Below are 288,358 nucleotides of genomic sequence, written 5' to 3' on the forward strand. Positions count from 1 at the left end.
GCTTGCTTGGGTAAGCCTGATAGGTAGGCAATCTGTGTCCTATGTATAGGCATGTGAGATTACAATTGTACTCGTTTAAACAATAACATGACATTTACACCTGAAATTGTTGCTGTATAAGAATACCTGTATTCTTTATCTGCTTTCACAAAGAATATTACACTAGAATGTTATGCAACAGACAAGTACATAGGTTTTAATGTAAGCACATAGGTATAATAACATTGCCAACATTAACATTTATCTAATAGTTGCACCGTATGTAGTTGTAGAACACATAGATATGCCCTATTAAATACAAATAACAAAACAAAACCAAAAATCATAACTATAAACCCGGGTTTAAATTTGTCTCACTGTGTACTGCAGTAACGTCGGTGCACTTACGTTGGGGCCCTTTAAGGAGGATCTTAAGTTTCGTTAACTGTGAGATATCTTTAAGTATTTCACTAGTTCCACTGTGAAGGATTAGTCAGCACTATATGTGCTGTACTGTATGTTGTCGCTTCTCCTTGTAAGCCTAAACTGAGTTTGAAGTTATATTTCTCTGTTTAACAAACTCTTTACTTGAATGTAGAAATGTTTTTGATTCACGCAGAAAATTACAATTCACCTACTCAATATAGCTGCTTTTAATCTCCTTCAGGAAAGAGTTCAGTCATTTTATATTTCATGCACTCCTCCATAAAACTCAACTGTAACCATCAAATAAAAATTTCCTTTCCAGTTTTTAACTTTGCTTTATATATTAGTAGCTACATTTGTTTAAAATCCAAAAAGGCAGCATATTTCTCTTCATCTGCCTCCATTAGATCTTAGTTACGAGCCTCTCATTTACTATATGGAGTCACACATGCAGCCAGTGCCAGATTAAGGTCCTCATGGGCCTGGAGCTGAAATTTTCGAAGGGCCTATTGTGTACTTCCGTAGGGGTTGTGGGGGTGTGACGGCGGCTACTGATATGGGTGCGTGACCAGTGCTGTATTTATATTATATAATTATATACAGTGGTCGAAGTGGAAATTTTGAAGTGGGGGTATGGAAAAGTGAAGGTTGTAATTCGACATGCGCTCCGGAAAAGGGGGCGTGGTCACTAATGAGCGTGTAGTTTACCACACCGTATACCCCTTATACACCACAATAGTAGGACCCCTTTTCCTATCTAGTACTGGTGCCCCTTTCACATTATACCACACGTTATGAGCCGAAAATTCACATTATAGCACATGGAATGAGCCGAAATTCACATTATAGCACACAGAATGAGCCGAAATTCACATTATAGCACACGGTATGAGCCGAAATTCACATTATAGCACATGGAATGAGCCGAAATTCACATTATAGCACACAGAATGAGCCGAAATTCACATTATAGCACACAGAATGAGCCAAAAATCGTATTATAGCACACAGAATGAGCTGAAATTCACATTATAGCACACAGAATGAGCCGAAAATCACATTATAGCACACAGAATGAGCCAAAATTCACATTATAGCACACGGTATGAGCCGAAATTCACATCATAGCATATGGAATGAGCCGAAATTCACATTATAGTACATGGTATGACCCGAAATTCACATTATAGCACACAGAATGAGCCGAAATTCACATTATAGCACACAGAATGAGCCGAAAATCATATTATAGCACACAGAATGAGCTGAAATTCACATTATAGCACACTGAGTGAGCTGAAATCCACATTATAGCACACTGAATGAGACAAAATTCATATTATAGCACACAGAATGAGCTGAAATTCACATTATAGCACACTGAGTGAGCTGAAATCCACATTATAGCACACTGAGTGAGCTGAAATCCACATTATAGCACACTGAATGAGACAAATTTCATATTATAGCACACGGTATGAGCCGAAATTCACATTATACCACACTGAATGAGCTGAAATTCACATTATAGCACACTGTATGAGCCGAAATTCACATTATAGCACACAGAATGAGCCGAAATTCACATTATAGCACACAGAATGAGCTGAAATTCACATTATAGCACACAGAATGAGCCGAAAATCACATTATAGCACACAGAATGAGCCAAAATTCACATTATAGCACACGGTATGAGCCGAAATTCACATCATAGCATATGGAATGAGACGAAATTCACATTATAGTACATGGTATGACCCGAAATTCACATTATAGCACACAGAATGAGCCGAAATTCACATTATAGCACACAGAATGAGCCGAAAATCATATTATAGCACACAGAATGAGCTGAAATTCACATTATAGCACACTGAGTGAGCTGAAATCCACATTATAGCACACGGTATGAGCCGAAATTCACATTATACCACACTGAATGAGCTGAAATTCACATTATAGCACACTGTATGAGCCGAAATTCACATTATAGCACACAGAATGAGCCGAAATTCACATTATAGCACACAGAATGAGCTGAAATTCACATTATAGCACACAGAATGAGCCGAAAATCACATTATAGCACACAGAATGAGCCAAAATTCACATTATAGCACACGGTATGAGTCGAAATTCACATCATAGCATATGGAATGAGCCGAAATTCACATTATAGTACATGGTATGACCCGAAATTCACATTATAGCACACAGAATGAGCCGAAAATCATATTATACCACAGTGAATGAGCTGAAATTCACATTATAGCACACTGAATGAGCCAAAATTCACATTATGCCACATGGAATGAGACAAAATTCAGGGAGAGTGACAGCAGGGACATAGGGATAGGGAGAGTGACAGAGGGACAGGAAAAGTGATAGAGAGAGGGACAGCAAGGGCATACAGTAGGGAGAGAGAAAGGCAGCGGGGTAAGATTACCTATTTAGCAGCGGTGGTGCTGAGGATGCTGTGGTCTGCGGTGCGGTGGATGAGGAGGCTGTGGGCCTCGGAGATGGTGCACGGATGAGGAGGCTGTGGGCCTCGGAGATGGTGCATGGATGAGGAGGCTGTGGTCTGCGGTGCGGTGGATGAGGAGGCTGTGGGCCTCGGAGATGGTGCATGGATGAGGAGGCTGTGGGAGTTGGCGGAGGTGCAGAGAAGGACTGAGTCTGGCAGAGGAGGCTGAGGGCGGCGGCGGTGCAGCGGAGGAGAAGGCAGAGGTGCAACGGAGGAGGAGGCTGTGGTCGGCGGCCTTTGGTGTGGCACTGCGGTTTCTATGACCGAGGCAATTCTATTTCAAATCTGCCGCGGACCGGCAGCCAATCAGGAGCAGCCACTCCTGATTAGCTGCCGGTCCACGGCAGATTTGAAATAGTAGCGCCGCGGTCAGCTCGATGCGGCGGCGGGGGTCACACACACTACATATAAAAAAAAGATATATATTACATTTAAAAAATATGTATATCTAATATATATATATATATATATATATATAGTATGTCAGTGCCTTATTTAGTATTATTATACAACTTGTTCATATCGTTAAGTGTGTAGGCACCAATGATGAACAATGCGCGGCCCCGTGCGCGTTCATCGTTGGTGCCTGGTGGCTTATACATTCAGGCCAATAAGGACAATATCGTCCATATTAGCATGCACTGCTATGGAGCCAGGTGACGGGGGGAATGAAGAAACTTCACTGTCCCAGTCACCACCACCCCCGCCACCGGGTCGTTCGTCTGCTGTATCGGCCGTCGGGCACCTCGGCGGCATATCGCCAAATGTGTAGGGCCCTTTAGTTGTTTTTTTATTCATGCTGTGAGTGCCGCACTTCTGGCATCATGTGTGTATGTGTATATATATATATATATATATATATAAAAAGAGCAGATTTGCCCGGCTCTACCAATATCGGCAAGTATCCCGGGTGCCCTCCGCAGCAGAATAAAGTTGAGATGAGGTAAATGAAGCAGCGGCACTCCGGTTTAAATCAATCAATGAACGTGTATTGTGTCAAAAGCATACATAAAGTGGTCACATAGGGCCAACGTTCCGGGGTCCGCAACCCCTTTGTCAAGGCGTGAACTGTTAACGCCTTGACAAAGGGGTTGCGGACCCCGGAACGTTGGCCCTATGTGACCACTTTATGTATGCTTTTGACACAATACACGTTCATTGATTGATTTAAACCGGAGTGCCGCTGCTTCATTTACCTCATCTATATATATATATATATATATCTAGATATATCTAGATATATATATCTATATAGATAGATATATATAGATATACAGATACTGTATATCATATATATATATATATATATACATACACACTGTTTAGGATATATACATGTTATATATATATATATATATATATATATAATACTGTATTGTGCAGAGAGCGGCATCATGCAAAGCGCAGCACTACATAGTTCAAGATATATTTATTATGTGTAAATGCGGTAGTACAGCCAGGCAGCCCACCCCTTAAAGTGTCGAACATCTCACCGTGATCCTCTCTACTGAGGAGCGACGGCGTCAGACACTATCCGGACCAGCCAGGGCTTCCTTCACGGGGCTTGCAGCAGAGAGAGCAGTGCCTGTGCTGTGCTGCGAAACTGGATACTGTGTGCGGCGGCGGGGCGGCGCCTACATGATATCACACGTCGTGACGTCTGCGGTGCGGAGGAGGCGCCGGGTCTCACTGTAAGAACGCGGCTCAGGGAGGGCTAGGAAAGCCTTTCACTGCGCCGCCATTGTCAATATCTTTATGCCAGTGGGCTGTGGCGGCATTTAAATCATCTTTAAGGCGGCGGCGGCGGAGGTTAGGAAGGGTAAGGCAGCGGGGCTGTTGGAATGCTGCTGTAGAAGGAAAAAATTTTTCCTGTCTACAGCAGCATAGAGCAGTGCAGATGCTGTGGGCCTATTTGATGTGTGGGCCTGGAGCTGCAGCTCCATCCGCCCCATTGTTAATCCGGCCCTGCATGCAGCCACTCTACGGTCCGGCCACTCTTCTACTAACTTGTGTGTAGTTCTGTTAGCTACTCTTCCCTCTGCAACTGTTATGGAGTTAACGCAATAGCTAGCAATGTCGCAGATGGTGCTGCTTATTATGTGAGCTGAGTAATGTAGCTACCTCTACAATGTTTATGAACCTCCGTAGATGAGATCAATTATATTTTATGCAGCTATACTGTACGTTATCTTCTTGGATTAACTGTCACTTAGCTGCTATAATAGCTACAAAGTATTAGTCTAAGATATTTACTCCTTCGAAGTTACAAGTGCATGCAATATTAGCTGCAGTGCAGGGGCTCTCACTTTGCCTCGGTGTAGCTGGGGTGAGTATAGTATTACACTTACAAATGCCTCACAGCTGCTCAGTCTCCGCCTCCTGCCGACACTCCCCCAACTTCTCCCTTACACTTACAGCCACACAGAATGGAGCCTCTGCTGCTTCTGTGTTGTGACTGTCAGAGTCTGTGTCTGTAGTAGGTAGAGCTGTCATAACTCGGGGTACAGGAAGGAACCCTCTCCGCCTCCTTGTCACAGACGCGCCCTTCTAATACTGCTACTTGATTTGACTAGCACTGATGCCGGGTTCTGTGAATAGTGCTGAGCCTCAATGCCGTTGACGCCACCTTTACAGCCAGGAAGCTCTGCTCTGGCTTCACACACTAAGCCCCCTCCGGCCGCCGCAATGTATACCACTCAGCTCTAATGTGGGCGACGGCCGGAGCAGCAATGAGGTGTGTGCTCTCACCAGAGGATCTGCAGTCTCATTGTCAGCTACACTGACAGCACCTATCCACCCCTCTCTAGTAGTCACATGACCCACTCTGAGGTGATGCCCCGCCCACTGGCAATCACCCCACTAGGTGATTGACAGTTAGGAGCACAAGGACATTAACCGTTTAGATGAACTGTGAAACCATAAAATAAGCTTTAATTATATTTACCACTACATTTACATCAATGTACATACAATTACATATATGTGAACTATATTATTTACCTCAGAAAATGCATATAAAAACATTAGTTAACTTCAATATGCTTATACTTAATTTTTATTAAAATATTTGAACTACCTCAGTATAAGTGTTGTATAAACCCTTAATTAGGGTTACATTTCTCCCCCTGGTGCATTGTCACCGTTTTCCATCTATAGGGGCCAATGCACCATCTACCTTACTCACTACGCTAAAATAGTTTATATTCATTCACATCCATTAGCAAGCCACCTCATCTCAATCATTTTGACTGTTGGCCAACTAGGGAGAGATGGAACTACATAGCCTTCATGCCTCCCTGGGATAGTGTTCTCTGATCGTGCTGGTTTCCCTTGTTCTTCTACACCTGACCTATTGACTTCATTTAGTACTGGACTTTGGATGGAAAATTTAAGATATTTGGCTAGGGTAAAGGGATCATGTACTTCACTATGATTGTCACTGAGACTATGTTCTTCCTCTGACGAAGCTTCTAAAGTTATCAAGTCTTTAGCATCTGAATTTGCCGTTTCTTGATCCTGGGACTGATTTACTCTACCTTTGAATTTCGAGAAACGTTGGTAATGTAAGGTTGCAGAAGGATGACATGGAGCTGGATCTCTCCCTTGCCTTTGTTCTGAATATGCACTTCCTTCATCAACCGCTTTATCTTGTGACTGGTAACAATAACTGCATGATCCTTTTCGTTTTGGAGCAAATCGACTTCCTTTCACTGGCACTCCACCTATGCCAGTCACATTTGCTGCATGTACACCCTTTTCCCCTTCCAACACTTCAAATTCTACTTTCTCTCCATCTCCTACACTGTACAACAGTTTTAGGGGGTTATTATTCCTTATGGATGTCCAATGTACAAATATGTCTTCTCCGGTGTCATGCCTTTTAATGAAGCCATAGCCTTTCTTCACATGGAACCATATTACTGTGCCAGTCATTTTAAGAGACATATACTGTGTCCCTTGACTATTAACTTTATTCATAGAAGATTGTCTCAGCAATATATCATCCACTACCTCAGTCTGTAATCCTATGTCCTTAGTATCCGGTCGCATAGAAACTTCATAGATACAGTCTTCAGGACAGTTGTTTAGGATGTTGGCATCCTTGAGTATTTTATTCTCAGATTCTAGCTGAGACAGTCTTTCTTTCATTTCATTCAGACGAATACGATCCTCCTTTTCAGTTTCTTTACCCACTTCCAATAATTCAGACAGCTCAGTTATTTTTAATTCCAGAGAATGAATATTGTCTTCCTGCTGCTGGTACATTATCAACTTTTGTTGCTCCTGATCTACCCTGGTTTGTCTTTCATCAGATGCCATGGTTTCCATCTCTCTCTGTATAAACCAAAGTTCTCTTTCAAGCTCTTTATTCCTTTCATCAATTTTGGTGTTAAACATTTGTTCTTCTTTTAGCTTCCATCGGGTTTCATCTAGAACCTCCAACAACTGATAAATATGTTTAGACCTGTCCAGTGCTATATGTCTTATCACCTCTATCGGGGTCTGTACATCCACTGGACTTTCTTTCCTTGTTTGTTCCTCAATGGAAGTTGGAAACAGGGAAAGCAGGTCCTTCTGTTGATCTTTTGGAAGAGCTAATACTAATTGTCCATGTTTCTTATAATCCTCAGCTATTTGCTTTAGCACAGTTTCTAATTTCTGTAAACCTATATCTATTTTTACTTCCCCTGAAACTCTCTCTTTCAGTTGTACAACATTCTTATCTCCTATCATTCCATAATCCACATTAGTGACCAAAGTCTGAGCAAGGTTGTCACTAATACCTCCCTCAGTATCCTTCAGGTTAGAATCCAGTCTGACTTTCTTGTCCTTGGATTTTTTCTTTCTATTCTCCAACTCTACAGGGACATCTAATATTTTTTCATCTTTCACACCTAGGTTATTTCCAATAGTTCCAGCAAACTTGCATGTCACCTCTTCCTTTAAGTCTGGCTGCTGATGGTACTCTAGTTTGTCCATACTTTTACATTCTCTATGGGCTCCAACTCTCCCGACTGATACAGCAATGGCTTTTTGTCCAACCTTCTCTCTGTTCCTTTGCTTCTTTCCCATATTTGTATTTTATTTTTAGAGATGTGAGGAACTTTGTCAATAACAACTAATGGCAGCTGACACCTGTGGTATAACAGGGCCTGGGTGTAATTTCTATCTCAAGCGGTGCCTCCAAATGTAACCCTCAGTGGTCGGAGATTTCTTCGGAGGTTACCAACTTGTCATCTAATATTTAGTGCCTCCACCCAAATTTATGTTAGATATTGTTATCTATATAAGAGGTAAATTTGGGGAAAACCCCTTTAACTTTCTGTGTGTTATTTTATATATTACAGTTGCTTATATACCTACTATCCCTCTGATCTTCTTCAATATTCAATCTTTCAGGTAACTAATCACCACTCCATATAGATTTAGTTGTATATGAACAATATATTTCGTTATTAATACATAACCTTAATAAACATAGTATACTTTTACCTATATATATATCTATATACCATACCTTAAAATGCAATATTTAAATACTAATACTGTATACCATCTAATATTGCAATACATTAAATGTTTCTGTATTACTCATCCATGTAGTCTTATGTCATGTATACCATATTACATGTATTTATACATAACCATTCATAAGTCTTGGGTATACTATTCTATACTATAAAATCCATATATCGCTTCCATGAAATTATATATATGCATATATATGTATTGTTGTATATAGGTTCCTGGTGTGGTTATACAGGTATTTCATAGATATTCTGCATAAATATATATTTATATATACTTAGTCGACTTGGCTGGAAGTTTTCATCCAATTAAAGTGACTCGAATTGTTATTTAATGCAATTGTTGTAGTATTTGCTGTACCACTAGAAACTCCTGACTATGTATCTCTTCCAGAGAAAATGTTACTTGTATCACTGGCTTCTTACTTGTGATACTATAGTGTCATTGTATCCAAATAGAACATTCCTACAGTAGAAGTGTCAAATATCCCAGAGAGTACCTTTCCAATTCTCTTCACTAGAGTTCCTGTAATCACCTATCCCACTCCACGTGATAGCTATACTAAAGATAAGGTGGGATATTTACTACATATATAGAGCCGTGAAATTATTCCTTTGTAAGTAGGAACTAAGATTTACTGCAATATGGACTGTCACTTGAAGAATCCTCCCCCAGCCATTAATTTACAGTCTTATTACATACATAGCTATAGTTGTTCTGCTCTCTCCATATATTATGAAAATGTTCTCTCTTATCCAGTATGTATGAGGACAGTGGCGTAACTACTGCCCCCGCAGTCCTCGCGGTGGCTTGGGGGCGAGGGGCTGCGGGGGCGCCACTGATTTACAGCAGACTGACATGCGGACGAGCGTCCGCATGTCAGTCTGCAGTCTCCTTCCCTCCGCCGCTTGTTGGAGGGACACGGAGGGACAGCGCGCCTCCCTGTGTCCCTCCTGCTGCATCATCTCCGGCGGCCGCGGGTCTAATAGGGGGAAGTGCCGTCCGTGAGCTCTAATTGGCTCACGAACCGGCACTTCCCCCTATTAGACCCGCGGCCGCCGGAGATGATGCAGCAGGAGGGACACAGGGAGGCGCGCTGTCCCTCCGTGTCCCTCCAAAAAGCGACGGCGGGGGGGGGGAGGGGGGGAATATCTGGCACTGGGGGCATATATGGCACGGGGGGGAGGAATATCTGGCACTGGGGCATTTCTGGCACTGGGGGGAATATCTGGCACTGGGGGCATATCTGGCACTGGGGGGGGGTATCTGGCACTGGGGCATATATGGCACTGGGGGGGAATATCTGGCACTGGGGGCATATATGGCACTGGGGGGGGGATATCTGGCCCTGGGGGCATATATGGCACTGTGGGGAATATCTGGCACTGGGGGCATATATGGCACTGGGGGGGGGATATCTGGCACTGGGGCATATATGGCACTGGGGGGAATATCTGGCACTGGGGCATATATGGCACTGGGGGGAATATCTGGCACTGGGGGGAATATCTGGCACTGGGGGGGGGATATCTGGCACTGGGGGGGAATATCTGGCACTGGGGGCATATATGGCACTGGGGGGGATATCTGGCACTGGGGGCATATATGGCACGGGGGGAATACCTGGCACTGGGGGGGGAATATCTGGCACTGGGCTCATATATGGCACGGGGGGAATATCTGGCACTGGGGGGGAATATCTGGCACTGGGGGCATATTTGGCACTGGGGGGGAATATATGGCACTGGGGGCATATCTGGCACTGGGAGCATATGTGGCACTGGGGGGAATATCTGGCACTGGGGGCATATGTGGCACTGGGGGCATATCTGGCACTGGGGGCATATGTGGCACTGGGGGGAATATCTGGCACTGGGGGCATATGTGGCACTGGGGGGGTATATGTGTACCTGGCACATGGGGGGGACAACTATATTTGGCACTGGGGCATGTAAGTACACTGGGGACATATGTGGCACTGGGAGCACAGCTCTAGCAACAAGGACTACCTCCTAGCAACGATCATGACACCCAGTGCATGAAACACCTGGCAACGAGCATGACACCCAGTGCATGAAACACCTGGCAACGAGCATGACACCCAGTGCATGAAACCCATGGCAACGAGCATGACACCCTGAGCATGAAAACCCCTGGCACCGTGCATGGAACCAAGAGCATGAAACCCCTGGCAACGAGCATGACACCCAGTGCATGAAACCCCTGACAACGAGCAGATAATTGAAAAGTAATTAGAAGCCTTACTGTAGGACTTAATGTGTAATGGGCATTACGGTGTGTGGCATAATGTATCACGGACATTGCGGTGTGTGTCATAATGTGTCACAGGCATTACGGTGTATGGTATACTATATCGCGGGCATTGTGATATGTGGTATAATGTCTCAGGGTCATTGCAGTGTGTGGCATAATGTATCACGGACATTGCAGTGTGTGTCATAATGTGTCAGGCATTACGGTGTGTGGTATACTATATCACGGGCATTGTGGCATGTGGTATAATGTCTCAGGGTCATTGCAGTGTGGCATAATACATAACGGGCATTGCGATGTGTGGCATAGGGTATAACGGGCAGGGCATTGCGGTATGTGTCACAGGCATTACGGTGTATGGTATACTATATCACGGGCATTGTGGTATAATGTCTCAAGGTCATTGCAGTGTGTGGCATAATGTGTCACAGGCATTGTATGTGCTATAATGTATCGGGCATTGCAGTATGTGGCATAATGTATCACGGACATTACGGTGTGTGTCATAATGTGTCACAGACATTGTATGTGCTATAATGTATCAGGGGCATTGCAGTGTGTAGCATAATGTATAACGGGCATTGCGATTCCTGTCATAATGTGTCACAGGCATTACGGTGTGTGGCATAATGTGTCACAGACATTACGGTGTGTGGCATAATGTGTCGGGGGCATTACAGTGTGTGCATATTGTGTCGTGCATTATTGTGTGCGGCATAATGTCTAAGGGCCATTGCAGTATGTGGCATAATGTATACTGGGCATTACTATAAGGAGGAAAAATGACAAATAATGTAAGGGGCATGAATCAGGATTATTTTTCTTTCCTGTGGTGGCCAACGTATGGGCGTGCAGGTTGCAAAACTGGGGTATAAGGTAGTCTCTTCCTGCAATGCCACGCCCCTTTATGCGAAACCACGCCCACTCCAACAAAACCACACCCCTTTTTTGGCGCACGCACCTTCGGCGCGCGCATATTTATCCCTTTCTTGCTCCCAATTATGGAGCATGAAGGGGGGGGGGGGGGGGGGCGCCGAAGAATTTTTTGGCTTGGGGGAGAAAAATTTCTAGTTACGCCACTGTATGAGGACCATTAGGCTGTTCCGTTGCATTGAATATAATATCTCATATCTGAGATGTGCTTTATGATGTCCCTTATCTCACCTCTCCTAATAAAGCTGAGAAAAAACACAGTACTATAACGTAGAGGTGGAGTGTCAAGTGAGGTGTTAACAGTATTATTACAATGACGAGTTGTCACAGACCTTAGTTGTCTTCACAAATGGGCTCCTGCCCATTTCCAGTACATATAACGACAAGGCTGCTATATCGCCATCAGTGGCTATGACAGGAGGAGAGCAGTGGGCTGAGTTTACTGGGAGCTATTGCTGTGGGAGGCTCCAGCGGGCGTGAATGGCGACAGGGGCAACTCTTAATAGCGGAGCTCCTGAGGTGTCTCCCTCACTAGGGATACTCCTGTGGGCGGCTCCGGCGGGCGTGAATGGCGACAGGGCTGCTTTTACTAACGGAGCTTCGGAGGTGGCTCCCTCACTATGTACCTCACTGTGTGCGGCTCCGGCGGGCGTGAAGGGGATCAGGGACGGCTTTAAATAGCGTCTTTTACAGGAGAGGATCGCAGCAGAGGCGGTCTATCACCAGCGGGCGGGGAAAACAGCTAATAGCGGAGGCTTCAGCGGCGATGCAGCGCTGGATGCAGTATCACCTCAGGTGGGTATCTTACCATGATGTACCGTTGTGTTGTCCTTCCTCCGCCTCGCTCTCCTGTTCCGTTCCCGCTGGTCTCTCTTCTCTTCACTGTAGTCCACCTCTCGTTTTCTCCTTCTGGCGCCGGCAGCACTCCTTCTCTTCACGCCGCTCTTCTGGCCCAATCTTCGGGTGCTTTTCCTCAGGACTGAGTCTCCTTCTTCTCCCCTGCTCCTGCGGAATGTTTACATCTCAGCTCTCGTAACACAGGGCAGGGAGAGAAAGAAGCTACGCTCACCAGAGGGGCACCAGTCTGAGGTAAAATGCTCTGATTCCCTCCTTTTATACCGTGTTCAGGGGGGGTCTCGAGAGCAGTCCTTTTTCCCGCTCAGGTCGCGGGACACCCCTCAATTGTCATGTCTCGTGCACCCCCAGCTGTGTTCTTAGGCAGAGGTACATACCAGTCTCTGAAGGAGAGTCGCGAGACAAAAGCTTTTTCCCGCTCCACATTAAACATTGCAGAGCCCAAGTTACCTCACCACACGTTTACTCCACATCAGCAGTATATAAACACATACATTTATATATATATTTAGTTATATAATGGTCAATTTTACATTATTTATTTATATATCCGGCTCATTACACATATATTAACCAGTCAGGGTCACATTCACACTCAGTTTTAAGTTCTGGCATCAGACTGTGGGTATTACACTCGTGTCTCATCCTACCCCTCACCCTGTGTCTCTCAGCCTCACCATGTCTCCCTCAGTCTCACCATGTCACTCTCAGCCTATCCGTGTCACTCTCAGCAGCATTGTGTTTCTCTCAGCCTCCCTGGTGTCTCTTTATGGCTGCTTCCCTCGTGTCTCTCTATGGCTGCCTCCCCCATGTCTCTCTATGGCTGCCTCCCACCTGAGTCTCTCCATGGCTGCCTTTCCCATGACCACATCCCCCTGCATCTCTCCATGGCTGCCTTTTATCTCCCCATGGCCACTTCCCGCTCTGTCTCACATGGCTGCCTCCCCCTATGTCTTGTCTCCTCATAGCTGCCTCCCCCTCTGCAACTTCCCATGGCAACCTCCCCCTGTGGCTCCCCATGGCTGCCTCCCCCTTGTGTCTCCCCATGGCTGCCTCCTCCCATGTGCCTTGTCTCCCCATGGCTGCCTCTCCCTTTGTGTCTGCTCATGGCTGCCTTCCCCCCTGTGTATCTCCAGCAACCACAATTACCTATCCTGCACTGGTCCCCAGATCTTCTACATTAATGATGAGCTCCTCGTCGCTGTTGCGGCGGTGGCTCCTCCTGTTTTGTACCCTCCTGTTCAGGGGTACAGGGGAAACCCCCGGTAGGCCCCACTGTCTGGAGGGGTGTAGTATGGTATGCCGGCGGCCGGGCTCCCGGCGACCAGCATACCGGCGCCGGTAGCCCGACCGCCGGCATACCGACAGTGTGGCGAGCGCAAAGGAGCCCCTTGCGGGCTCGCTGCACTCGCCACGCTGCGGGCACAGTGGCGCGCGCCGCGCTATTTATTCTCCCTCCAGGGGGGTCGTGGACCCCCACGAGGGAGAATAGCTGTCGGTATGCCGGGTGTCGGGATCCCGGCGCCGGTATACTGTGCGTCGGGATCCCGACATTCGGCATACTGAAGACCACCCGTCTGGGGCCCCTCCACCTCCTCTAGGAATCAGGTTCCAGACTGTGCACTTGAATTATACATTATACAAATGTTACATAATACTGCACAGGACTAAGTTGTATTTTCTACAGTGCATTGCTGTTATTATTGTACATTATCATGCATGCATTAGCAGTTTTTGCTATTTATGTTTATCAAGAGGCCCAGACCATGCACTCTATAATTATTTATTATTAACAGTTTCTTATATAGTGCAGCAAATTCCAATGTGCTGATGGTTAGAAAAGCCTCTGTGGTGGCTGGTCACATCACTAAACATGGTCTTTTACCACCAGGGGCGTAGCTAGGGCGGCACAAGTGGAGCTCATGCTCCAGGCGCCTGTCTGTGGTAAGGGCGCCCCAGTCCCACCAGAGAACTTCGTTCTTCTGATTCCCGGTGACCAGACATACATGTAATGAGCGGCGCAGTGCAAAGCGTTCTTCCTAAGCCCTCCCTGTGCCGCATAGTGCGCCTCCCCTTCTCTGCGCCATGTGACCTGACGTTGCGCCGGATGATGTCACATAGGTGCCACCGCGCAGGGCTCTTCGTGGGTGATGCCGATGAGGCATGCACCGATGACCATTGGGTGGACTGACTCTGAGAACGGGAGAGGCTGGTGGATGCTAACTAACAGCTGACAGCACCTGACATTCCTGTCATAATTTTTCAGTGGAGAGAAGACCTGTGGATGGTGTTAGCCGGGAGGAGTGGCCGAGTCAGAGGAACAGAGAAGAAGGTAAGTAATTTTAAGATTGGAGAAACCAAAACACTAACTCTAAAAAGAGGGAGGAAAGGAACACCATCATGGACACAATGGTGTAAAAAAAACATAATAATGGACAGGAATAGTAATGTACACAGAAGTGGGGACGACATAGGTATGGAGTGGACGACATAGTGATGGACACGGGGATGACAACAGTAATAGATAAAGAGGGGGACGACGACGACATAGTAATGGACACAGAGGGGGATAACATAGTAATAGACACAGGGGGGGGCGACATAGTAATGGACACAGATGGGGAACAACATTGTAATGGACACAGAGAGCAATGACACTGAGGGGGAACGACATAGTAATGGACACGGGGGGGTCAGACATGGGGAGGCAGCCATGCGGGGACTCAGGGGGGGCAGCTATTTGGGGACTCAGGGGGGCAGCCATGAGGAGAAATGGTGGGGAAGGGGAGTGCAGCCTTGGGAATACACAGGGGGCAGGCAGCCTTGGGGAGATTAAGGGGGGGAGGCAGCCATGAGGATACACAGGGGGAAGGCAGACATGGGGAGACACAGGGGGTAGGCAGCCTTGGGGACATAAAAGGGGGAGGCAGCCATGGGGATACACAGGGGGGGTTGACAGTCTTAGGGAGATACAGGGGGGAGGCAGTCTTGGGGCGATACATGGGGAGGCAGCCATGGGGAGACACCCCTTTAATTTAACCCCACATGCACACTTGGGGGGGGCATAGCACGCATATGCTCCAGGCGCCGTGGCTACACGCTACACCTCTACTTACCACTGTATTCCCCCAGTGGGCCCTTCATGCCCCAGTCCAACACTGACAGCACCTCCACGTGTGGAGCATATGAGTGGGGCATTCGCATTGATTATGACATGCCACTCAGCACTGAATATATAAATTCTGGCAGGGAGAGGAAATTATATAGGCCATTATCCACATAGCGATGTGCCTAAATAGGTCATGGACCCATTTAGGAGGGTCATTCCAACCTGATCGCATGCTAGCTATTTTTTGCAGCGTTGCAATCGGGGTAAAACTTGGCAAAACTGCGCATGCGTATGCGCAGGCGCGTTGTACGGGTACAAAGCGGATTGTTGCTGGGCGATGGATTTAATGAAGAATCCATTCGCACAGCCGATCGCAAGAGGACTGACAGGAAGAAGGCGTTAATGGGTGTCAACTGACTGTTTTCAGGGAGTGGTTGGAAAAATGCAGGCGTGTCCAAGTGTTTGCAGGGCGGGTGTCTGATGTCAATTTCGGGACCGGACATGCTGAAGTGATCGCAGCAGCTGAGTAAGTTCAGACCTACTCAGAAACTGCACAAAATGTTTTTGCACTGCTTGGCTGCACAAGCGTTTGCACACTTGCAAAGCAAAAATACACTCCCCGATAGGCGGCGACTATCTGATCGCAGCGCTGCAAAAAAATAGCTAGCGAGCGATCAACTCGGAATGACCCCCTAAGTTACAAATTAAATCTGCGATTCCTTATTCGTTTTTATTGGTGTACCCTGTTTATCAAATGCAAAAGAAGCACAAAATAATATATATGTCAATATATACAGCATGTTCAATTCTCCTCATTTGATTTTACACCCTGCATTATTATGCAATGCTAAGTCTTTCATTACATTGTGAAACCTACAGCTAACATAAGATTAAGCAGCTTCAGTCACATGACTTCAACAGGGGTGAGACTTTTACAGTGGGAATTTCCCCAGGATATGCTGCTCACATATTCTGCAGGTTTAAAGCAATAGTAGACGTTTGTACCGCCCTGTTCTCAGCTATTAGCACAGTATGGGGAAGTACGGTATGATGGATTTAACACTTCCTTGACAGATAAATAACACCAGGAAACTCCAGCTACATTAAGACACATTGTCGGTCCCAATGTGTATTTATATTCGTTCTACATTTTAATTGTGACCGTGTCATGCTAATACACAGTATATCAGAAATTAATAAACGCTGTTTCCTTTTTTTCGTGACTGATAATGTATCTTGATTACCAATGTTTGTCACAGTTGTAGTTGTTTTTTTTTTTTAATTATTGCATTTTATTAATGCTTTTGATGGTACCAGAAATGAAATCATAAAGTGCATATCACTATGAAACGTATTGGAGTGGGGCCTTTGGTGCTGCTCTGTATACTCCAGATGATATACATGTCAGAGATCCACACACTGCTGGCTAGTGGTGATGTTCCAATAGAGACCTTTTCGTTACTGTGAATACTGCTATATGCGGTGATATGCACTTCATCTATCTTATTGTATCCAGCTTGTTAAGCAATGTGTATCAGCAATAATTTAAGATACACACTCAAATAGAGATCTAATAGCAACTCAGAATGTAACAGCCTTCATCTACCTGTAAGCAGCTCCTTCAACATGTGACCCCTTCCGCCCTATACTTAATACCCTGCTCCCAAACATTTCTAGGACATTTACTGGTGCTGAACTAAAGGGGTCGATATATTTGAAAGATATTAATGATGTCATTCATAAATGAATGATAAATCGTTTATATCTTTCAGTGTGGATGCTTCAACGATGAACGATGCGCGTGTCCGCAATCATTCATCACTGAACGATCGTTGTTTAAACATGCCAGTCAATTTGGACAATATAGATGTCTGTACTCTCATATTGTCCAAATTGCCCATCTATATCGTCCAGTGTGTAGTAGTGATGAGCGGGTTCGGATCCTCGGGATCCGAAACCGCCCGAACTTCACCTTTTTTTGCACGGGTCTGAGCAACTCAGGTCCTCCCGCCTTGCTCGGTTAACCTGAGCGCGCCCTAACGTCATCATCCCGCGGTCGGATTCTCGCGAGATTCGGATACTATATAAGGAGCCGCGCGTCGCCGCCTTTTTTCACTCGTCCATTGGAGATGATCGTGAGAGGACGTGGCTGGCGTCCTCTCAGTTTCTATGTTCAGTGGGCTGCAAATATCTGTGCTCAGTGTGCTGCAAATATCTGTGCTCAGTGTGCTGCAAATATCTGTGCTCAGTGTGCTGCAAGTGCAAATATCTACGATCTCTGCCTGAAAAACGCTCCATATCTGTGCTCAGTGTGCTGCAAATATCTTTGCTCAGTGTGCTAATTGCTTTATTGTGGGGACTGGGGACCAGCGGTATTATATAGTAGGAGGACAGTGCAGAGTTTTGCTGACCAGTGACCACCAGTATTATACGTTCTCTGCCTGAAAAACGCTCCATATCTGTGCTGCATTGTAGTATATAGTAGGAGGACAGTGCAGAATTTTGCTGACCACCAGTATAACTATATATATATAGCAGTATGGTACAGTAGTCCACTGCTCTACCACTGTGGTGCATTTCAGTTTTGCACAGTTTGCTGACCACCAGTATATAATATATAGCAGTACGGTACAGAAGGCCACTACTCTACCTACCTCTGTGTCGTCAAGTATACTATCCATCCATACCTGTGGTGCATTTCAGTTTTGCACAGTTTGCTGACCACCAGTATATAATATATAGCAGTACGGTACAGTAGGCCACTGCTCTACCTACCTCTGTGTCATCAAGTATACTATCCATCCATACCTGTGGTGCATTTCAGTTTTGCACAGTTTGCTGACCACCAGAATATATCATATATAGCAGTACGGTACAGTAGGCCACTGCTCTACCTACCTCTGTGTCATCAAGTATACTATCCATCCATACCTGTGGTGCATTTCAGTTTTGCACAGTTTGCTGACCACCAGTATATAATATATAGCAGTACGGTACAGAAGGCCACTGCTGTACCTACCTCTGTGTCGTCAAGTATACTATCCATCCATACCTGTGGTGCATTTCAGTTAGTAGGCCATTGCTATTGATAAATATATTACTGGCATATAATTCCACACATTAAAAAATGGAGAACATAAATGTGGAGGGTAAAATAGGGAAAGATCAAGATCCACTTCCACCTCATGCTGAAGCTGCTGCCACTAGTCATGGCCGAGACGATGAAATGCCATCAACGTCGTCTGCCAAGGCCGATGCCCAATGTCATAGTAGAGAGCATGTAAAATCCAAAAAACAAAAGTTCAGTAAAATGACCCAAAAATCAAAATTAAAATCGTCTGAGGAGAAGCGTAAACTTGTCAATATGCCATTTACGACACGGAGTGTTTGGGGACTATTTTTTTGAAGTGCCATCCTGCCTGACACTGCAGTGCCACTCCTAGATGGGCCAGGTGTTTGTGTCGGCCACTTGGGTCGCTTAGCTTAGTCACACAGCTACCTCATTGCGCCTCTTTTTTTCTTTGCATCATGTGCTGTTTGGGGACAATTTTTTTTAATCTGCCATCCTGTCTGACACTGCAGTGCCACTCCTAGATGGGCCAGGTGTTTGTGTCGGCCACTTGGGTCGCTTAGCTTAGTCATCCAGCGGCCTCGGTGCAAATTTTAGGACTAAAAATAATATTGTGAGGTGTGAGGTGTTCAGAATAGACTGAAAATGAGTGTAAATTATGGGGTATCCGTTCACATGGTCGACCATGTTATGGTCGACAGTCATAAGGTCGACCACTATTGGTCGACATTGACATGGTCGACATGGACACATGGTCGACACATGAAAGGTCGACACATGAAAAGGTCGACATGAGTTTTTTTACTTTTTTTTCTTTTGGGGAACTTTTCCATACTTTACGATCCACATGGACTACGATTGGAACGGTAATCTGTGCCGAGCGAAGCGGCAGCAGAGCGAAGGCATCATGCCCGAAGCATGGCGAGCGAAGCGGTGCACTAATTGGGCTTCCCAGTCACTTTACGCAAAAAACGACACCAAAAAAAGTAAAAAAAAAACAACTCATGTCGACCTTTTCATGTGTCGACCTTTCACGTGTCGACCATTTTCATGTGTCGACCATGTGTCCATGTCGACCATGTCAATGTTGACCAATAGTGGTCGACCTAATGACTGTCGACCATAACATTGTCGACCATTCATACCGGAACCAAATTATGGTTATTGAGGTTAATAATACTATGGGAGCAAAATGACCCCCAAATTCTATGATTTAAGCTGTTTTTGAGGGTTTTTTGTAAAAAAACACCCGAATCTGACAAAAAATTTTCAGGGAGGTTTTGCCAAAACGCGTCCGAATCCAAAACACGGCCGCGGAACCGAATCCAAAACCAAAACACAAAACCCGAAAAATTTCCGGTGCACATCACTAGTGTGTAGGCTTTAAATCGTTGGTGGAAAAATCGACCGACCATCGATTATATCGATACTTGATAATATCGCCAACCATCGACTAGTGGGGGTCATTCCGAGTTGTTCGCTCGTTGCCGATTTTCGCTATATTGCGATTAGTCGCTTACTGCGCATGCGCAAGGTTCGCAGAGCGCATGCGCTTAGTTATTTTACACAAAAGTTAGGTATTTTACTCACGGCATAACGAGGATTTTTCATCGTTCTGGTGATCGTAGTGTGATTGACAGTAAGTGGGTGTTTCTGGGCGGAAACTGGCCGTTTTCTGGGCGTGTGCGAAAAAACGCTGGCGTTTCTGGGAAAAACGCGGGAGTGTCTGAAGAAATCGGGGAGTGTCTGGGTGAACGCTGGGTGTGTTTGTGACGTCAAACCAGGAACGAAACTGACTGAACTGATCGCAATGGCTGAGTAAGTCTGGAGCTACTCAGAAACTGCTAAGAAATTTCTATTCGCAATTATGCTAATCTTTCGTTCGCAATTCTGCTAAGCTAAGATACACTCCCAGAGGGTGGCGGCTTAGCGTGTGCAATGCTGCTAAAAGCAGCTAGCGAGCGAACAACTCGGAATGAGGGCCTGTGTGTAGGCACCTTAACTGTTATATGGGGTCTATTAATGAAGCAGTGAAAAGAGTGGAGTAGTGAGCCAGTGGAGAAGTTGTCCATGGCAACCAATCAGCTGCCCTGTATAATTTTATAGTATGCAAATTACAAATGTTACATCAGTGCTGATTGGTTGCCATGGGCAACTTCTCCACTAGCTCACTTCTCCACACTTTTCACTGCTTCATGAATAGACCCTAGAGCAGTGATCTCCAACCTGTAGCTCGCTTGGGCAGTCACTGGCACTCCTCCCCCTTATTTTTAATATGGTGCAGCCGTCAGCAATCAAAGCTCGTGATTGGCTGCTGTACCACGGGTTTTGATTGGCTCACTTACCGGCACCATATTTTAAATGCCCGCCGCCGCCGGAGACTCCGTCACCCTCACTGCAGCCGCTCTCCGGACTTCACAAGAGAGGCACGCGCTGCGCTCTCCTCTCCTTCCATCCCTCATACAGGAGGGGCAGTACCGGCGGCAGTAGAAGAAGCCAGCAAGGGTTAGCAGTAGCACTGTGTGGGGCACTGTATTGGACGCTGCAGGAGAACATTTTATCTGGCGCTGCGGTGGGCATTTTAAATGGCACTGCGGGGGGAATTGTATCTGGCACTGGTGGGGGGAATTATTTGTGTATCTGGCACTGCTGGGGGCATTATTTGTGTATCTGGCACTGCTGAGGGGCATTATTTGTGTATCTGGCACTGCTGAGGGGCATTATTTGTGTATCTGGCACTGCTGGGGGTCATTATTTGTGTATCTCTCACTGCTGAGGGGCATTATTTGTGTATCTGGCACAGCTGGGGGCATTATTTGTGTATCTGACACTGCTGGGGACATTATTTGTATATCTGGCACTGCTGAGGGGCATTATTTGTGTATCTGGCACTGCTGAGGGGCATTATTTGTATATCTGGCACTGCTGAGGGGCATTATTTGTGTATCTGGCACTGCTGAGGGGCATTATTTGTGTATCTGGCACAGCTGGGGGCATTATTTGTGTATCTCTCACTGCTGAGGGGCATTATTTGTGTATCTGGCACAGCTGGGGGCATTATTTGTGTATCTGACACTGCTGGGGACATTATTTGTATATCTGGCACTGCTGAGGGGCATTATTTGTGTATCTGGCACTGCTGAGGGGCATTCTTTGTATATCTGGCACTGCTGAGGGGCATTATTTGTGTATCTGGCACTGCTGAGGGGCATTATTTGTATATCTGGCACTGCTGAGGGGCATTATTTGTGTATCTGGAACTACGCGGGGGGCATTACTTGTAGTTGTGAGGCCACACCCACTTTTGTGAGGTCACACCCACTTTCGCAGGAACGCACGCACATTGGGGAAGGGGGTAGCTCCTTCAGAGGTTTTATTTTCCGAAAGTACCTCACACCCCAATTAAGGTCGGAGACCACTGCCCTAGAGTGTTTAATATCAAGTAAATGATTCAGGAAAGGTACTTGCAATAGTAAATTAAGTAGCAGAGGTTTCATGTGGGCAATATACCATACCTCCCAGCTTTTATGATTTTGGCGGGATAGTCCAGTTTTTCTGGCAGTATCCCGCTGTCCCACCCGTGGGCCGGCATGACCTGCGGTAAGGAGGCCGTTAGAAGAGCCCCTCTAAATTGCTGCAGAGCAGCGGTGAATAAATGCTGTGTGCATGTGCACAACGTCTATTCACTGGGAGACAGGGATAGTGGACACGGCCAGCAGCTCACAGAGCGCTGGGTATACCCCCATAGTGATGAAAATGGGGGCATGGCTCACAGTCGCAGCATTCACACAAAGCCTTGCCCCCTTTCCTCAAGGCCATGTTATCTTTTCGGGCGCACAGAAGACTCCCATCATGGAGACTGAGAATGTTGGGAGGTATGTTATACAAATGGGCAGTAGTATGTTATAATTATCTTCTTTGTATTATTGTAATAATTTTATATTCAAAACTCTGGAGTATACTGGAGTATGACAGAAGAGGATCTGCCTACCCGGACTGCACGTCTCTGCATTGTACTAAATAGCAGCCAGTCTTATCACAATATTATGATCACCTTATTTTCTCATTGCCAATCAGCTGGGTTGAAATGATTAACTGCAGTTAAAGGTATACTTTTTTTAAAGGTTGGTCTGTGCACAATTTCAGATGACCCAATTATCCAGCATACTAGATTCATTCTAAGCTAAATGGAACAGATTTTACAGTCAGGCACACTAGACGTACAGTACAGTTTCTTAATGTTTGCCATACTGTGGGGTGTATTTATCGGGATGCAATCAATTTAACTACAATAAAAATCCCGACGGTCAAAATCCTGACAAGGTCAAAATCCCAACATGGTCAAAAAAACGACATTTAAAACACCGACAAGGTCAAAATACCGATATTTAAAATGTCGACAGGTCAAAAAGTCGACATGAGTTTTTCATTACTTTACTTTACCATCCCAGCGGACCTGGAGGGGGAATATAGTAGTGTGCCGGGCGCAGTGAGGTACCGTGCCCGAAGCCGCGAGCCATGCGAGGGGACGTGGTATGCTTATAGGTGTCCATGTCAACCTATGTCAACATACAGTGCGTCCGGAATGTATTCACAGCACTTCACTTTTTCCACATTTTGCTATGTTACAGCCTTATTCCAAAATGGAATAAATTCATTTTTTCCCTCAAAATTCTACACACAATACTCCATAATGACAATTTGTAAAAAGTATTATTGAGATTTTTGCAAATTTATTAAAAATTAAAAAAGCGAAGAAATCACATGTACATAAGTATTCACAGCCTTTGCTCAATACTTTGTTGATGCATGATGCACCTTTGGCAGCAATTACAGCTTCAAGTCTTTTTGAATATGATGCCACAAGCTTGGCACACCTATGTTTGGGCAGTTTTGCCCATTCCTCTTTGCAGCACCTCTCAAACTCCATAAGGTTGGATAGAAAGTGTCGGTGCACAGCCATTTTCAGATCTCTCCAGAGATGTTCAATCGGATTCAAGTCTGGCATCTGGCTGGGCCACTCGAGGACATTCACAGAGTTGTCCTGAAGCCACTCCTTTGATATCTTGGCAGTGTGCTTAGGGTCATTGTCCATTGCTGCATTCACCTTTCCCTCTATCCTGACTAGTCTCCCAGTTCCTGCCACTGAAAAACATCCCCATAGCACGATGCTGCCACCACCATGCTTCACTGCAGGGTTAGTATTGGCCTGGTGAGGAGCAGTGCCTGGTTTCCTCCAAACATAACCCCTGGCATTCATGCCAAAGAGTTCAATCTTTGTCTCATGATCAAACCATAAAATTTTGTTTCTCATGGTCTGAGAGTCCTTCAGGTACATTTTGGCGGGCTGTCATGTGCTTTTAACTAAGGAGTGGCTTCCGTATTGCCACTCTGCCATACAGGCCTGATTGGTGGATTGCTGCAGAGATGGTTGTCCTTCTGTATGGTTCTCCTCTCTCCACAGAAGAATGCTGTAGCTCTGACAGAGTGACCATCGTGTTCTCGGTCACCTCCCTGAAGAGGGCCCTTCTTCCCCGATCGCTCAGTTTAGACAGCTGACAGCTCTAGGAAGAGTCCTGGTGGTTCTGAACTTCTTCCATTTACGGATGATAGAGGCCACAGGGCTCATTGGGATCCTCAAACCAGCAGATATTTTTCTGTACCCTTCCCTAGATTTGTGCCTCAAGACAATCCTGTCTCAGAGGTCTACAGACAATTCCTTTGACTTCATGCTTGGTTTGAGCTCAGACATGCACTGTCAAGTGTGCGACCTTATATAGACAGGTGTGTGCCTTTCCAAATCATGTCCAGTCAACTGAATTTACCACAGGTGGACTCCAATTATGCTGTAGGAACATCTCTAGGATGATTAGTGGAAACAAGATGCACCTGAGCTCAATTTTGAGCTTCATGGCAAAGGATGTGAACACTTATGTACATGTTCATACATTTCTTAGTTTTTTTTATTTTTAATAAATTTGCAAGAATCTCAAGAAAAACTTTTTCACGTTGTCATTATGGGGTATTGTGTGTAGAATTTTGAGGGAAAAATTATTTTATTCTATTTTGGAATATGGCTGTTATATAACAAAATGTGGAAAAAGTGAAGCGCTGTGAATACTTTCCGGATGAATTGTACACAACAAAAAACATTGAAAAACTTTTGTTGACTTTTTGACCTGTCGGCATTTTAAATGTTGGTATTTTGACCTTGTCTGTATTTTAAATGTTTGTATTTTGACCTTGTCGGGATTTTGACTGTTGGTCAATTGTTGTCGGGATTTTGACCATCGGGCTTTTGATTGTAGGTATTTCATACTGATCCCATATTTATCAACGTTGCTGTTTTCTCTGTAATTATACACATTCTGTATCACAGTGATACAGAGTGTGTTTGTGCCCCAAGTTATCAATGTTAAGTTGCCCACACACTAGTGCGATTTTCCCCGATTTCATCCGATTCCAACGTTTCAGGGCCGATAAATCGGATGAAAACTGGCAAATTGCACATGTTTTACCTCCAATCCAATCCGATGCGCGGTCCCGTGAGCATCAGATCAGAGCCCCTAGATCGGAAGTACCGCACAATAGATATATTGTAGCGGCAGCCTTGGCTGGGGTTGCATACAATGTATCGTATGCAAAAGGACTGTATACTATGTATCATATGCGATCCTGCTGCTGGGAAGCTGGCAGGTGGTTCAAGGATGATTGTATGCGACTTCTCCCCTCCGAGAAGTCGCATAAGTGTATGGACAGCTTTACACCCACTAGAGAAATTATGCAAAAAGCCACCTTTCCAGTAATGTCGTTTTTCCCTTCTGCAGTCATTGTAATTTGTAACCCATACTTGCCTACTTTTGAAAAAGCATTTCAGGGAGATTGTGAAAGTAACACCAGCATGGACGTGTACTGCTACATCTGAAAGGCGCGTCATAAAAATAATATACATCCAAATGTAAATGAGACCCAAAGTTAATAAGATCTACTTGTTGAAGAAAAGACACTGATATTTTGCTGGATTTGTTTGTGTATTGTGTTTTACAAGAGGTTACATGTACTGTAAGTGGCCATGACAAACCTTATTTAAAAAGCATGTAGCCATAGGGATCATTGTGCCTTATAACCAATGCAGGGAAATGGCGCTGATGATCCCATTTGAATGTATGTACCTCTGATTTCTTTTTTTCACCCAAGAATGTAACAGATACATAATGGGGGTTATGTGCAATCAGGGAGGTTGCTGACTATTCAGGGAGTCAGGGAGATTGCTACTATTTCAGGGTGTCTCCTGCAGCATGCGGGAGGGTAGGCAACTATGTTGTAACCAGTGTATAAATTGAGTGGGCCACCTGTAGCTGGCGTATAAGCAGAGTAGGTCACCTGTAACCAGTGTATGATTCGAGTGGGCCACCTGTAGCTGGCGTATAAGCAGAGTAGGTCACCTGTAACCAGTGTATGATTCGAGTGGGCCACCTGTAGCTGGCGTATGAGCAGAGCGGGTTTCCTGTAACCGGTGTATGATTCAGGGTGGGCCACCTGTAACTGGTGTAAGAGCAGAGTGGGTCCCCTGTAACTGTTGTATGAGAAAAGTGGGTCACCTGTAACCGGTGCATGAGGTGTAAGAGGTGTATGATTTGAGCGGGCCACCTGTAACCAGTGTATGAACAGAGTGAGCCACCTGTTTCTGGAATATGAGCACAGCGGGTCATCTGTAGTTGGCGAATGTGCAGAGCAAGTCAACTGTTATGGCAGTATGGATGGTGTAATGGTTAGCATTACTGCATCACAGCACTGAGGTCATGGTTTCAATTCCCACCATGGCCCTAACTGTGTGGAATTTGTATATTCTCCCCGTACTTGCGTGGGTTTTCCTCCGGCTACTCCAGTTTCCTCCCACAATCCCAAAAAATACTGGTAGGTTAATTGTCTTCTGACAAAATTAACCCTAGTATGACTGTGTATGCATATAAATGTGCTAGGGAATATAGATTGTAAGCTCCACTGGGGCAGGGACTGATGTGAATAGCCAAATATTCTCTGTAAAGTGCTGCAGAATATGTGTGCGCTATGTAAATAACTGGTAATAAATAATAAATAAACTGTTACCGGTGTATGAGCAGAGCGGGCCACCTGTAACCGGCACATGAGCAGTGAGCCAGGTGTAACCGGTGTACGAGCAGAGTGAGCCACCTGTATCTGGAATATGAGCAGAGCTGGTCATCTGTAGTTGGCGTATGAGCAGAGCGAGTCAACTGTTACCAGTGTATGATTAGAGCGGGCCATCTGTAACCAGTGTATGAGCAGAGTGGGCCATCTGTAACCAGTGTATAAACAGAGCGAGTCAACTGTTACCAGTGTATGATTAGAGCGGGCCATCTGTAACCAGTGTATGATTAGAGCGGGCCATCTGTAACCAGTGTATGAGCAGAGCGAGTCAACTGTTACCAGTGTATGATTAGAGCGGGCCATCTGTAACCAGTGTATGAACAGAGCGAGTCAACTGTTACCAGTGTATGATTAGAGCGGGCCATCTGTAACCAGTGTATGATTAGAGCGGGCCATCTGTAACCAGTGTATGATTAGAGCGGGCCATCTGTAACCAGTGTATGAGCAGAGTGGGCCATCTGTAATCAGTGTATGAGCAGAGTGGGCCATCTGTAATCAGTGTATGAGCAGAGTGGGCCATCTGTAACCAGTGTATGAGCAGAGTGGGCCATCTGTAACCAGTGTATGAGCAGAGGGGGCCATCTGTAATCAGTGTATGAGCAGAGTGGGCCATCTGTAACCAGTGTATGAGCAGAGTGGGCCATCTGTAATCAGTGTATGAGCAGAGTGGGCCATCTGTAATCAGTGTATGAGCAGAGTGGGCCATCTGTAACCAGTGTATGAGCAGAGTGGGCCATCTGTAACCAGTGTATGAGCAGAGGGGGCCATCTGTAATCAGTGTATGAGCAGAGTGGGCCATCTGTAACCAGTGTATGAGCAGAGTGGGCCATCTGTAACCAGTGTATGAGCAGAGGGGGCCATCTGTAATCAGTGTATGAGCAGAGTGGGCCATCTGTAACCAGTGTATGAGCAGAGTGGGCCATCTGTAACCAGTGTATGAGCAGAGTGGGCCATCTGTAACCAGTGTATGATTAGAGCGGGCCATCTGTAACCAGTGTATAAGCAGAGTGGGCCATCTGTAACCAGTGTATGAGCAGAGTGGGCCATCTGTAACCAGTGTATGAGCAGAGTGGGCCATCTGTAACCAGTGTATGAGCAGAGTGGGCCATCTGTAACCAGTGTATGATTAGAGCGGGCCATCTGTAACCAGTGTATGAGCAGAGTGGGCCATCTGTAACCAGTGTATGAGCAGAGTGGGCCATCTGTAACCAGTGTATGATTAGAGCGGGCCATCTGTAACCAGTGTATGAGCAGAGCGAGTCAACTGTTACCAGTGTATGATTAGAGCGGGCCATCTGTAACCAGTGTATGATTAGAGCGGGCCATCTGTAACCAGTGTATGATTAGAGCGGGCCATCTGTAACCAGTGTATGAGCAGAGTGGGCCATCTGTAACCAGTGTATGAGCAGAGTGGGCCATCTGTAACCAGTGTATGAGCAGAGGGGGCCATCTGTAATCAGTGTATGAGCAGAGTGGGCCATCTGTAACCAGTGTATGAGCAGAGTGGGCCATCTGTAACCAGTGTATGAGCAGAGGGGGCCATCTGTAATCAGTGTATGAGCAGAGTGGGCCATCTGTAACCAGTGTATGAGCAGAGTGGGCCATCTGTAACCAGTGTATGAGCAGAGTGGGCCATCTGTAACCAGTGTATGATTAGAGCGGGCCATCTGTAACCAGTGTATAAGCAGAGTGGGCCATCTGTAACCAGTGTATGAGCAGAGTGGGCCATCTGTAACCAGTGTATGAGCAGAGTGGGCCATCTGTAACCAGTGTATGAGCAGAGTGGGCCATCTGTAACCAGTGTATGATTAGAGCGGGCCATCTGTAACCAGTGTATGAGCAGAGCGAGTCAACTGTTACCAGTGTATGATTAGAGCGGGCCATCTGTAACCAGTGTATGAACAGAGCGAGTCAACTGTTACCAGTGTATGATTAGAGCGGGCCATCTGTAACCAGTGTATGATTAGAGCGGGCCATCTGTAACCAGTGTATGATTAGAGCGGGCCATCTGTAACCAGTGTATGAGCAGAGTGGGCCATCTGTAATCAGTGTATGAGCAGAGTGGGCCATCTGTAATCAGTGTATGAGCAGAGTGGGCCATCTGTAATCAGTGTATGAGCAGAGTGGGCCATCTGTAACCAGTGTATGAGCAGAGTGGGCCATCTGTAACCAGTGTATGAGCAGAGGGGGCCATCTGTAATCAGTGTATGAGCAGAGTGGGCCATCTGTAACCAGTGTATGAGCAGAGTGGGCCATCTGTAACCAGTGTATGAGCAGAGGGGGCCATCTGTAATCAGTGTATGAGCAGAGTGGGCCATCTGTAACCAGTGTATGAGCAGAGTGGGCCATCTGTAACCAGTGTATGAGCAGAGTGGGCCATCTGTAACCAGTGTATGATTAGAGCGGGCCATCTGTAACCAGTGTATAAGCAGAGTGGGCCATCTGTAACCAGTGTATGAGCAGAGTGGGCCATCTGTAACCAGTGTATGAGCAGAGTGGGCCATCTGTAACCAGTGTATGAGCAGAGTGGGTCATCTGTAACCAGTGTATGAGCAGAGTGGGCCATCTGTAACCAGTGTATGAGCAGAGTGGGCCATCTGTAACCAGTGTATGAGCAGAGTGGGTCATCTGTAACCAGTGTATGAGCAGAGTGGGCCATCTGTAACCAGTGTATGAGCAGAGTGGGCCATCTGTAACCAGTGTATGAGCAGAGTGGGTCATCTGTAACCAGTGTATGAGCAGAGTGGGCCATCTGTAACCAGTGTATGAGCACATACGTGCTTTTCTTCAGTGCTATAAGACATGGGAATATGTATCAAAGCTTGGAGAGAGATAAAGTGCCAACCAATCAGCTGCTTTTGAGTGAAGCGTCGCTTCTCCCGGCTACATAAATAGCCCTTCTGTGCAGCCCCCATTGAAACCTACAGGACTGTGCACGCATGAATGAAAAGGCAGAGAAATCAACGGTTTCTACCCTCTTTACTAAATATAAAGAAATTAGATTTCGCCACTGAAAATGCTGGAGAAAAACTTTACTAATGTTTATTAAAGAGACCCAATGACCTACTATGAGCAAACAAACAGCAGTGACTGATTCGTACACCTCCCAACATGACCCTCTCCAGGAGGTACGAAATGTTCTAATCCTGGACGTTTCTCTTAATTTATGATCGCCAGCACCTGTTTTGAACAGGTTAATGGATAAGAAAGGCGTACCTCCCAACTGTAAAGATTTTCACGGGACAGTCCCGTTTTTTTGGGACTGTCCCGCTGTTCCACCCGCGGGCCACAGGGTCCCGTGGTGGGGAGAGGGGGGGGGGGGCAGTTGGGAGGCTCCTGTCTCTGCTGCTCTTAGCAGAGCAGCGGTGAATAGACGCTGTGCGCAAGCATCTATTCACAGGTGAAAGAGGGGGCATGACAGCAGCTCACAGCTCCCAGTAAAAGGGGGCGTGGCTTGCATATGTGGCACTACCATGAGGCCACGCCCATTTCACATAGGTCACACCCCCTTTTTGTGCGCGCTACATGTGCGACAAGGTCCCTCTGTCATTTGAAATAGTTAGGAAGTAAGAGAAAGGTGTTTCAGCACAGGTGTTGGCAATCACAAGTTAAGGGGGACATTTACTAAGCAGTGATAAGAGCAGAGAAGTGAGCCAGTGGAGAAGTTGCCCATGGCAACCAATCAGCACTGGATTAACATCTATAATTTGCATACTATTAAATTATACAGAGCTGCTGATTGGTTGATGGGGCAACTTCTCAACTGGCTCACTTCTCCGCTCTTATCACTGCTTAGTAAATGCCCCCCTAAGACATACCTCCCAACGTAACCCTCTCCAGGAGGGACACAATGCTCTTGTAATACCCTGAGGCGACACTCTGCTTCTGGACTATTCTCTTCATTTATGATTGCCGGCACCTGTGTTGAACAGGTTAATGGATAAGAAAGGTGTTACAGCACAGGTGATGGCAATCCTCCATTAAGTGGAAAGTCCAGGAGCAGAGCATTGTGTCCCTCCTGGAGAGGGTCATGTTGGGAGGTATGCTGATGAGTTAAGTTACTAATCTTCTACAGAGAACTATCGCATCTGTTTTATATGTGCTCTGTCCCTTTAAATGGCGTGTCCCTGTTCACAAAAGCAAAAGGAAACAAGGAAGTAGATGTGTGAGTGAGTGTAAATGTGAGAGGCAGGGACACAGGGAAAGAGACTAGAGGGGCTGACACAGCTGTTGCATGGGATTCTCTGTATACACTATTTGTCTATACTGTACCTCTCCTATATCATCAACAGGTCAGCATTGTTCTTTCTCTGTACTATTTCATACGATACTATGTTATATCTATATATACGATTGTGCATCAGTGTGTGTATGTCTGGTATACGTTTAACATTTATGTACTGTATGTGTTATACAAAGAGAATTGCATTTTAATCTGCTTGATGTATTTATTGTACTTGATTAATTTATCCAACCAACAGTTTTTCTTTTTTTTCCTCATTTGTTGGATTTGGACATTGTGTTAAGCCAAGGTAATTTTTGTACTATAAAATATATCTTGCAAGGACAACTGTGTTTCTTAAAGCCAATGAAAAATATTATTTTTAAATCATATAGGGCATTGCATTTTGCATGTGATGTATCCCACCAGTCTTTGCAAGCATAACGGCATTTATTAACGCAGTATACTTGAAAAAGAATCACAAAGGATCCAGTAAGAGCTGTCCTTTGCTATAGAAGGACTTCTGAGCTTAAGGGGTGCTGTGAGGGATCTAATTGGATCCCTCTCAGGGGGAATTGTGAAGGCAAACCCATAGGCTTCTATAGGGCATTCCAGTTTGGATGCAATTTAAACGTTGGTGCATCCTGACCTTTAATTGTACAAGGCATCAGTAGCGGATCTTGCCACGGGCAAGCAGGACTTTTGCCCGGGGCGCCGCCTTCCGGAGGGCGCCGCACCATGGCAAGATCTGCTGCTGCTGTGGTGCCCACCGCTGCCGCGGCCCGCTGTCCCGCTGTCCGCTGTGAAGGGAAACTAGACGCTACGCGTCTAGTTTCCCTTCGTGGGCTGCCCACTGTGAAGGGAAACTAGACGCTATGCGTCTAGTTTCTCTTCCTGGAGAGGACCTTCACTGTAATGATGTGCGGTGCGCGTTGACGTCATCGCGCACCGCACAGCAAAGGTCCTCTCCACGAAGGGAACTAGACGCTTAGCGTCTAGTTTACCTTCGTGGAGAGGACCTTTGCTGTGCGGTGCGTGATGACGTCATCGCACATCCTACAACAGTACAGGGGGCGTAACTGACCACGCCCCATGTATGAAGCCACGCCCCCTAATGCCGCCCTGGGCGCCAGAAGCCCCTGAACCGGCCCTGCAAGGCATACATTATGCAGCTTAGGCTGGGTACACACTAGACAGCTTCATCATTTGTTTCAGTGACGAACTATGGCCCTCATTCCGAGTTGTTCGCTCGCAAGCTGCTTTTAGCAGCTTTGCACACGCTAAGCCGCCGCCTACTGGGAGTGAATCTTAGCATCTTAAAATTGCGAACGAAAGATTCGCAATATTGCGATAAGACATCTCTGTGCAGTTTCTGAGTAACTCGAGACTTACTCGGCATCTGCGATCAGTTCAGTGCTTGTCGTTCCTGGTTTGACGTCACAAACACACCCAGCGTTCGCCCAGACACTCCTCCGTTTTTCCCAGAAACTGTAGCGTTTTTTCACACACTCCCATAAAACGTCCAGTTTCAGCCCAGAAACAGCCACTTCCTGTCAATCACATTACGATCACCAGAACTATGAAAAAGCCGTGAGTAAAATTCCTAACTGCATAGCAAATTTACTTGGCGCAGTCGCAGTGCGAACATTGCGCATGCGCACTAAGCGGAAAAACGCTGCGATGCGAAGAAATTTACCGAGCGAACAACTCGGAATGACCCCCTATATATCTGACGTTCAGAGAAATGTTTTGTCAGCTCTGCTGCACAGCTAAGGCCGAAATATCTTGCAGATACTGTATATCGGCATGTCTGGCTGGGTATCTGGATGATAGGTCGACATGGTCATTAGGTCAACAGTGCTTATGGTTGACCGGTACAAAAGGTTGACATATGTAAATGGCCGACACAGCTTTTTTGGGTCTTTTTTTAATTCTTTTTCAACTTTTTCATGCTACACAATTCACGTGGACTGGGAATCGTAACCTGTGCAGGGGTAGCAGGGCAAGGCACCTTGTCTGAAGCATGGTAACCGAAGCGTTATACTAATTGGGATTTCAGGTGCTGTGATGGTGAAAACAATACATAAAAAAAAAAGTTGTGTCGCCCATTTGTCATGTCGACTTTTTACTGTGGCGACTCTTTGTCCCTGACAACCTTTTCCTGTGTTGACATTTTGATAATGTTGACAGTCCTGTCATGTCCAATAGTGGACCTAATGACTGTTGACCTAATTAGGGTTGACCCCGTGATCCATACTGTGTGTCGAGATGACCCCCCCTTTCTGTATACTGACTGCATGCAGTAGCAGATTTACCACTATGCTATATAGGCACCCGCATAGGGCCCAGCTGGTCCCAGGCGGCCTGCCGCAGAGAAGGGATCAGCAGCATTACAATGAGTCACTTAAGGCTGGAACATGGGACCAAAAATATCTTCAGTAATGTGCACGGTCGTCCAAGGGTATGTTCCTGGTGTGGCCCCTGTTATTTGGGGGCAGGAGGAGCCCTTGTTGTGGGGGAATGGGCCTAGTGTCACCCCTGGATGGGACTTTATCATAAAAAGGGGAAGTGATATGGGGTGGAATGCCCTCTATGGCTCCCTGTATTGATGAGCAGGCGGTTGCGCATGGTGCTTTGAGGAGGGTCCTGTGTGCTGGGAGGGGGCAGTAGGGGATCAGAGACGTGTGGGGATGGTGCTGCCTGCTACAATCAATGGGGTGATGGTGCACACACTGACTCCTTGTTGCTACAATTAGTGGGTGGGGGCCAGGGGGGTCACATATTGACTTGGGACCTGCCTGCTACAATCAGTGGGGGGCGGCTGTGGATTGATTGAGGAATGGGGCCCCAAATCTGTGTCTTGCTTAGGGCCCCATGAGGTCTAAATCCTGTTTTCCGGGGTTTTACCGCATTTTTAAGTGTACTAACCGCCGGCCACCTGCGTATTGGTGCGGAGGGTATTGCCATCTTTTTATGGCGATACCTATGGTTTCCTACCGCATCCCGCCACCTCGGCCGCCCCGTGCCACGCAATGCCCCCTCACCTGTGTCCAGTAAGCCTCCCGATGCGCTCCACGATCGCCCAGGGACTCTATGCACATGTCACCTCCCGGTACTGGGAGGTGACGGACCAGACAGAGACATGTCACCTCCCGGGACTGGGAGGTGACGGACCAGACAGAGAACCCCTGCCAACCCTCTCACAGGTATCGCAGGTGGTCTAGTTGGTACATATGCGATTAGCGGCGATGTATGTTAGTACGTTCTGCCCACGTATGCTTACCTGATCTGCCACTCTGTTGAAGTGATATAAGTCATCAAACATGTTGCCCAGGTCTGCGGGCCTAATTCAGACCTAATTGTAGAAATGTGAAAAAACGCACATCTACGATCAAATTCTTTGTCATGTGGGGCAAGTTTGCCCCGCATGCCGTATCTAGCTCCCTGCCCCCCCTCCCCGCATGGTGGCGATGCTTTCGCATGTTTTGAGTAGCCCTCTGCCTATGCAGCCCACTGTGTATCCCAGTTTTTGATGCAGAGATCCGTTCTGCAGATGTGCATAATATAATATTTAAACATTTGAAAAAAATACTTTTAAAGCATAATGTTATGAATGGTTTTGAAGTGGTTAAAAAGCAAATGCATAGGCGTGCGCACGGGGGGTGCCTGGTGCGCACAGGCACCCACTAATGTCCGGCACCCCCCGCATACACGTGCATGCCTGTTGCTGCTGCCGCCAATTCCCATCTCAGTCTGACGCTGAACTTGAAGGGAGGAAAGCACTGCGCACGTCTCTCCTGCTCCTCACTGTATGTCCCCGTCTCCGGCAGTCATTTACAATGTCTCTCAGCTTTCAGCCAATTAGAGGACTGGCTCTTGATTGGCTCCCGGCCCGTGAGCTTTGGTTGGCTCACAAGCCGGCGCCATATTTCAAATGGCCGCTGGAGACAGCCAGGGACTCGGTGAAGTGAGGCACAGGAGAGACGCGCGCTGCGCTCTACTTCCCTCAGCGGCAGAGACGGAAATCGTCGGCACTGGCAACAGAGGAGGGTGAGCACAAATGGGGGCATTTATGTATCTGGCACCGCTGGGGGCATGTGTGTATCTGGCACCGCTGGGGGCATGTGTGTATCTGGCACCACTGGGGGCAAGTGTGTATCTGGCACCGCTGGGGGTATTGAGTAAGGTGCACCGCTGGGGGTATATTTTTATATTGCTTTGAGTACCAACAGGCGGTGCTAGACACGCCCAATAGGTGGTGCTAGACACACCCAGTAGGTGGTGCCAAACACACCCTTCCGACGGTACCCCCTAACAAAATGTTTTGTGCCCGCCTATGAGCAAATGTAAAGCACTGTGGGGGTTATTCAGGAGTGGAAGCAAACCAAAAAAAGCAAGCCACTGGGCAAAACCTCACTACATTATTAAGATGAACAAATACCAGGAGTTCACCACACTGCAAATCACATACTCCTATGCAGTACCTCATCTTTGTCCTAGTCACATCGACATGCGGTCCCAACTATGGAGCCATGCTCTTCACTCATCCACCTACATGAAAGGGACTGAGCTCAGGGCCTGATTCAGAGTAGTACAGTACCTAAACCCGATGGTCTACATACGACCCCGATGGTGGGGGACCTGAGCATGCCCAGGACACATTCTGCACATGAGCACAAGGAGTCCTGCATGATCGCTTGCAGTACCCCCTTAGCCGCAGCATGTCAGCAGGGGCGATGCGGACCATTCTGCAAAATGTGGATATGTCATTGGATGCTGATTTCCTGTACCTGAAAGAGGAATTCTGAGGGCCAGTCTGAGTAAGCTTCAGTATACTCAAATGACCGAGAGCTGTGAACATCGCAGCCAATGTTGTCGCAATGGCAGCGCTCAGAACTGCATGAATGAGGCGCCTTTTTGCTACAAGTGCCTCCTTCAGCATTAACATATCCAGAGCCGGCCCTAACCAATATGATGCCCTAGGCAAGATTTTGGCTGGTGCCCCCTAGCACCGCCGCTAGCAGAGATGCCTGGCATGAGTCAACTGGCAGCGCTGCTAACGTTGGGCGCCTTTTGTTTAAGAAAATACACCTTATTTGCATAACTAGGTGGCTAGGATGCACAAGCAGCTTCTGCTGATTAAAATGATATGTAGCATGCTTATATTCTGTGTGCGACTGCGGCTGTATCTGCATACGAAATGCTACATTACAGTGATTTCCAGGAATACACTGCAACGTAGCATTTCATATGCAGATACAGCCACAGTCACACACAGAATATAGGCATGCCGCATATAATTTTAATCATCAGAAGCTGCTGGTGCCCCTAAGCATACCAAATGCCCTAGGCATTTGCCTAGTTTGCCTATGCCTATGGCCGGCTCTGAGCATATCAGTTGTATGATATTGCACAGTCTCTTCCATGTGTAGCCTTCGGGGACTTCGCTACTGTGCTTACCAATACTTGCCTACTCTTCTGAATCAGCCAGGAGGCTTCCGAAAATCTATGGCAGGCAAGTCTCCCGGAGCCAGTGTCACCGGCATTTCCGGCAGAGGGTTCCTAGTGAGCTACATTCCACAAAGTGTAGCCCAAAGGCTGCAGCGGACTAACGGAATAAAAAGATTGGAGTAGCTGCGGGGGACAATATTGGGAGTGCAAAGCCAGCTGCAGAGCGGAGGACACTGCTGGAGAGGGGGATGTCGCTCGCGACCGAGATAGGTAATGTTGAATACCAACAGCAAGTTGATCGCAGCAGGAAATTTTTTTAGCAGTTGGGCAAAACCATGTGCACTGCAGGGGAGGCAGATATAACATGTGCAGAGAGAGTTAGATTTGGGTGAGTTATATTGTTTCGGTGCAGGGTAAATACTGGCTGCTTTATTTTACACTGCAAATTAGATTGCAGATTGAACACACCACACCCAGGGCCGGTTCGAGGGCCCTCTGCGCCCCGGGCAGGAAATGGGGGTGTGGCTTAATACAGGGGGCGTGGTCATTTACGCCCCCTGTATAGTAGTAGCGCCGCTTAAATGCTGAGTGGTGCGCGATGACGTCATCGCGCACCGCTCAGCAAAGGTCCTCTCCACGAAGGGAAACTAGACGCGTAGCGTCTAGTTCCCTTCACAGGGGACACAGCTCACAGCCGGGGGACAAAGCGGGCACCGGAAGGCGGCGCCCCGGGCAAAAGTCCTGCTTGCCCGTGGCAAGATCCGCTACTGACCACACCCAAATCTAACTCTCTCTGCACATGTTATATCTGCCTCCCCTGCAGTGCACATGGGGGGTCATTCCGAGTTGTTCGCTCGCAAGCCGTTTTTAGCAGCTTTGCACACGCTAAGCCTACGCCTACTGGGAGTGAATCTTAGCATAGTAAAATTGCGAACGAAAGATTAGCAATATTGCGGAAAGACATCTCTGTGCAGTTTCTGAGTAGCTCCAGACTTACTCGGCATCTGCGATCAGTTCAGAGCTTGTCGTTCCTGGTTTGACGTCACAAACACACCCAGCGTTCGCCCAGCCACTCCTCCGTTTCTCCAGCCACTCCCGCGTTTTTCCCAGAAACAGTAGCGTTTTTTCTCACACGCCCATAAAACGTCCTGTTTCCGCCCAGAAACACCCACTTCCTGTCAATCACATTACGATCGCCTGAACGATGAAAAAGCCGTGAGTAAAATTCCTAACTGCATAGCAAATTTACTTGGCGCAGTCGCAGTGCGAACATTGCGCATGCGCACTAAGCGGAAAATCGCTGCGATGCGATGAAATTTACCGAGCGAACAACTCGGAATGACTCCCATGGTTTTGCCCAACTGCTAAAAAATTTCCTGCTGCGATCAACTTGGAATTACACCCTATGAGGAAAGCAGGACAGTGTTGTGTAGTGTGGGAAGCGTTTTTTATTTTTATTTTTTCATTTCAGCAGTTTGACTTTTAGTAAACCATCAAAACAATTGTGTTAATAAATGGCGGTTTCGCTAACCCATGCTTCAGTAAATGTCCCGCAGAATTAATTAACATTTTATGCATGCATTACTCATTTTATGGGCGATTCTCTGTGATGCACGGGACAGCTACACAAATTCAAACGACATACTTCTCCAAAATACCAAGATTTTAGTGGGCTTAAGTTATAGGGTAAGGCATTGCTACTAAGCAATTATGTTTTCATATAACAACAATTTCTTAACAGACCAGTTTATAAGGGGGAAAAAAATGTAAAAGCTTGTGATGCATGGGACTCATGGAAAATTGCTTTTGTATAAATTAAATGAAATAATTAAAGAACTGTGAAATTTAGTGAATTTTTAAACCTTGTGATGCACAGGACTTGTGTGAATTATTACGTGTTTTCCAGTCTTGAAGGCTGTGTTTAGCATTTTGGAACAATTATTTAGGCAATTTTATGGTTAGTTCAAAACATAACATATATTCTGAAAACCGGAAAATTCCGGACCTGTAGTGACGTCATGAGGCATTTAGGCAGATGAGTTTCGAAAAGACAACAATCTCAATGGGGGTCATTCCAAGTTGTTCGTATCTGTGCTAAGTTTAGCACAGCTACGATCGTAAACTCAGACATGCGGGGGCTAGTCCGCCCCGCATGTCAGTGCCGCCCCCCCCCCCCCCGCACAAATACAAAAGCATCGCACAGCGGCGATGCCTTTGTATTTGAGGTGTAACTCCAAGCCAGCGCAGCTCCTGCTCGTCACTCCCGCTGGCCGCAGCGGCTGCGTGACACGTCAAGCAGCCGCCGCGGCCCGCCCCCCCAACAGTCTGGTCACGCCTGCGTTGGCCGGACCAATCCCCCTAAATGGCGGCTTAACGCCGCCGTTCAGCCCCCTCCCGCCCAGCGACCGCATCTGTCTCAGAGGTGATCGTTGGGCACCGATGACTGCCATGCGCCGGCGCACTGCGGCGCCGGTGCATGCGCAGTTCCGACCCAAACGGTGTGCTGCGACAAACTGCAGCGATGGGGTCGGAATGACCCCCATTGTTCGAATCTTGCAGGTAGAGTTTGCTATGAACTACAGTTGTTAATTTCAAAATGAAGCGCAGAGTGCACTTTGGCCTAGAAGCAGTGCGGCATTATTCGCTACTGCTGTTATGTGCCACCAGACTTTCCTAATCTGTTCTGACGTTTCAGTAATGATTCAGCTTGGTAGAACTAAACAGTGGAAATGACCAACACAGGAGAATAAGGTGTTTTACACCCAGGACAACATTGTAAGAAAGATACAGTCTCCAGATGGGATGCGGTCAAGATGCCGCTGGCCGGAATCCCGGTGGTCGAAATTCCGACGACGGAATCCCGACCGCCACAATCCCGACATATTCTCCCTCCGTGGGTGTCCACGACACCCATAGAGGGAGAATATAATAGTGTGCCGAGCGTAGCGAGGCACCGTGCCCGCAGCGCGGCGAGCGAAGCGAGCCCGCAAGGGGCTGTGTTCCGCTCGCCACCCCTGTCGGGATTGTGTGGTCGGGATTCCGGCGTCGGGATTTCGACCGCCGGGATTCCGGCCGGCGGCATTTAGTACTGATCCCCTCCAGATGTTGCAAATGCATTAGGGTATTACTACTTTTTTGTGTGATGCAAGGGACACTTTAGGTTCTGCAGCGGGGTACATTGTTTTCCACAGGGAAAAAATCGGGTGTAGAGTGGATCTTGATCCAGAGAGGCACCAACAGGCTAAAGCTTTAAGCTGTCCCTGGATGCATTGTGGGGCCTCCTATAACCCCGCCTCCAGGCACTGTGAGCTCAGTTTCGAGTTGGTGCCTGTAGAAGCAGGTCACTAACAGGAGGGCTGCGCTAGGCAGCCCTGAAGAAAAGCCTTTTCAGAAGACTTCAAAGGATGCAGCACTGATATGTCAGGGCGACATTCAGTGCTGCCTCTCCGTCACCTCCCAAGCAGCTTTGCATTCTACCGCGGCCTGTTCCCACTTCCCAGCTACGGCTCTAGGCACAAGGTCGCAGATGCTCTCCTGGTTTGCGTGGTTGCTACGGGGAGGAGGTAAGAAGGTCCCCCAGACGGGACCCACCATTAAATCGCGTTCCAATTGCCTGTCTAGGGAGACGGACTGCGGCGCTGGCGTGTGACACTGTCACCGAGTAGGGACCCCACTATATCCGCCAGGGCATAGGAGTACAGGTCGGGTGTACTAACGCTCCTATTAATAAAGCTCCGTGGTACCGGCGGTGAGGCCCAGCATAGTGGAGTTGGCACTTGACCTGTAGCCCCTCCCCGGCCCAGGGCGACATCTGCTGCAGATTTTCCCACCCTGGAGCTTCCTCAATCCCTGACGGAGACGCTGGGAGCCATCTTAGGTATAGCTGCGGCTGGTCTCCGGGACTGCAGGGCAAGTCTCCCTTGTAAAGACGCCTGTATACAGCGCTGTAACTTTACAAACACTTGAGCATTCTACACTTCTTCATACAGACAGCGTTAGTTAAGAAAAAGTGTACCTATTACAGAATATATTATATGAGTATTCTGATATATGCCTCTGGTCTAGGACTGTGCCGTGTTCGTGTTTGCATATGTGTATGCGTGTGTATATATAATATATATATATATATATATATATATATATATATATATATATATATATAATTAGTTCAGTGCAGTTTTATTGTAGTATAATAATTATCTGCATTGCTAATGTGTGTGCCTTGTCTGCTGTAAGGTTTCACTTTCAGTGTTTCCCAGAGATCTATCACTATATTCTGTACCCTAAGGGACTTTTATATAGTGCGTCAGAGTATTTACCTATTATGTGTATTCTACTGTGTACTCAGTCACATATTACCAGATTTATTCGCAGGTGTTGTGTACTGGGGACTCAGTCACATACTATCGGATTTATTCGCAGGTATTATACTCTGTGTGGCTTCATCGTACTAAACCGCTCTGTGTTGCATTTGTGTATAATGTCTAACAGAAAGGGCAGTAAGTCTGTGATGCTCCTGCATCATGCAGAGCATGCGCCAAGGATTTAGTTGTGTACATACACCCCCTAGTCAGTCCGCGGCTCCTGTAACCAATCAAGAGCCACCCTGGGCCTTGTTCTCAAACCTACTGGGTACTCTAGTGGAACGCCCCTATGGGACAACCTGTACCATTAAGCCTCAAATAGTCCCCATGGTCAATCCGCCTTGGACGAACAACCTGTCCAGTAGCGCACGCAGCCTTGTCTCCATCTCTGCACCAGCCGCGCACCCTCACCCCAGTGCTGCTGCCCGGCCACCACTGGTTCAGCTGTTGGCGCTTCCGCGTCAGGTGGCTTTCATATCCATTCCATCTGATGTGGAAGCAATGACAGCTGAACCAGCGGTGGCCGGGCAGCACACCGCGAGTACAAAGCTGACAGGGAGAGTTTCTGCCCGCCCAGCACTGCCAGCAGTCATGGAGGAACTCCTGCAGCAAACTATGGGGGAAAGGGGGGCTGCGTGTATGCCCTTTGGGTTTTAAAACTGCTTTTTCTTTTCTTTTTTCCCCTTCGGACAAACTTGTTAACATACAGTGTGTGTGTGTATATGTATGTGTATATATGTATGTGTGTGTATATATATATATATATATATAATGTATGTTATGTATCTCTGGGTTATCTAAGCGGGCTGCTTCCTCCTCACAATCCACAAATCTCTCAGATGTTTCATCTGAAGAGGAGGGGGAACATACTGTCCTGTCAGACACTGAATCAGGCATTTCTGACGAGGACTCTACATTGCAAGTTGACGTCCCTGTTCTAGTCGTTGCTATTAAGCAAATCCTACAAATCACTGATGATGAGGATTCCACTACTGTCACCAAGAAAACTGTTTAAACGGCAGAAGGTGGCTATAAATCTATTACCCCATTCTGACCATTTGGGTAGACATCAGGGAGGAACCCTGGTCTAATCCATTGAATAAATTCCCTCTCTCCAAACGGGCCTTAGCTCACCATGCTCTCCCAGCAGAGTTATGTAACAAGTAGGGAAAATTCACCGCCGGTTGATTCATATGTCACTCATCTAGTGGTGTCATCCACTCTGCCTGTCACCACTGTCACTTCACTGAAAGAACCGACAGATAAGCGGGTGGAGGTATGCCTGAAATCTGTTTACTCCCTGACAGGTGCTGTACATAGACCCATTATTGCTGCCTCCTGGGCTGCTAAAGGTATTGAAGCATGGGTTCAGGCATTAGAGGAAGAGCTGCCTGAGGATATATCTGACAATACCTGTCTCACATCATCACCGCCTCTTATTATATTCACGAGGCGTCCTCTGAGGCTGGTGTGTTGGCGGCCAAGGCGTCAACTACGTCTGTCCTGGCTCGCCGCATTCTGTGGTTGGCTCCAAAAAGACCTTGGAGGTACTCCCTTTTAAGGGAGTCATCTTGTTTAGGGAAGACCTAAGTAAAATTGTGTCTGAACTAGCGGCTATTGTGTCTGAACTAGCGGCTGCTAAGACTGCCTTTCTCCCAAATACTAATCCTTCTGCACAGACGGCAAAAGGTACCACTTTTCGTTCCTTTCAACCTGAAGGGAAAGCAAAAGGTCAGGCATACCCGAGACAATCTCGTGCTTCCAAAATAACTAAGCCCAAGGCAAAACAGTCCTGGGCCGCCCACCAGCCTGCTTCTAAACAAGACAAGACTGCCGCATGATGGGGCGGGCCTCCCCCTGGGGGACCCCAGGGTGGGAGGCAGACTTCTGTGATTCACCCAGGTCTGGTTAAAGATCACTTCAGACACATGGGTGTGAGAAGTTGTCTCTCACGGGTACGCAGTCTGTTTCAAGAGACGTCCCCCCTCGCCAGCTTTGCACCACGGTCATCCCTTCGGATACACTAAAGACGCAAACTCTGCAGCAGGTTGTGATTTCCCTCCTGGATACAGGAGTGGTAGTGCCGGTGCCTTTGTCCCAAAGGAACAAGGGTTACTACTCGACCCTGTTTCTAGTCCCAAAACCCAATGGGTCATTCCGGCCTACACTCAACCTCAAATCACTAAACAAGTTTGTGAGAGAGTCCAAGTTCCATATGGAGACACGGCGCTCAATTGTGCTGGCAATGGAACCCGGAGACTATATGGTATCCCTGGATATTCAGGATGCGTACCTGCATATACCTATTGCCAAGTCACATCAGCAGTATCTGCTGTTAGCTATTGCCAAACTACCCTATCAGTACCAGGCTATGCCATTTGGGCAGGCTACGGCTCCTCGGATCTTCACCAAGGTCATGGCCGTAATGATGGCCTATCTCCGTCGCCAGGGAGTCAGGATCCTGCCATATCTGGACGAATTGCTGATCCTGGCAAACCCCCACGATGTCCTCCTCAGTCTTCTACAGCTGACAGTAAGCTTCCTACAAGCCCACGGGTGGCTCATCAATTGGAAGAAATCCTCGCTGGTCCCAGCTCAGAGTATGGGGCACCTGGGGGCACTCCTGGACACACAAAGTCTGTTCCTGTCTCCGGATAAAGTCATGAAGCTTCAGGACAGGATAAGCTGCTTCCTCTGTCGCCCCAGAGTGTCGATACACTCGGCAATGCAAGTACTTGGCCTGATGGTGTCAGCATGGTAGAGTACGCTCAGTTTCATTCCCGTCCTCTGTAGAAGTTAATCTTTTCCAAGTGGGTCGGCCTACCTCATCGGATCAGATCTCACATGGTTACCTTGACTCCGGAGGTTCGTCATTCACTGACCTGGTGGCTCCAGGACCAGCAAGTGAGCAGGGTCATCCCTTCTGGATCCACGACTGGTTCCTGCTGATGATGGATGCCAGTCTGCGGGTATAGGGTGCGGTGTTGGTGCAACACTCTTTCCAGGGTCTTTGGACCAAGGAGGAGTTCCTCCTCCCTGTAAACATTCTGGAACTGCAGACGGTGTTTAATGCGTTAACTCTCACCCTGCCTCTGGTACAGAACAGGCCTGTTCAAGGCGGCGCTCAAAGCCGCATGGCAATGTTGGAAGTGTCAAAAATCCTTCAATGGGCAGAACGCCATCAGCCAGCCATATCGGCAGTGTTTATTCCGGGGGTCCTAAACTTGGAAGCGGACTTCCTCAGTCGCCAGGACGTACACGCCGGAGAGTGGAGTCTTCATCCGGAAGTCTTTCAGCTCCTAGTGGACATTTGGGGACTACCAGATGTAGACCTGATGGCGTCTCGACACAATCACAAAGTTCCGGTCTTCAGATCAAGGACCATGGATCCTCAAGCAGCATTCGTGGAACTTTCGGCTGCCTTAAGTGTTCCCTCCAGTGACACTCCTGCCCAGGGTCCTGTGGAAGTTCAAGCAAGAAGGAGGAATACTACTTTTAGTGGCCCAGGCGGCATTGGTTCTCAGACTTGCAGGGTCTATCGACAGAGCGTCCTCTTCTACTTCCTCAACGATCAGCCCTCCTCGTACAGGGACCTTGTCTTTATCCAAACTTGGCCAGATTGGCTCTGATGGTGTGGCTCTTGAAGCATCACTCCTGAGAGCCAAAGGATTCTCTGAGGCGGTCATTCAAACTATGTTGAAAGCCCGTAAGCCGACGTCTGCTCGGATCTATTATAGGGTATGGAATTTTTACATTCACCTGGTGTGCTGATGAACTATGATGCGTACAGATTCAAAACATCCAGAATCCTGGCTTTCCTGCAACAAGGCCTGGACTTAAGCCTTCGTCTGGCCTCCCTCAAGGTTCACATATCTGCCTTATCGGTGTGGTTTCAGAGAAAATTTTTGTCTATTCCTGACATTCATACATTCACTCGGGGTGTGTTATGGAATCAGTCTCCCTGTGTCCTTCCTGTGGCTCCATGGGATCTGTCTGTTGTCCTGAATGCCCTGGAAGAGTCTCCGTTTGAACCTCTGAGTCGGAGGACCTTAAATGGCTCACAGCCAAGGTCATGTTTCTGCTGGCTTTTGCATCAGCTAGAAGGGTGTCGGACTTAGGCTCTTTGTCCTGTCATCCACCCTTTCTGATTTTTCCCCGTGACCGTGCAGTTTTTAGAACTCACCCTGGTTTTCTACCTAAGGTGGTGTCATCTTTCCACCTTAACCAAGAGATTGTGGTTTCAGCCTTTATCTCTTCTGAATTGTCCCTCAAAGAGCGGTCTTTGGATGTCGTGAGGGCTCTCCATATATATGTGGAGAGAACTGCCTCTATCAGGAGGTCAGATACCCTGTTTGTAATATTTGGTTTCCACAAACGTGGCTGGCCTGCTAATAAGCAAACCTTGGCCAGATGGATTAGAATGGTGATTGCACAAGCTTCTGCACAGGCTGTACTCCCAGTTTCTGCTGCTATTAAAGCCCATTGTACTCAGTCTGTTGGACCTTCTTGGGTGGCCCTCCATGGCGCGTCCGCAGAACAGTTGTGCAAGGCGGCTCCGTGGTCCTCTATGAACACGTTCATCAGATTCTATGCCTTTGATACTTCTAACTCCCAGGATGCTTCCTTTGGACGCCGGGTTCTTATACCTGCTAAGGCGCGTCCCCTCCCTTGAGGAACTGATTTAGGACATCAACCGATGTTTTCCCTGTGGAACACAGTGTACCCCGCTGCAGAAAAAGAGAGTTTATGGTAGACATACCATTGTTTACTCTCTTTCTGCTAGGTACACTGGGTTCCACAGGGCGCCCACCCTGACGATCCAAGCTTCTATGAGTTTGTATGGCATTAGCCGCTGGTCCCTTCTCCTGTCGTGAGAATGTGGTTCTATGTGACTAACATCTGCCTTCTCTCTTACCTGCTCCTACATTGGACTGGTTAATGAAACTGAGCTCACAGTGCCTGGAGGCGGGGTTATAGAGGAGGCCCCACAATGCATCCTGGGACAGCCTAAAGCTTTAGCCTATTGGTGCCTCTCTGGATCAAGATCCACAATGCACCCCATGTTTTCCCTGTGGAACCCAGTGTACCTCGCAGAAAGAGAGTTAACAATGGTTTAGTCTACCATAACACTCCTTTTTTCTCTATCTTAGAGCAAATAAAAACAATTATATTAATTTGTTCTTAGATTTTAGTTACATATCCAGACAACAAAGTTGAGCTGTAGTGGTTTTGTTTTGTTTTGTGATGAATTTATTAGTACAGTATGAAAATGTTGCCTTTCACAGTGATGCACGGGATGGAACTGCTTAGCATATTTAAATGTTAATTTTTCTGTGCATATGTAAGCTATATGGCAGATTTCATATTTAATTTGAAAGTACCACATATTGGCCCTCATTCCGAGTTGCTCGCTCGCTAGCTGCTTTTAGCAGCCGTGCAAACGCTAAGCCGCCGCCCTCTGGGAGTGTATCTTAGCAGAAGTGCGAACGAAAGGATCGCACAGCGGCATCAAAATTATTTTGTGCAGCTTCAGAGTAGCTCCAGACCTACTCCTAGCTTGTGATCACTGCAGACTATTTAGTTCCTGTTTTGACGTCCCGAACATGCCCTGCGTTCGGCCAACCACGCATCCGTTTCCCCAGCCACGCTTGCGTTTTTTTATCTGGCACGCCTGCGTTTTTCCGCACACTCCCTGAAAACGGTTAGTTGACACCCAGAAACACCCACTTTCTCTCAATCGCTCTGCGGTCAGTAGTGCGACTGAAAAGCTTCACTAGACCTTGTGTGAAACTACATTGTTCGTTGTAAAAGTACGACGCGCGTGCGCATTGCGCCGCATATGCATGCGCAGAAGTGCCGATTTTTTTTTACCTGATCGCTGCGCTGTGAACGAAAGCAGCTAGCGATCAACTCGATTGGGCAGAGTGAACAAAGAGAAGTTACTTCCAAACAGTTACAATTTACAGAATAGTGTGCTGTGAAAACTTTATTATAACTGGCGATTGTTTTTTTTTTTTTTGTGATTTGTAACTTCTACATTGGTATAATGAAAAACCTGTCTAAAATGTAGCTGAGTAGTTTCTCATACTTTGGAATGTATAGATTTAATTAATAAATATAAATAAATTGCTGGTTAGTAAAATGTAATTTTTTTTTGTGCTTTTATGTTCACTTTCTGGAGAATTGCCCTTATGTGCAAATACGACTCCTTTGTGTTCTATGTAATTTTACTAAATTTAGAGCACCATTTAACAAATACAGTAGTCTTAATAAGAGCGGCTTATTTTTTTATTAACACAGTGATACTAATGAAAATGCCGTTGGTGTGTAACAGTACTTACCATTTTGGCGAGGTCCAGCGACGCTCCCCTTTCAGCAGTGTCCTCTGCTCTGCAGCTGGCAGCCTATCACTGCCAGCGACGGGCTTCTGCATACCCTCCAACTGTACCTTTTTAATAGGTGCAGTACCTTTTTTTTTTTTTATGGTCTGTACCTATTTTTGGCTCTCCAAACTTCCATTGAAAGTATAGGAAAAGGGGCGTGGCAACGCCCCCTTTACACGTGGCCATGCCCCTTTTTCTAATTTGTACCGATTTTTGTGTGTAAAATGTTGGAGGGTATGCTTCTGTACATGCGCAGTCACACAAAAATTAAAAAAGTTTTTATTGTCTCATAAACAGTTCCTAGAAGCATATTTCTCAATAGTTATGTACACACACAACCCTTATAATTTTATTATATTTACAGATTCCTCCAAAACTTGGTCTAGTACTAAGGACATTATTTCTCACAGATATTAGTGCATCTTTACCCTATACCCGAGGTAAAAAAAAATGCGGTCCTCAAGGCACCATACTGGGCCAGGTTATGAAGATATCCATGGCTCAGCTGGAGTAAAAAGCACTTGGACTCATAGGTGTGCGCAGGAGATGACACAGGGGTGCCGCTCTGGGACTAACCCCCTCCACCGGGTAACGGACTATCTCCACCACCCCTTGCTGTGGGACATAGACTGCTCACCTAGTAAGCAGTCTATGTCCTAGATGGGTGGGTGGGGAGGTGAGAGTAGACCATAATGCGGTGGGGGGGGGGGGGAATTCCAGAGCGGCACCCCCATGTCGGCTCCTGCGAACACCTATGCTTGGACTTAAGCTGGGTGCACATCTTTGCGATCACTCACAGATTTTTTTTCCCTGTGACCTGTACACACTGAGCTAGGAATAGCTCAGTGTGTACATTTTTCTATGGGGATTGGGAGGTGCGGTTTCCCAATCTGACCGTTGCAGGAGCGTTTCAAATCATATACCTGCTAACGCTCCTGCATACACATGTACAATCATCGGTGATTGGGCTGATGATTGTATAGGTGTGTACCCAATATTAGAAAGTGCAATCATTCCCTCTGTTATGTTGTGTAATTGTTTGTTACTGATGCAATAATTTTTTGTCATTTCAGATTTTATTATGAGTGGTTATCATTCACATTGTATTTTTTATATATATTAAAACATTGTCCTATGCTTATTTTTGGATTCTGTTTTCTGAACCATAAAACTCGCTGTTATATTTCCCTTGTACCTGGCACCAATACTTTGGTGTCTCTTCAACTCTTCATGCACCAAGCTCTCACAGGCTGCATGATAAGTGACTCGGTATATTCAGTCATTACATTTGTACTACTGCAAATAGCAGCAGTGAGCAGAGATGAGGAAATCTGACGTGATTGGAATTGTGAAGGAATTTGTGCTTAATGTGTTGCTATGCAATTTGTCTTCATTTGTGTAAAAAAATTGGATACAATGATTTTGCAAGAAATTAGAATAAGCAAACTCACGTGTAGCATAATTTGTATTAATTGATTCATCCAATAGCCACAGTACTTCTATATCACTAGTGACGTTTCCTGGTTTGTTTGTTTTTTTGTTCCCCCCCCCCCCTATCTTTGTATATTATAATAATGAAACATAGACTACAGATGTGACAGATCTTTTGTGAATGAAGAAAACTGCTGTACATTGTTATATTTCTTGGGAGAAAGAAAAAAGTAAGTGTAATGTAAAAGTTGCCATAGCAACAAGGCTATGTAAGTTTAAGGCGTTTATTGTTCATACAATGTACCAACCAATCAGCTCCTGTAATTTTTCAAACACAGCATGCAGTGTGGCAGTTAGAAGCTGACTGGCTCATAATTTATCTCTCTCCACTTTATCTCTTTCCAAGTTTTTATAAATGTCTCCTAATGAATTTTAAAAATAAATGACCTCCAGTGGTCACATTGCCACACATCATGCCGACCCTAATCGCATATGTACTTACATATGCCATGAGTACCGCAAAGGGCAGCTCTCCTGATAAGAGCTGCCCTTTGCGATGGCCGCCGGTCCCTGAACTTCCAGGTTTGTGACCCTGGAGTCCATCTGCACATGCACATCATACTTGCCTACTTTTGAAAAAGCATTTCAGGGTGACTGTGAAATGAACACCTATAAGCGTGGACGTGTACTGCTGCATATGAGCGGCGTGTCATGAAAATGACTTACATCAAAAGGTAAATGAGCCCCAAAGTTAGTATACTGTATACACATATACTGTAAGTGGCCATGAGAAACCTTATTTAAAATGAATGTAGCCATAGGGATCATTGTGCCTTATAACCAATACAGGGAAATGGCGCTGATGATCCCATTTGAATGTATATATCTCGAATTTATCTTTTCCCCAAGAATGTAACAGCTACATAATGTGGGTAAGGTAAAATCAGGGAGATTCCTGGACTATTCAGGGAGTGAGGGAGATTGCTGCTATTTCAGGGAGTCTCCTGCAGAATGAGGGAGGGTAGGCAACTCTGATGCACAGTGATGCGGCGGCCGCGGGGTGTGCTGGGAGAGATCTGATTGGATCCCTCTGACAGCACTGATGCAGAAAGAACATAGGCATTTTCCCATTAGTACATCCCGGCCGCTGTGTGTCAGTCTTTCAGAAAGAGCGACAAAGAGAAATGTTTTCTTGTGGGTGTAAAACATCTAGAGCCTCAATCATGAAACACTTTGGATAGGATTGGTAACTGTTTGTAGACTGTTTTTCCAGTATTTCTCTTACGTCCTAGAGGATGCTGGGGACTCCGTAAGGACCATGGGGTATAGACGGGCTCCGCAGGAGACATGGACACCTATAAATAACTTTTAGTATGGGTGTGCACTGGCTCCTCCCTCTATGCCCCTCCTCCAGACCTCAGTTAGATCCTGTGCCCAGAGGAGAAGGGTGCACTGCAGAGAGCTCTGCTGAGTTTTCTGTGGAAAAAATAATTTTGTTAGGTTTTTTATTTTCAGGGAGCACTGCTGGCAACAGGCTCCCTGCATCGTGGGACTGAGGGGAGAGGAGCAGACCTACTTAAAGGATAGGCTCTGCTTCTTAGGCTACTGGACACCATTAGCTCCAGAGGGAGTCGGAACACAGGTCTCACCCTGGGGTTCGTCCCGGAGCTGCGCCGCCGTCCTCCTCACAGAGCCGGAAGATAGAAGCTGGGTGAGTATGAGAAGCAAGAAGACGTCAAAGGCGGCAGAAGACTTCAGATCTTCATGAGGTAAAGCGCGCAGCGGTAAGCTGCGCACCATTGCTCCCACACACAGACACACAGAAAGCACTGATGGGTGCAGGGGGGGGGGGGGGGAGACGCCCTGGGTAGCAATAAACCTCGTTTTTGGGCAATAAAAGGTCACATTAGGCAGCAAATAGATGATCCCCCGCCATTTTATTAAAATTGAAGAGGGACCGAAGCCCGCTGCTGGAGGGGGTGGAGCTTGATCCCTCAGCACTAACCAGCGCCATTTTCTCCACAGAGGCTGCAGAGATCGCTGGCTCCCCGGACTCTCCCCTGCTGAACACTTCAGAGGGCTGAAAAAGAGGAGGGGGGCACATTGGAGCGCAGTGAGTGGGAAGATTGGCATTATAGAATAATATAAAAGCGCTGTCTGGATTTTCCAGTGTCAGTTTGGCGCTGGGTGTGTGCTGGCATACTCTCTCTCTGTCTCTCCTAAGGGCCTGGTTGGGGATTTATCCCCTTATAGGTATATCCCTGTGTGTGTGGGGTGTCGGTACGTGCGTGTCGGCATGTCTGAAGCGGAAGGCTTCTCCAAGGAGGAGGTGGAGCAGATGAGTGGTGTGTCCCCGTCAGTAGTGCCGACTCAGGAATGGATGGACATGTGGCATATGTTGAATGCAAGTGTGGCATCTTTACAAAAGATGCTAGATAAAGCTGAATCCAGGGAGGCATCAGGGGGTCAATCCTTGGATTGGACCGACTCATAGGGCCCGTTGGGGTCTCAAAAGCGTCCCTTGTCACTAATTGTGGACACAGGTACTGACACAGACTCTGATTCCAGTGTCGACTATGATGAAGGTAGCTTGCACCCTAAGGTGACAAAGAGTATTCAGTGTATGATTATTGCAATAAGAGATGTGTTGCATATTGCTGATGAACCCTCTGTTCCAGACACGAGGGTACACATGTTTAAGGGAAAGAAACAGATAATAAACTTTCCCCCATCTCATGAACTTAACGAGTTATTTGAAAAAGCTTGGGAGACTCCAGATAAGAGGCTGCAGATTCCCAAAAGAATTAATATGGCATACCCTTTCCCTACACAGGACAGGGTACGTTGGGAATCCTCTCCCACTGTGGACAAGGCTTTAACACGCCTGTCCAAGAAAGTGGCGCTGCCGTCTCCAGACACAGCGGCCCTCAAGGACCCTGCGGACCGCAGGCAGGAGACTACATTAAAGTCTATTTATTCACATACTGGTGCTTTGCTCAGACCGGCAATTGCGTTGCATGGGTATGTAGCGCAGTTGCAGCTTGGACAGATACCCTGTCGGCTGACCTTGATACCCTAGATAGGGATGCTATTTTGTTAACTCTAGCCCATATTAAAGACGCAGTCTTGTATATGAGAGACGCTCAAAGGGACATTGGGTTGCTGAGTTCCAGAACCAATGCCATGGCTATTTCAGCGAGACGATCCTTATGGACCCGCCAATGGACGGGTGATGCGGATTCGAAAAAGCATATGGAGGTTTTACCCTATAAGGGTGACGTGTTGTTTGGGGATGGGCTCGCGGACCTGGTTTCCACAGCTACCGCGGGTAAATCAACCTTTTTACCTTTTATTCCCCAACAGCAAAAGAAAACTCCACAATATCACATGCAGTCCTTTCGGTCGCAAAAGTCCAGAAGAGGTCGGGGATCCTCCTTCCTTGCCAGAGGTAAGGGTAGAGGAAAGAGAACACCTGCTTCGGCTGGTGCCCAGGAACAGAAGTCCTCCCCGGCTTCTACAAAACCCACTGCATGACGCTGGGGCTCCCCTGCGGGAGTCCGCACCAGTGGGGGCACGCCTTCGACTCTTCAGCCAGTTCTGGGTCAGGTCAGACGTGAATCCTTGGAAATTCGAAGAGGTGCCCCCACGCCGATTTTTCAAGTCGGCCTTACCAACTTCTACCCCAGAGCGGGATGTAGTGTTAGCTGCAATTCAAACGCTGTGTCAACAGCAAGTAATTATCAGGGTTCCCCTGAACCAACAGGGAAAAGGGTACTATTCGACCCTCTTTGTGGTCCCAAAGCCGGATGGTTCGGTCAGACCCATTTTAATTCTAAAATCCCTAAACCTGTACTTGATAAGATTCAAATTCAAGATGGAATCGCTTTGAGCGGTAATAGCCAGCCTGGAGGGGGGGGGGATTTTATGGTGTCACTGGACATAAAGGATGCTTACCTTCATGTCCCCATATATCCCTCTCATCAGGAGTACCTGAGATTCGCTGTACAGGATTGTCATTACCAGTTTCAGACGTTGCCGTTTGGGCTTTCCACGGCCCCGAGGATTTTCACCAAGATAATGGCGGAGATGATGGTGGTCCTGCGCAAGCAAGGAGTCATAATTATCCCATACTTGGACGATCTCCTGATAAAGGCGAGATCAAAAGAGCAATTGCTGAGAAACGTGTCACTCTCTCTGAGAGTACTCCAGCACACGGTTGGATTCTCAATCTACCGAAGTCACAGTTGGTTCCAACAACTGGACTAGCGTTCCTAGATATGATACTGGACACGGAACAAAAGAAGGTTTTTCTCCCGTTGGAAAAAGCCCAGGACCTCCAGAACAAGGTCAGAGACCTGCTAAAGCCAAAAAGTGTCAGTTCATCAATGCACTCGTGTTCTGGGGAAAATGGTGGCAGCCTACGAGGCCATCCCCTTCGGCAGGTTCCATGCGAGGACGTTTCAATGGGACCTTCTGGACAAATGGTCCGGGTCCCATCTACAATTACATCAAAAGATAACACTGTCCCCCAGGGCCAGGGTGTCTCTTCTATGGTGGCTGCAAAGTGCTCACCTCCTAGAGGGTCGCAGATTCGGCATTCAGGACTGGGTTCTGGTAACCACGGACGCGAGGCTCCGAGGATGGGGAGCAGTCACCCAAGGAAGAAATTTTCAAGGACTATGGACAAGCCAGGAGTCCTGCCTGCACATCAACGTGTTGGAATTAAGGGCCATATACCACGCCCTTCGACAAGCGGAGAGTCTTCTTCGAAACCTATCGGTGCTGATTCAATCGGACAATGTCACAGCAGTGGCTCATGTGAACCGCCAAGGTGGGACAAGGAGCAGAGTCGCGATAGCAGAAGCCACCAGGATTCTTCGCTGGGCGGAAAATCACGTAAGCGCTCTGTCAGCTGTCTTCATTCCGGGTGTGGACAACTGGGAGGCAGACTTCCTCAGCAGACACGATCTCCATCCAGGAGAGTGGGGACTTCATCAAGAAGTCTTTGCAGAGATAACGGGTCTTTGGGGAGTTCCTCAAATAGACATGATGGTGTCACGCCTCAACAAGAAGCTTCGGAGGTATTGTGCCAGGTCCCGGGACCCTCAGGCAATAGCAGTAGACGCTCTGGTAACGCCATGGGTGTTCCAATCAGTCTGCGTGTTTCCTCCTCTTCCTCTCATCACAAAGGTGTTGAGGATCATAAGGCGAAAAACAGTACAGACAATACTCATTGTTCCAGACTGGCCTCGAAGGGCCTGGTACTCAGATCTTCAGGAGATGCTCACAGAAGATCCTTGGCCTCTACCTCTAAGGGAGGACCTGTTGCAGCAGGGGCCCTGCATGTTCCAAGACTTACCTCGGTTATGTTTGACGGCATGGCGGTTGAACGCCGGATCCTAGCTGAGAAGGGTATTCCGGAAGAGGTCATACCTACTCTAATAAAGGCTAGGAAGGGGGTGACGGCAAAACATTATCACCGTATGTGGTGGAAATATGTCTCTTGGTGTGAAACCAAGAATGCTACTACGGAAGATTTCCATTTGGGTCGTTTTCTCCACTTCCTACAGACAGGAGTGGATATGGGCCTAAAATTAGGCACTGTTAAGGTACAGATTTCGGCTTTGTCGATATTCTTTCAGAAGGAATTGGCTTCTCTTCCAGAAGTCCAGACTTTTGTAAAGGGAGTGCTACACATCCAGCCTCCTTTTGTGCCCCCTGTGGCACCATGGGACCTGAACGTGGTGTTGCAGTTCCTAAAATCACACTGCTTTGAACCCCTTAACACGGTTGAGTTTAAATTTCTCACCTGGAAGGTGGTCATGTTATTGGCCTTGGCATCTGCAAGGCAGGTTTCAGAATTAGCGGCCTTGTCTCACAAGAGCCCCTACTTGATTTTTCATGTTGATAGAGCGGAATTGAGGACTCGTCCTCAATTTTTACCTAAGGTGGTTTCTTCATTCCATATAAACCAACCTATTGTGGTGCCTGTGGCTACGAGTGACTTGGAGGATTCCAGGTCCCTGGATGTAGTCAGGGCCTTAAAGATTTATGTAGCCAGGACAGCTAGAATTAGGAAAACAGAGGCTCTGTTTGTTCTGTATGCAGCCAACAAGATTGGCGCGCCTGCTTCAAAGCAGACTATTGCTCGCTGGATCTGTAACACGATTCAGCAGGCGTATGTTATGGTTGGATTGTCGTTACCACATTCAGTAAATGCCCATTCCACTAGGAAGGTGGGCTCTTCTTGGGCGGCTGCCCGAGGCGTCTCGGCATTACAGCTTTGCCGAGCAGCGACTTGGTCGGGGTCAAACACTTTCGCTAAATTCTACAAGTTTGATACCCTGGCTGATGAGGACCTAGCATTTGCTCAGTCGGTGTTGCAGAGTCATCCGCACTCTCCCTCCCGATTGGGAGCTTTGGTATGAACCCCATGGTCCTTACGGAGTCCCCAGCATCCTCTAGGACGTAAGAGAAAATAAGATTTTAAACCTACCTGTAAATCTATTTCTCTGCTGGATGCTGGGCGCCCGTCCCAGTGCGGAAAATCTGCAAGACTTGTATATGGTTATTGCTTACATAAGGGTTATGTTACAGTTGGAATCGGTCTTGGACCGTTGCTGTTGTTTGTTCATACTGTTAACTGGTTATGTGTATTCCAGGTTATATGGTATGATTGGTGTGGGCTGGTATGAATCTTGCCCTTAGATTTACAAAATCCTTTCCTCGTATTGTCCATCTCCTCTGGGCACAGTTCTCTAGCTGAGGTCTGGAGGAGGGGCATAGAGGGAGGAGCCAGTGCACACCCATACTAAAAGTTCTTTATAGGTGCCCATGTCTCCTGCGTAGCCCGTCTATACCCCATGGTCCTTACGGAGTCCCCAGCATCCTCTACGGACTAAGAGAAATAGATTTACCAGTAGGTTTAAAATCTTATTTTTTCAAGGTCTCCATCTATGCAATCTAGAAATGTGCCTAAGTATGCAGAGAGAAAGTGCACCTAGATTCTCCACTGAAATGCATATATCCCAGCAGTTCTCTGTTGCAAATTAGAAGTGTGGTTGTGTCCACATGGGAGAGTGGTCTAATCACAGCAACAACTAGTCCTTGGTCATAATCCATGATTCAACAACGTTTTTAGGCTGGGGGGGATAAGGTATAATTTCATTCTGCACCTCTAAATCAGTAAATGTCGCCCACTCAGGGGCAGCTGGAATTACCCGCCACACCACTTACCTGATGAAAAAAAAAAAAAAAAAAAAAAAAATATATATATATATATATATATATATATATATATATATATATATATATATATATAGAGAGAGAGAGAGAAAAAGTAAAGCGGTGGCACTCATGCAGTCTTTCAATTTGTAATAAAAAGGTATAGGTTTATATCTTCAACAGCGTTTCGGGGTTAAACCCCCGTCATCAGGGACAGCACATCACAAACACATAAATGAAGTACAACACTTATATAGCAAGGACAATCATAGCCACAATTGTTTAATCATACTCATCTGTCCCACGCCGCCGGTCCCCATCAATCCCCTACCAGTGTAGTAGGAACTTCCTGGATGACGTGACCCGACGGTGCCGGACAGGCGGACAAGCGTCATAATGCTGGTTGCTTAGTGATGCACTATGGGCCTAATTCTGAGTTGATCGCAGCAGCAAATTTGTTAGCAATTGGGCAAAACCATGTACACTGCAGGTGTGGCAGATGTAACGTGCAGAGAGAGTGCAGCGTTTAACCCCGAAACGCTGTTGGAGAAATAAACCTATACCTTTTTACTGCAAATTGAAAGACTGAGTGCCGCCGATCTACTTTTCTTACATGGGGCTAACCTGACTAACCCACGGAGGGCACCGCAGCAAGTATTCAATAAATCCCTAGTGGAGTGCCGGGTAATTGCTGAATATTTTATATATATATATATATATATATATATATATATATATAATCTCTGTCTCTATCTATCAGGAGGGGTGGCCGGAAGGGTGGGGCTTAAGGGGGTGCTCAGGGAGAATATGGGAGGGACATATGATGTGGCAGGTGAGAAGTGCACAGGGGTGGTCCCAGAGAAGGAACAGCCCACAGTAACTAGCCACACGTTTGGTGCAGTGGGGCGGAGGGCTTTGGAGGCAGGAAGAGAAGGGCTGTGGGGATTCAGGAGGTAGAGCAGCAAGAAAGGGAATTGTCTCCGATATGACACTGCCCACTAACCCTAGAACTGTGCCCCGTGACCCAGAGCACTGACTGGCACCTCTCAATTTTTTGTTGTGGGAAGAGGGAAGCTGCCCTCTTGCCATCCTCTTGCTACCCCCCCCCACCCCCCTTCCCTTCCCTTCCCCTCCATCAGTGTGCCTTCGTCTCTGGCAGTGAATTTGTATAACTACATGGCCCAGTAGCCAAAATGCATGGCATTCTTTCCATCCCATTATTTAAGTTGTAGAATCTCACTTTGCTTAATTAAATCTTGGTTTTGCAATGGTGCTCAAATCTAATTATACTGAGGCATGTACTTTGTACGCATCAAGGGCCACCCTCATTCCATACAACTTCTCCCAAAGAATGGTGCAATTTTCTCCTTCACAACAGCCCTACAGTGTTATCATTTTATTGAAATAATGATATGTGAAATGTTCCCAACAACAAGTCCGAACTGTTGAGGGGATTGTGGTCACAGGTAGACTTTCTCCACATTTGGTGGACCTACACTAAGCCTTATTTTGGGAGTAGATAGACTTCTCAACTTTCTTGGAAGCCTTTATTCTCAAAGATCTGTGGATATCCTGTCTTTCTTATCCTCCTCAAAACCAACTAAGTCTTCCACTGCTTCTCACTGGAAACATGTAGGTCCCCCACCATTCTCTGTAGTCAATACCCACATCTGGCTATTAGAATGGCAATGTTCTCAATCGCACTACAGAGCCTTGGCTGGCAATGGTCCCAACTTCCTTGTTCTACTATGTCATTTCCTCCATCCAGCTGCCAGGTTTTTTGACTTGTCGTTGGTCAACAAAATAGCCGCTCTTCCCTGCTACCAGGGCCAGTGATGGTTTCCTGATTTGCTGTGATCTGATCGGCCTTACTTGTGGGGGAAGCAGTCATGATTCTGACTGTTGGTGTCCTGGCAGTCAGAATACCGATGCCAGAATTCCGACCCTATTCTGAATGCAGACACCGGCATCCAGAAGAGTACATCATCCTGGCGCAGGAATACCGACAGCCGGGATCCTTAACGAGGAGAGACCGCCCCGCGAGTCAAGCTAGCCGTGGGGAAGGGGGGGTTATGTTTAGGCTGCGGGGGGAGGGTTAGGGTTAGGCTGCGTCCCAGGTGGTTAAGGTTAGGCTGTTGGGGGGGGGGGGGGGGGGTTAGTGTTTGGCACCAGGGGGGAAGTTAGGGTTAGGCTGCTGGGAGGGGGGGGTTAGGGGTTGGGGAGAGGAGGAATACCCCTCACTCACCCCTGTCGGCTTCTTATAATAGGGATCCCAGCGTCTGTATTACGAGTGCTGGGATCCCATGTGCCGGTAAATCATACTACTCCCACTTGTGGATGATCTTTTGTTTGTGACTAATTTCTGATCCTGGACATCACTGTCCGCTCCTGCCCCTGATATTGAACTGGATGCATCCACCAATAAATTTATCTAGCTTGAAGGAATGGTCTGCCAATACAGTATTGTCGTAACACTTGCATGTGAAATACACAGAAATAAATATTTATCCTTTTCATGATTGATCAGATCTCTTATGAAATTTTGCGCTTGGCTTTTTAGAGACTATAGATAGAGGAAGGTTAAAGGTCACCCTTCCCACATCTAGTAGATTAATAATTTCCTTTCTTTTCTACCCTGCCCCCCTTTCCCATCATCCCCATTGATTATTGAAGATTATCCATCCCCTGACCCTCCCTTCCCATTCATCATGTATGATTTGAAAAGATATTCAGTATGGACCATGTACCTTGTACCATGTCCAATTATTATCTTTGAAAATAGAAAGTACACATTATGGTGTGTGAAAGCAAATCATTAGTTGTGGCTGTTATTATCATCCTCTGCATTTTCCTTATATCATACAATTTATTTTACACCAAACTGATATTATAAAAGCAAAGTCATAAACAGAATGATTTATGTAAGAAATACACTTTATTCTATATTATTGTATCTGTAGATGTTTCCAAAGCCCAGTCACTTAATGAGAATGTTTAAAAAAAATGTCTACTAACCTATTTGTGCTTTGTAAATTAACAGATATCTCTACCAAGCTGGCCTAAAATCTAGTAACTAATCCACCAAATCTCTTTAGCAGATACTGATAGAGGAGAGTGCATTACATAAGAAGATGCAGAGCACCCCAAATTATCTGTGGGAGTTGGATGATAAATTAGGACAAGGGGCCACTGCCACTGTATACAAGGCACGGAATAAGGTACAACTTGCTGTTTTCTAAATCTACATTTTTGATATTTACTAAATAAACTAGAAGAATCAGTGGTATGGTTTGTATAATTGTAAACTTAAAATGTAACATTATATTTGATTTATGATAAAATGGTCTTATGTGCTATAAATCAAGGATGTCACATCTTTAGTGAAGTGCTTAATAACTTTAGGGTAATAACCTAAAGTTATTACCTTCAGACTACCCACCCACCCATTTATTTGATAACACGGAGGATGCACCATGAGACCCAGATCCTGAAAGGGACATGTCCAAATCCAAAAGCCGTGGACACACCCCCTAGACAAAAAAAATAAAAGTGGAGTACTGTGCGCAGCACCATAGGCCCTGCTCCGGCAAAAGTTTATAACACAGGAGTTCTATTGTGCATGTGCGCCAATCAGACCCCTCTCTGGGGATTTGTGCATAAAGTTGCCAGAGGATTCTATAGGCAAAGCCATTTATAGCTTGAGAAATATAGAAATTGCGGAAAACCTCCAGTAACAGCAGTTTTCTGAGGTTTGATCGCATTTTATGTTCGTACATCCCTCCCAATAGATCTAAATATTTAAACCTCAAAACATCTGGAGTCAAATTAGATCATTAACAAGTAATAATAAATGTCAATGATTTTTTTTGCAAATATTTTTTTATTTTTTATTGAGCATTTGTACAAAATTACCTCAGATACAGAAAATAACATGACATGAAGTAGAATCTTTTTGTCACTCAGAAAGCTATATAGCAGATGTCAAAACTTTATGGTAAAATAAGGAGAAGGCTAGTAGTAAGAAGATAAACATACTTTCATGTAACAAATACTACAGTATAACAAAGCTTTTGATGCAATACAGACAAGACAGTAGAGAGAAAGAAAAGGAAGGAAAAATTAAAGACTAAAAGGAGAGTAAGAGGATAGGACAGAAAGAGAACTTCGCAACTCCAGGATAAAAGGTGTGTGTACTAACATACCTCCCAACTGTCCCGATTTTCGCGGGACAGTCACGTTTTTTTGGGACTGTCCTGCTGTCCCACCCGCGGGCCGCAGTGTCCCGCGGTGGACGTGGGGCAGTTGAGAAGCTCCTGCACTCGCTGCTCTGCTTAGCATGCGCATAGCGTCTATTCAGTCTATTCAGTGCAGACAGAGGGAGAGAGGGCATGCCAGCAGCTCAAAGAGCGCTGGGCATGCCCCCTCAGTGACGAAAACGGGGTGTGGCTCACGATCGCAGGCTCTCCTGTGAAGCCACACCCCCTTTCTCGTAGGCTACCCCCCTTTTCGGGCGGGAGTGCGCAGTTGTCCCTCTTTAACCACTTGCCTGGCATGGTCACATCAGATGCGACCATGCCTGCAAGTGCTCTATCTGACCTGGTCGCACAGGATGCGACCAGTCAGATAGAGAGTGTTAGCAGTGGCAGGGAAGAGAAACTTCCCTCCGCTGCTGCTGTCAGAGGGTCCCTCTGCCTCCCTGCACTCTCCCCCACTGATTGCTGTGCTGCAGATCACTGCTGATCGGTCAGCACGGCAGGACCCTCCCCCTCCAGCGGCTGCAGACAATGGCAGCCGCTGGGTAGTGTAAATTAACCGTCCCAAGCCACCCACAGACCCCCCCTTTATACCTGGAGGCTGTCCCGGCTTTCAAAATGAAAGCCGCTATGGTCGTGATGTTCCAATGGTTGTGATATTCCCGATCGATGTTTGAAAAAAATATTTTAAAACATATATTATTTTTTTTAACTAGAATCATTTGGGATAGCGTTAAAGTCATGTTCTTCACCTAATTCACTCACAATTTCGGAGCGGTTTTTGCCGAAATAAATCGTCAGTTAAGTGGTTAAAGGTTAGTAGTGTTGGGAGGTAGATACTAATATTATATGAGTGAAAAAAGGGGGGCTCTCATTGTCTAACACTTTAGCGATTTATTATGAGCTGATTATTTATAAACCAGCCAGGGGTACCAAGTAGAAGGGAAATTCTGAGTCTGAGATGCTAGGGAAGAAACAAGATTGTCCATGGTAAAATAATGTTCCATCCTAGCACACCAACTCAGACATGGAAGGGACTACACTAGACTTCCAATGCACTGCTTTAGAGGCACTGAGAATGTGACTGAGGAGAGTTTTTTTTAAATTGGGATTGAGGATGTCCCAGAAGGTTCAATAGCCAAAAACTAGGGCAAGAAGGCAGGTCCTCTCCCAAAACGAGACCAGCCGTTTCTATTACTTTTTGCCAATAAGGTTTAATAAGTGGACATTCCCACCAGATATGCAAGGGAGTAAATGTCAATTATCTAGTCTGACTATAGTCCCCATTTTTGAATTCTATATACTTAATAGTATACCCCTTTCAGGCTAGCAGAACTATCCCGGGTTATTGCATGTAAATGCGCAGCAGCCCGGGATTTTACTTGGTCTGAAAGGGTTGCTGCGCGTTCACTTGCAATAACCCGGTATATTTTTGCAAGGCTGATATTTTAACTTTTCTGAATGTGCTGTACTGTGAATCCGCCCATGTCACGTGGTCACGCCATTTCTACCCAGGTAGTTACCCAGCAATGTCAATAGGTAACCCTTGTTGATGCGACCCGGGACCTGTTCACAATGTAGGAAGAGCTGGTGCTTGGAGATGATCTCCAAGTGCCTGCACTGCATCTGTGTGCAGTGACGTCACAGACCCAGCAATAAGCCATGTCCTGCCACAAGTCTGAAAGGGGTCTCTGCCGGGTCGCACCCGGGTTGGACCAATGTACAAAATCCATGGTGTGAGTCTGCTTTTGTAATCTGAAAGGGGTAATACTGTAGATATCCTTTAGGTTAATATTACTATTGCAGCCTGTACTCTACTCACCCCTCCTACCCCATACCTGCATGTGCTGAGCATTACCCACCGACCCCTATGTCTGTATGTTCTGTATTCTACTCAGCCCTCCTCCCCCATATCTGCATGTGCTGAGCATTACCCACAGACCCCTATGTCTGTATGTTCTGTATTCTACTCAGCCCTCCTCCCCCATATCTGCATGTGCTGTACTGAGCACTCCCCCTACCCATGTCCGTATGTTCTGTATTCTACTCACCCCTCCTCTGCCATATCTGCATGTGCTGCATAGCCAGATTAAGGGGGTATGTAGGGCATACTGTACCCCGGGCCCCGCTTTGTCAGGTGGCCCCCGGCCAGAGCACACTGACATCACCTTTCCCACTTAAGCAGCAGTAGAACCAACAACCAGAATGCGAGTAGGACAGTATGCAGTGCAGGCAGAGACACAGGAATATCATGTTCCATGAGCTACCAACAGAGCTTTCCACCAGAGGAGAGATAGGAGGGTGGAGTGAGCTGTAAGTGACACAGGGAACCCAGCGTCTCCTCCTCCCTGCTTGAGTGTCTGAGTCCTGTGTAAACTGTTATGCAACTAAACCATTTGAGTCTAGAGATACAGACACACACAGAGAGTCCTGTCCCAGTGTGTAAGTAGTACAGAGGCTGCTGCTATTATTGCATGTGACAAGATAAATTATTTTATTTTTCTATGTGTATTTTAAGGTTAAGTTGTCTTTGTTCCACTAGAATAATTTTTTTATAAAATAGTTATCTTTCAAGGGTGGATTTATAAACAGTACCCAGACATTATTAAACTATCAGTTTAAAACTATTATACACCATTGGTTTAAATTTATTATACACAATCCATACCTCCCACCATGACTCATTCCAGGAGGGATAACATGCTCTCTACCTGGACTTCCTTCTTAATTTATGATTGCAATCACCTGTGTTGAAACACCTTTCTTATCAATTAAATAAATAGTTCAACACAGGTGACGCCAATCATATATTAAGTGGAAAGTCCAGGTAGAGAGCATTTTGTCCGCGTCCTGGATTGGAACATGTTGGGAGGTATGCAAAATGTAATATCCCCCCCCCCCCTTACCTTCTACCGGGGCCCCCGTGTCTTAAGCGACCCGGGCACCCCCAAGGCTGAATCCGGCCCTGATGTGCTGTACTGAGCATTACAAACCCCCCCCCCCCCCCCCCAATACTTGCCTACTCTCCTGGAATGGCCGGGATGCTCCCGAAAATCGGGTGACTCTCCCGGCCCCCCGGAAGAGCAGGCAAGTCTCCCGATTTCTAATGTGTCCCCACCCGACCAGCTGCCCATTTAGTGAGTAAAGTGGGCGGTCCGGTCAGTCGATGACGTGATTCTTGCTGAATCGCGTCATCATAGTCACGCCCCCTGCTGTATAATGTCGGTAATCGCTGCATTACAGAGCAGGGGGCGTGGCTTAAAGTATGCACCATGATAACCCTGTCTCTGTTCTGCCTCCGCCCACCCCTGTCCCGCCTCCATCCCACCTCCTATACGTGTCATAGCCCTGCCCCGTCCCCCTGCTGAGCCGACCTGGCTGCTCTATCCCGGAGAGAGCAGCCAGGATGTCGGCATGTATGCCCCCCCATGTCTGAATGTTGTGTATTCTACTCACCCCTCCTCCGCCATACCTGCATGTGCTGTACTGAGCACCCTCCCTACCCATGTCTGTGTGTTCTATATTGTAAAAAGGGGGGGACCTGGACTGCACATCCTATTACTAAAGATATCAAGAGGTGCTATCATGCTGAGGCTTCTAATACTATGCTGGAGGAAGAGAGATGCAGATGCACACTCTTAGCACTAAGAACACTGATAGTAAAAATAATTTAAATAAACCCTCGCAATTAACATGGAGTATAATTGAAGAAACTTAAATTATACTCCATGTTAATTGTGAGGGTTTATTTAAATTATTTTTACTATCAGTGTTCTTAGTGCTAAGAGTGTGCATCTGCATCTCTCTTCCTCCAGCATGTTCTATATTGTGTTCCTCCCTCCCCACTAGTTATCTTGCCTTTGCCTTTCTCCTGTTCCCCTCTCTCGCCTAGGGGGGGTAATTCAGATCTGATCGCAGCTGTACGTTTTCACACAGCGAGCGATCAGGTCCAGACTGCGCAGACGCATTGGACAGCTACAACGGGCATCGCCGGACAGCAACGGGATGGTGCGAAGGATCCATTCGCACGGGCGTACGCAAGGTGATTGACAGGAAGAGGCTGTTTGTGGGTGGGAACTGACCGTTTACAGGGTGTGACCGGAAAAACGCAGGCGTTCCCAAGCGTTTTGAGGGAGGGTGTCTGACGTCAGTTCCGACCCCGATCAGCAGGATTCAATCACACTGGAAGAGTAGTCCTGGGTTGCGCAGAGACTGCGCAAACTGATTTTTAGCAGCTCTGCTAACACATAGGAACTCACACTTGCACAGCGAAAATACACTCCCCCTGTAGGCGGCGACTATCTGATCGCAGGACAGCAAAAAACGCAGCCCAGCGATCAGAGCTGAATTACTCCCATTGTCCATTGACACTGTCAGTGGACAGGAGGCGTCACATTGGCAATTGAAACAGGTTCCTCTAAGGAGCTGGGATCCATACGCCACTTTAAGGGCGATGGTGGTGTATCCATGGCAGTGACCTATGGTGGGTACCCACATGGAAGGATTTCAGCTAACACTGAAGCATTAGCTTGTACAGTGTGCACTTTCCTATTCTATTTTTTTTTTTTTTTTTTTTTTAAGGATATAATGGGTCTGGATAATAGGGTTGACAGTCACTGTTGGTCGACAGTGACTAGGTCGACACCTGAAATAGGTCGACATGGAAAAAAGTCAACATGAGCTTTTTATGTGTTTTTTTGTGTCGTTTTCTTCGTAAAGTGACCGGGACCCCAATTAGTGCACCATGTCCCCTCGCATGGCTCGCAAAGGTTACCGTTCCCAGTTGTATTACACATGGATCGTAAAGTATGAAAAAGTAAAAAAAAAATTTTTGTTTAAAAAAAACAAAACCCCTCATGTCGACCTTTTTCCATGTCGACCTAGTGACCATGACAACCTAATGCATGTCAACCTAATGAGTGTCGACCTAAGTGCTGCTGACCTAAAGACCGGATACCGGATATTATAGGTCAGCTCCTACTACCCTCTAGCTACTTATACCAACTCATACCACCAGAACCATCCCTTACATCAGGGATGGGGAACCTTCGGCACTCCAGCTGTTGTTGAACTACACATCCCATCATGCCCTGCAACAGTTTTAGCATGGCCAAATAGCAAAATTGTAGCAAGGCATGCTGGTATGTATAGTTCAGCAACAGCTGGAGGGCCGAAGGTTCCCCATCCCTGCCTTACATTCTCTACATTTGAGGTCCATGCTATACGCCTCTTCCAACCTGTTCATCTTCGAGTAGCTGTCTGTCAAAGTCAGAAAAATGTCTTAGTGCACACTGCCATATTTGCACCGCACACTGGTCCGTGCTGCGCATGCGTACGCTCTCCCGTGGAAGCGCATACCCGCAATAGCGTGCACTCGCACGCGCAGTATGCGCATTTACGGTAGAGTTTATGTGATCGTAGCGTGCGACTCATTCGTTACAAAAGTTCACAATTAATGTAGTTTATAGATCATGTTCCCCTCAATAGTTTCTGTAAGTTTGGTTTAGATAGAATGTCCCTGAGCGGAGGAATCCCTCTTTGTATTGCACGAAGGGTCTAACAGGAGTCATACAGCAGTGTTTGATACCCATCGGAAGAGTATTTAATTAGCAATATTCCGGTGTTGGTTTGGAGCGTATTAATCGCTCGTGCGAATAGTTATGGACATAAGAAGTTTATGTCCATTTCTATGATTTGCACATACTCAGGTATGCGGCGGGAAACCCAGTTCCCCACCCACCTGAGCTGTTGGAAATCAGCACAGCCCACCTGTATGAATCAACCTATGACCTTTGGTTACAGTACAGGGCCGAATTCCTGTGTCCAATAAACTGTAGGATTGTAGGGACTAGGAGATTGCATTGTGTGTGGGGCATAAATAGGCAGACCGACCACATCCAGCTCTCACTCTCTCATCAACGGTTATCTGCTGATAATCGGGAGCTGGATATCGAGGCGCAGGCGATCATACCCTTTGTGCGTAAGTTCTCTCCGTAATCATTGTCTTTCTGTGAGCCAATTTCTCTCTCTCTCTCTCTCTGTGTCTATTTCTCTCTCTCTATTCTCTCTTTTCTCTAATATCTCCCCTAGACTAAACTTTATAGTATTGTATTGTATTGTGTTAGACCAGGATAGCATTGTAGTTTATCCCTTAGTTAGGTGTTTGGTTAGGAAGTCTTTGTTATATTGTAGTGTATCATTTGTACTGTGTTACTCTTTTACAAGTATACTAGATATAATACAGATTATAGGCTTTGGAACCCTAAACCAGTATCAGTGTATTTACTATAGTATTAAGTGTTCACTTGAGCGTCGGTGACGCTCAAACAGCTTTGTAGATAGTCAGGTTACACAAGGTTGCATTTACACCCTGTACTCACATTAAGGTATTCTGTGTGTTTCATCGGTATAAGGTTTAATATCAAGGTATAGTGTTGTGAGCGTCTGCACCGCTGGTGACCTCCTCGTGGTCTCTAGCGTATGCTACGTTACAACGAATCTTTCCCCTAGACATAACCAATAACGTGTCCTGTGATCACTGGGCCGTGAGCGAACGTGACGCTTGAGCGTCTCGCCTACGGCTGAGCGATCGTTACGCAAATAGCGTATCATTACGGTATTTCTTAAGTAAGCAGCGTACAGTGTTCTTAGCTTCATAAGGGTTGTTTATACGACAAAGGAATTTAACATTGTCAATTGCGGGCTCGTCCGGTCCTTTTCACATCTGCACTAGGTAGATCAGCAGACATTATCCCTCCAGCAAAGGGTGGGAGGTTGTCTCATAGTGCTGGCGGGATAAGCGTCTGCTTCGCTTAGGTAAAGAGTGCTGAAGGAATCCGGTAACCGGAAGTAAGAACAAAACGCTTGTGTCTTTTAAAACTGTTTATTTTTCTTTTGTCTTGCGTACGCATACATTTATCTGCATTTCTTTTTCAAATTTCGTATATCACTATTCCTGTTTGCCAATTTTTTTTATAGTTGATAGAAAGTGCTAAAAAGAGATTTGCTGTTATTTAAAAGTAGAGGTAATAGTTAAAGTATAGAACAAACACACGGTTTGTCTGAGATACAAGGCAGTCAGTGTGGATTGCGGTAGATGATCAGGGATCATCTACATTGATAAATAAATATATTGTGTTACGGTGGATCCTTTGCATTGCGTACACGTGTCGCTAACAAAGACTAGCGTACGCAATCCAAAAGGCAGACGCACGCAGCGTTCATTACGCAACGTAGCGTCTGGTTACGCCCACGTAGCCCAAGTCACGAAAAGCGATAATTAGCGCAAAGCGATAATTAGCGCAAAAGCGATAAGTAACGCACAGCGGTAGATAACGCGACGCGGTAAATAACGCAAATCTATTTTTTTGGAAAATCTGAAATTTAGTTTAACAGATCCTGCTCCTAATTGGTAACACTCTTGGCCTGAAGACAATTTCTGCGCAGAAATAGATATAGAAACAAAGTGTACATGTGTTGAGTGAGTGTGTTTTGTATACAAAAGTTTATATAACTTTAAGGTGGAACCAAAAAGAAAGCCGGGTACTCGTCAAGGGACATACGTGTAAGTGACATATACGGTGGCCAGGGAGGCATCCCTGGTTAAATAATATTTGAGCATTAGAGTATAGCGGACCATAAGGTAACAAGACCAGGAGGTCATAAGGAACAAGACCAGGAGGTCGTAAGGTAAAAGGTCCGCTATAAAAGTCCAGTGGCACAACGCCTGGGGTGTTGGTGCAGAACCCATATAGGCCATAAGCTCTTGCTGAAGGAATCGCGGCCGGAAACATCGATTCCATTGGTCTTTCAGTACATGACAAGTAGTGCTCGTGTACTGAACGATTGGACCGCACGTAATTGTGTGCAGTAGTTAGTAATCTGACCTAATACCATTAGAGTAAAGTGGTCACAAACGCTATTTGTACATTCTGACGTGATTTGTGTAATTTTTTATTTTTGGAAGGGAAGTTCGCTGGTCACTCAGGAACTATCTAACAACCCCAACTTTACTGGAAAGAGTAAGTGTCCTGCGGGTAACCCTCATATGTTCCAGTAAACTGAAGGTTCCATAGGGGCCCTGTATCGAGTACGCTGGCATCATAACGGTGTTTACAGGTCGTATTGGTCGAGGTGGGCGAGTGAGTGGGGTACTCGGTAAACCGCCACTGCCGGCCTACTGTGGAGTAATTTGGTTGTCTGTAAAGGCTTGCTGAAAACCTTGATACAGAAAATCCAAGGAGGACTAAGCAACACCTACAGACTATGGGGGCCAGTTGCTCAGGTAGGGGGCGATCAACCCTGGTTCAGGTTGATTCTGTGAACCGACCAGTTGGGTCGGCACGATATGTAATGTGTGAAAAATATGGAATTCACACCGAATCTTTATGTGATGAATGGGAGAGAATGACTGTACAAGACAGGGACAAGTTCCCAAGAATAGGTAGCTTCAGTCCAGAGGTGTTACAAAATTTAAGGAGGAGGATATGTCTCGTAAAATCAGCAAAGAGACGAATTCAGCATCATGATTATTTACAGTTATGGCACCAGGAAGGTGAGATACAGAGAGGTTTGGCTCTGGCGGCGGGATCTGGGGCAGTCAGGAAGTTGATTGCCACAGCTCCTCCCCCACCATACATTGCAGGAGAGAAGTTGATTGCGGAGAGAAACGCACAGGGTTGTAAAACACAAACTCTTAGTAACACTGTAAATGTTAATGATGTTAACCAAATAACTCATGCAAGTATTAACCCGTGCAAGATGTACCCTGTTTTGAACCTTCCTCAGGAGTGTGATCAAGAAGACGATTCAGCAACAATTTCAGCTCTCTCTCTTGCAGCCACCATAGCAGAGACCACAGTAGGCACAGCGACACCCACGAGATTAGTGAAAGCCCCTAGCGGAGGGATAGGTGAGGTCGTGTCAACGGGTAAGTACGGCACCATGCACTACACTGAAACAATTGTACCACAACAAGCTGTAGAATCTACACAGGAAGAGGCTGTTAGAATTGCTCCTGTAAGGGTAATAGCAGTTCCCAATGGAAAAACAGATGTGTCTGGAGCCACTCCCATAAGGAACATTGCCATGTACACTCCATTTTCCAGAATGGAATTAAGAACAATAGTGTCCGAATTTCCTGACCCCAGGAAGGATTTAGTTGCTAGCCAAAAATACATCAGGGATTTAGGTAACACGGTAGAACCCAACAACAAGGATTGGCAGATACTGCTAAGAGCTTGTTTACCTTCCAATGTTGATGCAACTCAGTTTTTAGCTGATTGTGCATTGGATAAAGATGTACCGCTTACAGACGTGTACAATAAGGATAATGTAAAAAGGATAAATTTACAGCTAAAAGAGTATTTCCCAGCCGTTGTTAAATGGAATAAAATATTTTCCATTAAGCAAAAGGAGTCCGAAACGGCAATAGAATATTTTCACCGGGCACTATTAGAAATGGCAAAGTACACTGGTATAGAAGACATAAAGACCAACCCAAACCATCGAGAAGTAGCAGTATCTGTACTGATGGATGGTTTGAAAGAAACATTAAAAGCTAGGGTACAGACCACGCAGCCATGTTGGCGAGGTCTGTCAGTGTCCACCTTGAGAGAGGCTGCTATTGATCACGACAGAAATATCACTAGGCACAGGGAGTCGCAAAGTGATAAGTTGATGTCCGTAAGTATACAGGCGCTGACCACAAGGCAGCCTGCGTATGTACCACCGAATCCTGTGGGTAAGGCAAGTGTAATAACATGTTTTTCTTGTAACAAACCAGGACATTTTGCACGAGACTGTAGAGTAAGAAATGTACAAAGATCTTTTCAACCCCCTAGACAACAACACCACACACGACATTGGGAGCAGGGTCCACAGAGGCGGAGTTTTGAGCCACATACAGGGGAAACAAAAAGATATCCCCCAAACAGAGATTGGCATGCCTCTGGTAGTTCCCAGCTAACTCCCTCACAAGTAGTTGCTGCCAGCGGGATTCAGGGAGGTCAGCATACCCAATAGGGGTGTGGCCATACCTGTAATCTGCAACCAGTTAAATTGATTGCCAGTCTTGGAAGCGAACCAGAGATTGCAATCAATGTAGCCGGTAAAACTTTAAACTTTCTTGTAGACACAGGGGCGGCCAAGTCAGTGATCAATTCGACAGTGGGCATGAGAACCACTGGTAGGACAGTTCCAGCCATAGGAGTAACAGGAGTAGTCCAGCACTACCCTGTTAGCAAACCAGCCGAGATTACAATAGGGCCTTTGCATACCAAGCATTCCTTTTTGCTGGCTGCATCGGCACCGACCAATCTCCTGGGAAGAGACTTACTATGTAAAATGGGTTGCGTCATTTATTGTACTCCTGAAGGTGTATTCTTGGACATCCCTGAGAATCACGCTCAGGAAGTACGAGACATGTTAGACTCCCCATCAAAATTAATGTCACATTCCATTATGACAAATAGGAATCCATCCCAAGTAGAAGAGATGACATCTCAGATACCAGAGTCGCTTTGGACAAAAGATGGACAGGACACTGGATTAATGGCAAACGTAGCTCCAGTAGTAGTACAAGTAAAAGATGGTAGGATAGCTCCAAAAATCCCACAGTATCCTCTGAAGCCAGAGGTGGAGTTAGGAGTTTTCCCGGTAATAGAGCGCTTGCTACAACAGGGCATTCTAGTAAGAACGTCCAGCACAGCAAATAGTCCCATCTTCCCTGTTAAAAAGAGTGGGGGGAGGGGTTACAGGCTAGTGCAGGATCTAAGGGGGATTAACAAAATAGTTGAGAGTCAGTTCCCCGTAGTGCCTAATCCAGCTGTCATCCTAATGCAAATTCCTCCCACTGCCAAATTTTTCACTGTTATTGACCTCTGCTCCGCTTTCTTTTCGGTACCTCTGCACCCTGACAGCCAATATTTGTTTGCATTCACATACAGAGGAGTCCAATACACGTGGACTCGGTTACCCCAAGGTTTCATAGATAGTCCAAGTATATTTTCTCAGGCCTTGCATGATTGTTTACGGTCTTTCCAACCGGAAAGTGGATCAGTGTTGATACAGTACGTGGATGATCTACTGCTGTGTTCTGATTCATTGGAGGCATCCCTGAAGGATACGAAACAGCTCCTGTTTCATCTTTCAGACACAGGTCACAAGGTCTCCAAAGACAAGTTGCAATTATGCCAAGCTAAGGTAAAATACTTGGGACACTGTCTAACACAAGGACTGAGACACCTGACCGCTGATAGAATCCAAGCCATTAGAGACATGACACTGCCACAAACCCAGCAACAGATCAGGACGTTTTTAGGAATGTGTGGGTATTGCCGTAATTGGATCCCAGGGTTTTCCATATTGGCGCTACCTTTGCAGGAAATGGTCTCTTCAAACAAACCTGATCGGATTTCGCATACAGACGAATCCGAAACAGCATTTGAGAGACTCAAACAGTGCCTAACGCAGGCACCAGCATTAGGTATGCCAGACTATGGGAAACCCTTTGAACTATACGGAACAGAAAGTGCTGGGTGCGCAGCAGGTGTACTAACACAAAAACACGGTGATGCCAGCAGGCCAATTGCATACTACAGCGCTCAGCTAGACACGGTAGCGCGATCCCTCCCCACATGCTTGCGTAGCGTTGCGGCGATAGCATTGCTAGTGACGAAAAGCGAAGATGTCGTGCTAGGCCACAACCTCACAATCCATACACCACATGCGGTATCGGCCTTATTGAATTCTGCCCAAACCAGACATGTCTCATCAGCAAGGTTTACGAGATGGGAATTGGCACTAATGGCCCCAGTAAACATCACCATAAGGAGATGCAGCGCATTAAACCCTGCAACATTTCTCCCAGGTGTGCCTGGACAGGCACAAAGGGTGGGAGGTGAGAGTGATGGGGAAGGAGGATTTAATGCAAAGGAAGATACACATGATTGTATGGAATATTTGACCCAAAATTTTACCGCAAGGCCTGACATCAGTGACAATCCACTAGAAGATGCAGAACTCACGTTCTACACGGACGGTAGTTGTCACAGACAGTCAGACTCGGGAGACTTGTGTACTGGATACGCAGTCGTAGATGACCAAGACACCATAGAAGCGGAACCGCTAGGCCCACCTCACTCAGCCCAGGTTGCTGAACTGGTTGCCCTAACCAGAGCATGTGAATTGGCTAAGGGTAAGTCTGCCAATATCTACACCGATTCTAGATACGCGTTCGGGGTAGTCCATGATTTCGGAGCGCTATGGCGTCTCAGAAATTTCATGACGGCAGCTGGTACACCGATAGCGCATGCAGCTCACATAAAAAGGCTTCTAACAGCGATACAGGAACCCGACAGAGTGGCTGTTATCAAATGTAAAGCACATACATATAGTCAAGACCCAGTATCCCTTGGTAACAGCCGAGCAGACGAAGCTGCAAAGCTTGCAGCTGCTACCCCCATACGGACAGACACCACACAACTGATGGTATTTAATACCATCAACACACAAAAGTTGTGTGAAATGCAGAATTTGTGTTCCACTCAGGAGAAGGCAGTCTGGAAGGCAAAGGGATATGGCCAGGAGTCCTCAGGGCTCTGGACGGATGGACATGGTAAACCAGTGGCCCCCAGGGCATACCTTCCGTGTCTGGCTGAAGCAGCTCACGGGCTGACTCATCTAGGCAAGGAGGGGATGTGCAAGTTGGTAAGAGCATACTGGTGCGCCCCAGGATTCTCCTCTCATGCTAGTAAAAGAGCAATGTCATGCCTTACCTGTCTGAGAAAGAATATTGGAAAAGCAATACCAACAGAACCATCCCATATCCCACCTGCCGGCGGCCCTTTCCAAGTAATACAAATTGACTTCATTCAATTACCCCCATGTAGAAATTTGAAATATGTACTTGTTTGTATAGATGTTTTCTCGAATTGGGTCGAAGCTTTTCCAACAGCTACAAATACCGCTATGTTTACAGCTAAGAAAATTGTGCAGGAATTTGTATGTAGATATGGTATCCCTAGAATCATTGAAAGTGATAGGGGTACCCATTTTACAGGTGATGTCTTTCAAGGAATGTGTAAGTTGATGGGAATTGATAGTAAGCTGCACACTCCGTACCGTCCACAGGCGAGCGCGAAGGTCGAAAGAGTGAACAGCACTATTAAAAATAAATTGAGTAAAGTAATGGCAGAGACAGGATTGACGTGGCCAGAAGCTTTACCCATTGTTTTGTATAGCATCAGAACCACTCCCAGGTCCCCTCTTAATCTGTCCCCTTTTGAAATCTTGTTTGGTCGACAACCGCATGTCATGATTAACCCTCAGGATGATTTGAAATGTAACAATGAAGTAACTGTAAAGTACTTGATTAACATGAGTAAACAGTTGAGGAATCAAAATGATAATCTGAAGTTGGTGATTCCTGATTTACCAGATAGTAATTGTCATGACATTGAACCTGGGGATTATGTAATGATACGAAATTTTCTACGCTCAGGTTGTCTTATTGATAGATGGGAAGGACCATACCAGGTCTTATTGACTAGCACCACAGCATTGAAGGTTGCTGAGAGAGAGACTTGGGTCCATTCATCCCACTGCAAGAAGGTTGCTGATCCAGAGAAGTCCCGTGATAAGGAACAGACGGTAGAGGTTGTATCACTAGAGTGTCTGTTCCAGGAGGACTGAGGCGGCACCTGAGCCTTGAAGACCGAAAGCAGCTGTCGACTCCCCTCTCCCTTTTATTGTTTTCTCCACTTCCCATCCCCTCTCCTTTAAAATTTCTTTTTCCCCCTTCTCATTCTTCTCTATTTCCTCCTCAAAGATGGACTTGCCCCAAGAGACTGTGGTCCGGATTTTGATGTTAACCATGATGTTGACCAGAGCAGTCTGTTCCGGCGAGAGTACCATAGAGGTCGAAAGAGGTTCTGGAATGGGTTCCGATTATGATGATGGAGGCGTAGTTTTCCAAGATCAACCAAGCCAACAAGCAAAGGCGAGTATCAGAAAACGATCCGATAGAAGAAATTGTGATGGATTGTTAGCTGAGGAAAATTGTATCTGTAGGCTCTGTGATAATCTGGTTGAAGATGGATGCATAAAGAAATGCCAATCTAGTTTTAATATCCATATAGACCGGCATCCATTGAGTGACTATCACTCCTTAGTGGGTAACGTGTTAAACCAAACAGATTGTTGGGTATGCTCTCAAGTACCTCAGGGTCACAGTAAATCAGGGCTAGTACCATTTCCTTTAACGTTAGGGGAGGTACTTGAGCTAAGTGGTGGGAGACCGGTGGACCGGAGGTTTAACATCTCCAGCCCTCCTAGTTTGAAGCTCCACCAATACCATGTGGATAGGTCCCTCATATGTTTTAACATCTCCAATCCCAGAAAACCGGGAAATTGGGAAGTGTCATGGAGCAACCTTACCATGACCTTTTCACACAGAGCAGATAGAATGCCTACAGATACAGAGCTCGTACGCCACATAGCCAGTAGAGGAAAATCATTCCGGTATCGATATACCTTAGGAAATAGGATTACTAAAGTTGGAGAGGTATCACCAGGATACTGTGCACATATCGTACAAACTGATACGTGCATTAGACAGATGGAAGAATTAGGGTCAGGAGATTTCACCTGGAAGGTTTGTAACATGGTCATGTCCTTCTCCGTCCCTTATGTTCTCCCCGATGATGCATATTTCATATGCGGGAGAAAGGCGTACAAGTGGCTTGCCCCAAACTCTGAAGGATTGTGTTATATTGGAAAAGTATTGCCTGAAGTAATGACTGTTACACATGACAAAATGAAGGACATACACCGTGGTGCCCAAACTCCTTATACTCACACTCACTACGAGCACCTTGTTAAAAGACAACTGTCAGAAAGGTTAGAGCATCCGGCCTCTGATCTTATCCATGAATCCACCGGGATTCAGGTTCTGGTAGCGTTAGATTTCACTCGCACCGCTCGAGGTGTGATGAATTATAGATACATTTCCGCACTCGCCAATTTGTTAGATAATATCACTGAAATGTATGATGACACGTTTAGATACACTGGAAGAGAACTTCAAGCTTACAAAACAGAACTAGTTCAGCATAGGATGATTCTTAATTATCTTACAGCAGTAACAGGCGGATATTGTGTTACATTGGCAACACAGTACGGCATAAAGTGTTGCACGTATATCACAAATAGCACCGAGGATCCGGTAGAGGTCATAGACCAAAAGATGGACGATATTCTGCAATTAAAGTGGGAATTTCGTCGAAAACACAATCTCACCCTTGCTGCTGTAGGTAATGAGCTGACTGGTTGGGTGTCATGGTTGAACCCGCGAAATTGGTTCTCCGGTTTAGGAGACTGGGCTCAAGGAGTCATAATGGATGTTGGAAAGTTTCTCCTATGTATTTTGGGTGTCGTTATATCTATTGGATTGATATTTAGATGCGGGCAGGCTTTGATGAGGTGCAAGCAAAGTACGAAAGTGATGAGCTTAAGGAGTGAGGAAACTGTAATTAACCTGGATTTGATTTATGACCCAATGCTAGAAACCATGACGTAATGATGTAATGAGTATACGGTCCGCCTTTCACCCATTTCTATGTTTTCCTCCGAGGTACAAAGACCCACGTAGACGAAGGATTTGATGAGCCAAGGGGCCGACAACGGAAAGATGGAAAGAAGAAGAGCAGACGACCTGATAAACAAGATTTTGATGGACAATGCCATGGGTACCCCAGTTTCCCTAGGAACTTTAAAACCACGCTAGCCCAACATTTTTTGTAAATCCATGGACGTTGTATGCTTTACTCACGATTTATGAGCAAAAGCACAAAGAAGAAGACTCCAATCAACCGACACCAATCAAGACCTCAATCGACGAACGTACATTACCCTGACATAGAATATCATTGCATTTTTCGTAAGTGTTCTTTATCTTCATCTCTGCAACCCTCAGGCAATAACACACATAGTCGATAGGGAATACAGGCACAGATAGCAGCAACCACATACCCCCCCCCAATTCATGTATCATCAACTAAAATGTGCATCCCCATTGTGTTACAACCACAGCCGAAATGAGCTCGGTAGAGTTTGACAGCCCATCCACAGACCTGTACCACAGGATAAGAAGGAATTCAAATGTATACTTCACAATACCTCGAAGCTTGATTTACCACACGTACGGCACGATGATACATGACCCTCCAAACATGGACTCATACACACATGCTTCTACTTTCTCACTAGGTCATACCCTCTTCACACCTACTCCATTCTTCTTCCTTTCCCCACCATGGAAATCAATTAACCCCTGACTTACATTTTTCTCCTTAAATATTTTGTGGCAGTTATTATTGACTGCCAAAGGGTGGACTGTCAAAGTCAGAAAAATGTCTTAGTGCACACTGCCATATTTGCACCGCACACTGGTCCGTGCTGCGCATGCGTACGCTCTCCCGTGGAAGCGCATACCCGCAATAGCGTGCACTCGCACGCGCAGTATGCGCATTTACGGTAGAGTTTATGTGATCGTAGCGTGCGACTCATTCGTTACAAAAGTTCACAATTAATGTAGTTTATAGATCATGTTCCCCTCAATAGTTTCTGTAAGTTTGGTTTAGATAGAATGTCCCTGAGCGGAGGAATCCCTCTTTGTATTGCACGAAGGGTCTAACAGGAGTCATACAGCAGTGTTTGATACCCATCGGAAGAGTATTTAATTAGCAATATTCCGGTGTTGGTTTGGAGCGTATTAATCGCTCGTGCGAATAGTTATGGACATAAGAAGTTTATGTCCATTTCTATGATTTGCACATACTCAGGTATGCGGCGGGAAACCCAGTTCCCCACCCACCTGAGCTGTTGGAAATCAGCACAGCCCACCTGTATGAATCAACCTATGACCTTTGGTTACAGTACAGGGCCGAATTCCTGTGTCCAATAAACTGTAGGATTGTAGGGACTAGGAGATTGCATTGTGTGTGGGGCATAAATAGGCAGACCGACCACATCCAGCTCTCACTCTCTCATCAACGGTTATCTGCTGATAATCGGGAGCTGGATATCGAGGCGCAGGCGATCATACCCTTTGTGCGTAAGTTCTCTCCGTAATCATTGTCTTTCTGTGAGCCAATTTCTCTCTCTCTCTCTCTCTCTGTGTCTATTTCTCTCTCTCTATTCTCTCTTTTCTCTAATATCTCCCCTAGACTAAACTTTATAGTATTGTATTGTATTGTGTTAGACCAGGATAGCATTGTAGTTTATCCCTTAGTTAGGTGTTTGGTTAGGAAGTCTTTGTTATATTGTAGTGTATCATTTGTACTGTGTTACTCTTTTACAAGTATACTAGATATAATACAGATTATAGGCTTTGGAACCCTAAACCAGTATCAGTGTATTTACTATAGTATTAAGTGTTCACTTGAGCGTCGGTGACGCTCAAACAGCTTTGTAGATAGTCAGGTTACACAAGGTTGCATTTACACCCTGTACTCACATTAAGGTATTCTGTGTGTTTCATCGGTATAAGGTTTAATATCAAGGTATAGTGTTGTGAGCGTCTGCACCGCTGGTGACCTCCTCGTGGTCTCTAGCGTATGCTACGTTACAACGAATCTTTCCCCTAGACATAACCAATAACGTGTCCTGTGATCACTGGGCCGTGAGCGAACGTGACGCTTGAGCGTCTCGCCTACGGCTGAGCGATCGTTACGCAAATAGCGTATCATTACGGTATTTCTTAAGTAAGCAGCGTACAGTGTTCTTAGCTTCATAAGGGTTGTTTATACGACAAAGGAATTTAACATTGTCATGTCATTTACCGACCCCCTGGCATACCCTCCAAATTCCTTGACAACTTTGTTTCCTGGCTTCCTCACTTCCTCTCTTCTGACATTACCTCGATTATCCTATGTGATTTCAACATCCCTATCGATAACCCCACAAAATCACCTGCCTCTAAACTCCTTAACCTCACCTCTACGCTTGGTCTCTCCCAGTGGACCTCCTCCCCCTCCCATGTGAGTGGAATCTCACTGGATCTGGTTTTCACTCACCGCTGTGATTTTTCTGATTTCTCTAACTCCCTGTTCCCGCTCTCTGACCATCACCTGCTCACTTTTAACCTATCTCTATCTGCTTCTCCATCTTTACCACCTAAGACTACCATCACTAAGCGTAACACTGAGGCTATTGACACCACTTCCCTATCTTCCCTGTTTGACTCACTGCTCTCTCCTATTCTCTCTCTTTCCTGCCCTGAACAAGCTACTTCCCTTTACAATGCATCCCTTACCTCTGCTCTTGACTCTGTCGCCCCACCAACTACTATTCACCGTCGCAGATCGACACCTCAACCCTGGCACACCAAATGCACCAGATATCTGCAAAAATGCTCAAGTACCGTTGAATGTCAGTGGAGGAAATCACGCAATAAGGCCGCCTTCCTCCACTACAAATTTATGCTCTCATCCTACTTTGCTGCACTTATTCTCTCAAAACAGTCTTACTTCAAAAACCTCATCTCCTCCCAATCCTCAAACCCCAGGCGCCTCTTTGCCACTGTCAACTCCTCTGCCCACCCCCGCCTCAACTCCCCTCTTCGCTTTCTGCTCTTGACTTTGCCACCTACTTCACATCCAAAATTGACTCCATTCGTTAGGACATAACATCCCACCAGAACCTGAGCAACCTCCCTCCTCCATTTCTCAACCCCCCCTCCCTTTCTCCTTCCCTCCTACCAACTCTGACATCTTTCTTCCCTGTATCTGGAGAGGAAGTCATGGTCCTCATCTAGTCCTCACCCACCTCCACCTCTCCACTTGACCCTATTCCCTGCCGCCTTCTCTGCTTCCTCTTCTTCTGCCTGTTCCCATCTTGCCCATCTACTTAATCTCTCACTCTCATCAGGCACTGTCCCTTCTGCCTTCAAGCATGCACTTGTCTCCCCTATTCTTAAAAAACCTACCCTTTATCCAACCAATCTCTCCAACTACTGACCTATCTCTCTTCTCCCTTTTGCCTCCAAACTCCTTGAGCGTATTGTCTACAACCGCCTCACTGTCTTTCTTTCTTCCCACTCACTGCTTGAGTCTGGTTTCCGTCCTCAGCACTCCACTGAAACTGCCCTCCCAAAAGCCTGCAATGACCTCCTTGCTGCGAAATCCAGTGACCACTACTCTCTGCTTATTCTCCTTGACCTCTCTGCTGCTTTTGACACTGTAGACCACCCTCTCCTCCTGCAAATCCTTTACTCCCTTGGTTTGCGTGATACTGCTCTCCCCTGGCTGTCCTCCTACCCTTCTGACCGTTCCTTCTCTGTCTCTTCTCATGACTCCACCCCCCCCCCCCCCCCCTCAACTTCCTCTACCAGTATGTGTACCCCAAGGTTCTGTTCTTGGGCCTCTCCTTTTCTCTCTCTACACATCCTCATTAGGTGAGCTCATTAGCTCTTCTGACTTAAAATATCCTCTCTACGCTGATGATACTCAAATCTACCTTTCCTCCCCTGACCTCTCCCCTGCTCTCCTCACTCGTATCTCGAACTGTCTCTCTGCTATCTCCTCCTGGATGTCCCAGCACTTTCTTAAACTTAACATGTCTAAGACTGAGCTGATCATCTTCTCTCCCTCCCACATAACCTCACCTCCCACAATTTCATTATCCATTGATAGCACAACTATCTCCTCTAGCCCCCAAGTGCGATGTCTTGGAGTAATCCTTGACTCCTCCCTCTCCTTCAAACCACACATTCAGTACCTCTCAAAAACCTGCCATTTCCACCTCAAAAACATCTCCAGGATCAGACCCTTTCTCACCCAGGATGCTACTAAGACCCTCATTCACTCACTGGTCATCTCCAGATTAGACTACTGCAATCTCCTTCTATCTGGCCTCCCTCAAAAATGCCTCTCTACACTTCAATCTATCCTCAATGCTGCTGCCCGTCTCATCTTCCTCACCAAATGTACTACATCCACATCCCCTCTCTTGCAGGACCTTCACTGGCTACCCTTCCCATTCAGAATCCAATTCAAGCTTCTCACACTCACCTACAAAGCCCTCACCCACTCTTCTCCCTCTTACATCTCTGACCTTATCTCTCTTTACATTCCCACCCATCCTCTTCGCTCTGCTAATGCATGCCGTCTCTCCTGCAACTAATTACCTACTCCCACTCCTACCTACAAGATTTTGCACGTGCTGCTCCCTATCTTTGGAATGTTCTACCTCTCCCCATCTGACTCTCCACCTCTCTACAAAACTTCAAACGGGCTCTCAAGACCCACTTCTTCACCAAACCCAGTCAACTCTCCTCCTAACCTCTTGTCACTCTGGTCTGTTAGTCCCTCACCTTTTAGATTGTAAGCTTGCAAGAGCAGGGACTTCTTTCCTCATGTGCCTTTCCTTTTCTTACTTACACTATCTTATACTCCATACTCCCTTTGACGGCACTTAACCCCGGGTTTTCTATACCTGTCCTATTTTGTCCTGTACTGTGAGTGCGGTTTTCTTGTTTGCTCATTTTATTATGTACTGTGTAATGGGCGCTGCGGATCCCTTGTGGCGCCATATAAATAAAGTATAATAATAATAATAATATAATGTAGTGTATGATAAATGTAGACAAAAATATTGCTGTGTGTCTTAGTTTCTGTCATTTCTTATAACATTTTTATAGACACCTTAAAAATAGTTCAAAATTCACAGGGTACGAAGAAGTGACACTTCAGAGTTTGGCAATGACTTAGTAAATTTATGTAACAGTGTTCGGATGGTGTGTGTGTGTGTCTACCTGCCTTTTTTGTTCTGTTCCTGCAGAAGTCTGGAGAGGAAGTGGCAGTCAAGGTGTTTAATAACTCAAGTTACCTCCGGCCTTACGAGGTGCAGATGAGAGAGTTTGAGATGCTGGGGAAACTCAACCACATCAACATTGTCAAGCTGTTTGCAGTGGAGGAAACTGTGAGCTCCTATCTTATGCTTATTAAACCTAATCAGACCTGCTATCTTCACATACTCTCCTGACTACAGTTCTGCTCCTTAAGCATTTCTTCAAATCACTCTTCTTTAAACAGTTCTTTTTGTTACAACATTAGAGTAATAATTACGAGAAATGTTAGTAGCTGCTATGATTCATTTATCGAAACACAAAGAAATCCCACTTGATCTATGGCCCTAATTCAAAGTTGATTGCAAAACAACATTTTCCTCTAATGGGCAAAGCCATGTGCACTGCAGAGGGGTCAGATATAACATGTGCAGAGAGAGTTAGAGTTCGGTTGGTTATATTGTTTCTGTGCAGGGTAAATACTGGCTACTTTATTTTTACACTGCAATTTAGATTTCAGTTTGAACACACCCCACCCAAATCTAACTCTCTCTCTCTCTCTCTCTCTCTCTCTCTCTCTCTCTCTCTCTCTCTCTCTCTCTCTCTCTCTCTCTCTCTCTCTCTCTCTCTCTCTCTCTCTCTCTCTCTCTCTCCGTAATGGCTCCTGCATTTTGTGCATGGGAATAAATTTGGACATTAATCCATTATACACATATCTGCGACCTCTATCTGTAGGTTTGGCTTTAGAGTCATCATCACTATCTGTGGGCACTTGCAGCAGCCCTGTCCATGGGGCCTAATTCAGACCTGATCGCTGCTGTGCGTTTTCGCACATCAGCCGATCAGGTTTGAACTGCGCATGCCAGATGGCCATCTCAGCCCTGCGATCGTCTCTGCCTGATTGACAGGCAGAAGCGGTCGCTGGGCGTTTGGCTGCCGTTTTAGGGGCGTGGTCCGGGCAACACAGGCGTGCCCGGACCGCGCAGGGAGCAGCCCGCGGCGGCTGCGACCTGGACAGCAACAAGTAGCTCCCTGCCGGCGCGCAGGAGCTGCGCTGGTAGGGAGCTACTCTTCAAGTACAAAAGCATCACCGCTGTGCAATGCTTTTGTACTTGTGCGGTGGGGTAGGGCCTGACATGCGGGGCGGGACTAGCCCTGTGCTGGGCGTAACCCTGCATGTCAGGGAAGCTGATCGTAGATGTGCTAAATTTATCACATCTACGATCAGGTCTGAATTATGCCCTAGATGCAAAACCTTTCTGAAAACTGGTGTGGTTATGTATACACACAACTCGGCATGCAATCACCCAGTTACTCACCTTCAGCTGCAACGTGCAGATGAATCTGCACTGCCCACAGTTGCATACATGCGACGCATGCACGCTGCGACATGCAAGATAATTTGCAAAATGCCATGTGTTCAACTTTGCATAAGCGTCAAAACATTGCTGTTTTCGTCTTGCTGTATCCAGACCACGACAGGGATGTCGTTTTCTGTTACCAGACCTCTGCTGATGTATTAGTTATTTTATATCAAGATCCTGATGGCTCTACATTCTGAGTATGGAATTGACTTTCTGTCTCTATAACCTCTCATTCTGTCTTCAATGTCCTAGGGCAGCACTAAGCAGAAGGTGCTGATCATGGAGTACTGTGCTAGTGGGAGTTTGCTCTCTGTCTTGGAAGAGCCAGAGAATGCTTTTGGCCTGTCTGAGTCAGAGTTTCTGATCGTGGTCCAGTGTGTAGGTAAGATTCATTTTCGTTCAATGATACTGTGGGAGTCGTTTACTAAGTACAGATGCAGCGCAAAACCACATTTTGGGGCGTATTCAATTATCAGCGGTGTTCGGCTGTGCACATCACAAGTTATTACTGCACCCCAACAGGGTTGAATTTAGCGGGTAGGCTGCCCCTAGGCACAACAGTAATGGATGCCCTCCTTTTCCCCCATTTTAATATCATCATGGTTTGGTTATACAGTAATCACTCATTTGTCAGTTTAATACAATAATAAAACAAGCCATGAGCTGTGACCTTTTTTTATTTTTAATCATATATGCATATTTACTACTTAGGAAAGCCTGCAGAGGCAGTCTGCACATATCCTACCTGTATTGGCCACACTCCACTCAAGATGGAATATGGTACAGTTCAGTGTAAATATTTGTAGTTATTTTTTATTTGGACTTAAAGTAGTATGTGTAGCCACAGCCCAGCAAGTGCTGCCCCTAGACACAAGCCTCACGTACCTAATGGGAAATTCACCATTGCACCACAACATTGTAGGTTTTCACTTGACTAAATACCTCAATTTGACTGCAAGATGTAATATGCACAACTACTGTATACCTCCCTTTGGGCCAGCGGCCTAAAGTCTTGGAGAGTGATAAAGTACCATCCAATCTGCTCCAAACTGTAATTTTTCAAGAACAGCCTGCAACATGTCAGTTATGAGCTGATTGACTGGTACCTCTCTCTGCTTTATCACTCTCCAATGCTTAGTACATCTATGTGAACTGCAAACAAAAGGAGCCCAAGCAGAGACTAGAAAATTGGTGGTTCCAGGTGAACTGCCTGCTGAACTAATACATATCTAAGGGGAAAAATGTGACTGCCACTTTGTAAAATGTATATTGGGGGTAATTCAGGCCTGATCGCTGCTGGGCGTTTTCGCACAGCGGCCGATCAGTTCTGAATTGCGCATGTGTATGCACTACAATGCGCGGCGTCGCACAACAGCACCAGGCATCGGTGCCTAGCGAAAAAACGATTGCAAGGTGATTGACAGGAAGTGTCCGTTTGTGGGGGTCAATGGACCGTTTACAGGGCGTGTCCGGAAAAACGCAGGTGGGCTCAGGTGTTTGGAGGGAGGGTATCTGACATCAGCTCCGACCCCGATCACCAGGAATACATCGCAGCGGTTAAGTAAGTCCTGGGCTGCGCAGAGACTGCATAAACTGATTGTGCAGCTCTGCTAACGAAGCGAATGCACACTTGCACAGGCTTTACCCCTCCCCCTGTATGCGGCGACTATCTGATCGCAGGGCTACAAAGTACGCTCCCTAGCGATCAGGTCTGAATTACCCCCATTGGCCCATGATATGACCTTCAATATGTTGCTAAGCTTCAGAGCCATCCTTGTAAGGTTATGTCAGAATTTCAAAGTGAAGATGTTGTTATTATAAGACCTATTTGACTGAGATTTTTATATACAGTATCTAATTATGTCTATCTGTCTTGATATCAGTTGCAGGGATGAACCACCTACGTGAGAATGATATCGTGCACAGGGACATCAAACCTGGTAACATTATGCGTTTGATAGGAGAAGATGGGCGCAGCATTTACAAACTGACAGACTTTGGTGCAGCTCGACAACTTCAAGATGATGAGAAATTCATGTCTATTTATGGAACAGAGGAATATTTGGTAAGCATGTGTATTCATTTTATAGATACACTTGTAAGAATTACAATAAAATATTAAAATGCTAATTACCATATGTATAGTAGCTGGGTCAACAAGTTCCATTGTCTGTCTTAACTTTCACATAATAAGCTAACTTTTGTAATCTGTATGTGCTTTATTACTGTGGAAAAAGCGTAACTCGCTAAACATTAGATTGTGAGTGATAACTTAGACCAGAGCCCCTGTGTACTGTATATGCAGAAGGACCTTCATTGTGTAGTTTCCCTCTGGTGGGGGTACGTGTCATCTGCGCCTATTATATTGGAATTTTTTTGTATGTACATGTAAACCAATGTATTTAGAATATTAAAACTACAATGGGCAGTATTTTAGAAGGCAAAATGTATTTATTAAGAGGTTGGTTCAAAAGTAGTATTAGGCAGGACCTTACATTTTTTGCATTTGTCTCCTTGCCCGTTCCTGTGGCGGGTTACAGTCATGAAAAATGTTGTGCTTTACATTGATGTGATTGCATGGAATGTGGCTTTCATATACTGTATTTATATGTATGGCGGTTAGGGTTCCAGAACAGACTTACTGAGCTTACATTGTGTTTCCATATATCCTGAAAGCATCCTGATATGTACGAAAGAGCAGTCCTGAAAAAATGCCACCAGAAGGCTTACGGCGTCACTGTTGACCTGTGGAGTATTGGGGTGACCTTTTATCATGCTGCCTGTGGAAGCCTGCCCTTCATCCCGTTTGGTGGACCAAGAAATAACAAGGAGATTATGTAAGGATTCATCATTGCTAAATATGCACAGTCTGGGCCTGATTCAGAGGCGGATGCAGTTGAGAGAATGCACGTTAGGAGTTACAGTCGGTAAACTGCGCATGCGAAGCCCGGAATAAATTCTTACTGTGCACGCTATTAGTAGAGTTGGCTTTTGCAATCCATGGGCAGTTCAGTGTGGAGACTGGGACGTGAACTAAAGTGATTTGTAAAAGAGGAGGTGTTATGGGCGTGTCATGGGCCTGTTATGGGAGTGTCATGGGCCTGTTATGGGCGTGTCATGGGCCTGTTATGGGAGTGTCATGGGCCTGTTATGGGAGTGTCATGGGCCTGTTACGGGAGTGTCATGGGCCTGTTATGGGAGTGTCATGGGCCTGTTATGGGAGTGTCATGGGCCTGTTATGGGAGTGTCATGGGCCTGTTATGGGAGTGTCATGGGCCTGTTATGGGAGTGTCATGGGCCTGTTATGGGAGTGTCATGGGCCTGTTATGGGAGTGTCATGGGCCTGTTATGGGAGTGTCATGGGCCTGTTATGGGAGTGTCATGGGCCTGTTACGGGAGTGTCATGGGCCTGTTACGGGAGTGTCATGGGCCTGTTACGGGAGTGTCATGGGCCTGTTACGGGAGTGTCATGGGCCTGTTACGGGAGTGTCATGGGCCTGTTATGGGAGTGTCATGGGCCTGTTATGGGAGTGTCATGGGCCTGTTATGGGAGTGTCATGGGCCTGTTACGGGGTTGTCATGGGCCTGTTACGGGGTTGTCATGGGCCTGTTACGGGGTTGTCATGGGCCTGTTACGGGGTTGTCATGGGCATGTTACGGGGTTGTCATGGGCATGTTACGGGGTTGTCATGGGCATGTTACGGGGTTGTCATGGGCATGTTTCAGCATGTGGCTGCGGTCTCTTTTACAGCACCGCAGACACAGTGGCCATATCTTAAGAAAGTTACAAGGAAAACTCTGCACCAGACAATAGCTACATGAGGAGTTGATGTTGCAACCAAGGATGCCGTTGATGGTGGAGAGATTGGATGTACCAGCGCACTAGAGCAATGCTGAGATGAGAAAAGTGGGCGTAGCAGGGTTTGCATGAAAGTACACAGGAGGAATGCTTACACCAGCATTTGCATATTTTTGCACTTGAGAATCTGTGAGTAACCACAGCCGCGCGTGCGTGCATCTCTTAATCAGGCCCTCAGTCTCCACCTTAAAATAACATGTGTTTTAATTTGGCTTGTTGTCTAAACAGTTGATATGTTGTAGAGTGCTGTGTTGTCTTCCCTATGCTGTGTGTCATGCCAGCTCTGACAGAAAAGGAAAGCGTGAGTTTATTTGTTTATGAATCTATTTATCCACCACTGACTTAAGCCGGGTACAGAGGGCGATATTGGCTAGCGGGGCACTGGCATCGGCACGTGCATACATACTTGCCGATGCCAGCGGGGACGGAGTGACGCCAGGGGGAGTGACGGGGAGGAGCAGATGCTGCAGCATGGCTCTTGTTAACGAGGTCCTCCCTTGTCTGAACTGTTCAGACGCGGGAGCATGATCGCAGTGGGTGGGCGGCTGGTTGCATGGTGGGCGGCCTTGCACTGCGATGGGGGGCCCCCGGCATGCGATTGAAAGGATTGCAGATTCTGCTAAAAAGCAGAATAAGCAATCCTTACTGAATGATTCAGAATTGTGTGTTTTAAGGAACAGATTAGCAGACTGTGTATAAACCACAGATACTGTATAAGTACTAGGCTGTTGTGAGCAGTCTCTGATTCTATTGTCTAGAGCAGTGGTTCCATTGGTGTTTCTATAATGGGTGCAATGTGTGCGGTGCACACGGGCCCCTGGGTCCAGGGGTGCACACCACAACACACACACTGCACCCATTTTAATAATTACCTTTCCAGAGTCCATCGTCGGGCGCTGCGGACGCAGCAGAAATCGTCACCAAATGGCAGCTGCCCATGCGCAATAGCCAAATTGGTCTCCCGATCATGGCGGGCACCATGTTTCCAGAAACCTGCGCATATGCAGTAGACTCCGGCACAATGCCGGAGTGTATAGCGCCGTACAGAGGAGGGGGCCCACCCGAGGTTGCACACGGCCCCCTCCTCTGTTGAAACGCCCCTGGGTGGTTTCCAAATTTTTTGAATCATGGCACCCTAAAGTTTCAGAATTTTTTTCTCAGCACCCCTAGGCCAAAAGTTTCTTATTGACAAATTTAGAAAGAAATATTAAATGAAGTAAATTGTGCTTATATGTCATCCTTGGGTTCAATTATGTGGCGAGGGACAGGATTTGCTTCTGTTTGTACACACATTTTATGATTAGAAGCCATCAGCACTGGTTTTGCCTATTACATTAACCATAAATAGTTTGAATTGGTCCTGGACCACCAATCAAGGGCACCCCTTCAAGTGCCATGACGCCCCCCAAGGTGCCTAGGCACAGTTTGAGAACCACTGGTCTAGGACAAAGTCTAAATCAAGTAACACTGCTTGTCCCTGTGATATTAACTGTCAACATGGTCGAGTTCTGTGTTCCAGAGTGGAGGCACAGTGGCTCCAAGACAGCAGGGGTTATATTGGAAAATACTTGGTCGTAAAAGAACCAGCAACTGTTCTACAGCCAGGCCTTCATTGTGAAGCACCCAATAACAGGGCTTAGGGTTTGGTAACTCAGACACAGGGATGTCGCCTTATTGTGGGAAAATGCTAGGCTCTAAAAGACAAGGACATTTTTGGGAGAGCATGAAGCTGGATGTCTGCAGCACAGACCCTGATTAGGCATGATGGCATTGAGCTCTCTGGAAGATGTTAATCACTGACTTTGGTTAAGGGGTAATACAAGGTACCTTGTGGAACGCATCACCTGACCTATGTGGGATCAACAACCATCCTGTGTTGTTTTGCTAAGTGGAATCACATTTTCGTGTGGCTCCAATAAGAGCTTTTACCTGCAAAGAGTGAAGAGTGAATAGTAAAGTGATAGTTTAGCTATTATTTTACTGCTAGGAGTAGACCCAGCTCATCTACTACACATGTGAAAATACATATGTGTCCTCATAAACCAAGCCACAATACATCATATGGCGTGAGCCGCACCGAGCTGTGTAGTGTTGCAACTTTTTCTTTAAATTTGCACCTTATTTGCACCGCAGATACAGCAAAACATCACCCAATCTGTACCAGTGACGCCGGGCATTGTGGCTTCAACTGCACAGTAATTCATTTTAAAATATGTACTAAGGGACTAATTCAGAGATGGATGCATCCGCACGGTCACTTGCAGCAGCCGCGTCCGTCTGGTCTGCGCAATGACCGCAGTGCATGACCTTACACATTGCGGTTGCATCCAGGAAGGATACGGCCGCAGTGTGATTGACAGCAGCGGCCATCGGAGGGGTGTCGTTGCGACGTTGGGGGCGGGGCATAATAAACAGGGACATGTCGGGAGCATATACGGGGCGTCTGTATGACGTCACATGCAGCTGCTCCAAAAAAAAAAGATGGCTGCCAGCGGCCTGACAGCACAACCAGGCTGCACTGCCAGGGGGTCAACCTTAGATCCGATGCCTCTGCAATCTAATTGCGGATGCATAGGAGGGAGGCCTCACATATGCTGGGCAGCCTTGCCCTGTGCTGGGTGGCCCCCAGCATCTGCAGAGATGAACACAGATCTGGCTACGTATGCAGCCATCTGCATTCATATCTGAATAACCCCCTAAGTCACAGATGAAGCATAGCAGAACTTGTGTGAAAATAAAAAGCGGTGACTGCTGCATCGTAGCACTTCATATACAGATTCAAACTCAGTCGCACACAGATGTACATGTGTATATAAATTGAATCAATGCAGTCATGTTAAGCGGTTTTGTTGCATCCAATTGTTTAATATGTATGACTAAGATGTAAATTTAGAGAAAAAGACACTTGGCACAAGCGGGACCACATGGGATCTGCCGCACTGAGAATGGCTGTTTGGCACGACTGCAGCAATAGTGTATGAGGACACATCTGTATAGGATGCTGGTGAGGGATTAAAAGGTGGCTCTGCAGTGCAAAAATGCAAAGCTCGAGTTATTGCGCTACGCATGTATTTGAACCCAGCATTCGCACATTTCAGCAATTGTATACATCTCGGCTGCATCTCCACATGTTCTGAGGGCATGTAAGCAGAATTGCTAGCTATTCAGAGTTTAGCGTTTGCAGAGATCCATCTGATTTCAGATGGATCTGTTGCAAGTATAGGATCAGTACCAATGCGCTGCTTTCACTAGCGGGTGAATGAGGACAGTGCGGCCACATACAAGGGGGTATCATAAGGTTTTAATTATCAACATCATCATTGATCCTTATGTGCATGATGTTGTAAATTACAGTTACTTATGTCAACTTGTTTTGTTTCCTGAGCTGGTAGATGTCAGTAACCTGCATAATGGACAAAATTAAAGCCCGTAGTGTTATCAAGTCCCTCCATTTGAAGGGTAACAGCGTTCGCCAAATCCAAGATGAAATGGTGACTGTCACGATGCCGACGTGGTGATTATCCAGATACGCCAATCTGAGAACCGTTGCCTGTGACAACTTACTGATTACTTCAGTGTGGTAAATCATGCTAATTTACCACACTGATGTAATCAGTAACTACCACCAGCAGAAGTACTTTTTTGGGTCAAGCCCACGGTGAGCTCCTGCTCTCACCCGCACACACAATTATTATTACATAAAATAATTAGGTAACATGAACCTCTCGGGGTTTGGGCGAAAACACAGAATCCAGAACTAAAATTAAGATTAGAGTTACAGAAAAAAGAACGGTTACAGCAATATAATAGTGTAAATAGTCATATCAGTAATTACAATTTCAATAAATAAAAATAAGTAGAAAAACAATGTTCAAGTCACCTGCAATACCGAACACTGATTCAGTGAATGCCACTATTCATAACCTGGTATAATTATAGGACCCCCCTCTCTTACTGGACCCACCACAACAATGAACAATTTGCAGAGTCAGTTTCCCATATTTAAAGCTACTGCAATTCACATGCATCCTCCCCCACTTGGGATTCCATTAACCCTCCCAAAACCAGTGTGGATTGATTCTCTGCTTACACTTTGGGGTTTCTCAGCCATTCTTGAACGGCTGATACTTTCATCTTTATGGCTTGCTTGAAAGCCATTGACCTGTCTTTACAACTAGTTTTAGGAGAACAGGTCACACTCTTCTGTCCATAGTGTCTCTGAGGGGGTTGTTGGTTTGACCCCTGCTGTGTTATATACAAACTCCAACTTCTAGATCACTCTTTCATTCAGGATTCTGAGGCTATTAGCATTTTGTCTCTGGACTCCTGGTGTGTATGAGCACATTCCTGCAGATAAATTAACTTTCTACCATTTATGATATGCAAAGACATTTAACTTGTTCAATACATTGATACATCAGGCAGTGCGAATAATACAATTGTTTAATCATGCCCAGTCCGATATAACCTTGGGCACTACAGTGATGAAAGTCCATCATATGACATTGTTGTGAGGTGTAAAGAGAACTTTCAAACTGGACACATGTCCCTCTCAGATGAGCCTCTATCCGGAACACTGTCAAGGATGATCTTCACACAATGAAGAAACTGGAGGCTCTTGTCCTCAAAGACAGACGACTACCCATTGAAGTGATCATGAAAGAAGTTGGTCTTAGTTATGGAAGTGTGTAGAAGATTATGCATGAGCAACTGCACATGTCTAAAGTGTCATCACGATGGGCTTCCTCGCTTGCTGACCCCATTTCACAAGCAAACTTGATGTAAACTTTTGCAGCGGATGTTAACTTTGTTGGAGCAGCATAAAGAGAATTTATTTACACGTCTCATAACTATGGATGAATGCGTCTACCTGTACGATCCGGAGACTAAAGAAATGAGCAAGGAGTGGAAACACTCCTCCTCCCCAACCCCTGCCTAAAAAGGCTAAGGTGCAGAAATCTGCGTGGAAGGTCATGCTGTCTGTTTTTGGGACTTTCGTGGTGTAATCCTAACTGAATACCTTCCGAAGAGTCATACCATCACCAGCGCTTATCTGCTGCACACTTCTCCAGAAATTGCGAGATGACGTGGAAGAAAAATGCAGTGGTATTATCAGCAAAGCCAACCGTCTCCTAGTTGACAATGCACCTGCGCATTCCGCCCAAACATCTGCTGTGAAAGCTCAGAGGTGTGGCTATGAAATTTTGCTCCATCCTCTTATTCACCTAATCATTCTGGAAATGGATCAGTGGTTCTCAAGGCAATCGCAGGCCTTCTATAATGACATATTGCGGAAGGTCAAGAAACAATGGCAGAAACATGTGGCTCTGCAGGTCAACTACGTGGAGAAGACTTCCACATACCACATTTAACTTACTATCTCTTTCTGTTCATGGTAATAATTGAAACTTTATGATACTCCCTTGTAGATTCAGCCAATGCGGCATACAGGTGCAGGTCCTCATTTATTCCTGAGCACACAATGTGGCCACAACTACAGAGGACTTTTGTACAACTCTGAATCAGGCTCGAAGTGTCAACGGTATCAACGTTCATTGGGTGGTTTGGTTGTTAGGGCTGTGTAATAGGTTTATATTGAATTAGCCATATATGATGTGTCGAAATTGAGACACTGTAATAAAATTGAGACACTGTAATAGTATGGTCTCTGGAGCTATATAACATGATGCATGTGATGTGCTGGCCTACAGAGTATGAGCACTGCATCCAGGATATATGTATTTCTGGGAAGGTTGGTGTTTTAAAGTTTGGTAACCATAGTAATATACAGTAGATCATCTTATCAAATGTAAACTATTTTAATTAAATGGAGAATAGTGACATGAATGACTTCACTTTAAAAATTGCTAATTCAGTGGTAATGTTTGAGGAGCATTTTTGAGAGATAGTATTGTGTGAATAAAGCTGGCCTATTGGAGTTGTGTTATTATATTTTTACAAGTCTTTTATTAACATCCAGGCACAGAATAACGACTGAGAAGCCACAAGGAGCCATTGCCGGAGTGCAGAGGAAAGAGCGAGGTCCCATTGAGTGGATTTATGATTTCCCAGTTAACTGCCGCCTTTCTGAGTAAGACAATTACATTTTAATGAAATGCTTATTTCCTTGCAGTTTGTTAGTACAGTTTCCTTATTTGTGGTAAAACAATTATGTTGCTCAATCAGATGATGGTTACTATTTAGTGCTACAAATGACAATTTCAATTATTGTGATTGTTCACCAATTAGAGTGTATGAAGCATGACAGGTTTCTGTTTAACGCCTACAGAGGGGTTAATTTACAGCTAGCCTCCCTGCACATTAAACAGTCCTTCTAGTCACACCATGTTGAAGCTCCGAGCTTTGTTACGTGCAACTTTTTCCATTAAAATACATTTTATTCACAAAACTATGTGAATAGAACGTATAAGCAGCTTATGCTAATTAAAATGATTTGTGGCATGCCTATATTCTGTGTGGGACCATGGTTGTATCAGCATACGAAATGATACGTTACAGTGTTTCCTAGAAAACACTGTATCGTACCATTTTGTATGCAGTTACAGTCTCAGAACCTCAGAGAATATAGGCATGCCGCATATCATTGTAATCAGCAGAGTCTGCATGTGTGTTCTATTCACATAACGTAGCTGAAAGACGCCCGACACGTGACGTATTGAGGCAAGATTTGTAGGTGCAGTCCTTCCCACCCTCTTGAAAAATGGCACATGATTGCCCTGGGATATAACCATTCACTCATTTGTCATTGCAGTGCTATTTTTCTGTAAAGCCCTACACAAGGGTAGGAGCAGGGCAAGGGAGCTGTTACTTGGGGCATGCATTTTTAGATAAGGTTGTTGTGTGTTTACTAACCCTTTAAAAAACAACTTCTGTGTCACTTGAAAGATTCATTGATCAGAGGCAGACTGGTAATTGGCTGTATAGGAATGCTAGCTTTCATGATTGGTAATTAAACAAGTCTGTGATATTGTATCAGGTTGTGGGACTCTTAACTGCTCAGCGATAGCACATATCTATGAAAACATGAAAAAATGAGGGGAAAATCACCTTCTCTAAATAATGCTTGTATCCTGTACGTAAAAGATCTTTGGTAAAGAAATATTTAGTAAAACAGTGCTACGGTAGAAGTGAACTACATACAGCAGCAGACTCTACACTAGGGCTACATACACTTATGCTGGCTACTTTCTGAACAGTCTGTATATGTTAATCTCTCACCCCACCATTACCATATCATTCCTCAAGGCATCAAATACAACAGTAACTACTGCAATACGAGGGTTATGCAATAAGTTTCCAGATGTGGAGTGTATAGGTAGAGTGGACAAAATCTGACTGGTTGTGAACTGTAATCTCTGACTAAAGTTCTTGTGAAATGTCAAGGCACAGATATTTAGCAGCACTGCACACTGACGAAGTCAGCATGTTCACTTCCTCCACAAACTCATTATGGAGCTCAACAGAGTCCACTGTAGAGCCATGATATTCCACGACTAAAGAGTGGTCTGCAACAGCAGGAGAGATTTGACTGTCTGCAAGCTGCTTTTGGGGAGGAAGCATCGTAATTTTGGCATTGGAGACCATCCCTGGAAGAATCGGAGAGCTGCTGTCCACGAAGAACAACGTTGCTGCAATGTGGGCCATAGTTGAGGTGGATGCCAGGGTAACCGTGGCCCTCATAGGCATCTCATTGGGATCCATTTGCTTGATGCTCCACAAAAAGCTTGGCCTGAGCAAGTTTTCTGCAAGCTCGGTGCCCAATCAGCTGACTTGAAAGCAGAATGAGGCTCGGGTGACTTGCTTGCTGGCCAGATTTAATGGTGGTCGCTCAAACTCTGGGAGATCATCACTGGAGATAAATCCTGGATCTACAGTTTTGACCCCAAGGCCAAGCAACAGTCGACTCAGTGGACCCCAGTTGGAGGTGTGCCGCCACAGAAGTTCCAACATGAGCGCAGCATGGCCAAGCAGATGGTGGCTGTTTTTGTTGCCAAGACTAAATGCAAAAATCAAAAATGGGTATAACACAGCGCTCAGCTCTAAATGAATGTTCTAAATAATGTCTGTCTCCTTTTTGAAATTGGTTGTCCCTGTATACAAATGTAATGTGTTTCCTTGTTTCAAAATGGGATGTGATGAATTTTAAGTGTAACAGCTGCAATGAATATGAACACTGTGTTACTAATTACGCAATATATTAACATGAGGAGACACAAAGCTCCGCTCAAAGCAAACAATGGCTGATATATCACTTATAGTCAGTGCTGACACACTGATAAAGTTCAGATTATCCCAAAAGTAAAAATTAAAACTGAGGTCAATCAAAAAGACTGTATATGGATGAGTCGTGGCTAAAACTTCCAATAATTATGCCCAGGATCATTCTGAATAATGTTAGTTCATCATTCTGTCCATTGTTGATGGTAAATAAAAGTCAATTGTTCTTATACATTTTTGTCCTTTAAAATAAAAAATTATGGGGGATATATGTTCTGGGGTTGCGGCATCCCGTGACCCTCGGGTGCATATACTTACCCTTGTTCTTTGGCGGTGTCCAGAGCGGCTGCTGTCAGCTGCATCTTCATTCCTCCCCATCCCGGTCCTTGCTGGAAACTGCTGCTGTGTGCATGCCTGCACACCGATGCCTGTATTGATTGGGAACACCGGTACTTCCGGGTACCGGCAAGCTCGCTAGAGTGCATGATCCCCAGTGTCCTGCAGTGCTTACTGGTCGCTGTACTCTACTAGCCTGCAGAGGAGACTTGGGGTGTAATCGTGGAGAGGCTGACAGTACTTCTCCGGATGCCACCTGTGTGTGCCGTGTGTGTGTGTGTGTGTGTGTGTAGTTTCCTCCTTCTCCAACGCGTTTCAGCCTTTATTGGCCTTCCTCTGGGAGTAGTGCATGGAGTCATTGTCCATATCCAAACTTTAAATAGGTCACAGTGCTGTTCCTTCATTGGCTTAATGCTGACACGGAAATAAATTATCTAAATTGAAAATTAGTACTTTATAAGAATGACAAGAATTCATCATACTGTCGGCTCTAACAGCAAATAAAGTACTTAAAGGGGAGTCCAAACTGATTGAGACCAAGAAATCCAAAATACTAAGAGATAAATCTGGAATCAAGAAAAGAACACAACTTAAGGAAGTTCAAAAATCTGAAAAGAAAAAGGGATCACCCACGAAATTATCTATGAAAACCAGAGGACAGAATACTCTGATATACAAACGCTTAAACCTCATGTACCAACAGTATGTGTCCAAGTTACACATCAGGAAGGAACTACAAGAAAGAAATATAGAAATAGAAGAGGAACACTCGTATATATCAGCATCAGCCGACACAACTCTAGAAGAGTCGTTCTCAATTCATGAAGTAGAAGAGGACACACACTATGAAAATCTAGTCCAATTAGATTAGAAAACGGTTGGAACACAAGCCTTGCCCCAACAGAGGAGAACAGAGATTGCTCCAAGATAGAACCAGAAGACATCCGAGCAACAGGTCCAGAGAACCAAACAATCATCACATCACACATCAATACTAAGGAAGTGCCACGAAGTTACATTGAAGAAGAAACAACGTGTGCAACTCTTTCTTTTTTAGGACCAGGCACCCTTATGACAAGGATGGAAATGAACAACACTCCGATAAGAGCAGGAAAAAGAAAGTTGGAAGAACAAGAAGAGGATACAGGGGAGGAGAAAAAGCAAAGGTGTTACAAACACAAGAAGTACCAACATAGGGAAAACCATTTTCAATTTAAGTGACATCATACTCACAGAAGATTACCTTAAACTACTAGACAAAGGACTGACATTTGCTCCCACAATGACAAACGAAGCACCAATCAGGAATGCAGAGGACACTGACCACTTCAAACACACTAACCTTAAATTAGCATCTGACTTTTACCCAACCTACATGCAGGGATCACAAATGAATGCATTTGTATGAATGATGTAGAAAGACCGAGAAATTAGAACACAAGAAAACATTACAAAACAACCTTAGCAAAAAAGAAAGAAATATGCTACAAGAACTACAGGACAACAACTCCATAGTAGTGAAACCTGCGGATAAGGGTGGGGGAGTGGTCATTTTGAACAGATTACTTGAGGGAAGCACACAGGATATTGGGAGACACGACAACCTACAGGACCTTACAAAGTGATCCCACCATTACTTTCAAACTTGAAATGGACACTCTGATACAAAAAGGAAGGAGTACTGGAATACTGACAGATCACGAATACAAGTTCATACAGACAGAACATCCCATCATTCCCGTTTTCTACTACCTACCCAAGATACATAAAGACCCTATAACACCACCAAGTCACCCCATTATTCCAGGCATAGGTTCACTCACCACCAACCTTTCAGAGTATTTAGATAAATTCCTACAACCATTTGTACAGTAACAACGCAAATCCTCAATATCAAACAGTATGTGACATGGGATGATCAGATGTGGCTGGTGACCACCGACATAACATCGTTATACTCCATCATAAATCACGAACAAGGAATCAACAGTATTAGATATCATTTAGAGAAAGAAGATAACATACCCGTCAACTCCCAAGGAGAGGAGCTTACTACACAATTCCTGGAGAAGAAGTACAATGAAAGGACTGTGATGGAGGCACTTGAGGAAGTAACATCCTATGACAGATCGGATTTACTGAAATACAAATCACAAGAGACAAAAGAAAGGAGGGAAGAAGTACTGTTCATTACAGAATACTCCAGACAAGCATGACAATTAAAACACAGCCTAAAGAATCAATGGCCAATTTTGATGGACGATGAAAACCTAGCGGATCAACTACCAGATCAACCGAGAATAGTTTCTAGAAAAGCACCGGACTTGAGACAAAAATTAGTACACAATCATATCCCCCCTAAGAACATGAGACAAACAACTGTAACAGGAACAGCAATGAAAAAAGGTTTCTACCACTGTGGGACATGTTTGGGGTGCATGAATGCCAAAGCTAGAAGCATAAAACCAACAACACAATTCATCTCTCGAATAACGGACAAAGGAATAAAAAATAAAATATAGAATAACATGTAACAGCAAAGGCATAATCTACCTTTTAGTGTGTTACTGTCAGAAACAGTATGTAGGCAGAACCACAAGGGCTTTGAAAATCCATGTAAGTGAACATATAAGGAACATTAAGAGAGGATCAGAGGAACATAACCTGTCAAAACATTTCAAAGATGTCCATAAAACCGATCCAAGCTCATTGAAATTCATAGGGATTGAGGAGATAACACCGAATTGGCGAGGAGGGGATTTTGCAAATAAAATCAACAAAGCAGAACTGAGATGGATGTATGAATTAAAGACCTTTTCACCACGAGGATTGAATCTGGACAAAGAGATAAGATCAATCGTGTGCAAAAAATAATTGAGAAGAAGGACAATCACATAGAGAAAATAATGGACAAACTTGTAGAAACAACAACATATCTCAAATAGTACAATCAACGGAACACACTCACACCAATACAATTTACACCACTTTTGAATATGTTTCTCACACCACAATACATTGTGCAATTTTACTCCCAACCAGTTTTTTTGCTCATATTCATAATCAAAACCTCTCGTATCCTAATAGTTTCATAGTTTCAGAACCAGACCCTTAATTTTTATCATCAAAACCTGATTGCACGGATACAGCTCACTAGGAGCCTCATTATATAGATTTTATTTTTAACTGCACTTTATGAGGGATATGTTAATCACTAACTCCACAAGTCGGACACAAACAAAAAGAAATAAAGAAAAACTTTTAGGTGCGGTTAAATACATCATCCAACCGACACAGATTAACCAGATAGTGAGATCATATGTTATGTACTTTCACAAGAAATAGATTTCCTTTATACCACCAAATACAGGTAGTTTCACCTAGTGACAGAATGATCAGCATCACTACATAGCTCTAATGCTCAGTTACTCACGTATATTATACTAGATTGTACATCCACTATTTATAGGGATATTTCATTCATTATAGTTAAGACTATTAGGTTTAGGACAATTGTTTCAAATTTCAATCTATTATACTTATTTCCGGCATTGTTCACATTAGATTTCGATGTCTAATATTACTGGGACAGCATTTAGCAACAATTAGGAAAAGGGGGATGGAGGTCAGTAGCCACACCGACTGATATATGCAATCAGCATTCAGGGAAGTACTGTCGGCTCCTCCGTGATCGCACCCCAAGTCTCCTCTGCAGGCTAGTAGAATAGAGCAACCGGTAAGCGCTGCAGGACACTGGGGATCGTGCATTCTCTAGTGAACTTGCCGGTACCCAGAAGTCTCGCAGCCGCTGGTGGTCCAGGTCAACACAGGCATCGGTGTGCAGGCTTGCACACAGCAGCAGTTTCCAGCAAGGACCGGGATGGGGAGGAACGAAGATGCAGCTGACATCGGCTGCCCTGGACACCGCCAATGAACAAGAAGGGTAAGTATATGCACCTGAGGGTCATGGGACGCCGCACCCTCAGAACATATATCACCCATATTTTTTCTTTTAAAGGACAAAATGTATAAGAACAATTGACTTTTATTTACCATCAACAATGGACAGAATGATGAACTAACACTATTCAGAACGATCCTGGGCATAATTATTGGAAGCATTAACCACTACTCATCCGTTTATGGTCTTTCTCTGGCTGGGTCCACAGGATTATCCACAGGATAACATTGGGATATTGTCGAGCGACAGCGAAAATGGCACCAACACGGTCACGAGCTTTCTGGCCTCCCAGGATGCATTGGGGCCTTCACCATATAGTCCCGCCCACTGACCAGTTTTTTGCTTGGTGCGGCAGGAAGCCGCATGTTCTCAGGGCTGCTGAGAGTAGCAGCCTCAAGCTTTTATTATTTTATTTTTATAGACTTACTATATTTTTGAAAAGCGACTTCTCTTAACAGCGTCTTAAACGCATACTAGAAGAGTCGCTCCAACAACTCCCCACGGGGTCGCAACAACGCTTACCTTCGAGTATTAGTGCTGTCTCGACGGGCGTCTGTGTCGGATGTTCTAGCAGGTCCAGCAGACGTAACCAGGCTGTGGCCGGAGCATGGGGAGACGGTGAGTCTATGGACTTCCTCTTACTAGAGGGGTCAGGACACAGCTACACTGATTTGGTGGAGACTACAAACAGTGTGTTGATGCGCCGAACATCTCAAGTGCGACAGCGCTCCGCTCCGGGGATCATAGGCGCCAGGACTAGGTAGATGCCGCGATCCTGGGAGTTTAAGTCAACAGGGGGATTCAGACGCTCTCCTGGCCGCCCCTCTCCTCCGAGTTCATGGCCAGTTTCCGGGCGTCTCTCGTTTCATGAACTGAATGACCTCACTTCCGGCTCAGACGCTACCATGAGGGTACTCGGTCGCAGCTTAGACGCTGCAGTTGTGTACACTAGAGTTCCCGCTCAGACCGAGTCCCAGGCCTTAGCGTCTGCATACACGTGGAGCCGCTCAGCGTCCGTGTCCGTCAGTGAGCGACTGTGTCCGTTATCAGTTATCAAGTGCGGTAGTGTACATCAGTGGCGTCTGAATCCACTCAGCGTCTTACGAGCGTATTTGCTTGGATATGGAAGTGTGGTGAGTCTCCCTGTATCCCGCTCTCCGGAGGCAGGGTATACAGTACTAAAAATTCTCTCTACTTCTTAGTATGAATAGTTAATTTTTAGTACCTATTGCGTATGAGACCTGTATATTACTGTGTTTTCTGCATGTTATGTTGGAAAAAAGAACCAGTTAAAAAACAGAAGTACAATTTTCCTACTTATGTATAAGTTGTTATGGAGGTTGTATTCTCATATGGCAATGTCTACTGCTTTAACATGTGACTGACTACTAGTATGTGTGCTGACTTTTCTGTGTAATGTCAGTCCTGTTCTGACCCTCAAATCAGGTGCACTGTGGTCAGATTGATCTCACCTCTATATACTTACATATAGGGTGATTTTCAGTCACAAATTGTGTAGTCAATAACAGATTATTACCATGTCTATGAGCGGCAAAAGTGATGAGGAGAATTTACCAAGCACTCCTACAGCCCTAACATGCTTATCTTGTAAGTCAGGGGTAATTGATATGAATCAATTGGTCACTTATGAGGGTTTGTGTGCAAACTGTTTTGCTTTTCAGCTAAGTAAAAACCAGGAGTTGGTTCAACCACCAACAGAGCCACCATGGAATATGTTCGCAAAGACTCTATCTTCAATAGCGGACAGGTTAACTCCGGTAGCACCACCTCAAGGGTTAGGTTACACTATGCACCCATACATGCAGCTCCTTTCCTATGGTTTGGTTCCAGTAGCCTCTACAAGCAACCAAGGGACAGGTAAGACTAAGACAGACACGTCTGTGTGGCAGACTACACAAGATGATGCATCGGACGATGATACAATAGATTCGAATACTCCGTATGATGATCAGTCACAGAGTTTTAGTTCAGAAAATGTAGCTGAACTTATTAATGCTGTGAAGGCTGTTCTCTCGTTGGAAGAGCCAGCCAAGACAGTGTTAAAAGCTAAAGCACCTGTATTTACACGAACAAGATCAGTGAAAGCTGAATTCCCAGCGTCAGATGAACTGACGGAAATGATGGATGAGTCTTGGGCGGCGCCCACTAAACAGTATAAGATTCCTAAAAGATGGGATTCTTATTATCCATTTCCAGCTGTGGATTGTTCGAAAAGAGAAGTTCCTCTAAAAGTAGATGCACATGTTCTGCGACTTGTGCATAAATCTGCTTTACCACTGTCATCTACCTCACTAAATGATGTCACAGAGAGAAGGGTAGAGAGCCTTTTGAAAAATATATTTTCTCTAGTAGGAGCAGTGGTAAGACCTGCTATGGCTTCGGCCTGGGTAGCAAAGGCAATGGGCGAATGGATAGAGGAACTAGAGAATGACATCCCGTCTCCTACTAGGGAGCAAGAGGATTGTTTTTGCCATTTAAGACAATCTGCCCAGTATTTGGAAGAAGCAGCAATTGATGTAGGTACAGTTGCTTCTAAAGCTTCAGCCTTGACAGTAGTCGCTCGCAGAGCAGTTTGGCTACGGACCTGGAAGGCAGATGCGGAATCCAAGAAAGAATTGGAAGCATTGACTTTTGTCGGTAATATATTATTTGGAAAACCTTTATCGGACATCCTAGAATTAGAGGCTGAATCAAAGAAGGTCAGATTTCCGGTTGCCTATAACCCTAAATCCAAGGGTTTAAAATTTCACTATTTTCGTTGGCAAAGCAAGGCGAAAGCTAAAGAGGAGCCTAAGCAACCCCAGTTTAAATCCAGGGGTAGGAAGCAGTGGGCTAGCAAAAAGCCAGCTTCCAAACCTGAACAGAAACCATCAGCCTGAAGAGACGGGCCTCCGCCTGGAGGATTCCAGGGTTGGGGGCCGACTCCTTCATTTTGCACACATATGGCAACAGTCAACAACAGATGCTTGGGTGCAGAAGGTAGTATCTCAGGGGTATGGGTTCCCATTCAGGAGGCAGCCTCCTCAAAGATTTTTTTTGCACCAGCCCGTCTCGTATAGAGTCGAAGGCCAATGCCCTGCAAGAAGCAGTTCAGAAATAACTGCAGTCAGGTGTGATTGTCCCAGTACCTCCATCACAAAGGGGACAGGGGTTTTACTCCAATCTATTTCTAATCCAGAAACCAAATGGTTCATATCGACCAATTCTCAATCTGAAAATGTTGAACAAATACGTATGGATCCCGAGTTCCACATGGAGACGTTACGCTCCATAATGTTGGCTAAATGGAACCGGGAGATTACATGGTATCTCTGGATGTACGGGATGCTTACCTACATGTGCCTATAGCACTGTCGCATCAGTGTTACCTCAGGTTTGCTATCCTCCAGGAACATTTTCAGTTCCAAGCTTTGCCCTTCGGGCTAGCTACAGCACCCAGGGTGTTTACCAAGATCATGGTGGTTATGGCAGCTTGTCTGCGCAAACAGGGGATAAGAATATTCCCATACCTCGACGACCTGCTAATCCTAGGACATTCGCAGGATGTACTTTTGAGCCATCTACAACAGACAATAGTTTGTTTACAGAGACACGGGTGGCTCATAAATTGGGAAAAGTCGTCTCTGAATCCGTCACAGCGGATGGTCCATTTGGGGGCCATATTGGATTCAGACCTACAGAAAGTTCTCCTACCATAGAAAAAGATAGTCAAGGTGCAGGTCATGGCTCATGAATCGTTGCACATCTAGACATTGTCATTCCATGCAGCAATGCGACTGTTGGGTCTGATGGTATCAACCTTCGATATGGTGGAATATGCGCAATTCCACTCCAGACTATTGCAGCACCTTATTTTGACCAAATGGAACGGAAATCATCAGACGATAAAAAAGCAGATGATAAAGATTCCAGTAAACGTAAAAAGGTCTCTAGCGTGGTGGCTACAGACAGACCATTTAAGCAAGGGGAGACCCTTTTGGATAAAAGAGTGGCAAGTCCTGACAACAGATGCCAGCCTGCAAGGCTGGGGTGCGGTACTCGGAAGCCTGTGGTTCCATGGAAAATGGACCGCAAGGGAAAGTCGCCTGCCAATAAATCTGTTGGAAATAAGGGCCATTTACTTGGCTCTAGTTCAGGCAAAGGACAGTCTGCAAGGAAGACCAGTCCAGATTCACTCAGACAATGCGACAGCAGTAGCATACCTCAATCATCAAGGAGGAACTCACAGCAAGAGACTGATGGAGGAAGTAACTCCCATTCTAAGATGGGCAGAACTCCATCTCCCAGCATTGTCCGCAGTATTTGTCCTGGGTGTACTAAACTGGGAAGCGGATTTTCTCAGTCGGCACACCATTCAGGAAACCGAATGGGCACTACACCCAGAAGTGTTTCAGACACTAGTGAACAGATGGGGTCTACCAGAGATAGACCTTATGGCGTCTCGTCTAAACAACAAGGTTCCAAGATACGGATCGAGAACAAGGGACACAGGAGTGGTCCTTGTAGACGCACTGTCAGTAGAATGGAGGTTTCAGCTGGCGTATCTGTTCCCAGCAATATCTCTGTTACCCAGAGTAGTGAGAAAGATAAAACAAGCAAGAGGAGCAATGATTCTAATAGCTCCAGCTTGGCCAAGAAGGCATTGGTACACAGATCTGTTGAGAATGTCCGTGGAAGCGCCGATCCTGCTCACTAAACGTCCAGATCTGCTAATGCAGGGTCCTTGTTGTCACAGTCATCTGGATTGCCTGTCTTTGACGGCATGGCTGTTGAAACCTCTATCTTAGAGGCTAAAGGATTTTCAAAACAAGTAATCCAAACTATGCTTAGAGCAAGAAAGCCTTCTTCGGCCCGTGTGTATCATAGAATATGGCAAGCCTATATTCATTGGTGTACTGGAAAAAATTCAATCCGAGATCTTTTAAAGTGTCCAGGATTTTGGATTTCCTTCAAGCAGGATTGGATAAAGGTTAAAGGATAATGAAAGTTGCTTCCTGAGGGTTCAAGTATCAGCGTTCACTGGATGGTTTCAGCGAAATATTGCTGATTTACAGCATGTACGTACATTTTTTCAAGGAGTAGTACATATTCAACCTCCATTTGTTCCTCCTGCGGCTCCCTGGGATTTGAATTTAGTTCTTAAATTTCTCCAGGGTCCTCTGTTTGAACCACTTAAGAGAGCAGATCTTAAGTGGTTAACGGTTAAAGTTCTTTTTTTACTGGCAATGGCGTCAGCCAGAAGAGTGTCAGATTTAGGAGCATTATCGTGTAAGTCTCCTTTCCTAAGTTTTTTTCCAGACAGAGCAGTTCTCATAACGAGATCTAGTTATCTTCCAAAGGTGGTATCAAAGTTTCACCTGAATGAAGAGATTGTAGTCCCAGCTTTTCAGGTATCGGGACTTTCTGCGGGAGAAGCGTCGCCGGACGTGGTCCGGGCTTTAAAAATCTACATAGATCATGCTAGTGCCATCAGAACAACAGATTCTCTCTTCATCCTCTATGGATTTCATAGACGAGGATGGCCTGCTAGTAAACAGACGCTGGCGAGATGGCTCCGAATGGTTATATCAGAAGCTTATTCTCATGCAGATCTCCCTATTCCGGCTAATGTCTCTGCACACTCTACACATAAGGTAGGTCCTTCTTGGGCAGCACAACGGGGTGCTTCAGCAGAACAGATATGTAGGGCAGCCACATGGTCTTCCATAAACACATTCATTAGACATTATGCCTTGGATACTTTTGCCTCTCATGACGCAGACTTCGGGCGAAAGGTCTTCCTGTGCAATCAGGAGCGTCCCCACGATGAAAATGGCTTTGGGAATCCCAATGTTATCCTGTGGATAATCCTGTGGACCCAGCCAGAGAAATATACGTTATGGTAAGAACTTACCATTGATAACGTGATTTCTCTTATGTCCACAGGTATCCACAGGGATCCCACCCTGACGCATCTGATTTGAGGATCTAGACAATCACTAAAACCTCTTCCTTCTTGTATGGAAGGGTGTGCATGTGTGTTCTTATCGCCTAAACAGGTCTCTACCTGATGTTCCTGCCTAAAATCGCTGTGGAAAGAACTGGTTTGACTGAGTCAGTGGGCGGGACTATATGGTGAAGGCCCCAATGCATCCTGGGAGGCCAGAAAGCTCGTGACCGTGTTGGTGCCATTTTCGCTGTCGCTCGACAATATCCCAATGTTATCCTGTGGATACCTGTGGACATACACGTTATCAACGGTAAGTTCTTACCATAACGTATATTTTTGATTGACCTCAGTTTTCATTTTTATTTTTTGGGATAATTTGAACATTATCAGTGTGTCAACACTGACTATAAGTGATATATCAGCCATTATTTGCTTTGAGCGGAGCTTTGTGTCTCCTCATGGTAATATATTGCGTAATTAGTAACACAGTGTTCATATTCATTGCAGCTGTTACATTGTTAACATTCATCACATCCCATTTTGAAACAAGGAAACACATTACATTTGTATACAGGGACAACCAATTTCAAGGAGGAGACCGACATTATTTTGAACATTCAGTTAGAACTAAGCGCTGTGTTATACCCGTTTTTGCATGTAGTAATGAGTAGGAGAGATCACCTATAAACAAAAGCAGCTCCCACCATCTCTGTGCGCAGGTAATACCATCCCTTGTTGCATTGTTGCTAAGACTGGCCATATATCTACTGTACCACACATGCAGCAACGCAAAGTCACTGGGGACTGGTACCCCAACCAGTGCCTGCAAATGCTGGAAGACATTTCCAGGCACTGTCTAAAAAATCACGCTCGTGGTGCCCTTGTCAGTTACGACAGTGCAATGACCACAAGTCCAGGAAAGTGGCGGATTTTCTGTTCCATGAACACATCCGCCGTCCAGGCCCATCCAACCTCTTTGTGTTCTCACAAATCAAGCGCAAGATGCGTAGGGTTCGTTTTGAGTCACCGGAAGCTGCAGTGGGGACCATTATTTATTTATTTATTTATTTATTTATTTATTACATGTCTTATAAAGCGCAGCATATTCCGTTCCATTATCCTGCATATAGAAGACATACCTACTTTGGACTGGTCCCACTGCTTCAGTAAGTGGCTTGAGTGCGTGCGGCTTGGCATAGACTCTGCAAAAATTTAATGTTCACTTTGTGCATTTGGGAACCCATTGCATACCCTTCATATACTGTACATAAACACCAATACAGAATTTCATTGTGCACTTGTCCCTTATTGCACCGTTCTAGCTTCCCCTATAACCTCTTTCCTCAGCAAGTTATGCAAGTGATAACTCTTTTCTATAATGTCTCTCTTTTATATAATGTCTGATAGATATCACAGGATCATTGTACAACTGCAAAATGAAATGACAAAGCTGAGTTGCAGCTTATTGTAACCACACTTTAACCTATAAAGGGACTCTAGGTTACCGATTACCTTGTTGTCTAAAGGGTACCCACCCTTAACCTCCCATTAAGGGGGTACATTTAACAGTGACTCCACCTAAGTATTGGTTAATATTATGGGCCTACTTGGGAAAACCCTTTCCAGTGTTGTATATACCCCCTGTCTTAAGGTAAGATGTGGTATGGGTCACAGGATACTGTACAGCCACTCATGTACACCAATCCGGATTCCCAATCATAATAGTTATTACTCCACCTTAAGCCATTAGCAACTTAATAGCATAAAGTTCAAGGTTAGGTGGATACATAATAGGATAATACATAACGGGTAACCAATACACACCAAATTTCATAACAATTGGTTCACTTAACATAGCTTTACAGATTTCACTTATTAAATCACTATAACTCTTTCCACTGAGCTCAGAAATGTTATCAGTTATAAATCAGTTCACACATATATATATATATATATATATATATATACACTGCTCAAAAAAATAAAGGGAACACTAAAATAACACATCCTAGATTTATTTATTTATTACCAGTTATTTATATAGCGCACACATATTCCGCAGCGCTTTACAGAGAATATTTGGCCATTCACATCAGTCCCTGCCCCAGTGGAGCTTACAATCTATATTCCCTATCACATGTACACACACACACATTCACACTAGGGTTAATTTTTGTTGAGAGCCAATTAACCTACCAGTATATTTTTGGATTGTGGGAGGAAACCGGAGTACCCGGAGGAAACCCACGCAAGTACGGGGAGAATATACAAACTCCACACAGTTAGGATCTGAATGAATGAAATATTCTTATTAAATACGTTGTTCTTTACATAGTTGAATGTGCTGACAACAAAATCACACAAAAATTATCAATGGAAATCAAATTTATTAACCCATGGAGGTCTGGATTTGGAGTCACACTCAAAATTAAAGTGGAAAAACACACTACAGGCTGATCCAACTTTGATGTAATATCCTTAAAAACAAGTCAAAATGAGGCTCAGTAGTGTGTGTGGTCTCCACGTGCCTGTATGACCCCCTTACAACGCCTGGGCATGCTCCTGATGAGGTGGTGGATGGTCTTCTGAGGGATCTCCTCCCAGACCTGGACTAAAGCATCCGCCAACTCCTGGACAGTCTGTGGTGCAACGTGGCGTTGGTGGATGGAGCGAGACATGATGTCCCAGATGTGCTCAATTGGATTCAGGTCTGGGGAACGGGCGGGCCAGTCCATAGCATCAATGCCTTTGTCTTGCAGGAACTGCTGACACACTCCAGCCACATGAGGTCTAGCATTGTCTTGCATTAGGAGGAACCCAGGGCCAACCGCACCATCATATGGTCTCACAAGGGGTCTGAGGATCTCATCTCGGTACCTAATGGCAGTCAGGCTACCTCTGGCGAGCACATGGAGGGCTGTGCGGCCCCCCAAAGAAATGCCACCCCACACCATTACTGACCCACTGCCAAACCGGTCGTACTGGAGGATGTTGCAGGCAGCAGAACATTCTCCTTGGCGTCTCCAGACTCTGTCACGTCTGTCACATGTGCTCAGTGAGAACCTGCTTTCATCTGTGAAGAGCACAGGGCGCCAGTGGCGAATTTGCCAATCTTGGTGTTCTCTGGCAAATGCCAAACATCCTGCACGGTGTTGGGCTGTAAGCACAACCCCCACCTGTGGATGTCGGGCCCTCATACCACCCTCATGGAGTCTGTTTCTGATCGTTTGAATAGACACATGCACATTTGTGGCTTGCTGGAGGTCATTTTGCAGGGCTCTGGCAGTGTTCCTCCTGTTCCGCCGAGCCCCACTCAAAAAAATAAAGGGAACACTTAAACAACACAATGTAACTCCAAGTCAATCACACTACTGTGAAATCAAACTGTCCACTTAGGAAGCAACACTGATTGACAATCAATTTCACATGCTGTTCTGCAAATGGAATAGACAACAGGTGGAAATGATAGGCAATTAGCAAGACAGCCCCAATAAAGGAGTTGGTCTGCAGATGGTGACCACAGACCACTTCTCAGCTCCTATGCTTTCTGGCTGATGTTGTGGTCACTTTTGAAAGCTGGCGGTGCTTTCACTCTAGTGGTAGCATGAGACGGAGTCTACAACCCACACAAGTGGCTCAGGTAGTGCAGCTCATCCAGGATGGCACATCAATGCGAGCTGTGGCAAGAAGGTTTGCTGTGTATGTCAGCGTAATGTCCAGAGCATGGAGGCACTAACAGGAGACAGGCCAGTACATAAGGAGACGTGGAGGAGGCCATAGGAGGGCAACAACCCAGCAGCAGGACCGCTATCTCCGCCTTTGTGCAAGGAGGAACAGGAGGAGCACTGCCAGAGCCCTGCAAAATGACCTCCAGCAAGCCACAAATGTGCATGCGTCTACTCAAACGATCAGAAACAGACTCCATGAGGGTGGTATGAGAGCCCAACGTCCACAGGTGGGGGTTGTGCTTACAGCCCAACACCGTGCAGGATGTTTGGCATTTGCCAGAGAACACCAAGATTGGCAAATTCGCCACTGGTGCCCTGTGTTCTTCACAGATGAAAGCAGGTTCTTACTGAGCACATGTGACAGAGTCTGGAGACGCCAAGGAGAACGTTCTGCTGCCTGCAACATCCTCCAGCATGACCGGTTTGGCAGTGGGTCAGTAATGGTGTGGGGTGGCATTTCTTTGGGGGGCCACACAGCCCTCCATGTGCTCGCCAGAGGTAACCTGATGCCATTAGGTACCGAGATGAGATCCTCAGACCCCTTGTGAGACCATATGCTGCTGCGGTTGGCCCTGGGTTCCTCCTAATGCAAGACAATGCTAGACCTCATGTGGCTGGAGTATGTCAGCAGTTCCTGCAAGACAAAGGCATTGATGCTATGGACTGGCCCACCCATTCCCCAGACCTGAATCCAATTGAGCACATCTGGGACATCATGTATCGCTCCATCCACCAACGCCACGTTGCACCACAGACTGTCCAGGAGTTGGCGGTTACTTTAGTCCAGGTCTGGGAGGAGATCCCTCAGGAGACCATCCGCCACCTCATCAGGAGCATGCCCAGGCATTGTAGGGAGGTCATACAGGCACGTGGAGGCCACACACACTACTGAGCCTCATTTTGACTTGTTTTAAGGACATTACATCAATGTTGGATCAGCCTGTAGTGTGTTTTTCCACTTTAATTTTGAGTGTGACTCCAAATCCAGACCTCCATGGGTTAATAAATGTGATTTCCGTTGATAATTTTTGTGTGATTTTGCTGTCAGCACATTCAACTATGTAAAGAACAAAGTATTTAATAAGAATATTTCATTCATTCAGATCTAGGATGTGATGTTTAAGGGTTCCCTTTATTTTTTTTGAGCAGTGTGTGTGTGTGTGTGTGTGTGTGTGTGTGTGTGTGTGTGTGTATATGGAGTGTTCTGAAAAAATATATACTGATTTATACATTTAATTGTCTTTTATTTTAAATCACACATTTCATAGCAGTCATACCCAGGTTTAGAACCCATGACCTGTTACACTGGTAGCAGACACTTTACTGATGGAGTTATTTGCTCCTGTAGAGGAAGCATGAGAATTCTAACTATATAAAGTTACGTGTAATTGTCAGAGAAGTATCTTCATATAGTTAAAATTCTCATATTTCCATACAGGAGCAAACAGCTTGCATCAGAGTGGTGTCTGCTTCCAGTGTAATAGGTTGTGGTTTCTAATCCTGGGTATGTACTTGTTAAATGTGTATCTACAATATAATAAAAAGAGTGTGTGGTGTAAGGTGCAGGGACCAGTGAGGAAGTTGGCCACTGAAAAGACAGCGACAGCTATCAATTAACTTAATTCAATGGTGTCACAAAATGGTGATCCCAGTGTCGGTATGCTGCCGGGATCCTGGCGTTGGTCAGCCATACTACACCTGTAACAGGAATGTGCCTGTGAGCAAATATAACATCCTCCCTATATCCCACCTAATATCACTTGAATCAAATTTCTCAATTAATTACAACTTTGTTAAGTATACAGCACATTGGCTGCTCATGTATTATACATGAACTCATAAGCGTAGGGGATCTTTACTTCAGGTGTTACAATTTATGTGCACATATTAATATACTAGACATGTACTAGTCTACATTTTACAAAGGTAGTCCCATCTCAGACAATGCAAGAACCAGGTCTCTGTTCACCAAGACATAATACCAGTGTCCATCCCTCAAAGTTGACTGGAATATATGAAATGTAATCTTTGTTTTACATTGTGAAGTATAAATTGGTGCATTAGTAGGTTATGTCACTTCACTATGTGGCCAAGACCTCAAATCAGAAAAGAACAATTGTGCCTATACACAATAGTTGCTATCTTGACCTGCTATCTACAGATGTAGCCATGCTCATCTTTGCTGCTATGTGGAATTCTGCAACATGGCTGGCTGCGTGGCATGCCAGGATGCAAGTATTCGGAGACGGTGATCGCTCCATTAATTCCTAATGGAATTAGTGGAGCATCGCTAGGAATTAATGGAGCAATCGCCAGCTGTGAATAGTCACAGCCTGGCACACCATGCAGCATGCCGCGGTTCTAAGTATGTCTACATCTCTGATTGAGAGGCAGAGGAGTTCATGAGGCGGTGGTGGACACTATGATGCATGGTAAAAGCTGATTTCAAAGAATCGATTACTACATGGCAATGGAGGACTTGACGTCTTCTTCCGAACAATCTGCTTCTCGATTCACAGCCGTCTGCTTTGACTGGCTGGAATTCAAAGGAACGCAGGAATACAAAACCTTTTCGCTACTTTCCCCCCCTACGACATCTTAGGGTTGTGATGGTGATGGCGGTCTATCCATCTTTCTCTTTTTTTTCTCTTTCTTTCCCTTTTTTCTGTCTGTTTTATTTGTTTCTTGTATGTTCTGTTTTTCTTGTTATGATTACTTGAAGATAATACAGTTTACTGACTCAAGTTAAGTAGGCTGATGATATTATACATAGCTTTTGTTCTCTGTATGCTTAGTCTACGACTGTTATGTCAGCTTATGCTACGATAATTCTTGTACTGTATGCAATTTTTTCGAGCTGTATACTGTTATTTCTTTACTAATAAAACACAATTTGCAAAAAAAAATAAAAAATACAACGTATGAGTTTTGATAATTGTTAGCTGCTTCTTTACAGAGGATTGAAGACCCAGCTGAAATCCATCCTTCCAAATATCCTCGAAGCTGACCAGGACAAATGTTGGGGCTTTGATCAGTTCTTTGCTGAGACCAACAACATGCTGGAGAGGATGGCCATCCAAGTGTTCTCTTTGCCCCATGCCCGGATGCTGAAGATTTACTTACACCATTATAATTCGTAAGCATTTTAACTGCACTGTTGCAAATAAATAAATAAAACTCAAGGGGGTATATTTACTAAGATCCGTGTTTCTGCCGAATCGGTGGGAGTTTAAACTCGAATTTTATCGGACGTATTTTTCTGCAACTTTTTGAAATCTTTTTGGGAATTTACTAAGCTGCCGAGTTTTCGATGTTATTCGTATTGTCGGGCAGTGTTTTACGGGAGTGATGAGTAAAACACTGCCGGACATAACGCAATGAAGCCCAGCTAGATCAGTGAGATCCATGCAGGGCTTCATTGTGTACGGTGTTAAAAGTGATTACAAAAAAAAAATTACGTGGGGTCCCCCCTCCTAAGCATAACCATCCTTGGGCTCTTTGAGCTGGTCCTGGTTGTTTAAATACCGGGGAAAAGTGACTGGGGTCCCCCTGTATTTAGACAACCAGCACCGGGCTCCACTAGCGCAGAAGATAATGCCACAGCCGGGGACACTTTTATACTAGCTCCTGTGGCCGTGGTATTACCCCCCCAACTAGTCACCCCTGGCCGGGGTACCCTGGGGAAGTGGGGACCCCTTAAATCATGGGGTCCCCCCCTCCAGGCACCCAAGGGCCAGGGGTGAAGCCTGAGTCTGTACCCCCCTCATCCCTGGGTTGGTGGATGGGGGGCTGAAAGCCTTTTTGTGTGTAAAAAAAGAATATTGTCTTTTGTTTCAGAACTACAAGTCCCAGAAAGCCTCTCCCGCTTGCCGGTACTTGGAGAACCACAAGTACCAGCATGCGGGGAAATAACGGGCCCGCTGGTACCTGTAGTTCTACAACAAAAGAAATACCCCAATAAAAACAAGACTCACACACCGTGATAGTACAAATTTATTAAAACACACTTACACACTCAACATACTTACCTACATCCCACGCCGCCCAATCACGTCACCTTCTCCATGTTGAATTCAAACCTTTACCTGTAAAACCAAAATTCCAATATACTCGCCTATTATCCAGTGATGATCTGTCCTCTTCGTTCCTGCAGTAATCCACAGCCTTGTCAAAAATAAAATAACGAAAATCCGATCCACGCCACTAAAGGGGTTCCATATTTGCACAGGGTACCCCTTTCCATATTTGCCGAGACCCCCCGTGACTCCTGTCACTGGAGATCCCAGCAGCCAATCAGGGAGCGCCATGTCACGGCGCTCTCCTGATTGGCTGTGCGCTACTAGCCTGTCAATCAGGAGAGTGCCATGATGAGGCACTCCCACATAATTTTTTTAATTTATTTTTAACTATTTCAGACCCTTTTACACAGATAAGCATGCATGGATCTCACTGATCCATGCATGACTATCTGAACACGCCAGCAAAAAGCAGGTCTATTTGAAAGCTCCTTTTTTTTTTTTCAATACGAATTCTATGCTTTCCCGGCAGTGTTTGGCTATTGTCGGCAGTGATTGAGAATACGGATTCTTATTACAGACTTCTATAAAATAACAGCCATGTTTGATCGATGGTCTATTAATTCGTATTTGTGAACTCTGCCGGTAAAAACAATATGAATAGCCCCAACACTGCCGAGATTTGTGTTTTAGTAAATTCCCGTGATCACACTTAGAAGAAAAATACAAACTCGAATTAACTCGGGACCTTAGTAAATATACCCCAAGGTATTGCATTTATGCAGATCCGTAACTACATATGTTAGCGTCCTGGGTGAGAGAGAGCACCAGTGAGTTATTAAAATCTATTGAAAATTAGATGTTAAACCATGATCATGATTATTGTCCTTTTCTCTATCATCCATAGGGGACATAGGCTTTACACTGGGTATAGATAGTGAGTTAGAGTCTGGGCACCAAACGGTTAAGTTTCTTCTCCCAGCAGCCCAGACTCCCTCTCCCCTATACTCAGCCCCGAGTCTCAGGGATCAGTTTTTCGTTTGGTGCCTGCAAGTGGTGGACCCTTTTTTTTTTTTTTTTTTACACAGGGGCTGCTTTTAAGCAGCCTCATTTTAGTTTAATTTCGTTTCTTTTATTTACTTTTATTTTCTTTTATTGAGCAGGCAGTGAGTCAGCATCCTATAGGACGCCCCACTGGCACTTCAACAATACTCGGCACTAGTGGCCGCAGCATTGGTGACTGGGACGGTGACCTTGGCTGGCTCCACAGCATGCACCAAGGTAGCTGCAACCAGACGCATCAGGGAGCAGGTAAGGCGGCTCCCTATTAGCAGGGAGCCACACACATACCGGCTGTCACTGCAAGTGAGGGACACCACTGGCAATGGGGGCCCAGGTTGTCTCTGCATACCCACTAGACCACCAGGGCAGTTGATAGGCAATGGGGCACTACATTAGTGGTGGACATTGTCCTGGATCCATGCCAGGAGTGTTGAGGCAGGTTTTCCTTGTTAGCCCCTCCCTCACCCCTTGGTGTGTTCCCTCCAGCAGGCATCCCGCCACAGGGCTTACTCCTCTCTCTCCTCCCTCCAAAAGATGCTGGGCAGCCATTTCTACCAGCTACAGCACCTCACCAAAGAGAATTACAGGCTCCTTGTCTCCCTGTGGTCAGGTTATACATACAGCTCCTTCCTCCCGTGTTGGGTTTGGATTGTTGAACACTTTCACCCATTTGGTTAATTGCATTAAATATTATGTATGCATGTAGTAAGTGTATAGGCTCTTTATCGTTGAAGTACTGTTTTAGCCTGTATTCTGTCTGCTCTCAGTTTGTTGTTTTTCAGCTAATATCTCAGTTTGTTTTTATCTTATTCTATCTTGAACTCTGGTGAACACCAATTTGTCTATTGGCATTCAACCTATATTATTTGCCTACATAGCCCCACTTATTTATTTATTTTTGGCTCTCAGACATTCAGTGCACTACCCCTTAGTAGCACACCACTGTTCTGGACAAATTTTGTGCGTGGGGACATCCTTGGAATTTCATTAACATGTCTTCCAGGGGCAAAGCACCCAGGGGCGGGGGCGTTCCTGTATTATGTAACTGTCGGAACTGTACTGGTGTGCTTTCTCCTCAGGCTCCAGACCACAATGAGCTTTGTGTCCAGTGCTTCATGGCTACACTGTTAGGGGTCCCTTTGGCCACAGTTTCCAATCAGGAACCGACATGGGCCTCCATGCTTTCACAGGTATATTGCAATTAGTTAATATGCTCACAACCCCTAGGCCCGCCCCACCTGCTAGTCTATCCATGCCTGGTCACCAGTCTTCTACCTGCTCAGGGTGATTCGCAGTCTTCTGCCGCAGAACCCTCTATGGGTCCAGTCACTCACTCAGTCGGTGCAGGGTTTGGTGCAGGTGTCTGCAACAAATGTTTATGCACCTGTTGGGTTACGACTCAGACTTGAAGGTTTCCTCCTATCATGAGGATAATGTCTCCATTACCTCTGTGGTGAGACCTCCTCTATGCCAGAGGACTCCCTACTGCAGGTGGATGTTCAAGTCAGTTAAGTCTGCACTTTTGATAAAGGACTCCGATCAGACATCTAACACAGGTGCCCCATTATTTAAATGTCAGAACCAGGTGGCTGCTGAGGTTACCTTCTTCTACTCAACCTGGGGAGCTCCTAGCGGAGGCATGGGCTACCCCTAACAAGCACTTCCAAGTCTCTAAGCGCGTTACTGCTATTTGTCCACAATCTGCTGCAAATAGGGCCAAATGGGAGTCCCACCCTCCAGTAGATGCTCACATAGCCTTGCTAGTCGAATCCACTACCCTTCCTATCCCTAACACTGCTTCCCTTAAGGACCTGACACCCTTAAAGTGATTTATTCCAATGCAGGAGCTATTGTACAACCAGCCCTTGTGTCCACCTGGTTGACTAAGGCCATCGGTCGATGGGTGGATTCCCTAGGAGACTGTCTCTGTTTTGGTGTCCACAGAATAGAGTTATTCTCTATGGTGGAACATATCAAGGAAACAGGCTCCTATCTTGGCGAGGTTGCCATTGACACAGGTATTTTAACCTGTAAGGTGTCTGCTTCTGCTGTGGCAAGCAGACACCTTAGCGCACTCAGCAGACTCTAAGAAATCTCTTGAGGCTCTCCCCTTTCGGGGGAGCGCAGAGACTCCATGCTGAACTTGGGAACCCGAAGGTACCTGTTGAGTGACTTTAGATTGCTGATAGTCGGATAGTCCATAGAGCACGCCATCCTCAATCTGAAGTCACTCAATAGTTACCTTTGAGTTCTTAAGTTCCGCATGGAGTCTCTGTGCTCCATCATTCTGGCTCTGTAGCCAGGAAACTTCATGGCCTCCCTCGCTCTCCAGGATTCCTATTTACATATTCGCATCAGGGTCAGTCACCAGCGCTTCCTCTGGTTTGCAGGATGGGAGGAACACTTACAATTTAGGGTGTTACCATTTGAACTTTCCACGGCTCCTTGTGTTTTCACGAAATTCATGGCAGTCCTGACAACACTTCTCTGCCACAGGGGAATCCAAATACTGCCTTAATTAGATGACCTACTTCTCCTGGCCCAGTCACCGGATAGGATTAGAGATCACATCCATCTCATGGTAGACCTACTCAGTCCCACAGGTAGATCATTAATTGGTGAAAATCCACCTTGGCTCCCTCTCAGGACATGCTACATCTAGGGGCTTTACTGGATTCCAGACTCCAGGGTCTATTCCTATCCACAGACTAGCTTCAGTCCTTACAGCCCAAGATTAGCACATTGTTGAGTCACTGTCAAGTATCAATTCACTCTTGCATGCCGGTTCTGGGTTCTCTGATCTCCACCTTCAACATGGTGGAGTATGCCCAGGTTCAGACATGTGTGATTTTGCCTGGAAATTCCACCTCCATCTCCACTCACAGATGATCATTATCTCGAGAGACATCTATCATTCTCTCCTGTGGTGGCTCCACTGGTTCCACCTGGACAAGGGCTGCCCCTTTTGGTTCTAGGATTAGATCCTTCTCACTACTAACACAAGTCTTTGGGGGTGGGGGGCAGTGACTTGTTATCAGAAATTTCAGGGTCGGTGGATGACTCAGGAACGTCAGGTAAACATCAATATTCTTGAGCTGAGACTGTTTTACAGAGCTCTTTGCCTAGCACAGCCCCTCCTCCACGAGTGGCCTGTCAAGGTGCAGTGGGACAACGCGACAACCATTGCCTACATAAACTATTAGGGTGGCACTCATAGTTGAAGCACCATGATGGAGGTGAGTCAAATTCTTCAGTAGGCGGAGCATCATCTTCCAGCTCTGTCAGCAATCAACATCCTGTGTCCAAAACTGGGAGCCATATTTTCTAAGCCACCAGGACGTTCATTCGGGTGAGTGGGTCCTACACCCAGACGTCTTTCAGCTCCTAGTTCTCCTCTGAGGCCTCGCAAAGATTGACTTAATGGCGTCTCGGCACAACACAAACTGCCAATATACTGCTCCTGTAGCAGGGGTCCGGGAGCTCTTCTGGTGTATGCCTTAGTGGTTTGTTGGTCCTTCCTACTCATGTACATCTTCCTTCTAATCTCAATAACTCCGCGGGTCCTCTGCAGATTCAAAGATGGAATGCGGCACGGATTGGCAGTGCAGAGCTTGGTACATGGATCTCCTGGACCTCTCCATCGAATCTCTACTGTGTGTTCCTCTCTGGCTGGATCTACTCTCTCAGGGCCCACACCTCCATTCGGATCTGGGCCATCTCGCTTTGACAGGGTAGCTCTTGAGAATTCCATCCTGAGAGCTAAGAGGCTCGTACCATGCTAAATGCCCAGAAGCCTTCTTCTGTTTGACCAGTGTTCAGCTAGAGGCTTCAACCCCAGACCTTTCCATCTTTTGCAAGTCCTGGCCAGGGCTGGAGTTTGGCCTTCACCTTTCTTTGGTAAAGGTACAGGTCTCAGCCCTTTCTGTTCTTTCCAGAGGCAGATTATGCCATTGCCCGATATATGGACTTTTCACCAGGTTGTCCTCCATGTGCAACTTTTGTTTGTTCCAGTGGTTCTGTGGAATTTATCTTTGGTTCTTCAGGCTCTCCAGTAATCTCTCTTTGAGCCCTTGGACACCATCTTCTATGTAAGCCAGCGAGTGTCCATGGTCTTCCTCCTCGTCATTGCATTGGCCAGTAGGGTTTCTGACTTGAGCACATTGTCTTGTCGCTCTCCTTTTAAAAATGTTTTACTCAGATCAAGCTACCCTTAGGACGCGATTGGGTTACCTTCCTATGGGAGTATCCAGTTTTCACATTAACTAGGAGATTGTGGTTCCTTTCTTCCAGGTACCAGATTATTTTCTAGAGCAGGCCTCCTTGGATGTTGTGGGAAGGACTAGGTATTTTCGTAAAACGGATTCCCCTCTTGTCCTGCATGATTTTAACAAACAGGGCTAGCCGGCTACTAAGCAAACTTTGAGATGTAGCTCTATTTAACTATCTTACTCTGCGGCGAACCTTCCTGCCCCTGCCTTGGTCCGGACTCAATTCACTCATAGGCGTGCGCAGGGGGGGTGCCTGGTGCGCACAGGCACCCCCTAATGTCCGGCACCCCCCACACACACGCGCATGCCTGTTGCTGCTGCCGCCAATTCCTGTCTCAGTCTGACGCTGCCCCTCACTGTGTGTCCCCGTCTCCGGCAGTCATTTACAATGTCTCTCGGCTTTCAGCCAATCAGAGCGTGCAGACTGGCTCTTGATTGGCTGCTGGCCCGTGAGCTTTGATTGGCTCACAAGCCAGCCCCATATTTCAAATGGCCGCCGGAGACAGCCAGGGACTCAGTGTAGTGAGGCACAGAAGAGACGCGTGCTGCGCTCTCCTCCCCTCAGCGGCAGAGACTGAAATCGGCGGCACTGGTAACAGAGGAGGGTGAGCACAAATGGGGGCATATGTATCTGGCACCGCTGGGGGCATTTGTGTATCTGGCACCGCTGGGGGCATTTGTGTATCTGGCACCGCTGGGGGCATGTGTGTATCTGACACCGCTGGGGGCAAGTGTGTATCTGGCACCGCTGGGGGCAAGTGTTTATCTGGCACCGCTGGGGGTATTGAGTAAGGTGCACCGCTGGGGGCATATTTTTATATTGCTTTGAGTGCCAATAGGCGGTGCTAGACACGCACAATAGGCGGTGCTAGACACGCCCAGTAGGTGGTGCCAAACACACTCCTCCGACGGTGCCCCCCTAATAAAATGTTCTGTGCACGCCTATGAATTCACTTGATCAGTCAGAACTTCTTGAGCAGCTAGACGTAGTGCCTGTGTGGAGCAGCTTTGTAAAGTAGCCAAGTGGTCCTCTGCCCATACCATCGTCTGGTTTTATTTCTTTGACACCTTTAACTCCACGGATGCGGCATTTGGGTGAAGGGTTGTTTGCGCAGCTCAGGGGCATCCCCGCCCTTAAGGGGACATCTTTGAGGCGTCCCAGTGTAAAGCCTGTGTCCCCTATGGATGATAAAGAAAAGGAGATTTATGTTCTTAAAAGTTAAATCCTTTTTTGGAATCAGTGGACCGGATGTATTGGAAAGCGATAAGGCCGGAGCTCCGAGACTCCAGCCGAACTCGTACATCTTTTTAAAGCATCAAATATTTACAAGACAAAACTAGGTTGGTGTTGCCTTGTAAACGTTTGCTGCTTTAAAAAAAACTTGCAAGTTCGTCCAGAGTCTCGGAGCTTTGTCTGTCTCGCATTCCAATACATCAGGCTCAATAGGGGGCCACCCTGTCTCACCTGGCTTTGGGGGTTTTGCATTGTTACTACTGTAGTTGCCCTTTTAACATCCACTGTGTGTTTTGATCTGAGTATGTGCCGGTCTTCCTTCTCCTTTCTCTTGCTCCTTGCCTTGGACTTGTTAACTTAACCGTTTGGTGCCCAGACTCCAGCTCACCACCTATATTCAGTGTAAAGCCTATGTAACCTATGTATTCTAAGAAACAGATATAACAGGTAAGAACATAAAGTTTCTTAATATGATTCAGTTAATCTATTTTACAACTTTGTGATTGGAGCAACACTTGGATGCACATCAGTGGATGTCTTCACTATGCTTCATGGGAAACATCTTCTTTATTGTTTATTTATAGCATAACTATATTATGCAGCTCTGCACAGAGAATATTTATTCATTCATGTGCATCCCTGCCTAATTGGAGATTACATTCTAATTTCCCTATCCCATAAAGCACGGCCTCATTAGAGTCCATTATAAGTCAGAAGTCAATTAACCTCAGTATACTGAGGTTGTGAGGAAACATGAAAACCAGGAGAAAAACCAAGCAAACAGAGGGAGAACATGCAAACTCCACAAAGATAAGGCTGAAAGCTCTGTGTGGAAGTGTTATCCACTGTGTTACCCATATAATGTTATTAACTTATGTGACAGAATGTGAAAGTTTTTTTTTTTTTTGTTCTCATCTTTTGCTTGTTCTCAATACAGTGTGGGTATATTTATGGAAACTGTCGCCAAACAAACTGGAGTTGTGTCAGAGAGACAGACCTATTTCTGTGAGGGACATCCCTACCCTATCAGTCCAACATGGCAGGTGCAGCATCTTTCTAAGACAACAGAACAGTACCCACTTATTTTAGTAGTTTGCGAGAGCGAGGGTCCAATGGGAGTCGCCTACAAAGACCGTGAGTTTGATTTTATCTCTACTTTCAGTTTTTGGGTGAATACTTATTGGATGGTGCTTATGCATCATGCATTGGAGCTATTTTCAGTCTTCTTTTACTGTCAATGGTAGACTTAAACTGCCATTTAACTGCACAAAAACAAAGAAAAGTATATCCAATAAAAAAAGATATTGGGGTCAATTTACTAAGGTGGGTTTTTTTTTAGAACTGGTGATGTTGCTCATAGCAACCAATCAGATTCTAGTTAAGCTTTATCTAACTGCTTGTAGAAGATAATAGATATAATCTGATTGGTTGCTATGGGCACCATCACCAGTTCTAAAAAAAAAAACTCCTACCTTAGTAAATTTACCCCATTGTATGATATTCACAAATGCAAACAATCTCGTGCGAGTGAAGTCACTATTTACAATACAAATATACAGTGATACAGTATATATCAAACTTGTGTATTATGTAACTTAACAATAAACACTGAAACAACAGTAGTATTTACACTTAACTATATACAGTATGGTAGACCAAGAAAAGGGGGAAAACAGAGTCCGGAGCACTTTTACAAACACTGGCGGTATATTAGTGTGGGTAGGTAATTCCACATGTGAGAGAGCATAGAGCTCTTACAGGTATCAGATAATTAGATTATGGAGGTGCACCCATGAGAGGGAAATTGAGTAATATGGAACAAAGAGTATAGGGCCTAATTCAGCATGGATCGGTATTCAGAGAAATTGCAATTGTCTGCAAGTAGAAAGGCGCCGCTCCGGCAGGAAGAAAAAAACGCTCTGTGCAAAATTGCGAATGCATCGATCGCTATCCACTCACAGATGCATACACAATTCCTGGAACATTGAAGAATCTTTGCCGTCTGAGCAAATTTGAGTAGGTCTTAGGCTGGCAGTAATCTGCAACTGAGACGGGCTGGAAGTGGTCTGCGCTGATGGCAGAGACCCTCCCCAACACACCTGCGCTTTTGCTAACACACCCAAAAAACGGCAGGTTTCTGCCCAGAAATGCTGGATTCCTGTCAGTCAAACAGCGGCTGCATTGTGATTATGATCTGTACAAATTTTCTGTCGCTATTACCCCTCACACGTGTGCAATGTGAATGCTACGCATGCACAGCCATTCGATAATCGTTCAATTTGCGATTTCTCTGAATAGCAATCCATGTTGAATTAGGCCCATGATACTCTCTTTGCTGGGACACTCAACCTACCAAAATCATTAAAGCGTAACGTTTATCAATATGTATTAAAATGAGAAAGTATAAAATTGTCTCAGGGCACATAAACGAAACATATATAAACAAATAATGTGTTTTCACAAAGAAAGAGCAAGCAAGAAATCAAGGTGAGAATTATCGGTGTGCAGGTAACACGTATCAAATCAATTTACCAGAGCCAAAAACTCTCACCCTTGGTAAAAAAACACAATGATTTCATTTAAGTGGCCACATACATAGTCCTAATGGGGTGCAGTCAATATACCAGCTGTCAGAAACGCAGTGTTCAGGAAACGGATGCCGGAATCCCGTCAGCCGGTGAAATACTGATGCCCGGAATCCACACCACCAACCGAATGAGATCAGAACCTGTGGCGAGTGAAGCGAGCCACCGGGCCCGATGTGTGGTGAGCCCTGGGAGCCCACAATGGACTCGCTGTCGGGATGCCGCTGTTGGTATAGTGACAACCGGCATCCCATCTACTAGGATATCATACTGTGTGTATCCTGTCCAAAGTTGTACAGAGGATAGTTTTCCTTGTTATGCAGTGGGATGCAGGACCTAATTGACTAGGTCCAGGCTGACAATTGGCTGAAGAGTTTATTTGGATGTGCCCTATAGGGCCTTATTCAGAGTCAGTTGCAAGTGGAATTGCAATATGCGATCACATATAATCACATATGCAAATCTAGAGCTGCTTCCTTGTCTTAAGGTGCTCATACACTGGACGATATTATGAGCGATTTGGCAATTTCCGACGGATCAGAACTACAAATCGTTCATAATAGTGCAAATTGTTCAGTGTCTGTGAACGATAACGAACACGATGCGCGGTCCCGCTGGTCTTTGGTTGGAGCTTCTGATCCTCCCTGCTGCAGGGAAGATCTGAAGCTGTCATCAATGACAGCATGCTCCTGGATGTAGCCATTACCAGATCTTAAGATATATTTTAAAGATATATAATGTGTATTGTACTTTATCGTTTGCCCACAGCTGCTGGGGGAGTTCAAGAGCAATCGTTAACTAGAAATCATCATTTACAGGTCAACTAGTGTATGGGCACCTTTACTTGGCTGAGCTGAGACTGGATTGTGACTGGAGGTGTGGCAGTACAGAAATACTAAGAATTGAAGCACACATTGGAAATGTATTGAAGTTAATGGCGGGGATATGTAGCTAATAAGTACCTAGTGGCTTGGATTATCTGAATTGTTCTGCAAAGCAGACACATGCATATATTTTTTATTTGAACACATACAATATACCTGCAGGCTTCCCCTTCCCTAATTATTTGTGTAAAATGAGGGATCAGTGCAGAGTAAAGTGACTTTTAAACACTGCGTCTGCTGTTTTCTTGTATTTAAATTAGTAGGTGTGTTTACATTTGTGACAAATCAGAAGCAGCTATTCTTAACATCTTCGCAGTCATTCCTAGCAACTTTACACTTTCATAGGGTCAGAGCTTACACAAGTCAGACCCCTTCAAGCAGCTGTATTTTGGTGGCCATGTTAGTCTCAATTTGCAATTACATGCTGATACCACACTCTTACTGTACTACACACACTGCAATCACATTCACACCCACTTCCTACAATTCTATTCCCATTCCAGCCCTGGTCTCAGCCCTCAAGTCGCAGAGAGTTTCAAGTCATACTCAAAGTCTCACATTGCGTTTAAGGGGGGAATTCAGTTGTCAGCAGTAATTTACCACGGGCATATTGATTTCTTGGGTCTATCCAGTTAGTCCCAAAGTCAGCCCGACATCGGCACTACTCATGGATTTTTTTTTTCGGGACCTGCTGCAACGGCAGCGAAACCACACAGGATTCTATGGTGAGAATTCAAATGTTTAAAAAGTGGGTTGGGTATCTGTTTTTTCCTGTCTATTAGGAAAAAACAGACACCCAACTGACTTTACAAACAATCGAATACACCCTACAGTATGTGGTTTCACCTGAAAATTTTTCGGGTGGTAAAAACAGGCTGTACTTGGATTGACCAAAAAAATAAATTGTGATAAAGTCACGTTTTTACCGCCAGCAAAAATTGTCTGGGCCAGTTGAATTCCACCCTATTACTGCCTCTGAATAAAGCCCTTAGTTAGCAAAGAACAAACTTTGCATACTGTAAATTATCTATTGCACATAATATAATAAAAATCCTATGTTTGTAGGATTGGGTACGGTATGCCGGCAGTTGGGATCCTGGCGGTCAGCATTCCGAAGCTGGGATCCCGTTTCACCAGAGAGCAGGCGGGGTGGCAAGCGCAACAAAGCCCCTTGTGGGCTTGGTGGCTCGCTGTGCTCGCCACAGGTTCTGTTCCCATTCTACGGGTGTTGTGAACACCCACGAGTAGGAATAGCCCCTGCATGTCAGCATTCCAACCGTCTGTATTTCTAGCGGTCAGGAATCCGGCGTCTGTATCCTGATCGCCGGGATCCGAACGCCGGCAACGTGACTATATCCCATTTGTAGTTGCTACACCTACATGATCACTTTTTTATTTTATTGTTGAATTATATAGCAAACCTACTGTACCAAACATTGGCGAGTGTAAGTGACTGCTAAGGAGTCTGCATTGCTAGTGATTGGTTTTAGCAGCCACTGTGCAATCAGGTGCCTCTGTTTCACTAGTGCAGTGCTTAGGTTTGTATACACAGGTGTCGTGGCCAGAGATGTCTGACCAGTGTGGTCCTTACTTCTTTCCTATTTCCAGCTGCTTTGGACTTCCCCAGGTTCCTGCACTCAGTTGAAGTTTCTGTTGACTGCTCTGTCGCAAAAGTAAGTAGAAAATGATAGTCCAAATATATCAGTAGACTAGCCTAGTAGTAACTGGGAATCTGACGAATTGGAGCAACGGGACAGTGGTGTATACGTTGTATTAATTAAAACTGGTGTCAGCAATAGCCATGGGAAAATCCACTATAGCCTCTATGCCAGTCAGCAAACTGATTGCCAGTTTAGCACCCAGAGGTGTGACACAGTGACCCCAGGACTGATGCCTTTACCATGACTTTTCTCTGACGTCCTAGTGGATGCTGGGAACTCCGTAAGGACCATGGGGAATAGACGGGCTCCGCAGGAGACTGGGCACTCTAAAAGAAAGATTAGGTACTGGTGTGCACTGGCTCCTCCCTCTATGCCCCTCCTCCAGACCTCAGTTAGAATCTGTGCCCGGCCAGAGCTGGGTGCTCCTAGTGGGCTCTCCTGAGCTTGCTAGAAAGAAAGTATTTGTTAGGTTTTTTATTTTCAGTGAGATCTGCTGGCAACAGACTCACTGCTACGTGGGACTGAGGGGAGAGAAGCAAACCTACCTGCGTGCAGCTAGCTTGTGCTTCTTAGGCTACTGGACACCATTAGCTCCAGAGGGTTCGAACACAGGGCCTGACCTCGATCGTCCGTTCCCGGAGCCGCGCCGCCGTCCCCCGTGCAGAGCCAGAAGACAGAAGGAGAGGAAATCGGCGGCAGAAGACTCCGGTTTTCATTAAGGTAGTGCACAGCACTGCAGCTGTGCGCCATTGCTACCACAGCACACCACACACTCCGGTCACTGTAGGGTGCAGGGCGCTGGGGGGGGGGGCGCCCTGGGCAGCAATTATATTACCTTTTGGCTAAATATATACATAATACAGTCACCTAACTGTATATGTGTAAAAAACCCCGCCATTAAGTTAAAGAAAACGCGGGACAGAAGCCCGCCGCTGAAGGGGCGGGGCCTTCTTCCTCAGCACACCAGCGCTATTTTCCCTTCACAGCTCCGCTGGAAGCACGCTCCCCAGGCTCTCCCCTGCAGTATCCAGGTACAAGACGGGTTAAAAAGAGAGGGGGGGCACATAAATTTAGGCGCAAATCGATACAAACAAGCAGCTATTGGGAAAATCACTTATTAGCAGTGTAAATCCCTGTGTTCTATAGCGCTGTGGTGTGTTCTGGCATACTCTCTCTCTGTCTCCCCAAAGGACTTTGTGGGGTCCTGTCCTCAGTCTGAGCATTCCCTGTGTGTGTGCGGTGTGTCGGTACGGCTGTGTCGACATGTTTGATGAGGAGGGTTACGTGGAGGCGGAGCAGGGGCAGATACATGTGGTGTCGCCCCCGACGGGGCCGACACCTGATTGGATGGATATGTGGAAGGTCTTAACCGACAGTGTCAACTCCTTACATAAAAGTTTTGATGACGCAGCAGCCTTGGGACAGCCGGAGTCTCAGCCCGCGCCTGCCCAGGCAACTCAGAAGCCGTCAGGGGCTCATAAACGCCCGCTAGCTCTGATGGTAGACACAGATGTCGACACGGAGTCTGACTCCAGTGTGGATGAGGATGAGACAAATGTTCAGTCTACAAAAGCCATCCGATGCATGATTACTGCAATGAAAGATGTATTGCACATTTCTGATATTAACCCGGTTACCACCAAAAGGGGTATTATGTTTGGGGAGAAAAAGCAACCAGTGACTTTTCCCCCATCTGATGAATTAAATGATTTGTGTGAAGAAGCGTGGAGTTCCCCTGATAAGAAACTAGTGATTTCTAAGAGGTTACTGATGGCGTACCCTTTCCCGCCAACGGATAGGTTACGTTGGGAAACATCCCCTAGGGTGGACAAGGCGCTAACACGCTTATCTAAAAGGGTGGCACTGCCGTCTCATGATACGGCCGCCCTAAAGGATCCTGCGGATAGAAAGCAGGAAGCTATCCTGAAGTCTGTGTATACACACTCTGGTACTCTACTGAGACCTGCTATTGCTTCAGCCTGGATGTGTTAGTGCTGCAGCAGCATGGACTGATACCCTGTCAGACAACATTGATTCCCTCGACAGGGATACTATTTTGCTAACCATCGAACATATAAAAGACGTCGTCTTATATATGCGGGATGCACAGAGGGACATTTGCCTGCTGGCATCTAGAATTAATGCAATGTCCATTTCTGCCAGAAGAGTATTATGTACTCGGCAGTGGACAGGTGATGCAGATTCTAAAAAACACATGGAGGTTTTGCCTTATAAGGGTGAGGAACTATTTGGGGACGGTCTCTCGCACCTCGTATCCACAGCAACTGCTGGGAAGTCGACTTTTTTGCCTCAGATCCCTCACAGCCTAAGAAAGCACCGTATTATCAAATGCAGTCCTTTCGGCCTCAGAAAGGCAAGCGGGTCAGAGGAGCATCCTTTCTGGCCAGAGGCAAGGGAAGAGGAAAGAAGCTGCACCAGGCAGCCAGTTCCCAGGAACAAAAATCCTCCCCTGCTTCCACTAAGTCCACCGCATGACGTTGGGTCTCCACAGGCGGAGCCAGGTGCGGTGGGGGCGCGTCTCCGAAACTTCAGCAACCAGTGGGTTCGCTCACAAGTGGGTTGTACAAATTGTATCTCAGGGATACAAGCTGGAGTTCGAGGCGACACCCCCTCGCCGTTACCTCAAATCAGCCTTGCCAGCTGCTCCCAGGGAAAGGGAGGTAGTACTGGCGGCAATTCACAAGCTGTACCTCCAGCAGGTGATAATCAAGGTCCCCCTCCTTCAACAGGGCAGGGGTTACTATTCCACAATGTTTGTGGTACCGAAACCGGACGGTTCGGTGAGACCCATCCTGAATTTAAAATCCTTGAACACTTATATAAAGAAGTTCAAGTTCAAAATGGAATCGCTCAGGGCGGTTATTGCAAGCCTGGAAGAGGGGGATTTTATGGTGTCGCTGGACATCAAGGATGCTTACTTGCATGTCCCCATTTTCCCACCTCACCAGGAGTACCTCAGGTTTGTGGTACAGAACTGTCATTACCAATTCCAGACGTTGCCGGTTGGTCTCTCCACGGCTCTGAGAATATTTACCAAGGTAATGGCCGAAATTATGATACTCCTTCGAAGAAAGGGAGTTATAATTATCCCGTACTTGGACGATCTCCTCATAAAGGCGAGGTCCAAAGAGCAGTTGTTGGTCAGCGTAGCACTCTCTCAGGAAGTGCTGCAACAGCACGGCTGGATTCTGAACATCCCACAGTCGCAGCTGACCCCTACGACGCATCTGCTTTTCCTGGGAATGATTCTGGACACAGAACAGAAGAAGGTGTTTCTCCCGGAGGAGAAGGCCCAGGAATTGTCATCTCTGGTCAGGGACCTCCTGAAACCAAAACAGGTGTCGGTGCATCACTGCACGCGAGTCCTGGGAAAGATGGTGGCTTCTTACGAAGCAATTCCCTTCGGCTTGTTCCATGCAAGGATCTTTCAGTGGGATCTGTTGGACAAATGGTCCGGATCGCATCTTCAGATGCATCTGTTGATCACCCTGTCCCCAAGGGCCAGGGTGTCTCTGCTGTGGTGGCTGCAGAGTGCTCATCTTCTCGAGGGACGCAGGTTCGGCATACAGGACTGGATCCTGGTGACCATGGATGCAAGCCTCCGAGGATGGGGGGCAGTCACTCAGGGAAGAAACTTCCAGGGACAGTGGTCAAGTCTGGAGACTTCTCTACACATAAATATATTGGAACTAAGGGCCATCTACAACGCCCTGAGTCAAGCAGAGCCCCTGCTTCAAAACCAATCTGTACTGATTCAGTCAGACAACATCACGGCGGTCGCCCATGTAAACCGCCAGGGCGGCACAAGAAGCAGGATGGCAATGGCAGAAGCCACAAGGATTCTTCGATGGGCGGAGAATCACGTGCTAGCACTGTCAACGGTGTTCATTCCGGGAGTGGACAACTGGGAAGCAGACTTCCTCAGCAGGCATGACCTCCACCCGGGAGAGTGGGGACTTCATCAAGAAGTCTTCACACAGATTGTAAATCGTTGGGAACTGCCACAGGTGGACATGATGGCGTCCCGCCTCAACAAAATGCTAAAAAAATATTGCGCCAGGTCACGGGACCCTCAGGCGATAGCTGTGGACGCACTAGTGACACCGTGGGTGTACCAGTCGGTTTATGTGTTCCCTCCTCTTCCTCTCATACCCAAGGTACTGAGGATAGTAAGAAAGAGAGGAGTAAGAACTATACTCATCGTTCCGGATTGGCCAAGAAGAACTTGGTACCCAGAACTACAAGAAATGATCTCAGAGGACCCATGGCCTCTGCCTCTCAGACAGGACCTGTTACAGCAGGGGCCCTATCTGTTCCAAGACTTACCGTGGCTGCGTTTGACGGCATGGCGGTTGAACGCCTGATCCTAGCGGAAAAGGGCATTCCGGATGAAGTTATTCCTACGCTGATAAAGGCTAGGAAAGACGTGACAGCAAAACATTATCACCGTATATGGCGAAAATATGTTGCTTGGTGTGAGGCCAGGAAGGCCCCTACAGAGGAATTCCAGCTGGGTCGATTCCTGCACTTCCTACAGTCAGGAGTGACTATGGGCCTAAAATTAGGTTCCATAAAGGTCCAGATTTCGGCCCTATCTATTTTCTTTCAAAAAGAACTGGCTTCACTGCCTGAAGTTCAGACGTTTGTTAAGGGAGTGCTGCATATTCAGCCCCCTTTTGTGCCTCCAGTGGCACCTTGGGATCTTAACATTGTGTTGGATTTCCTGAAATCACACTGGTTTGAGCCACTTAAGACCGTGGAGCTAAAGTATCTCACGTGGAAGGTGGTCATGCTGTTGGCCTTGACTTCAGCTAGGCGTGTGTCAGAATTGGCGGCTTTGTCATGTAAAAGCCCGTATCTGATCTTCCATATGGACAGGGCAGAATTGAGGACTCGTCCCCAATTTCTCCCAAAGGTGGTATCAGCGTTTCATTTGAACCAACCTATTGTGGTGCCTGCGGCTACTCGGGACTTGGAGGCTTCCAAGTTGCTGGACGTAGTCAGGGCTTTGAAAATCTATGTAGCCAGGACGGCTGGAGTCAGGAAAACTGACTCGCTGTTTATCCTGGATGCACCCAACAAACTGGGTGCTCCGGCTTCAAAGCAAACTATTGCGCGCTGGATCTGTAACACGATTCAGCAAGCTCATTCTGCGGCAGGGTTACCGCATCCTAAATCAGTAAAAGCCCATTCCACAAGGAAGGTGGGCTCTTCTTGGGCGGCTGCCCGAGGGGTCTCGGCTTTACAGCTTTGCCGAGCTGCTACTTGGTCGGGTTCAAACACATTTGCTAAGTTCTACAAGTTTGATACCCTGGCTGAGGAGGACCTTGCCTTTGCTCATTCGGTGCTGCAGAGTCATCCGCACTCTACCGCCCGTTTGGGAGCTTTGGTATAATCCCCATGGTCCTTACGGAGTTCCCAGCATCCACTAGGACGTCAGAGAAAATAAGAATTTACTCACCGGTAATTCTATTTCTCGTAGTCCGTAGTGGATGCTGGGCGCCCGTCCCAAGTGCGGACTCTCTGCAATACATGTATATAGTTATTGCTTAACTAAAGGGTTATTGTTATGAGCCATCTGTTACTGAGGCTCAGTTGTTGTTCATACTGTTAACTGGGTATGGTTATCACAAGTTGTACAGTGTGATTGGTGTGGCTGGTATGAGTCTTACCCTGGATTCCAAATCCTTTCCTTGTTGTGTCAGCTCTTCCGGGCACCGTTTCCTTAACTGAGGTCTGGAGGAGGGGCATAGAGGGAGGAGCCAGTGCACACCAGATAGTACCTAATCTTTCTTTTAGAGTGCCCAGTCTCCTGCGGAGCCCGTCTATTCCCCATGGTCCTTACGGAGTTCCCAGCATCCACTACGGACTACGAGAAATAGAATTACCGGTGAGTATATTCTAATTTTTACCACCGCTTCTGTGTTGGGTCAACTAATAGACCATCCTATTAGCACACCAGTGTCATGCCCCCACCAACACTACTACTCAAGCACTTACAGGAGAAATATGAAAGGAGTGTGTGTCTGTAAATAGCTTCTTATGGTACTGTACATACTGTATAATAGATTTGTCATTTCATGACTGTATGCAGGTTACAGAACTAACCTAAGATCTAAAAACATGAAAGGTAACAAATACTTGTTTTTTTCCAGAACGTTGTTAGTGCTGTATACCAGACATTACGAGTTACGCAGTCACTGCTGACATGCCAAGAGTTTATACTCCGGGGGACATATTGGCTCATGTGAGTGATACATATATCATCCAGGAAGGGTCCACTTTCTGTGCTTCACATCTTATCTCCAAATTCAAAGCAACATCCTTCCCATGTTTTGTAACAAACCCAGAAACATTTATACAGTATGTACTCTGTAGAAAGATTTCTGACTACATGGATCTTGCACAACATTTACACGTTAAGTGTCAATATAATTTTCTGCTTCCTTGTACTGCAATATACCTAGTCATTTCCCAATGGAATTGTGCAACTCACCAACATGGCACAGGGTGGATTAAGTATTTTAGATTTAAATCTACCCTTTAAACAATGACTAAACCCACAATTTTGAAATGCAATATATATATGTGTGTGTGTGTGTGTGTGTGTGTGTGTGTGTATACACAGTCTTGGCTTGACTCTTTTTTTTTTTTGCAAGCATTTATAAACTTGAATTCTATTGGGCAGAGTGGATGGAGGCTTTGGTATGCCAGACATCTCTGCTTTCTCGAATGCTGCATTGTTTCGCTACATTGCAGACTGGTTTTCTGGTGGCTCTGTGTACTCACTCCCTGTTGTAGAGGAACACCTATTTCACCCCTTTTCCCCAGCTGCTTTGCCCCATACCCCAGATAAACTGATCCCTCCACATTTAAAGCCTAATGTACTTTTTTTGTGATACATATTAAGCTTGGAAGTCCATTAACAAATGACTAAATAGGAACTTCACTAATACCCCCTACACTACCTTTTGAGGAAACCCCCAGTTGTCCCCTGGTCTTGAAAATCCCACTTATCTTACATGGAAAGAAAAGAGTATTTCATCTATTCTAAATATCTTCGACCCAGGAGGCACAATATATACTCCTTCTCTACCTTTGTTGCCAAATATAATGTATCAAATCAACACTTTTTTATGTACCTGCAATCTCGCCACTTCACACAAACATTAGCCCTGCGATGCCTCTTGATAGAAGTATTAATCCTCTTGCACCTATCTTGCAATCAAACACTAGTCTTGGCTATAGGATACAGAATTTATATTCTGTTCTTATTGCTTTTTAGGAAAGGAGTTTTGCAACACAAACTTCACTCACGTTGGTTGCATGATATGCCTGACTTTCCTATTCTATTCGAATTATTGCTCATATTGCCTCCCACACGCAAGCATTTACAATTGGCGATTTACAAGAAACACATCTCAAGTTCCTAAATAGAGCCTAATATGTCTCTCCGAAACAGCACTCTTATTTCACCATGGCTAGCTCTGGTTGTTGTTTTAAATGTAACATGGCTGATGCTACTTACTTCCAGAATTTTTGGAGCTGTGGGAAAATAAGAACCTTATGGGATAAGTTGATGGGTTTCATTAATATTACCTTTTCACTTCAATTGTGTAAACTCCCTGCTGCCTGTCTATTTTACTGGTTTTCAGAGTGGGACCACACAAATCGGAGATTGTTCCTGCACTAACTGTTATACTTACCATTGCCAAGAAGTTGATTCTTACTCATTGGTTGCATAAACAATCTCCCTCTATTGCGGAGATGAAAGCAGCATTACTAAATACTATTTTTTATGAAAGACAGGCTCTTGTTCCTGAGGTAGAAACAGGGGCTCCTAGATTTTATAAGAAATGGAATATTGTTATGCTTTGATGAATCGATTCAACTCCGGACACAGAAAATTTTTGAGTCAACTTTTTTTTTTTAATAACGTCAAATTACTTAATGTTGTGTCTTTATTGTTTAATTCTGTTTCATCTTTTCATCGATGTTCAGTTTATCGGGATTATGTACATAAATTTCTTTATGATTTCTGATGTTTATTGGACTGGTAGTATTTATTGTCTTTGTCGTTGTCTTGTGTCCTCCCCCTCTCCTTCCCTCTCCTCTTCTTCTCCTTCCCCCCTCCCCCCTTTACTTACTTTATATTATTGTGGACTTACATTGTTTGACAAAGAATTTCAACAAATAGAAAAACTAAAACAAAGAAAAGGAAAATCTTATGTTTCTCCCAATATTGGTTGAATACTTTGTTTTCTCATGCTTGTTTTACGCAAAGATTGCATATCAGGCACTGCTTTTTATGTTTATTTTTGATCCGTCTATATCTATTTAATAAATAAGGCTGAGTTTCCTTCTATGATACGCTCATTGATATTGATTTGTTACACCAGTAACTGTCATATTCTTCTTTATTCCTTATTGTCTTCTTTATTTCAAGATACGGGTCATTTATCTGCTCTGACTGATCCTCTCAATACAATTTGTACAATATGTATTTTTCTGTGCCATTTTTACAACCAATGTTGTGATTTCATATGTGCCACTAATTTAAAAAAAAAGTTTGAAGGAAAAAAAAAATGTTATTCTAAAATGTTGATGATGGTCTACCACCTAAACAAAGTGCATAGGGCACACTATTAACCCACACTTACAGCAGGGATAAGCCATTGAGGTGACTTGGCCTCCATTTGTTATCGACACAAGGCAGGGAATTAAGATGGGTGTAGCCATTGTGTAGGTAAATGTATTATAGCAGCACTTCCTGCTTCACCTCATTACAGAGGCGAAGCAGGAAGGGACATCGACAACATGTATTAACATCTTGTCTGCCGAAGTGCCGATGTCCCCCGAGCACACAGCGCTTCAGCTCAGTGCTGAAGCGCTGTGTCTCTCTGTCCTGGCCAGCTCCAGTGCACCTGCGCGATATCTCGCTACTTGCGCCTGTCAGTGTGCACTCTCAGCAGCCTTCCTACATGGGGGAGAAGCGGTATAGTGCACCTAATGTGCGCTGATACCACTTCTCCCCCATAGCGCATATTCTTACATTTACCCCTTAGGCGGCTAAACCAGGTCTGTTTGGGGCGACATGTGCAATGTGCATGGGCGCCCAAACACAATTGAATCAAACCCATATGTGAAGTTTTATGAAGATTAACCTGGAACTAATTTTCCACTCAAAATCAAATATTTGTGCATACGTTATCATAAATTGTTCCAGGCTAACCTTCCCCACATTGTTTCCAGATCAGAACAGCTTAAGCATTTTTACTTTGCAGTGTAGCTTGCTTAATTATTGTGCACCTGCAGGAACCCTACCAGACTCTAAATATCGGTTCTGATAGTTGGGATCATTTCTTCCTCCCCCTTCTTGTGGATCCTGAAATCTCTTTTTCCTAAAGTGCTGTTGAATCACTCAGTAATCCCCCACTTCCTGACACTATGGGGGAGATTCAAATGTTTGAAAAGTCAGTTGGGAGTCTGTTTTTTCCTGTCTAATAGACAGGGAAAAAACAGACCCTCCAACCGACTTTTCAAACATTTGAACTCCACCCTATGAGACCATATCAACAAAATTCATGATTGGTCCCTTCCTTTGGACCAGTTGGATTGTTGGAAGGCATGCCATTGAAATTAATTGGAAAAAGCTTCAGACTGCTTGCATTCTCGATAGAGCAGTAGCTCAGTTAATTCCTAGGATTAAATAAATGTATTAATACATGCTTTTCTATGTCGCTATATCCAATGTTGAGTGTTTTTTTGCTATATAAAGGTCTTCTGTCGCTTGCTGAATATGGCATTGTCATTAACTGATGTATGTCACTTTACACCCATGATCCAGTATCGTTTATCTCTCTACAGTGAAAGCTTGAAAGCAGAATGCAGCAGGATCTATGAGAAGAAATCAGCAGTGATGTCTTACTTTAACTGCCTTGTCAGCACTGAAAACAGAAACACAAGACTGTAAGGGCGCAATGCGCTGTGGGTCATCTTCTATACTGCTCTGTGTTTAACAGGCCAGTACCATTGACAATGTATATGCCAAAATTAACCCCATCTAGTATGGTAAATAAATACATACACAGAACAGTAGCAAGAGAACATTACACTTAGCACTCATCATTCATTGGGGTCGATTCAATTCAGTGCACTTGTAAAAGAGCTGGGAAGGAGGACCCAGAGCTATTCAATTGGGTGGTCTTCAGTATGCCGACTGTCGGGATCCCAGCGCACAGTATACCGGCGCCGGAATCCCAACAGCCGACATACCGACACTTTTTTTCCCTCGTAGGGGTCCACGACCCCCCTGGAGGGAGAATAAAATAGCGTGGCGTGCACAGCGCGCCACCGTGCCCGCAGCGTGGCAAGCGCAGTGAGCCCACAAGGGGCTCATTTGCGCTCGCCACGCTGTTGGTATGCCGGCGGTCGGGCTCCCGGCACCGGTATGCTGGTCGCCGGGAGCCCAGCCTCCGGCATACCATACTACACCCATTCAATTCAGTGTGCTGTTAAGTCAGACTACAGGATTCCTGCTCGCTCCCCTCCTGAGGTGTGAGCAGAGATCCGACAAAGCAAGTGCTGCGATGCTGTTTTTTTCCTTAGTGCGGGGCAGACAGCATCGCGGCGGGACACTTAAGTTGGGGAACCTGAAAATGTATTAAAAACTGTTTTGCCCATATTCCCATGTGTACCAAGCTCCGGAATGCAGTACATTCCGGAGCTTGGACCCGGTGGGCAATGCCATTTTTAGATAGTATTGCCAACTAGAAGCCTATGGGCTTCTTTTCACATTCCTCGTGGGAGAGATCTGATAGGATCTCTCCCAGTGTCCCGTGTGGTGCGTGCATTTCACCAACATATCTTTGAAGAAAATTTGTGGAATACCACAAAGAAATTTCAAAGCATCTTTCTCACAATGGCCCAGATTTATCAAGACTCGGAGAGTGATAAATTGCACAGTGATAAAGTACCAGCCAATCAGCTCTTAACTGCCATATTACAGACTGTGATTGAAAAATGACAGTTAGGAGCTGATTGGTTGGTACTTTATCACCGTGCAATTTATCACTGTCCAAGGCTTGATAAATCTGGGCCAAGTTTAAGATTATGATAATAATAATTTTTCCTGTAGCTAGACGGTGAAAGAAATCGGCTTACAAATCACAGGCAGTGTTTATACAAATGAAGTTAGGGCACACATATCAGAATCTGTAGGAGTACAATCAATTGAAAACAACTGTTTCTCTTATAGTATATGTTTGTTTATTACCTGGTAGAAGATTCAATGAATGAGTAATACTGTATATGTCCATTTCTGTTTTATAGGTACAATGCTTTATATAAATTGACCCCAGATATCAGGGAGATGCAAGAGCAAGGGGAATTTCACAGGAAGCTACAGACTGTAAGTTTAAGGTTCCAGTATTTGTTGTATACCTAATATTTGTACTTGAATGTAACTTTAAGACATTGTAGATTCAGTTTTATTGTCTTTCACTGTACTTATTTAAAAGTTTCTGTTCATAATTTGTTACTTTGTACTTTCATTGTTTTTGGGATTGCTACATTATATAACATGGAATGATACTAGAGTACCACTGAATATTTGGCATACAGTTGTTTGAGTCCATAAAATTAGGACACATTTAAGATTTAATTTTTCTCTTTGTGTTATTTTAAGGTTAATACACTTTGTTATTCATAAATAAATGTTCAACTCTACTCAAAAAATCTATTGAGTCTGATTTCTATATCTTTGCTAATATAAAACCATATACAATTTATATAAGTATATTCATTTTGAATTGCTCAGCACCATTGATCCTCCACACAATCTCTCAATATATACAGTACTGTATATGTGTATTTAAGTGTGTATGAATGCATAGATGAGTGCATGTACATGAGCGTGTGTGTGTGTGTGTGTATGTATACGCGAGTCAGGCGGATGTGGACTTGTGGCATACCCCCATCTTTCCAAGAGACACACACTTTGGCGGGGGCGTATGCCAAGTCAGGACTATGTGTATTTGCTGCACGCCCCCATCTTTCCTAAAGACACACACTTCGGACTGGTGGCGTGCGGTGAGTCAAGGGTGTGTGAACTTGCGGCATGCGCCCATCTTTCCAAGATGAACACACTTCAGGCGGGAGGCAGGGTGTGCGGCGAGTCAGGGCGGCGTGTACTTGCGGCACACCCCTATCTTTCCTAAAGACATACACTTTGGGCGGGGAGAGCCAGAAGCTGCACTGCGCCCTTCCTGGCTCTCTGTGGAACTGGATTGGCCCACCAGACCATCAGCCCTTCTGGCATACAGTATGCCAAAAGTGCCAGATGAGCAGTCCAGCCCTGTATATACTGTGTATAGCTCCTAGATACTACCTGGCTTCCGTTAACAGGTAGTTGCTTTAAGATATTAACTTACTTGTTTCAGTTCAAAGCAACTGTCTCTTAAGAATTTAATAAAAGAAAATGGTTCATTTGTGTTAATTAGCAGAGAGTGGAATAATAGGAGACAATATGGATAAAGGAGTGGGAAGCAGGTTGTTTAAAAGATGTTATACAAGCAATAATGGCATGGAAGGATAGTAAGTAAACCAGTTACTAAGCAACATGAGCTTTTCTAGGGGCTACGGAGTATCAGAAAAGGGAATAAGACAAAGAAGCAAGTTACGTAGAGAGAGATACTTAATAGAGATGTGTGAAGCATCTGGATAGAGAAGCTGAAGTTGTTTGTAGTAACATGTTGTTCACTGGTTGTAGTTTACAGTGAAGACCCCTCCGTGGATAGTTTACAATGAAGGTCCCCTCTGTATTGGCTACTATAGAAATCTTATGATTAATACATAAAAATGTATCCCGCTTCACAAGTCTGAATAAAATACATGCCATGACATAATACAAGTATGTTTTTATTCTCAATATTTAATAGCTCATTAGACATCCTCAATTACAGTTAACCTATTTGCTTGGAAGACTCTTATGCTCATTCCCACTTCACTTTACTTTTCCCCGATGGTTTTAGCAAATGAGGAATTGACCAAATATACAACAAGTTGTCCATGTCTATCTAATGTTTGCTTAATCCTTTTCTATCATCATTCATTTATAAAGTTTCCAGAAAGTGGTTATGGACTATTGAGCAAACTGCAATTTTAGGCATAACGGGCAGATTTAAAAATGTCTATGAATACAAGGCCTAAAAAGTATGATATATTATTGCCAAGTCTAGCAGAATAATTGACAGGAGTTTACCAGAAATTAATGTTACTGATCTATGTTGCAGATAAATACTGCTCTGGCCAGTTGTTCGCTCAGTTCAGAGAAAGAGAGCATGCTGGGATTCATGCTGTTGGATGCATCAAAGGACCAGGATTGTATTCGAGTGGACACAAGGTGATATGTCCAACACTCAGATTTACACACATATATTGTGATCAAAGGTCAAAAGCAAGTGGGAACATTACAGTTTCTCTTTGATAATAATGTAATACATTTACAAACTACATCTTATACAAATATCCGAGAGAGTGCAGAATACTGGTCAGAGAGAACATATTAAAATAAAATATTTGACACACACGTGTCAACATTACTTAATTTTACACATTCCTGACAATTTATTTTGAATGTCCTACTATAGAGACAGGTTCTTAAGGTGGGTACACACTAATAGATATATCTGCAGATCAATTGATCTGCAGATATATCTATGGACGGATCGGGCAGTGTGCTGTGCATACACACTGCCCGATCCGTCGGGGACTGATGTCATGAACTGGGTGGGCGTGTACACACGCCCGCCCAGTTCAGCTGTCAATCACCGCCGGCTGCCTCAGCATGTGTACGGGCGGTCGGCCGACCGCCCCGTACACACACAGCGACGCGCCAATATATCGGTAGATATATTGGCCGTCGGCTGTGCTGCGCGGCCGACGCGATACGTCTGTGAACGACGGAGTTCACAGACGTATCGGCCGTACACACTGGCCGACGGTCCCGCGATATATTGGCCGTTCAAGAGAACGGCCGATATAACGACCAGTGTGTACGGGCCTTTAATTCTTATTCTTTGTTTATTTATTTATTTATTTATTTATTTACATGTAGCATAATATACAGAACGTTACATTTGGGAAAAGACTTTGGGGTCTATTTAGCATTTGTTCTAGTGGGGCCCCATAACATTGATTTCTTATTGCCGAATATTCCATAAATACATAAAAGTTTGTCCTTCTTTATGAATATTAATCTGTCAGGGCAGTGGCTCTGATAATACTCTGTAAGGCTTAGTGGTCTGCAGTAAAGTGATAGCACCCAGACCATTGAGAATAATGGGGAATCCCGTCTGCAGCATTAGTATATATAAGGGATTACTAGAAGTGCCCTGATACCGAAACCATGTGGAAATGTACATTTAGCCTTCACAGATCGCCATAGTAATAAAATATGACTACAGTACATGTTAACAAACGGCAAAGAGTATGACCAGCTTACAAACTACAAAAAAATAGTAGATGCATGAGGTTAAAGGGCTCATTCCTAGGTGGGAGCATAGCTAAAAAACATAGCAACTTTGTATCTGGGACAAACTAAGTTGCGATGTAAGGGATGCAATATATATATATATATATATATATATATCTAAAATATGTATATACTGTGTGTGTATATGTATGTGTATATATATATATATATATATATATATATATAAAATCCAGAGTAGCCTTGCACTCACAGCTAGTAAGTAACAACTGCTCCCGGTGACCCCGCCAAATATATTTATTTTGTATGTGCGTGTGTATATATATATATATATATATATATATATATGCACACTCATGGCAAATAGTGTACTGCCTGCTTTTAATTGTAGCTCACAACACAGATACTGAACAGTTTTTACACTGCAATTTAGATTTGGCTTTGGTCACACCCCTATCTTAATCTCTCAGCACATATAGCATGGTTTTGGCAAGGTGCAGTTTAGAATCAGTTTCTAAGGGGGAGGTTCAATTACCCATAGTTAATTACCATGGGTGAAAAAGGGAGGTAGCCGCAGGCAGTACATTCCAGGCACACAACAATGTTAGTTTTGTGGATTAATGGGTTGTTTTTTTGTTTTTTTTTTTACTATGTAAAGCGAATACATGTAACTAAAGTTAGCTAATATGTGTCAAGGTATCTATAAGCCTTTGCATATGTTTTGTCTCTAGTATTAGCAGGATGGAACAATGTCTACAAAAAATGCAGCTGATCTTCAAACATTTTAAGGAGAGAAAAAAACAGCCAAGTAAGTTAATATCTTAAAGCAACTGTTACCACATGTCAGATTTATGTAGATGTTACTTTCATAGATGATCCATTTACTTCAATTTTATATCTGCATGAAAAGTCCAAAATGACTTAGACAAAGTTATACCCAATTTCTGTGTTGTCCTGTATTGGTTATCTATTACCCCAAACACATATGCAAAGGGGGCTTTATGCCATAGCTCCCAACATTAGGACAAATAATACCATGTCCTAATCTAGGCACTTGTTTACTCTTTTCTTGCAAGACCATACTCCTTTCCAAGGCCACTGTATATTGCTAGAGGAATTCTAGATGTTGGGGGTAGGACTCAGAGGACCACTATTCATTATGTACAAATATTTCCTAAAAGGTATAATCAGACCTTCACAATATATTTCTAAGTTCTTTGATAACTTGAGATTGTTAACAAGATGAATATTACCAATGTCCTCATGGTAAACTGAATCTCAAGATGTGGTAAACCCTCTTACAGATCACAGGTGTTGTCTAAATGTATCTTATTTAGAGATACAAAATAGTTCATTAAACTACTATAAAATGACACAGAAACCCTTGAAGATGAAATGAAGAATGAAGTAAAGTAAGAACAAGCATAGAGATGCTTAAGAAGGGTAAAACAAGAAGGAAACAAAACAAACTACAATTTAGACAGACCCCCAAAGCCATGTTAGTTGACGGCTGCCAACATTATGGAGTAATAACATATAGAATAATTTTAGACAAAGAACAGAGGAACATTTGATACATATTGAACAATGGGTCTCATAATAAAAAAAATGTGTATTTTACTAAGCCTCTGACTATGAAATTACGCCCAGGTAGCCCAGGTACAATACAGCACTTCATGTGATTCAGTGGCATCAACTGTTGAATCCACTATATAACAATGTAAACAAGGTAGGGTATACCCCATAGTAGTCGAGAGAGGGTAGTGTTTAAATTATTTAAAGAAATGTATTTCTCAAGAGCTTTAGACATGGGCTGAGAAATGAAGGCTTCCTTCTTTGCCTTTCATACATGTCTTTATACCATCGGACAGCTTTATTACCATGCTCTAAGATGCAACAGTTGTGTGATCTGCACAATTCAGTATCCAGAGAGCATCTTTGTGTTTTATCAAAGGGTAATCAAAATAAATACTATGACAGTCACTGTGTAAATATGACCATGGGGTAATTACTTTTATGGGGAGTTTTTGTTAGTTTAAGGTTCTACAATGTATCATGGAAGAAAAGAAGATTATTTGATTTTTCATTCCAATGAGGGTAGTAACAAAGGGGGTCATTCCGAGTTGTTCGCTCATTATTTTTTTGTCGCAACGGAGCGATTAGTCGCTAATGCGCATGCGCAATGTCCGCAGTGCGACTGCGCCAAGTAAATTTGCTATGCAGTTAGGTATTTTACTCACGGCATTACGAGGGTTTTTTCTTCGTTCTGGTGATCGTAATGTGATTGACAGGAAATGGGTGTTTCTGGGCGGAAACAGGCCATTTTATGGGTGTGTGCGAAAAAACGCTACCGTTTCTGGGAAAAACGCGGGAGCGGCTGGAGAAACGGAGCAGTGTCTGGCCGAACGCTGGGTGTGTTTGTGACGTCAAACCAGGAACAAAACTGACTGAACTGATCGCAGATGCCGAGTAATTGTGGAACTACTCAGAAACTGCTAAGAAGTGTCTATTCGCAATAATGCGAATCTTTCGTTCGCAATTTTGATAAGCTAAGATTCACTCCCAGTAGGCGGCGGCTTAGCGTGTGCAAAGCTGCTAAAAGCAGCTTGCGAGCGAACAACTCGGAATGAGGGCCAAAGCTTCCACTGTACCGATCCTAATTTTGTTAATTACATTGGCTCCCTTAGACCTGAAGGGTCAGAAGCATTTTTCAGTTAATAATACCTTTGATAGTATTGGCTGTCTCAAGTTCTTACTGAATTATAAGATCAGACTCTCCTAAATATTGGTTCAAGTCAAAACACCACTTTAGGTCATACTTGCTCATTCCTGGGTCCTCCGGGCTCACAGTAGAGCAGGTCAGTGTCCTGTCCTGCCATTCCCTAGTGAAATGCACTGCCCTGATTTGTGGCATTGCATAACTTTAGGCTGGACTATAATGACATGATTTGCCCAGCTCAACCCCTACAGTTGCTTTCCCTCTCTGGGAACTCTCTTGGAGGGGATAGAAATATAGTAAATAAATATACTGTGAGTCAGGGCCATCTTAACATATAGGCACACTGGGCATCTGCCCAGGGCCCCACAATTCTTGGGGCCTAGGACTAGGGGTGGATGGTGGTCACACAATCAGAGCGGTGTGGCAGTATTCTCTAACTGCAGCCAGTGAGTAAATGGCTATCCACAAATCAGAGTGCTAGCAGCCATTCACTGTATGGAAGCATTTGGAGTGACAACGTGTTACAGCTAGCCACAGTTCTCCTTCCATGGAGGGCAGAGCTCACGGAGGCCTTCTGGGCAGTGACCCTTGTACACCTGGAGTTGAGACTCCTAGAACCTACCAGCAGGTCTTCGTGTCTTCAACAGCCGCTTTTCCCATAAGGCAGAATGTGCCTACCGCACTGGGATGCCACCAGATCTTACGCATCTGGCGGTAGTATGAGCTCAACCCCTGAGTGACCTGAATCAATGCCAATGGAATGAAAGACCAAAAGCGGATAGAAGCTGCTCTATGACAAGGGACTGGAGAACAAATAGACAATTAAACACAGAACTCTCCCAAGTTCTAGACAGTTTTCAGGCAATGAGATAACTTAAGGTACGTACAGAGACAGAGCCACTGGCATTGGGAGTACTGAGGGTATGCGGGTGAGACAGATAACTGAGGAAACACAAGACTGTATAGCAAGAAGACGAGGAGTGCTATATGCAGAAGTAAAAGCAATCAAGGCAGATAATGCAACTGCCACGCAGTAGGAAGCTAATAATTATATACTGACACAGGGCTGGACACAGGAATACTGATTGGATGCTGATAATTACATAACAGACACAGAGCTAGACACAGGTAAAACTGAGTATAGAATTGGAGACTACGGCGCTCGGGTGCAGTTTATGTGGTATTATGCACAGAATATACAATAAAAGTGTTGTTTAGAAATATGATAAAACGTACTGAATATAATAAAGAAGAAACGTGGAGTAAAAGTCCCTATTTCATATAAAAGCACTTCTCAATAGGTTATCAGAGCGGCAGCTTGTAATGCATATAAATATGCTTGGCGTGCATATAAAATTTGTTGCAAGAATTGGTGAAAACAAGCGCCCAAGAGTGTGATTATTAAAATCAGGGAAAATGAAGGTATAGAGGAACGGATGATAAGGATCGGTTTAAAACACTTATCTGGTAGGTAGAGACTTGACTCAAGCAGTACTCTTTTTGTGGATTAAGAACATGCGGATAAAACAGAAGAAAACTAACATAGTGTGTACCGTTTATGTTACGTATTATGTTACTGCTTAGTTTCACAGGCCTAATTAGGGAACTAGCTTATTCCCACAAAATATAAATTTGCAGCCTGAGCAGTATATATATTAAAAATACAAAAAATGTAATAACATAATCACATAAAAACACACATAAAAATAGCTGTATAGCATGCGTACAGAATAAAAATTATATCAGGCTTATCTGTCCATGTAAATGACTGAAATGCATGCGTACAGGATTTAAAATTATTTTAGGCTTATCTGTCCATAAAGAGGAGATGTCTGCAGGTACTTCCAACGCGTTTCGTCCGTCAGCAACAGGACTTCATCAAGGGGATGAAGTCCTGTTGCTGACGGACGAAACGCGTTGGGAGTACCTGCAGACATCTCCTCTTTATGGACAGATAAGCCTAAAATAATTTTAAATCCTGTACGCATGCATTTCAGTCATTTACATGGACAGATAAGCCTGATATAATTTTTATTCTGTACGCATGCTATACAGCTATTTTTATGTGTGTTTTTATGTGATTATGCTATTAATTTTTTTGTATTTTTAATATATATACTGCTCAGGCTGCAAATTTATATTTTGTGGGAATAAGCTAGTTCCCTAATTAGGCCTGTGAAACTAAGCAGTAACATAATACGTAACATAAACGGTACACACTATGTTAGTTTTCTTCTGTTTTATCCGCATGTTCTTAATCCACAAAAAGAGTACTGCTTGAGTCAAGTCTCTACCTACCAGATAAGTGTTTTAAACCGATCCTTATCATCCGTTCCTCTATACCTTCATTTTCCCTGATTTTAATAATCACACTCTTGGGCGCTTGTTTTCACCAATTCTTGCAACAGGTAAAACTGAGTTGGATGGTAATAATTATACAACTAACACAGAACTGAACACAGGAATACTGCAGAGGACAGTGGTAAAATAACCAAAGATTTCAATGACTAGTACTAGAACCTAGAGACGAGGGTTCCCGCTGCAACCAGGAACTATGACCAGCAAAGTGTGAGAGACAGACATCACATATATAGGAGACAAGTGCCAATGAGAGTCACAGCACAGCCAGCCTCCCCTAATTACCAACTCTCTGCAGCTGTGTTGCTGCGCATCCACCAGGCTCCTGACTTTCACAAGAAACAACATGCTGGAGTCAGGTAATGAAGCATTCCCAAGCAGGTGTGCTGCTACACACAGTAGCCGACTTCCAGGTTGGTAGAAATACAAACAGAAATGAGCCGCAGCAGAGACTCATAACACAGCGCAGGGCCGCAGGAAGGGCATGTTATGATTTGTTTTTCATTGGTTTCTGTGAATGGTTGTGTAGAGGCCCCACTGCATTGCTTTGCCCAGGGCCTACATTGCTGCTAAGATGGCCCTGCTGTGAGTGGGTGATAGGTCCATTTAAAATGCTTGACAAGTTATTGCTCTTTTAAAATTGCTTGGAGACTGGAGAATTCGATCCACATGATCACTTTTAATACACACCTAATGATGGTTCTGTTAAGGCTCTGGTATGTTTCCCTGTGCTGCGATATTGGAACTGTAAATGTAGTGTCAGCACATGTCAAATTAATGCTCTGTTGCAGCCTGCTACAGCAATGGGCCATCAGTCATTTGTAAAAATATGAACCAAAGTGATTTATGAAGTACTTATTTACCAATGTTTTGACACTACGTTTTCCAACCAGTAAGTGCAGTATAGTGTACAATGCATGACTGTACAACAACCTGTAAGTTTTCAAACTTGCTAAACGCTTCATACAGTGTTTCAACATCACAAGTTCAAACATGACAGTAACAGGTTTTCCCAATAAATCTGTGTGCCAGTAAGTGCCTTCTTTTGTTGGCTGGAGAAACCAAGACATGCAAATCGCCTGTGTGGCCCCCTTGTAGGTTGAGTTTCATACACCTGTGGCCAGGGGCGTAGTCAGATCCCCACCCAAATGCTTCTAAAGAGATGTCTTTCTCTGCATTGGTTGTTCATTTTATGCCTGTTAGTAGTGCCCTAGTTCATTTTATAGCCCATAGTAGTGCCCTTGTTCACATTATGCCACACAGTATCCCCAGTACATATTATACCACATTGTACGGCCCCAGTACATATTATGCCACACAGTGTCCCCTGTACACATTATGCCACTCAGTGTCCCCAGTACACATTATGCCACACAGTGTCCCCAGTACACATTATGCCACACAGTGTTCCCCAGTAAACATTATGCAACACAGTGTCCCCAGTACACATTTTGCCACACAGTTTCCCCAGTACATATTATGCCACATTGTACGGCCCAGCACATATTATGCCACACAGTGTCCCCAGCTGATATTATGGCACATGGTAGTGGCGCCAATTGATGTTATGCCACAATAGTGTCCCCAGTTCTTATTATGCCATATTGTAGTTCCAACACATCATACTACACATGCCACCAGTATGCCACACAGTATCCCCAGTGTTAGGTGCCGCGGTCCGCGGCGCCGCTCGGTCTGCTTCCGAGCGACGCTCACGGCCGCCGCACCTCCCTCCCTGCCCGCCTAGCAACGCCAGGATGCCGTGCGTACTGTAGCCACCGGGTCCCTGGCAACGCTAGGACGCCGGGCGTCCTCAGCCGCTGGGTCCATAGCAACGGGGACGCCATTGGCGGACCGCGTTCCCCGTTGCCAGATAAGATTGATTAGTTGCTCGTGCAGCAGGGCAGCTGCACGGCAACTAGTAATTAGGGTCTGGGGGGCTGGTCTTGCTGGCCCTCCTGTCATTGGCCAGCAGGGTCTTTTTATGGGAGCCAGCACACTGCAGCCTCGCCGGTGATAGCTTCCTGTATGCTGTTCCTGCCTTGCAACGTCTGTTCCTGGTCAGCTGTATCTGGTCGATCCTGCTCCCTGTGCTCCTGAGTCCCGGAGTTCTGAAGCTGGTCCTGGGAATCCTTCCTGTCCAAGTGAACCTGTTGCAGTCATCTGGGGGTTCTCGCTTGTTGGGGTTCTCTCCCGCTTTCGTGAGTAGCGGCTTCTGCCGCGTGTTGCGGCCTTGGCCGCTTAGTCCTTGTGTTAATTTTGTATTGGTGGTTTTTGCGGAGGTTTCCGCTTTTCACTGTCCTCCCCGGTACACGGCGGTGCCGTGTGGGGGTGTGGACAGTGGTATCTTTTGATGTTCTTTTCCCTTGGCGGTGTGCCGCGCATATATTTAGTTTTAGGGTAGTTAGTAGCCCCTAGCTTTCTGTTTGCTTTAGTTAGATGTCCCCTTGTTATTGTCCTGTCTCGGTTCACGCCTTGTCTCACTCTAAGACCTGGGGACATCGGAGTTGGACAGACCTAATCCGCCCTTCAAACGCGGCTGCCGTGGGCCCAAGAAACCATAGTCACTCAGGCGTGAACTGACCACACGGGTAAAACAATGGAGGTAGGGTGCTAGGGGCTATTCCCGTACCACCCCTTATTTCAGCGTCACGTCCTGGTGCTCTGGACTCACTATGCAACATCTCTCTAGTTCTGAGCATCAGGAACGTAACATTATCACCGGACCAAAAAAAAAATATATATATATATATATATAAAAAGTTATTTGTTTTTAGTGGGCCTTGAAATTCGGCCTCATGAATCCGGCAGTATTAGGACCGAATCGCAGCCAGCTTTTGGCCAACCAGATTCAGGAACTAACTCAGATGGTTCAGGATCTTACTCTTCGGGTGAGATCGCAGGAAGATCTTTTGCGAGCCTCCCCGAGTATGATTCCAGAACCAAAGATGCACCTTTCTGACCGTTTTTCAGGTAACCGAAAGGATTTTTTTAATTTCAAGGAAGCTTGTAAGCTTTATTTTCGTTTAAGGCCCCGATCCTCTGGTACTGAGTCTCAACGGGTCGGGATTGTGATGTCTTTACTACAAGGCGATCCGCAAACCCGGGCTTTTGAGCTAAAAGCCAATGATGTTGCCTTGCTTTCTGTAGATGCCTTTTTTAAGTCTCTAGGCCTTTTGTACGATGACCCTGATAGAGAAGCGTCGGCTGAGAGCCACCTGCGTGCACTTAAGCAAGGGAAAAATCCAGCAGAGGCGTATTGTACCGAGTTTCGCCGTTGGTCGAACGACTGTGGCTGGAATGACCCGGCCCTGCGCAGTCAGTTTTGCCTCGGTTTGTCTGAAGTTATTAAAGACAGTCTCCTTCAGTACCCCGCTCCAGAGACTTTAGACAAACTCATGGAGCTTGCTATTAAAATTGATCGTCGTCTCCGGGAGCGGAGGGCTGAAAGAGGAGCTAGTTTCAGGCCTAGTTCGTGTGTGTATACTTTCCCTGAGGACATCGAGGAGCCCATGCAAATGGGTCTCTCCCGGCTGTCCCCAGAGGTATGAACCAGAAGGTTAAATTCTGGTCTTTGCTTGTATTGTGGTGGCAAGGGACATATCGCGAGTAATTGCCCGAATAAGCAGGGAAACGCTTTGACCAAGTGAATTGTGAGGGGGTTCACTTGGGTCTGCAATTGATCTCCTCTACTGATTCCTTATTAGTTCCTGTAAAAATTTCCTTTGGTAGTCTCAGTTCGTTGGTGTCGGCCTTCGTCGACAGTGGAGCTGCAGGAAATTTCATGGATCTTGGTTGGGCTCAGGCTTTGGGCGTTCCACAGATACCTTTGGATAAACGTATCACCATGCACGGCTTGGATGGTGGTCCGCTTTCTAATGGGGTAATCACTCACGCACACCTCCAGTACAACTGGCAGTGGGGGCCCTACATTCGGAGAAAATCGAATTTTACCTTACCCATTGTCCGGCTGTCCCCGTAGTTTTGGGTCACCCCTGGCTTGCCTTTCATAATCCCACCATAGATTGGCGGTCTGGGGAGATTTCCCGATGGGGTCCCTTTTGTGTTAAGGAATGTATTTCCCGTCCAGTCTGGGTTGCGGCAGTCACCCCAGAACTTATTCCTTTGGAATATCAGGACTTTGCCGATGTTTTCTCCAAGGGTAATGCGGATATTCTGCCTCCTCATCGGTCCTATGACTGCGCTATTGACTTAGTTCCCGGTGCCTCTTTGCCTAAAGGGAGACTATATGCCCTGTCTGGGCCAGAAACTACGTCAATGAATGATTATGTACAGGAGAGCCTAAAAAAAGGCTTCATTAGGCCCTCGAAATCTCCATTCAGTGCAGGGTTCTTTTTGTTGAGAAAAAAGATGGGTCGCTCAGACCATGTATTGATTATCGGGCTCTGAATAAAATTTCTGTTAAAAACACCTACCCCTTGCCACTGATTTCAGTACTATTTGATCAGCTCCGGACTACCGTTATCTTTTCCAAGATCGATCTTAGAGGGGCTTACAACCTCATCCGAATAAAATCTGGGGATGAGTGGAAGACGGCTTTCAGCACACAGTCGGGACATTATGAATACCTGGTGATGCCGTTTGGGGTGTCTAATGCTCCTGCTGTATTTCAAGATCTCATTAACGACGTCCTTCGCGACTTTCTAGGAAAGTTCGTAGTCGTTTATTTAGACGACATTTTGATTTACTCTGAGTCTTTTGAACAACATATTACCCATGTGCGACTGGTCCTTCAGAAGTTACGGGAAAATAATTTGTACGCCAAACTGGAGAAATGTGATTTCCACATCACAGAAGTGTCCTTCATGGGGTATATTATTTCTCCTAAGGGGTTTTTCATGGAACCAAAAAAACTCCAGGCCATCCTAAATTGGGCACAACCCACAAACTTAAAAGCAATTCAGCGCTTTTTAGGGTTTGCAAATTACTATAGGCGTTTTATTCATACCTTCTCAGATTTGGTTGCTCCTATTGTGGCATTGACTAAAAAAGGAGCGGACCCTTCCAATTGGTCGCCTGAAGCCAAGTCTGCCTTCCTGGCCTTAAAGCAGGCCTTTGCCTCAGCTCCAGTACTCAAACACCCTAACCCGGATCTCCCCTTTATTGTCGAGGTAGATGCCTCAGAGGTTGGCGTGGGGGCTATCCTTTCTCAGGAAGACCCGGAGTCTCAGGAATTACACCCATGTGCCTTCATGTCCAGAAAATTCTCCTCCGCAGAATCCAACTATGATGTTGGTAATCGAGAATTGTTGGCAGTTAAATGGGCTTTCGAGGAGTAGAGGCACTGGCTGGAAGGAGCAAGGCATACCATTACGGTGTTTACTGACCACAAGAACCTGCAGTATATTGAGTCAGCTAAACGGCTTAATGCTCGTCAGGCACGTTGGGCGCTGTTTTTTACTCGTTTCAAGTTTATTATCACCTTCAGGCCCGGTTCCAAGAATACAAAAGCCGATGCCCTGTCACGTTGTTTTTTTCCGGTTCACAATAACCACCCGGCTACTACCCCCATAGTCCCATCGTCTGTCATCCGGGCTGGCCTCACACAGGATTTATTTACACAGCTAGTCCAGCTTCAGCAGCAGGCTCCCAAAGTCACTCCTGCAGATCGTCTCTTCGTCCCTGAATTTCTGAGAGGCACTGTTCTAGCTGAGTTTCATGATAATAAGGTCTCTGGTCATCCGGGTATCACTAAGACCTTGGAGTTAATCTCTCGCTCAGTGTGGTGGCCTAATCTTTCTAAAGATGTAAGGGAATTTGTCCGTTCCTGTCAGGTTTGTGCTCAGTACAAGGTATCTCGATCGTTGCCGGTCGGGAAACTCATGCCTCTAGCCGTTCCTCTCAGGCTATGGTCACATATATCCATGGATTTCGTGGTGGACCTTCCTCTTTCAGCTGGATTTAGAGTAATTTGGGTGGTAGTAGACCGTTTTAGTAAGATGGCCCACTTCATTGCTCTCCCCCGATTACCCTCTGCTCAAGGGTTGGCAGTTTTGTTTCTCCGCCATGTGTTCAGGCTCCATGGTTTACCCAGGAATATTGTCTCTGATCGGGGACCGCAATTCATCGCCCGTTTCTGGAATCGTTTTTGTGCCTCATTAAATATGAAACTCTCTTTAACATCTGGGTACCATCCACAGTCTAACGGACAAACTGAACGTGTTAATCAGTCGTTAAAACAGTATTTACGGCTATATTCGGCCAAACTTCAGAATGATTGGTCTGAATTTCTTCCTTTGACCGAGTTTGCCTATAATAACTCTTGTCATTCTTCCACCAAGGAGTCCCCATTCTTTTCGGTCTTGGGCTTTCATCCTAGAGCCAATTCTTTTTACCCTCATTTTCCAGTCTCCTCGTTGACCTTAACTTCCCGTCTCAGAATGATTTGGAAAAAGGTGCACCTTGCCCTTAAGAAGGCTGCCTTCCGAGAAAAAAAAAATTCTGATAGGTTCCGACGCCCATGCACTTTTAAGGTGGGAGATAAGGTGTGTTTGTCAACCCGCAACATCAAGCTCTGACAACCCTCGGCTAGATTGGGACCCAAAATTATTGGACCGTTCCTTATCGTTAAGAAGGTCAACCCAGTTGCTTTTCGGCTACGCTTGCCTAAATCACTCAAAATTGGCAATACTTTTCACAGTTCCCTTCTGAAGCAGTATTTTTCTTCCAGGAGATTCCCTCTGAAGACTTCCCAGGGTAGACCTCCGGTGGATGTTCAGGGGCAACAAGAGTTCTTGGTGGAGAAGGTTTTAGATTACAAAGTTTCTCGGGCCGGCTTTATTTTTTGGTTCACTGGAAAGGCTATGGCCCGGAAGAAAGGTCTTGGGTCCTGCATAACAATTTACATGCCCCTAAACTTAAGAGATTATTCTTTCAGGAATTTCCTCAGAAACCCAGCTTTAGGGGTTCTTTAACCTCTCCTCAAGGGGGGGGTACCCGCTCGGTCTGCTTCCGAGCGACGCTCACAGCCGCCGCACCTCGCTACCTGCCCACCCGGCGCCTAGCAACGCCAGGACGCCATGCGTACTGTATCCGCCGGGTCCCTGGCAACGCTAGGACGCCGGGCGTCCTCAGCCGCTGGGTCCATAGCAACGGGGACGCCATTGGCGGACCGCGTTCCCCGTTGCCAGATAAGATTGATTAGTTGCTCGTGCAGCAGGGCACCTGCACGGCAACTAGTAATTAGGGTCTGGGGGCTGGTCTTGCTGGCCCTCCTGTCATTGGCCAGCAGGGTCTTTTTATGGGAGCCAGCACACTGCAGCCTCGCCGGTGATAGCTTCCTGTATGCTGTTCCTGCCTTGCAACGTCTGTTCCTGGTCAGCTGTATCTGGTCGATCCTGCTCCCTGTTCTCCTGAGTCCCGGAGTTCTGAAGCCGGTCCTGGGAATCCTTCCTGTCCAAGTGAACCTGTTGCAGTCATCTGGGGGTTCTCGCTTGTTGGGGTTCTCTCCCGGTTTCGTGAGTAGCGGCTTCTGCCGCGTGTTGCGGCCTAGGCCGCTTAGTCCTCGTGTTAATTTTGTATTGGTGGTTTTTGCGGAGGTTTCCGCTTTTCACTGTCCTCCCCGGTACACGGCGGTGCCGTGTGGGGGTGTGGACAGTGGTATCTTTTTTGTTGTTCTTTTCCCTTGGCGGCGTGCCGCACATATATTTTGTTTTAGGGTAGTTAGTAGCCCCTAGCTTTCTGTTTGCTTTAGTTAGAGGTCCCCTTGTTATTGTCCTGTCTTGGTTCACGCCTTGTCTCACTCTAAGACCTGGGGGCATCGGAGTTGGGCAGACCTAATCCGCCCTTCAAACGCGGCTGCCGTGGGCCCAAGAAACCATAGTCACTCAGGCGTGAACTGACCACACGGGTAAAACAATGGAGGTAGGGTGCTAGGGGCTATTCCCGTACCACCCCTTATTTCAGCATCACGTCCTGGTGCTCTGGACTCACTACGCAACATCTCTCTAGTTCTGAGCATCAGGAACGTAACACCCAGTTTATATTATGCCTTATTACAGAACCCCCATTTCAGAATATGCAGCATTATGGTGTCCATAATTCATATTAAACCAAATTACTATGCCCAATACATAATAACATACAACTGCTAAACTTACCCTTTCTTAAAATGGAATATTACCCTAATTAGGCATAAAAGTCTTATAAGAAATTATATCCTATTGACCACTGCTGACGCTTCATCCCTGTTGGCAGCTTTTTGAGTCTTATGCAACAGCCCCATATCAGGGCTGAGCAGATTGCAGTTTACAGTGAGGGCCTGATTCTGAGTTGGGAGTAAAGCAAGTATGTTTGCAACTGGACAAACCATGCTGCAATTCAAGTGGTGTAAATACATTTACTTTTTTTTTTTTGCATGCAGGGTGAATACTGGCAGCTTATACAGTACATGTAGGCAAGAAATGCTGAACCTGAGTGTAAAGGCAGTAAGGAAGGCCTGGGGACAGAGACAACCACCTACAGTATATGAGCGCTGAGGAGTTCCCCTTTTCAGGCTTATCCCAATTGCTTATTGGCCAATTTGGGTAATTTTGTAGACAACATTTGACCTGGATTCAGGGGAACAAGAACTCGTATTAAGGTCCACTGACCCCTGAACCCCATAGCAACGGCACCCCCTGCACATACAATAGCTTCACCCATGTCAATAGCACATTCTGCTTTGTCAATACGGCATAACTGGTGATAAAATAGGGATCATCAGTACATACAAGCATTCAGAGAGAATGCTAGGCAGACTATGAATGCAGCATGCTTATTCTTACTCAGTATACTGTGGGCATGGTGCTCATTGGAATAAATGATCCCTATTTCAAATGCCATTAATGCTGTATTAATCCATGACTTGAAACTTAATCCCTTGAAAAATGGCTGTATGTGTAAGCCTTTAGTATCGTCATGTTATTCAGTTGTGTAGTATATATTACAACATCATATATCATATTTTTTTATTGTTTTCAGAGCTTTCACACAACGAAGAGCAAATCCATAAATTGGATAAGTGAGTTATCCTTTTAATATAATCCAGAATATTTATATTTGTATTTCCTGTTTCCAACTCATTCCCATTTCTATATATCCATAGAATCAATTTAGCAAACCTGGCCAAGAAAGTTCTAACTATATTTCAAGATGAGGTTGTGCAAATATATCAAGCAGCTCTCTCAGGACACAGTGGCAGGATGAGGTAATGTACTGTACATGCATTTAGAGATGTATGTGTGCTATCATACGTGTACTAGTATATCGGATCCAGCATATGCCAGGTCTCTGCCCCGTCCTCCACTCTGACTGACTACGGACCACCTCTGCTGCTTCCCCCTCCCCCGCTATGTGCCGGTGCAGCACAAAAATTATAGTAGCCCTCATTTATCACATTTATCACACAAAATGCCACATGGTACCCCCCAAATTACAGAAAAATGCCACATAGTGCCCAATTTATTACAGTGCCCCATTTAGTACTTAGAATGCATTTGACAGCCCTGGATAATATTTATTGCGCTGGTTGGCTTGTGGCTTCTCTCTGCTTTTTCTCCCTGTCTGCAAGGTGGCACAATAGGAGCAAGGGACAATCTGAAAACTAATTGCCACTATACAAGTATATTCCAACATGTGTATTCCAACACTTGTATTGTAGCTAGTAATTTGCAGACTGTCTTTTGCTCCCAGTGTTCAACCTTTCAGACATGAAAAGGAGTCTACGCCACGTCTACTTTATTGACCCCTATCTGATCTGTGCAGCAAAGCACCATAAGAGCTTTTAGATCCACTGTAATAAATATTACAATAATTGTTACCACAGTGAAACTAAGTGCGCAAATAGCACCTGTTGCACATGCACTGGGTTCTGTGGAAGCCTAGTAATGTTTATTTCTTTTACTGCAAAGGATTATTATGGTGCCCTGGTGACTGCAATACCCTTTTTCCACTGCCGCAATAACCCGGGTTGCTGTTTTATATAAAAGGGTCCTTGAAAAAAAAGTCTGCTCTAGTGACCCGAGAATCCGACCCAGGTAAGGGTGTAGCGTAAACGGTACAACCTGGGTTATCCAACCCAGGCTATGCTTAAAAGCTGTGTATGCAGAGGTCCGCCTCAAGGGAGTGTCTGTGAGCGATATGCAGGGCAGAGACGGGTTCAGTGTGAATGGGGCCAACCTGGAAATAATCCGGTCTAAGGTGCAGTGGACCCGGGTTTTTGGTGGAAAAGGGGTATACTGTAAGTTACACCCATAACATTTATCTTTCACTAGTGCTTATCTTTAATGACAAAAGGTACCGTTATTCCGTAAAAGTGTACTGGCACGCACCTAAAGTTACAGGATGATACAAAATTTAGAGCAGCTTCCATACTCTGGACAAGTCTTCAGATACTTGTTTTATTCATTTGTGAAATTATGTCACAAATTTATTCTTGTATTTGGAAGCAGTTATAAGAATGAAACATTAACATAGTAACATAGAATTTCACAGCAGATAAGAACCACTTGGCCCATCTAGTCTGCCCCTTTTTTTTTATCCTTTAGGTAATCTCAACCCTTTTTGAACCTTAATTCTTTGTAAGGATATTCATATGCCTATCCCAAGCATGTTTTAATTGCTCTACAGTCTTAGCCACAACCACCTCTGATGGTGGGCTATTCCACTTATCCACTACCCTTTCTGTGAAGTAATTTTTCCTTAAATTTCCCCTGAACCTGCCTCCCTCCAGTTTCAGTGTATGTCCTCGAGTTTCTAATACTTCTCTTCCTTTGAAGAATGTTTCCCTCCAGAACTTTGTTAAGACCCTTGGTATATTTGAAAGTTTCTATCATGTCCCCCCTTTCCCTTCTCTCCTCCAAACTATACATGTTAAGATCTTTTAGCCTTTCCGGGTAAGTTTTGTGATGTAGGCCACGCACCATTTTAGTTGCCCTTCTTTGTACACTCTCTAATGTATTTATATCCTTCTGGAGATATGGTCTCCAGAAAAGGACACAGTATTCCAGATGGGGGCCGTACCAATGACCTATACAGTGGCATTATTACTTCCTTTTTCCTGCTACTGATTCCTCTCCCTATGCAACCAAGAATCTGACTTGCCTTTCTCATTGCTTTGTTGCATTGCTTTCCTGCCTGTAATTCACTTGAAATAGTGACTCCTAAATTCCTTTCCTCCTCAGTAGTTTCCATTATAGTACCCTTGATACTATATTTAGCTTTTGGGTTTTTGAGACCCAAGTGCATGATTTTGCATTTTTTTAGCATTAAACTGTAGTTGCCATGTTCTTGACAATTTCTCAAGCCTACCTAGGTCATCAATCATTTGTTTTACCCCTCCTGGTGTGTCTACCCTGTTGCATATCTTTGTATCATCTGCAAAAATGCATCCTTTCCCTTCAATACCATTTGCAATGTCACCAACAAAGATATTAAGGAGAACTGGTCCAAGTACAGATCCCTGGGGTACTCCACTGGTAACATTTCCATCCATAGATTGCACTCCATTTACTACAACTGTCTGTTTCCTATCCTGCAACCAGGTTCTTAACCATTTAACTGTTTTATAATCCACCTCTATGCCTTTAAGTTTATTTCGCAGTCTGTGATGTGGGACAGTGTCAAATGCCTTACTAAAGTCTAGATATGCTACATCTACCACTCCCCCTTGATCTATTATTTTCGTCACAGAGTCAAAAAAGTCAATAAGATTTGTTTTGCATGATCTCCCACCAGTAAATCCATGCTGTTTTGGATCCTGTAAGTTGTTTGATTTAAGATATTACACAACTCTTTATTTTAATAGTTTTTCCATTAATTTCCCTACTACTGATGGGAGGCTTACTGGTCTGTAGTTACTTGCTTCTTCCTTGCTTCCACTTTTGTGAAGTGGAACTACATTAGCCCTTTTCCAGTCCTCTGGAATGGCACCTGTATTTAATGACTGGTTAAATAATTTTGTTAAAGGTGTCACCAGCACATCTTTTAGCTCTTTTAGTATCCTTGGGTGTATCCCATCTGGCCCCATTGATTTATTCACTTTTAGTTTTGAAAGTTCTATTAGGACCTTCTCCTCTGAAAATGTACTTTCATCTACCTTATTTTTATGAATGTCCTTGCAACTTACCTGTGGCCCCTTCCCTTCTCCTTCTGTAGTAAATAATGAGCAAAAATAATTATTTAGGTGATCTGCTATTGCCTTGTCTCCCTCCACCAAATTCTCACTCTCTGTCTTAAGTCTTATTATTCCTCCATTTGATTTTCTCCTTTCACTTATATACTCTTAAAAAGTTTTGCCCCCTTTATCTACTGACTGGGCCATTTTCTACTCGGCTCCTTTGCACGTCTGATCACTTTCTTAGTATCCTTCTGTCTATCAAGATACACCTCTTTGTTGTTATTACTTTGAGTCTGTTTGTATTTCCTAAAAGCCATCTTTTTTGCTTTCATACTAGTTGATACTTTTTTCTTTTTCAGCCACTAGGGGTCACTGGAGTACTCTTGGGATATGGACGGTGCAATAGCAGGGATAAGCACATTTAAATATTTAAATGTGTAACCCTCCTGGCTCTCCATACTCCCAAGACGCCTTAGTGTTTTTTATGTACTTCATGGGATAGCACATCTTGGACTGAAGCTCCAGATATTTTATTTTTAATTTTTACTTTTTAATTTTTCACCACAGTCCTTCCCAGCTTATTAAGAAGCTTGGGTCCGGGTCTGTGTGCGCTGCTGTTGCAGAAGAGGCTTGTTGGCACTCAGACAAGGAGTCCCGCCATAGACCTATATCAGCTTCAGCTGATTCAGCCTAAGGCTGCAGGAGCTGGACAGCGCTTGAATGCAGAAGCCCCGTCAGAGCCTCCATTTACTTTCCAGGCATGCAGGTAAGGAGCGGGCAGGCAGCTCACACTGCCGCCACTCAGTTTTATATTGTGCAAATGTACTGGGTGCGGGGCGGCCAGCTCATGCTGCCACCCCGCCATGTGGATGCACCACTAGGAGTGATTATTGTGCCCGCATCCCTGCCCAGCCGCGGTCAGCCATACTGCCGCCGCTGGGCGCCTGCCGCTCCCACCACTGCTTCTCCCGCTGGGCGCCCGCCTAACAAGCTATGGACAGAATCACGTCTGCGCGTCTCGCCTTCATGCTCCGGCCGCGTACAGCTCATGCTGCCGCTGGCCGTCGTCACTCCCTCAAAGGCCCGCAGCATCACGGTAGCTGAGGGGGAAGTGGCCGCAGACAGCTCCACTGCTGCAGCGGCTCGCCTCTCCCTGCTATATCCGTCTCACTGTCCTCGGCCGCGGACAGCTCTCTCTGCTGCCGCGGCCTGTCAGCTCCACTTCCTGCACCACTGAGGAGGGGAGACATGTGGCGAAGAGGTATGATCCCTAGTATACGGGCTCTAATGTTTATATGTGGGAATGGATAAACCACAATTGTATTTCTGGAAAAGTACTTGTATTATATAATACATATATATATATATATATATATATATACACTGCTCAAAAAAAATAAAGGGAACACATAAACAACACAATGTAACTCCAAGTAAATCACACTTCTGTGAAATCAAACTGTCCACTTAGGAAGCAACACTGATTGACAATCAATTTCACATGCTGTTGTGCAAATGGAATAGACAACAGGTGGAAATTATAGGCAATTAGCAAGACACCCCCAATAAAGGAGTTGTTCTGCAGGTGGTGACCACAGACCACTTCTCAGCTCCTATGCTTTCTGGCTGATGTTTTGGTCACTTTTGAAAGCTGGCGGTGCTTTCACTCTAGTGATAGCATGAGACGGAGTCTACACCCACACAAGTGGCTCAGGTAGTGCAGCTCATCCAGGATGGCACATCAATGCGAGCTGTGGCAAGAAGGTTTGCTGTGTCTGTCAGCATAGTGTCCAGAGCATGGAGGCGCTACCAGGAGACAGGCCAGTACATCAGGAGACGTGGAGGAGGCCGTAGGAGAGCAACAACCCAGCAGCAGGACCGCTACCTCCGCCTTTGTGCAAGGAGGAACAGGAGGAGCACTGCCAGAGACCTGCAAAATGACCTCCAGCAAGCCACAAATGTACATGTGTCTACTCAAACGATCAGAAACAGACTCCATGAGGGTGGTATGAGGGCCCGACGTCCACAAGTGTGGGTTGTGCTTACAGCCCAACACCGTGCAGGACGTTTGGCATTTGCCAGAGAACACCAAGATTGGCAAATTCGCCACTGGCGCCCTGTGCTCTTCACAGATGAAAGCAGGTTCTCACTGAGCATATGTGACAGATGTGACAGAGTCTGGAGACGCCAAGGAGAACGTTCTGCTGCCTGCAACATCCTCCAGCATGACCGGTTTGGCAGTGGGTCAGTAATGGTGTGGGGTGGCATTTCTTTGGGGGGCCGCACAGCCCCCCATGTGCTCGCCAGAGGTAGCCTGACTGCCATTAGGTACCGAGATGAGATCCTTAGACCCCTTGTGAGACCATATGCTGGTGCGGGTGGCCCTGGGTTCCTCCTAATGCAAGACAATGCTAGACCTCATGTGGCTGGAGTGTGTCAGAAGTTCCTGCAAGACGAAGGCATTGATGCTATGGACTGGCCCGCCCATTCCCCAGACTTGAATCCAATTGAGCACATCTGGGACATCATGTCTCGCTCCATCCACCAACGCCACGTTGCACCACAGACTGTCCAGGAGTTGGCGGATGCTTTAGTCCAGGTCTGGGAGGAGATCCCTTAGGAGACCATCCGCCACCTCATCAGGAGCATGCCCAGGCATTGTAGGGAGGTCATACAGGCACGTGGAGGCCACACACACTACTGAGCCTCATTTTGACTTGTTTTAAGGACATTACATCAAAGTTGGATCTGCCTGTAGTGTGTTTTTCCACTTTTTCCACTTTAATTTTGAGTGTGACTCCAAATCCAGACCTCCATGGGTTAATAAATTTGATTTCCATTGATAATTTTTGTGTGATTTTGTTGTCAGAACATTCAACTATGTAAAGAAGAAAGGGGGTCATTCTGAGTTGTTCGCTCGTTGCCGATTTTTCGCTATGCTGCGATTTGCTGATAAATGCGCATGGTACGCAGCGCGCATGCGCTTAGTTATTTTACTAAAAACTTAGCAGTTTTGCTGTGGCTTCAGCGGCGCTTTTCGTTCGCACTGCTGATCGGTGTGTGATTGACAGGAAAGGGGCGTTTCTGGGTGGTAACTGAGCGTTTTCCGGGAGTGTGCTAAAAAACGCAGGCGTGTCAGGGAAAAATGCGGGAGTGTCTGAAGAAACGGAGGAGTGGCTGGTCAAACGCAGGGCGTGTTTGTGACGTCAAACCAGGAACTAAACGGACTGAGCTGATCGCAATCTGTGAGTAGGTCTGGAGCTACTCAAAAACTGCAAAGAATTATTTGCTAATCTTTCGTTCGCAATTCTGCTAAGCTAAGATACACTCCCAGAGGGCGGCGGCCTAGCGTGTGCAATGCTGCTAAAAGCAGCTAGCGAGCTAACAACTCGGAATGAGGGCCAAAGTATTTAATAAGAATATTTCAATCATTCAGATCTAGGATGTGTTGTTTAAGTGTTCCCTTTATTTTTTTGAGCAGTGTGTATGTATATATATATATATGACAACTGGTGTGAAAAAATTCAGACACAATTAAATACATACAGGGAGGAGTTGGTCTCTTTTAAGAGAAAAAAACTGCAGACTGTAACGACTGACTATGCCACACATAATGTGTATAGATGGCTTTCTGGTAATCCTAGTGGAGGTAGGAGACAGAGGACATACCGTCCACAGAAATATAGAAATAAATTTGGATTAGAGTCATCAACATCACAGTCTGCATCTGACTCTGAACCTAATGCACCACTTCCACCAAGTGGTTTTTTAGGTCCACGAAGGAGACGGGCGGGCACACCTGGAAACCAGGTAGACCACACCCGCGGAGGGGGGGATTCAGGCGGAAGAAACAGGAGGAGATAGAATCGGGATGTGTATTCAATTTATCCAATCATGTTTTGTCTAAGGCTGAAGGTTCTCTCTTGGCCCTGGGATTAAGTTTTGTGCCTTCCTCTAGGCATGATGAGTTTAATTTCGCTGTGGATCATTATAAGTTTGGGAGGAAGTTAAGGCTACGCGATTTTTTCATGGACAAAGATGAGACTGGTCGTTTTGAACAGACAGGTTCTCAATTTTTGAAACCAAGCCTTTTTGATCCACAGACTAATAACGCCAGCATACGTACTTTCCTGAGGATGACAGAACATGATTGCAAGGAATCTAAGGTTAAGAGGGTTTTTGATAACCTTAATTTCCAACAGAGACAGGCCCTTAAATCCTTGAGGGACAATGACACCATTGTGATCCGCCCTGCGGATAAGGGCGGGGCAATTGTCATCCAGGATGCAGTTGATTATGACAAAGAAATTAAACGCCAGCTGACGGATGTGACAACTTATACCAAGTGTAGCATGAATCCTATGCCAGGTATAAAAAGACGAATAGACCAGGTCATTGATATGGCCACTCAGAATGGTTGGCTCACTGAACAGGTCGCTTCGTACTTAAAGGTGGAGTTTCCGATCTGCCCATTGATTTATACACTGCCTAAGGTCCACAAGTCATTGGTGGACCCCCCTGGCAGGCCTATCATCTCTGCCAGGGGTTCCCTTTTGCAGCCCTTAGCTATTTTTGTGGATAGTTTTTTACAAGAACTTATCCCTCACATCCCGAGTTATCTTCGAGATACGAGCGACTTCTTGGACAACATTCTTGCGTTTAGAGATCTTAGTGAAAATATGCTATTTGTAACCATGGATGTTTCATCTTTATATACTATCATTCCCCATATAGAAGGGATTGAGGCAGTTAGAAAATTGATGATCATACATGGTGACATGCATCTTCCATGTGAATTTATTTTGGAGCTACTTGAGTTAATTTTGATATATAACCATTTCACTTATCAGGGTAATTATTACCTCCAATGCTCGGGGACCGCGATGGGGTCTAATGTGGCCCCGATGTATGCTGGTATTTTCATGCATGATTATGAGTCTAAAAACATCTACCCTAAATTTGGCAATAAGATCGCCTATTACAAGAGATTTATAGATGACATATTTCTGCTGTGGAGTGGCACCAGGGAGGAATTTCATTCTATGTTGAATGAACTTAACAATTTAGAGTCCACGGTTCGTTTTACTGGGGTTTGTGAGTATGACTCCATCAATTTTTTGGATGTGACTATATTCCGGAATGGAATGGAACTGGGTTCTACATTGTATAGGAAAGAAACCGATAGAAACACCTTCCTGCATGCGACCAGTAAACACCCGCCCTCTCTTAAATCAAGCCTCCCTATTTCCCAATTTATGAGGGTCTTACGGAACAACACTAACCCTGATACCGCAGAAGTTCAAATCAGAGAGATGAAAGAACGTTTCCTCGAAAGGGGATATACAAAGACCACAGTGGAGAGCTGTCTCATTAAGGCAAAACGTAAGGTACATCAGAAACGTAACCAGGGACAGAGCCGGATGATATTTGTGACACAATATGATGATATGTCTCCGGTTATCTCCAAAACCTTGAAAAAGCATTGGCCATTAATTAGATCTGACCCGAAGTTTAAGGGTACTCTGGAGAATCCACCAATGATGGCTTATAGACGTGGTAGAAACCTGAAGCAGATCCTTATGCAACCTGCCCGACGTCTTAATGCCAAGGAAAGCAGTACATGGCTGCACTCTCAGAGGCCAGGTTGCTTCAGATGCGTTGGTTGTGTGACGTGCCGCTCGCTGCTGCCAGGCACTTCTTTTCCACACCCTCACACTGGAAAAGTGATTAACATCAGATATAAGCTTCACTGCAGGTTAAACCATGTAGTCTATATGCTTTTATGCCCATGTGGCCTGGCATACGTTGGGATGACGACCTGCACCTTCAGAGAACGAATGGCAAACCACAGGAGCTCGATCCACCAGGCAATTATATCTGGTTCATCTGATAAACCGGTGGCACAGCACTTCTTAAAAGCGGGACATCAGGGCTCAGCACTTAGGTGTCGCATAATTGATTGGGTCCCGGAACCCGAGAGGGGCGGAGACCGTGCCCTTATATTGAGAAAATTGGAGGCAAGATGGATTTTTAGATTGGGAACTCTAGCTCCCAATGGACTAAATGAGAATAATCACCTTGGGATTTTCCTTAGATAAAGAAGAGGGGCTTTTGCCCTTTAGACCAGTGCACTGAAAAGTGTTAATTAAATACACTTTTAATTGATGTTCATATATGCATGTGTTTTAGACGCATGCATATATGTACTCATGTTTATGTATTCATGTTGTATGTTGGTGTTTGTCATGATAGAGTATTACCCACACCTCATTGGCTCCTTATTGCCCACATCTTTGTTTAGTTGAACAACCCTATTGATCATCCAAAAAAATCCATAAAATTAGTATTTGGATTCCCTTTTATATATATATATAATTTCTGTCCCATATTGTTTTAAATATGTCCTTACACAAAGTGGTTTTCCCTGTCAGCAGGCGATTGTAGTTCCGCCTGTCTATGCCTGGTTGCGTGGCAACCATAGGTAATATATGCGGTGAGCCGCTCGGAGGGTCACCCGGCAACCAGTGATTTAGAATGTCATCTATTGGCCGTGGTGTGACGCCCGGGAGGTTGCTTGGCAACCAGTCCGAGACGTCATTTCCGTTCCGGCGGTTGTCAGCATCATGTCATCTGTGGAGTGACGCTCGGAAGGTTGCTAGGCGACCAGTCCGATACGTCACTTCCGTTTAGGTCCCGATTGGCGGCTGACAGAGATGGGGCGGCTGGGTAGTGGTTGCTATGCAACCATTACGATCTTTGCTCAGGTATTTTTATAATATTGAGACTCTGGTTGTGGATTGTTGATACTAATATGAAATGGGTGATCTGCATTAATATCTATTTATATTAATATTGGGTTGTTCATATGTATAATTACGAATATACTGGGCTGACTCCGCCCACATAATGACGCAATTTTGGCGCGTTTTTTGAATAATGGGTATTTAGGGAGCCGGTGAGGCATGGTCAGTTAGGCTGCTGATGTGCTAAATATGAAGTGACAGCTCTCTGATGTTTCCTGTGTCCCCTGATGACGGTCTGGATATGGCCGAAAACGTTTGGGCTTGGGCTTTTTTCAAAGTTATTGGACTGTAGCAAACAGTCATGCTGTGCTATCTATGCTGTCTGGAGAAATAAAATTTCAAATTTGATATCTACACCTATGCAAAGACTGGTGAGTGCTCCATTTGCTTTTCTCTTTAATTGGATTCTCTGGAGGGAATCCATGGATGACACCCCAGCTGCTGTATTGAGGATATAAACGTGAGTGCGACTTGCCCCTCTTCTATATATATATGCCAAGGTACTTTTCTTTGACCTGGATGACACCAGTGCTTCTATTATACATAGGGATGTGTATATGTAAAAAAATAAAAATAAATGAGAAGCACATGGCTGGACGCCATTTTAGCACATCTATCTGGTTCTTCTTCCAGGAATTTAGTGTCGGTCCTACAACACACGGCCACTGGAGGGGGCAGGGGCGTTATTAGAATTTCTGTGAAGCATGTATTTAACAGATTTTAGTGTGTGCCAGGTGCAGTGCACTTCTGGCTTATACACACTTTAGTTAAACGTGGAGACTTGTCTTTCACTGTATACCTGTCTCTGCAGGATTAGTAATGCAAAATCAAATAAGCATCTTGTCGGCAATGTCTGTGCCACTGTTATGTAATGGACTTCCACTTGCACAATGTGAATACGTGTCCAAATACGGACATCCACCCTGATCATCCTTGGGCAATTATAGCAGGTGTGATGACTGAGTTAAAATTGGCCGCTGCACGAAGAGATCATAAGGCGCCTAGATCTGACTCTAGGTTAACACCATCTGAGCTGCCAGATGGGGTCATTCCAAGTTGATCGCATGTAGCAACTTTTTCCTGCCCGTTCGATCAACTAGACGCCAACTTTGGGGGAGTGTATTTTTGCGTAGCAAAGCTGCGAACGCTTGTGCAGCCCTGCTATGCAAAAAAAGTTTTGTGCAGAAGTAGACTAGGGTAAGAGTTACTTACCCTGTGCGATCGATCCAGTTATGCAGGTCCCGGAATTGACGTCAGACATCTGCCCTCCAAACGACTGGACACGCCTGCTTTGGACTCACCACTCCCAGAAAATGGTGAGTTGCCACCCCAAACCTTCCTCCTGTCAATCTTCTTGCAATCGTGCCAGCAATCACTTTCTTCATTTTCTGGTCGTTGCCTGGTGACGGCCGTCGTTGGGCAGCGACATGCATGTACATTGCGGCCACCGCGCAGGCGCAGACCTGACCCGTTTGCACCGCTGCGACAAACAGTAGCATGCGAACGGGTTGGAATGACCCCCAGAGTGAGCTCATCATAGGTCCGGGACTTTGCAAGGTGTACAAAAGTCCAGGTCTAGCTCAGTTTCTAAGAGTAGTCATCATTCGTCACACAATTTACCAGTTTCAGCTGGGTTACATTCTGACGATTCAATGCCAGACCTTATATATCAGGGGAAACAAGGCCAGAAGTCAGATAGTGAAGTTATTGATAGCCCGGCCTTTTATAATCTCATCAGGTCAGTACGCCAGGTTCTAACGTTTACTGAGACTAAGGAACCTCTTTCAAATGATGAAGTTGTATTTGCTAAAACACAGCGAGGTATTTGCTAAAACACAGCGAGCACCTGTGTGTGTGTGTGTGTGTTTTCTTTATTCAGATTCTCTTAATAAGTGGATTTCTATGCTAGAGTATATGACAACTAGATGGGAGAATCCACCAACAGTGGATTACTCTGTGTCAAAACTTTCCAAGAAGTTAACCATTCAGTCCCAGCTGCAACTACGCTTAATGACCCATCAAAGGATAAGCTAGAAGCTATGCTAAAGTCAGTGTATTCAGCAGTATGGGGGTTGCATAGACCTGCTTTAGTTGGTGTTTGGGTTAACAACATTATAGTTGCATGGGCAACGCAGCTCACGTTGAGCCTACTGGATATTTCCTTAAACCAGTTTCTACTTCTTGCTAATCACATTTGTGAATTTGCTGAATATTTACTGTAGGTATGGTTTCTATGAACGTCAGCCAGGTTAGTTTTGGCTTTCAGCTTCACTCATTGCGGCCGACGGACACTTTGTCTACATTCTTCGCAGGCAGAGTCAAAACAAGGAATAGAAGCGCTTCTTTACACTGGCGATATGTTATTTGGTCCTAAATTGGACAAATGGATTTCTCAGGCTACAGGGGAAAGTCTGTTTTCCTGCCATTGCCACACCAGTTACTAAAAGGAAATACGCTGCTCAGCGTTCAAATATTTTAGACCTCAGTCCTTTTGAGGCCGTGCTACAGTTACAACTATACAGAGTAGACGTGGTGGAGGTCGTGGTTTTCAATAAACCACTAACCGTCGTCTGAACACAAAGGCCGTTGACAAGTCAGTGGCATGACGGGCTTCAAAGCCCATCTGGGATCTTCAGTTAGGGGAGCACGTCTTCAGATGTTTCACTTGGTGTGATTTCAGACATCCACAGATCGGTGGACCTGCAAATTAGTGTTCAAAGGTTACAAAATAGAGTTCAATGGTCTACCACCAATGCGGTTTTTGGAGACAGGCCTGCCTGTGTCAGGAGGCAGAAAGGCGGTTCTGCACACCGCGATTCAGTCTCTCGTAGATTCAGCAGTTTTGATTCCAGTTAACCAATCAAGGTTGTTATTCCAATCTTTTTGTAGTACCAAAGGCGGACGGCTCGGTCAGTACGATATTGATCCTAAAGGGGCTCAATCTGTACGTAACTTACTACATATTCAAGATGGAATCCCTGCTGTAATTGCAGGTTTACAACTGCAGAAATTCATCATTTCGCTGGATCTCAGGCATTCGTACTTACACATTCCAGTTTGGCCACCGCATCAGACATACTTAAGGTTTGCAGTACAACATACACTATCAATTTCAGGCACTACCGTTTGGCCTCTCATCAGCGCCTCGGGTATTCACAAAAGTGATGTCTGTGATGATAGCTCATCTCAGATCCCTGGGAGTGAATAATAGTTCCATAGTTAGACGACCTTCTCATCAAGGCTTCGTTTCAACACATACTTCCTGAACATGCCTTACTAACATACACTGTACCAGTTCAGCACAGTTGGTTTGTCACCTTCTAAAAAATCCAGGCTTGTCCCGTGTCAAAGAATTACATTTCTAGGAATGATTCTGGATACGGTGGATTAAACTAATTTACCTGCTAGAATAGAAAGCACAAAATTTTCATCATCTGGTACAGTTAGTGCTCAAACCACGGACAGTCTCGGGGCACTTGTGCATTCGACTGTTAGGAAAGATAGTGGCGTCTTTAGAAACACTCCACTTCGGAAGATTTCACTCATGTTCTTTTTGTCACTGACCTGGGTTCGGAGTGTTGAGAACTCTGGGGTTCTTCCGATGATCGGAAGGAGGAACCACAGCTGGGGCGGAGCAGGGATGGCCGGATGTAGGTTTTCCTCATGCAGACCTAACCGTAGTAACTGGCGTATAATGCTGAAGAATTAAATGATGATTTGAGAACGATGGTGAAGCACACAGAAGAATGAAGAACTTGTGAGCGATGCTGAAGAGATGAATGAGGATTTGAGAACGATGGTGAAGCACACAGAAGAATGAAGAACTTGTGAGCGATGCTGAAGAGATGAATGAGGATTTGAGAACGATGGTGAAGCACACAGAGGAATGAAGAACTTGTGAGCGATGCTGAAGAAATGAATGAGGATTTGAGAACGATGGTGAAGCACACTGAAGAATGAAGAATTTGTGAGCGATGTTTGAAGAATGAGAAGCTTGTGAGCGATGTTGAAGAAATTAATGAGGATTTAAGATTCAGTGTAACTCTGGAAATAGGGAAGGCGTTCCACTTGGAGATATCATGTAATACAGGAAACACAGGAGGTGTCCCCTTAAGAGAAACACTGTAACACAGAGAATGTCCCACTGAGTGATACACTGTAACGCTGGTAGCACAGTGATTGTTCCACTGAGTGATACACTGTAACACTGGTAGCACAGTGATTGTTCCACTGAGTGATACACTGTAACGCAGGTAGCACAGTGATTGTTCCACTGAGTGATACACTGTAACGCTGGTAGCACAGTGAATGTTCCACTGAGTGATACACTGTAACGCTGGTAGCACAGTGATTGTTCCACTGAGTGATACACTGTAACGCAGGTAGCACAGTGATTGTTCCACTGAGTGATACACTGTAACGCTGGTAGCACAGTGAATGTTCCACTGAGTGATACACTGTAACGCTGGTAGCACAGTGAATGTTCCACTGAGTGATACACTGTAACGCTGGTAGCACAGTGAATGTTCCACTGAGTGATACACTGTAACGCAGGTAGCACAGTGAATGTTCCACTGAGTGATACACTGTAACGCAGGTAGCACAGTGAATGTTCCACTGAGTGATACACTGTAATACTGGTAGCACAGTGATTGTTCCACTGAGTGATACACTGTAACGCTGGTAGCACAGTGAATGTTCCACTGAGTGATACACTGTAACGCTGGTAGCACAGTGAATGTTCCACTGAGTGATACACTGTAACGCTGGTAGCACAGTGAATGTTCCACTGAGTGATACACTGTAACGCTGGTAGCACAGTGAATGTTCCACTGAGTGATACACTGTAACGCAGGTAGCACAGTGAATGTTCCACTGAGTGATACACTGTAACGCTGGTAGCACAGGGAATGTTCCACTGAGTGATACACTGTAACACAGGTAGCACAGTGAATGTTCCACTGAGTGATACACTGTAACGCTGGTAGCACAGTGAATGTTCCACTGAGTGATACACTGTAACGCTGGTAGCACAGTGAATGTTCCACTGAGTGATACACTGTAACGCTGGTAGCACAGGGAATGTTCCACTGAGTGATACTCTGCAAACGCTGGAAGCACAAGGAATGTTCCACTGAGTGATACTCTGCAAACGCTGGAAGCACAAGGAATGTTCCACTGAGTGATACTCTGCAAACGCTGGAAGCACAAGGAATGTTCCACTGAGAGATACTCTGCAAACGCTGGAAGCACAAGGATATAGAAAACAAATGTACAGATGGCGCTTCAATACAATGGTGCAGCAACCTAACAGACAGGACGGTCACCTCAGTCCCTTGAATAGCTTTAAAATGTTCTTTTGTTTTTGCTGTGGTGCGCTCCCTGGGTTAAGATGGATATTCTTACTTATCGGTCAGTCTCTATGGTCATATATGTTCATCAGCGCTTAGAAATAAATGGATCAATAAGTCACAGTCTCCGCTTTTCCACAACAACGTTTCAACAGTTCCCCAATATAGGGATTTTATCAATCAGTGTGTGGGGTTATATAAGTTCATCAGCCTTAGGAGATGGGCGAAACTAGCAAATCACAGATTCCTCTTCTCCACAGGACTCTTTACCAATTCCACCAACATCAGGGTCCCAAAAAATATAAAGAGAAGGTTCGCATATGGTGAAGTACAGTAATTTTATTCGACAGATGTGCAAATATGCTAAAATGCTAAAATTCTTCAGTGCAAATATGCTACCAATAATGGGGTTATCTAATGTGCAAAAATATGCTGTAACCAATTCTTCAATCCAAATGTGCTACAGGTAATATGGTTATCCAATGTGCAAATAGGCAAAACATATAACTCATATAGCAGCGTATGAATAAAGCAGCATATAAATAATGAGAAGAATCAACCACAAATTATGTGGACCTGCGTACCAGATTGTGTGGGGTGTCAGATAGCCCACCCAGAAGCGCTTGGAAGGTTACTTCCCGGGATTTGCAGCAACCAAAATAACCACTGCGGATTCTCGGCTGGTTCTTGTTCCCCTCTGGTCATGGAAGGTCCCTCCAATCTATCACCCGGTGCTATATGAGTTATATGTTTTGCCTATTTGCACATTGGATAACCATATTACCTGTAGCACATTTGGATTGAAGAATTGGTTACAGCATATTTTTGCACATTAGATAACCCCATTATTGGTAGCATATTTGCACTGAAGAATTTTAGCATTTTAGCATATTTGCACATCTGTCGAATAAAATTACTGTACTTCACCATATGCGAACCTTCTCTTTATATTTTTTGGGACCCTGATGTTGGTGGAATTGGTAAAGAGTCCTGTGGAGAAGAGGAATCTGTGATTTGCTAGTTTCGCCCATCTCCTAAGGCTGATGAACTTATATAACCCCACACACTGATTGATAAAATCCCTATATTGGGGAACTGTTGAAACGTTGTTGTGGAAAAGCGGAGACTGTGACTTATTGATCCGTTTATTTCTAAGCGCTGATGAACATATATGACCATAGAGACTGACCGATAAGTAAGAATATCCATCTTAACCCAGGGAGCGCACCACAGCAAAAACAAAAGAACATTTTAAAGCTGGAAGCACAAGGAATGTTCCACTGAGAGATACTCTGCAAACGCTTTAAGCACAAGGAATGTTCCACTGAGAGAGACTCTGCAAACGCTGGAAGCACAAGGAATGTTCCACTGAGAGATACTCTGCAAACGCTGGTACACAGGAGACGTTCAGTTTAGAGAACTCACTGAACGCTGCTAGCACTGGTGATCATAGAAGAGACGATACTCAGGCGCCGGAGCTCTGCACGGCGTCTTCCTTTGAACTTCCCGCTCTCTCCCAATTGGCGGAAGGGGCCGATGACGTCACTCGCCCACCACGCTCCTGTGAACGCCAGGCGCAATAGCGATGCCCACACCCCAGGAACCCGCCGGAGGCAGCGCCAGCAAGACGGAACAACCCGTTGCCCACAGGGGGCGGCGACCGCCGAGAGACCCAGCGCACCCGGAGCGGTAAGCGCGGCAGCCGCAGCGCCACGAGTGTGACACTTTCAACTGGATCTTTTCGCACAGTGGTCAGACTCTCATCTACAGATTCGTCAGATGGTGCGGTTGGCTCCAAGGGTCAGAGTATCACTACTCTGGTGACTCCACATACACAAGCTCACCGCATGAAAACGGTTTGGAGTCTGGAATTTGCTAATTCTGATTACTGACACAAGTCTCCGAGGTTGGGGAGCAGTCGTCCTACATTGTCCGCTTTGGCACTATGGTCAGACCGAGAACGATTACGGTCAATAAATGTCCTGGAACTCAGGGCAAATTACAACACACTGTGACAGGTAGTTCACATGCTCCAGTTTCAAACTGTTCAAGTTCAGTCAGACAACGCGACAGCAGACGCTTGGCCATGTGAGCAGTTGCTCGAATCCTGAATTGGGCCGAGCATCACAAAGTTATATTGTCAGCAGGGTTCATTCCAGGAGGGGACAACTGGGAAGCAGATTATCTCAGGCATCAGGATTTTCATCCAGGAGAATGGGCTTTGCATCCAGAGATGTTCCAGATGTTGATCCAGTGGTGGGGTTACCCACAGGTGGATCTAATGGCATCTTGCCAAACTCATCAACCACCCCAGTATCTGTCCAGAGCAAGAGATCCAAAGGCAGTGGATGTTCTCATAATAGCGTGGCCGTACAGCCTCGTGTATCTGTTTCCAACATTTCCACTGCTTCTTCTGTTGCTACAGCGGATCAAAAAAGAATCCATGATCCTCATGCTTGTGGCTCCTCATTGGCCTCAGAGAGCGTGGTTCTCAGATCTCCGCAGTCTACTCGCAGATAATCCGTGGCCGCTTCCGCGACGTCTACACCTACTACAACAGGGTCCGTTCCTTTACCCCGATTTAGCGCGGCTGCGGTTGACTGGGTGGCTGTTGAAACTGCTCTCTTAAAACGAGAGGGCATTCCAGAGTCGGTTATACCAACATGTTATGTGATAGGAAGCCAGTTACAGCAGCTCATTATCACAGACTTTGGCGAGCTTACAGTATATAGGTTGGTGTGAAGCTCTGAAGTTTCCGACTTCTTCTTTCAAGTTATCCTGTCTTTTGCTATTTTTACAGGCGGGGTTAGATGGATCACTAGGTTTAGCTACACTAAAAATGCAGATCTCTGCCTTGTCAATTTTCTTTCAGAGGCGTTTGGCTCTTTTGCAAACAGTTCACACTTTCCTACAAGGTGTCCTCAGAGTACAACCTCCATTTATACCACCTACAGCGTCATGGGACTTGTATCTAGTTTTAGATTTTTGCAGTCTTCACTTTTGGAACCCTTACAACAAGTGGATGTTAAGTTTCTAACTTGGGAAACAGTGTTTCTCATAGCCTTAGCTTCAGCAAGGTGTGTTTCAGAATTAGGTGCCTTGTCACGCAAGCCACCGTTTCTGGTATTTCATGATGACAGAGCGGAACTTCAAATGAATCCCGCTTTTCTACCAAAGGTAGTATCTTCCTTTCACTTCAATCAACCAATCGTAGTTCCTGTTTTTTTAGAAGGTTGGATACGGTAAGCGCTCTCCGCGTTTATGTAGCCCGAACATCAACAGTACGTAAAACGGATACATTGTTTGTTCTCTATGATGTAGTCAAGATTGGGTTTCCTGCTTCCAAGCAGACCTTGCCTAGTCGAATTAAGCTGACCATTCGTCAAGCGTACTTTCATGTTTGTCTACAACCGCCTGCATCCATTTCAGCATATTCCACGCGTTCTGTGGGAACGTCATGGGCAGCAGGTCAAGGAGCTTCTACGAAGCAACTTTGCCGTGCAGCTACATGGTCATCAGTGCACACGTTTGTGCGATTTTATAAGTTTGATACGCTTGCGGCATCAGCATCTAGCTTTGGCCGTCTAGTGGTACAGGTGCCAACCAGCTCTCCCGCCCAAGGGGGAAACTTTGGTACATCCCAAGAGTACTCCAGTGACCCCTAGTGCATGAAAAAGAAAATAGGAGTATGGTACTTACCAGATAAATCCTTTTCTTTGAATCCACAGGGGGCACTGGATGCCCACCCAGAGCAGTTTCACCTGGCTTGTGGTAAGTTCAGTAGATCTTATTGTAACACATTCTCACCGACTTGTTCAAATGTTACGGTGATTGTTATCTATTGTCGTGTCAACTTTCTAGTTGTACGTTAAGTTATGTGTCAACTTTAAAGTTGTCCGTTATGTTATAATGTTATATGTAATTCTACATTGTTCATCCTCTCTTTCGCTCCTATTCGGCTCTGCAAAAAACACTGAGGCATCTTGGGAGTATGGAGGTGGGGGGAGGGTTACGCATTTAAATATTTAAATGTGCCTATCCCTGCTATCACACTGTCCATACCCCAAGAGTAATCCAGTGCCCCCTGTGGATTCAAAGAAAAGGATTTATCTGGTAAGTACCAAAACCGTATTTTTGTGAACCACATTAGCTTCCTTTTCCTGGCCTGGTGCTTTTCCTAACCCTTTTGATACAAAGGTCTGTTGCCCTTAGTATTGCACTTTTCAGTTTTTCCCACCTCTCCTGCACTCCTTCCAAGTTCCTCCAGTCCGCCAATGACTCACTTAAACATTTCCCCATTTTTGCAAAGTCAGCATTTCTAAATCCAACACCTTTGTTTTTGTGTGACAGGAGTTGGATCCTGTCTTTATACTAAACCATACTGCTTGATGATCACTGGATCCCAGGTGCTCATGCACATATATGTCTGATATCCTATCACCATTTGTAAGAATTAAATCTAATATTGAGTCTTTGCGAGTGGGCTCCCTCACCAATTGCTTGAGAGATGCTCCCCTAGCATTTGCACACATAGCTTTAAGAATTTTGTCTGTGCATCTGTTATTAGTAGCCATGTCCACAGTACAAAATAAATGACAAGTTTAAAGTTGAAATTACCTGTTTGGTGATGTTGCTCAGTGTTTGGTATTTGTTTGTTTTTTTACTAATCAGGAATCACACTCTGTCCTTTACACCATGACTACATCTCACTAAAGGGGTCATTCCGAGTTGATTGCTAGCTGCCGTTGTTCGCAGCGTAGCGATCAGGCTAAAAATTGGCATTTCTGCGCATGCGTACGGGCCGCAGTACGCACGCGCGAAGTACTTTCACACAAAACTATGCATTTTTACACAAGGGCAAGCAACGCTTTTCTGTCGCCCTGTTGATCGGTGAGTGATTGACAGGAAGTGGGTGTTTCTGGGTGGTCACTGAGCGTTTTCCGGGAGTGTGCTAAAAAACGCAGGCGTGTCAGGTAAAAATGCAGGCGTGCCTGGGTAAACGGGGAGTGACTGGCCGAACGCAGGGCGTGTTTGTGACGTCAAAGCAGGAACTAAACTGACTGACGTGATCGCAAGGTAGGAGTAGGTTTGGAGCTACTCAGAAACTGCATGAAAATATTTTTGAGCAGTTCTGCTAACCTTTTGTTCGCACTTCTGCTAAGCTAAGATACACTCCCAGGGGGCGGTGGCTTAGCGTTTGCACTGCTGCTAAAAGCAGCTAGCGAGCGATCAACTCGGAATGAGGGCCTAAATGTAAAGATATAGTACACCTGACCACAAATGGCCAAATGATCAAAGGAGGTAAACACCAGACAGCATGCAATAATAAACTTTGTTTCACTGACCAACTTCCCTACACATGCCATGACAATTACAAGCAAATCATTACATCAAATAACATACATGAGTCTGCATAAGAGAGAACTGTAGTGAGCAGATTGGGGATGTCTTTTCATAGTTTAAAAAGACAGATAACATTGGTACAGGTGAGAATTCAGATGTTTTTGGTAAGCTATAGACCAGGCCCGGCACTACCCACTCAGCAAGGTCTGCAATGCAGGGAGGCGCCGGGTCGGAGAGTCGCTCTCCCCGCTCTGCGACCTTGCTGATGTGCGCTGCTACAGCCGGCTGTCTGTCACACTGACAGGCAGCAGCGGCATCGGCAGAATGAAGAGCAGCTCCCTCCTCCCTGCCTGTCTACTAACGATGCAGCACTGCACTGCCTGCCTGTTGCTGCCGGATTCCGCTGCTGCCAGCGCACTTATCACAGGCAGCAGCGGTACCAGCAGCATGAAGAGTGGGGCATGCACCGCCTCTGTCAGTAAACCCAGGAAGACAACACTAGCACAGCTCCGCCTCCCCAGTGGGCTGCTTTAGATCAAAGGGAGCTGCAGTGCGCAGTAGCTGAGAGCCACGTGTGGGTGGGTGAGGAGGCACTCTTTATACTGCAAAAATCTGGTAAGGAGGGGGGGGGATTTAGAGCATTTGTTTATTCTAATATATCTATTTTTAGGCCTCTGCCCTCACCCTCCCTATAACTCCCCCCTCAATGCCCCTACCCTCCACCTCCCTGTAGCTCCCCCCTCAGGTGCCCTCATCATCTCTCTAACTCCTCCCTCACCCAGCGTCCATGCCCTCACCATCCCTCTAACTCCCCCCTCAGCATCCATGCCATCACCCTCCCTGTAACTCCCCCCTTAGTGCCATTACTCTCACCCTCTATGAAGCTCCCCCCTCAGGTGCCCTCACCATCCCTGTCACTCCCTCCTCAGCATCCATGCCATCACCCTCCCTGTAACTCCCCCCTTAGTGCCATTACCCTCACCCTCCATCTAGCTCCCCCTCCGCGTCCCAGCCCTCATCCTCCCTGTAACTCTCCCCTCAGCGCCCTTACCCTCCCTGTAAATCCACCCTCAGTGCCCCTCCCATCACCCTCCATGTAGCTCCCCCCTCAGTGTGCCCTCACCCACCCTGTAACTCCTCACTCAGAGTCCCAGCCTTTACCCTCCCTCTAACTCCCTCCTCAGCATCCCTACCCTCATCCTTCCTGTAACTCCCCTCCAGTGCCCCTGCCCTCACCCTCACCCTCCATGTAGCTCCCTCCTCAGTGTGCTCTTACCCTCCCATAACTCCGCCCTCAGCGTCCATGCCCTCACCCTCCCTCTAAATCCTCCTGTCAGCATCCCTGCCCTCACCCTCCCTGTAACTCCCCCCTCACTGCCCATGCCCTCACCCTCCCTGTAACTCCTCAGCATCCCTCCCTGTAACTCCCCCCTCACTGCCCATGCCCTCACCTTCTATGTAGCACCGCCCTTCATTGTGCCCTTACCCTCCCTGTAACTCGCCCCTCAGTGTCCCAGCCCTCACCCTCCCTGTAACTCCACCCTCAGCATCCATGCCCTCACCCTCCCTCCAAATCCCCTGTCAACGTCCCTGCCCTCACCCTCCCTGTAACTCCACCCTCAGTGCTCCTGCCCTCACCCTCCCTGTAACTCCCCCCTCAGCATCCATGCCATCACCCTCCCTGTAACTCCCTCCTTAGTGTCATTGCCCTCACCCTCTATGTAGCTCCCCCTCAGGTGCCCTCACCATCCCTCTAACTCCTCCCTCAGCATCCCTGCCCTCACCCTCCCTCTAAATCCCCCGTCAGCGTCCCTGCCCTCACCTACCCTGTAACTCTCAAAGTAGTGGGAGTAAGAAGAGAAAAGAGGGGATAGAAAATAGTTGGGGAAAGGGGTTGCCGAAAGAGGAGGAAACAGTGAGAAGAAATAGCCTCAGACAGTGCAGGGGATAATAGTTGAAAAAATAAAATATAAACCCAGGCAATGCAGGACATAAGTATATAAGGGGCACTACTATGTAATGTACTATGAATCACGAGGACTACGTGAAGTATATTGTGAATAACATTGTGCTACAGTGTGGAGTAATTTTAAATTGGAGGTACTATTGTGAAGTGATATTGCGTGTCCACACCCCTTCCTTGTGAGACCACACCCCTCTTGTGGTGCTTCCTGTCCCTTAATGAGTTATGGGAGGGAGGGCGCAATTTAATAGTTTGCAGGAGGGCGCCGAACACCCTTGCACCGGCCCTGCTATAGACATACATTTGAGTAGTTGCGGATGAAGTAGAAAGGTCTTGCAGCGTTCCTAACACAGATTTAAGTTATAAGTGTCTGGGTTACTCAGACTGGAGTAGTTTGATGTGTAGAGGAATTGGACTCACATTTGTTTGAAAGCTGTCCTTCAGTGGTCCAGATTATGGGTTGATTGTTGTCCTTCTGTTTTCCTTTGGTTTAATGTCGGTATAACGTCGAAATTATGTTTAACATTTTAGTTATCCTTTGAATAATGTCCTTTGAATTAATGGACATAAGCCTAATGGCACTAGCCTCCTTAATGCTCTTCAAGTAATGGGCCAAGCATGTGAATAGACTGATTACACTCAAACTCCAATGATCCCTCCCCCAGCAATGGCTACTAATAAAACAGTTTAAAGAAAACAAGCTAACATACCAACCAACTGAGATTTATCAGAGTCATGCCCTCATGCCTATACTCAGGGCCGGATTAACAATGGGGCTAATGGAGCTGCAGCTCCAGGCCCACCTTCAAAATAGGCCCACAGCAACTGCATACTGCTGTAAACAGGAAGAAAAATTCCTGCTACAGCAGATTGCCAGTGACGGTGTGGTGAGCACAGCTGCAGTGCAGAGCCACTCCGCCAGCACCTCTGTTTACTGCCGGCTGCAGGGCAAGACGATCTAGCCAGCGGCACTAGGACCCAGCACTGCTCTGCTGCTGCTGCTGCTGGCGGCATGTCCACAGTGGGGATGAGTGGGAGGCCCTACCATTAAACCGCGTACGCGCCGAGCAGCCTGGACCACGACCCCAGCTTACCAGGAAGCCCTTGCTGCATTCCCGGCTCTGGCGGCTCCCGCGCTGTTCTTTTCTCAGCCGCGGCTCCCTTTAGATGCCAGACGGGCCGTCCGCGACTGTGCAGTGATTGGCGGCCGTGGAAGGCCGGGTGTCCCCCTCACACTGTCCGGTGCAAGCAGGTCAAGGATCCCCAGAGCCCCCTATTATAGCATTACTGGAGCTGCCATCTGCAAGTGACAGGTACTGTCATATACAGTATAAATTACATAACCCAAAGCCCTGCAATATGTAGCACCAGCAGCACAAGTGAAAGTGCCTCCTGCGCCCCCTCCCCAGACCAGGCTATTCCCCCCTTCCCCAGACCAGGCTAATCCAGGCTAATCCCCCCCCCTCCCTCCCCAGACCAGGCTAATACCCCACCTTCCCCTGTCACCAGACTCCCCCCTCCCCCCCCCTCCTCACCAGCTTAACCCCTTACTCCTTCCCCTATCACCATCTACCCCCCTCACCAGCCTACCCCCCCCCTTTTACCCCTGTCACCAGGCTACCTCCCATCCTCACCAGCCTGATCCACCCTTCTCCCCCTGTCACCAGGCTAACCCCCCCCCCCCCTCACCAGACTAATCCCCCCTTCTCACCCTGTCACCAGGCTAACTGACACCCCTTACCAGACTAATCCCCCATCATACCCTTGTCACCAGGCTAATCCTCCCCCCACTCACCAGGCTAATCCTCCCATTCTCCTCCTGACACCAGGCAAATCCCCCTCCTCCCCCTATAACCAGGCTAACCCCCCTCACAAAAATAATTCCCCTCCTCCCTGTCACCAGGCTAAACCCCCCCCCTCCCCCACCAGACTAATCTGCCCTCCTCCCCATCACCAGGCAAATCCCCCTCCTCCCCCTATAACCAGGCTAACCCCCCTCACATAAATAATCCCCCTCCTCCCCCTGTCACCAGGCTAACCCTCCCCCTCACAAAATGAATCCCCCTCATCCCCGTCACCAGGCTATCCACCCCCCCAACCAGACTAATCTGCCCTCCTCCCCCATCACCAGGCTAATCCCCCTCCTCCCCCTGTCAGCAGGCTAACCCCCCCCCCTCCCCCCTCACCAGACTAATCTCCCCTCCCCCTGACACCAAGCTACCTCCCCCCTGCTCCTCACCAGGCTAATCCCCTTTCCATCCCTTCTCACCAGGCTAATACCCCTCCGCCCTCATCACCAGAACACCTGACTGTTCTTCCCCCTGTCTTCCTCCCATCTTCCATTGCTCTTCCCATATCTCCCTTCCGTCTTCCTCGCAACCCTGTTCTTCCACCTGTTTCCCTCCCAGTGGGCCCCCCTCCCATATACAAAATAGGGACCACCCAAAAAGTGGGGTTTGGTCTCATTGAGAAGGGGCATCACCACATAATAGTACCCTCAAATTGCACCACACAGCAGCGCTCCTAATACACCTTACACTACACAGCAGCGCTCATTTTACACCTTACGCCACACAGCAGCACTCATTCACCTTACGCCACACAGCAGCGCTCATTATTCGCCTTACGCCACACAGCAGCGCTCATTATTCACCTTACGCTACACAGCAGCACTCATTATACACCTTACGCCACACAGCAGCCCACATTATACACCTTACGCCACACAGCAGCGCTCCTTATACACCTTACGCCACACAGCAGCACTCATTATACACCTTACGCCACACAGCAGCACTCATTATACACCTTACACCACACAGCAGCGCTCATTTTACACCTTACGCCACACAGCAGCACTCATTCACCTTACGCCACACAGCAGCGCTCATTATTCGCCTTACGCCACACAGCAGCGCTCATTATACACCTTACGCTATTACACAGCTGCCCTCATTATACACCTTACACCACACAGCAGCCCACATTATACACCTTACGCCACACAGCAGCGCTCCTTATACACCTTACGCAACACAGCAGTGTTCATTATACACCGTACGCCACACAGCAGCGCTCATTATGCACCTTACACCACACAGCAGCGCTCATTATACACCTTACACCACACAGCAGCGCTCATTTTACACCTTACGCCACACAGCAGCACTCATTATACACCTTACGCCACACAGCAGCACTCATTATTCACCATTCAACCACACAGCAGCGCTCATACACCTTACACCACACAGCAGCTCTCATTTTACACATTACGCCACACAGCAGTGCACCTTAAACACCTTACGCAACACAGCAGCGCTCCTTACACACCTTACACCACACAGCAGCGCTCATTACAAACCTTACACCACACAGCAGCGCTCCTTATACTTGTAATCCCACACAGCAGAATTACTTATACACGTAACGTCACACAGCAGTGCTCCTTACACATGTCCCGCCACTCAGCAGTGCTTCTTACACGTAACACCACACAGCAGCACTCATTATACACCTTACGCCACACAGCAGCACTCATTATTCACCATTCAACCACACAGCAGCACTCATACACCTTACACCACACAGCAGCCCTCATTTTACACCTTACACCACACAGCAGCGCTCATTTTACACCTTACACCACACAGCAGCACTCATTATACACCTTACACCACACAGCAGCACTCATTATTCACCTTACGCCACACAGCAGCGCTCATTATCCTTACGCTACACAGCAGCCCTCATTATACACCTTACACCACACAGCAGCCCTCATTATACACCTTACGCCACACAGCAACTCTCATTTTACACATTACGCCACACAGCAGTGCACCTTAAACACCTTACGCAACACAGCAGCACTTCTTACACACCTTGCGACACACAGTAGTGCTCCTTACACACCTTACACCACACAGCAGCTCTCATTACAAACCTTACACCACACAGCAGCGCTCCTTATACTTGTAATCCCACACATCAGAATTACTTATACACGTAACGTCACACAGCAGTGCTCCTTACACATGTCCCGCTACTCAGCAGTGCTTCTTATACACGTAACACCACACAGCAGCACTCATTATACACGTTACGCCACACAACAGCACTCATTCACCATTCAACCACACAGCAGCACTTATACACCTTACACCACACAGCAGCTCTCATTATACACCTTACGCCACACAGCAGTGCTCATTATACACCTTACACCACACAGCAGCTATCATTTTACACCTTACACCACACAGCAGCGCTCATTTTACACCTTACACCACACAGCAGCACTCATTATACACCTTACGCCACACAGCAGCACTCATTATTCACCATTCAACCACACAGCAGCGCTCATTATACACCTTACGCCACACAGCAGCACTCATTATACACCTTACACCACACAGCAGCGCTCATATTACACCTTACACCACACAGCAGCGCTCCTTTTACACGTTACTCCACACAGCAGTGCACCTTAAACACCTTGCGCAACACAGCAGCGCTCCTTACACACCTTATGCCACACAGCAGCTCTCATTACAAACCTTACACCACACAGCAGCGCTCCTTATACTTGTAATCCCACACAGCAGCACTACTTATACACGTAATGTCACACAGCAGTGCTCGTTACACATGTCCCGCCACTCAGCAGTGCTTCTTATACACGTAACGCCACACAGCAGCACTTCTTACACATGTCCCGCCACACAGCAGTGCTTCTTACACCTAACACCACACAGCATCACTCATTATGCACCTTACGCCACACAGCAGCACACACATTATACACATAATGCCACACAGTTGTATGCTTTATACATGTAACGCCACACACAGTAGTGCTCATTATACACGCCACACAGTAGTGCTACTTATACATGTAACGCCAAACACAGTAGTACTCATTATACACGCCACACAGTAGTGCTCCGTATACATGTAACGCCACACACAGTAGTGCTCATTATACACAACGCCACACAGTAGAGCGCCTTATACATGTTGCGACTCACTGTAGTACTCCTTATACACACAGTATGTGAATTCACTATTTTTATAGACAGTTAGTTAAATATATGAACACAAAGTAAAACACACACATAGTAAAACACACACAAACACACAGCAAAACACCCATAGCAAAACACACACAGCAAAACACATATACTGTACACACTCTGGTATTTACAGTTTTTTATGGGTTTTTTTTTCCCACAACATACTGTACTGTGCACCCCTCCTGGCTAACTCTGGCTCCAGCAACGCTCTTCAGGGCAACTGCTGACGTCTCCTGGACACTGCATGCTCCCGAGACTCTCCCTCCCCCTTCTCCCAGAATTCAGTGGTGGACCCTCGGCCAGCAGAGACAGAGCTGTATACCTCCCAACTGTCCCAATTTTCGCGGGACAGTCCCATGCACACAGCATGTATACACAGGTGACAGAGGGACTGGGGGCATGCCAGCAGCTCATAGAGTGCTGGGCATTCACCCAGAGTGACAGAAAATGGGGGGCGTGGCTCACGATTGTGGCATTGCCGCAAAGCCACGCTCCTTTTACATAGACCACACCCCCTTTTCGGGAGCATGCACCTTCAACTCGTGAGAGGTACCTATTTAGGGATTCAAAATGTTGGGAGGTATGGAGCTGGTTGGAGGAGATTGTGACAGCCAGCAGTGCACACTGCAGAGTTCAAAGAAGGGCGATGATTGATCTCATCACCCTTCTCCTTTGCTGGTGCCGGAGACCGCATTCGGGCTTCCTTCATTGTTAGGGCCTGCAGTGTAATGGCGGGCAGCATGTAATGAGTCAGTCTGATTCATTATACTGCTACCGACTGTGGGCCCCTTCACAGCGACGGGCCTCAGTGCAGTGCACCGGCGCATGTTCCGCCGCTGCTCCCTCCCTTCTTCCTGCCATCTTCCTGTCTCCCTCATCTCCTACTGTTTTTCCCTGTATATCCCTCCTGTCTTCCTCCCATCTAGCCCCTATTCTTCTCCCTGTCTTTCTCTTGTCTTCCTTCCATCTAGACCCTGTTCTTCCTCCTGTCTTCCTCCCATCTTCCACTGTTCTTCTCCCTTTTTTCCTCCCCTCTTAATAAAATAATTAATGTAATATAATTATTTAAGTACTGAGATTTCTCTGTTTCAAACACACACACACACACACACACACACACACACACACACACACACACACACACACACAGCACTGGTCACACCCCCATACCAGTAGCCACACCCCCACCATGCTGGTCACACCCTTTGCGACGACGCACAATAGGCCCTTCATAAATTTCAGCTCCAGGCCCATGAGGACCTTAATCTGGCACTGCCCATACTCAGGAGATAACATTCCAATTTATCAATAGCAACCCATCATGTGCATAAGCAATCTAATACAAAAGCAGATGCCTTATGCCTATAGCAATGCTATCATTCTTATCACCCAATTTGCTAACTAGTATTTTAGTGCAATCAGTAGTGATAATCTGCAGCTCTCATTTTCAATATACCTAGGCAAGTATATATTCACAAGTAGTCATTTGGGTTAAATGTTCTGCAGGAGACTAGTAGATGGATTACCTAGGCAAGTATATATTCACATTATACCAAGGATGGTGATCCTGACTCAAAACAAGTGTGAATCCATTTGGAAATCTGGCACTGGTTTGGAGGCTACTTATTCTTGACCAATTTTAAGCTTTAGCTATTTTACAATCAATGACCAAAAGCACCATCCTGCTGTAGGGTATTAGGCACACATGCTAAATGACTCACACTGAAAGTGTAGAGCAGCATCAATGTCAAAGATTATTTGTAAGGTGCCGTAAATGAAGCAGCACTGGACAAATTGGTATATAAAACATATTGATACGAATAAACACACCAACAAATAAACACATAGTAATTTAAATGGGAACTAATAAAGTCATACAGATAAAAAAATAGACTTAAAAATCACAAAAACTGAAAGGTGTGTCCCGAAAAATCATGGTAGTCCGAGAAAGTGCAGAATATTTCTGCAATGCCCTCTTTGCTTTTAATGTTTGTTCCTAATTAAGATTTGAAGTAAATTAGAAGTAATCCAGCATTGATTTAATTGTACAGTTACTAAGAATAATCAGTATAACAATATGTTAAAGTTGGTTTAGGAATGAAAACATAATTGTCCCCTAACAAAATATAGTTACTAATATAGATATATAAAGCCTATGGGGGATATCCAATTACCGGTTAATTAAAAAAAAATTCCGATGTTTCACCGATTTTCTTTTATTTTTTACAGGCTATACAATATGGATCGCCCGAAAAAAAAAAAAGAAAAAAAAAAGCTGACCTCCTAAAAACACACAAGTTCAGTGAAACCTATGTGTTTTTGGTAGAAACCGCCCCGTTTTTGCATAAAAACAGGACTGTTTCCAGGGATTTGGTTTCGACTGCCTCCCCGATAACAGCGGCGACCTGCAATGTCCTTTGCCCACCGCAGCGAGCCAGCACTTGGCGCTTAACCCCGGCGGGGAAGCCGAGGCAGCGCCATGGCCCTGAATCTCCCATCTTCCCCCGGCCACATGGGGAGCAGTCATGTGACTGGAGGGAGCCGGAACTGCAGCGATGCACTGGGAGCTGTCAGGAGCCAGCACCCAGTGCAGCATCAGGTAAACCCCAATAAGCCGCCGCTCGTGCCGGCTTATCGGGGTTAATAGGATAGCCCCCCGCGGGACAATTAGCCCCGGTAATTTACTTATTACTAATTGGATTTCCCCCTATATATCTTTATTTGGTTTGGTTTTATGATTGCAAAGGGTAAAGTCTTGTTTATATCATAATATGTATAGTTATTAGAACGTTTTCTTTCACATTGAAGCATTATCTTTTTCTAGTGTATTTAAAGCGTATTTGCTAATTAAAGCATTGATGTAAGCTGTTAAATAAAATGATGCTCTAAAGTAAAGAATGCATGAGCATCAGTTTATATTTGTGTCCTTATATTTGTGTCATTCCCAGGACAATCTCTGAGATCCAGAACCACTTAGGACTGCTAAACGAAGACTTGGCAGACTGTGTTCGGGAGCTTCGGAGTTTCGAGGAGTCTGCTAATAGAGTAAACTGGCTTTGTATTGCTTAGTGATTTTTTTTTTTTATGCTTCTTCAAGCATTGTGATATATAAATCAACATAAATGAGAGAATTTAAAAACACACACACACACACACACACACACACACACACACACACACACACACACACACACACACACTAATAAAAGACACCCCCTACCACAGTACAATAATTAAAGGTCAAGTATAGATTTAAAAAGAAGTAAATAGTAAATACACACTATAAGAAGGACACTCTCACACATACAGTATAATTTTATAAAGCAACATCAGATTTGGCGTCATCTCTACTATATATAAGTGAGGCTCAGGACACTGCACAGTGCCAGAGTATTGGGCTTCGTTCCTTGCTCCAGCACCCCTGTGTGTGTTTCTCACCTTGGCTATTCCTCTGGCCTGATTCTGTTAAACCCCTGGTACGGTGTTTGTACACCTGGCTCTGACCCGCTCTGACGACTACTGGCATCCCCTGTCGTCTATCTCTATTTCCAGCGCCAGTGTCTGCAAGTCCCATACTAGGGAACCAGGCGCAGCGAACCCCAAACCAACTTGTGGATGTCCATAGAGAAAACGGCAAATCCTATAGTACAGAGTCCACATTTTCCACCCGTGAGGTGTGACAGTAAGCATATAATATCCTTTCACACCTAAAAGCTTTCTCCACAGAAAAAGTAAAAATGTACTACATAGTGTTTGTAAGCTGTATGTAATAGCCAGTGGCGTATCTATAATGGGTGCAGTGTGTGTGTTGTACACGGGCCCCTCAGGTCCATGGGGGCCCACACCACACATGCTGCACCCATTTTTTCAGTACTTACATCTCCGCAGTTCTGTGTACATTGCAGTAGCCCTGCAAAAAAATACTAGTGCCATTGCTCACAGAGACTATGCGGCTCACTCTTAATAAACCCATGGTAATAACACAGTAGTGCATACCACCTACTCAAATACCACTGCTCCATGCCACTGCCTGGGGTAAATGTGTCATGCTTTGGTTTAGCAAAATCACCAATTTTTCAATGATTTTATCAGTGGAATTTAAAACTGCAATATTATTAAAAGCAAAACGTGGACATTGCCATTTTAAATCACTCAAGCAAAAGCAATGCTTGATACATTTACCCCACAGGTGTGTTCTCCACACACTTAATTATGTGGAAGCTAACACTGCTATATGTACTTTTATTTACAATTTGCCATTCCTGCCCAGGGGCTGTAAATTGTGCATTTTTACCTTTCTACGGAGAATCCTAATATATAGTAACGAATAACATTTATTTATTTATTTATTTATTTAATTTATTTACAGTTTCTTATATAGCGCAGCAAATTCCGTTGCGCTTTACAATTTGAAATAACAATAACAAAATGGGTGATAACAAACAGTCATAGAGGTAGGAAGGCCCTGCTCGCAAGCTTACAATCTATAGGGAAATAGGCATGTGTACATAAGGAAAGGTGCTATCTATTGCATAGAATGAGAAGACGTGAGGATATGTGTGGACTGTACAGAGTGGATGCAATTTGATAGGAAGGTTTATGAAAGTTATGTGGGCGGTTCTGGAATTTGATATGCTTGCCTGAAGAGGTGAGTTTTCAGGGAACGCTTGAAGGTTTGGAGACTAGAGGAGATTCTTATTGTGCGTGGTAGGGCATTCCACATAGTGGGTGCAGCCCGATGAAAGTCCTGCAATCGTGAGTGGGAGCGAGTAATGAGTGTGGATGAGAGATGCAGGTCTTGTGAAAAGCGAAGAGGTCGGGTTGGGAGATATTTTGAGATAAGCAAAGTGATGTACGTTGGTGTAGTTTGGTAAATGGCCTTGTGTGTGAGTAAAAGTATTTTATATTGAATGCGGTAGAGTACAGGTAACCAATGGAGGGACTGACAGAGTATATCTGCAGACGATGAACGTCTAGCGAGGAAGATAAGCCTCGCCGATGCATTCAGAATGGATTGTAGTGGTGAGAGTCTCGTTTTGGGAAGACCAGTTAGGAGACTATTGCAATAATCAATGCAGGAGATAATGAGAGCGTGGATTAGAGTTTTAGCAGTGTCTTGTGTAAGGTATGGTCGTATTTTGGATATGTTTTTTAGATGCATGTAACATGATCTTGAGACAGATTGAATGTGGGGAACAAAGGACAGATCAGAGTCAAGGATGACACCTAGGCAGCGAGCTTGTGGGGTAGGGTAGATAGTCGAGTTTTCAACAGTGATAGAGATATCAGGTTGGTACCTACTATTGGCCGGTGGAAATATAATTAACTCTGTCTTTGAAATATTCAGTTTAAAGTGGCGAGATGTCATCCAGGATGAAATGGCAGAAAGGCATTCAGTACAGATAGGGACAAGTCAGGTGAGGATAGGTAGATTTGAGTATCATCTGCGTACAGATGATACTGAAAACCAAAAGAGCTGATTAGTTTACCAAGAGATGAGGTATAGATAGAGAAAAGCAGAGGACCCAAGACTGAGCCTTGCGGTACTCCAACTGAAAGAGGTAGCGAAGAGGAGGTAGATTCAGAGAAGTGAACACTGAAGGAGCGATTAGATAGGTAGGATAGGAACCAAGAAAGGGCTGTGTCTTTAAGACCTAGGGATTGTAATGTCTGTATGAGAAGAGAGTGGTCTACAGTGTCAAATGCAGCAGATAGATCTAGAAGAATAAGTAGTGAGTAATGGCCTTTAGACTTCGTAGTGACCAAATCATTAACCACTTTAGTCAGTGCTGTCTCTGTGGAGTGTTGGGAACGGAAGCCTGACTGAAGTGGGTCCAACAAAGTGTATGAGTTAAGAAAGTGTGTGAGTCGAGTGTAGGCAAGTCTCTCAAGTAGCTTAGAGAGACAAGGGAGCTGAGAGATAGGGCGGTAGTTTGAGAGAGCATTAGGGTCAGAATTTTGTTTCTTTAAAATGGGAGTAATCACTGCATGCTTGAAGAGTGAAGGAAAAATACCAGTAGAGAGAGAGAGATTACAGATGTCAGTTAAGGTAGGGATGAGCACCAGAGACAGAGCTTTACTTATTTGTGAGGGTAAAGGATCAAGAGGAGAGGTAGTGGAAAAGCAGGATGAGAAGAGTGATGATACTTCATCTTTATTTGTGGGATCAAATGAAGAAAGAGTGCCAGAGGGTTCAGGTAAAGAACGGAGCAGGTCACTGGCTACCGAAGAGCATACCATTTCATCTCGGATCTTATCAATCTTCTCCTTGAAGTAGGAAGCAAGATCCTGTGCCTTGATAGTGGCTGGTGGGGTAGGTGAGGGAGGATTCAGTAGTGATTTAAATGTATTAAAGAGTCGTTTGGGGTTAGAGGCTTGAGCAGAGATAAGAGTTTGGAAATATGTTTGTTTGGCAGTGTCCAGGGCATTTTTATAAGAATGGTAGACAGTCCTATATGTGAGGAAGTCACTTGAAATACGAGATTTACGCCACTGACGTTCAAGTTTTCGTGTGAGTTTTTGTAGTTGTCTTGTTAATTTGGAGTGCCATGGTTGACATCTAGGCCTACGTGGAGTGTGATGGGTAGCTGGAGCCACTTCATCAAGGGCTAGTTCTAGAGTCTCATTAAGGTGTGATACAGCCATCTCAGGAGAGGTGAATGCAGAAATAGGTGAAAGCAGTTGTTGGAGTGAAGTGGAAAGTTCTTGAAGATTAATTGTGTTAATATTTCTGCGGGTTTGCGGAAGATTGGAGGACTTCAGCAACACAGGGTTTTAATTAATGGAGGAGAGCATGCAGGTGATAAGGTTGTGATCTGAGAGGGGGAAAGGAGTGTTAGTGAGTTCAGAAATGGAGCCTAGTCTGGTGAATACTAAATCAAGGCAGTGGCCCTCCTGATGAGTAGAGGAGTCAGTCCATTGGGAGAGGCCAAGAGAGGAGGTTAGAGAGAGTAGTTTGGAGGCGTGAGCAGCAGATTTTGGACAATCAATAGCAATATTGAAATCACCCATGATAATGGTGGAGATGTCAGAGGATAGGAAGTGAGGGAGCCAGGCAGAAAAATCTTCCAAAAATAACATAACTAAATGTACTGACAGGCGAACATAGTAACATCCAGTTTAGTATGTGTACTACACTCCACTGTCATCATTAATCTGTATCATACTGTAATTATAGTCTGCCTTGTCTTCAGTACTCTCACTGAAGTGTAGTGATAAAGCAGACTGGAGTTTTAGTATGGTTCAGTCTTAAACACAAACTCAAGCATAAATCTGCACTTTTTTTAATTTAACACAAATTCACAGTAATATACAAATCTGGATATGCAAGGATAACTTGGATGTACTTATGTGACTGCCAGTCGGGAGACTGCCAGTCACAATACCAACGGCTACATCCCGCCCCACTCTCAATCCCGACAGTCGGCATGCCGACTAACAGGGACTATTCCCACTCGTGGGTGTCCATGACACCCGAGCGTATTGTCTACAACTGCCTTACTGCCTTTCTTTCCTCCAACTCACTGCATTCCAATCTGGTTTCTGTTCTCTCCACTCCACTGAAACTGCCCTCACAAAAGTCTGCAATGACCTCCATGCAGCAAAATCTAAAGGCCACTGCTCTCTGCTTATTCTCCTTGACCTCTCTGCCGCTTTGGACACTGTGGACCACCTCTCCTTCTGCAAATCCTTCACTCCCTTGGTCTGCATGATACTGCCCTCTCCTGGCTGTCCTCCTACCTCTCTGGTCATTCCTTCTCTGTTTTCTCTCATGATGCCACCTCCCCCCCACTTCCACAAACTGAAGGTGTCCCTCAAGGTTTTGTTCTTGGTCCTCTCCTTTTCTCTCTCTATATGTCCTTTTTAAGTGAACTCATTAGCTCTTTTAACTTCAATATCATTTCTATGCTGATGACACTCAAATCTACCTTTCCTCCCTTGACCTTTTCCCTGCTCTCCTCACTCGTGTATCCAACTGTCTCTTTGCTATCTCTTCTTGGATTTCCCAGCGCTTTCTTAAACTCAACATGTCTAAGACTGAGCTGATCATCTTCCCACCCTCCCGCATAACCTCACCTCCCAAAATCTCATTATCTTTTGATAGCACTACTATCTCCTGTAGCCTCCAAGTGCGCTGTCTTGGAGTAATCCTTGACTCCTCCCTCTCCTTCAAACCACACTTCAGCACCTCTCACAAACCTGCCACTTTTATCTTAGAAACATTTCCAGGATTAGACCCTTTCTTTCCCAGGATGCCACCAAGACCATTATCCACTCACTGGTCATTTCCAGGCTGGACTACTGTAATCTCCTCTTAGCTGGCAGCCCCTGACAAATACCTCTCTCCACTCCAAGCTACCCTCAATGCTGCAGCCCGGCTCATCTTCTTCACCAAACGCACTATGGTCCTAATTCAGACCTGTTCGCTTGCTTAGGTTTTTTTTGCAGTCCTACGTTCGCATAGTCGCCACCCATAGGGGAGTGTATTTTTGCTATGCAAGTGTGCGAACGCATGTGTAGCAGAGCTTTGCAAACAGATTTTGTGCAGTCTCTGAGTAGCCCAGGACTTACTCAGCCATTGCGATCGCTTCAGCCTGTTCAGGACAGGAACTGACGTCAGACACCCTCCCTGCAAACGCTCGGACATGCCTGCGTTTTTCCAACCATTCCCAGAAAACGGTCAGTTGACACCCACAAACAGCGTCTTCCTGTCAATCTCCTTGCGAATGCCCATGCAAATGGATTCTTCGCACATTATTCACGCGCCAGCTCATTGCAGTGCATGCGCAGTTTTGACCTGATCGCCGGCTATACGAAAATGCAGCCTAGCGATCAGGTCTGAATTAGGCCCTATGTCCAACTACCCTCTCCTACTAGCCCTTCACTGGCTTCCCTTCCCTTTCAGAATCCAATTCAAACTTCTCACACTACCTTACAAAGCCCTCACCCATTCGTCTCCCATTTACATCTCTGACCTTATCTCCCTTTACACTCCCACCCATCCTTTTCACTCTGCTAATGCACGCCGCCTCTCTTGGCGACTGATTACTTCCTCCCACTCCTACCTGCAAGATTTCTCACGTGCTGCTCCCTTTCTCTGGAATTCCCTACCTCTGCCCCTCAGACTCTCCACCTCTCTACAAAACTTCAAATGGGCTCTCAAGACCCATTTCTTCACCAAATCCAGCCTAATCTCATCCTAACCCTTTGTTCCACGCTCACTGTCTACCCCATCTGTGCCACCCCTGTCTCTCTGCCCATCCCCTTTAGAATGTAAGCTCTCATGAGCAGGGCCCTCAACCCTCATGTGCTTATCCTTCTCTTACTTAAACATCCTTGACTGTACCTAATCCCACGGTTACTGCCACCCTGATACTTATGTCAGTGTCATCTGCTGATGCAGCTATGTTTATATACCCTGCACGTGTCCTATATTGCCTTCAACTGTAAGTTACTATTGTCCTGTTTTGATTTTTTATTTATGTTCTCTGTAATTAGGCGCTGCTGATCCCTTGTGGCGCAATATAAATAAAGGATGATAATCAATTATTATTATCGCCCATGTCTTTAGATGGGGCAGTATGCAATTGTTTGGATGCCCCATTGTTTTTGCGTGATGATCAAAGCCAGAAGTACCGGGTTTAGCCACATAAAATGGCTGAACCCGACTAAAATACTGGTCAAGACGTGAATTCGCACATTTCTATTCACCACCTCAGGAGGCTGCGAGCAGAAATGATGTTAGGGCGCCCGTTTTGATATTCACAAACAAAAGAGGTAATGTATTCTTGCACAGATCTTGTTCCGGAATTAATGGTCCATATTTAATAGTCCATAAAAATGTCAAATGTATGCACTTCATCTCCAAAGAAAGACAGTAATCTTCAACAGGGCTAATATGGAACAAGATAAAACTAAAAAATAATTAGGAACAATATTTCATCCTTTTTCACACATCGTGTAGAAAATGGAGTCTGTGAAAGTCTCACAGAGGTAAGGGACTTTCACTGATTCCATTTTACTGGTAGGCTAATTGGAATTGGTGAAAGTCCCATAGAGCTAAGGGACTTTCACCGATTCCAACTATACTGGTAGGCTAATTGGCTCCCGACAAACATTAACCCTAGTGCAGTGATCTCCAACCCGTAGCTCGCGAGCTACCGGTAGCTCGCCGTAGTATTTTCGGTAGCTCACAGAGCGCACGGGTTTAGGCAGTCACTGGCACTCCTCCTCCCTTCATTTTTAATATGGTTCCAGCCGAGTTTCGATTGGCTCACTCACCGGCACCATATTTTAAATGCCCACCGCCGCCAGAGACTCTGTCACCCTCACCGCAGCCGCTCTCCGGACTTCACAGGAGAGGCGCACACTGCGCTCTCCTCCCCTTCCGTCCCTCATACAGGAGGGGCAGTACCGGCGGCAGTAGAAGAAGCCAGCAAGGGTTAGCACTGTGTGGGGCACTGTAATGGACACTGCAGGGGAACATTTTATATGGCGCTGCGGGGGGCATTTTAAATGGCACTGGTGGGGGCATTGTATCTGCTTTGGGGAATTATTTGTGTATCTGGCACTGCTGGGGGCATTATTTGTGTATCTGGCACTGCTGGAAGGCATTATTTGTATATCTGGCACTGCAGAGGGGCATTATTTGTGTATCTGGCATTGCTGAGGGGCATTATTTGTGTATCTGGCACTACGCGGAGGGGGACATTACTTGTAGTTGTAAGGCCACACCCACTTTTGTGAGGCCACACCCACTTTCACAGGAACGCACGCACATTGGGGGGAGAGGGTAGCCCCTTCAGAGGTTTTATTTTCCGAAAGTAGATCACACCCCAGTTAAGGTTGGAGGCCACTGCCCTAGTGTGTAAGTGTGTGTTCATGGGCAGGCTAGATGGGTCAAGTGGTTCATATCTGCTGTCAAGTTTTATGTTTCTATACGTCTCTTTTGCAGCCCATCAACAGATTGTCTCAAAGAATGCAGCAACTGTGTTTAGTGCATTCAAATCACAGCCCCATTACCTCATTTCACAGTCCAACGCAGGAGGATCTAACACTTAGGTAAGTTGGTACATGTACAGTATGTGCTTCTTATACTAGTATATTGTGCTCTAGGGACTTCTTTGATGTCACAAAAAGTTATGCTATTGTCTTTTAACTCACCTAGGAAGTATAGCGGCTATGTGACATCAATATATAGCAACTGATGTGTATTCCTGAGCTTAGAAATATACATGCATATCAATTTCAGAGGAACAGAGCCGGCACGCTTGAGAGATGGAGTGCTTACCACTAAGTTCCAGATAGGTAACGCCATCTATGTGCTTATTAATTCATAGTTCCAGTGAGAACACCCTGAGGGTCTCCCCCCTGCAGCTCGCACATACGCAGAAGGACTCCTGGGTCATAAACCCAGAAGTCCTCATAACGCAAGGGACAGCTCTTACAGGACAAGCTGTTTTTTGCATTTATAATTGTAATTATTCATGCTTACGGCGTTAATAAACGCTGCTATGCATACGATAAGTGGAGGATGTATCGCATGCATATACATCCCACCCTATGAATTATATGGGATCACATAAGGACACTAAAGATGTGGGAGGGCTTGTATCTGTAGGTAATGATGTGGGGAAATACTGTAATACACTACATGTTTACAGAGTTGGAGTGGAATGGTTAATTAACATAGTGGGCCGGATGTAATGAAGTTCGAGTTGGCTGGAGGTGCGGGTTCCCGGATGAACTCAGACGTTTTTAAAGTGGCAATCATTTATAATGCATGGTTTCGCCTTGTACATGATTGCCACTTTAATAAAAGGTCCAATGGGGTTATTCATATTTGAACGTAGATGGCTGCATATTCAGCCAGATCTGCATTCATCTCTGCATATGCTAGGGGCTGCCCAGCATGTGTGAGGCCGCTTCCCGATGCGTCCGCAATCTAAGGTTGACTCCTGGCAGCGCGGCCTGGCTGTGCTATCAGGCAGTCAGCAGGCATTTTTTTTTTATCAGAGTGGCTGCGAGTGATGCCACGCAGCTGGCCTGCCATGTTTGCCCCGCCCCCCCCCCCATGTTGCGTCCCCCCCCCTGCCGAAAATGCCCTCTAATGTTGCGTTCCCACCCAAAAAAACGCCCGCCGCTGTCAATCACATTGCAGTCACATCTATTGACAAACTGCGCTGAGGGCCGCATGAGTGGCCAGGTCTAAATGACCCTCCAAGTTCGGCTGGGAACCCAGTCCTCCGGCCAACTCGAACTTCATTACATCCGACCTCGTGTTTAATCACAATGTTTCATATCTAAAATGTATGTTTGGAGGGTTTGTGGTCTTTAAATAAGCATGTACCTTCATGATACCTCCCAGGATGTCAATTCAGTGAATAGGGACAGACAGACACCTAGGGATTGACCACACCACAGTGGGGTTGAGGTGCCCCTAGGCTGCCTCATAGTCCCCTCTGCTACACTATAATTAACAGTGACTGGTGCATGTGGCATTTGTTCATGGCAGTCCTCCCATGCAGAGCAGTGGTGAATATGATATACATCTCAAACTCCAGGCCTGTGGGAAAATAAGGTCTTAACTGAGAAAGCAGGTCAGAGCCTTCAAATCATTATTGTCCCACTGTAATCAGCACAATTGGGTGGTACAGTATGTCTTAGTGCATGTTTGGAAGATGCAAAGTGGCCAAATGATTGGCAGTCATAGAGCCCTGGCTATTAGAGAGAACCCTGTGGAGCAAAGTACACACAATTGACTTGTTGCCTACCATGAGCTCTAGGGAGCCTGGCTTTTGGGTTGATGTAAGTGCTTTGCCTTGGGATTGATAGAGATTATTTTTCATCTGGCATAATGCATAACTTTAATAAGAGTTGAGAGAATTGCATTGTGTTTTGCATCAATGACAGATATTAATAATCACACATGGTCATGTGTACTGATCACAGGCCATCATTACTCTTTATAATGCAGTCTCAGTCCATGCAGTGAATGTAATTGGTTAAATATGTTTCTATTTACCAGGATGCTAAAGCTACGAGATCAAATGAAGAGTGTGTCTTATGAATTAGAGAAAAACAACAGTATTATAGAGAGGTAAGCTACAGTAGTGTGCCTTTTCAACAAATGGTCTTTTATAATCTACAACTAAAAATGGAGATGTGGCTGGTCATGAAAAAGAGGAATGTTTTGTTGATGTCTTATAAACTATGACATAAGCCAGTCATGGCAATACTGTAGATAATAATAGATACAGTAATATGTACAGGTATAGCATATTTTATCTGGTCTTCTGGAGATACATTCATGTCCAGCGCAATGCTCATTTCTCTATCCCAGGTGGAGTATGAGCAGTAAGGTGGCAGCTCTCCTTTAAAACTCCTCTCTTTTCATTAAGGTTCAGATTCTGTAGATGTATGAGGGGCTAAGGGAGTGCACAATGGTGAGATAATACATAAAGACACAACTTTATAGTAGCAAACACGTACATCTATAGGTAATTCACCAGACCGCCGATCCCCGGAACCTAAATAGTATTGATTTCTCCTGACCTTTGATTTTTTCCTCCTGGATTTCTCCTCCTCAGGAGCTCCTAATGAACTTGGAAAACTAAACTTGTTGAGTGGTGACCAGGATGTGACTAGGTCTGATTGGGTGGAGGAGAAATCAGTTGCCAGGAGCAATCAATGCTATTTAGGTTCTAGGGATTGGCGGTCTGGTGAGTTACCGTTGTGTTTTTATGCATTATCTCACCATTGTGCGTCCCCTTACCTACATACTGTATCTCTGAGCTGTGTAATATATGCGCACTTTATAAATAACTGGTAATAATAATACTTATATATAATGTATGTACTTTATAAGACTAAGCTAAGCTATTCTTGCTGCAGTCACTGTAAGTAGTGTTGCTAAATAATATAATGGTGGGTACGTACAGTATGTCATGGGCTGTTTCGGGACTATACAGTACATGAGTAATATAAAAGTGGGCTTTAGTAATTTCAGTTTACCATAAACCGCCAAGGAAACCAGCATTCCATAACAAAGATCTCATAGCTGTGTATATTAACTAACTGCTAAATATAGACATGCTGAAAAACATTATATAAAGAATAATATAAAGAACAGACAGGAAATACAATAATTGCACTTTAAAAAGTAATAAATCAACAAATCAAATAAACTGAAAGATATTTAATACATTAGTCATTCAGGAAGGTAGTTAATGAAATGCGTGTAATAATGATTTATATATATATATATATATATATATATATACATTATTAGCAAGAATATTAGAAACTGTATTACACATGTAAAAAGTAAACACATTGTAACTGGGTAAGTTATCATATGTCTTATAAAAATGTATTTTATTTTTTTAATGGGTAGCACATTTTAAACATACAGTTCATCGTCCTTTTCTGATCAGTCATCCTACAGTCATTATCTCATTTTCAAAGTGTCTCTGGAGGGCAGACAATTGAGGGGGTTCAGGAATCAGTGGAAAAGAGGCACATGCCACATCTACATGGATTTTAAATAATCAAGTAGCTTCTGCCATCTAGCATCTACTCCACTAACTTTTAACATAGTGGAATGTGCCTATTTCTCACCAACAGCAAAATACAAATCTCTTGTATTATATTTCTAGACGTATCTAGCTGAAAGGGGCCATGACACTTTGTGGCATGAGCCTCTTTACCAGTGGCTACCAGTTATACATACATACCTACTCTCACTATGTCATGTGAAGACAGAAGGAAGGGGAATATTTTACAGTAGAGACAGAGTTTGGATGGGTGTTCCAAAGGCTTACTGCTCACTATGTCATGTGACATGACTGTGGTTGCCATGGTAATCACATGGCATCTTGGAACTTGTGCAGAATGAAAGATCATTAAAAGCAGCCTGAAACAAACTATGGACAAATGGAAATTCCAATGATTATTCTTTCAACTTGCTATAGTTATGTTGAAAATAAAACTCCAAAAAAAAAATTTTTTTTTTTAATTAGTAGTACTGAAAGCCAAATTCCATGTCTGAGCCAGTTAGATGGCTCTCACATGCCTTACAATGTTAACACCTTATCATTAATGTTACAATAATTTACTGTAAATCTATAGTTTTTTCTCCATTTATCAAAAGTAATCTGCAGTGTTTGTAAATTTGACATTTTTAACTTGATGCATGACAACATATTTCACATTCTTTTTTGTAGCCTATAATCTCCACCAGCAAACAGTCACTAACAGAATTCACTGTTTAAAATAGGTTTCATTTATAACACATGATCAGACAGAATTTGTAACAAATTAGTAAAACCACTCATTTTCAAAAGATTAATAGGCATTTTTTTTTTTTTTTTACTTTAAGTATTGCAAAAATGTTTTGTTTTTGTTGTTTGTTGTTAAGGGACTAAGGGGTACATTTACTAAGCAGTGATAAGAGCAGAGAAGTGAGCCTGTGGAGAAGTGCCCATGGCAATCAATCAGCACTGAAGTAACATCTATGATTTGCATGCTATAAAATGATACAGAGCTTCTGATTGGTTGATGGGGAAATATCTCCACTGGCTCACTTCTCTGCTTTTATCACTGCTTAGTAAATGTACCCCTAAGTATTTTTCTATATTTAACTTTTGTAATCACCATCCTGATATGGCAGTAAAGGAACATGAATTCCTGCAATGATTTTTAAATAGGATTCCCCTATCTGCAATCTTGGGGATTACCTCTGATAATAGCAGTGTTGTAAATGATGCTAATCCTTTGATGCATAGAATCATTTGAAGAAAAGCCCTATCACTGGGGAAAACAGCTGTTTTCATCTTCAATAGGGCTTTATAACTGGTGATAAATGGGCACCTAAAGAATGATCTGTACCTACATATTACATTTTACTAACATCTACCAACCCCTAGCCAATGCCCCAGGTGCAGGATCAGATTAACAATAGGACGGATGGAGCTCCAGGCCCCCCAACAAAAATAAGCATAGTGGATCCGCTGGAGACTGGCAGTGTGTACAGAAAAGAAAAAGTACATTTCTGTTGCAGCCAATGCAAGGTCCTGCCTCCTTCCAACACCTCTACCACATACAGTACCATCCTGCTAGTGCAGGAATCACCTACAACTATAATAACTGAGTACTTGATACAGTGCTCTATTATTGTTGTATAGTTACCATGGTGGTTGCTGAACTGTATTAAGGGGAGGGGGCACACAGGCTGGAGGCTAGACGATGTGAAACATACTCATTGCGTAACCCTGCAGTTGTGGTACATAAAAGGGAAGATATGCAGGCTGGAGTGACTGTCACCACTTCCAACTTTCTTGTTTCCTCCTTCTTGCATGGGCTTTGATGGGACCTCTAACTGTGGGAGCATGCTCTGAGCTACTGCAGGCTATAGTACATAGCCAGAATAATACCCTGATCAGGATCAAGCTTTGTTGGAGGGAGGGGTGTTATCGTACACCAAGCAGATTACTGAGTAGTAATAATAATATTATATGTATAGGCTTACCATACTATCCCTTTAAACTGGGATGCTCATTGAGTACACAGGTTCTATGGCTGATTAATTTAAAACCAGAAGAAATGCAGGCTTGAAGTCAGCTACAGAACCTGTGTAATTCATTAGTGTCACAGTGTAAAGGGACAGTATGGTAAGTCTATATATATGTCTCCTGTGTCCTTCAAACTCTGTCCCTTCCATGTCACCTCTTTCCTGCCCTGTCATCTCTGTTCTGGTCCTGTCATACCCTGTCCTGTGCTCACTGTCCTGTCCCTATCGCCACTATAGTGTCCCTGTCACCTCTGTCTTGTTCCTGCCCCCTCTGTCCTTTTTCTGTCCCCTCTGTCACGTTCCATTCACTCCTCTTTCCTGTCTCCTCTGTCCTGGTGCTGTCACCTGTGTCCTTCCACCACTGTCTTGTCCCTGTCACCTGTTTTCTGCCATGTCACCTCTGTTCTGGTCCTGTCACCTCTGTCCTGTGCCCACTGTCCTGTTCCCGTCCCATCTATAGTGTCCCTGTCACCTCTGTTCTGTCTCTGTCCTCTTTGTCCTGTACCTGTCCTGTACCTACTGTCATGTTCCTGTCACCTTTGTCCTGTCCCTGTCCCGTCTGTCCTGGTCCTGTCATCTCTGTCCTGTCCTTGTCACCCCTCATTCTTGCCCTGTCATCGGTGTTCTGTCCCCAATGTTCTGTCCCCATCTCCACTTTTCTCTCCCAGTCACCTCTGTTCTGTCCCCTCTGTCCTGTCCCTATCCCCTCTGTCCTGGTCCTGTCATCTGTTATGTCATTGTCACTCCTCTCTCCTGTCCTGTCCCCACTTTTCTCTCCCCGTCACGTCTGTCCTGACCCTGTCACCTTAGTTCTGTGTTGGAAAGTTAGGAGGACTATAGAGAACAGCAAAGTACTATAATGATAACCCAATAGCAACCCTAAATGGCTGTCTAGCTGAGCTACAGGAGTGGATGAGTGCTAGTTGGCTGCGACTGAACCCGGATAAAACATAGGTCCTTATGATAGGACCGCAACATCAAAGGACAAGACTGCAGCATAGCCAACCAACTGGACTTACACTCTGGAATTCGGAATTACAAACCACTGATCGTTTGCGGAATCTTGGCATTGTCCTGGATGGTGGCTTGACACTTAAACATCAGATATCAGCCACAATCAAATCCTCATTCTTTCACCTGAGGAACATAGCCAGAATCATCCACGCATTTGTATCATCTAGACTACTGTAATGCCCTTTACCTTGGTCTCCCAGCAAAAGAATTGCACCGCTTACAGCTGGTGCAAAACACAGCTGCCAGGCTGTTAACCAACCAGCCCCGTTCTAGCCACATAACACCCATACTCTACTCCCTTCACTGGCTGTCTGTAAAATGGCGAATCATCTTCAAGATTGGCTTACTGAGTTTCAAAGCACTACATGACCAGGGCCCAATGTACCTGAAGCAGTTTCTGACCCCATACTGCCCCACTCGATTACTATGATCTGTAGATGAAGGACTTTTAGCAGTACCTAGAATCTCCCGTGATTCATCTGGGGGTCGAGCTTTTAGTCCTGCGGCTCCGACTCTGTGGAACTCACTTCCCCGCACAGTGCAAGAGGCCCCAACTATAGAATCCATCAAAAGTAGACTCAAGACTTTCCTTTTTACTCAGCATTCCCATAATTGTCCCTTTAGTATCTACATGCTTCTGTATTTTATGAAAATCTGTTCTGTACTTCATTATTTTCTGTACTATATTATGCTATGTATCTGTTAAGCGCCTTGAGTCCTATTGGAGAAAGAGCGCTATATAAATAAAATTATTATTAGTATTATTACTAAGGGGCCCATTTATCATTGATCGCATATTCAATGCGATCTGGGTGAGATTTTAGCATCAATATGTGATCACATTGGCGGGATGTATGATTGGGCATCCATACGGACATGGGCTCCGAAAGATGTGCGCAGTGAGATGCTGGGGCTTCTCCGCATGTGCGGTCCCACTGACCGCACATGCACAGAAGCCATTTTCCTGGGAGAGTTCCAGAGGATCCCTGAATCCACGAATTGTAGCCTATAAGCTACAATGAGCTACTACTATCTTCATATGGTGGTAGCTGCCAATGGTAGCTGCAGGGGTCAATTTCAGGAATGCTTCGCATTCTGGAAATTGATAAATTTGGCAGCATTGCATCGCCATAGATACCTGTGAGGGATGCGGCTACTGGTGCGAATGGAGGGATTGCAGCAGGGATTCAAAGCATACTTAATATTTGCTGCAAACCCCCCAAAAAACCTGTTCTGTAAATTGTTTGATAAATGGGCCCCTTAGATAGAAATTGAGAGGATGAAGTGGGAAAATAAAGAGGGTCTATTCATTATAGGCCATCTCTCTGCTATGGAAGTGTTACTGCCAGCGATAAACCCCGCTAGAGCAACTCTCAGTATGATGATAGCAGGGACAGCTCACAGAAATCCAGATTTTTGTATTCTATACTACATATTTTTTAACAATATACTCCATTGTTTAAGTAGGTGGCTGCTGTCTCCCAGTATACCAGATGGATTGTGAATCCAGTTAGTAGATAGAAAGCCATAGGCTATTAAACAGTGTGCAAACACATTGCGCTTTAACCTGGCAGGGACTCAGCAAAACCTGGAAGGCATCGCTGAAGCTGCAAAGGCTTTTGTTGGGTCCCCATGGGGACCATACCGCCATGTACAGAAGACGTAAGCGGTACAGTTACAAACAGTAGTTAGCTAGGCTTACTGCAGTTTGCTATAAAATGCAGGCCACACACCCTGTGTAGACCATCCTCTCCCATAAAACTGGTCACACCCCCTGTAACAGCACACAATAGGCCCTTCATAAATTTCAGCTCCAGGCCATGTGCGCCTTAAACTAGCACTGCCTAGGTGCTGCTTTGTGCAGACATTTTTCACTTGGGGTGGGGGAGAAAGTGAGCAGAATAACCAGTCCAATGCTGCAATCAGATTGAAGCTAGTCATTTGTTCTTTCTGTGACTCCTGCCAGGCTGCCCCCTCTGGTAAAAATTATACTGGCAAAAAGAAATGATTTGCTATGTTGTAATACTCCAGGAAACACATCTGCTTAGAGGAGATAATGGAGGGTCGTAAAATATAAAATGTAGGCGGTGGTGCAGATTTAACACAATTTTACAGTTCAGTTTGGATGTAACTGAATTAATTGGAGGTAACTGAGTTTATCCCATATAAAAGAAAATTTGAATGTGGTGGTTTTTAAAATAACGTAAGACATGTGAATATAAACATAAGAAAAAAGTGACAATATTAACATGTTACACATTATGCTTTTTAATGTATGGTCAGTTGTCAAAACTAGCATTTTTTTTACAATATTTGTTTGTTTTTAACTAATCCTGCCTTTCCCAGGTTGAACGTACCCTCATCTACTGGCATCTGACTGTGGGACAATGGTTAGCTGTATGTTTCTACTAACTATAATTTGGCAAATCTGAACGACACTTGAAGTGTACTTAATTACAAATGGACAAATAAGAAGTGCCTAGGAAGAAGAAGGACATCTACACCCAACTGCCAGAGACATATGCAGACTTTTCCTAGGAGATGGCATTTAACAGATGTGTGCTGTTTGAATGCAAACACAGGAGCTGGCCAAGGAACAGCTTCTATGTAAACTATGGCATGGCCATAGCAAGGCTGAGAAGAAAGTTGTATTTCTTACACACACGTGTGTGTGTGTGTGTGTGTGTGTGTGTGTGTGTATATGTATGCATGTGTGTGTGTATATATATATATATATATATATATATATATATATATATATATATATATATATAAAACATCCATTAGAGTCCACACTCACATAGTCCAGTTTCATGCTGGGGTGCGTGTCCAGATGAAGGATAACCACAAAGGTTATAATTCTTGAATAGCCATATGAAGGGAGAGCACTCACCAGACTTCTTAAAAGGTAAATTCTTTATTTTAGCACAGGAAATCAAACAGCTACATCGACGTTTCGGTCCTATCCAGGACCTTTGTCAAGATACAAACACGGTGTGGTGTCCAGACATTTATACCCATCCTGGTTCCCTCCCACCAATCAAGTGGTATCCACCTACATTATGTTCAACAATAAAAATACTCATGGTTCTATGAATAAAATAGATCAACAATCCACCATATGGGTATATACATTTATAAATATCTGCTAAATTGTCCTCAAAACATGATCAATTCGGCTCAATCATGTGTAAACCTCATAACAAATCGGCGTGCGTTCCAGCGGCCGGGTCACTTCCGGTCGGTGAACCGCATATCCGGTCACACGTCCCGGAAGTCAGCCAACTTCCGGTCCGGGACCAGTATACTAGATCCATGGCAACGGAGGTAAACATGACACAAAAAATAAAAGGAAAAGATTCCCCTCACTCACATCCTGTATAGGTTAGATGTGGTGATCCAAAGTGTATTAACTTCATGTTGCTGGTAAATCTATGAACATCGGCATCTATTCCAGCCGTCAGGTTACTTCCGGTCCGTGAACCGCAAACACGATCACGTGTCCCGGACATGTAACCATGCCATGGACATCGAACATATGGTTAATACTGACAAATATTGTTGACATTATAGACAGTATTACGAATAGGTCAAATCAGTAGATATGAAATATTATACAAGTGTCCATAGTGTTCAATAGATCATTTACGCCGATTTTATGAATAAATCAGTTCTCCAAGCACTTGATCTTAATAAAATACTCAGGGTGTCCATCTTCAAGTTGGGATAATCAACCATTATCCATGCTGAAAAATAAAGTGTGAAGTTAGTAAGGCTACAGACCAATCAAGTAGACGAGACAGACCGCAAAAAAATAAAAAATATTAAAAAAAAAAAAAAAATTATAAAAAATGAAAAATAATGTTATTAACTTCCGGACTTCAGCCCAAAAATATGCCATAGTGAATGGCATCATTAAGTCCCCGTGGTCGAATGGTATCAAGATGAAAAATCCAGGAGGCCTCCTTTTTGAGAAGTATTTTAGCACGATCTCCACCCCTTCTTGGAGGATCCACTCTATCAATTATCATGCATCTCAGTGTAGCCAGTGAGTGTTTGGCCTCAGCAAAATGCCGGGCCACCGGTTTGTCCGAGGTACCGTCTGTGAGTGCCGACCTAATAGATAGTCGGTGATTGGCCATTCTCTCACGAAATGGACGTATAGTCTTACCGACATATACTAGTGAGCATGGGCACATTAGTATATAAACCACATAATCTGACGTACAAGTCACCCTTTTTCGGATATAAATTTTCTTGCCTGTATGAGGATGATGAAAGAATGTACCCACCATCATCCCCCTGCAAGTCGTACAATTGATGCAGCGGTAGCATCCTGGTTTGTTTGTGTTTAACCAGGTATTAGTGGATGAAACTTGTATCCTATCAGGTAACATGAGCAGATCCTTCAAATTTTGTGCTCGTTTGAAGCTCACTAGAGGTTTTTTAGGTAATTTCTTGGTCAGCGACGGGTCGGACTTGACAATGGGCCACATCTTGTGAATGGCATTACGTATGGTGGATCCAGCACCGTCAAAGGTGGTCGTGATCACAAATGGATTGTCATTCTTCGGTCTGATGGAATTGCCTCTATCAAAGATGTTTCTGGCTTTGTCCAGACATCTATTGATAGTCTGATCGTCATATCCACGTGATGAGAACCTCTGTTTCATCTCTTCAATTTGATATCTTGCTGTCATAGAATCGGAGTTATTACGAAGCACTCTCAAAAATTGAGAGATTGGTAAGTTCTGTTTGAGCGGTCCTGGGTGATAACTATCAAAATGCAATAAAGAATTGCGATCTGTCTCTTTACGATATAGTCTGTAGCCGTAGCCCAGTTCTGTGCTAAAGACACAAACATCCAAAAACGAAACAGATTGGACACTAAATTGCATAGTAAATCTAATCGGTGAGTCTAGAGAATTTAATTTTTCCATCATTAGCTGTAGAGATTGTTCAGTACCTCTCCATAGCAGAAAGACATCGTCTATAAATCTACGGTAGAAAGCAATACTATCTCCAAACAGCGGGACTATGTTCTCAGTCTCATAGGCATCCATAAATAAATTAGCGTACGAGGGCGCTATATTACTACCCATCGCGGTACCCGCCGTTTGGAGATAGTATCGCTCACCGTATCGAAAGTAGTTACAGGTGAGTATCAGTTCAAGTAATTCAATCAGAAAATCAACAGGAGGAGAACCCACATGATGTCGAGTAAGGACCCGTCTCACCGTCTCTATACCGGCACCATGTGGGATCACCGTATAAAGTGACATGACATCCATGGTGACAAGCAAATCACCAGGTACATGTGGTAATGAGTCAATCAATTCCAAAAAGTGACCTGTATCACGAAGATAACTTTTGGTATGCTTTACACAAGGTTGTAAAAATGTGTCTAGATATTGTGCTACTGGTGAAAACAGGGAGTTACGGGCCGAAATTATAGGCCTACCTGGCGGAGTATCGAGAGTTTTGTGGACCTTTGGTAGAAGGTATAAGATTGGACAAATGGGATATTCAGTTCTAAGAAATCCTAGAGTGTCTTCATCAATCCACTTATTGTTAATAGCTACATTCAATAGGCTATCCAGACATGTTTTAAAACCCACTACCGGGTCACAATCAAGTAACCTATAGGTACCAGTGTCAGCTAGTTGTCTTAATGCCTCAGTGTGGTAATCAGACGTGTTCAAGATTACCACCGCCCCTCCCTTGTCAGCTGATCTAATCGTGATTTTAGGGTTCTCTTTAAGATTGGTTAATGCCTGTTTCTCCACAGGGGTAAGATTATATCGGGTTCTACCCTGTTTCCCAAGTGATATTCTGATGTTATCATCTAGCATCCGGGTGAATGTCTTGATACTGGGGTTATAGGATACAGGGTCATATGTGCTTTTTTTCTTGAACGATTTCATAATTCCAGTGTTGTCACTGGTTTGATCAAATTTCTCAGCAAGTCTCAGTTTACGTCCTAATTTATATTTATCAATTGACCAATTGAATTTATTAAATCTAGGTGTAGGGACGAAACTAAGACCCTTTGACAGTAAACTAATTTCAGATTCAGTCAGAGTATGTGAGGATAAGTTAATTATCGATTCTTTAGATTCTTGTTTTGTTTTTTCTTTTCTTTTGAATTTGCCCCGCCTGAGGTGGGGCCTTCTGCGTTTAAATTAAAGTCACCCACCCGTGAGCGTGTATTGGCTCGAGGAAGTGGTGGTCTTCTAGCCAATTGTGAGTCAGAAGTGTCCCTTTCTGAAGAAGAATTACTGTCAAGCTGAGAATGATCAAATCTTTGTCTGGAGTTTCTAAATCTAAATGGTACAGGGTTGTCACTACCAGTAAGCCACCGGTATACCCGGTGTTCCTTATAATCTCTGTCTACTTTCTCTAGTTTAGTCCTTTTAAAGGAAATCAGCTCTTTGCGATATTTATCAGTCTGTTGTTTCAATTTCACCATCCACTGTTGTGAGGTATCTGACTGCAATGTCTCCACAGCACCAGGACGAAACTGTGCGATCTCACTCCTTATCTTTTTTAAGTCAGCCCCCACCTCCTCTATTACTAGAAGAAGCAAATCAAAGGAGCATTTATTAAGAACAGTGCACCACCTGCTGCAAAAGGTCGGATTACTTCTACCAATCGTGGGTATATTGTTCAAACGAAAACCACGAGGGATTTGTTTTAATGGATGTTTTTATTAATATGCATTGCTTTGTGCATAATTGGTCCAGCACCCTTCTAATATTTATATGATTTTTTCTGGAGATACTATTTATTAAACATATTCAAGAGGATCTGGTCTGGTGGACGGACTTACTCTCTGGTTTCCAGAGTACAAGTGAAGTGGCTCGGCTTTTTTCTATGCTGGTTTTTTTGATTTAATCTTATTTATTTTTTGTAATTTTTCTGTTTTCCTTTTTTTTCTTTTTTTGATGATAATTGAAAACTTTTTGATTAAAGCCCAGTTCTGTGATAATAGACTAAATATGCTATAACTTTATCTGTTTGTACTAATGGAGAATCTTGTATCAACTGAGTTATTATTTGCCGCTGAGCATGACTTATTGGCTTTGACTGATGAGGACGCTGAACGTGTATTATCAGAATTCAGTGATTTTGAAAAACTTCCAGCTGAGAATTTAATTGACACTTATCACAAATTGGCAAATCTAGAAAAAAGAGAAGTGGACCTCCTGCTGCATGGTCAATTTTTATCCGATTATTTTCGTAAAAAACAAATCCCTCGTGGTTTTCGTTTGAACAATATACCCACGATTGGTAGAAGTAATCCGACCTTTTGCAGCAGGTGGTGCACTGTTCTTAATAAATGCTCCTTTGATTTGCTTCTTCTAGTAATAGAGGAGGTGGGGGCTGACTTAAAAAAGATAAGGAGTGAGATCGCACAGTTTCGTCCTGGTGCTGTGGAGACATTGCAGTCAGATACCTCACAACAGTGGATGGTGAAATTGAAACAACAGACTGATAAATATCGCAAAGAGCTGATTTCCTTTAAAAGGACTAAACTAGAGAAAGTAGACAGAGATTATAAGGAACACCGGGTATATCGGTGGCTTACTGGTAGTGACAACCCTGTACCATTTAGATTTAGAAACTCCAGACAAAGATTTGATCATTCTCAGCTTGACAGTAATTCTTCTTCAGAAAGGGACACTTCTGACTCAAAATTGGCTAGAAGACCACCACTTCCTCGAGCCAATACACGCTCACGGGTGGGTGACTTTAATTTAAACGCAGAAGGCCCCACCTCAGGCGGGGCAAATTCAAAAGAAAAGAAAAAACAAAACAAGAATCTAAAGAATCGATAATTAACTTATCCTCACATACTCTGACTGAATCTGAAATTAGTTTACTGTCAAAGGGTCTTAGTTTCGTCCCTACACCTAGATTTAATAAATTCAATTGGTCAATTGATAAATATAAATTAGGACGTAAACTGAGACTTGCTGAGAAATTTGATCAAACCAGTGACAACACTGGAATTATGAAATCGTTCAAGAAAAAAAGCACATATGACCCTGTATCCTATAACCCCAGTATCAAGACATTCACCCGGATGCTAGATGATAACATCAGAATATCACTTGGGAAACAGGGTAGAACCCGATATAATCTTACCCCTGTGGAGAAACAGGCATTAACCAATCTTAAAGAGAACCCTAAAATCACGATTAGATCAGCTGACAAGGGAGGGGCGGTGGTAATCTTGAACACGTCTGATTACCACACTGAGGCATTAAGACAACTAGCTGACACTGGTACCTATAGGTTACTTGATTGTGACCCGGTAGTGGGTTTTAAAACACGTCTGGATAGCCTATTGAATGTAGCTATTAACAATAAGTGGATTGATGAAGACACTCTAGGATTTCTTAGAACTGAATATCCCATTTGTCCAATCTTATACCTTCTACCAAAGGTCCACAAAACTCTCGATACTCCGCCAGGTAGGCCTATAATTTCGGCCCGTAACTCCCTGTTTTCACCGGTAGCACAATATCTAGACACATTTTTACAACCTTGTGTAAAGCATACCAAAAGTTATCTTCGTGATACAGGTCACTTTTTGGAATTGATTGACTCATTACCACATGTACCTGGTGATTTGCTTGTCACCATGGATGTCATGTCACTTTATACGGTGATCCCACATGGTGCCGGTATAGAGACGGTGAGACGGGTCCTTACTCGACATCATGTGGGTTCTCCTCCTGTTGATTTTCTGATTGAATTACTTGAACTGATACTCACCTGTAACTACTTTCGATACGGTGAGCGATACTATCTCCAAACGGCGGGTGCCGCGATGGGTAGTAATATAGCGCCCTCGTACGCTAATTTATTTATGGATGCCTATGAGACTGAGAACATAGTCCCGCTGTTTGGAGATAGTATTGCTTTCTACCGTAGATTTATAGACGATGTCTTTCTGCTATGGAGAGGTACTGAACAATCTCTACAGCTAATGATGGAAAAATTAAATTCTCTAGACTCACCGATTAGATTTACTATGCAATTTAGTGTCCAATCTGTTTCGTTTTTGGATGTTTGTGTCTTTAGCACAGAACTGGGCTACGGCTACAGACTATATCGTAAAGAGACAGATCGCAATTCTTTATTGCATTTTGATAGTTATCACCCAGGACCGCTCAAACAGAACTTACCAATCTCTCAATTTTTGAGAGTGCTTCGTAATAACTCCGATTCTATGACAGCAAGATATCAAATTGAAGAGATGAAACAGAGGTTCTCATCACGTGGATATGACGATCAGACTATCAATAGATGTCTGGACAAAGCCAGAAACATCTTTGATAGAGGCAATTCCATCAGACCGAAGAATGACAATCCATTTGTGATCACGACCACCTTTGACGGTGCTGGATCCACCATACGTAATGCCATTCACAAGATGTGGCCCATTGTCAAGTCCGACCCGTCGCTGACCAAGAAATTACCTAAAAAACCTCTAGTGAGCTTCAAACGAGCACAAAATTTGAAGGATCTGCTCATGTTACCTGATAGGATACAAGTTTCATCCACTAATACCTGGTTAAACACAAACAAACCAGGATGCTACCGCTGCATCAATTGTACGACTTGCAGGGGGATGATGGTGGGTACATTCTTTCATCATCCTCATACAGGCAAGAAAATTTATATCCGAAAAAGGGTGACTTGTACGTCAGATTATGTGGTTTATATACTAATGTGCCCATGCTCACTAGTATATGTCGGTAAGACTATACGTCCATTTCGTGAGAGAATGGCCAATCACCGACTATCTATTAGGTCGGCACTCACAGACGGTACCTCGGACAAACCGGTGGCCCGGCATTTTGCTGAGGCCAAACACTCACTGGCTACACTGAGATGCATGATAATTGATAGAGTGGATCCTCCAAGAAGGGGTGGAGATCGTGCTAAAATACTTCTCAAAAAGGAGGCCTCCTGGATTTTTCATCTTGATACCATTCGACCACGGGGACTTAATGATGCCATTCACTATGGCATATTTTTGGGCTGAAGTCCGGAAGTTAATAACATTATTTTTCATTTTTTATAATTTTTTTTTTTTATATTTTTTATTTTTTTGCGTTCTGTCTCGTCTACTTGATTGGTCTGTAGCCTTACTAACTTCACACTTTATTTTTCAGCATGGATAATGGTTGATTATCCCAACTTGAAGATGGACACCCTGAGTATTTTATTAAGATCAAGTGCTTGGAGAACTGATTTATTCATAAAATCGGCGTAAATGATCTATTGAACACTATGGACACTTGTATAATATTTCATATCTACTGATTTGACCTATTCGTAATACTGTCTATAATGTCAACAATATTTGTCAGTATTAACCATATGTTCGATGTCCATGGCATGGTTACATGTCCGGGACACGTGATCGTGTTTGCGGTTCACGGACCGGAAGTAACCTGACGGCTGGAATAGATGCCGATGTTCATAGATTTACCAGCAACATGAAGTTAATACACTTTGGATCACCACATCTAACCTATACAGGATGTGAGTGAGGGGAATCTTTTCCTTTTATTTTTTGTGTCATGTTTACCTCCGTTGCCATGGATCTAGTATACTGGTCCCGGACCGGAAGTTGGCTGACTTCCGGGACGTGTGACCGGATATGCGGTTCACCGACCGGAAGTGACCCGGCCGCTGGAACGCACGCCGATTTGTTATGAGGTTTACACATGATTGAGCCGAATTGATCATGTTTTGAGGACAATTTAGCAGATATTTATAAATGTATATACCCATATGGTGGATTGTTGATCTATTTTATTCATAGAACCATGAGTATTTTTATTGTTGAACATAATGTAGGTGGATACCACTTGATTGGTGGGAGGGAACCAGGATGGGTATAAATGTCTGGACACCACACTGTGTTTGTATCTTGACAAAGGTCCTGGATAGGACCGAAACGTCGATGTAGCTGTTTGATTTCCTGTGCTAAAATAAAGAATTTACCTTTTAAGAAGTCTGGTGAGTGCTCTCCCTTCATATGGCTATATATATATATATATATCTCACATATATATATATCTGCACTCACTATATTAACTATGAATAATAAACAGTGAAGTTTTACAGATGGAGCCTTCTTTATCTATGCCGTAGTGGCAGGCGTGCACTCCCGGCGTGACTAGGCGATCCATCCACCTAGTCACACCGGGAGTGTACGAGCCGGTTCCCATTCACAGCGTCTCTGTTCGGGTGTGCGGACGGAGACGCTCTCCATTAAAGTGAATGGCGAGCGTCTCCGTCCGGGCACGCGCGGCTGTCCAGACGGAGACGCTCACAGTGACTAGGTGCGCCCAGGCGGGCGCACCTAGTCACAGAAGATGGCAAGACAACGGAGGCCCCATCTGTAGTTCTTGTATTGATCAATGCAACTGAGTAGGACCTGCAGTAAAGTGGGTTCCCTCGCCGGGGGCTGCAGGCTTAAATGCATTGCTCAATACATGACCTAAAACTCCACTGTTTATTATTGTTAGTTAATATAGCGAGTGCAGGGCCCCTGTGATTTCTATTTAAACAATGTTGTCACATACCATGTTGCACACCAAATCTAGGAATAGGTAAGTGCTGTGGAATATATATATATATATATATATATATATATATATATATATATATATATATATATAGTGTGTGTATATGTGTGTATATATATATATATATATATAGTGTGTATATATAAGTAATCTCTTTTCTATTTTAAGTCTCAAGCTGTGTACTTTTCTAAAGCATGAGCCCTTTTTCTTAGTTATCATCTCCTTTTCAAAATCTCTCTGGAGAAAAAAAAAAAGAAGTGTGTCTATCTCATACCTCCCAACATGACCTCCTCCAGGAGGGACAGAATGCTCTGCTCCTGGACTGCCCTCTAAATTTATGATTGCCGGCACATGTGGTGAAACACCTTTCTCATCCGTTAACCTGTTTAACACTGGTGCCGGCAATCATAGATTAAGAGGAAAGTCCAGGAGCAGAGCATTTTGTCCCTCCTGGAGAGGGTCATGTTGGGAGGTATGCTATCAGATACACTATCCCAAATCTCCACTTGCAGATGGGGCAGTAAGGTGCTGTTTGCAGTTAGCAGAAGCTTACAGGAGGCATGTGGACAGAATTGCGGTCCACTCAAACATAAGCATATGATATGATTTCAGACTGATCCTTTGCACCCTGGATAGGGCTGGTGCAAATCCATTCTCATAGGGCCTAATTCAGACCTGATTGTAGCAGCAAATTTGTTTGCAGATAGGCAAAACCATGGCCCACATTCCGAATTGTTGGCTATTTGATGCGCATGTAAACAGTGTTCGCACGGCAGCGAACACATCGCAAGAATGCAAACAAACGGCCACCACGTACTACTGCAAACGACCATGCACCAATGCACAAAGTGGGTGTGTATTATGTAGCATTGCATGGTAGTGACCCGTTCGCATGACTGCCAAACGCATCGCTAGTAATAAATACACCGTCGTAAATGTGCAATTCCTTCGCAGGCGTACACATGTTTGTTATTTTGCAAATATTCGCACAGTACTTGGTCCCCCCCCCACCCACTTGGTCCGTCCCCCCCCCTAAACAATTAATTGTCTCCCTTTCTCAATTAAGAACCCAATTAGGGTAATGATTGCACAATTAAGTGTTCAGAGACTTCAAAATGAAGAGTTAGGCAACCTAATTTCACAATACCATTTATTTTATTTTTTTAGTTTGAGGTTAACCCCTCGGTTTGACTATATTTGTCCGATAGCGCCTAATTTAAATGTGTGTAATCCTTCACTGACATAATGTACAGTACATGCCACATTTTTCTCTCTCTCTTGTTTTAGGTTTAGTGTGTGTTAAAATGGGGAGTGAGAAAGTATTAAACAATCAGCTCCTAACTGTCAGGACACACTCTTTGGTTTTGAAGTGTCAGTTAGTAGTTCATTAAGTCGCCATTGCTCACTATTCATTGTTTCCATTTTCAAATTCTTAAACAGCTCTACCTATGTTTTTGTATTGTAAAACAACAGACCACACCATTTGTTCAATTTAAACTTTTTTATTTTTTTTCTATAGTTTTTTTTGGCAATTTGTAAACAAACACAAAAATTAAATTTAAAACATTTTTTGCAAAAATTCTATCTCCTGTAGAAGACCCCGACAATGGGCCGCCATTCGGCCCAAGCTTTGGCCAATCAGGGCATTGGGATCTCCAATGGCATCATCTGTAATGAATGTAAACAGTACTAAATTAGTTTCTCACACTACACAATATAGAAGCAAGCCACAAAACACACTTTGACCGGTCACTAGCTAGGTCAGGGATGTCTATTCTTTGGTCCTCCAGCTTTTGAGGAGCTATAAATACCAGCATGGCCTGCAATGTAATCCCAAAATAGCCATGCTAAAACGGCTGCAGGCCATGCTGGTATGTGTACTTCAGCCACATCTGGAGTGGCCAGGGCTCACCATTTCGTGTGTAGGCCTAGCCTCAGCAGACTGCGTCTCTATGGGGTATATGCAATTGCCGGCGAATCGCGGCAATTTTTCGCCCGTTTTTTTAATTCGACACAATTCGACCGTCGAATTCCGGCAAGTGGGTGCCGAAATTCAACATATTCAATAAAAAACGGATTTGACAGTCCCACTGTCGAAAAACGGCCGATTTGACGGATTTTGTTCCGATTTTTTAAAAACGGAAAAAAACGGTAAAAAACCCGGAAAAAAAATTGCGTGGGGTCCCCCCTCCAAAGCATAACCAGCCTCGGGCTCTTCGAGCCGGTCCTGGTTCTAAAAATCCGGGGGGAAAACTGACAGGGGATCCCCCGTATTTTTAAAACCAGCACCGGGCTCTGCGCCTGGTGCTGGTGCAAAAAAATACGGGGGACAAAAAGAGTAGGGGTCCCCCGTATTTTTTACACCAGCATCGGGCTCCACTAGCTGGACAGATAATGCCACAGCCGGGGGTCACTTTTATACAGCGCCCTGCGGCCGTGGCATTAAATATACAACTAGTCACCCCTGGCCGGGGTCCCCTAGGGGAGTGGGGACCCCTTCAATCAAGGGGTCCCCCCCCAGACACCCAAGGGCCAGGGGTGAAGCCCGAGGCTGTCCCCCCCCATCCAAGGGCTGCGGATGGGGGGCTGATAGCCTTGAGAAAAAAGAAAGAATATTGTTTTTTCCAGTAGTACTACAAGTCCCAGCAAGCCTCCCCCGCAAGCTGGTACTTGGAGAACCACAAGTACCAGCTTGCGGGTGGAAAAACGGGCCCGCTGGTACCTGTAGTTCTACTGGAAAAAAAATACCCAAATAAAAACAGGAGACACACACCGTGAAAGTAAAACTTTATTTCACACCTGCCGACACACACATACTTACCTATGTTGACCCGCCGACTGCCACGTTCCCCTCGTCACTGAAGAATCCGGGGTACCTGTGAAAAAAATTGTCGAATTTGACAAATGTCGAATTTCAAAAAGTCGAATTTGGAAAGTCCGTTTTTTTGACGAAAAGTACTGAATTGCATTGTCGAATTTTTTGTTCGACATTTTCGGGAATTCGACCGCAATTGCATATACCCCTATATCTGCTGGTTAACTACATATCCAAACATGTCCTGACTCAGTGATAGCATGCATTAATACATAAGCTTTGGCAGGGACTGTTGGTATGTCTTTCAGATCAGCATTTGCAGGGTCACAGTTTGAAAACACATGTACCTGTATCTAAATGTCAACTAGTTTAAAAAAACATTTCAGTGTTAGAAATGACTTGCTCTCCCCCGACGGATGAGCAGCACCCTCCACCTCTTCAGGGGCCTCTGCTGCCCACTCCGAGTTTTCGCTTTGGATGGGGGAAGGGGCTTGAAAGGGGGAAGGAGGTAGGATAGGGGAAGGAGGTTGGATGGGGAAGGGGTTTGAAAGGGGGATGGAGGATGGATGGGTGAGGGGGTTTGAGAGGGGTGGTGAGATTGAGAGGGTGAGGGGGTTTGAGAGGGGTGGTAAGATTGAGAGGGTGAGGGGGGTTGAGAGGGGGATAAGATTGAGAGGAGGAGGGGGGTTGAGAGTGGGGTAAGGTTTAGAGGGGGAGGGGGCTGAGAGGGAGAGGAGGAGGAGGAGAATGCTGCTGAGTGATGGGGGGAGGGGGGTTCTGAGGGGGAGGAAGAGGTTTGATGGGGGTGGGTTGTTGAGGGGGAGAGGGTTTGAGAGGAGGAAGAGGAGGATGGTGTTTGATGGGGGGTTGGTTCTTGAGAGGGGGAGAGGGGTTCTGAGGAGGAAGAGGATGTGTGATGGGGTTCGGGGTGCTGAGGGGGGGAGGCTCCGTCTTCCTCCTGTGGCGTTTGGCGTTGTGTTCAGCCTAAAAAAGAGAGTATAAAACATTTGCTTTATGTTTTTTTCACAAAAAACAACAAAACATACTGTAAATGTTAATGTCATATGGGTTATTTTACAGATTTTTTTTTATTATTATTTTTTATTATTTTTTAAACTAATTATTTTTTGGCCTGGTTATTTTGTAACCCTTTGCCATTTCTCATATTGACCAAAGTCAAATTGCACACACACACTGGAATGTACTGTGCCACAGGAGTACACGGGAGTTGTGTGGCGTACCACTGTGCATTGCCCTACCACTTGGCCATATAGGTTGCACGATCCTGCTTGTCCACTTTCAGTATCCATAACACATATGTTAATCCACACTACGCAGGACTATTTCCATTGTAATTGTACACATTGTGATGATCCTGCTTCCTGTAATTCCTGTATATATTCATGAAGGAACACATTCCATGCACTGTAACCGTTTATGTAAAACCAAAGTGCTGTCTGTCTACAGCCTACAGCCTGTGTGGTGACTGTCCACACCCCTACACATGATCCCCTAACCACTCTGTTCCCCAGTGTGTCCTGCAAGACCTAATCCCACACAGTCTCTAAACATACAGTACAAGTGTGATGTGTAATGGTATACATACAAGAATTGTGGGGGTGGTTCAGCTGGCGCTAAGCTGCTCAGATGTAACAGGTCTCTGAATAAATGTCACCACATTTAGATCGCAAATACACAAACCAGAATTTAGAAACACTGTCATACACCACAAGCGCTAAAGAAAGATATCACCATAACGTTCCTTTTTGGACCAGAAGATAGGTTCTATTCTTCTGAGTAGAATCTTCAATTTAGTTCAATACAATATGGAGTTTCTCGAATGTTGATATCATAAAAGACAAAAAATGGCGAGAACAAACCAATGTGTAGTACATACAATCAAGATTTGTTTTCATTCGTACAGTGTCGTGAAATGGATAACAAAAATATGCCCCACTAATATTATACGATTTGAATGCAGACCACCTCAAAGTTTCCTTTTTTGGGGTCAATTTCTTTTTCTATTTATAAAGCCTCCGGAATAGTATAATAGAGTCTCAATCAAACTGGGGGAGGCCTTATCACAGTTTTCTGGAGAAGGCGGATGATGCGTACCCCAACACTCACACTCTGTGTGCTGATGACAAACATATAAAGGTATCTTTCACTCTTTCAGCAATAGAAGTAATCCACTGATCGCGTACCCCAACTCACGGTTTAAAAGGCTTTATAACTCCTATAAGGGTATCTTTGGGTATCTCCTCGGAGGTCTCGATTAGAAGTCTCTGATGTGGTCTCCAAAATGTCAATCACACATGGAAAATAAAGAACAGCCAATGTGTAGGAAGTTCCACTGTTTTCAATGTAGTATGTAGGGTATCTCTAATGAATATTTAAGTAGACATGGAGCGTACCCCACTTACACATGTATGGGGAACTTTAAACATATAATGGTTTCTTTCTTGTCAGACACACACCAAATTGAAACAAGATTTCAGGGATAAACGATCAATGCGTACCCCAACACTCACACTCAGGCGGTAAGTTAGAAGCATATAAAGGTATCTTTTTCTTCTCTAGATATCAATGGATAATCATTCAATATGGCGTACCCCAACTCACGGTTTATTGTGATGAAGGACTCTTATCAAGGTATCTTTAGACTCCCAGTAGAGGATGAGGTTTATGTACTAAGTCAGGTTTGGTTCCATTAACCCCAAAAAGAAGAAAAAATAGCAGGGCTCATACCGGAATTTGGTAAAAAGGGGTCTACAGATTTTATTTTACAGTACAAGTAGAAAGCTATGTGCAGGAACAACCCCGCATGACAATATTACAAGGAAAAATATGTAGAATTAAAAAATCGGCAAAGAGAGAAGATCAACTCTTGCAAAAAAAAATTTTTTTAAATAAAAAAAACAAAAAAAAACAACAATTTAAAAAGTATCAGAAAATCCGGATAAAAAGTGGCTACTCACACTCCAATTTGTCGACGCGTTTCTGCCCACATCTGGGCCTTTATCAAGACATGTTGGAGTGTGTTTGTAGCTTGATATTTAAAGGGCAAAGCGCCAATGGAGGCTGAGCAGGAAGTGATGTCATAATTAGATAAATTTAAATATTCACTCTCCTTGCCGTTTTTTTATTTGCCGTTTTTTTATATACCATGCATAGACTATCATCTAGCTAAAACAGTACTAAATATAGTTCAGAAAACGGACAAACTGTATGAGAAAATCAGACATTAATAAATAATCAATTGAGTGTTATAGCCGCCGGCGGAAGTGACGTTGCGGCACTACGTTTTGTGGGAGATGTAGTTTCTTTCCCCGCACATCCGGTCTTTTGTCGCTCGTAACCCGCCGGACCGGAAACAGAATGCAAGATTTATGGGAAGTGTAGTCTCTTCCATTAGGCATCTCAAAGCGTCACCGGAAACTGTATTGTTTGCCGTGATGTACATGGGAAATGTAGTCCATTAGTGGGCTGCGTTTTGACGTCTAGCCCATTCTTTTGACATGATGTTCCATAACATATGGGGTACAAACATGAAATCCTAGGATGACATTATAGTATGTCTGGTGCAAACAAAATCTAGAAAACAAAATCAGAGTCAGGATATCGATATATATATATATGTATATAGTTACTAATTTTTCCCACATAGGATATCATCCGTATAAACAATCAGTGACATGTCTAATCATTAGGACATAAATAAAGTGCTCATATATATTGCAGTGACACACATATGTATTCATATGATCAGGTGTAAGGGAATGTATTTAGACGTGCAGAATGTCCATTATTGGACTAATTATTTTGCGTGTTATATTAACTCCTTATATGGTCAAAATACTGTAATAAGATTTTAAACTGACAATTCCACCATAAAGTGCCATCATAAAGGATATTAAAATTTAAAATCTAAAGTGCTTTGTAATTAAAAGTGCAATGTAATTGTCAGTGCAGTAATGTGCAGTGTGCAAATCTGTTTGCACCCCAGCTACCTATTTTTTTAAAAAAAGGTGCAACTAATATTAACAAAAAAGTCTGTGAGATTCAAATTATCTATATATATCTTAATAGACCAGATTTTTTTTTTAAGAAACAAAAGGTGGTTTACATGAACCATTTGATTTCAAAGTCGCTGTTTAATCCTGTAGGGGTCAGCGTATTATAATTGTAAATAAGACTCATCTCAGTTTTTGCTAACTGTGTGGCTATATTATTGTTACGTCTGTTCCCTTTTACATGTCTCAGGCCATAGAATCCCGACACCTCAGAAATACGACATCCATGTTTTGACTTAAAGTGGGCTGACAGGGAATGTGTTTCAAGGCCCTTTCTGATGTTTCGAACATGCTCGGCCAATCTCGTTTTCAGAGGTCGAGATGTTCGCCCAATGTATGTCAAATTACATTTGCAACTAATCGCATATATAACATTGCTTGTGTCGCAAGTGATGAAGTCTCTTATTTCAACTACTTTATCATTAATGGATACTTTCTCAATTTTGCTACTTCTCTCACTTTTTATATTTCGACAACCTATACAGTTTCCACACCTGAAGAAACCTTTAGATGTTATTCTGGGTGTGTTTTGTCGGGTGCGTAGGGTGCTAGATACTAATTTAGATTTCAAATTCGGAGCCCTGCGATAAATATGTACCGGTCTATTGGGTACCAGGGGTCCAATCGCCGGATCACTCTTGACAAGATTCCAATGTTTCCTCATGATCTTTTCAATGGACCTATGTTGTGAGGTATACTCAGTAACAAAGGCCCATTCATATTTTTTGTCTTTAACTTTCTCTACGTTACTTGTATCAAGAAGGTTTTGGCGATCTATTTCATTGACCTCCTCAAGTGCTTTGTTAATATTTTCACACTTATATCCACAGGCCTCAAATTTCTGTGTCAATGTAACTGCCTGTTGTTGAAAGACAGCATCCTCACTGCAATTTCTTTTTAATCTTTTAAATTGCCCAACTGGGATGGAATTGAGCCAGCTGCCGTGATGACAGCTGTTGATGGCAATATATGTCCCAGAATCTGTGGGTTTTGAGAAGGTTTTCGTATTGATTCTACCATCTTTAATATAGACCGTGATATCAAGAAAGTTGACTGTTAATTGGTCTATTTGGAATGTTAGATTGATCTCTTTATCATTCGAATTCAACTTGTGGCAAAAGGCATTCAGAGTTTCAATGCTGCCTCGCCAAATGAAGAAGACATCATCGATGTAACGGACATAGGACACCAGGCTCGACCCGACCTCATTGGAGGACCAGATGGTATTGGCCTCCCACAACCCCAAAAAGAGGTTGGCGTAGCTCGGGGCGAACCTGGTGCCCATAGCCGTACCAGTCTTTTGAAGGTAGTAATGATCTTTAAAGAGGAAAAAATTAATTTCAAGGATGAATTGAACACCTTCTACAATAAATTCCCTGATGTCATCAGAAAGGTCTGCAACATTAAGAAAGTGTCTGACTGCCTCTACACCAAACTCATGTTTTATAATGGTGTAGAGTGAAGTGACGTCGGCTGTAACCAAAAAATTTCCCTCTTCCCATTTAATAGACGCCAGAACTTCTAAAAAGTCCTTGGTGTCCTTCAGGTGAGATCTGTTGGATAACACTAAAGGTTGAAGGACATAATCTATCACTTGCGATAGATTTGCAGTGAGGGAGTCAACCCCCGAAATTATCGGTCTGCCTGGGGGATCCACCAAACTTTTGTGGACCTTTGGGAGGATGTACAGTACGGGAGTAATTGGATTCTCTACCAAAATAAAAGAAGCTTCTTTATTGCTTAGAGTCCCCATTTTTTCATATTTCTCAACCATAAGTTTTAATTTAGTGTTGATCTGTTCAGTAGGATTATTCCTAAGTTTTTTATACACCAATGGGTCGTTAAGTTGTCTGAAGACTTCATTTTCATATTTTATAGTATCCATCAGGACAATACCGCCCCCCTTATCCGCAGGTTTGATAATAAAAGACTCAGCCTTTTTTAATTCACCTAGTGCTTTTCTTTCTTTCGCTGTTAAATTATATGTTTTTTTGGGATGTTCTTGTAATTTAGTCATGTCATTCAGGACTAATTTGGAAAAAGACTCCAGGAGGGGTCCCTGGACATGTTTTGGAAAGAAGATAGACTTGGGTCTATAAGGGGTGAGGGATGGAGGATTCACTTGTTCCCTACATTGTTCTTGACTAGCAAAAAAATTTTTTACTGTTAATTTTCTAATGTATTTTTGAACATCCACATAAAGGTTAAATGGATTAATATAGTTACATGGGGCGTATTTAAGGCCCTTTTCAAGCACTGAAACCTCATTTACAGATAAAATGTGAGAGCTTAAATTAAATATTTTGACCTTTTTCAAGGAGTCATTGGGTTCTGAAATCTGTGTATCCAGAAGGCATTCAGCGTTATTGACCAAATCAACAGCAGGAGGTTTTCTTACCCTTCTTTTTTTGTATTTACGTTTTCTGGGTCTGGGTTTACCCCCTCTTTTACCCCTTGACTGATATTGAGTGGTTATCTGAAATTCGTTCGTTGTGTTCTCTCCTCTAAAAAACAAGGTGAGTCTTCCAAATCCTTCAGAGGAGAGAAATAGTTTGGGTCGGAAACTTCGTCCCAATTTCGTGAGAATCTTCTCGACCTGTCTTGTCGAGTAGATATATTGGTCCGAGCCGGAGTCTGCTGATCATATCGGTAACTAGTGTTTCTTGCCCTTGTTTTAAATTTAGTTGTTATGTTCTTTTTGTAGGGCCTATTCCTCCATTCTGGTATGTAGTCCCTATGTTGAGTATCCTCAATCCCACGTCTTATTTCTGTTTGGTATCTGAATCTGTGGGGTGGGGAGGGACGTGATCTGTATCGGGATCTACTATTATTCTTGTCTCTAAAGTTGACATTTTCATGTGAAGATTGTTTTTTTGTTGGCATATTGTACTGGCCATTTTTCCTCATGTTTTTTAATCTTACAGGAGATCTTTCATTACCCGGGACCTCACTTTCGGATTCCCTGGAATTACTTTTTTCCAATTTATCCCTGTTGTATTTTTTTAATTTCCTCTCCATTAGTTGTCTCTGAGTCCTCCTTAGTTTATTCTCTATCTCTTTGTCAAGAACCCTATAGTCCTCTGAGTTACTGTAGGGGGAGGCTAAAGATTTAAATATGGCGATGTCTTCATCGAGTTTGCTTAGTTCTCTTTTTCTCTCTTCAATAATGAGTCTCATTAGAGAGAACGAGCAAGCATCGATGGTATTTTCCCACTCTTTCTTAAAACCCTCTCTGGCCGTTTCAAACGTAGAGATTTTCTGTATTTTTAGGCCCCGAGGGATTATTTCATGAGATAGGTAACGTTCTAAGGTTGTCACCTCCCACCATAATTTACACTCTTTTATAAGAGTTGTTTCCAATTTGCTCATTATTCCATAAATGTCATCATCTAGAAGTTCGGCCTCTATATTGTTATCCCCGAAAGTTTTTTCAAAGAGAGAAAGTCTTTGGTCTCTATATGAAAACATGATGGCCCTTGGGATGAGGAGCAAATTGGATTACAGCTGCCGATCCAAACCACTCCCGATGGTGAAAAATACAAATATACAAACAAGAATTGTGGGGGTGGTTCAGCTGGCGCTAAGCTGCTCAGATGTAACAGGTCTCTGAATAAATGTCACCACATTTAGATCGCAAATACACAAACCAGAATTTAGAAACACTGTCATACACCACAAGCGCTAAAGAAAGATATCACCATAACGTTCCTTTTTGGACCAGAAGATAGGTTCTATTCTTCTGAGTAGAATCTTCAATTTAGTTCAATACAATATGGAGTTTCTCGAATGTTGATATCATAAAAGACAAAAAATGGCGAGAACAAACCAATGTGTAGTACATGGTGTTTGCAAATATGTTTTGACTTGTAATGCTAAAAATCTCACTCACACAAACACAGCTTTAATTGGGTATTACTTACGTTGGAGGATTTGCTGGTGCAGCTGCGCCAGCAATTCAGGCTGACTGCAGCGGAGGTCTGACCACCGCCGCTCCAATTGGATTATGGTCTGCTTTGTGCAGACCCTCGCCCGCAGTATTCTGCCGCACGCTTCCGCGAGTTCGGAATGTATGGACCCGCACAGCCTATGCGGCGGTCCATTAAAGCTGTGAGTAATCGCAGCTCCCTCCTTGAGAATGCGGCAGCTCACATGGTGCCAATGGCGTTTTCTGTACATGGGCATATATTTATAGTGTATGCTAAATGTTGATTGGGCCAAATGTGATGTTGTCATCGTTATTGATAAACTTTATTAATATCAGTACATTGACAGGTTTTTTTTTAAGTTTTTTTTCTTGCGTTCGCAGCTAAAATTCACACATCTATGCGCACATTATACATAAATAAATCAAATCTTAAAAATTAAGCATATATATATATATATATATATATATATATAGAGAGAGAGAGAGAGAAGGGGGGGGGGGTGCTAGCTCACCACATTTGGAGACAGCTATCGGCTACACAAACCCAGATTGTAGAATTATTGTGGTCAGATGTTTTTTTTTTTAAAAATGACAAAACAAAACTCAAAAGACATCATAAACGAGTTTTAGCTAAATAAGCCAAATAAAATAGTACTTTAAATTATATGTAGACAACACGCAACAAAACGGATGTTCACTGGCCAATTACAGACGACTCTAGTTCACAGTCAGTTATGAATCTAATCAAAACACATACACAGCACACTTTAAGAAAAGCCATGTTACCCAAATGTTTGGCAGACTAGATTTGGAATTGTTACACCTCTAAGCTACACAAAGAAGACATGGAACATAGCAAATACACATGCATTTTAGAATAAGACACATGTGTGATGCTTGTCAGTGGGGGTCATTCCGAGTTGATCGTAGCTGTGCTAAATTTAGCACAGCTACGGTCATTCACACTGAAATGCGGGGGACGCTAGTCCGCCCCGTATGTCAGTGCCGGGTCCCCCGCAGAAGTGCAAAGGCATCGCCCAGTGGCGATGCCTTTGCACTTCAAGAGTAGCTCCCGGCCAGCACAGGTTTAGCGTGCTGGCCGGGAGCTACTCATCGCTCCCCGGCCCGCAGCGGCTGCGTGTGACATCACGCAGCCGCTGCGGCCTAGCCACTGTTCGGTCCGGCCACGCCTTCGTTGGCAGGACCGCTCCCACGAAACGACGGCCAAACGCCGCCGTTCCACCCCCTCCCGTCCATCGACTGATTGACAGGCAGAGGCGACCGCAGCCCTGCTACAGCCTTCGGCCGCCTGGCATGCGCCGGCGCACTACAGTGCCGGCGCATGCGCAGTAGAGACCCGTTCGCTTGGCTGCGACAAACAGCAGCGAGCGAACGGGTCAGAATGACCCCCAGTGTCTCCTATTTAGAAATGGGTTCTTACTTTTACATTTCATAGGAGTGTAAATGCACATACCGTCTGTGAGAGTGAGTCAGCTGCACTTGCAGTGTGGAGCCATTTGAGGTTCAACAGCTGCGTTTTATTAGCAATTATTAGCTAGCTATGCCCAGTCAGCCACTTGTAGCACGAGTTCGCTTGCTCTACGTAGCTCAAAACCTACTCCTGCCTGTGCTGCGAACGCTAGTTGTGTATGAGCTACTATCAGCTTTGCAGCGGGGCGAAAACCACACCTGCTACCCTTAGCACACTCCCACAGTAGACACCCACCTTCACACCCCTTTTCGCGAGTTAGCAAAGCCGTGCCCCCTCACCGCCTTCAACACGCCTCTTTGTCGTTGGGCCACTGCGAACACAAAAAGCGTTTGCATTTCTGCACATTCGTCGCACGGCTCACTTTACACATGCGCATTGTTGCGTTTGCGCGTGCGCATTTGGCAAAATTCCACTGCATGTGCACTGCAGAGTGGAGGGGGGCAGATATAACATATGCAGAGAGCGTTAGATTTGGGTGGATTATATTCTTTCTGTGCAGGGTAAATACGGGCTGCTTTGTTTTTACACTGCAATTTAGATTTCAGTTTTAACACACCCCACCCAAATCTAAAGGCCCATATAGACGGGCCGTTGTGGGAGAGATGTGTGCTGAGTGGACCGCTCAGCACACATCTCTCCTCCCGCTCAGCACAGCGCGATGTGTTCTGAGCGTGCAGGGGGAGATGGGGGGGGGGGGGGGGAGTGTGCGCTCATTTCACCCAGCGGGTGAAGAGGCCAATCTAGTACCAGCGGTGCTGCGCATCGCTATCGCTGTAGGGGGTACACATGGAGCGATAATGCTTAAATTCTAAGCAATCTAGTCAGATTGCTTAGAATATCGCTCCGTGAGTACCCCTCTTAACTCTCTCTGCACAAGTTATATCTGCACCCTGCAGTGCACATGGTTTTGCCATCTGCTAACAAATTTGCTGCTACGATCAGGTCTGAATTAGGCCCACAGTGACAACATGTGGATGTATTAGGGTGGAGCATTGTGAAAGGTGGATTTTATGTATAAATTCATTAAATATGTAAATGTATGGAATTGTTTATTTAGCATCTAAAATGTGTTGTTTGCATGTAACATATTATTTTCATTGTACAGTGGATGTTTATAAGTAAATGTATTGCCAAGTGATTGTTGCAAAGAACAATTGTCAAAGTAGCACTTCCTTACTTGGCCAGTGTAGTATGGAAAATGATGATTCTTTTGTGCCAAAGTTGTTTTGAACAACTGTTTACAACTTGAACTTTTTTATATAATAAACTTTTTATATAGATATATATAAGACAGTTCATTTTGTTTATGCTAATTATTGAGTCATCCTATTTATTTTAAAACTGGGGGGGGTAATTCAGATCTGATCGCTGCTGTGCGTTTTCGCCCAGCAGGCGATCAGATCCGAACTGCGCATGCGTATGCACCGCAATGCGCAGGTGCGACGGATGGGTGCAAGGGGATTGCCGGTCAGCGTCGGGTTTGTGCGAAGGATCCATTCGCACGGGCGTTCACAAGGAGATTGACAGAAAGGGGGCGTTTTCAGGGAATGTCTGGAAAAACGCAGGCAGGTCCAAGCATTGGAAGGGAGCATGTCTGACGTCAAATCCGGTCCCGGACAGGCTGATGTGATCGCAGCTGGTGAGTAAGTCCTGGTCTGCGCAGGGACTGCACAAAATCAGTTTGTGCAGCTCTGCTACACATGCGTTCGCACAATTGCACAGTGAAAATACACTCCCCCTGTAGGCGGCGACTATCTGAAGGCAGGACAGCAAAAATTGCTGCCTAGCGATCCAATCTGAATTACCCCCTATGCATGCTTGATATCCTTTCTCTCTAAAACAGACAGAGCTGCCAAGAGAGGGGGTGTAGTGAGAGGAGACATGTACAAAGTGTTGTGGGCCAGTCCATATAAATAGGCACCGCTCTTCAGTGCTAAAGCAAAGTATCTACCAATAGGCCCCAAATTTGTGGGATGGACCTAAAGACAGATGCCATGCCCAAGCCCCTTTCATACACTCATGTCTACATTTCTAGAGACTGCATGTGACCTGAGCAGACATGCCAGGGGGGAATCTCCCTGGGGCCAACTTACCATCTGCTGGACCCCTCAATATTGCCTTGCTCCACCATCTTCTCAGGGCCGGCTCCAGGCACGTTCCAATGGGTGTGGTCCATAGGGTTGACCACACTTAGGTCGACTTGACAAAAGGTCGACATGAGGTATTGTTTTTTTTGGTGTAGTTTTCTTCGTAAAGTGACCAGGAACCCGAATTAGTGCACCATGTCCCCTCGCATGGCTTTGGGCAAGTTACTGTTTCCAAAAGTAGTCCACGTGGATCGTAAAGTATGAAAAAGTAAAAAAAAAAAAAAAAATTGTGAAAAACTCATGTCGATCTAGTACATGTTGTCGACCTAGTAACCATGTCAACCTAATGACTGTCGACCTAAGTGTGGTCCAAGTTCAATAGAGCGGCCGCGTAGGATGTCACACTTAATGGGCGCCGCCAGATCATCGGCACCAGCAGCCCCACAACCCCCCCCCCCCCCACACCCCCACCCCCACCACCCTTCTGGCAGCATTTATCATTAGATACAGGTCATAGTAGTTACCAGCATGGGGGTTGTGTGACTCTGGAGTCGCAGCCTTGCAGGGGATTCATGTAAATCTTCCAGCAGCTCAGCATCCTATCACTCCTCTGCATGTTGCTCCACACCCTGGTCTCTTGCTGCTCCTCCATTTTCTTTCTCCTTTCCCCCTGCATCCACTGACTGGACTGGACTGGACAGCGGCTCTCACAAGTTTCCAAGGTGTGCTTCTTTCCCCTATATCCCCATGTGTGCCTCTTTCCCTTATGTACCTTTATGTGCCTCTTTCTCTATATCCCTATGTGTGCCTCATTCCCCTATGTCCCCATGTGTGCCTCTTTTCTCCTACGTCCTAGAGGATGCTGTGGACACTTGGGGTATTGACAGGATCCGCAGGAGACATGGGCACTTTAAGACTTTAAAAGGGGTGTGAACTGGCTCCTCCCTCTATGCCCCTCCTCCAGACTCCAGTTTAGAATCTGTGCCCAGGCAGACTGGATGCACACCTGAGGAGCTCTACTGAGTTTCTCTGAAAAAGACTTTATGTTAGGTTTATTATTTTCAGGGAGAACTGCTGGCAACAGGCTCCCTGCTTCGTGGGACTTAGGGAAGAGAAGCAGACCTACTTCTGTGAGTTTCAAGGCTCTGCTTCTTAGGCTACTGGACACCATTAGCTCCTGAGGGTCTGAACGCTAGGTACGCCTAGATGCTCGTTCCCAGAGCCCGCCGTCACCCCCCTTACAGAGCCAGAAGTCAGAAGACGGGTGAGTAGAAGAAGATCTGAAGACTTCAGTGACGGCTTTGAGGTACCGCACAGCGGCCACGCTGCGCGCCATGCTCCCACACACAGACGGCACTACAGGGTGCAGGGCGCGGGGGGTGGGGGCCCTGGGCAGCATAAAAATCCTCAATATGGACTGGCAATGTGGTTTTTAAGTGCCTAGGCACTAAATCCGAACCACCGCCAGTATAACTATTTAAAAAAAATAGCGGGGCTGAAGCGCGCCATTAAGCGCTTAGCCCTCACAGCTCTCATCAGAGCCATTTTTTCTTCACAGAGCTGCAGAGACGCTGGTGCTTCCTCTACACTGCTGTACAAGTAACAGGGTGCAAAACAAGGGGGGGGGGCACAGTTATTTTGGTGCTGTATATGTCATTAAAAAAGCGCTAACGGGTCTGAGGCTTTATATAAGAGATTTCAGAACCAGGATAAGCGCTGGGTTGTGAGCTGGCAAACTCCCTATGTGTTTCTCTGACAGGCTTTACTGTGGGTCAGTCCCCTATATGCCCAGTGTGTTTGTGGGTGTCGGTACACGTGTGTCGGCATGTCTGAGGCTGAGTGCTCTTCCCAGGAGGAGACTGGAGTAAGGAAAGAAACGGCTGTGGGAGTGATGGGGTAAATGTTTTGAGTGCTTTGAATATGAATGTGGCTTTGTTAAATAAGAGATTAGATAAATCTGAGTCTCAGAGCCAGGCATGGAAAAAAATCCGTGGAGGATGTGTTGTCACAAGTTCAGACCCCCTCGGGGTCACAAAAGTGTTCATTTACCCAGTTAGCAGATACGGATACCGACACGGACTCTGACTCCAGTGTCAACTATAGTGATGCCAGATTAAATCCAAAACTGGCTAAAAGCATTCAGTACATGATTGTGGCGATAAAAGACATGTTACATATCACGGAGGACCCTGCTGTTCCTGATACAAGGGTCTGTATGTTTAAAAGAAAGAAACCTGAGTTAACGTTTCCTCCCTCTCATGAACTGAATGTTCTTTTTGAAAAGGTTTGGGAAAATCCTGACAAGAAGTTTCAGATTCCCAAGAGAATTCCGGTGGCATATCCGTTCCCCTTTGGGGATAGGGAAAACTGGGAGTCACCCGCCACTGTGGACAAAGCCCTATCACAGCTGTCCAAAAAGGTAGCGCTTTCGTCCCCTGACACGGCAGCCCTAAAGGAACCTGTGGATCGTAAGCAAGAAAATACAATGAAATCCATTTATGTCACTACGGGTACGCTGCTCAGACCTGCCGTTGCATCGGCGTGGGTGAGTAGCACTATTGAAAAATGGGCAGATAACTTGTCATCTGAGATAGATACCTTGGATAGGGATAGCATTCTTTTGAAGCTGGGTTATATCAGGGACGCTGCAGCCTACCTAAAGGAAGCTGCGAGGGATATTGGCCTTTTGGGATTAAGAGCCAATGCCATGGCAGTCTCAGCTAGGAGAGCATTGTGGATTCATCAATGGAATGCTGATGCTGACTCTAAGAAGGTGATGGAGTCTCTGCCGTATAAAGGTGGTGTCTTGTTTGGTGACGGCCTCGCTGACCTGGTATGTACGGCCACCGCGGGTAAGTCATCCTTTTTACCTTATGTTCCTGCACAACAAAAGAAACCGCACCACTATCAGATGCAGTCCTTTTGGCCCAATAAATTCAAAAAAGGGCGAGGGTCTTCCTTCTTTGCTTCTAGAGGAAGAGGAAAGGGAAAGAGGTCACCGGCTGTGGCAAGTTCCCAAGAGCAGAAGTCCTCTCCAGCTTCTGCCAAATCCACCGCATGACGCTGGGGCTCCTCTGCGGGAGTCCACACCGGTGGGGGCAAGTCTCAAACTCTTCAGTCAGTTCTGGGCTCATTCGGCCCTAGACCCATGGGTTTTGGAAATAGTGTACCAGGGGTACAAGCTAGAGTTTCAAGACGTTCCTCCTCACCGATTTTTCAAATTGGCCTTACCAGCCTCTACTCCGGTCAGGGATGTGGTATGCGAAGCAATGCGGAAATTCAAATTCAAGATGGAATCCCTCCTGGCAGTGATATCCAGTCTGGAGGAGGGGGGTTTTATGGTGTCGGTAGACATAAAGGATGCCTATTTGCATGTTCCCATTTTAACTCCACATCAGGCTTACCTGAGGTTTTCAGTGCAGGATTGCCATTATCAGTTTCAGACATTGCCGTTTGGTCTGTCCACGGCTCCGAGAATTTTCACCAAAGTAATGGCAGAAATGATGATTCTCCTGTGCAAGCAAGGAGTCACAGTTATCCCGTACTTGGACGATCTCCTGATAAAAGCGAGGTCCAAGAAACAATTACTGCAGAACATTACGCTCTCGCTGACAATTCTGCAACAACATGGTTGGCTCCTAAACTTGCCAAAATCGCAGTTGGTTCCGACGACATGTCTGTCGTTCTTGGGTATGATTCCGGATGCGGAATTACAGAGTTTTTCTTCCAGTGGAAAAGGCTGTAGAAATTCAGAACCTAGTCAAACAGATTCTGAAACCAGCAAGAGTGTCGATTCATCAATGCACTCGGTTGCTGGGGAAGATGGTGGCGGCCTACGAGGCCATTCAGTTTTGCAGATTCCATGCCAGAGTGTTTCAGTGGGACCTGTTGGACAAGTGGTCCGGGTCCCATCTGCACATGCACCGACAGATAATCCTGTCTTCCAAGACCAGAATCTCACTCCTGTGGTGGCTGCACAGCTCTCACCTCCTAGAAGGACGCAGGTTCAGGATCCAGGACTAGATCCTGGTGACCACGGATGCAAGTCTCCGAGGCTGGGGTGCAGTCACACAGGGGGGAAATTTCCAGGGAAAATGGTCAAGCCAGGAAGCTTGTCTACACAAACATTCTGGAATTAAGGGCCATTTACAATGGCCTTCTACAAGCGGAACGTCTTCTTCGCGATTTGCCCGTCCTGATTCAGTCGAACAACATAACAGCAGTGGCGTACATAAACCGCCAGGGCGGAACGAAGAGCAGAGCGGCAATGGCAGAGGCCACAAAAGTTTTCCACAGGGCGGAAAGACATGTAAGCGCTCTGTCAGCGGTCTTCATTCCAGGTGTGGACAACTGGGAAGCAGACTTCCTCAGCAGACACGATCTCCATCCAGGAGAGTGGGGTCTTCATCAAGAGGTCTTTGCAGAAGTGACAAGTCGTTGGGGAATTCCTCAAATAGACATGATGGCGTCTCGCCTCAACAAGAAACTTCCGAGATTTTGTTCCAGGTCGAGGGACCCTCAAGCAATAGCGGTGGACGCCCTAGTGACACCGTGGGTGTTTCAGTTGGTATATGTGTTCCCTCCGATTCCACTCATTCCAAAACCCTCCCTCCAACTCCCCCTCAGTGTCTCTACCCTCATCCTCCATCCAACTCCCCCTCGGCATCCCTACCTTCACCCTCCCTCTATCTCCCCCTCAGCGTCCCTTCCCTCACCCTCCCTCTAACTCCCCCTCAGCGTCCCTACCCTGACTCTCCCTCTAACTCACCCTCAGCATCCCTACCCTGACTCTCCCTCTAACTCCCCCTCAGCGTCCCTACCCTGACGCTCTCTCTAACTCCCCGTCAGCGTCCCTACCTTCACCCTCCCTCTAACTCCCCCTCAGCGTCAGTACCCTCAACCTCCCTCTAACTGCAGCTCACCATACCTTCAGCCGGCAGCCTGCCAGTATAAATACTATATAAGGACTCAGAGGCAGCTCTGGCATGTTATAGCTGCACTCTTCTCCTTCTCAAAAATAAAGTAAAAAAATTTGTCAGCTGCACCGATGGATCGGCAGGCAGGGGGGGTTTCCAGGTACTTGGAAGCCCACCCTGCGTGTGCATATGGGGGTACTTCTGTAAAGTGTGTGAGTGGCAATACTGTGGGCATTGTGTATAAGAGTTACTACTGTATAGCGAAATATGTATAAGGGGCACTACTGTGGACCCTGTGTATAAAAGTTACTAAAGTGTTGTGTAACGTGTCTAAGGATACTACTGTGTGGTGTAACATGTCTACTACTACTGTGTGGTGTAACGGACACTACTATGTGGTGTAATATGAATCACGGGGGACTACGTGTAGTGTAATGTGAATAAGATTGTGCTACTGTGTGGCATAATTTGAATTGGAGGTACTATTGTGAGGCCATGCCCCTTCCTTGTGAGTTCATACCTCCTTTTTTGCAGTGCATGCCTTTCGTGTCCTGTCCGTTTATGAGTTAAGGTATGGCGCAAAATTCTAGTTTGCAGGGAGACGCCGAAAGCACTAGCTCCGGCCCTGGGCGCCGCTATCTCTCACCGCCATATTGGAGCCTGGATCCAGGTCCCTAATACAGCAGCAATGTCCATCCCGCCTCACAGCAGTGGCTGTGACGACGACGGGGAGTGCTGTGGGCGGGCCAGGAATTATAGTGTGTGCACTGTGTGGCGCTGCGCCTGCCGTCCAATGCTGACACCGTCCCTGCCCACGCACAGTGTAATACACCACTTCACAGTGGTGTGGTGGTGCGGTCCCTGCAGCGCGCAGCCAGGAGAGGAGTGGTTGTGGATGCCAGATGCTGGCGATGACTACTGTGGAGATGAGTGGCCACCCAGTGTGTGAGTATTATTATTGATTTAGGCTCTGATGTCCTTGCCACCCTGCCTATACATTATGAAGTAAGCAGTGTGGTGCTTAATGTGCCCCCCACCACTACACCCATATAATGATAATAGATGCATATGTATCTGGCACTGTAGTTGCATACATGTATCTGGCACTGTGGGTGCATACATGTATCTGGTATTGTGGGGACATTCATATATCTGCCACTGTGGGGTCATATGTGCATCTGGCACTATACTGGGAGCATACATGCATCTGACACTATACTGTAGGCATACGTGTATCTGGCAATATACTGGGGTCATATGTGTATCTGGCACTGCTGGGGGCCACATCATGTGTATCTTGCACTGCTGGGGGCCACATCATGTGTATCTTGCACTGCTGGGGTCCATATCATGTGTTTCTGGCACTGCTGGGGGAAAATCATGTGTATCTGGCACTGTTGGGCAGGGGTGTATCTAACCATTGGCCAGGATGGCACTCGCCAGGGGCGCCAGCCAAGCAGGGGGCGCCGTCCGATGGTGCCACCATCGGCAATGGGCGGAATCCCTTAATCTATAGTGTCTGGCAATACCTGCTGTGCCGAGCTGCCTGTGCATTGCCTGGGATGGAGGGCGGAGGATCGCTCAGCAGGCAGGAGCTGGCGCCAGTGTACAGCATCGCAATGCACTACAGGGAAGAAACTGAAAATAAAGTACAAATCCCAGCAATCCTTGCTTTGGGAGCTCCCGGCGGCAAGGGCTGCTGGGAGCTGTAGTTTCTTTTCAGTTTCTTTGCGTAGTTTGGTGCGGTGCCTGCTGAGAGATCCTCCACCCTCCATCCCCGGCAGCTCGGCACAGCAGGTATTGCCATACACTACGGCTAACTGCTGGGATGCTGTGGGGTGGCGACCAGGGCTATGTGCTGTGTGGGGAGTCTATGTATGTGCTGGGAGTGGGGGAGACTACTACCATTATGTGCTAAGGGCGGACTACACCTATGTGCTGGGAGGGCGATGGGGACTATGGCTATGTGCTTGGGGAGGTGAGGGGTTATGTGCAGGGAGGCGGACTATGGCTATCTATGCTTGCAGGGAACTATTGTGATGGGAGGGGGGTGGGAACTACTGTATGACTGTGTTGGGAGAGGTGGAGACTACGGCTATGTGCTGGGGGGACTACGGCTATTGCTTGGGGAGGTGGGGCTATGGCTATTTACTGGGAGGGGACTATGGCTATGTGCTGGGAGGGGGATTGGGACTATGACTATATGACTGTGGGGGCTTAACTGGCACTGTGGGGGCATATATGTATCTGGCACCGTGGGGGCATATCTAGCACTGTGGGGGCATATCTGTCACTATGAGGGCATATCTGGGGCATGTATATCTGGCAATATGGGGGCATATCTGGCACTGTGGGGGCATATGTGTATCTGTCACTGTGGAGGCTTATCTAGCAACATGGGGGCATATCTGGCACTGTGGGGGCATATGTGTATTTGGCACTGTGGGGGATTATGTGTATCTGGCCCTGCACTATTGGGGTCATATGTGTATCACGCTTCCATTTTCATTGGCCATGTGGCCACACCCATTTTTGGCACAGTACCACTAAGATTTTTTTTCTACTTGCACCACTGAGTAGGGCCTCTGTACTGCACTTTTTTGCACTACTATTTGATTATACTACCTGGCCTTGGGTGGCATTGCCTCCTCAGCAAGGCCAGGCACTGCTGATGTCTCATCAGTGTTATAAGAATTACTGTGTAGGCATAAAGTGTAAAGGGAACTGCTACTGTGTAGGCATGATGTGTATAAGGGTTACTACTGTGTAGCGTAATTTGAATTGGGGGAAATATTGTATGGTCATGCCCCTTTCCCACAAGATCATGTCCCTTTTTTGCACATGTACCTTCCCTATTTCAATTATGGGGGGCGCCAGTCCCTTACTTTGCCAGGGGCGCCCGGGCCCCTAGATACACCCCTGCTGCTGGGAGGCATATCATGTGTATCTGGTACTCCTGGGGGATATATCATGTGTATCTGACACTGCTGGGGGGCATATCATGTCTATCTGGCACTGCTGGGGGGAATATCATGTCTATCTGGCACCGCTGGGGGGGAATATCATGTCTATCTGGCACTGCTGAGAGGCATATCATGTATATCTGGCACTGCTGGGGGGCATATGTGTATCTGGCACTGCTGGGGGGCATATCATGTCTATCTGGCACTGCTGTGGGGCATATCATGTCTGTCTGGCACTGCTGGGGGGCATATCGTATCTCTCTGGTACTGCACTGCTGAGGGGCATATCATGTCTATCTGGCACTGCTGGGGGGCTTATCATGTCTATCTGGTGCTGCTGGGAAGGGGTGCCAGATAGACATGATATGCCAAGGGATGCTCCAGTCCATCTCACTATAACCCCGCCCCATGCACAGGCAGGTCAGTTTTTTGTATCTTGCAGCATGAATCTGAATGCAACTTTTTACAGGGTGCTGCTCTTGCAGCCCCAAAGTTGTTTTTTTTACTTAACTTCTTTCTATTTTTACACTGAGCCTATTATCGCTGGATGTCTATTAAAGACTCCAGCACACTCCCGCAAGTGGCGAAACTCCCGCTTGGCTACTGCCTCAGATGGATAATTGTGGCGGGGCCCACACACAGGCTACTAGCACCGCTGCTTCTGGCAACCCCCGGACTGCGTGGCCGGCCATCGGGAAGCAGGTAAGAGGGTCCTGGTCTTCTGGACCCCCACTCAAATTGCGGTCCGTCGCGCATCCCGGTAGGCAGACGCCGACACTGGCAGTGGACACAGGTGCCGACCAGGGTCTCCACTAGACCACCAGGATAAATGGTGGCACAGGAAATGGTTATTACGGGCCGCTTAGTACTGGTGATTGACAAGACAGCATAGGAGAGGGAGAGCCAACCTGTAGCCCCTCAGCCAGTTTTGGGCGCCAGTCCACCATGGCTTCCCGCCATTTAGCTGCAGCTCCACACCCTTCTCCCCTCAGAGACTCTGGCAGCCATACAGGACAAGCAAGCCAGGTCTCCGAGAACACTAAGTCCAGTATTCCTGTGAAAACGTCTCCAAGGAGCCAGGTTTTTACATCCACTTGTGTCCTACCTGCTGACAAACAAAGCTGAGTAGTTGATAAAGTGTCATTGCAGTTATACCATTGTATTTCACTGCATTGAATTTGTAAAGACTTGTGCTAGTTTCTGCTGTGTAAACATTTTTCTCTGCAGCTTTACATATATTTTATATCTATCCCTGTCTTTTCTCTGCCCTATAAAGGACATTTTCAGGGTTACTCTTTATACAGTTCAGCATTACTGCTGACCATTGTCAAATATTATATCAGGCTACCACACCCTTGTTGTATACTATTGTGCGTGTGGGTGACTCCATATTCTTACAGCTATGTCTGCCAGAGGTAAAATTTGCAAACAGCCTGACATCCCAGTATTGCAGTCATGTAGATTGTGCTCTGCAGGATTAACTGCACATAAGTCTGCCCTCAGAACCCTAAAAGGCGCTAATTCTACAACATTTTGTACAATCGCTCCTGAATTCAGCAGTGATCATTCCGCACCTTGTCTGCGACAGTAGACTACTTTTAAAGTAGAAGCAACTCAAGGGGATCCAGAAGTAAGCACTCCCCCGTATACAGAAGGGACACCTGTCAAAGTCAAAAAAAGAAGACAATACAAACCACACACAGAGTGGCGCTTCACGGTGGTAGCGTAAGGATGCAATTGACGTATATGGATGCACCATGCTTCTTTACCATACATCATGCATAGAGTCGCATGGCGTGCGTGTTGCAGCGTGGTGGGTGTATATACGGTAAAAGGCACAATCACTGAGAAACGCCATAAAGATGTACATGGACACATATTTCATACAACACATAAATTACACATAGACAAAACATGTCCAACACCAGACTTGTATTATACTGTATTTATATAATAGAGTGTAAAACTAGATATATATGTATTATTGGGACAGAACAACTTAATTATACCATGCTTAGTGTCAAAATGGTCATGAGAATGTGTGGATTAATTTGATAGCTATGGGTAAATTGTAGCACATTGCAACAATTAGTTATGACCAAATGTATGAATATAAAGTTACATTCTAAGAGAACAAAGGACTTCCTGAGATCCCAGTGGTTAATCCCTGTATCTGCATCTTCAAACTGGACATTGCTTACATATGAACTGACCAATAACACACAATGAATAAGAAACCTCCCTCTCCTGGGCCAATGGAAGGAGACCAAAACCAACAACCTGTTAACTCCCACTGTTTGATATATGCAGTTTTCTATGGCATAGTTAGTTAGTTAGTTAGTTGCTTGTTGAGAGGGAGAGATGGAGGAAGGTCATATAGGACAGGGTGACGTATACTGGCTGTAACTGATTCTTATGTAACTGTAATTCTGTGCCACTTACCTAGGCTTATACATGTTATGCTAAATGATACCCTTTACATATGTTATATTGTATGCATACCTTTTAATATCAAATACATATATATATATATATATATATATATATATATATATGTGTATATATATATATATATATATATAATCTCTGAGCGTTGGACCTCAGTATACCATGTGTGTGAGTACTTGCTTTCTCTTAAGGGACATAGTGCTGCGACGTTCAGCGCACTATTATCGTATATGGTAATAAGATGCACCTTGTGACTTTCGGTTCCGGCTGCTATGTGAACGGCAGCGTGAGGATTGAGCTCTGTGCTGCCCGTTGGCCCCGCACCTTTTACTAGGCATCTAGCCTCCAACTGCCCCTGCAACAGCCTCCCCGCCAGTGCCCGCAAGGCGGGACCGCTGTATGGAGCGGTATTTAACGCCCGCCATGCCCAGCAAAAAGAAAGAATGAAAGGGAGAAGCGTCGCGTTGAATCGAAGATGGCCCCACTACTGGCTCCCCCTTCCTCACCCAATCCGCCTCTGCAATGCATGCCAGAGGCTCCTACCACACCTACCTCGCAGGTCAGTGTCTCCCCAGCTGTACCCCCAGGAGACCAGGTCTTCTTTACTCCGGCTGCACCTGTCACATATAATGACATGGTGGGAGCAATTCGTATTCCTATGGGCCCCCTCCTGCAAGTCCAGACAGCAGATATTAGTAAACAGATAGCCCACCTCTCACATAGGGGGTAATTCCAAGTTGATCGCAGCAGGAATTTTTTTAGCAGTTGGGCAAAACCATGTGCACTGCAGGGGAGGCAGATATAACATGTGCAGAGAGAGTTAGATTTGGGTGGGTTATTTTATTTCTGTGCAGGGTAAATACTGGCTGCTTTATTTTTACACTGCAAATTAGATTGCAGATTGAACACACCCCACCCAAATCTATCTCTCTCTGCACATGTTATATCTGCCTCCCCTGCAGTGCACATGGTTTTGCCCAACTGCTAAAAAAAATTCCTGCTGCGATCAACTTGGAATTACCCCCATAGAGTTCTCCAAACTGAACAGCGTGCAGGGGAATTATTTCATGATGTATCTGAGCTCAAGCAGGAAGGGCAGCATGTCACTAAATCACATAATCAGATTTGGAATAAACTAGATGACCTTGAAAATCGATCACGTAGATCGAATCTCCGTGTAATTGGTCTCCCAGAAACCCTCAAAGGCACCGAATTGTACACCTTTTTACGTGTCACCTTGCCGGAACTTCTCAGCATATCTGCTGCCTGTAATGATATGGTGTTTGAGTGCGCGCACAGGATAGGTGCTCAGAAAACACAGAAAACACATGATGGTGCTAGACCCCGAGTGATGCTTTTCAAATGCCTTAATTTTTTGCATAAAGTGATCCGGAGGGCCTCTCGTAAAACACGCAATATTGCCTGGGACTCCCATAAGATTCTGATATTTCAGGACTATTCAGCAGAATTTTCTAAAGCGAGGAAGGCTTTTTCTCCTCTTTGCTATCATCTCATACAACGTAACAGAAAGTTTTCCCTGCTATATCCTGCACGACTGCGCATTTATTCTGGCACGTCCTTTGTTGAATTTCTCTCTGTAGCGGACGCCGAGGCCTTTTTGAAAAAAGAAGAGGATACTACTGGCGCTTCTGACGACAATGATAAGGACTGACACTATTTGTTCTCCGACTCCTTCTGGTTATGACTCATTCACCTGCATACCTCAGATACCTTGCTGATTATGTGTGAATAACCGCGTCTTTCCCTGGGACCTTTGCACTATTTTATAATGGATACCTCATCATCACCCGGCTGGTGCTGCTATTTTATCACAGGGGCATATGCTTTCCTGCTTCTAGCTGCTGGCGGGATCGGCGAGGATCCGCTCTGTCCTCAATATGGACTTTGTCTATGTACTAATGTACTTCGGAAGTCATGTTGATATCTTTTTGTTTTGTTTTTGTTTCATGTTGTTTATTCTATACCTTTTAAGTACCCTGCTGCTAGTCGGAGGGTTACTTTTATCTCACTTACAATGTTGTATGTATGGTACGGATAATTTAAACTGTGCCACACTGTTCTTTTTTTCATATCTTTCTCTTTTCTTCTTCCCTCCCCCAACTCTCCCAGTTTAACCCTCTCTTTATAGATCAATGCCACTGTATTATAATATGTTTAAGTTGTACCAACTACTTACCACATATCTTATGCTCAATGTCTACCATTAAATTAGGTTCCTGGAACATTGGTGGGATTAGTTCGCCACAGAAAAGGAAGAAAATACTGTTATACTTGAACAGAATGAAACTTGATATTGTTTATTTGCAGGAAACACACTTAGTGGCTTCTGAAATGCTAAAGCTTAATACTTTGAAGTGGAAAGTTCTTGCCTCTTCCCCATTCACCTCCAAAGCCAGAGGGGTGGTGATACTGGTCAAAAATACTGTTCCTATTACGCTCACATCCGTGACTGCTGACCCTGAAGGTAGATTTATACTATGTAAGGTATTACTGGACCATTGTCCGTATGTATTATGTAATGTGTATGCCCCTAACACTAAAATACCACTCTTTTTACGCAAACTAATACGCATCCTAGCACCACTTCACGATGTCCCGCTCATTTTAGGTGGTGATTTCAATATGGTCACCTCCCTTCAACTGGATAAACAAGTACCGTACACTAGAGGCACATCTTTACCCAAACAAGGTATATCCTGGTTTGCACAATCTTTACTAAGGCTAGATGTTTGGAGATCTTTGAACCCCATAGAAAAAGATTATACATGTCTTTCTGCAGCACATAGAACTCTGTCCAGAATAGATTATATGTTTATTTCTGATAAACTATTGCCACATGTGCTTAGAGTCATGATAGAACCTATTGTGCTTTCTGACCATGCGGTAGTATGGATAGAATTAAAATTACGCACTGAGAGGAGCACCTTTCGGTCTTGGAGATTCCATTCCCATCTGTCCCACTCCCTTACCTTGAGGAATAAAGTAGAATCTGCCTGGGATTCCTATTATGATGCCAATTCTGAGACCCTCTCGGACTCACGCCAGATGTTTTGACAAGCTTCAAAAGCGGTCCTTAGGGGCGAGATTATCTCTCACACTTCTCAAACATACAAATCTTTAGACTCTGAATATTTACAGGCACAATCTGCACTAATAGAATCCTTCCAGTCCTACAAATCTGCTCCGACCCCTACTAATAAAAATCTATATGGTACATCCAAGCAGGCCTTTGATAGCTTACTTATTAAAATGGAATCTAGGTATTCCTTTAAAAAAGATGCCAGGTTTCATCGATTTGGTAATAAATCGGGAAAACTGCTTTCACATCTGCTACAAGGCCAATGACCCCTGATGTTAATACACCCTCTCCGGACCCCTGAAGGTTCACTCACATCTACCAATGCCCAGATTGCTCAGGTCATGCACACTTATTATACCTCTCTATACTCTAAGCCCCCCACCTCTTCTTCCCCTTCCCAGTCTCATGAGTTTTGGAAAGATTTACCTGTCCCTCAACTGGCAACTGCTCTTGGTGCCACATTGACGGCGGCTACCACTGAGACGGAGGTCCCCCAGACCATAGCTCACCTTCAAAATGGGAAGGCCCTGGGACCGGATGGCCTTTCCTCGGAATTCTACAAATTATTAGCTCCCAAACTGACACCTTTATTGACCAGGGTCTTTAATGATATTCTCTCACCACTGGAGATCTACCCCTTTATTTTAACTCTGCCACACTTACCATTCTGCCCAAAACCTGGTAGAGACCTATCAGACCCTGGATCTTATCGTCCTATATCCTTGCTTAATTTGGATTACAAGATGTTGATGAAAATACTTGCAGAGAGGCTCAAATTGGTCTTACCTTCTATCATTCATTGTGATCAAACAGGTTTTATCATAGGTCGTTCTTCAACGGTGAATATTCTGAAAGTTTTATCAGCAATTATTACATCCCAGTGTACCAGATCTACTATTCCAGCACTAGTAATTATATAAAACAAGGCGCTTGTTATATATTGCAACAGTTGTAAAAAACCAACAGTTGCGTAAACAATAAGTGCAATACCTGTAAAAAAAGAAGGGTGGTTAATAAAAAATGTTTACAGCCCTTTTGGGGAATTGTAGTCCTTTTATGTAAAAGCGGGTTCCGATATTAGCCGCAAGAAGGTGGAGAAATGTCCCAGATCTATCTATCCCTAAACTACCCACCTTATAGTTGCTGGCGGTGGGGTCGTGGGCTGCTGCTCCGTGCGGCTTGGTTCCCTTGTTTAGTAGTGCCGTTCTCTCCTGCCGCGTCTCCTGTGCGGCGTGCTGCGCTCCGTGACGGCTCTGGGTCCGGCTTTGGTGACGGCTTTTTTCCGGTGTACTCAAATTGAACAGAGTGCACCTAGGACTGGCGTGCTGTATGGTAGTGCTTTCCAACGCGTTTCGGGCTCTAGGCCCTTTATCGAGGATAGCACTGGTTTAGCCAACTTCCTTTTTATAGCAAAAAAAACCTTTTTTTATACTTTTTTAAAAAAAAACTTTATTCATAATTTTAAAACAGGGATTTTCTCCCAGGAAGTGGGTAAAAAAGGCGGTATGCACGTGGCTGATGTTTCTATACTAACGGTATTGCACTTTGCGGGGATAATGTGAAGATGAATTGACAGATAGGTTAAAAAATAAAAAATTGAAAAAATGGAGGTGGGAATTTGTCAGGCAACTAGAATTTTTTTTTTAAAAGTAAGGGAGATATATATATATATATATATATATAAATTTATCTATCAAATAAGGAAATGAAAGAGTATTTAGTTTTATTACAAAAAAACATTAAGCTCTATATCAACATTTAACCCAGAGCTACCATACAGCATGCCAGTCCTAGGTGCACTCTGTTCAATTTGAGTACACCGGAAAAAAGCCGTCACCAAAGCCGGACCCAGAGCCGTCACGGAGCGCAGCACGCCGCACAGGAGACGCGGCAGGAGAGAACGGCACTACTAAACAAGGGAACCAAGCCGCACGGAGCAGCAGCCCACGACCCCACCGCCAGCAACTATAAGGTGGGTAGTTTAGGGATAGATAGATCTGGGACATTTCTCCACCTTCTTGCGGCTAATATCGGAACCCGCTTTTACATAAAAGGACTACAATTCCCCAAAAGGGCTGTAAACATTTTTTATTAACCACCCTTCTTTTTTTACAGGTATTGCACTTATTGTTTACGCAACTGTTGGTTTTTTACAACTGTTGCAATATATAACAAGCGCCTTGTTTTATATAATTACTAGTGTTTTGTGTTTTTTTTTTTCAAGGCTGCTCAACCATTTAAATCCCGACATTAGCGCGGTTGCTTATTCTTTTTCTACTATTCCAGCAGCTATATTATCTTTGGATGCGGAAAAAGCATTTGATATGGTGCACTGGGATCATCTATTCGACACAATGTCTAGATTTGTTTTTTCTCCCCGTTTTATTGATTACATACGGATCTTATATAGCAACCCTGATTCGAGAATCCTCTGCAATGGTTTTCTTTCATAATCTTTTCTTATCCAACGGGGTACCCATCGGGGATGTCCCCTCTCCCCCCTCCTGTTTGCATTGGCACTAGAGCCATTAGCCATATCAATTAGGCAATCCTCCCTGTATCATGGTATTTGAATAGGTGGACTTGACCTCCGTCTCTCATTATTTGCCGACTATATGTTGCTACTTATGTCACGACCTGATTTGACTTTACCAGCAGCTTTTAACCTAATCAATGTTTTTGGCTCATTCTCTGGATACTCTATAAATATACACAAATCTGAACTTCTTCCACTGAACGGACCGCCCATCTATCTAGATACACACGGTCCATATCAACATATTAAAATAGCTACTAAAGCTATAAAATATTTAGGGGTACAGATACCGATGAACCTTCGAGACGTTTATAGTCTAAATTTTACCCCGGTCATCAAATCTATCTCAAAAAAACTTGATAACTGGACATCTTTGCCATTATCAGTATTGGGCAGGAATGCTTTAATTAAGTCAGTACTTTTTCCCCAATTATCATACCTGATACAAATGCTCCCTTTACGACTGTCAAAATCAGATATACAAATGGTTGAAACCATGGGGGTAATTCTGGGTTGATCGCAGCAGCAATTTTGTTAGCAATTGGGCAAAACCATGTGCACTGCAGGGGAGGCAGATATAACATTTGCAGAGAGAGTTAGATTTGGGTGGATTATTTTGTTTCTGTGCAGGGTAAATACTGGCTGCTTTATTTTTACACTGCAATTTAGATTTCAGTTTGAACACACCCCACCCAAATCTAACTCTCTCTGCACATGTTATATCTGCCCCTCCTGCAGTGCACATGGTTTTGCCCAACTGCTAAAAAATTTCCTGCTGCGATCAACTTGGAATTACCCCCCATGTTCAGTAGATTCCTTTGGAAAGGTGGTAAACTGCGGATCTCTAGCAGGTCTTTGAAATTACCACGGGATAAGGGGGGTATAGGATTCCCTGATATATTACATTTTTCCCAATCGGTCCTATTTAGATATGTACTAGATTGGTTCTATGAACGCAGCAAGTTTACCTGGTATGACCTAGATTGTGCTCTATTTAGCCCTTTCTCTCCTAGTGCTCTCCTGCATATACCTAGCTCCATGATCCCAGATAATATATGCTCCCACCTATTATTCAGTGATATTTATCAGTCCTGGTCGGCGGTCAATAGGAAACTGTCTAGGAATCCACTATACTCCCAGTTTTTACCTCTATGGGGTAATCCGCTTTTCACACCAGGCATTGATGATGCAATTTTCCGCTGCCTGCAGTTAAAAGGCATTAAGAAAATTGCAGATGTCTTTGACCCCGGTGGTGTCTTACTACCATTTGCCTCACTAAAAGAGAAGTTTGGTTTACACGCTTCCCACCTCTATGCATATTTCCAAATTCGACACTACATAACCTCATTACCACCTGTGATCAGGGCCGACGCCACCATTAGGCAGCTTTAGGCTGCTGCCTATGGGCGGCAGCCATTGGAGGGCGGCACACTTCCTCTGAATTAAAAGATTAGCTAGCCTTGCAGCGGCCGCGGGTTCAGCCAGCTGCAGCAATTTGTCACCCTCACTACCAGCAGTGCTGGTTGTCATGTGGGGTGTTGGACACAAGGGGGCAGTGTGAAAGTAGGGGAAGGAGGACAGCAGCGCAATGGCAGCAGAGAGCCCTGCGTCTGACAGCAGAGCCCTTGTACCCGGTACCAGCAGCAGTGCAGCAGAAGTAGAAGACTGACCAGGCACAGTGGCATCAGTAGGAGCCCACATTGCAGTCACTCACTAGCCTCTGGGGGACAGCGCAGCATCTCCAAGGATGCTGGCCTGCCCCGGAGTGATGTTCCCATTGAGGCCACGCCCCCTTTGAATTAGACCACACCCCATTTGCACCCGCACACGGCACTCCGGAAATACAAAGTGCGACCCGGATGTCACTAGACGCGGTGACACCTCTGACCTCCTGCTGATGTCAGTGCCATGTCTATTCATCATGTGTGGCTTGAAGATGGCCTATTCCCATGGTGGCACAATCCATTTTCTTGAATCTCCCCTGCTCATATCCGTCCTGAGGTCCTCTCCCCATGTGCTGATCAGCAGTTCCACTTCTCAGTATGAGCCAGGTAAGGTCAACATTCTTTATGGAAGATATGGATTGGGGTACAGAACAAAAGGTCTGTACAGGAAGCATACACATCTGAGTCTGGGTCATCATAACTAAGCAGGAATCATGAATACCAGCTGAGCAGCAGATACAGGAACACTTAGGGGTATATTCAGTTAGGGTCGAAAGCTGCCGTCTGTTGAATAGACGGCAGTTTTCGACTTTTTAAGGTCGAATCGTGATTCGTCCTATTCAGTCCCCAGCATTTTTATTCGACAAGTCGGGGAATTCGACTTGTCGAATAGTATGTGAATCGTCAGTATAGCTGTCGATTCACGTACTTTTGAGGGAAACGGGGCCAAATTTGACAGGATTTGGCCCCGTTTCTGACCATCTCAGTCCGACATAAAAAAATGTTGGACTGAGATGAGGGACCTTAGAGAAGAAGAGGGGGGAGAGCCGCGGGCACAGGGGGACAGCAGCGCCGGAGGAGAGGAGACGGGAGAGCGGCGGGCACAGGAGGACAGCAGCGCCGGGGAGAGGTGACAAGAGAGCCTTGGGCACAGGGGGACAGCAGCGCCGGAGGAGATGGTGGGAGCAGACAGGGGACAGCAGCGGGCAGTGTAGCTGGAGGATGTCATAGCCGCCGCTCACAGCAGCATCCACCCAGCTTCAGCAAGCGGGACCTGCTGGAGCCGGGTGGACGCTGCAGTGAGCGGCGGCTGTGACATCCTCCGGCTATGCTGCTCGCTGCTGTAGCGCTCCTCTCCCCCGTCTCCGCCCCCCGTCTCCTCCGGCGCTGCTCTCCCCCTCTACCCGCATCTCAGCTCCTGCATCTCAATTCGACTTTTTTAAAGTCAAATTGAGATTGCTTTGAATAGCCCAGGTCGGATCCATTCCGACAAATGAATGGCGCAATGGATCCGACTTCAATTGAATATACCCCTTAAACAGTTGCATACTGTATTAATGCTGGGAACTTTGGAGAAGTGTGTTATATTGGTCTGTTTCCAAATAATTGACAGCACTTCTAATAGAGAATAGCATGCCGTGGAGCAGGAACAGGTGAGCACCTGTCACTAGAGAGCTGTGATCTATGATGTTAAATTACTCTACTGTCTTAGTCTTTACCACCTCTGTTGGGAGGCTATTCCACTTGTCCACTACCCTTTCTGTGAAGTAATTTTTCCTCAAGTTTCCCTTGAACCTCCCCCCCTCCAGTCTTCGTGCATGTCCTCGTGTTCTAACACTTCTCAATAATGTGTGCATATTCCTATGGGGTTCAGTATGAAAAGGCGGCGGTTGGGATGCCGGTGTCAGTATCCTGACCCACCGGCATCCCAATTGCGGGAATGCCAATGAGGATCCGCAGGGTACCCTAACCACCCTCCCCTACCCTCTAACCCTCCCTGTCCGCTACCTAACCCTAACCTCGCCTGTTGGTACCTAACCCTCCCTCCCTGCAGCCTAACCCTAACCCACCGTCCCTTGCAGCCTAACCCTAACCCACCTTTCCCCCGCAGCCTAAACCCAATCCCCCACTGCTAACCTCTCCTGAGTGGCAGCAGTTCCTCGTTCGGGACCCCAGCATTCGGGATAGCTGCGCCATCTTTGTAATCCATGTCAGAATCCTGACGTCAGTATTCCGAGCAGTGTGGGTATTCTGGCATTGGTATTCCGAACGCCAGGATTCTGAACACCGGGATCCTGACCACATCCTCTTGTACCATTGTCATAAAGATGTATGCACAGGGATAGCACTGACTCCTGACACCATAGTCATAGAAATGTATGCACAAAGACCAGGGCTGATGTCATTAGGCAGCTTTAGGTAGCTGCATATGGTGCGGGGATCTGGGGGGTTCCCCCAAGTCTGGCTATCACAAAATTAAGGATGTCTCTGAGAGGCACCCTTGTAGCACCTAATGCAAGCGGTGGCTGTGGAACTTCTAAAGGTCCATACACACTGGGCGATGTTAAGCTGAGAGCAGGTCATTTTTGGTGTGTTGAGCTGCTTTCAGCTCAAAACCGCGCAGTGTGAATGCCCCGGCGATGAGTGCTGATGCGCGCTCCCGCTTCATCGCCGGCGGCCTCCGTTCATCTGGTATTACCAGTATATGAACGGCCAGGTGAGCGGCTTTCCATTGCGTCCTGCTATGGAAAGCTGCTCACCCCCGCTGACATCGCTGGGGGGAAAATAGCACTGAGCGATTTTCAGCCCAGCGATGTCAGCGATCATCTCTGTGCATACACGCTGGGCAAAAATGCCCATTGTGAATGCACCTTTAGACACCACCACCTCACTTTCACCTGAGGAGCTGAAAAGTGGGTATTGCTGTGTGCGTTTGTGTGGGAAGGAGGGGGAGGGGGAATAGGCTGAAGTTTTGCCTAGGGTGCCAAGAATCCTTGCACCGGCCCTGCCTGTGATGACTGATTCTACTTTGACTGACCCTCTTTTCCCATTGCTGAGCTTATCCTTCTCCCGTCCATCTAAAACCAAATATTTGTATGATGATTTGCTTAGTGTTTCCTGTGATAAAATTCAAAAGCGAGTTGTGGAATCATGGAGCAAATTTATTCCTAGTCTTACGAATTCAGAATCCATATTTCACCATTGTGATAAAACAAAGCAAATATTGAAAGCATCGTCCTTACAAGAGGTACATGTAAAAACTGTACAGGGCTTATATCTCACAAGCACAGAGAAGACATTTTTAAGCTGAGGAGACCGGACGCTGCTTGAAGTGCTTCCACTCTTCGGCAACGTTCTTTCACAACTTTTGGGAATGTAGTAGCATTAAAAAGTTCTGGAACAAAATAGTACAATATATTACTAATAATCTTGGGATCAGAGTCTCATTACATCCGCAGGCATTACTACTAGCAGATTTTTTGATTTGGAATTTGGGCACACCACATTCACACCTCTACTATAGTTACTATAGCAAAAAAGGTTATTCTCCAGAAATGGATATCTATCAGCAGTACATGCCTCACTTCTTAAGTTTCTGTTCATAGATCACTTTTCTACCATAGCTGACTCGGAGGGTGGCGTAGCAAAATTTTACAAAAAATTGAACCCTTATATTAGTACCCTTCTACATGTATCTCAAGACCAGATTTTTGCTCGATTTGATTCCACAGACTGGTACTTACACAAGAAAACGCTGCTTAACTTGTAAACTACCATATCACTACCTAGTAATATTGTCTCATTCTGCAAGTTTCATTCTGAGATTCCTGCCATTCTCTTATGTGAGGCCTATCAATTTATGTTACTTCCACTTAGGAATGCTTACCATCGCATATTGGTTCAGAATAATACTGTTTCCTGTATGTCATGTGATTGCTCAGTTAGGCATTGATCACCCTTCCCTCATCTCCCCCCCCCCCCCCTTCCATTCCCCATTTCTTCTCTCTTTCTGACTTTGTTCCATATTCTGTTGATCTTTGATATCTGTTTTGGCAGTGTATGGACTTGCAGCCTCCCTTATATATCACTGGGTACCTCACGGTACATTTGCAAGTTTCTTTTTTCTTAATTTTATTAGCTGATCCAATGCTGCTAGATGTATTTGACCATGTTGGTCCATATACTGTCTATTGCTCATGTGTGTTACCTCATTTATGAAAAATCAATAAATACTATTTAAAAAAAAAGATGCACCTTGCGTCCGCAGTATATATTAATGCTAGTATTTAAATGGCTATTTGGAATAATGGAAATTCACAGTTGGGGGCTCGTCCAGGATATCACGTACTTAATGATGCACAGTACAGATGCGCTGTGGTCTACCGACTAAGGGTGGACGCAGCTGATGTCGATGAACCACATCCATTTTTGACGCTATCAGTAAGGCGCTGATATGAATCAAGGGACAATAGATTTCTTTGTTGCCCGTGTGACAAAAATGCACAATATTAGAAATGTTACAGCTTACCCTTTATTGTTGCTAACGATGTTCAAATAAGTCTTATTGTGTTTGATTCAGATTGGATTGTTTATCTGTTAAGTCAATTTAAAGAGCGTTTAAAACTTGGTGCATGCGTCTAATTCGCATAGTATGGATATAGCTCGGTTAGCATGCTGCGTCCTATTCGCATAGTGCTAACACAGGCCTGAAGTAACAAAGCGTCATTCACGCTGAAAAAGCAGTGTGTGGAAACTTTGTTACCATGCAGTGGGAATTGTCCATCAGGGCGACTTCTGGTGCTTGTATAATTTGGGATTTACTTGTGACAAAATAGAGTGTTTGTGTGTTCTAGCCGCATGGCTTGGATTCCATTTTGTGTCCAAGCACATGGCTTGGAGTGGGGAGGAGCAGTGGCCATTTTAGGTTTAATGCAGTAACATCTGCACAATCTGCATTGGTCTTATCAAAACCAACATCATTTAAAGTCACTTCTTACCCACCTAGCTAACAGCTCACTTTCAGCTGTTCCTGAAAGCCATAGTTAAACAATCTATAGCCTTTGTCACAAGTGAACAATATATATGTACAAATCCATCACCATTTAAAAGCTACCAATGAATTTACCTAACCCATGCCATAGTCAATTATAAATAGTGTTTCAATTAGGTCTAGTGAGAGTAATAGTGAGATTAATACTTGGAAGATAAGGAGTGTGTAAAATGAGACACTTTGCTTGTTACAAGACCTAGACTATTGAAATGTTAATGAACTTGTTCAACTACTCTGGAACAGGGGTAGAGCATAGTATGTGGACATCTGTTGAGATGCAAATTAGGCTGCTGTGGAAACTACAATCAGTATATGTGTATAAAAAAATATATGCTGTGTGAGGGGTTTCATAGAGTGTAATAAAATAATGATGTGTATGTGTATACATATAGATTTTATAATATTATTATTATATAAAATATGTATATTTATATCAGTGTATGTTCTGCAATAAAGCTATCCAATCTGAATCATAGCTGTCAGGAATCTGCGTTCAAGAGCATCTCCCTTACTAGCACGCTGGTGTCCAGGCCTCCGGAGGTCATGGCCCCAGTTGCGGCTGCATGAGTGCACTATCCGGGAGTATCATGATCAGTGTTGCTAGGTGCCCCTGAACCGCATCCAGTGTGTACCCCGCTGTGTGCCGGCATATGTACAGCACATGGGCGCTGCCATGACACCTGCGCTCAGCTGACCTGGACATCAAATCCTGCAATGTGTTTGCACACAGAGCCCAGCAACCAATAACCGCAGAGCAAGGGGTATAAGTTCTGGTCCGTGGCTCAGTCTCATCGCCTCAGACGAGTGCCATTCAGTGAACAAGTTCTCCTTGTTCCTGTTTCCAGTGGTTTCCTTGTTGTTACTTCGTCATTTGATCTTCAGTCTTCAGTCCTTCAGCTTGCTACGAACTCCAGCCACAGGCAGCCACTAAACAACTTGCAGTAAGAGACTAACTCCAGGTGTTTCTTCATTACTCAGCCTGTGCTTATAATTACCAGCATTCAGCATTGTGCATTGCATTCAGCACTTAATATAACAACTTGCTGTGTTAGTCATCCCCTGCTTGGGCCTTGCTTGGCTTTTGAATGTGTGCTTCCACAGAGACTGTGTGCTTTTTATTTGCTCTTCATCATATACCGGAGTTTCATTTGCTTCATCTGATTTTATTATTATCTTTACCATTTATATCAACCTTCAAGTCAATCACCATTTCTCATTTTTTATCAGTGACTTTTTGAATCTTCATTTCATCGGATTAAGTTACTATTAATTATTCCTGTCATCAGTTGTACCAGTTTACCATTCATATATAATTTTTGCCGTTGCTGACTTCCAAGTCAATCATCATTTGTTTTCAATCATCAGTTTATCAATTTGTTCAGTTGGTGTATTATCCCTGTGTGCAAATAAATACCAGGCGCACATGCGCAGGACTTTTCTTCAGCCTCCTTGTTTCCTCTACCACACCTACACTGACCTACTAGTGCCCCCTTCGGGGACAGACAAATCTACAGACCTGACAGTTTGTCCGAGGCCCATGGGCCCGGACGGTGGTCAGAGTGTGGTGTCAAGAGCACTCCAAAGTTTAGTGTCACGACTGGATGGTCAAGAGGCTGCACAACAGCAGATTATACAATTTCCACAAGGGATGTCTTCCCGACTGGACACTCTACAACAGACCTTTTCAAATCCTGTCCCTCCAACTCCATCTTCAGCTTCAGTTCCAGTTTCTAGTTCCACAGCTTCCAGTTCTCCAGTTGCTCCTGTTCCAGCATCTCGTATTCATCTCCCTACACCAAGTCAATTTGATCGTAACCGCAAAATGTGTCGTGGGTTTCTGAACCAATGTGAAATCCACTTTGAATTGCTGCCGCAGAATTTTCCAACACCCAGGGCAAAGGTCGCATACATTGTGTCCCTTCTGTCTAGCTCTGCCTTGAACTGGGTTTCCACGCTATGGGAACGAGCGGACGCTCTTCTGAATAACTACACAGATTTTGTTGCTGCATTCCGACGCATCTTTGATGAACCTGGGCGTACCACCTCTGCTTCTTCAGACCTCCTTCAGATTCGCCAGGGAACACGTACTGTGGGACAATATGTTATCCAGCTCCAGACATTGGCATCAGAGGTGGAGTGGAATAACCAGGCATTGGTTGTCGCCTTCTGGCATGGCCTATCTGACCGTATAAAGGATGAGTTAGTTACCCGAGATCTCCCAGAGCAACTGGAAGCACTAATTTCTCTATGTGTTAAATTGGACTTACGTTTATGCGAACGGACCAGTGAGTGCTCTCGAGGTGACCTTTGCAAGCATCGAGTTATGCCTCTAGTACAGTCCTTACCCATTACTCCTGATGAACCTATGCAGGTGAATAGGTTTCGCTTAATGCCTGTGGAGCGGTCAAGAAGGTTACGGGAAAGACTGTGCCTCTATTGTGCTGCTGCTGGTCATCTGATTGGTTCCTGTCCTGCTTGTTCGGGTAACGCCAGGTCCTAACTTGTAAAGGAGGAGTCAAGTTAGGGACCTTAATCAAAGCTCCTTCTTCCCAAGATCTCACCCTGCCTATTACCTTGGAAACACAGAATGGTCTTCAGTTTTTATCTGCTTTTAGTCGTTTGCGGTGCTGCTGGGTACTTTATCACACAAGCTGCAGTGGACAGAATCCATCTCCCTGTCTCGAAGTTGTCTCGTCTAGTCTACCTCAGTGCCGTGGACGGGAGTTGTATTGTTGAGGGTTCCATCATTCAGCAAACCAAGCCAGTGGTCCTGGGAGTGGGCTTTATTCATTCTGAGCTCATTGAATTCCTGGTCATTCCGAAAGCCACCTATGAGATTGTACTAGGTATGCCCTGGCTTCAATTGCACAATCCACAATCTGACTGGTCCACACTACAGCTTACAGCATGGAGTCCTTCCTGTTTCCATTCATGTTTGGCTCAAGTACATCCAGTGAGATCTTCAGGTGTAAAACTCCAGTCTGGTCTTCCAGAAGCCTACCAAGAATTTGCTGATGTCTTCAATGAAAAGGCCGCTGATGTCCTGCCTCCCCATCGAGAATGGGATTGCCCCATTGATTTAGTTCTGGGGAGAAAGCCACCCAGAGGGTGCACTTACCCTCTGTCCATTCCTGAGACTCAAGCTATGAGTGAGTATATAAAGGAGAATCTACAGAAAGGGTTCATCCGTCCGTCTTCATCTCCAGCTGGTGCGGGGTTCTTCTTCATTAAGAAGAAAGATATAGGATTACGCCCCTGCATCGATTATCAGGGTTTAAATGACATCACTATTAAAAACAGCTATCCCTTGCCACTTATTACAGAACTGTTCGACAGAGTCAGAGGTGCTTGCATCTTCACTAAGTTAGATCTCTGCGGGGCTTACAATCTCATCAGGATCCGAAGTGGCGACAAGTGGAAAACCGCCTTCAACACCCGCGATGGCCACTACGAATATCTAGTGATGCCCTTCGGTTTGAGCAATGCCCCGGCGGTATTCCAGAACTTTGTGAATGAAGTGTTTAGAGATCTTCTGTACGAATGTGTGGTAGTCTACCTCAATGACATCTTGATATTCTCTCGTGACTTAGTTTCCCATCGCCAACAAGTGAAAGAGGTTCTTCGACGTCTTCGACAGAATCATCTTTATGGTAAACTATTTAAGTGCACGTTTGAAGCTTCTTCAATGCCTTTTCTAGGGTACATTATCTCTGGTACTGACCTTCAAATGGATCCAGCTAAATTAGAGGCTATAGAAAACTGGTCTCTTCCTACGACACTTAAGTCAGTTCAACGTTTCATTGGCTTTGCCAACTACTATAGAAAGTTCATTAAAGGATTCTCTACATTGATAGCTCCAATTGCTTGCCTCACTCGGAAAGGGGTGAATCCTTACCAGTGGTCTGAAGAAGCACTTTCTGCCTTTTCATAAAATTAAACAAGCTTTTGTTTCAGCTCCTGTGTTACAACAGCCAGATGTCAACAAGGCCTTCGTTCTAGAAGTGGATGCCTCAACAGTTGGTGTGGGCGCAGTCCTGTCCCAGGTCGGCGCTGATGGTAAGACTCACCCTTGTGGGTTTTTCTCTCATAGATTCTTGCCCGCTGAGATGAACTACTCCATCGGTGATCAGGAACTTCTAGCAATTAAACTAGCTCTTGAAGAATGGATATAAAAAGCAACAACTAACTGTTAAATAGCGCCCCACAATTTTGTTTGTGTGTATACACAAATAGTGTCAATAATGAATATGAAATTGTCCTGGAAGACTGCGCATCCGTAAACACTATGTGTGGTAGTGATAAATTGAAGAAAAGGAAAGAAGAAAAAACGGAAAGCGCTGAATTCCAGGAAATATATAAAACGATGAGAGCCAACCCTTTATACCCGGGTTATCATCTGCATCTCCATCACGCTGCACAGCACAAGTGGGCACTGCAGGACATCAGGTCGAGGACGCTCGGCCCATCGCCAGCCCACAGGAGAGGTAAAACAGTCACCTTGAACCAGGTGGTTTGAAATAAATAATACTCTGGGATCACAGTCCCTCATATAATTGCCAGCTGTTATACGTTCTTTTACTTAGCCAGCTACATTCCGGGACTGCATTCACTTCTCTATTTGCCGGCTATTTGCACAGCATTCATCGGTGTTATATCAACTATGGACATCTTCTTCATTCATCATTAATATGAACTTATGCCTATCTGATGTCTAGATACAGAATATACAGAGGTGTTTTATAACCCATTTTCCTTAGGTTTTACATGCAGTTTTCATTTCTATATTTTATTTTTGATTTATAATATTAATAAATTTGTATCAATTTTGAATTGTTGGCTCTCATCGTTTTATATATTTCCTGGAATTCAGCGCTTTCCGTTTTTTCTTCTTTCCTTGAAGAATGGATGTATCTGTTGGAGGTGCAAGATTCCCCATTACCATCTATACGGACCAGAAGAACCTTCTTTACTTAAAGGCAGCACAGTGTCTAAATCCTCGACAAGCAAGGTGGGCCTTATTTTTCTCTCGTTTTGACTTTATGTTGCTATTTAGACCTGGCTCTCAAAATGTCAAAGCAGATGCATTATCTCGCTCTATGAGCTCCAATGAGGAATCTTCAGAACAAGTTTCTTGACTGGTACTTAATCCTGTTGTGTTTGCTGCTACTAATGTATCCCTAGTTCCACCTCCAGGCAAGATGATCGTTTCTCCTGAGCTTCATCCAAATCTCCTGTCCTGGGCTCATACGTCCAAGTTCACTGGTCACCCTGGAGTCCTAAAGACTTTTAAGTTTTTGTCTCAAACCTACTGGTGGCCCAACATGAAAGCAGATATTCAAGAATTCATAGCTTCATCTCCCAAGTGTGCTCAACACAAAGTTCCTCGTCAAGCTTCTGCGGGCCAATTATTGCCAAACTCTATTCCAAGTCGTCCCTGGTCTCATCTGTCGATGGATTTTATTTCGGACCTTCCGCCTTCTAAAGGGTATGATACCAACTGGGTAGTGGTCGACAGATTTTCGAAAATGGCTCATGGGGTTGCCCTCTGTTCCAAAACTAGCACAATTATTTCTCCGTGAAATCTTTAGATTACATGGACTACCAACTGAAATAATATCTGATCGGGGAGTACAGTTTGTGTCAAAATTCTGGAGGGTCCTGTGTTCTGCGCTGCAAGTCAAACTTAAATTCTCTACGGCCTATCATCCTCAAACAAATGGTCAGACAGAGAGGGTAAACCAAGAGCTTGAGACCTTTTTAAGACTCTATATTTCTTCCTCACAGGATGACTGGGTAGATCTATTGCCTTGGGCGGAGTTTGCTCATAATTTCCATTACCATACGTCCACAAACACAACTCCTTTCTTTGCAGTCTATGGTCAACATCCCAGAGTTCCGGATTTTCAAGATTTGTCCGCAGTTTCTTCAGTTCTTTAACAGTTTTCTCAGATTTGGAAAAAGATTCATTTATCTCTCAAGAAAGTATCTCATCAGTATAAAGTCTTTGCTGATCGAAAAAGACGAGCAGTTCCTAGTTTAAAGCTGGGTGATAAAGTCTGGCTGTCTACCCGAAACCTCTGTCTTAGAGTCCCTTCAATGAAGTTCGCTCCACGATTCATTGGTCCATTTCCAGTAGAGTGTGTCATCAATCCAGTGGCTTATAAATTGAAATTACCTTCCTATTTGAAAGTTCCCAACTCATTTCATATTTCTCTCCTTAGACCACTGATTCTTAACCGTTTCCAGAAAGTTCTTCCAGCGGCTCCAAAGGTTCAGACTCATCGGGGTGTGGAATACGAGGTGGAGAAAATCCTGGACTCTTGGTATCACTACGGTCGTCTACAAAACCTGATTGACTGGCCTGGATATGGTCCTGAGGAGAGGAGTTGGATCAACGCCACTGATGTTCATGCTCCACTGTTAGTTCAAGCCTTCCACAGACTTTTCCCTTTCAAGCCTCGGGGGTGTTCGGTGCCCAGCAATAAAGGAGGGGGTACTGTCAGGAATCGGCGTTCAGCAGCATCTCACTTACCAGCGCGCTAGTGTGCAGGCCTCCGGAGGTTATGGCCCCAGTCGCAACTGCATGAGTGTATGGTCAGCCCCTTAACCGCATCCAGTGTGTACCCCGCTGTGTGCCAGTGACTGTACAGCATGGGTGCCGCCATGACACCTGCGCTCAGCTGACCTGGACATCCAATCCAGCAATGTGTTTGCACACAGAGCCCAGCAACCAATCACCGCAGAGCAAGGGGTATAAGTTCTGGTCCGTGGCTCAGTCTCATCGCCTCGGACAATGAGTCCCATTCAGTGAACAAGTTCTCCTGGTTCCTGTGTTCCTGTTTCCAGTGGTTTCTTTGTTGTTACTTCGTCATTTGATCTTCAGTCTTTCAGCTTGCTATGATCTCCAGCCACAGTCAGCCACTAAACAACTTGCAGTAAGAGACTTTCTCCAGGTGTTTCTTCATTACTCAGCCTGTGCATATAATTACCAGCATTCAGCATTGTGCATTGCATTCAGCGCTTAGGGGTAAATTTACTAAGATGGGAGTTCTATTTAAGATGGGAAGTTGCCCATAGCAACCAATCAGATTCCAGGTATTATCTTCTAGAAGGGTCTAGATAAATGAGAAGTAGAATCTGATTGGTTGCTATGGGCAACATCCCATCTTAAATAGAACTCCCATCTTAGTAAATTTACCCCTTAATATAACAACTTGCTGTGTTAGAGTCGTCTCCTGCTTGGGCCTTGCTTGGCTTTTGAACGTGTGCTTCCAGAGACTGTGTGCTTTTTATTTGCTCTTCATCATATACCGGAGCATCTGATTTCATTATTATCTTTACCGTTTTTATCAACCTTCAATTCAATCACCATTTCTCATTTGTTATCAGTGACTTTTTGAATCTTCATTTCATCGGATTAAGTTACTATTAATTATTCCTGTCATCAGTTGTACCAGTTTACCATTCATATATCATTTCTGCCGTTGCTGACTTCCAAGTCAATCATCATTTGTTTTCAATCATCAGTTTATCATTTTGTATTATCCCTGTGTGCAAATAAATACCAGGTGCACATGCGCAGGACTTTTCTTCAGCCTGCTCGTTTCCTCTACCACACCTATACTAACCCTTCCGGGGACAGACAAAACTGCAGACCTGACAATAGCATTTAAATTATAGTTAATAACAAATATGAATTGAAGTGTAATACCTCTAGGGGGATGTTATCAATCACTGGTAAATGATTCCTTTTTCTGTACAGAAAATATTGTAAATTCGTGTGGGTTGAAAGTGTGAGTGGATTGAACCCCGAAAATAAGGATCTCGTCGGTGAGTCACTAAGTAAGCAGTGCCTTGGTGGCGTGGAGGTTAGCGACCTCACATATTTATTGGTATTGAGGCACGTAGTGTGTTTGTTTTTAAAAGGTAAAACGTGCGGAGGAGTGTGATATTTGGTGTTACGCTGTGGCTGTGGAGCGCAGCTAGTGAATTCGACTCCCGTGATCGTAGGGCGTATAGATAACACGTATCTATAAGCCATGCGATTGGACTGCACGTGTGTGTATGTGATACACGGTGCAACGTGATACCATTTGCGTAATTTCACACAATTGTGGCATCATACGCGCTGTGTTAGCATATGCAGACGTGATTTGTGTAAAGAGAAGGAATTTTCACTGACTCTCAGGAAATATTCCTGGTGGAACTCCATAGGAAGGCTTGGTGACGTTTCCCACGCAGAATTCCTGTGGAAAGAAACCAAAAAGAGCAGGCCTGTAACCTCCACTGAAAAAGGTGGGGTATTTATTTATTGCTGTTAATACTTCATACTTCCAGTGCTGAGGGGTCTGGTAGGGTCCTCATTGGGTACGCGGGGCAACCACTACAGGAGTGGCTCGTGGTACTGTCCAGAGAAGACGGAGCAGGTGAAAAGCTCTCCGAGTAATTTTCACCGTCGTTTTGCGTTGGCCACTTAGTGCTTGTGTTTTAAAAGTCCACAATGGGAGCCAAGTGTGCACACGAAAGGCGTTCAGGAGCCAGGGTTCAGGCTGAGGAGCAGGGGCTGAAAGGGTCTGCTGGTTATATTAAGGAGCAGGGACTGAAAGGGTCCGCTGGCTATGTGTGAGAAGAATAGTTCCTTACACGGAGGCTTTTTGTAATGATTGGGTAAAAATGATGATGAATGTGTGAATATCATTTCCAGTGATTGGTGGTTTTGATCCTGAGGTATTGCAGGTAGTATGAAAACAAATATGTTTGACCAAAGTCATATAAGATAAGAATGAAAACATAATAGCTGTTTGAACTCGTGGCAACCATGGGAAGAAGTAAAAAAGAGAAAGCAGGTACACCACCATCGCCATATGTGGATGTGGAAGCAGTTACAGCCAGTATACAAATTATAGAAAATAAAAATATGAATGTAACCTATAATATGTACTAATGAATGTCAAAAGTTTTATTCAGGAGGAGATGGTGACCCGACTCTGGTTTCAGCCATTTCTCATGCACTCAGAGGAGGAATATCCAACCGGTAAAAGAGGAGCTGTAGCCTGCAGGGGTAGTGGCTGAGACCAGTGGAACTGGTAAGTATGGTGCCATTCAAGTACATATATAGTAAGACCCAAAATTAAAATAAAAAATCAAGAAAGTAATAACACAAATGGAGAATATCCTGTCCACACATTAGTATTTCCCAGTAGGAAAGCGGACAGAGAAGGGGTGTAACCCCCAGGGTTCTTCTTTTTAACTACCACATAAGAAGTATTCATTTCTAGGAATGCCCTAGTCTAGAAGAACTCGGTAAATGTTTGTTGGACCATGTACAGACCCTTAATACGAGATGAGAAGGATTAAATGAATACTTTGCATTACCTAGAAGCTTTTTTTTTTGTAGTACTAGAAAAATTCTCGGTTAGGAAAAGATCACTGGTAAACACTAATTCGGCAAATGGGAGTAACGAGAGAAGTGCAACATTACCCTTTTACAAAACCTGCAGAAGTTACGATTGGGCCTCTATGATGCTAAACTCTTTTATTTTCTCCTGGAAGCAGTGGCTCCTGACTATCTTACTTGACAGAGATTTTGTTGTGTAAATTGAAATATGAAATACATATATTGTACTCCTGCTCAGGAAGTATAAGGTATGTTAGATACTCCTCAAAGACTGATGTTGCATTCCACTGTTCCAGATTTATGTCCATCACAGGTAGAGGAAATTATCTCACAGATACCGGGTTCCCTATGAACTTAGGATGGACAGGACACTGGATTGATGGCTGAGGTAGTCCCAGTAGTGACATAGCAAGCACAAGCTTTTAAGGAGGGTAAAACCAAGTAATTAAGAATCAAATCCCCGTAGTGCCCAATCCAGCTGTCATTTTAATAAAATCCTCTCCACCTCTACAAACGTTACTGTCACCAACCCCCCTTTTCTGTTTTCTTCACTGTTTCTTCTTCATCTTTGCGTTCACAAAGGGGGTACAATACATGGATCCGACTCTCCCAAGGTTTCATTGACAGCCTGAGTATTTTCTCTCAGGCCTTGCATAGCTGCTTACTGTCCTTTCAGCCCGATAGGAGATAAGTATTAATATGAATTTATTACTGTGCTCAGATACATTTGTGTCTTCACTGGTGGATACTAAAAACTTTTGTTTCATCTCTTCCAGGCAGGACACAAGGTCTCAAAGGATAAACTGCTGTTGTGTAAGACAAACGTCAAGTACATAGGACGTTGTACTGGTACATGATTTGACAGTTCATGCACCACATGCTGTATCGGTCCTTCAAAATTCTGCCCGAACCCGGTATGCCTCATCAGCATGAGTTAGCTGTCACTGATGACACCAGTATATTACTGCATGTGCCTTGTAATGCACAAAGGGTGGAGGATGAGAATACTGGTGAAGGAAAATTTTGTATGGACACTGATGTGCATGATTGTATGGAATATCTGAATCAAACTTTTACTGTGAGACCAGACATAAGTGACAGCCCGTTAGTGAACGCAGACCTGATTTTTTTGTAGACTGATGATAGTTACCCAAGACAGACAGACAGACTTATGCACAGGATATGCTGTTGTGACCAGGGCATGCGAGTTGGCAGAAGATACGTCAGCCAATATATATACTGACTCTAGAGATGTTTTTGGAGTGATACTCATGGTACTCTACATTGCAAACACACAACAATTAAATTGAGATGCAAATTTGTGTTCCCTACAGGAGAAGGCGGTCTGGAAGGCGAAGGGGTATGGTCAGGAGTCCTCAGGACTCTGGAGAGATGGACAAGGTAAGCCAGTAGCCCCCAGGGCGTATCTCCCAAGCCTAGCTGAGGCGGCACATGGTCTGACTCACCTACGGTAAGGTAGGTATATGCAAATTGGTAAGAGCTTACTGGCGTGTACCAGGGCAAACAGGAAAGCAATGTTCTGTCTAACTTGCATGAGGAAGAACATTTGGTAAGGTAGTACCAACAGAGCCACCCCATATTCCTCCTGCAGACGGACCTTTTCAGGTAATACAAATCGACTTCGTACAGTTAACACCCTGTAGGAATTTGAACTATGTATTGATGTGTACTGATGTTTTCTCAAACTGGGTAGAGGCATTTCCTGCTGCTGCAAATACGGCTGTGTTTACCGCAAAGAAAATTGTGCAGGAATTTGTGTGTATATATGGTATCCCTACTATTAGAAATGAAGTGATAGCAGAAACTGGACTATTGTGGTCATAGACACTGCCACTAGTGTTATGTAGCATCGGAACCACTCCCAGATCCCCACTTAACTAATCACCCTTTTTGACATTTTTTTTTTTGGAAGAAAACTTCATGTCATGATCGATCCACACCATGATCTGAAATACACCAATGAGGTGACAGTACAGTACCTTATCGAGATGAGCCAACATTTGAGAACTTAGCAAAAAGAACTTAAAACTGTTGATTCCTGCTATAACAACTACTAATTCTCTTGATTGTGAACCAAGAGACTGTGTAATTATTCTTACGCTCAGGTTGCTTAATAGACAGGTGGGAAGGACCATACCAAGTTTTGTTGAAAGCACGATTTCAGTGAAAGTAGCCAAGAGAGAGACTTGGGTCCACGTTTCCCATTGCAAGAAAGTCGTTAATCCGGAAGGAACTCGTAGAGGGAGTGAAATCACAGAAATATCACTCGAGAATCTGTTCCGTGAATACTGAGAGGCAGCACTGTTAAACACTACCTGAGCATAATAAAGGATTACAAAAAGGCCACTCGTTGTAATGGATTTGCTATAAGCAAGATTTGTTTTGTTCTATCTTTCTTTTTCTTTTGACAAACATTTTTTTCAGGACATTCTATTTTTGTGAGGGTTCCTGAGGTGTCGAGTGTGGGACTGGAACTGGTTCTGGAGAAAGGAGTGATGTCTTTATAGGATCCCAGGATCAGCTTATCACTTTGTTTAAAGCCAGAGGAAAATCAAAGGTCTAGTAGTTACGGAGTTCGGAGGCAATGTGATAGGCTATTGTCTGAAGAATACTGTATTTTGTAGTTACTGCGACCTTATAATTGTAGACGAGTGCATCCAGAGATGTCAGTTAAGCAATAATGTTGACATTAACAGACATCCCTTGAGTGATTATCATTCATTTGTGGGTAAGGTTTTAAATTAAACGAAATGTTGGATGTGCTCACAGGTACCTCTAAGACAAAACAATGCAGGATTTATGCCATATTCTTTAGAGTTAGCTGAGGTACTTGAATGGCACGGAGGTGGGGGGAGGGGGGGGGGTTGGGGCAGGGGACCGGTGGACAAGGAATATAATATAACTAGACCCCCTAGTTTTAAGATCCACCAGTACCATATAGATAAATCCCTGGTATGTTTAAATCTCACCAATTTCAGGAAATCAGGAAATTGGGAGGTAATCTGGAACAATCAGACAATGGCATATTCACACATAATAGATAAAGAGCTAATTAATACCATGACTGTACAAAAGATTGTTATACAGATGTGTCCACATACATCTTTGCTATATCCCGCCATGTATGGCTTGGTTTAACAAACTATAGACTCAGAGATTTAGCCATGACTTGTGATTTTTCTTAACTTGATTCTTTAATATGTTACTTTATACATATTCTATTGTGGCAAACAAAAATGTTAAAATCCATCCACTCGTTACTCGTGAAAAACAGATTAGCCATATTTTCCATGTTGTGCCAAATTTAGCAAATTAGCAAAGATGTAAGTGGACACATCTGTATGTGGAAGAAAAGTATATGAGTGGCTCTCCCCGAACTCTGAAGGTTTATGTTATCTAGGAAGGACACTACCTGAATTAATGGGGGTCATTCCGAGTTGATCGCAGCCAGCAACTTTTTGCTGCTGCTGCGATCAATAGTCCATGCCTATGGGGGAGTGTATTTTATCTTAGCAGGGCTTTGATCGCTTGTGCAGCCCTGCTAAGCTAAAAAATAAATCAAGCAAAACTAGACTAGGCCTGGACATACTTACCCTGTGCGATGGATCCAGCGATGATGGGCCTGGCTTTGACATCACTCCTCCGCCCTCCGTTCTGCTGGACACACCTGCGTTATACTCACCACTCCCCAAAAACGGCTCCAAACGGTCCGGATCCGCCCAGCCATGCCTCCGTTCTGTCAATCTTCTTTGCGGTCCGTCCTGCGACTGCTTATATCTTTAGATGCAACGTAACCCGGCGACCTCCGTCGCCGGGCAACATCGTGCATGCGCACAGCGGCTGCCGTGCATGCACATTCCGCACCCGTTCGCACCGCAGTGGAAAACAACTGCATGCGAATGGGTCGGAATGACCCCCAATAACCTTTGTTCAATGATGAAACAGATTTGGTATCCAGAAATGGAAACAATGTTCAGGGGGTGATAGGAATATACCATTAAAATTTTATATGTCTCTTTCACGACTTGTTTGTGTTTTCTCCCTCTACCCAGCAAAACCTCTATCGAATCCGAACATCAGTGTACAAAGACGTAGGTACATGTATGTATGCAACAATCATTCAGGTCAGACATCATAGGCTATAGCACTGTCCCAGCATACTCTATAGGTTGAATGTCATCCCACATCCAACCAGTAGCCTCACGACCGCCGAGCGCATATAGAGGATGTCCCGTCATCTTCCCTGTCTTCCTCAACTATAGTCAATGTCTGATTTGCGAAATGAATACATACGTGTGTCTAAGTCACCAATTATTGTTTGAAATATTTTAATTATGTTTAGTGTTACATTTATGATAGTTTTGTTGACTATCAAAGGGTGGACCGTCAAAGTCGGAAAAAGAAGACAATACAGACTACACACAGAGTGCCACTTCACGGTGGTAGCATAAGGACGCAATTGATGTATATTGATGCACCATGCTTCTTTACCATACATCATACATAGAGTCGCACGGCGTGCGTGTTGCAGCGTGGTGTGTGTGTGTGCGGTAAAAGACGCAATCACTGAGAAATGCCATAAAGACACACACAGACACTTATTTCATACAACACATAAATTACACATAAAACATGTCCAACACCAGACTTGTATTATACTGTATTTATATAATAGAGTGTAAAACCAGATATATATGTATTATTGGGATGGAACAAGTTAATTATATCATGCTTAGTTTCAAAATGGTCATGAGAATGTGTGGATTAATTTAATAGCTATGGGTAAATTGTAGCACATAGCAACAATTAGTTATGACCAAATGTAGAATATAAAGTCACATTCTAAGAGAACAAAGGACTTCCTGAGATCCCAGTGGTTAATCCCTGTATCTGCATCTTCAAACTGGACATTGCTTACATATGAACTGACCAATAGCACACAATGAATGAGAAACCTCCCTCTCCTGGGCCAATGGAAGGAGACCGAAACCAACAACCTGTTAACTCCCACTGTTTGATATATGCAGTTTTCTAAGGCATAGTCAGTTGCTTGCTGAGAGGGAGAGATGGAGGAAGGTCATATGAGACAGGGTGACGTATACTAGCTGTAACTGATTCATATGTAACTGTAATTCTGTACGACTTACCTAGGCTTATACATGTTATGCTGAATGATATCCTGTACATATGTTATATTGTATGCATACCTTTTAATATCAAATACATATATATATATATATATATATATATATAGCTCTGAGCGTTGGACCTCAGTATACCATGTGTGTGAGTACTTGCTTTCTCTTAAGGGACATAGTGCTGCGACGTTCAGTGCACTATTATCTAGGGCCCTCATTCCGAGTTGTTCGCTCGTTGCCGAGTTTCGCTATATTGCGATTAGTCGCTTACTGCGCATGCGCAAGGTTCGCAGAGCACATGCGCTTAGTTATTTTACTCAAAAGTTAGGTATTTTACTCACGGCATAACAAGGATTTTTCATCGTTCTGGTGATCGGAGTGTGATTGACAGGAAGTGGGTGTTTCTGGGCGGAAACTGGCCGTTTTATGGGAGTGTGCGAAAAAATGCTGGCGTTTCTGGGAAAAACGTGGGAGTGTCTGAAGAAACGGGGGAGTGTCTGGGCGAACGCTGGGTGTGTTTGTGACGTCAAACCAGGAACGAAACTGACTGAACTGATCGCAATGGCTGATTAAGTCTGGAGCTACTCAGAAACTGCTAAGAATTTTCTATTCGCAAATCTGCTAATCTTTCGTTCGCAATTCTGCTATGCTAAGATACACTCCCAGAGGGTGGCGGCCTAGCGTGTGCAATGCTGCTAAAAGCAGCTAGCGAGCGAACAACTCGGAATGAGGGCCAATATGGTAATAAGATGCACCTTGCGTCCGCAGTATATATTAACGCTGGTGTTTAAATGGTTATTTGGAATAATAGAAATTCACACACCGCATCCTGCCTGCGACAGTAGACTACTTTCTGCAGCGGGGTTCACTGAGGTTCCACAGGGATAACATCGGGGTGTAGAGTTGGATCTTGATCCGAGGCACCAACAGGCTAAAAGCTTTGACTGTTCCCAAGATGCACAGCGCCGCCTCCTCTATAACCCCGTCTCCGTGCACAGGAGATCAGTTTGTAAGTTGGTGCCTGCAGTGCAGGCTTACAACAGGGAGGGCTGCGCTGAGCAGCCCTGAAAAGAGCTTTCAAATGAAGAAAGAACACTTCAGAGCCACAGCATAGGCACTTAAAAGTGCTATGTGTCATTCTGACACATCATGCTGCGGCTCCCTCACCTCCCAGCGGCGCTATACACTCCCGAACCCTAGTTGCCAGGTAACTACAGCAGAGGCTCTGGTTCTCTCATAAGGGCACACACCACCTCTGCTCTCCGGGATTGCATGGCCACTGAAAGGAGGAGGTAAGAAGGTCCCCCAGTCGGGACCCGCTGCAAACTGTGATCCGGCGCGGTCCTTGGGAGGCAGACCGCGCATGCTGGCGTGGACACTGTGGCCGTGCAGGGACACCACTAGACCACCAGGGCATGGGCACAGGTCGGATATTTGCATAAGTCCGTTTCTTTAAGGCCCACAGTACCGGTGGTGAAGTCCAGCAAGGGGATCTGGCTCTGACCTGTAGCCCCTCCCCCAGCCCCAGGGCGCCATTTACTGCTAATGTTCCCGCCCTGGAGCTGCATCTCTCTCCCTCCCTGTCAGCGTTTGGGCGCCATTACACACACAGCTGCGCTGATCTGGGACTGCCGGGCAATGCCTCCTCTGTAAAGCCGCCTGCATCATTGCGCTGTGCATTTACAGGACACTTTAGTATTCTACATGTCTTTAGACAGTGTTAGTTAAGAACAAGTGTACTTTGTCAGGTTTATTTAGTACAAGTACCCTGTGATATACATCCGGTGTTTACAGTGCATTGCTATATCTATATACCTTATTAGCTTTACTTGTGTAGTGCAGTTACTACAGTATTGCTAGTCCAGTGCAGTTTTATTGTAATCTGTGATAATTTCTGCATTGTACATGTGACTGTGGGTGTGTGCCAATAGCTGCTGTGTGATTTCCATTCCGTGTATCTCACATCTACGGCTATCCCTATATTTTGTACCCTGAAGGGGGCTATGGGGGTAATTCTGAGTTGATCGCATCTTCAAGTTTGTTAGCAATTGGGCAAAACCATGTGCACTGCAGGGGAGGCAGATATAACATGTGCAGAGAGAGATAGATTTGGGTGTGGTGTGTTCAATCTGCAATCTAAATTGCAGTGTAAAAATAAAGCAGCCAGTATTTACCCTGCATAGAAACAAAATAACCCACCCAAATCTAACTCTCTCTGCAAATGTTATATCTGACCCCCTGCAGTGCACATGGTTTTGCCCAACTGCTAAAAAATTTCCTGCTGCGATCACCTTGGAATTACCCCCTATGTGCATCAGGGTTTTCATATAATATAGTGGTTTTCTCTGACGTCCTAGTGGATGCTGGGGACTCCGTAAGGACCATGGGGAATAGCGGCTCCGCAGGAGACTGGGCACAAAAGTAAAGCTTTAGAACTACCTGGTGTGCACTGGCTCCTCCCCCTATGACCCTCCTCCAAGCCTCAGTTAGATTTTTGTGCCCGAACGAGAAGGGTGCCCACTAGGTGGCTCTCCTGAGCTGCTTAGTGAAAAGTTTAGTTTTAGGTTTTTTAAGTTCAGTGAGACCTGCTGGCAACAGGCTCACTGCATCGAGGGACTAAGGGGAGAAGAAGTGAACTCACCTGCGTGCAGAGTGTATTGGGCTTCTTAGGCTACTGGACATTAGCTCCAGAGGGACCGATCACAGGCCCAGCCATGGATAGGTCCCAGAGCCGCGCCGCCGGCCCCCTTACAGAGCCAGAAGACAGAAGAGGTCCGGAAAATCGGCGGCAGAAGACGTCCTGTCTTCAACAAGGTAGCGCACAGCACTGCAGCTGTGCGCCATTGCTCTCAGCACACTTCACACTCCGGTCACTGAGGGTGCAGGGCGCTGGGGGGGGCGCCCTGAGACGCAATAAAAACACCTTGGATGGCAAAAAATGCATCACATATAGCTCCTGGGCTATATGGATTAATTTAACCCCTGCCAGAATACACAGAAAAACGGGAGATAAGGCCGCCGAGAAGGGGGCGGAGCCTATCTCCTCAGCACACTGGCGCCATTTTCCCTCACAGCTCCGTTGGAGGGAAGCTCCCTGGCTCTCCCCTGCAGTCACTACACTACAGAAAGGGTTAAAAAAGAGAGGGGGGCACTAATTACGCGCAGTATTAAAAATACAGCAGCTATAAGGGGAAAAACACTTATATAAGGTTATCCCTGTATATATATAGCGCTCTGGTGTGTGCTGGCAAACTCTCCCTCTGTCTCCCCAAAGGGCTAGTGGGGTCCTGTCCTCTATCAGAGCATTCCCTGTGTGTGTGCTGTGTGTCGGTACGTTTGTGTCGACATGTATGAGGAGAAAAATGATGTGGAGACGGAGCAGATTGCCTGTAATAGTGATGTCACCCCCTAGGGGGTCGACACCTGAGTGGATGAACTGTTGGAAGGAATTATGTGACAGTGTCAGCTCTGTATAAAAGACAGTGGTTGACATGAGACAGCCGGCTACTCAGCTTGTGCCTGTCCAGACGTCTCATAGGCCGTCAGGGGCTCTAAAGCGCCCGTTACCTCAGATGGCAGATATAGACGCCGACACGGATACTGACTCCAGTGTCGACGGTGAAGAGACAAATGTGACTTCCAGTAGGGCTACACGTTACATGATTGAGGCAATGAAAAATGTTTTACACATTTCTGATAATACAAGTACCACCAAAAAGGGGTATTATGTTCGGTGAGGAAAAACTACCTGTAGTTTTCCTGAATCTGAGAAATTAAATGAGGTGTGTGATGATGCGTGGGTTTCCCCCGATAACAACTGATAATTTCTAAAATGTTATTGGCATTATATCCTTTCCCGCCAGAGGTTAGGGTGCGTTGGGAAACACCCCCTAGGGTGGATAAAGCGCTCACACGCTTGTAAGAACAAGGGCTCTACCCTCTCCTGAGATGGCCGCCCTTAAGGATCCTGCTGATAGAAAGCAGGAGGGTATCCTAAAATGTATTTACACACATACTGGTGTTATACTGCGACCAGCAATCGCCTCAGCCTGGATGTGCAGTGCTGGGTTGGCGTGGTCGGATTCCCTGACTGAAAATATTGATGCCCTAGATAGGGACAGTATATTATTGCCTATAGAGCATTTAAAAGATGCATTTCTATATATGCGTGATGCACAGCAGAATATTTGCCGACTGGCATCAAGTCTAAGTGCGTTGTCCATTTCTGCCAGTAGAGGGTTATGGACACGACAGTGGTCAGGTGATGCGGATTCCAAACGGCATTTGGAAGTATTGCCTTATTAAGGGGAGGAGTTATTTGGGGTCGGTCTTTCAGACTTGGTGGCCACGGCAACAGCTGGGAAATCCACGTTTGTACCCCAGGTCGCCTCTCAACATAAGAAGACGCCGTATTATCAGGCGCAGTCCTCATTTCTGCCCCGTGACAGAGGGAGAGGAAAAAGGCTGCAGAAATCAGCCAGTTCCCAGGAACAGAAGCCCTCTCCCGCCTCTGCCAAGCCCTCAGTATGACGCTGGGGCTTTACAAGCAGAATCAGGCACGGTGGGGGCCCGTCTCAATGAATTTCAGCGCGCAGTGGGCTCACTCGCAATTAGACCCCTGGATCCTTCAGGTGATATCTCAGGGGTACAAATTGGAATTCGAGACGTCTCCCCCTCGCCGTTTCCTAAAGTCGGCTTTACCGATGTCTCCCTCTGACAGGGAGGCAGTTTTGGAAGCCATTCACAAGCTGTATTCCCAGCAGGTGATAATCAAGGTACCCCTCCTGCAACAGGGAACGGGGTATTATTCCACACTGTTGTGGTACCGAAGCCGGACGGCTCGGTGAGACCGATTCTAAATCTAAAATCTTGAACACTTACATACGGAGGTTCAAATTCAAGATTGAGTCACTCAGAGCAGTGATTGCGAACCTGGAAGAAGGGGACTACATGATGTCTCGGGACATCAAGGATGCTTACCTTACCAATTTACCCTTCTCACCAAGGGTACCTCAGGTTTGTGGTACAGAACTGTCACTATCCGTTTCAGACGCTGCCGTATGGATGGTCCACGGCACCCCGGGTCTTTACCAAGGTAATGGCCGAAATGATGATACTCCTTCGAAGGAAGGGAATTTTAGTTATCCCTTACTTGGATGATTCCCTGATAAGGGTAAGATCCAGGGAACAGTTGGAGGTCGGTGTAGCACTATCTCAGGTAGTGTTGCGGCAGCACGATTGGATTCTCAATATTCCAAAATCGCAGCTGATTCCGACGACTCGTCTTCTGTTCCTAGGGATGATCCTGGACACAGTCCAGAAAAAGGTGTTTCTCCCGGAGGAGAAAGTCAGGGAGTTATCCGAGCTAGTCGGGAACCTCCTATAACCGAGCCAAGTCTCAGTACATCAATGAAAGGGTTCTGGAAAAAATGGTGGCTCCCTACGAAGCAATCCCATTCGGCAGATTCCACGCAAGAACTTTCCAGTGGGACCTGCGGGACAAATGGTCCGGGTCGCATCTTCAGATGCATCAGCGGATAACCCTGTCACCAAGCACAAGGGTGTCTCTCCTGTGGTGGTTGCAGAGTGCTCATCTTCTAGAGGGCCGCAGATTCGACATTCAGGACTGGGTCCTGGTGACCACGGATGCCAGCCTGCGAGGCTGGGGAGCAGTAACACAGGGAAGGATTTTCCAGAGCTTATGGTCAAGCCTGGAGACATCACTTCACATAAATATCCTGAAGCTAAGGGCCATTTACAATGCTCTAAGCTTAGCAAGACCTCTACTTCAAGGTCACCCAGAGTTGATCCATTCGGACAACATCACGGCAGTCACCCACGTAAACAGACAGGGTGACACAAGAAGCAGGAGGGCAAGGCAGAAGCTGCAAGGATTCTTCGCTGGGCGGAAAATCATGTGATAGCACTGTCAGCAGTATTCATTCCGGGAGTGGACAACTGGGAAGCAGACTTCCTCAGCAGACACGACCCCCACCCGGGAGAGTGGGGACTTCACCCAGAAGTCTTCCACATGTTTATAAAACTCGACAAGTATTGCGCCAGGTCAAGGGACCCTCAGGCAATAGCTGTAGACGCTCTGGTAACACAGTGGGTGTACCAGTCAGTGTATGTGTTCCCTCCTCTGCCTCTCATACCCAAGGTACTGAGAATTATAAGATGGAGAGGAGTAAGCACTATATTCGTGGCTCCGGATTGGCCAAGAAGGACTTGGTAACCGGAACTTCAAGAGATGCTCACGGAGGATCCGTGGCCTCTACCTCTAAGAAGGGACCTGCTCCAGCAAGGACCCTGTCTGTTCCAAGACTTACCGCGGCTGCGTTTGACGGCATGGCGGTTGAACGCCGGATCCTGAAGGAGAAAGGCATTCCGGATGAAGTCATTCCTATCCTGATCAAAGCCAGGAAAGATATAACCGCAAAACATTATCACCGCATTTGGCGAAAATATGTTGCGTGGTGCGAGGCCAGTAAGGCCCCGACGGAGGAATTTTCAACTAGGTCGATTCCTACATTTCCTGCAAACAGGAGTGTCTATGGGCCTGAAATGGGGGTCCATTAAGGTTCAAATTTCGGCCCTGTCAATTTTCTTCCAAAAAGAACTAGCTTCAGTCCCTGAAGTTCAGACGTTTGTGAAAGGGGTACTGTATATACAGCCTCCTTTTGTGCCTCCAGTGGCACCTTGGGATCTAAATGTAGTTTTTGGGTTCCAAAAGTCACATTGGTTTGAACCACTTAAATATGTGGAGTTAAAATATCTCACATGGAAAGTGGTCATGCTGTTGGCCCTGGCCTGGGTCAGGTGCGTGTCAGAATTGGCGGCTTTATCCTGTAAAAGCCCTCATCTGATTTTCCATTCGGACAGGGCGGAATTGAGGACTTGTCCTCAGTTTCTCCCTAAGGTGGTTTTCAGCGTTTCACCTGAATCAACCTATTGTGGTGCCTGCGGCTACTATGGACTTGGAGGACTCCAAGTTGCTAGACGTTGTCAGGGCCCTGGAAATATAGGTTTCCAGGACGGCTGGAGTCAGAAAATCTGACTCGTTGTTTATTCTGTATGCACCCAACAAGCTGGGTGCTCCTGCTTCTAAGCAGACTATTGCTCGTTGGATTTGTAGTACAATTCAGCTTGCACATTCTGTGGCAGGCCTGCCACAGCCAAAATCTGTAAAAGCCCATTCCACAAGGAAGGTGGGCTCATCTTGGGCGGCTGCCCGAGGGGTCTCGGCTTTACAACTTTGCCGAGCAGCTACTTGGTCAGGAGCAAATAAGTTTGTAAAATTCTACAAATTTGATACCCTGGCTGAGGAGGACCTGGAGTTCTCTCATTTGGTGCTGCAGAGTCATCCGCACTCTCCCGCCCGTTTGGGAGCTTTGGTATAATCCCCATGGTACTTACGGAGTCCCCAGCATCCACTAGGACGTCAGAGAAAATAAGAATTTACTTACCGATAATTCTATTTCTCGTAGTCCGTAGTGGATGCTGGGCGCCCATCCCAAGTGCGGATTGTCTGCAATACTGGTACATAGTTATTGTTACCAAAAAATCGGGTTATTGCTGTAGTGAGCCATCTTTTCTAGAGGCTCCTCTGTTATCATGCTGTTAACTGGGTTTAGATCACAAGTTATATGGTGTGATAGGTGTGGCTGGTATGAGTCTTACCCGGGATTCAAAATCCTTCCTTATTGTGTACGCTCGTCCGGGCACAGTATCCTAACTGAGGCTTGGAGGAGGGTCATAGGGGGAGGAGCCAGTGCACACCAGGTAGTTCTAAAGCTTTAATTTTGTGCCCAGTCTCCTGCGGAGCCGCTATTCCCCATGGTCCTTACGGAGTCCCCAGCATCCACTACGGACTACGAGAAATAGAATTATCGGTAAGTAAATTCTTATTTTCACAGGATATACTATTTTTGGTATTTTCTCTTTGTTTTACAGTCACCATTTACCTATTAAATCCTCCGTGTGTGCTGTGCCTGTAGTCACACTATCCGGGTGGATTTTTGTTAGGTATTCTGTCTGCTTTTATTGTACTATTCCACCCTACAGTAACGCTTTCATACAATGTCAGCTTGTCAGGGTGAGGGTTCAGTGGCAGGCCCTGCGTCTGGCAGTGTTCATGCACCGGATGTCTCTGAGGAAAATATTGCAGCTGAGGGTTCAGGTACTGGGGGCTGTGTACCCCTTAGTCAGTTTCCTATGTCGGGGGTAACTACTAATCCACCGTGGGCTACATTCTCTAATTTACTGACTACGCTGGTAACTAGACTTGCGCCCCCTATGGGACCACCTGTGCCATTACAGCCACATATTGTCCCTGCTGTTAATCCACCATGGGCAGATGCTCTGTCCTCTCAGCTACATCAATTAAATCGGTCTTTGGCCAAACAAAATCCTAACCCTCATCCGCCTACGACCAAAGTGTCCTCTAAGCGGCCCCTTACATCCTCACAGTCCACTCATGTTACAGATACTTCATCGGATGATGATGGCGCATACACTGATCCCTCAGACACCGACGCAGATGCTTCTGATTGGGAATCCCTGACCCAAGTGGATGTTCCTGACCTCTTGGAGGCTATACGGCTGATTCTTCAAATTGATGATGATGATGATGATGATGATGATGAAGAACCCCCTACCTCTAAGAAACCAGATATGTTTAAGCGTCAGAAGGTTACTAAATTAGTTTTACCACATTCTGACCATTTAGTGGACATACGTCAGGAATCCTGGGAATATCCAGGAAAGAAATTCTCTCTGTCTAAGAAAATGCTGGCTCGTTATCCCCTCGCTGAAGAGTTAAGCAAAAATTGGGAAACACTGCCGCCGGTGGACTCACAAGTCGCACGTCTGGTGGTATCATCTGCTCTGCCTGTCACTACCGTCACCTCTCTGAAGGAACCGACGGATAAGCGTGTGGAGGGTTGCTTGAAGTCCATTTACACTCTGGCTGGAGCTGTGCATAGGCCTACTATTGCGGCCTCTTGAGCTGCTAAAGCTATAGAAGCCTGGGTTCAGGAGGTAGAAGCGGAACTACCATCTAATTTTTCTGATAATGCAAAACAGTGTCTTTCATACATTGTTACAGACAATTATTATATTCAGGAGGCGGCGTCAGATGCAGGTATCCTAGCAGCCAAAGCGCCTACCACGTCTATTCTGGCTCGCCGGATCCTCTGGTTGCAGTCCTGGTTGGTAGATCTGGACTCGAAAAAGACCTTGGAGGTTATCCCTTTTAAGGGAAACATTCTTATTGGGGAAGATCTCAACAAGATTGTCGCTGACTTAGCATCTGCTAAGACTGCATGTCTGCCTAGTACTACTCCTTCGGCCCCGAAGGCTAAGAGTACTTAATTTCATTCCTTTTGACCTCCAGGTAAAGCAAAGGGTCAGGCATACCCGAAACAGGCGCGCACTTCCAAATCCACTCAGCCCAAACCTAAACGTGCCTGGGCTGCCCATCAGCCTGCTGCCAAAACAGGCAAGCCTGCTGCATGACGGGGCGGGCCTCCCTCTGGGGGATCCCAGGGTGGGAGGCCGACTTCTATGGTTTGCTCAGGTATGGCTACAGACCACTTCGAACACCTGGGTGAGGGAAGTCGTCACTCACGGATACGTCATCTCTTTCAAGAAACGTCCCCCTCAACAGTTTTGGTCAACAAACGTCCCTTCGGATCTGGTGAAAGCAAGGACTCTCCATCTGGTGGTGCAATCCCTCCTGGACACAGGAGTGGTAGTGCCGGTGCCTCTGGCTCAGGGAGGCAGGGGGTACTATTCAACGCTGTTCCTAGTCCCGAAACCGAATGGATCTTCTCGGACTATTCTCAACCTCAAGTCTTTGAACAAGTTTGTGAAACTCTCCAAATTCCGTATGGAAACTCTTCGCTCTATTGTTCTGGCCTTGGAGCCCAAGGACTATATGGTATCCCTGGACATACAGGATGCTTACCTGCATATACCTATTGCAGTATCACATCAGCAATACCTGCGGTTTGCTATTGGCAACCTACATTTTCAATTCCAGACCTTGCCGTTTGGTCTGACCTAGGCTCCTCGAGTTTTCACCAAGGTCATGAAGGCCCTACTCCGCTGTCAGGGTATCAGAATCCTGCCGTATCTCAACGACTTGTTGATCCTGGCGAACTCTCCAGAGGTTCTCCTTCGTCATCTGGAACTGACGGTTCAATTCCTGCAAGCCCACGGGTGGCTCATCAACTGGAAGAAATCTTCCCTTGTCCCCGCTTAGAGCATGGTGCACCTGGGAGCACTGTTGGACACCCACAACCAGCGGTTGTTTTTGTCTCCGGAAAAGATCCTGAAACTTCTGGACAAGATAAGATGCTTCCTCTCTCGCCCACGTGTGTCGATACACTCGGCGATGCAAGTACTAGGACTCATGGTGTTGGCTTTCAACATGGTGGAGTATGCTCAATTTCATTCCCGCCCTCTACAGAGGTTAATTCTCTCCACTGGGACGGCCTGCCTCACCGGATCAGGTCTAACATGATATCCTTGACTCCGGAGGTCCGTCTGTCACTGACTTGGAGGTTGCAGGACCAACAACTGAGCAGGGGTCGTCCATTCTCGATCTCCAACTGGGTCCTTCTGACGACGGATGCCAGTCTGCGGGGTTGAGGCGCGGTGTTAGAGCAACACTTTCTTCGGGGTCGGTGTACCAAGGAGAGTCTCTACTCCCAATAAACATTCTGGAATTGCGGGCAGTGTTTAATGCCTTGACACTGACCCTGCATCTGGTACAGAACAGGCCTGTTCAAGTACAGTCGAACAACGCCACCATGGTGGCATACATAAATCATCAAGGTGGCACCCAAAGCCGCAAAGCCATGATGGAAGTGTCAAAGATTCTTCTATGGGCGGAACACCATCTGCCAGCCCTATTGGCAGTGTTCATCCCAGGGGTCCTGAACTGGGAAGCGGACTTCCTCAGTGTCAGGACGCACACACTGGAGAGTGGAGCCTTCATCCGGAGGTCTTTCAACTCCTCGTGGAACAGTGGTGTCTACCAGATGTAGACCTGATGGCGTCTCAACACAATCACAAGGTTCCGGTCTTCGGAGCAAGGACAAGGAATCCTCAAGCAGCATTCGTGGACGTATTGGCAATTCCATGGAACTTTTGACTGCCATACGTGTTCCCTCCGGTGTCACTCCTGCCCAGGGTAATTCGGAAGTTCAAGCAAGAAGGAGGAATACTAATTCTAATCGCTCCGGGGTGGCCCGGACGGCATTGGTTCTCAGACCTGCAGGGTCTATCGATAGAGCGTCCTCTTCTGCTTCCTCAGTGCCCAGACCTCTTTGTTCAGGGCCCTTGTGTCTACCAGGATATGGCCCGTCTGGCTTTGATGGCGTGGCTCTTGAAGCTTCCGTACTGAGGGCCAAAGGGTTTTCTGAGGCGGTCATTCAAACTATGTTGAAGGCCCGTAAACCGGCTTCTGCTTGGATTTATCATAGGGTCTGGAAATCTTGCTTCGCCTGGTGTGTTCTTAGAACTCGCCCTGGTTATCTTCCTAAGGTGGTGTCATCTTTCCACCTTAATCAACATCTCCAGGTTTATCCTCCAAAGAGCGGTCTTTGGAAGTGGTATGGGCTCTCTGTATTTATGTGAAGAGGACAGCTTCTCTTAGGAGATCTGATTCCCTCTTTGTCCTTTTTGGATTTCACAACGTGGCTGGCCTGCTAACAAGTAGACCTTGGCCAGATGGATTAGAATGGCGATAGCACATGCTTATGTACAGGTTGGCCTTCCAGCTCCTGCTACCATCATAGCCCATTCTACTCGGTCGGTTGGACCTTCTTGGGCGGCCCGCCGTGGTGCGACCCTTGAACAATTGTGCAAGGCGGCTACGTGGTCCTCAGTGAACACGTTCATCAGGTTCTATGCCTTCGATACTTCTGCCTCCCAGGATGCCTCCTTTGGACGCTGGGTTTTTCTACCCGCTACAGTGCGTCCCCTCCCATGAGGAACTGCTTTAGGACATCCCCGATGTTATCCCAGTGAAACCCCAGTGTACCCCGCTGCAGAAAAGGAGATTTATGGTAAGAACTTACCTTTGTTAAATGATCTTTCTGCAAGGTACACTGGACTCCACAGGGTGCCCACCCTGATGCACTTAGCTTCTTTGGGTTTGTATGGCATTAGCCACTGATACCTTCTCCTGTCATGAGAATGTGATGTATGTGGCTACTAACGGTTGTCGTCTCTTTTACCTGCTATTGCATTGGACTTGTTAACAAAAATTAGCTCCTGTGCATGGAGGCGGGGTTATAGGGGAGGTGGCGCTGTGCATCTTGGGAACAGTCAAAGCTTTTAGCCGGTTGGTGCCTCGGATCAAGATCCAACTTTAAACTCTAATGTTATCCTTGTGGAACCCAGTGTACCTTGATACGGCTGGATAGCCATCGGCTGGTAGTGCTTACATAGAAGTGCTGACATAAAAGTGTTAATATAAAAATAGCGTTATACCTGCGTTAAGTTATATCATCAGCTGTTATCGATTGTGAACTTTGTGAACCAACTCCTCATCACTCTTTGTGCTCAACAGGTATGATTCGTGGAACTGCACATCACAGCAAGTTGTACTGCATTTGCTGATTATGTCAAATGAATATCATGATTGAATAGTTTAGGTATGATTCGTGGAACTGCACATCCCAGCAAGTTGTACTGCATTTGCTGATTATGTCAAATGAATATCATGATTGAATAGTTTAGGTATATTGAAAAAGCAAGTTTTTTTTTTGTATGTTTTTCTCTGTGTAAAGATATAGTTGGCTGCCTTATTGGTATGTAATGCCTGTTTTTCTAAGCTAATTTATGGCCTTAGCTTAAAGGGGGATTGTATTGGGTGGAGTTTGCAATCATTGCATTCACATGGATATTGTTCCTATTTAATGTCTAGTATACGGCTGGATAGCCATCGGCTGGTAGTGCTTCCATAGAAGTGCTGACATAAAAGTGTTATTATAAAAATAGCATTATACCTGCGTTAAACCGAAGGAAAACAGAAGGGAAACATCAACACACTAACACTACCACAAATGGTCTGCCTTAATGCCTCACAAGTATGTAATTCATCTTATGCATATTATCTGATTTTACAAACCTATGAAAAGGCATCCCAAATCTGCTCACTACAGTTCTCTCTTATGCAAACTTATGTATGTTTCTTGATGTAATGATTTCTTGTAAATGTCATAGCATGTGTGGGGAAGTTGCTCGGTGAAACAGTTTATTATTGAATACTGACTGGTGTTTACCTCCTTTGAACATTTGCCCAATGTGGTCAGGTGTACTATATCTTTATATTTAGTAAGGTGTAGTCATAGTGTAAAGGACAGAGTATGATTACTGATTAGTAAAAGAAAACAAATACTTAGCAACATCCCCAAACAGGTAATTTCAACTTTAAACTTGTCATTTATTTTGTACGCTCTGGACATGGCTACTAATAACAAATGCACAGACAAAATTCTTAAAGCTATGTCTGCAAATGCTAGGAGCTTAGGAGACAAAATTCCAGAGCTAATTGCGATAATGACAAGGGATAACCTGGATTTTGTGGCAATTACAGAGTCTTGGTGCAATGAGAATCATGACTGGGACTTAGCTATACCAGGATACAATTTATTTAGGAAGGATAGAATAGAATAGGAAGAATAGGAGGAGGGGTAGCAATGTATGTGAAAAAAAGCATAAATGCTACTTTAATACAAAATATTGAAGCCAAAACTGAGGCCCTTTGGGTCACCATAGAAACTGGGAAGGACATTATTCGCATTGGGGTGATCTATAGACTACCAGGCCAGGGGCAGGATTTGGACAGGAACCTATTGCTGGACATCTCTAAAATGGCTTTAAAGGGAGAAGTCATAATCATGGGAGACTTTAATTTACCTGATGTAAATTGGGAAGGGTCTTTTGCAAGTTCAGCTACAAGTGCCAAATTTCTACATTCCTTACAGGGAGCATCTCTTAAGCAATTGGTGAGGGAGCCCACTCGCAAAGACTCAATATTAGTTCTAATTCTTACAAATGGTGATAGGATATCTGATATATATGTGGGTGAGCACCTGGGATCCAGTGATCATCAAGCAGTATGGTTTAGTATAAAGACAGGATCCAACTCCTGTCACACAAAAACAAAGGTGTTGGATTTTAGAAATGCTGACTTTGCAAAAATGGGGAGATGTTTAAGTGATTCATTGGCAGACTGGAGGAACTTGGAAGGAGTGCAGGAGAGGTGGAAAAAAACTGAAAAGTGCAATACTAAGTGCAACAGACCTTTGTATCAAAATGGTTAGGAAAAGCACCAGGAAAAGGAAGCCAGTGTGGTTCACAAAAGAAGTATCAACTAGTGTGAAAGCAAAAAAGATGGCTTTTAGGAAATACAAACAGACTCAAAATAATAAAGACAAAGAGGTGTATCTGGACAGATGGAAGGATGCTAAGAAAGTGATCAGACGTGCAAAGGCAGAAGCTGAGGAGAAAATAGCCCAGTCAGTAGATAAAGGGGGCAAAACTTTTTTTTAAGTATATAAGTGAAAGGAGAAAATCAAATGGAGGAATAATAAGACTTAAGACAGAGAGTGAGCATTTGGTGGAGGGAGACAAGGCAATAGCAGATCACCTAAATAATTATTTTTGCTCAGTATTTACTACAGAAGAAGGGATGGGGCCACAGTTAAGTTGCAAGGACATTCATAAAAATAAGGTAGATGAATATACATTTACAGAGGAGAAGGTCCTAACAGAACTTTCAAAACTAAAAGTGGATAAATCAATGGGACCAGATGGGATACACCCAAGGATACTCAAAGAGCTAAAAGATGTGCTGGTTACACCTTTAACAGAATTATTTAACCAGTCACTAAATACAGGTGCTATTCCAGAGGACTGGAAAAGAGCAAATGTAGTTCCACTGCACAAAAGTGGAAGCAAGGAAGAAGCAAGTAACTACAGACCAGTAAGCCTTACATCAGTAGTAGGGAAAGTAATGGAAAAACTATTAAAAGAAAGAGTAGTGGAATATCTTAAATCAAACCACTTACAGGATCCAAAACAGCATGGATTTACTGGTGGGAGATCATGCCAAACAAATCTTATTGACTTTTTTGACTCTGTGATGAAAATAATAGATCAAGGGGGAGCTGTAGATGTAGCATATCTAGACTTTAGTAAGGCATTTGACACTGTCCCACATCGCAGACTGCTAAATAAACTTGAAAGCCTGGGGGTGGATTATAAATCAGTTAAATGGATAAGAACCTGGTTGCAGGATAGGAAACAGACAGTCGTAGTTAATGGAGTGCAATCTATGGAGGGAAATGTTACCAGTGGAGTACCCCAGGGATCTGTACTTGGTCCAGTTCTCTTTAATATCTTTATTGGTGACATTGCAGATGGTATTGAAGGGAAGATATGCCTTTTTGCAGTTGATACAAAGATATGCAACAGGGTAGACACACCGGGAGGGGTCAAACAAATGATTAATGACCTAGGTAGGCTTGAGAAATGGTAAAGAACGTGGCAACTACAGTTTAATGCTAAAAAATGCAAAATCATGCACTTGGGTCTCAAAAACCCAAAGGCTAAGTATAGTATCAAGGGTACTATAATGGAAACTACTGAGGAGGAAAGAGATTTAGGAGTCAATCATTATTTCAACTTAGTGACTTGAAGGCAGGAAAGCAATGCAACAAAGCAATGAGAAAGGCAAGTCAGATGCTTGGTTGCATAGGGAGAGGAATCAGTAGCAGGAAAAAAGAAGTGATAATGCCACTGTATAGGTCATTGGTACAGCCCCATCTGGAATACTGTGTCCAGTTCTGGAGACCCTATCTCCAGAAGAATATAAATACATTAGAGAGTGTACAAAGAAGGGCAACTAAAATGGTGCATGGCCTACATCACAAAACTTACCCGGAAAGGCTAAAAGATCTTAACATGTATAGTTTGGAGGAGAGAAGGGAATGGGGGGACATGATAGAAACTTTCAAATATATCAAGGGTCTTAACAAAGTTCAGGAGGGAAACATTCTTCAAAGGAAAAGAAGTATTAGAACTCGAGGACATAAACTGAGACTGGAGGGGGGGAGGTTCAGGGGAAATTTAAGGAAAAATTACTTCACAGAAAGGGTAGTGGATGTGTGGAATAGCCTCCCATCAGAGGTGGTAGAGGCTAAGACTGTAGGGCAATTTAAACATGCTTGGGACAGGCATATGAATATCCTTACAAAGAATTAAGGTTAAAAAAGGGTTGAGATTGCCTAAAGGATAAAATAAAAAAGGGGCAGACTAGATGGGCCAAGTGGTTCTTATCTGCCGTCAAATTCTATGTTTCTATGTTTCTACCTCGCAGAAAGAGATTTAACAAAGGTAAGTTCTTCCCATAAATCTCCTCTTTAAAATAGAAGCCGCTCACGGGGATGCAGAAGTAAGCGCAACCCCGCACCTCCATCATGTTTGGGGGAGTCAAGCTGCCCCCTTGCCCCCCACCCCCGTTCCGACGCCTATGACAATAATTCATAAGTAATAAAGGGTAATGGCACTCAAGAAGGGATGTCTTCTTAACCGTTTTCAGAGATATTGGCACATATGTTTATTTTTATTTTTTAAATAATGGTTATTTTTCATTGCAAAGTTTGAATATATATTTATAACTAAGTCAGTCAATATAATCAATATCGAAAATCTATTTACAAACATCATATTTATAATTTTTGTGCATTTCATTGGGACACATCACAGTATTCAACCATAACCCCCAAATGTCCTGATTTTTGCGGAACAGTCCCGTTTTTTTGGGACTGTCCCGCTGTCCCACCCACGGGCCACAGAGTCCCGCAGTGGGGAGGGCAGTTGGGAGGCTCCCATCACTGCTGCTCTGCTCAGAGTAGCGGTAAATAGACGCTGTGTGCATGCGCACAGCATCTATTCACAGGTGACAGCGGGAGAGGGGGCATGCCAGCAGCTCAGAGAGCGCTGGGCATGCCCGCTCAGTGACAGTAAAAGGGAGCTGCTCTGTCACGAGACCACGCCCCCTTTGACATAGGTGCACGACAAGGTCCCGCTTTGTGATTTTACAAAGTTGGGAGGTATGACTGAACAACAATTTGTAACAGTAAAGTGGTGTCTTTTTTAACATAAAATGATTAAAATTCTGTGCAATAAAAAAAAACAGGTATGTACTCTAGATATGTTTAGGAACTGTGATTTTATTCATCTAACATGTTTTTTGTATTGCATCTATTCAATTCAACGTATGTAGTAAATGTCCGCTTGTGGACATTTAGCGCTCGTGGGTATTTTTGTGTCAGTCTATATTCTGTATTTATTTTTTTACGAGTGCTCATGCAGGCAGGTGGGACTGACAGGTCTGTGTGTGATTCCACAGATGACTGCTGCTGCAGTAGGGCTAAAGGATGTGTCCTGATTGGCTCTATGAGAAAGTGATAAAGGCAATTCATAGCTAGCAATGTTCTCAGGGGAGGGACTGAGCCAATCCCTTCTGAGGCAGAGAAAGACAGCCTCCATCACACCTAAGAAGATCCCCAGATCTATCATATGCAGAAATAGAACCGCAAGACGTCTCCAGATGGGACAGAAAATTAAAGGAGTATGTCCAAGTAACAAGGCAAAGCAGGAAGGGACATTAAAAAGACGTATTAACATCTTGTCTGCCGAAGAGGGAGAGTGAAAACGCCTCACTCAGGCGATGCCCCATGAGCACACACTCAGTGCTGATGCGCTGTGCCTCCTTGCCCTGCCGGCTCCACTGTGCATGTGCGGGATCTCGCTACTTACGCAAGATCCCTTGCGCAGTTCGGAGCTGGCACCTGTCACAGCCAGGGACCGCTCTAATTCAAATGGCCGAAAACACAGAAAAAATAGAATAAAAGGCCTTCTAACTCTAATGTAGAAACACCACCAAAAAAGCAAAAAGTTAGCAGAAGGTTGTACCTGAAATAAGATTGGATGGAGTTGCATATTATCTAAATAAATGGATCTTAAAAATCCTCCACTGTGCCATGCCAAAAACGACCAGACGCACTCGCTACATTTGCAGAAAATGCAAAGAAAAGGGGTGGGATGTAATGCCACATGAGTTCAGCGGCCATGGGGGATGCCAGCCGAACTCGGACATTTTTTTAAAGGGGCAATCACTTACAAGGCAAAAGCCTTGTAAGTGATTGCCCCTTTAAAAATGCCGCCCGAGTTTGGCCGGCATCTCGCACGGCCTCAGTGTGTCCAGAATGTATGGAATCATTTCATACTTCACAACCACCAAGGACCAATGTACACATATGTGGGCAGTTAAGTTTTCTGACTTTTTGCCGTGTATATATATATATATATATATATACCATAGTTCCCAATGCTTACCCTGAAAGGGTTTAGACAAAAGGAGACCAGCACACCACCATATGAAAAAATATGAAAAGCATTTAATGAATCAGTAGCATTATCAGGCCTTTTGAAAAAAAATTTTAGTACTCATCATGAGGCTTTCAGCAGTATTCAAGCAGAACAGCCGTGTTCTGCTTGAATACTGCTGAAAGCCTCATGATGAGTACTAAAATTTTTTTTCAAAAGGCCTGATAATGCTACTGATTCATTAAATGCTTTTCATATTTTTTCATATGGTGGTGTGCTGGTCTCCTTTTGTCTAAACCCTTTCAGGGTAAGCATTGGGAACTATGGTATCAATAACAATTGACACGGCACCCTTCTAACATCCTTTAAGTGTGTGCGCTTCACCTCTGGACTTTATATATATATATATATATATATATATATATATATATATATAAAAATCTTAACTTGTTGTTTATTATCTGTTCAATAAAATGTATTTCAAAAAATTTTTATTTTATTTTATATCTCTAAAATTTAAAATTTGTCCCTGAAGAGCTTAAAGTCATTATGCAGTAACTTAATAGGAGTAAAAATCATGTGCTTTAAACATAGAAACAAACAGTTGCTGCTACGATCGATGGGTTGCTAAAAAAGGGAATGATTGGTAATCAATTGTACAAACTAACATTAATTAGGCAAAATGATCCACATTTACTAACTGTATGTTCTCATCCTATGATTATAAAATTCCTTCTAAAAGTGTCCATGCAATCCGTAGTTGTATGTTCAACCTGACCGTTTTAAATCCAATCTGCTGAAATGACTGTGTGTGGGTATAAAAAGATCACCAATCCAAACTTATATCTGGTATGGAGCTATTACCAGCGTACCTCTGTATTGAGAAATTTGGCATATCCTCCCCTCTGCACTTAATTCACATAAGGAAATTTGAATAAATATTCATTAATACAGACTTAAAGGTAATCAAAGCACGTCCATTATTCTCAACCCACTACAGTACAGTGGTATTAGCGCACAACTAATGTGAATGAATGCCCTGTCTACAGTTTGTATTTCATATTTTTGGCGCATCAATAGATCCTCATTGGGAAAGTTGTGATCAACCCAGAGTGATTCAGCCAGGGGTAAATACAAAACACAAAAAGTAATGTACACTGGGTGGCTAGTAAAATATACGAAATAGATAAATCAATTTCCTTATGTAGTGGGATTGGTTCCTTAATTAATTAATCAATCACCACATGGTGTAATAAATCTAATTTTCCTTTATCCTCTACATATTATATTACTTATTCTACAATAAACACTAGTAAACATAATGAAGTATGCACAGTGCCATACAAAAGGTTAGTGTGTATAAAAACAAGGCTCTAATGGTAAATAATTGCTGAAACTATTAAGGCTTAAATACCAACTGGCATGGGTGAGTGTCTCCACGTATTATTGATTGATCTATTACTTCATATATCAGTGTGTATTGGAGTTGTCTTTTAGTATTAATGGTCACAATTTGAAATGTTTATATATTTAGCCATGGAAATGTGACATTGGAAATTGTATGAGCTGGTTTGGTGTCACTTTCAGCACTACATACATGGTGAGTGGGAGATATATACACTCTTTAGATACTATTTTGGATGGCTGTAGTATGGTATGACGGCGGCTGGGATCCCGGCGGCCAGCATACTGGCACCGGGATCCCGACCGCCGGCATACCGACAGCTGGGCGAGCACAAATGAGCCCCTTGCTGGCTCACCGCGGTGCGGGCACGGTGGCGCGCTACCCGTGCCACACTATTTATTCTCCCTCCAGAGGGTTCGTGGACCCCCAAGAGGGAGAATAGTTGTCGGTATGCTGGGTGTCGGGATCCCGGCACCGGGATCCCAACAGCCGGCATACTGAATACCACCCATTTTGGATGACAATACACAATCGCACTATAGCGTGGAGGATCGGAAACCTCCCACCCAAACCTGTGATAAGTGATGATAAGTAGATTGCAGCTCCCCTTTTTCACCTTCTCCTCAGGAGATAATTGGTTAGTATATGTAAATAAAATAAAGGAAGTGCAGAAGCACAGTAGTGAAATGTAATAATAGCACACACAAAAACGTTCGTGGTATATAAGAATCATCAGCTTAAAACATTGCCTGCCAGCGGTCAGCGAATGCTGAACTTAGCTTCTGTCCATCCAGAAAGGAACCAATGAGTTTTGTCAGTGTCTCCGTCCCTGAGCCAGCAGATAGTCCTACTTCCAAGTCATGACATCAGCCCGCTTTTGGCCAAACGCATCTTTGATAACTTCATCAGGTGTTATGACGCCGGAAATTGTATGAGCTAGTTTAGTGTCCCCACCATCACTTCTAATGTTGTGAGTGCAAAATACATACTTTCTTTGGATATTATTTTGGATGACAATACACATATAATCACCTCCTTCATTTAAGCAATTAACATATCTGCTAACGAGCTTTAGAATCTCCATTGAACCAATTGTTTATCTGCAAGCTTCAAATCAACACTTTTAAAACATTTATCTCCTAGGAACTCTTTCAGCTTGATGAATAGGTGAAAATCGCTTGGAGCACAGTCCACACTATAGAGTGGAGCAGTGTCGGACTGGGGCATGAAGGGCCCACTGGGGGAATGCAGTTATAGGGGCCCATACTTAGGTGTGGCCAGCCTACAAAGGGGAAGGGGGGGTGACCAGCCTCCACACAGGCTTGAAATACACAATAGTCTAGTGCAGTGTAATGCAACATATCTACTATGTATGTATAATACAAGTGCACAGTCTGGAACCTGATCCCTAGAGGAAGGAGTGGGCCCTTAGGCAGTGGGGCCTACCGGTGGTTTCCCTGGTACCCCTTTGGGCCAGTCCGACCCTGGAGTGGAGAATAGGAAACCTCCCACCCCAAATTGTGACAAGTGATGGGAGTCCCGGTCAATCTTCGGCATGCACGTTTGTTTGTCCATTATTGAACATTTCACATGTCTTTCTTGCAGACCCGCCATCAAGGCTGCCGGTCCGTGAGCTCTGATTGGCTCACGGACAGTTCTGAGTCTCTACTAACATTAAGGATAGCACCGCGGCTCCGTCCTCTGTACCCCTGTGCTGTGGCTGACTGTCGGTGTGCAGGCAGCTGGCCGTGTCCCCGATTCCCACTGCATCCTCCCGGGCCCACTCAAAATGTAAATTTGGGGGAATGCAGGGGGGGGGGGGGGCAATGGGGCAGTGTTTGGGGGGGGGGGGCTTCATCTGTCAGTCCTGGGCCCCATCATTTCTGATGGCAGCCCTGCTTTCTTGCAACACTATATGCCTGCTTTAATTGATGGTGAGTTTAGGCGAGTCTCACTTTCTGTGCATTCATGAATTGAGTAACACTCCTACCTTCAGTCAAAGGGATTTTGTATTGTAGGACTCTTTTTAACGATGCACAATAAAAACAACCATAACAGCACACCACTCACAAAGCACTTAAAAAACAGTTTAGGGAGGCCACCCGACCATGAATTCGGAAGGGTTAATTGACCTGCAAGGTGGGAGTAAGTAAACTATTTATTTTCTGGATTACCCTTGTGTGTGTGTGTATGTGGAACCCATAAGGAAGGTGTACGCCAGCACGGAAACAGCCATTAGGTCTTACCTCTGCGTAATGATGTGTTACTCCATACTGCTGTGATACGTAGACTGTCCTTATACCCAGTGCCAGATTAAGGTCCACATGGGCCTGGAGCTGAAATTTATGAAGGGCCTATTGTGTGTGTGCCGCAGGAGGTGTGATCAGCATGGCAGGGGTGTTAGTACTGATGGGGGGATGGGGTGTGACCAGTGTTGTGGGGGTGTAGTCTTCACAGGGGGTGTGGTCTGTGACATGGGGTGTGGCTAGTGCCATACATAGCTACTGTCTGCCTTCAACCATCTGAATCTCCCTTCCCACACCACCTGTTATATTATTAATCACTGAATAACACCCCCACCCCCCCCATGGGTTATTAATAATATTTTTATTTAGAGTGCTTTGATAGAAATATATACCTGAAAATTGCTAATTTCCCAATGTCTAGCTTTAAACAAAGTACAAAGAACAGAACATGAAAACGTGAAATAATATTAAATAAAGCGAATATGTGACCTGCACTTTATGCATATGCCGCTACAAAGACCTTCCCTTGTGTATAAGTATGTGTGCGAGTGTGCAAGGACTGAGACGCCCACTGTCAGTGTCTATAAATGCTGTAATACAGCTTGGTGCAGTTCCTCTTTCCTGTCTGGTGCTTAGACACCATTATTGGTCGCACCATGGAAACTTGCACCAGTCTTTGGGTGAGTGCACATTTTCCATCTCAGGGCTTAATTCAGACCTGATCACTCCAATGTGAATTTGCAGAGGTTTGCTATCAGATAGTTGCCGCCCAGACAGAGTGAATACCAGCCCTAAGCAAGTCTGCGTACACCGTGCTAAAAGCTTTGCAAACGCCGGTCAACTGCAAATCCGTTCACAACTCACTCACCATTAAATGATTTTTCCATACTGTGCAGCCCAGGACTTAATCCTGCAGTGCGACACACACAGGCTGATCGGGGCCGGAGCTGACATCATACACCCGCCCTGAAAACACTTGGGAACGCCTGCGTTTTTCCTGACACTCCCAGAAAATGGCCAGTTACCACCCGCAAACGCCCTCTTCCTGACTATTAACTTGCGTACGCCTAGCAATCAAAAAAGACGAACGATTCATTTCGCAGTTTGGCCTCGCATGGTGAGTACTACAATCTGAATGCATGTGCAGTCGATCGATAATCGTCCTTGCGAATTCATACAACAGCGATCAGGTCTGAATTAGGCCCTGAGTGTGGGCTCCAGTATGAGCTATGAAGCGTCTGTGTGAGCAAACACTTTAGCATCATGTATGCAACACACCCATGAGACAGACCATTTTTGCGTACATTAATAGCCACCTCCCAGTCACTGCCCAGGAACGCCTAGCATATTTACCAGACATTTCTGATACAGTGCACCTCTGTGTATACACGGAATGTAGTTATTATCCCGGTGATCAGCATACCGACGCCGGGATCCTGGCCGTCAGAAAGCCAGCAGGGGGCCAAGGGCTATTCCCACTCGTGGGTGTCCACGACACCCACACAGAAGGAAAAAAACCTGTGGCGAGCGCAGCGAGCCGAGCCCGCATGGGGCTTCGTTGCGCTCACCCCCCTGCCGGCATTCTGACGACCGGGATCCTGGTGTCGGTATGCTGACCGCCGGAATCCCAGCCACCAGTCAAACATACCCTACGCGTATACACAGTGTACCCTGACCCAGGGGCGGAACTGTGGGAGGCAGTGGAGTCGGCTGCCGCCGGGCTCCTGACCTCAGGGGGGCACTTCTCCACTGTCTCCCGCTGACGATCGCTCGCTGCTACTTTATTTTTTTGAATTCTTACAGACGGAGGAGCTGTGTCCGTGACACGGAAGCTGCCTCCTGTATCTAGAGAGAGCTGGCACTGGCTGCAGCTAGGGGGAGCTCCAGAGCACAGCTCCTCCCGGGCCCTTCCAGTTAAGCAAGCCAGCCGAGTTAAGCTCTCTGTTCCTCCATCAGGCTGATGATAGCCAAAGGTAGGCACTGGCCTCAAGCTGCACTGTGGTGGGGGTGCTGGGGGGGCTTTGATAAATGTTGGAAGCACTGTGTTTTGTGTGTGCGTGTTTTAGGTGAGGTGTGTGTGTGTGTGTGTGTGTGTGTGTGTGTGTTTTTAAGGAAAGTTGTGTGTTCAAGTAAAAGAGGCATGTGTGAAAGGCATGTGTGTGTGTAAGTGAGAGGCATGTGTCAGTGAGAGGCATGTGTGTGTGAGAGGCATGTGTGTGAGAGGCATGTGTGTATGTGTGTGAGAGGCGTGTGTGTGTGTGTGTAAGTGAGAGGCATGTGTGTGAGAGGCATGTGTGTATGTGTGTGTAAGTGAGAGGCGTGTGTGTGTGAGGCATGTGTGTATAAGTGAGAGGCATGTGTGTGAGAGGCATGCATGTGTGTAAGTGAGAGGCGTGTGTGTGTGAGGCATGTGTGTGTAAGTGAGAGGCATGTGTGTGTGTAAGTGAGAGGCACATGTGTGAGAGGCAAGGATTAAAGGAGGAATTTGAGCATTTCTACAGGACTATGGGGGTCATTCCGACCCGTTCGCACGCAGCGGTTTCTCGCTGCGGTGTGAACGGGTGCGGAATGCGCATGCACGGCGGACACTGTGCGCGTGCGCGACGTTGCCCGGCGACAGAGGTCGCCGGGTTACGTCGCGCCTAGCGACGGAAGTGGTCGCAGAGGAGACCGCTAAGAAGATTGATAGGAAGGAGGCGTGGCAGGGCGGATCCAGACTGTTGGAGACCGGTTTCGAGGAGTGGTGAGTAAAATGCAGGCGTGTCCAGGACAACGGAGGGCGGAGGTGTGACGTCAAAGCCGAGCCCATCATCGCTGGATCCATCGCACAGGCTAAGTATGTCCAGATGTCATTTAAAGACTTTTTCCATCTATGTCTTTTCAGGTGTTATATTGCAATCATATTCATTTTCATACATTCATGTGATTTTTTATAAATTTTTTAATAATTCATTAATGGGTCAATTTATGTATGTACATTTTCATTTTCATTTTTATTTATATCAATGTGTTTAATGAAACACTGTTTTATTCATCTTTATTCATCTTAATAATAAATTTACTCTTTACACTCATTCAGCGCTCCCATTTCTTTCCACTATCACATTTTTGATTCATTGTTGGGGCTGCCCGCCCACAACCGGTGAGCGGCCGTCTGAGTCTTAGTAGGTGTGTGTGTATTGTGGAGCGCCAATTCTGTGTATAAGTATGTCCAGGGCTGGTCCATTCCTGCTTGAATTTTTTTTAGCTTAGCAGGGCTGCACAAGCGATCGCAGCCCTGCTAAGCTAAATTACACTCCCCCATACGCGTGGACTATTGATTGCTACAGCAGCTAAAAGTTGCTGGCTGCAATCAACTCGGAATGACCACCTATGTACAGAGCACACACCTGGTCTGGGTACACGCTACCTTACAAATATATGAAGGGGTGTCCATTTCTGAATGTGTGTGTTTGTGTGTGTGAGTCGCGTGTGTGTGTGAGGCGTGTGTGTGTGTGTGTGTGTGTGTGTGTGTGTGTGTGTGTAAGTGAGAGGCATGTGTGTTTTTAAGTGAAGGAGGCGTGTGTGTGTGTGAGTGAAAGAGGCATGTGTGAGAGGCATGTGTGTGTTTTTAAGTGAAAGAGGCGTGTGTGTTTAAGTAAAAGGCGTTTCTGTGTTAAAGTGAAAGCGGCGTGTGTGTATGTTTAAGTGAAAGAGGCGTGTGTGTGCTTTTAAGTGAATGAGGTGTTTGTGTGTTTTTTATATATATCGGCACACCGCTGCGCCAAAGCATCTCCATCGAGACCTGCTGGCGGGTGAGGGAGCACTGTAGGTGTACTATAAAGGTATGCTGGTATCTGTTTTTATTGTAATGACTGACTTGGAGTGCGTCCACTTTTTATGTGTATCTATATTACTATTGGGAAAGGTACCTGAGCACGCTACTACTGTTCACCCTGAGTGCCGGATAGTTACATATGGTATGTGTGTGTATATGTAGGGGGGCACCAACATATATCATGCCTCCGGGCGACTGGGACGAACTTACGCCACTGCCCTGACCAAAATGCTACAATAACACTGAAACGCTGGTCACTGTCTACAATTGTTGTGGTAATAATTAGTCTCCATAGAGTGCTGCCGCTGGAGTATTGCATGTGTTACTGGTCCATTGCTATATTTACTAGGTTGGAGGGCACCTGCTTTGTTTTAGTATATAAAATATCACTACTAAATACACAATGAAGGAAATTCAATTAGCATTGTGGGGATGTAGCTCCTAGGGTAAGTGCCGGAGCTATTCGGTTGAACGCATCACATTCGGCATTTAACCCAGCAGATGCACCTTACTGCGACTAATGCCCAGGGCTTAGTTGCGGTAAACTGCACCTCCTGGGCAATGTTAGTATCACACAGTAACACCGCAACTAGTCTTAAGGCAGTACTTTGGCCCTCATTCCGAGTTGTTCGCTCGCCAGCTGCTTTTAGCAGCTTTGCACACGCTAAGCCGCCGCCTACTGGGAGTGTATCTTAGCTTAGCAGAATTGCGAACGAAAGATTAGCAAAATTGCGAATAGAAATTTCTTTGCAGTTTCTGAGTAGCTCTAGACTTACTCAGCCATTGCGACCAGCTCAGTCCTTTTCGTTCCTGGTTTGACGTCACAAACACACCCAGCGTTTGCCCAACCACTTCCCCGTTTCTCCAGCCACTCCTGCGTTTTGCAACCCGAACGCCTGCGTTTTTCCGCACACTTCCATAAAACGGCCAGTTTCCGCTCAGAAACACCCACTTCCTGTCAATCACACTACGATCAGCACAGCAATGAAAAAGCTTCGTTATGCCGTGAGTAAAATACCTAACTTTTGTGTAAAATAACTAAGCGCATGCGCTCTGCGAACCTTGCGCATGTGCAGTAAGCGACTAATCGCAGTATAGCGAAAATCGGCAACGAGCGAACAACTCGGAATGACCACCTTAATGCAGATTTTTGCTCGCTCCCTCGGGATGCAGTGAGTAGAAATCAGCTAGTAGCAGGTTTACCACGCGAGCGATTGGGTAACTCAGGGCACTTAACCGAGAAGTTACATCCCCACATTATTTACTGAATTCCCCCCATTGTGTGCTGTAACTAACTAAACACAGCAATCTGCACTTCAGAAGCACACAAAAAAAATCTTATCTGCAGCATACAGGTGATCCCCGGCTGCTGTCCGTGGATCTCTGCACCCTAACCAAGCAGGAACCATTACCTTCACTACCCGCCAATAAACATATATAGG

General features: G+C 45.1%; 1 protein-coding gene across 1 annotated transcript; it reads left to right on the forward strand.

Annotated features, from left to right (window-relative positions):
• Positions 1-31,058: 31,058 nt before the first annotated feature.
• On the forward strand, positions 31,059-193,538 carry IKBKE (inhibitor of nuclear factor kappa B kinase subunit epsilon). The gene is made up of 20 exons (XM_063955165.1): positions 31,059-31,163; positions 59,045-59,164; positions 81,038-81,178; positions 82,661-82,790; positions 84,292-84,473; positions 85,085-85,245; positions 92,248-92,358; positions 111,437-111,616; positions 119,998-120,194; positions 124,138-124,202; positions 130,367-130,458; positions 134,079-134,180; positions 135,543-135,621; positions 137,504-137,613; positions 139,434-139,510; positions 152,762-152,801; positions 152,886-152,987; positions 183,384-183,480; positions 191,390-191,496; positions 193,463-193,538. The coding sequence occupies exons 2-20, from the start codon at positions 59,078-59,080 to the stop codon at positions 193,536-193,538; spliced, it is 2,136 nt and encodes a 711-aa protein (XP_063811235.1). The 5' UTR covers positions 31,059-31,163; positions 59,045-59,077.
• The last annotated feature ends 94,820 nt before the right edge of the window (positions 193,539-288,358 follow it).

The sequence above is a fragment of the Pseudophryne corroboree genome, chromosome 2, assembly GCF_028390025.1.
Source record: "Pseudophryne corroboree isolate aPseCor3 chromosome 2, aPseCor3.hap2, whole genome shotgun sequence".
Taxonomy (NCBI): Eukaryota; Metazoa; Chordata; class Amphibia; order Anura; family Myobatrachidae; genus Pseudophryne; species Pseudophryne corroboree.

Bases quoted from the DNA above. Each gene is read 5' to 3' on its own strand.
- IKBKE (XM_063955165.1), top strand. From the start codon at position 59,078: ATGCAGAGCACCCCAAATTATCTGTGGGAGTTGGATGATAAATTAGGA. The intron at 120,195-124,137 runs GTGAGTTTGATT...TCCTATTTCCAG, and splicing joins GGGAGTCGCCTACAAAGACC to CTGCTTTGGACTTCCCCAGG. The intron at 124,203-130,366 runs GTAAGTAGAAAA...GTTTTTTTCCAG, and splicing joins TTGACTGCTCTGTCGCAAAA to AACGTTGTTAGTGCTGTATA.